The following is a 283,871-nucleotide window of genomic DNA, read 5'->3' on the forward strand; positions in this document are numbered from 1 at the left end:
GTAAAGCATCGCAAAATGTGCACCTTTATAACAGCCTTTTATTGAAGGAGACACCCTTTTATCAAAGGGTGCATATGCGCTTGCAGCACCCTTCCTAACACCCTTTTTTAAAAAGGTGCAGGTGTGCTTGCAACACCCTTTCAAGCGAAGGGTGTAGGGTTGCTTGCTGCACCCATTAAAAGTGTGCGTGAGTACCTATACGCACCCTTTCTGGAGGGTGTAAGAGGGTGAGTTATAGACACGGCAATGCACCTTTAAGGGTGCGATTTTTTTTAGTGTACCTACGTTTCACTCGTGCCGAAAGCGAACGGCTAGAGGCGTCACTCCGAAAAGCGTACAAGACGGCCCTGGGTCTTCCCATGTCCACAGCTACTCATAAGCTCATGGCTCTCGGAATCTTCAATACCGTGAGCGAACATATCGAAGCAATCCTCACTGCCCAATACGACTGGCTCTCACTCACACACGCTGGCCGAGCGGTACTGCAGCGAGATGGGATCTCACCGCCGAGAGCGGCCCCAAGGTATGCTGAACTTACCCCGGAATATCGCCAAAATCTCCGCATCCCTCCCATTCCCAAACGGATGCACCCGGAACACCATGCCGAGAGACGGGCCGACCGCGCACGTCAATTCGAGAAACGCTTCAGCGGACGTCCGGACGTCGCGCATACGGACGGCTCTTACCATCCCTCTAAACCAGTGACGGTGGCGGCAGCTCCCGCTCCTCACCGCAGCTCGTACACAGCCTGCAGCATTCGCAATGCAGAAACAGTCACCGCAGCAGAGGAGGTTGTCATTGCGCTAGCGCTGGCCAAACCACCAAAATCGTCATCAGTGATTCTCAACAGGCTATCCGCAACTACGATGCTGGCCTTATCTCTTGCCAGGCGTTACACATTCTACTTTCTACTGCACCCTCTTCCACCTCTCGCTTACTTCTTTGGGCTCCAGCCCACGAGTCGCACAGCGGAAACGCCCAGGTGCACACTCTCGCCCGAGATCTCAGCTGCCGAGCCGAGTGTATGATCAGCCTCCCTGCTTCCTTCGATGCTAATATCTCACGCGCTTCTCTACTCAATACTTACACGGACATACGCCAGCACCAACGGCTCGAAAGCTGTTTATATCCTTCCGCACACCGTGATCTAAAAAGGCGCGAGGCCGTCCAATTAATGGCGCAAACTACAAACTGGCAGTTTTCTAAACCCCCTTTTCATAAAGCAGAATCTTTCCGCAACATAGACACCATGTGCAGACACTGCTCAACTCCGGCCACTATCATACACATGGCGTGTAGTTATACACACTACAACACAAACAACTCAAACACCCCAGAGACGTGGGAGTCTCCCCTGCGTACTTCCGAGCCAGCAGACTAACGCCGGCATATCCAGGTCGCGGTGGAGGCGGCGACATCCCAAGGGATCCCCGCCGACCTCCTCTGAGACAGCGCAACCGGTCCTTGGACTGATCCCCTGTTTTGGGGCGTAATAAATGAGTTGAGTACCACCGAATTCAACGAGAAGTCTGCCGAAGGAGCGGCGGTGCTGCTGCCACCACCAACGCGCGCGCGCACGTTCCACCGCTACGTTCCACCGCTAGGTTGCGCCGCTGTGCGGAGCAGAGGAGGCAGTTGGCATGATTCCAGCGCACGGACGGACACCGCGACCATGGACGGACACCGCGAGCATGAGCCATTAAAGGCTTTCGCATTAAAACGACTAGACGTAACCAGGGGTATATCGTACCTCTCGCTATGTATATCCTGGCACAACTGAGCTATGCCACATCCACTTTTTTCACTCTGTCCTCCCACATCTTTCTACTCTCTTGTATCTGCACGCAGCAGTGGTTGTGGCTTAGCTAGAGCCAGTAGGCAGGCCCATGCAATTTCCTTTTCATCCTTCTTTCAGTAGCAACAACCTCTGCTTTCAAACGGTATCGCAGCTTAACGCGCGACTGAGGTGTCCACTGTTCCAGGGTGCTAGTTATGCACCTTTGATTTCGAAGCGAGGCAGTTGTTCGCTGCACATCTTTTACTCCATGCTGGTAAGGCAAATAAGCTTAATAGCACGGGGTCATCATTTACTGTTATTCTATGTACAATGTCAGCAACACTTAATACGTGAACAGAGTCCAGCGGAAGTTCACAAATCAGGTGGAACAGTGGTTTGCAGTATCCAGTCTGTATGAAGAGATAATGATTCGAATTGCCCTCTTCTGGAAGCGGCTAATATATTATAATTATGTTTTATACGTATAGCCTCATAATACTATGCAGTAGCTTAGATAACTATGCATAAATAAGAAATAGAAAATATGCAGAACCGTTACGTCAGAACATTCACGGGCTTTTATTAACATGTGGCAACCGTAAGCGAGCTTCGAACATGTCTTACTAATATGTGACTGCCAGTTCATATCAGAATCAAACAAGACTACTAAGTATTTAACGAGGCTACTCGCTGTGAATGCGCAGTCTTGTGAGGCTACTTGCTGTAAAAGTACAGACGGTTGTATGGTCGTGTAACACACTTGGTTTCGTCTGGCGAATGGACAAGACAAGTAATGACATTCAGAAAACAAAAACCATGGCCCTAGCTGAGTTAAACAAGAATATACATACAGGAACTTGAAGGTTTTGGTAACCTTGGCAGAAAGAAAGCTGTGATGCAAGGCTAAAATACTTTCAATAGTACAAATGTAGTGAAGAAATCTACAGTGCTTGCCCTTACTGATGGTGATTATAGATCGTGACGAAAGAACGCGCTCGGCGATTTTGTACAGTGTATCGGAAAATATTCTAAATCGAAAATAGGTAAAGTGCGCGCAAAATTCAGCGCATCGGTCACTCTACGTTCGGAAGCTACATAAACCATGCGAAGGATGCCCTTCTATGCATCGTTTCGCGTCATGATGCTGCACTTGACAGATGGGTTCATTGGGCTGCCGGGCGCGCAGCCGAAGGCGGCAGAGAACTCTTCCACGTGTCGGAAGGTGACGTCGCAGTCGTCGTCGTCGGCCACAGGGAACACGCTCTCGCTGCCCAGGCAGGTCGAGTAGCACGCCGCGATGAAGAACAGTGCGGCGCTGCCGTAGCCCTCGAACCCTCCGAGCAGTTCGTCGTAGCCCTCCGAGGCGGCGCTGCGTTGTCTGTACGCTTGCAGCGACACCTCGAGGGCGAGCGTGTGCTCAAGCTGACGGAGAATGTCGAAGAAACTGCCGTATCCACTGCTCCCGTTCAATGCGCACGCCAGCGCCGTCCCGAAGGCGCCCACGGCTTCCGAAGAGATGATGTAGCTGCGATTTAAGCGTAGTATGCTATAAGACAGCCTTTTAAGGCCAAAGCCTTTAATGGCTCATACTGGCGTCCGTTAGCAGAGAGTGTTACACCTTTGGCAGCGTGTTAACTCGGGAACTAAAAAAAGATAGGAGAAAACGAATGGTTGCTCCGCATAGAGGAGGGAAAAATGAACCTAGAAGCCACGTTTGATGACCGTAGAGTAATTGGTTAATTATAGTAAAAAATGTCGAATTTGCGTCGAATTAGCGCGGATGTCGATATAGCCACGGGAACGGTGTGACGTCACATCCACCGGAAGTCCTCACGGTATAGTGAAAATTGTCACAGAACGGTCGGGAAAACACCGGGTTTGTGTGAAATTAGACGGAGAAATGTGTAATTAAGCGTAATTAGCACTTAAGATCGGAAGTCGTCCGGCATAGTGTCCTCGCCTTTCGCCTCTCAACACTTTAGTTGCCAAATTGCCCTCACAATTTTTATGCTTATGTGCGAGCGCATTACACACGTTTGCACACTTTTGCGAGGCACCGAGCTCTCCGGAATTGGAAACCAACGCGTCCGCGGCTGGGTGGTACGCCCTCGTACCGAGAGGGAACCGTGTGACTTTCGATTTTTTTGCAAATTTGGAACGACCGCGTCTACCCGGGCGATCTCGTCGCTCGGCAAAACGACTAAGTCAGAACCGAGTCTACCGAGGCGCGAAAACCAACGGCAAAACGACTAAGTCTCGACCGCGTCTACCGGGGCGACCACGCCAACAGCAAACAAGTCGTTCTGGTCACCAGTTCTGCTTTTAAGCCGGATTCCAGGTGCCCAGTCCGTCTCCCTTCTCGGACCTGCCTTCCCACTTGAGGCAACGGGCATCGTGGGCGCCACACGCTCACAATGTCGCGGAAAGTCTGCTGAACCTTTCCTGGGGATTCGCAACCCCAAGAGTGGGTTCCGGCGGCTCCACTCACCGCTGTGCGTTGCACCAAAGCAAAACCTAGCAGCCGAAACCGCACCGGTCCGTATTTGGTGGCGGGGGGGGGGGGGGGGGGGGAGGGGGGGTCACGGGCAGGCCGCACAGTCGGATTCAGGAACAGGAAGAAACAAGCCAGCAAGAACAATTTCCTGTAGAAACGATCGAAGTGACAGAGCAAGCGAGGATAGGCTTTCCCGCAATGCAGCTCCGTGATCAGCTGATACCGCAGTCGCACAGCCGAACGCTGGACAAACCAAGTCTTAACCAAGGGTCACAACTTCATCTTATTCATTCTTGCGTTCAATCATCACCAAGCAATGGTCCAGTCTCGGAACTTGAAAAAACAGCGTCCATGTCTAACGGACTTGAGGTCACAGAAACTCAGAGCGAACATTATGCAGAAGAATCCTTGGCCAGCAATGTTTACGTTATTGATAAGGATCGGAGGTCTGGCATTCATATCCAGTTGCAAGTGGCACAGGTCACTTTGTCCTTCCTAGTTGATTCTGGGTCTGCTGTTTTCATTATTGATAACAGTACTTTTTCAAGGCATTTTTCAACCACTCAACTACTTGAAGCACCTCGTGTAACACTTGTGGATTATTCCAAGCGTTCTATTAATGTGCTAGGATGTTTCACTGCACCAGTCAAGTATCATGACAGAACTGTTCCCAGTCTCTTCTATGTTGTCTCTCAGGGTACTACACTCAGAGACAACAGAATGACTTGGATGCCATTCGTGCTCTGAATTTATTTATTGTGGGAGCAACTGTGCAGTGTTTTCAGACGGTGGCGAATCCAGTTGAGAAAATTCCCTCCGCATTAGCGACTGAGTTTCCGAAACTCTTTTCAGACGAAGTGGGACTGGTTAAAGGGTTCCAGGATGAAGTGAAAGTGCGTCCGAATGTGCAACCTTTAGTTGCCAAACTACGACGGCTACCACTTGCTATCCGTTCCAAAGTCTCTGAAGAACTCGAATGGTTAAAGAAGCAAGATATTATTGAAAGAGTAAACGCTTCAGAATGGATTTCACCAATCGTGGTTATGCAGAAACCCAACGGAAAAAGTTGGAGGCTTATCAAGGTTAAGCGCAGTGGATGCGAAGCAGCCTTCGTTTTGCATTCTTATTATTAACGTCCTTAGCGTTTGGAGGCATCTTGACCGCATACACGCCCGGCGCAAAGACGCTGGTGCGGTTGCGGGCACAGAGACTGACGCGACGGCGGGCGCGCGCCGCTTCATCCCTGGCGTGACGTCACATATCACGTGATGCAGCGATGGTGGCGCGGCGGTGGCGCGAACCGAAGCGTAGAGGCCTCCGCCGGGCGACGTCCGACGGCGCGATATGAGGCCCCATCTGCAGCCGGTGTGACGTCATCACGTGACGTCATATCATGTGATCTCACTTCAAGTCAATAAGGCCGTGGTACCTGATGTGTTCCCACTGCCACATACAGAGGAATTTCTCCATGCACTGATGTTTGATCCCTATTTGCCCACTGTTGTGACTACCGATGCTTCGGATGTAGGACTGGGAGCAGTGCTCCAGCAAATCGGTCCACATGGACTCCAAACGGTAGCTTTTGCGTCTCGGACCTTGTCCCCTACAGAGCGAAAGCATTCAGTGCCTCCACTGGCTCCATGCTGCATTGTGTGTGGCCTGCAGCGGTCCCACAACATTGTGCCGCATCCTTTACCCGAGCGTGAGCCCAATCACCACGAGTGGATTGACTTTGTGCGACAGTGTGTGGGCCGCGATGACACTTCACTGGATGCCGCCAGAGAAGGAGGAGAGCTTCGTGTGCTGGCTGCACTTTGCATCGGGTTCTCTCACATGCCTCTTTCCGGAGAAGTGCCTCAGGCCCGACGCTGCTCCTACCTTGTACCCAAAGAGGTGACATCCTAGGAGGGCTGTGCAGTGACGTCTTTTGTGATGTGCGTATGTTGTGATGTGTCTTTGGTGTGTGATGTGTCTTCAGTGTGTGATGATCCTTCAGTGTGTGGTGATGCTTCAGTGTGTGGTGATATTGAATCTAGGGATTCTTCAGACCTGCGGTCTGAAGGTCCTCTTCCGGTGCGCGTCCAGCGGCCAAAGAGGACTGTTCGAAAGCCTTTGTGGCTCGAGAACTTTGTAACAAAGTGACTTGTTTTTTTGTTTGTATGTACATTTCTTGTGTGTATAGATAGTGTGTTCTCTTGTTTTTGTCATTTTTAATATAGCTGTAATCTTTTCCCCCGCGGAATAAGTAAAATAAGCGGAATAAGAGAATAAGATAATAAGGAATAAAAGAATAAATAGAACAAGTGGAATAAGTAGAATAAGTGAAATAAGTGTGCTTTCCTGCGTGTCAATTTTCAATGTATTTGTGAATTTTTTTCCAAGGAAGAGAGAGACTGTGTTTTCTTGTTTGTGTGTCAATTTTTATATGTATCTGCGAATCCTTTTCCCCCAAGAAAGGGAGTATGTTGTATTGCGGTTCATGTGTTGTCTGTATTTGTTTCAGTTCTTGTTTCGATTTTGTGGATTGTGTTGGATTCTGTCTTGTGATGTCATTTCATGTATATATAGGCTGTCTCCGTTCAATACAACGTCTTGGTCTTTCTTGGTCATGGGACAGCAGCACGGACTCGGCTCTCGTTACTAAGACGGCCAACACCACAAATGGATTCCATCAGGTCTTCAGGGAAGCCGGCCTTCTCAATGTTAAGGAGAGGTCTGACTACACCACGGCCTTGTATCAAAATCTTGTTGGCCTCGCGGTAGGCGTCAACTTCAGCGAGCGACCGCTGGGTCGTGGACGAATGCTCCCGGTATACATTCTTTTCGAAGGGCGCAAGCTGCAAACGGTTCCAGTTCGGTGGGCGTAGGTTTCGGTCAATGAGACTGTGGCGGGCACCCTTTGGAGCGCAACTCCTCTTAAACAACCTCCGGCTGGAGTAAGTGGTGTCTCCGAGGACCTGCGGGTGTTTTCTTGCGAGCCTCCGAGGAGCGCTCTGTTCGTGTAATTGGTTCAAGATTGGCCAGGGCTTCATCACGGCGTCCATACCGGCCATTGGGAGGGAAACTTGGGACCGATTAACTATCTTTCTCGGGTGGATGGAGTTAGCCGCGCTGGAATCCGTTCGCCGGTTGTTGTTCTTGTTCGTCTGATAACTGCATGGGGCATGCAGGATACAAAGTGGCTTCTTACCCTGGGAAAGTCAAAATAGTAGCCTGAAAAACTGCAACAAATTCATGAAGAGAGGGAAGCCTAGATCGATATTGCATTGAGAAGCGCAGGGCTGATACGGGGGCGGTGGTGTAGTGTAATATAATTTGCTATTTTAAACTATATTTATACGCTAATCTGCAACTTGTCAGTCAGATGGACAAAGAAGGCTCCATTAAAGAAACTATAAGTATTTGGAAACATTTATTGAAAGATCTGCACATTTCAGCGCTTTTAGCGCATTAAAGTAATTGATGAATGATGATATTGTCACGTTGTAGTGACGGCAGTCCATCGGTCAGGAAGACAGCAACAAGACTGGGAGTGTCTCCTGCGACCCGGTCGCCCAACAAGACTTGCAAACGAAGCTCTTTATTTGGGCTGACTTGCGCCCGCAAGAGAACTGAATCACTCGGCGGCGGCGTGGAAAGAGAAGTTTATTTCTTTCGATGTGAACAAAAATACAAGAAATCTCCTGAATTCAATGCTCTAAACATTCAAACACATGCGCAGTGACGCAGAACTGAGCCCGTCAGTAGGGCAGTAATGAGGCCGACACTCGACCGCCGCGCAGGACGACGAAGTATGTCGACCATTTGCGCAAAAACTCAGCCTCGCTCATTGACAGTGCGTACACGCATGCTTGCTCAAAGAGGCGCGTGCGGAGGCGCTGCAACATTGGAAACATTGCTCTTTGCGGACGCCCATATAAGGAAGCCGCTCCACGCTGCCGCCACAAAACGAACATGCCGACACACAAAAGCATATTTGTAAACAGTTCGCGTGAACTAGTGCGCGCTTCGAGGCGGGTTAAAAACATCCGTGACACCAGTACCCAAAAGGTGCGCGCCACTACACAGTCGAACATAGCGTGCCGCAACGTTTCTAAAAGACCGCATTGCGGGCATCGGGCGGAGGGCGCCACGCCCCACTCCGCAAGGCGGTCTCTTGTGGGCAGGACCCGCCAGCCTCGCAGCCAGCCGAAGTCCCTGACGTCTGCAGGAAGCGCAGCTGAGGTCAGTTGGCGCCAGCGTGCCCGTCTCGTCTTCTGGAGTTGTTCGCGGGTCAGCTGAGCGACCGTTAGTGCCTCACACATCCTGGAGGGCGGGGTTTCATCAACATCGAGATCGGGCACGCTGGCAGACAAACCGCCAGTGTGCGACGCACGTTAACGAAAAATGCCGGCGGCTGCTCGGCTGTAGGGCCAACCACGTGTTGTGTAAAAAACACGTTACGCGCTGTACCCAGAAAGTGTGTGAGGAGTGTTCTCCCGGGATAGTCTGGGTTGCGTACAAGATCTCGTACTCCTCGCAAGGCGAGCACATTGCACATGGTGCGGATACAAGGTATACCAAACCCACCCATGTACGATGGAAGGCGCATGAACATTCGTGACACAAGTTCGGTTTTGCCCGCCCAAACGAAAGAGCCACAGGCCGAGGTTAGCCTGCGAGCAAACGTGCGCGGTGGGTTTGCGACGCGGGCGACAAAAAAACATGCGGCTAGGATTGTGGACTTAACTAAATAGCAGCGCTCTGCCATGGAAAGGCGGAAAGTTGACGCCACCGAGAGGCGTTTCTCAGCGTTCGTGCGGAGGTTAGTCCAGGTTTCGCGGGCTACTTCTCCGCTGGCGAGGAATACTACTCCCAGGATTTTCACTCCCTGCACCCACTCCACCTCGGCGTAAGCAAGCTCGGCGTAAGCAACAAACATGCTCGTCAGTCGTCGAACTACGAATGCCGGCCGCTCGCGGCATCGCTCAATTTAAAGCCGGCAAGGAAACTTCGAGATAACAGGTCAAGATCATCTACTGTAATCTGGAAAAACGTAGGTGCAGCTCTTCACGGCGGTGATCAATCGAGATTAGTCCGGTCGCTTCTCGCGTCACGAACAAAAATGATAACACCCCTTTCCTGCGGCCTTGAGCGCGAGCGAACGGACACTACAATGATACGTGGCAATACGTGCGGAAAGATAGGTTTTGCCTTCTATATTTAGCGTTCGCATTGAAATGTGGCTGAGAAGAAATAGAAATTGGCCTTTATTCATTGATTACCGCTTCCTAACCACAAAAAGACCAATTTAATTTTTTAAAAATCACCTGGTAATCAGGAAAGAGTACCCAACTGAAGACAGGTGTCACCGCTTAGAGAATTCAGGGCAGTGCGATAACATCCACTACACATTTCTTTTTTTTTTAATCCGAGCTGTTTGCCATTAGGCATAATGAAAAAGGGAAGAAAGTTATAAAAAGGAGTGCAAACAAGCCTCGCTTAAAAAGCGGCAAAAGTTCGCGATAAAGCGATTATCTTGAGTCCACTTGCTATAGTCGTCTGCAACGTCGCATCGCAGGCCAACCTTTCTTATGCTGAATTCCAATGGCAGATCGAGACCGCTCCGTCGGATCGCGTACGGAGCGCGTCGGAGAGCGTAGATTTGCCACCTCCCGGTGCTCCCTCGGGAGCGCGACGCCAGCGCCGCAGCGGCGACCGCGGAAACTAGGCGCGCCGCCGGAGCGGACGCCCTGCTAGCCTTCGTGTTCCGAGTGCGACAGGAGTTGCGCGAGGCGCGATCTCCGTGTTGACAGACGCCGTCTCGGCGAAACAAAAAGGAGATAGTACGAAGGCCGTAATGTAAAACCAAAACCAAAGCGTATGTACAGGATGGTCCACTCTCCGTGAACACGCAAGTATGCGGCCGCGGTCTTCGGAGAGCCAGTGAGCCTGTCCCTACCGTTCACGAAAGAAGTGGCGTACGACGCGCGGGCAAGTTGCTCGCTGCTCGATTTTCCAGCCTTGCGACTGCGAGACGCAAGCCGCTGAACCAATCAGCGAGACAGTCGAGCTTTCGGCAACTACGCCGCCCGCGGACACGCCGAGCGACGAACTGCGCTGCCTCCCGGCCAACGTTTCTCCCTGGCTGCCGTAGTCGTCGCTAAGCCTAACTGTTTTTCATCGATGCCACAGCTGAGGGCGCTTCGGAATTGGCCAGCGCTGTAGTAAAGGTGCTACTCGCGTCACCGTTTTACTGTGCTCCTCGTCTCATAATAAAATAAAGACATGATCGATTTCTGCGACGCCTCCAACAGCGGAGCTAGCAGACAGCAGGCCAGCCGCACTGGGCATCAGGAAGAAATTTGCTTGTATCGCAGTTATCACTTCTACCAGCAACTCGGTATTGGCCAACGATCCTCAAAAATGATTCATTTTTTACATTCCTCTACTCCATGGCTTGTTATGAACGCGAACAAAGAATATTAGCGCATTTTTCTGACGCTGGCGGCAGGCATATACAGGCCGGCAGTTTCACACTCGCTGTCCGTTTCAGACGAATCTTCACTGCTGGACTCTGAGCTTTCAGTGCCCGAGTCGGAACTCTCACTTCCATGAAGCAAAATTAGTGCCTCACGGCTCGAAGCAAGATCATTGCCGTCCACTGTTGACTGGAAAGTGCCCGTCTGTCCCGGCTCACCACGTAGCCACGACAGGAACGAACCGGCTGCTGCCGGTCGCGACAGGAAGCAGACGCGGCGGAAAAGAAAACGTCACGCGAGGTTCCGGTCAAATCCGCTGATTTCGGCAGATCAAGAATCGCTGCTCCACGGAGCGATCCGGGATTTACGCCTGATCCCGATCTGCCATTGGAACATACAACTCGCGCTCCCATTTTACCATTGGAATACGACTGATCCAAACCGAGCAGAAAAACTTGATCTCGATCTGCCATTGGAATTCAACATAGTAAACGTCGTCTCACGGAAGCTGTAGCCGGGCAAGTCCACAGCAAGTGTTTTTCATCTACACATTTCTCCACTTGATTTGGAGGCATTGAGCTACGAAAATTGGGAGGTTGGGTACCACCGTATGCATAAGTGTGCTTTCATCACTTTCTTCCTGAGGACAGCGTGAGGCATGAATCATTGAGTTAGTGAAATGGGGTTCCCCGGAAAGTTAGCAAACTGCCCCTCAGTGCGGTTACATTCATACTTCCTGTATGAGAAGCGGGCAGTGGAGAGCGAGCGATAGCTGTTCTATCTCGCCAGATCCCGGAACACAGTAATGTAGTGCTGTAAAATAACGGACTCCCAGGTCGTCTGATACGGGCCGTATCCCGAACCTCGCTTTGCACCTCCTTTTTATAAACTTCACTCAGTTGTTTATTGCTGGCTTTAGATAAAAGATAGTGCGCTGCTCGTGCGGATCGCATACGTAGCAACGCTTAGTCTGTTTTGGCGATTCACGACCAGCAATGTTTCTCCTTCAAGCTTTTCTCCAAACTCGGGATTGTGCACAACTCTTCCCTCCAAACACCAAATGCAGCAACCAGCAGTGTCGTAGAGGCTTGTGCACAAAATAGAAACACTTTTCCATAAGAAAATACCCCAAATCTCAACGACAGTAATCAACCGCCTACACTCTGAACAAAAAGGAGTAAAAAGACACACCCTTATATAAAAGGGAGTGCACTAAAGGACAGTTTACTCCCTTTTTACTCCCATGTAGGTGTATTAGTGTTTAGAGTGTATGTACGCAAGATGCGTAGTGCGATTACTGCGACGCACTTAAGCTTCGTGCTTTGGGCTTTTTGGGTGAGTGAACAAGGCTTCCGTACGGAAGCTGATACGTCAAATATATCTTAACAACTCCCTTTTGGTCGGCGTTATTTCTTTTCACACATGAATCTACTACCCGACCAGACGAGATTTCGTCAAACCTTAGATTTCTGAGATTAAACTGTTGAACGCTACAATAATTAATGGAGAACACAGATTAATCACCGTGGCGTCGATTATGACAAGAATGACCGAAGCAGGTTGCGATACCGCTGGCCATCACGCACACTAAAGCAGATTACATAGTCAGCGATTGTAAAGAGGCAATCCACGGATACACCGCTGAGGTGATACCAGCAGCCGCGCCTAGAATCTTGGATAAAATTAAACGAAAGTCACAATAATTTGGACACTTGCTCACGCCGGCCTAGCCGGGAACGAGGCGGTCAACAAGCTGGCCCGAATTATAAGCCGGTCGGGGGAGCACTACTGGAAGACAAAACGCAGGAAACACTGGCTAATTACAGCGAAATACCACAGCGCTTTGTATCTGTTGTCACTCCAGGAATAACCATTCTGACCAACTGCTTCTATTTGTGAATGTATTTTCCTTTGACGCCATACAGAGGTTACATATGAAACACCACAATGTTAACCACTCATTTTGTGTTTCCATTGAGTGCTTTCTGTACTGAGCGTCTTGTGCACCTGAATGGGACCAAGAATGGGATGCTCTTTTTCAGGCATTCATCTGCGTTTTGGTGTGCCCCTAGACAACTGGTTCATTGGTTTATTGAGGTTTAACGTTCAGCAAAGCGGAAAGTTGGGCAAGTTGGATAACGTTCATGATGTAAAAAATAGCGCACAGGGAACACACGGGACGGAAAGTAAACGACGCAGACAAGCGCTAACTCGCAACTGAGGTTTATTGCTGACGCGCGCAATATAAGGTAGTCACTTTAAAAACATAAAACAAAAACAACCACAAACAGTCCCTCCTGGAAAGACCAAGTCAGAGGAAAAAATTGAAATTGAAGCATCAGGCGCCACTCATCGCTGTGGAAGATCAGTTAAAAAACCATTATCAAAAAAGGAATTCAATGCAACGCTGAGGCTAAAAAATCGATTTCACAGTCTGCCAAGTTAACAGAGGGCTCACTGATACACGGATTCCGACATTTCCTAATATGGTATGCCTCCATTATCTCGCGTACACGCTGATCTCGATGTCTGAAAAGTATGACAGTACTAGAAAAAATCGGTTTACAAGTTTTCCCCTTCTGCTCTTCTTTTTTGCTACATTCCCGGCAATGCTCAGGAAGATTGCCATAATGATCTTTTAGGGAGTTACGGTGTTCACCAAGTCTAACGTTTGTTCCCTGCAGCTTGGGTGTAGTGTACAAACTACCGTTGTCCTGCGGAGCTGTCTATGTAGGACAAACGGGGCGATGCCTCAACGTTAGGCTTGGTGAACACCGTAACTCCCTAAAAGATCATTATGGCAATCTTCCTGAGCATTGCCGGGAATGTAGCAAAAAAGAAGAGCAGAAGGGGAAAACTTGTAAACCGATTTTTTCTAGTACTGTCATACTTTTCAGACATCGAGATCAGCGTGTACGCGAGATAATGGAGGCATACCATATTAGGAAATGTCGGAATCCGTGTATCAGTGAGCCCTCTGTTAACTTGGCAGACTGTGAAATCGATTTTTTAGCCTCAGCGTTGCATTGAATTCCTTTTTTGATAATGGTTTTTTAACTGATCTTCCACAGCGATGAGTGGCGCCTGATGCTTCAATTTCAATTTTTTCCTCTGACTTGGTCTTTCCAGGAGGGACTGTTTGTTGTTGTTTTTGTTTTATGTTTTTAAAGTGACTACCTTATATTGCGCGCGTCAGCAATAAACCTCAGTTGCGAGTTAGCGCTTGTCTGCGTCGTTTACTTTCCGTCCCGTGTGTTCCCTGTGCGCTATTTTTTACATCATGAGGTTTAACGTCCCAAGCAACTCAAGCTATGAACATAGTATAAGAGCACTTGCTGCTGGGCTAGTTGGTTTTGGTTCATGTTTTGATAGGTTTTAGGCGCAAAAAACAGACGAGACGCATAGGAAGGTAACAGGACGAAGCGCCAACTTCCAACTGCTCCTGCGCCTAAAACCTATTCAAGCTATGAAGGACGCCGTAGTGAAGGGCTCCGGAAATTTCGACCACCTGGGTTCTTTAAATGGCACAGTACACGGGCCTCTAGAATATCGCCTCCCTCGAAATTCGACCGCCGCGGCCGGGATCGAACCCGCGTCTGTAACTCCATTGTCTAAATAAAAAACTTTGAATTTGACTTCGAATGCCAACCCGATCTCGTAAGACAAGCACGCCGAGTACCATGCACACTGAAGGCGCGCAAAATGAAAATTATTTAAGCATAAATACGGGCCAACTACGATCACATCCTGTGGGATTGTAAAATAGAGCCACTTCCGGGTGATCTAGTTACCGCTCCTTCTCTCGAGCGGTGGGAGACCGTCGTTGAGTCGTTGAGGGCTGTGTGCTCTCGACCACTTAACGCGACCACTTACCAAGCTCTTTCCGGCGAATAAAATGCTTTGCAATCAATTCCTTGTGGATGTGATCCAACAGGCCTATGGAGATAAGGTCCGGAAACCTATCTGCTTGCAGGTGTGTTTTCCCGTTGAGAGGTTCGGCGTAAACAAAACGAAAACATATCATCCACAATTTAATGATGTGTACATATGCTGAACAGGCTTCTCTTCTAAACTATCATCAAATGTTCATTGCATAACGTCTCGGCAAATATATTAAAAGGCTGTCGCAAATTATAGAAATGTCGCTGACGTGCATAATTAGTAATTCCTTACACAAATAAGTCTCGACATTCGGTCAATTGTTGCGCAAAGGATTAAAACAGCTCCGCAGTATGGATATTCAAAAGCAAAAGGACAAATATCTCTCGTGGCTAATAAGGGATGAAGAGAGGGAAAAGGACATATCACCACATCAGCATTAGGAAGAGAAAAAGAAAAAAAAATGAACGCATCCGCTAATTCAGTCTCTGTCGCGCTGAAGTCAGCGTCAGAAGAAGTCAGCGTCAGAAGAAGTCAGAGACGCCGCACGTGTCTTGGGGAACCATGGGCGATCCGGGCTCGCAGTTGAACGTGCGGCCATAGTCCCGAATGCTCCGCACCGCTGCGTTGCAGTTTCGGCTGCGCTGACTGCCGATATGCCCGATTTCTGCACACCTGAAAGCCGTAGAGACATCCCTAATTAAGATCCCTAATTAACAACAACATCCCTAATTAAGGTCCCTACTCTACGGTTTGCGGCGAGTTTAAGCTTGCACATTCTGGTCAGAAGGTGTCGAAAGGTGCTTAAATTGCAGAATGGCTTTTTTGCGTTTTGTCTGTTAGCTGAATCACAATCCAACTGCACAGCAAAGTATGAGCGAACTTTGTTTCGTTTCAACAAGATTACCAAGGAGGACAACGGTCAAAGCTATCGATGAAAAAGCCTGGAGGCAGCCAGCGTTCTTAGATCGTAAACGCGTTGCTCATATGCGAATTACATTTCGATTTGCGTCTAACGCGAAAAGAGATTACGCGCCTACCATTCAGTCCGCGGCAGCGTGGGCTCGTTCCCCTGCTGGTTCTCAACATTTAATTCGATACTGTGATGCTACTAAGAGTTATATTTTGCGAGCAACCTGGAAAAGGTGCAACCGCGGAGCTACTATGCTCGGGACCTATCACCACGTGATGATCTAGCAAAGATTTCCACTGACACCAGAATGATGGTAACCGCACCTGCTCCTACAGTAGGTCAGGAAGAACAGCTGGTCTTCGCTGAAGAGATGTTCCACACGGTGGTCGTCTTTGATGGCCACACTGGAGCCCGATTCAGGGTTGCTGTCGTCTCCTCTGGAAGCGTTGGCTTTGGTCTTCATCCCGTGCCAGGCCAGGCCCAAGGCGATGATGTCCCGAATATTTGGGAGAAACTCGGCGCTGCAGTTGAGCTTGTCTGCCGCCTCCACAATGCCCCCAACATCCGGCCAGCTGCCCAAGACAACGCCGGTATCGCTGTCCTCAGCCTGCACTCGTGTTCAATCATGAAGCTAAGTGCTTACATCAGAAGAGTGGCGGATTTGGCTAGTTGGTGCATGTTTGACATTTTTCTAAAGCGCTAAAACAACACGGACAACGAAGGAACAGACAGGGACGAGCGCTCGTCCCTGTCTGTTCCTTCGTTGTCCGTGTTGTTTTAGCGCTTACGAAAAATGTCAGAAGGCTTGCATCAGATTCCTTTAATTCATCTGCGCCATCTTTGTTTATTTCAGAGAATCTCTGCAATGGCTCATACGCACCAAGTGAGGTTCAATGGTACTTTGAATTTCGTGTGATAAGCCGTGCTATGACAGCCAAAGGATATAGTCAATCGCAGTGGTATCGACAAAAACCTCTCCTGCAATTGTACCCATAACGCTACAACGCACGATTAGTCCATTTTTTTGGCTTAAGATACTTGCGTTTTGTATAAAACCTCTTCCTATCATAATCTAACCAGGAACTGCCGATAAAGAAGGGCAGCCTGTTTACCACATAAGCTGAGCATTTTTTGTAGCTGCTTCTCGGTTGTGGCCAGTCTGATCAAAGCGCAGCCGGAAAGTTGTTAGTACAATCGTCTGAAGGCAATCCAGCAGAAGCAGGGGGTATTAGGATTTACGAGGTTTAAGGCGCCAAGAAGATTTAGGCTATGAGAGGCACCGTAGTGAAGTTCTCCGGATAATTTCGACCTCCTGGGGTTCGTTAAGTGCACTGTCATTGCACTGTACAATGACCACTGACGTCCACCCAAATGTGAGGACCGGACATAGGATCGAATACGCGTTTCTGGCGGCAGCTGCCGAGCAACGTAACCACTATGCCACGCTGTGGCCGGCAGGGGGAGTTAGGGGAATAATTTTAAACCGAGTCTTGCGCGCGCTGCTTCCTCAACATGCTCTGGCACCAACTGCCTCAAATCTGAGCGTTCATTTTCGAGCGATTGCGATCAGCAAGCGCGCTAGTGTAGCTATATGGCTACAAAGGAATGCTGTGAAAATTTCTCGAAATGGTTACAGTGGAAGAAAACGGAAGTGCATATCCTGGTGCTAATACTTCTTTGGAGACTGACCAATGGAGTGGCTCATAACTTTCAAAAACAAAGGGCCGAATATACTTTGTAATGTATGCGTGAACTTTGAGGATTCCGCTACATCAACCACGTGTGAATTCAGAAGCTCCTTGCAATAAAAAAACTCGTAAGAAACTTTAGTGGAACGTTAAAGAAAGCAATTTTTGCATTAATGCAGGAAACATGCCAGATGCCAGCCCCTGGCTGACATACAGGCCAAAACGTTTTCAAGGACCGTGAACGTCCTCGACCTTCATCATCATCATCGTCATCAGTCTGACTACTCCCACTGCAGGGAAAAGGCCTCTCCCATGTGTCTCGAAATAACTCTGTCCTTTGCCACCTGCGGCCACCACGTCCCCGCAAACTTCTTGATCTCATCCGCCCACCTAACTTTCTGCCGCCCCCTGGTACGCCTGCCTTCTCTTGGAATCCACTCCGTTAACCCCTTAGGGACCAGCGCTTATCCTGCCTTCGCATTACATGCACTGCCCAAGCCCTTTCTTCCTCTTCATTTCCACTAGGATGTCATTAACACGCGTTTATCTCCTCACCCGCCCTCCCCTCTTCCTGTTCCTCAACCTTACCGCTGTCATTTTTCTCTCCATAGCTCGCTGCGTTGTCCTTAACTTAAGCTTAAGCCTTTTCGTTATCCTCCACGTTTCTGCCCCGAAGGTGAAAACCGCTAAGGTACAAGTGTTGTGAGTGCGTCGACCGTCGAATCACTCACGATATCATGTACACTCACCGGCCGCACAAACATCTGCAGAGCGTTGAGCAGGAAGGCGGCGCCGAGTCCTCCGAAATTCGCCGCGCTCAGCTCCGCACTGTCCGAATGGTAGAACGGAGAGCGCAGAGCGGCGTGGGAGATCCGCAGCTGGTTTTTGAGGGGCTCGTACAGAAAAGCTTCGAGCGAGTCTCCCTGCCACTGCAGCTGCATCACCTCCCGCTGCACGGAAGTCAGGTTCCAAAACCTGGCGTGGGCGTCCCACCAGTAGTCTGTCAGCGTCAGTCGGCCTGTGCTGCCCGCGGTCCCGTTGCTCGATGGTCGGACTCTCACGCTGCTGGTGCGATTCTGGCACGAGACGCAGAAGTCCCCATAGAGCTGCCATAGGGTCTCGTTGGAGTCATCCACCTCCAGTGGCCAGAGGGCGACCTTGAGAACGTAGGATGGTTTGGTTTTGGTTTACGAAGCAGTAATTAGTTTAAATTTGCTCTGATGGTAAAAAGAGTATGAGCGGGCAGGAAAGTACTGTTCTAGCAGTTTGAAAGAAATTCTTTGATTGGCAACTTGCTTCATGACATGCTGCACGTTCAAAAACCGACAACGGATTGGCGAGAAAATCCTGTTTTTAAGAAAGGTGACATAAATCTAGGAAGAATGCATTGGTTCAAAGATTTATTACTTCAAGAGTGAGGATGCTGTGCTAGGAAATGGGGTTCTCTGCTTAAGCAATGCTAACTGACCTGAAGGACAGCGATGCGAGATTTGCACTTGTTTGCGTGAGGATAATTCACTTAAAGGTGCTCAAAAACTCAGTTTTATAAAGTCTTGTATCTGTAGTACAGAAAACAGCAGTGCAGGCTCAAAAGAAATCGGCGCATACGGCGTTTCAATGAGCCGGTAGAAGATGTTTGTTTCTGAAGTTGCTCGTCAATAGTACATATATGTATGAGACTGATTAAAGAGAAACTTACACACCTAGCTGGCTTTCGATCACGATTCATTGAGCTGTGGAACAGCTTAGACGTTGAAACAGGCATATCAAAATACGACTTAAAGTACAGGTTACTTTCCTTAGAGAACAAAGAGAGAACATCCTCATAGTGAACATAGAGAAGGATGATTGCGATTTAATGACGTAGACGCAGTTTAGGCGGAAATCCGCACTCACTCTTTATTAAATGGAGACAAATGCCTTTTTTTTGTAATTTCTCCTTAAATAAGTTAAACATCCGGTAAGCGGAAAGCTAGTGCGCATGTCAAAACCGGTGATTACCTGTGGACATCGAAAAAATCACCCTCAGCATACCATGGGTATGCTCATAAGGGCAGGCTATCGCTCCGGTACTCATATGATAGGTAAGATATAAGGAAATGGTTTAAGGAAAGAAGGAGGGATCGCTCCCTTGTTATCCATCTTTTGTCTGCTAGAACAGGTGAAAGTGCAAGGGGGGAAAGTTGAATCTGGATGCCTCAGTTACTTGTCTAATGTGAATGACAAAACCGCACACATAATGAGCGTATGCTTGAAGGTGGAAAAAAATCGGTGTAAAATGAAGCAGATCGAGGGCTAATATCCGCGCACTTCTGTAGGAGCAGGGTCCGAACTGTGTAGCTGCCGAGAATCGCTCAGTCTTCTATTTTGTACCAATTTTCTCATCGCCTCGTGCTCAGCTTCTCTGGGATTAAATGCGTGGACAGAAAATCCTTGAACCCGCATCAAGAAGACCGAAAACCTTGTCCCTGGTGCTCTTTAGCCAAGCTGCCCTTTACACTTCAATAAAATCAAATGCATTTCATTACGAAAATGCCAAGACGCTGAGCGCATGACAAAATGTGCAGTTTATGGTCTAGTTATTTTCAAACACTGCCACATATGGATGAACGATGCCTTGAGTTATTATTTTTGTTTCGTGTCTTGTAGTAGCAGTCGCGCTTATGATGAAGTTTATAATAGCGTCCTTTCTGTCTCATAGATGGAAGCGGGTACATATATTAAGTTCACATACATCGAGGTCAAGGATCTTCTTGACAATGGTCGCTTTTGCCTGGTCGTTCAGCCAGGGCACCTTCGCTGCGGCCGCTCTAAGGACGCCCAGCAGACCCCTCAGGAAGGCCTCAACCTCCCACCGGAAGTCGCGCGGAAAGAAAGTGACGGAACTCTCGGAGGCCAGCAGTAGGCCGAACCTCGCAGCCATCGTCTCGTAGCAGTTCACCTTCACCTCCGTTGTAGCGACCTGCGTATGATGACGATCTGAATGGAGGAGCGCTGTATTCTGAAACGCGTACCAATTACAGGGCGAGCTATTGACATTATTGAGGTGGCAGTCCTTTGTGTATTTTTGCCTGTTTCAAATGATTGAGGCTTCAATGAAAAGTTCTTAAAAATTCTGTTTGCAAAGACGTCTGACATACACAGTGCGCCTTTAGTCAGCTAGGCCGCACATGTTCCCGCAAAGTGCCTCACTTTAACTCGTTTTTGGAACGGTGTCTTTTCCAAGAGAAAACGGATGTTTTACACCAAGTAGTATTACAGGGACATCAAGAGAGCCAAACGGTCAGCTTTCCACCGCATAACACTAACTGTTTATTTTTTTTTTACGTTCAAGTAAAGGTGCCCCTGTAGTAAAACGCAGCACACGAGCTGTGGGGAAACCGCTTCGCAGCTCGCTCTAGCAGCAGAAGCGAATACATACACCGAGGGTCCAACGGACGCATCCTGCTGTTTTAGTGCGAAAACACTACTCCAAATCTACCAACCCCGAGCAACGATCTTGTCATCTTGTTGTCTTGTGCTCCGCACTAAACCGAGATTACTCGACTTACTCGGGTAAGCCCGGAGTAGCGTCGCGCAAGCTGCTGCCAATGGGAGGAGAGCGTAGCGCCACCTAGGTGATGTGACCATGTGGCGTCATCGCAACGTGCCCTGGCAGGTGGCAGTTAAAAAAATGACTGGTGACGAGTGGTTGATTGGGAAGAGCATCAAAGCACAATCAATACCGGTGGCTGCTATAGAAACAGCCACCTGCCCATGCAGTGGCGCATCGCTTAACCGCGGCGCCTCAGCGATGGTAATGGCATATGAGGACTCGCCGCGAGATATCAGTGTTATGTAGAGAATGACCATTTCTGCATATATGGGCTTTAACTGGCTAAAGCAGTCACGTCATGCCCTAACGACGGAGATTAGGTGTCCTCTCCGATTAAAGAATGAACACCTGCTTCCGCATGTCTACTTGGTTTAACTCTGCCTTGTCCCCGGCAGACGCGAAGTCATGGTTCTTCGTTAGTGATCGTCAAGGGCGATTTTAAGGCCTCGCTCAGAGGTTAATTAGGCAGACATAAGACTGTAAATTTAAGACAAAAATGACATCACTATATAGTAGTGGCGAAATATATCAGCATGACATAGGCGGAGGACGTGCTGCCAAGCTGGTTGTAAGAAATTACATTTACTGCATGCCAAACGACAGTAGAATGCCTTCTATACGCGATGTGATGACAAATTCTCCTTAAACAAAGAATTCATCGCTAGGAAAAGGACACTAAAAACGCAGCAAGTTGATACTATGTACACAATTGCGCAAACAACGCTTTAAAGTTTAGGCGGCACGCATGCTGGTAATGTCTTTGAATGACAGGTTCGGAGGACTGTGCAAAATAGCTAGTGGACGAAAAAGAGAGCGAGCGACACTTCCGCCTACAAATGTGGGGCGGCGTTCGTCCCTTGATATCATTTCTTTACCACTGCTTTATTGCAGTGGGCTGGTCATGGTACGTCAGTATGCCACAATGCAGCATTCTGGATGGGTGCTAGTGCCCTTGGGTCTCACGGAGAAGTTTTGCTGAGCTGGAAGTCCTGTCTATCGCCTCAGAACCACTTATAGCTGGACGAAAACTAAGCGCAGGATTTTCCGCTAAAATGCTTCTGATCCTCTGTAGCTACCAGGTGTTTGACGTAGGCTTAGCAGCACAAGCTCTCCAGTATTGGTAGCAACTTACGAAAGTGTCATTTGTAACCGCAGTTCATCATAGCCATAGCTTCAACGCGTAGAGTAAAGAGTCAATCACTTCTTTACCAATATCTCCTTGAACCGCAAAATAACCTCACCTTTTTGTTGCCCGCTATGATGGCGTATTCTTGAGGCCAGCCGATCACGATGAGGATCTGCACTAGCCACCATGACAGATGCCTCCTCAACGCATCTGCACTGTAATTAAACAACAGCCGGTCGACTGCCACCAGAACACGCCCGTCCTGCATCGAGACCAATGTCTTCGAGTCCGCAGCCTCCCCGCCGGGTGCGTCTATGATTGGGACCAGCCAGTTGTCGACAGTCGCGTTACGGACCGCGGCGGCGATCTTGATTATGCTGCTAATTACGGTCCGCGGGTAGGACTCCGGCGATCGCATGTCGTTCAGGACGTGCAGGACGTTCTTTTCGGTGGCCAGAAGTTCCTGAATACTTCCTCCTTCGGGAACCGAAGCGCCGAAGCGGTCGTGGAACAGTCGGAGGTACTTCTCTCGGCTGTGGACCGCCTCCAGAGTGAGCACTAGGTCGAACCAGGACGAAGCCTGCGAGGTGGGCTACGAGAAAACCGTGCGACCGGAGCAGTAAATATACAGACAATAAGAAAGCCAAATGAGAGGAAAGAACACACCCGCCTTGCTTTCTGCATACCTTCTTTTATTGCCGCTTGTTTTTTGGCTGTCACATTAATTGCTATGCACCAACTAGCTGAATAACATATCCTGCCATGGATTAAACATCAAGCAAGTCCAGCTTTCTCAGACTTGAGTTTTAATTGCGAGGAATCTGTGGGATATTATTAGATAGAGTTATAAACGCATTTGTAAGAGCGGTCTAACCTTCAGGAGGAGTACCAAAATGTGGCTTTGAGCGTTTCTCGTGCGCTCCCACAAAGTAGTTCGGCATGACATTGAAAACCAATGGGGCATGTTTTACACCATAAATAACAGAAAACTATAATCGCCCCGAAGAGCGATCTGCCGACATATTGATCGGTATGGTGCAGTCTTAGGATATGCGAAAAAGTTCCATTCATAAATGACTTGAAGTGGAAAAAACACGCTTGTCAAAAGTTTCTGGGTACACTAACAGTCTTCGCATACATCCTTTTTTCTTGCAACGAGCTTTAACTAAAGAGCCAGATCGACAACAATGAACAGTTAGATGTAAGGCTTAAGAAGAGAAAGAGGCTGTAAAATTTGCCCAAGACTCATTGGCAGCTGTGTCCTGCGACAAGTTCAAGCCCCTTATTTGTATGCTGCCGGAATGGTAGCTCGGGGCAAATAGAGATAGGTGAGCCTCAAGAAAGACATCGAAAACTAATGACGGCAGCACTCGGCGGGAAAGTTTTCAACTTCGTAGTGTCCGGATTTCACAGGGAAGTCATTTTCCTCAATGTTGAGAGGTCTCTGCAAGCTGGCGAGGTGCTTTCGTTTATGCGAAAACGTTCGATATTGATGAATGCTACTTGTACCGGCAATTATTCTTGAGATGAACATTCTTTAAGCAGACCTGGTATGATTTATTAATATATTTTGATTGTAATCTAATCTTTTATATTTGGCAGTTTATGATTCGCCAAAATGACTCCGCGTCTTTGCCTATACGCTTATGGCAAGGGTTTAGGACAAAGGATGGGGTGTGCGACGTCGCCTGCACCTACGACAAAAGGCCGCAACAAAAAAATGATCAGAATGAAAATGGAATCACTATCTTACACAGGCCCAGGAAGTTCTTTCTGATGGATACATATTAAATCGATCATCCAGCAAAAAGGCGCAACTGAGCGTTCTCAAAACAGCTTTCTTACGTTCTGAAATGCAGTGTATCTGGGCCGGAGACCGCATATTTCATGATGTTAGGAATAATAAAAGTGAAGGTACCACTGTCTCTAACCTTAGCGTAGCACTTCGATAGAAAACAGAAGAAATATCATGGAAGAATGGCATTAGGCCGCAATATTACGATTTCGAGTGAACAATTTCGAGCGAAACGAAGTAACAGGTTGCGTCCTGTACCTAGCGTGACCAAAAGATCAATAAATGTTGATAAATGACTCAGAAATCAATGCCGCTCATATTGGCCTGCTTGCCTGAATGAACAAGGCTGGCAGTCCGTTCCGGTTGACCGTGTGCATGTAGGCTCGAAACCAGGTGTCGATGCCCCACTTCAGACTCAGGGTCAGAACCGCCTCAAGCGGGTGCACCTCAGCCACTTCCGAGGATCCAAACGGCCACGGCAGGGGCATCAACTCGAACAGCTCTCGGAAGCTGTCCACGGAGGGCTGTGCTTCGTCGCTGCCCGTGCACTCCCGCAAAAAGTCGCTCACGACCCTGCGGAACATGTCACGTCAGTGCACGTCACACGCGTTGCTTAGAAAATAAAACTTGGACAACGCTAAACCAATCCTTAAGAGTGCAAAGTTATTAGGCAAGTGGTCGTTCTCTTTCATAGATTCCGAGATCGCGGGTAGTCCTTATACCACTACTGGCGTGGTGCAGCGCTTAAATGATACACCGATGCGTCGGCAAGTGGCTGTTTCAAATACAGCCATTGATGGTGCATGCTTGGGAGACCCAGGTTGTCTACACTGAGCTTCCTCTATGGCTTAGTTGTGCAGAGATAGTTCTTCGATGAGCTCTCTGTCTCTCGACGAATGCGCTGAGGTGCAGACAGTGCAAAGGTGTGCAGGTGGCAGTTGCATTGAATTTAAAAAAAATAATTTATGGCCACCTGCGCTTTTTATTGCGAAAGCAATACTGCTTGCACTTTTCTGCCATCGATGGTCGTGGCGCCTCCTTACACAGCTGCGCGTCATGTGACCATGTGACGTCACGACAGACCGAGAGACAGGGCCCCAGCTCGCGCCATCGATGGCGGAGGTACAGCCTTACACGCCAGCTGCGCCTCTCCACCACGTGACCGCGTGACGTCACGACAGACCGAGAGCTGGGGCCCCAGCTCGCGCCATCGATGGTGGAGGTACAGCATTACACGCCGGCTGCGCCGCTGCCGAGAGAGGGCGCTCGCTAGAGCGGGATAAAACGGGGGGGGGGGGGGGCGCAGCTGCGCTTCTCTCAGTGCGCTATGTCGGATGATGTGTACGAGGCGAGGCTGGAACGATCTGCTGCAGCCAAGCGACGGCGCAGCGCCGAAGAAACAGACGAAGAACGGGAAGAACGGCCAGCTAAACAACGTGCGTATGCAGCGGCCTGGCGAGCACGCCGGTCAACATCGCTTGATGCGGGTGCATATACAAGTGCAGGGCCAAGTTTAATGAGTGGTGTTAACGGTAGCGAAACTATGGAGATAGCCAGTTTGGAGACAAGTTTCATGGACGCTCTTAATGCCGAAGATACTTCAGTTGGTGAAGAATCTATGAATAGTATGGAACGACACAATTTCAACATACCAGTTGTATAAACAGAGCTCTAGCTCGTGCCGTAGGCGCAGAGCGGCGGTAGACACGGCGGATGCGGGCTGAAGAAACGGATGAAGTTGCTTTCGCAATTTCCGGGCTTAACCAAGCTGAGCCTATGCCAATGTTTTTTTTTATATATTTCTGAGGCGAATATTTAAACACCGCCCAGTTTAGCCTATGCTCACATGTCCGCAGAAAAAAAGGGAATCTCGTAAGTTCGCACAATGTACGCGAACCCGCAAAAAAAGGGAATCTCGTAGACACTATTCCCTTCCGTTTTTTTGTGCGGAGATACGTATGCTTGTTCCCGCCCATAAAACATAACGCTCGAGGATGGCTGTTGCCCTCGCCGGATTTCCATTTCGTTTGCTATATATAGCTTAGTTTGCCAATAGCTGCTAATAAACACCGCTTTATGTGTGTACAGAAGTTCATAAAATGCCATAAATGAACAAAGCTTTTCACATAGGCGCCCATAGGCCGTTTTTGTATTGGATGTCAGCTTCGCATTGATTTTGCGGGCGATGTTCGAGTGAGAGCGCCAACAGCTGTCCTCCCCATGAAAGCACTCACCTGGACGCCGCAAACTCGGTCTTGCCATCGAGGAACAGGTGAACTATGTCCAGCTGGTAATCCTTGATGAGGTGCGCGATAACAGTCCGCGAACCTGGCCATCCGCCTTCGCCGCGCCGGAGCCCCTTGGAGCACACGAAGGCATCCAGGTCGACGCACGGGTCGGGGCTGTAGTTGAGCGCGCCCTTGAAGACTTCAGAAAGTTCCACGCACGCGGCCGATCTGCACACACCCCGCTCCGAGTATCTGGGACGTACGGCGATCCAGAAAATTAGCGTCAGTGCCACCATGACCAGGACGGCGATGCACACCGCCGTCAAGACGCGGATCTTCAGCTTGTGCAGCGCGACCGATGTGTGGCTGGCCGCCTGCATTCGCATGGCCGAATCTGTTCTCAACGAGGTCGCCTGCAGCAAACAGACAAGATTTGGTTAATTGTTTAATGTCCCAAAGCAACTCAGACTATGAGGGACGCCGTAGTGAAGGGTCCCGGAAATTTCGACCACCTGAGGTTCTTTAACGTGCACTGGCATCGTACAGCCCATGGGCCTCTTCAATTTCGCCTTCATCGAAATTGGGCCGTTGCGGCCGGGATCGAACCCGCGTCTTTTGGGTCAGCAGCCGAACGCCATATCCACTGAGCCACCATGGCGGGGTCCAACGCAGAAGAACAACAGCACATTGTTTAATAGCTGTAACTATCAGACACCTCATGCCTATATTCTTTGTAACGTAGCTTCTGGTCTTGGCCTATCTGGAACGCTTATTTTAGCTCACTGGCTGAAACATGGTAACTAGCGCTAAAACACAAGGGTCAACAAAAGAAAAGATGGCGACGGGACACACGCTTGAGATCAACTTATTGCGTGATTTCTAGCGTGTGTTCCGTCTGTATCTTTTCTTTTCGTTGTCCCTTGAGTTTTATTGATATTCACGTGTTTCAGCCAGTGAATCAAAAGCACCGACTAGCCAAACGTTATTCTTAAGTCATTCTTACTTTACATATTTAACCGAAATCATTCTCTGTGTCAATGCTGTCGCTGGAGTCGAGAAACAGTTCTGAACGAATGGCGATATAAACGCTTCCTGGTTATGGAAATGACTTTTTTGAATCGGAGCGCTTCCATTATTATATCAAGATATTGTCACGGGTCGTTCAAACGACGCGGGTCGTGGGGACACTGGAGACCACAGGAGAGCAGGCAGGCGCCAGGTACAGTCCAAGCGGTCGCGGCCGGGCTCACGAGCGATTTTCCACCGAGCCTCTTCCTCTTTACCGGCGATCGGCTCCCCGCTCGTTGAAGATGACGTTAAGTGGAAAATAACACACATGACATTGCTCTCCTCCCGAAAGGCGCATCGTCCCGATGCGCAGAGAAGCAAAATTAGCGCTGAAAAACGCGTAAGGCGCGAAGAGTTAGGCCACGTGCTCCGAGCGGTCACAGTACGGTTTGAGGCGTGCGACGTGAACAACCTCGGAGGCAGGCGGGCGGCGGGACGCACGCGTTACTATCGGCAACACTTCGTAATTTAACTCGCCTATACGGCGAATCACTTCGTACGGGCCAAAGTATCTTTTGAGCAGCTTTTCGCTAAGGCCACGGCGTCGAATTGGAGTCCACACCCACACGCGATCACCAGGATTGAATTGAAGATCCCGATGGCCTTGGTTGTATTGCCGAGCATCGACTTGCTGGCGGGCTTGGATGCGGAGGCGGGCCAGCTGTCGGGCTTCTTCCGCATGTTGGGCGACGAGTTGAGCATCGGCGTGAGTGTAGACGTCAGGCTGGTGGGGCAGCATAGCGTCGAGCATGGTAGTGACTTCCCTGCCGTGCACCAGGCGAAATGGTGAAAATCCGGTAGTTTCTTGAACTGCGGTGTTATACGCAAAAGTGACGTAAGGTAACACTTCGTCCCAGGTTCGGTGCTCGATGTCTACATACATTGAGAGCATGTCAGCCAAGGTCTTGTTAAGGCGCTCGGTCAGCCCGTTTGTTTGCGGGTGGTATGCGGCAGTTTTGCGGTGAGCGGTATGGCTTAAGCTCAGTATCTGGGAAAGAAGTTCGGACACAAACGCGGCACCACGATCAGTGATAAGGACCTCTGGGGCACCGTGCCGAAGAACAACGGACTCGACGAAAAACTTTGCCACATCCGAAGCCGTTGATGACGGCAGAGCACGTGATTCGGCATACCTCGTAAGGTAGTCCGTCGCAACTGCGATCCAGCGGTTCCCCGATCGCGACTGAGGAAAAGGTCCGAGTAGGTCCATACCAATTTGCTGGAACGGACTGAGCGGTGGCGTGATGGGGTGAAGGAGTCCCGCAGGCTTCATGGGTGGGGTCTTGCGCCGTTGACACTCGCGGCAGGTTCTTGTGTAATGGCGAACTGTCTTGTCAAGTTGTGGCCAATAATACTTCGACCGTATTCGCGCGAGCGTTCGACTGAACCCCAAATGTCCTGAGGAGGGGTCATCATGACACGCTTCCATAATTTCGTCGCGTAGATTAGTGGGCACAACCAAAAGCCATGACCTCGGGCTCTCGGCAAAGTTCTTCTTATAAAGAATGTTGTCTCGGAGGCATAAATGAGGCAGTACGCGCACAAAAGGACGTGGAACTACGCCTCCTTGACCCTCCAAATGTGAGATCACGGCGCGAAGGTCGGGGTCGAGTCGCTGCCGCGCAGCCATATCTACAGGACCTAGAGTACCTAGGAAGATGTCAAAGTCGTCCGTATCAGTAGGCGCAGATTCGACGGGAGCGCGGGACAGGCAGTCAGCATCAGTGTGTCGGCGACCAGATTTGTAGACGATCGTAACGTCGAATTCTTGCAGTCTGAGAGCCCACCGCGCAAGTCGGCCTGCAGGGTCCCTTAGATTGGTCAACCAACACAGGGAGTGATGGTCTGTGACCACCTGGAATGGGCGTCCGTACAGATAGGGTCGGAACTTTGTGATCGCCCAAATTACTGCGAGGCATTCTTTTTCGGTTGTCGAGTAATTGATTTCTGCCTTCGATAAAACACGACTGGCGTATGCGATGACACGCTCGGCGCCATTCTGATGCTGGATCAAGACGGCCCCGAGACCCGTGTTACTAGCGTCAGTGTGGACCTCAGTCGCGGCGTCCTGATCAAAATGGCCTAGTACAGGGGAAGCCTGCAGGCGCCGTTTCAGATGGTCAAATGCAATCTGCTCTTCATCAGACCACTGGAAGTGGACGGACTCTTTCGTGAGGCGAGTAAGCGGCGCGGCGATATCTGAAAAGTTGGGAACAAAGCGTCTGTAGTAAGCGCAGAGGCCCAGGAATCGCCGCACGGCGTTCTTGTCTGACGGCGTCGGGAAGGAAGCGACGGCCACTGTTTTATCTGGATCAGGACGGACGCCCTCGTGACTGACGACGTGACCGAGAAACTTCAGTTCGTCAAAGCCAAACTGGCACTTCGTAGGCTTCAGGGTGAGGCCGGCGTTTCTGATAGCTTGAAGGACGGCTTTTAGGCGAACCAGATGTTCATGAAACGTGCTTGAAAAAATTACGACGTCATCAAGGTAGACAAGGCATGTTTGCCATTTGAGGCCGGTGAGCACGGTGTCCATAACGCGCTGGAAGGTCGCTGGAGCTGTACAGAGTCCGAAGGGCATCACCTTGAACTCATAAAGTCCATCTGGAGTGACGAAAGCAGTTTTCTCTCTGTCGCGCTCATCCACTTCTATTTGCCAATACCCGCTCTTAAGGTCGATGGACGAAAAGTAACGGGCATGGCGCAGGCGATCAAGAGCGTCATCGATGCGTGGAAGTGGATATACGTCCTTCTTCGTGACTCTGTTGAGGCGCCGGTAGTCAACACAGAAGCGAAGGGTGCCGTCTTTTTTCTTCACTAGCACCACCGGAGCAGCCCACGGGCTGTGAGATGGTTGGATAATGTCATCAGCCAACATTTCGCGCACTTGATGTTGTATGGTTTCACGTTCTTTCAACGAAACTCGGTAAGGTGACTGACGAACAGGATGGACAGCGTCGTCGGTAATTATTCTGTGCTTGGCTATTGGCGTCTGGCGAACCCCAGGTGACGTAGAAAAGCAGTCGTGGAACTCACCCAGCAGAGCGACGAGCTCGTCTCTCTCCTGAGCTGAGAGCTGCGGTGCAATGCTGACACCTAAAGGCGGCACCGAGTGTTGGGGAGAGGGCGGACAGGAAGGAGCCGCAGACAGGGTCGCAGCGTCGACAGGGGCGCTGAGGCGCTCGATAAGGCCGATTACTGTGCCCTTGGTGAGGTGCTGCGGAGCGCTGCGAAAGTTCGTGACGAGGACTTGGGTGCAACCAGAGTGAAGACGCGTGACACCTCTAGCAACACCAACACCCCTGTCAAGAAGCAGCTGCACACTACCCTCAAGAAGAACTTCGCCAGAGGCAACCGGTGCGGACTCGACCAGCAGAAACACGCTCGAGTCAGGCGGCAAAGTCACGTGGTCCGCTAAGATGCGCGCCTCGGAGAACGTCGGCTCGGAGCTCGGCGGGTCAAGGCAAGGTCGTTGAAGGGTGAGGCGGCAGTCAGCGAGGTCGATAACAGCGCCGAACTCGGTCAGAAAATCCATACCGAGAATAATATCTCTCGAGCAGCGCTGCAAGACGACGAAGGTAACGGGGCACGTGAGACCGTTAATCTCAACGCGAGAAGTGCAGCGGCCTACCGGGGTGACGAGGTGGCCTCCGGCGGTTCGGATTTGTGGGCCATCCCACTGCGTTAGTACCTTGCGAAGGCGGCGGGTCAGCTCCCCACTCACAACGGAGTAGTCGGCGCCGGTGTCGACGAGGGCGGTCGTGGCGTGGCCGTCGATAAGGACGTCAAGATTATTGTACACTGGGCGATCAGAGGCGGCTATAGGATCGGCGGAAAGATCGTCGGTCGGTGAGGGTGAGCGGGACGTCGTACGTGGAGGCTCTTTTACAGATTCTCGGTCGGCAACGCCACCTCCAGGCGTCGCCGGGCTTAGTTTTCCCGATGAGGAGAAAGGCTTCCGCGACGGTCGCGCAGAGGGGAATCGAAGCGGCGAAGCGGCGGCGAGCGAAACGCACGACGAGAAGGCCGCTCAGGTGGCGGGGAATGGCGCAGAAATTCCTCAATTTCCCGAGGCTGTTCGCCGTACCGGGGGCGGGGCGCATCTCGTCGGAATCCGCGAAGACCGAGCTCCCGATAAGGGCAGCGGCGATAGACGTGACCGGCTTCCCCGCAGTGGAAGCATAGCGGACGGTCATTGGGGGTCCTCCACGCGTCGGCCTTGCTTGGTCCACGCTGTGGGAGACGAGTGGATGACATAGGCGCAGGAGGTGACAATGGCTGCAGAGGGGGGGACGGGTGGTCGAGCGGTGGCGGCGACGAGCGACGGACGACGGAGGCGTACGTCACGGCGGGCTGTGCCGGAGGAGGGGTGACGGTGCAGCGAGGAGAAAGTGCACGTTGCACTTCTTCTCGGACGACCTCCGTGAAGGGGGACGAAGAGGAGGAAGCGGTGGGTGGCAGACACTTCTGGAGTTCCTCCCTAACAACTGCGCGGATGACCTCGCGTAGGTTCATGGCGTCGACGGGTAAGCCACCCGGGTGGTCAGCGCAAAGACTGGAAGCGGTAGAAACTCCAGCAAGCCGACGATAATGATCTGCTCTGGCTGCCAGGGCGCGCTCGATGTTAGTCGCCTCGGATATAAAGCCGGCCACGGTTGTGGGAGGGTCCCGAATGAGACCGCCGAAAATGTCTGACTTCACTCCTCGCATAAGAATGCGCACCTTCTTATCCTCCGTGGCGCGGGGATCGGCTCGGGCACTAAGGCGCAACACGTCTTCGACGAAGCTTGTGACGGTTTCATCGGGTCCCTGGAACCTGGTTTGCAGGAGGTCCTCTGCGCGTTGGCGGCGATGCTGGTTAGCAAAAGTGAGTCGCAGTTGTGCCTTGCAAGTATCCCACGACGTAAGGGTGTGCTCGTGGTTCTCAAACCAGTGACGGGCAGTGCCCTCAAGGCAAAAGTACAAGTTTTGCAGGCAATGGTCCGCAGACCAGCCGTTGTAGCGGGCCACGCGTTCATAGTGCTGAAGCCAATCGTCGATGTCTTCGGAGGCTTCACCACGGAACGGGAGAGCTGAACGAGGAGCGACAGGGACGTAAACCACGGCAGGCACGGGCGAAGAATCCGTCTGCTGGCCTTGGCTCACGGTAGACCGAGCCATGTGCACTGCCGGAACGGACCTTGTTGTAAGGTGCGGCAAGAGGCCGAATTCGGGGCCGAGTCCTTGAATTCGCCTGCTGGCACGTATCTCGGCCTCCTCAGCGGAGGGGCGGCGGCCCGGGCTGGGAATGGGACTCTGCGAAGCGGGAGGTAGGGGATGGCGTCGCATAAGACAGCGCCTCCACCAGAATGTCACGGGTCGTTCAAACGACGCGGGTCGTGGGGACACTGGAGACCACAGGAGAGCAGGCAGGCGCCAGGTACAGTCCAAGCGGTCGCGGCCGGGCTCACGAGCGATTTTCCACCGAGCCTCTTCCTCTTTACCGGCGATCGGCTCCCCGCTCGTTGAAGATGACGTTAAGTGGAAAATAACACACATGACAATATTATTAGGTGAATGCAACGTAGTATGAGATGGTAAACAGGGCAGAACGTTAATTTCTAAACGTAATTGTTCTGACGCACAATAAATATTGTGAAATTTACGAAGGTGCCACGGAGATAAATGAAGTGTGTTAAGGTCTCTGACCTGCGCATACGTTCTCTAAAGTACACCTTGGCAAACGAACATTTTCAACGAAAATTGCAGATTCCGCAATCGACATTTCTCAGAATACCAGGCTCAAACTCCGCTAACAATAACAGAGCTAAGGAAATTTCAGGTGGCGGTAGTGTTTGGCAAAGGAAAAGAGCAAACCCTGTGCCTAACGAACGAAAACTATATATACCTAACAATCATATTTAAGATAACGTTTACTTGCAAATAAATTCGTTACCACGGCTAAAAAGCAAAGAACAGTCTTTGTTCGAAACTTCGTATTTCGGAAAGAATTCGCCATGCCCGTATAAGGTGACATCACTGAGGTGCTATAATCATGCTGTGAGATCTGAACGGCTTTCATTGCTTTCATGCGGTGTCCTTGCAGATTGCTTTTGTAGTTTTATCTTCCGAATAACAACAGAGGTAAGGCGGAAAGCAGAAAAAAGATTTTGACTCCTACCTTCCTCCCTGCCCTTACGGCGTGGTTCAGGTGTCCACCGAGATATCTGAGACAGATACTGCGCCATTTCCTTTCCCCAAAAACCAATTTACATAAACCAATTTAACAATATAACCTCCAAAGGAAACAAGCTAGAGCATGCTTCCGCATATTCCTTCTAGATTATCAAAAGCTGGAATAAAGTGCAGCAAAACGTATTGAAATGCAGGATTCCGTTGGTGTCTTCGCGAAAGACTTTGGGTTTCACACACTTTGTAAAAACGTACGATGAGTGCACCTTGAGGGGACGCGTGTAACAACAAGGTCACGGTGCTGTCTCCGTAAGGCTGTTTCTGTGTGCACTGTCTTTTTTTTTTGTGGCACACAGCATCCACTAGAAAGAGTACAGATTTCAGATGCTTGCACTTTATGATTCAGGGGCAGTGGAGCGGCATGCTTCATAAACATCTGAGAGTCTGCTGATACCGTAATTATTATATTTCCATAATCAGCATCATCGTCATAAGCCTGACTAAGCCCACTGCAAGGCAAATGCCTCTCCCGTGACTTTCCAATTAACCCTGTCCTGTTCCAGCTGCGGTCATCGTATCCACGCAAACTTCTTAATCTCATCCGCCCACCTAACTTTCTGCCGCCCCCTGCTACGCCTGCCTTCTCTTGGAATCTACTCCGTTACCACTAAGGACCAGCGGTTATCCTGCCTTCGAATTACATGCCCTGCCCAAGCCCATTTCTTTCTCTTGATTTCGACTAGGATGTCGTTAACTCCCCTTTGTTCCCTCACCCACTCTACCCGCTTCCGATCTCTTAATGTTACACCTATTATATTTCTTTCCAAAGCTCGCTGCGTTGTCCTTAACTTAAGCAGAACCCTCTTTGTTAGCCTCTACGCTTTTGCCTCATATGTGAGTACCGGTAAGATACAGCTGCTGTATACTTTCCTCCTGTCGGATTCTGGTAAACTGGCATTCATGATCTGAGAGAACTTGCCATACGCGCTCCACCCATTTCCATAAGCGAGGGGGTAAATAGCTGCCATTAATAACGCCAACCGTGTCCCCCACCGATGTTTATTGAATGCAGCGTTTGGCACAACTTAAGTCGAACTATAACAAAATGGTGCTGCTGTGAGATTAAGGGCCAGGGCTCAAAGATTAAGGACCCCTGGTGAGTAACACTCGGGCTCTCTGTTGTCAATGAACATCACCACTGATTCAGATCACATATGAAGTTTGATGGGAGTCACCTTCCCGTTTTATAATATTTTGTGCGTATGCTTCTTCCCGTGAGCCTTTTTTCGATAACGAAGCGCAAATGAGTGGAATACTTGATAACGACACTTTATGAATTGCTTTGCACAATCGACACAGATATTACAAAGCCGTGGTGCACATTTCGATTAAAACTATATTCTTAGTTCCGTCGCTTCTAAAAGTTTTACTCTAAAATAATACCCATCACTAGGCGGGAAGACCACCTGTAGCTCAATAAAAGCTACCATAGCGCTGATTAGGAATGGGACAGTAGACGTCGATGCAGGAGCCACTGTCTCATAATGAGTTCACCTATTGGGCTTTCGCTGTAATTCGCACTGATATAAAGCAATTTCGCATCAGGCTATTTTTATAAGCAGTATTATCCACACTGGAAGACTTCAGCGAACAAAGTTTGGATGCGTTAAACATCGGATCCCTACCTTGAGTGCATATCTTATACCCGTTCGTGGTTCTTCGTTAGAAGAAAAGAGTTGAGATGGCACGAACTCTTACTGGTTTTCTAAGCTCAACGTACTGCAAAAGTATATGCTCGAATTACGCTTGAAGTGGCGGCACTCGACTCCACTATCTCCGTAATCTGTCATGCGCAAACTGGTTAGCTCTAATATGCCTGTAGGTAATCAGCGCACTTGAGCTTTTTTTTGTTCCACTCAGGGGTAAATTTATCGCGCGTACAAACTATTCCTCTAAAGAAGTCCGCAAATACGCAGCAATTTGGAAAGACTCATCAAGAACAAATTTTGGAGGGTGATTCTGCTTACCAGGTCTCTGAGCGCCGATATTGACTGCGCAAAACGCGCATCTGTATTAGAGCGGCGTCGAAGGCTTCGAAGGCTTCTTGTCGTCTTTGCGCTGCAAGTAGCGGGGCTAGGAGCGGCGGGTGCGACATTTCCGGTTTGAACGAGCATTTTAGCTTGTGGTGATACAACTTTCACTATAGAGACCGATTTCGTCCCTGCGATTTTCTCCGCTTTTTCTTCAATTCTTCCTCCTATTTCGTTGTCAGACCTCGCTACTCTGAGTCCGGTTTTGACATCCGTTTCCACATTTCCCTTGTTGCTCGACTCTTCGACTCTGGCCGCTTGTTCCGAAATGGCGTTTGCCATGACTGTCGCATTGGCGGTTCCATCGGGTTCACTGAGAGCAGCGGCCTTCACGCCTTCACCTTCTTCGGCTCTAGGAGCCTCGGTTGCCGATCCAGAGGCCATTAAACCTTGGATCTCCACGCGGTGGCTCTCGCCACCACTCTGTCTTCCTTTCTTCCCTGAAGCTATTTCCTGAAGACAGGGTTCCTGGACAGCCGTGCTCCCTTCCGGCATTTTTCCCGCCTCTTCGCCTTGTTGCGGAAGTAGACGTGGATCTAGGCTGGGCTTTTCCTCAGCGTTGCCTTCAGAACTGCTTGTACCAATGGTGACTTTGGATTTACTCCGTTTAGAGCGAGGAGATTTTGAGAGCTCTGTTGCATCGGCTTTGGCGTCGACACTTTGGTCGAGCTTGCGAGTGGACTGTCTCCGCTTGCGCTGCCTTCTGCTTGACTTCTGCTGTGACGTTAGTCCAGAAGTGTTCTCGATATCCTTGGGGTTTTCCGGCTGGTCCTTGGCCGGCAGTTTAGCTTGGGCGTTTACAGTTGGAGGTGGAAGTAGGTCCTCCGGCCTCCCGGTGTCGGGATTCATCGGCGCCGGCTCACTCTCGACGGTAGAAGATAGAACTGCGGAAGACGACTTTGGAGCGACGCCCGCGATGATTTTGTCTTGAGTTTCCTCTTCGAGCAATCTGTGTTTGTCTGAGGGGCAGCCTGAGCCTCCGGGATTCCTAGATGGTTTTCTATCTTCGGCCATGCTCCGCACTTAGTATATACGGGAGGAGCAAGTATTCCTTGCAAGTTGGGTACTCTAACTGGTGCAGGTGACGAAGCGCGCAGAGAGAGGTTCGTATTGGTTGGGTCCTGGAAATAATAATAAAAAAGATATTTTAGGGGCGCGGCGCTTAGGGTCTACCTTGCCGTTTTATGCGCATGTTCACTGATTTATAGAGGCTCGAATACATGGGTCTGATATGAACAATATAGACCTGAATAAGTTTGGAGCTCAGGTTAAAATATAAAGAAGAGGACTTCAGATGCAAAAATATAGAAGCATTAGAGGAACTTTGAGATCCTTTAGACAAACGTTCTGGAATTAAATGTGGCGTCCTTTTGTGTTTGCGTTGGTCAAGTGAACCTCCCAGAGTGCGTCCTTTCAGGCTTGCTGCTCTGAACGGCTACGGCTTGGAACAGTGGCCGTACTCGCCTAGCCGCATGAACATACGCAGTATTTCACTTGTTCTCTGCTATCAACAAAAAAAACAATAAAACTCAAGGAATAATCCGAGTGGCCACGCAGTGATTCCTGCTGTTGTTGAGCCTGCGAACGGTATTCTACAGTGAAATTTGTTTTGAGGTTACACTATCTTTAGCGGAGTCATTAATGAGTGCATATCTGACGGGCAAGTCCGGCAAGCTGTTTTAAAGTTTTGCTACCCTCGGACAATCGCAGAGTATTCCTGACGAAATCTTTTACCTACACACCGTAAGTTCACTCCCAGCTATTCTGTGACGTCAGAGTTTTGAGTGCTTTTGGATCTATCTATAAAGTAAAGGAACAAATTTTCTGCACAAGTGCGTGTCAATTTTTAAATTTCATCTCCTTATGGGTGTTTCAGCATGCGCTTTTTTTTTAAACAACTTGCATCTGGTATAATGTCTTTGCAGATTTTCAATGCATTCGATTAAAATGACGGACGTTTTCGCCTGGCAAGCCTCCTCCTTTTCGAACTACATAGGGCCGAAAAATTTAAGATAGTCTGAAGGAATTCATTTTTATTTATTTACAGTGCCCTCAGGGTTAGAGGCATTACAGAGGCGAGTGGTCACATAAAGTTACTAAAAAACGTACAGTGGAGCAATGTATATCGTAGTACAGATGTCTCTTAGTTATACATTATTATCTAATCAGTTCTTCGTGTTCTGGTTGATAAAATATAATACAGTGCATAGGGTGCAAGAATAGTGTAAATGAATTGATAGTACGAAATATAGATGTGTACAGTACAGCAATACGATACAGGAATTGGTAGTACAAAAATTATAGATGCTCGTAGTTATACAATGTTATCTAATGCGGTCTTGGAGTGTTGGTTATCAACAATTGTAGAGGTTGATTCGGGAAGGTGATCACACTCAACAGCTGTGCGCGGAAGTAATGGCTGGGATATGGCACTGGTTTTTCATAATGGCATTCCGATTTTGTCATTGGGATCTAGCCTTGATGAAATGTATTAGGAGGGGAGATCGGTTCGTCGCGAAAAGAAGGATGATGAAATATCTGATGGGAAAGTGAAAATGTAAAGTTTTAAGGCGAGATCCTAAAAATGGCAGGCTGAGATTACATTTCATTGCAGAAAGTCTTACAATTAAGCTATAATTACAAAGAATAGAATGAGCAGAATTGTTTTGTACCATTTGTAATCAGCAAATTAGGTTTTCTTGAAAGACTTCCAAAACTGCTGCAATACATGCGAGCTTTGAGCGGACCAGTGACTTATATAGCTGTAGTTTCAGGGAAGAAGGTGCCTCAGTAATAGTAGGTTTGCATGCGATTAGCATTGTTAATTACGTATGAAGAGTGTACGGACCAAGTGAGGTTGCTATTAATACGAATACCAAGATATTTGTAAGACAAACAAGGATCCAGAGGGACATTATTAACGTGGTAGGAAGGTAGCTGGCTAGATTTTTTGTTTTTAATTCTCTTGAACATGATTAGCACCAAATAGAGATAGCGTTAAGGTCTGCTTGAAGAGAAGATACGTCATAGTCAAATATTATTTTCCCGAAGGTCACAAAACCGTCTGCAATCGTCTGAATGTTGGAGGAAACACAAGAGGGTATATCATTATTGCAAATTAAAGAAGAAGAGGGCTAAGCACCGATCCTTGAGGCACGCCGGACTGCATAGTCTACTTGGCTGCGAGTTTGAGCCATTAGCTGAAAGAAATTGCGAACGATTAAAAAGAGAGGAGTCGAGTGATCAAGCAGTTTAGGGTCAATTTTAAGTCGCCGTAACTTAAACATTAGAAGGCCGCCGCGGTGGCTCAATGGCTATGGTGCTCGGCTGCTGGCCCGAAAGATGCGGGTTCGATCCCGGCCGCGGCGGTTGAATTTCTTTGGAGGAGAAATTCGAGGCCCGTGTACTGTGCGATGTCAGTGCACGTTAAAGAACCCCAGGTGGTCGAAATTTTCGGAGCCCTCCACTACGGCGTCTCTCATAGCCTCAGTCGCTTTGGGACGTTAAACCCCATAAACCAACCAACCTTAAACATTAGAAGGTTAATTAAGCCATACTTATCAAAGGCTTCCGAAAAATCTAAAAATATACAGTCGGCAAGTGAAGAGCGCTAAAGTACGACGTTTAGCTTCTGCGTGAGTGATACTTGTTGTGTTTCTCATGAATATGTCTTGCGGAAGCCATGTTGCGACGGTAAAACAAAAGTGTTTGGTTTAGTTTGGTTTAGGGGGGTCTAACGTCTCGAAACAACTCAGGCTATGAGGGACGCCGTAGTGAAGGGCTCCGCAAATTTCGACCACCTGGGGTTCTTTAACGTGCACTGACATCGCACAGCACACGGGCCTGTAGAATTTCGCCTTCATCGAAATTCGGCTGAAAGAGTGAATTAGTTTCGATAAAGCTACGTAGAGAAAGCTACATAAACCCGTTGTTTGATATCAGTGGAGAAACGATGATGTTAAAGCACACCACTGCTCACTCACTGGACGCTAAAGTAGGGAATGCGCTATTCTGTATGGTACACGGGTGTTGACGTGACTTTCTGGCGACGAATCCCGCCACACAGAGCTCATCTCGGTCATGTCTTCGGCCCAAACGTTTCGTATCATATGCTATTAATACGCAATCTGTCTCATCGCAACTTGAGAGGCTGGGAAAGCGGCGTGACCTTCATCTCCATTTGTCCACTTACGTACGCGACAGAATGAAGGGCCTTTCTATTGATATTCGATTATCTTGCCCTGCTCTTGGTGCCGTCATCCTATACCAGCAAACTTCCTAACCTCATCTATTCTGAGCCTCCATCCCGCATTTCGCATGCAAGGATGTGGTCTCCGCATGAAAAAAGCTACGACACTTGCACAATGGGTAGGTAGTGCAGCTGTGGATGGGTGCTTACTAGCGTCGTGCTTTCGCACAGACAATGCGGTCCTGAGGGTCGGCCAGAGAACTCGGATAACAATGGAATTGAAATCGCAAGAGCATACCTCGTTGTCCAGCGTTGATTATCGAGAGTGGCTTTGGAAGAGCAGTTCAAATGTCCTATTGGTGGCGAACTGAGTGTTGCTCCTCGGAACTAGGTAGTTTTTCGTTGGACCCTGGGTGAAGGACCGTGATGATGATGATGTCCTCAGGCTTAATGGCACATACACACGGTGGGGGATTGGCCAGGGTGCATAGCGGATACAAACGCGCTCATGAACATGGAATGGAGTATTTTGATATGCCAGAACGCGCTCGAAATCTTCTTCTTCGCCGTCGAGCATATTTTGAAACTGGGAGTGAATGATGTCCCACTGGATATCAGAGCCTGCTAAACTTCCCGATTGTGATATCTCTGGGTAGTAAAAGTGTTACCCAAGGCAACAGGTGAATAAGAAAAAGACACAGTAGAACCTGAGGTGGTTCATGCAAATGACATGAAAAGTATTGTAGCTGTGCGCTGTCTCTTGTACTTATCCCTTTCGGCTCTAGTGTGGTCAGAGGAGACCACAACAGAAATGTTTCACTCCAGCATCGGTACCAGACGTAAATACTAATGAATATTATCAGAATAGTTCCTCCGGGATCCCTGTTATCAGCAACACTGTTCTGGCATTCCCACATGATTCTCACTATGTTCTGTGGTCTAAGGAAGAAGAAGCAGCAGCATGGTAGTGCGGAGGAGAAGAAGAAGTAGTGTGGGTATGTGCGATCTTTTAAAAGGCTAACAACAACAACAACAACAAAAATAATAACAACAACAACAACAACAACAACAACAACAACAACAACAACAGCAACAACAACAATCCGAGGTGTAGCAAAACTTAAAGCGAAAGCTTCACGACTGGACCCCGGGTCAAGATGCAGGCCCAAGAGATAATTTGCCATTTTATGAATTCGTCTACTGAACCGCTGGTTTGAAAGAAGGCACATGCCGGATGCATTGCGCCTCGTGCAAGCATTGAACTTAGATCTGCTGGGCTTCGCGATGAGCGTTACTGAAGCTTTTCATTAAGCTCGATAGTAGAGGGCGCTACAGATTTGGGCAATGCATTGATTTTGTCCGCAGGGAAGGCTGTGCAAGTTTTCAACATGTATTTTGTTGACATGAGGTACTATCAGCAGGAACAAACGCCTATCAACGACGAGAACGAGGAGAATGATACATAACGGAGGTAAACATGCCATGCCACCAAGGCAACAACAACAACAAACAAGAGAGAGCGGAGTCTTTTGTGCAATGTCCAAGATTCATATGGTCATTAAAAAGTAAAAAAAACAAACCTGCTATAGAGTTCTCTACAGCTCAAAATAACAGTTTTTTCCTTCACTTCTCTGTTGTGAACTGCAGTAACCAAAGCGGTCAATTTCGCATTTTACACCGAATAAGACCTTGCGTGCCGTTTTGACACCATACCTATAAATAAAATAGCACTCGCACAACAAGCTTCAAATTTTAATGCATGGTTATGGGATTCAAGACATTGCGAAAACACACACAGGAAAGCTGCGACCGAAATACAAAATCCATGGTCGAAAGGCTAGAGTTTAACTACAGTCATTTCTGGTTGCCTGAAAGCCATGACTCCAAATTTCTGTTTATGCCTCAATGATTTCTAAAGAGGAATTATGGCCTAGAAACATCGCAAGACTACAACGTCCCAAAGTGCCTCAGGCTATGAGGGACGCCATAGTGACGGGCTCCGGATAATTTCGACCACCTGGGGTTTTTTGCGCATTGATACCGTACAGTTGTGGGAATCCTGGCTTTCCGCCGTTGCCTTTGCGCGGCTGTGCCGGCTTCCCGCGTTGTTTCTCCTCTTTCCCTTGCTCCCGCCTCAGGCGGTGGAGAGGCGGCTAGCTGACTAATCACTGTCATTTGGCCACAGCTCCGCCCCGGCTCCCCAACGGCCTTTGCCATTGGCGCCTTCTGGCGGGAATTCGGGACCCGCTACGGGCGGCCGCGCACGACGCGACCGTCCGAGCGGGGCCCAGAGAGAGATCCCTCCGAGACAGCGTAAGGTGCGTACGCTACTGTTTGTCCGTGCCGGCCTTTGCCATTCGGACCAGTGCTTACTCGAGCTCGCCCGCACGTGTCCTCTGACCTGCAGCGCCTCGAGCCTGTCCAGCGGGGTCCAGCGACCTCCGACAGGCGTACCTTGCGTTGATTGCCCACTCTCTCTCGCAACCGGCCCAACGGTCGACACGAGAGAGGGATCACAGCACTGCCGCGGGGACATTCTCCTGCAGCGGCGTGCTAGCGGCGCGCATTGCTCGAGTCGCTTCGTGCGCGCAGCGGAGCCTTGCTCCTCGCGCGCCCCCGGGACGGGGTGACGATTGAGTGTGTGTGTACTGCTGAAGGACGACGTGAATAAACGTCTCCTTGGTGAACTTGGAGGCCTATTTCTTTGCGGCGAATCACTCTCCTCCCAGCGGAGGTTGAGTGCACTGCATCGGTGTCCCAGTGTGTGTGTGGTGACGGCTGATCGGGGCCCTTGGCTCGCGCGAAGCTCGAACCCGCGGTGGGTGGTGGCCTGTGTCCACGTAGACACCCACACAGTACACGGGCATCTACAATTTCGGTTCCATGAAAATTCTACCACCACGGCCGGAATCGAACCCGCGTCTTTCGGGTCAGTAGCCGAGCACCATAACCACTGAGCCACCGTGGCGGCTACTCATACGAAAGAGTCAGCATAAGTGACCTTAATGCAGTTTATTTTACAAGGCAAATATGGGACTTAAGGAATTTAATGATGGCATTATGATTGGAATTATCCCTTGTGCGTCAAAAGTCAAGCCAGAATCTGAAGCGTTAGACTACTTTTTGTTCGATATTACAACAAACAAATATCCATATACCATAAAAAAAAAAAGAACTCAAGGCCTCGCCTTGCAGAGAACGGTGTCGGCGAGACATGGTCCCGTCCGGCGAGTGACACACCGACAGTGAGCAAAAAAATCCCGATTGAAGAAAGCGACACCACATAAAATATAGCGACGGAGCGGGCATGCGATCGAGGCTTTTGAGAGCGCAAAAAAAAAAAACGAGCGCTAACATTCTAGCGCGGCAGAAGAAAAATACACTGCATCGTGAGGAAAAGAAGCGGAAGTTTACGCCGAGCTGCAATATCTGCCAGTCATGACGCAATATATGCGCCCATGAGGACACGAGTTCGTGGTTGTGGAGCCAGTGAAGATGATACGATGATACTTCAATGGTGTCGACATCATATCTTCCCCTCACGGCACCTAGAAAACAAGATATTACAGGGCTTCAGCTCAGCTCACTCAGATCACGGACGCTGCGCTCCCTCTGACTAGACAGGTTCAGCCGCCGCGGTGGCTCAGTGGTTATGGCACTAAGCTGCTGACCCGAAAGATGCGGGTTCGATCCCTGCCCCGGCGGTCGTATTTGTTGGAGGTGAAATTCTAGAGGCCTATGTTGTCTGCGATGTGCGTGCGCATTGAAGATCCCCAGATGGTTGAAATTTCCGGAGCCCTCCACTACGACGCCCCTCATAGCCTCACCCGCCATTGTGGCTCAGTGCTTACGGCGCTCGGCTGCTGACCCTAAAGAGGCGCGTTGGATCCCGGCCGCGGCTGCCGAATTTCGATGGAGGAAAAATTCTAGAGGCCCGTGTACTGTGCGATGTGTGCACGTTAAAGAACCCCAGATGGTCGAAATTTCCGGAGCCCTTCACTACGGCGTCCCTCATAGCCTGTGTCGCTTTGGGACGTTAAACCCTAATAAACCAAATAAACCAAACCTCATAGTCTCAGTCTCTTTGGGACGTTAAACCCCATCAACCAACCAACCAACGCGTCCTATAGACCCAACAATGCTGGGCGAAAACACTTTTGACCGGAAAACCATTTATGAAGGCAATTTTTTCATAAATATAAGGTTTCACTATAACAATGAATGTATCCTGACATCCCCTTGTATTTTTCGAGCGCATTTTGTTTTTCCATTAACGTTTTAGCTATCGTGAAAAACGTAAATATTGGTGTTCTATGGCAGTCTTAACTGTTCGATGCGAGCTATGGAGACACTTTAAAGGAAAGATTTTGCTACATATCAGAAGAATGGACCCTTACTCTGAATATTTGCTTAAGGGTAGCTTACAATTTTCCGGCTTTGAAAATTTTAACCCGAGAATGTTGGACGGAGCTGTTCGTCCCTCTCTGCCTTCGTTATTTTATGCGCAATAGCCCTTCCTCACTGATCCTGGTTTGCTGCTGCACAAAACTGCAGTTTGCTGCTGAGGAGATTCTGCCACAAGGCAGCACTCTGGCTACGAGCATTTCGTGACGCTATGGAAGGCACACCTGAAGGCTCTACCAGTTAGAAACGCAACAGTGAGGCTATGCAATATTTGCTGCGTGATATAAAATATTGGAAGACGAAGTGGCTTGCTTTGTGGCGACCCTGGTTCACACCACGCTGAAACTGACGGCTCCAGCAATGTACTTTAAGGCAAAAATTTCGCCTTTCAATTCCTGCAGATTTCAGAGTGTTAGCTCTGCTACTCGCGGTACTCAAGGTCGGGGCAGTATGCGTTTGCATGAACACACTTCGGATATCACGTGACCAAAGTGGCCGACAGAATGCGTAACCATTGGTGGTACCCAGAAGTTAACAGGTGGTGCGCCACCAGATGCCAGGGTGGTATTATACATTGCTATCCAACCGGTTGCAAAGCAAACAGCTATACTTATAAGCAGCACCCAAGTGCGCATATACTACCATAATTTCGTCTTCCTATAAATTCCACAGTGTGCAAACAGCTGAATTGGACCACTGAGTGGTACCACTGGTGCACAGATTGTGAACCACTTAAGTTGCGGAGAATATTCGGATTGGTATCCGGTAGTATCAAACAATTCGGCGTGTTATGGAGCATAAAATGAAAAATGGCTGAGGCTTAACTTGGTTAAGCCTGGAGAATGCGAAGCATCATCGTGTCGCGTAATTTGGAGGCGCACAACCACAGCGACGGCGCGAGGTGCGCCCCCGTTTCTCCACTGTCGTGACGTCATCGTGTCACGTGGTGTGACGTCATGTATCACGTGATTTGGAGGCACACAAACACAGCGACGGCGCGAGGTGGGCCCCCGTTTCTCCACTGTCGTGACGTCATCGTGTCACGTGGTGTGACGTCATGTATCACGTGATTTGGAGGCGCATAACCACGGTGAAGGGCTGAAGTGGTAGCTAAAGTAGTATGCTTCGCATAAAAATTCAGGGGGTACTTTGTTGACCTAAAGTGCGGTAAGGCGAAAGCCTTAAGCGCGGTGTTGCTGCTTGTGTCAGAGATGTGTCGTTAAGATGTTAAGCTTCGCCTGTAAGAGTGGAACGCGACAGCGTCTTGCAACGGTGCGAGGGAGTCCACTGAACGCACTCGCTCGTTTGGCTCTACGCCTGGCTCGTCGGTAAATTGTTTTAGAGCGCAGCTCTTTGGCGTCCGTTCCTGGGTTTCGCGTCGTCGTCGGCGTCGGCGTTGTCGTCGGCCTCGTAACCAGCTCCGCCCCCCTTTCATCCCCCCAGCGCTATCGGCGTCAGCGGCATCAGTCAGTCGCTGCTATCTCTTCCCTCCTCCCTTTATCGTGTTGTCCGCTTGCTGCGCGCGCTTCTGCCCCCATCGTTTGCCGCTGGGTGTACACGCCGCCCCCCTCCCCCCTGTTCCTGCGAGTCTCCGGTTGTCAAAGCGCCGGCTCGAACTTATGGCGAATTCGAGTGGGAGAGCAGGAGCACTAGAGAGCACTTCAAAAGTGCTCTCAGACAAGCGGACACCCTCCAGTGGGAGAGCAGGAGTAGAATCACTTTCTTCCAATGGTAGAGGAGGGGGGCTTTCCCTGCGCTGAGAGCAGTCGGGAGCAGTCCCGGCTGCTCTCTTTTGTAAAGCGAGTGTAGAGGAAGTCACATGGCATAAAGCGTCATATCCGCGCTATCTTTTTTTTTTTCCTTCTCTCTTGTTGGCGACACGGAAAATGGCGGCTGCAAAGCGTCGGCGCTCGGCGAGCTCGTCAGAATCGAGTGAATCTGCGTTGGAAGCGGAAAGCCTTGCTCAGGTGCTATATGCACTAGAGGAGCTGTCGTTTCAGTGGAGCTGTCGTTTGATAATGCACGGAATTATAATTTCCGATTTCTAATAACGCGTGCAAAAAGCACATACATGCCACAATATTTAAGCATGAAATGCTTTACGGTGCGGTTCGGGTGTTCATCGCGATGACAGAATTACTGCTCCATTTGCTGTCCTCAAAAAACGTCGCGTTCAAAGGACGAGGCATCACGCCGAACGGGTGGTGGCGTTCCGCGGACTGCCTGGCAGCGCTACAACACGCTGTTGCGTTCCACTCCTAAAGGCGAAGCTTAAGCGTTATTAATTAGCAGTTTATTAGTATTTAGTCATTAATCAGTCATTACACACTAATCAGTAATTTGTCATTACTTCGTCATGAATTATGTGTGACGTAATCCAGTGGTAACATCACCAGTGTCACATACGCAAAGTGGTGCTGAAAACGCTTTCGCCTCTACGCACTTCGGACAGTTTCGAACGCGCTGCATATACATTCTTGTCAGACCTGCGTCTCGTCGTGTCCGCGCGCGCTTCGCATTATGCCCGTAAACATTTCATGCTTACTCTACTCTCGGTTACGGGAGAGGCAGAGTTTTTTTATGTCCCAAGAGCAAACATTTGAACTATAATTTAGGTTTTATTTCCGATTTTTCGTGTAATTTCTGTACCAGTCCTTCTTGGAGGCAATTCGTGGTGCTGCGGGAACAAGGGCATGCAAGCCACAATCCCGTATGTCCAAAACACGTGGTTTTTCACAGCGCGCTGGCCTCCTCGGCTTGCAACTGCCGCCACTGCGGGCAGGCGGAGAATGCTGGGAAGAGAAGTGCGGTCACGTGGTCGTGGCGCACTGCTCTCGACTCTCGGAGAGCGTTCCCGTGGGAGGGCAGTCACCCCCTTGCTCGGCGTGCTACTGTACTGCTCCGCACTGCTCGGCGCCTCTGCTCTCGTCCCGCCAACCGAATGCACCATTAATTCCTTTCTTCGATCCTCCTCCAATGCAACCCCTGTGCGGTGGCAATCAGAGAGCCAGATCGGTGGCGGCGGATCTGTATATGTGCACCGCCCGAGCCGAAATTGCGAATACGTGTGAAAAATAAAAAAAAAATTCTGTGATAGCGCATACATGTGTTGCTCGATTTCTTTGCCTCAATCTATCGAAAAGGTGAAACAGCTTATTTGCTGCGCTCAAATTTCGCATTAGGAAGTAACGTAATCGTCGGTAATTTTTGAGGAAACGAAATGTATCTGTCTCGCATACGTCGGTGGACACCTGAACCTCGTCGTAACGGGAAGGGAGGAAGATGGAAGCGAACGAAGACGCCGTATTCACTAGACGCGCCTTTGTTCATTCCAAACCATCGAGCTGGCATGGCGGAGTGATAACAATGCAAGAGCGGGGGCTAGTTGGTGCTTCATACTGATAAAACCGCGCTACAAGGCACAGACACACGGAAACACAAACGGACGAAGCGCGCTTTGTCCGTTTGTGTTTTGGTGTGTCTGTGCCTTTTAGCGCGAATTCATCAGTATGGCGGAGTGGTTAGCGTGCTCGTCTCGCACACCGGAGACCCTGGCTCGATTCCCCAACTCAACCACTTTGCACATTTACGGAAGTAATTATTGATTAATTAGCATACGTAGGTTAATTATGCCAATTGGTAAACTGCTTTGGTTTGGTTTATTGGGGTTTAACGTCCCGAAGCGACTCAGGCTATGAGAGACGCCGTAGTGAAGGGCTCCGGACATTTCGACCACCTGGGGTTCTTTAATGTGCACTGACATCGCGCAGTACACAGGTCTCTGCAATTTCGCCTCCATCGAAATTCAGCCGCCGCAGTCGGGATCGAACCCGCGTCTTTCGGGTCAGCAGCCGAGCGCCGTAACCACTGAGCCACCGTGACGGGGCTCAGTGGTAAATCAGTTGTAATTGGTAAATTAACTGATCAACTAAACTCAGACCCACTTACATGGAGCATCACTCTACCATCCTTATAATTGGTTGCATGGTCATTAGCCCCAGTACGATTGGCCCCGTTTGAAATTCGCGCACTTCGACGTCACGATCATTCCGACCAATTGAAAAGCGCGACATTTCTGTCAACTCCTGCTTACAACGATGAGGCATTAAAGGCTACCACCTTAATAGCAGAATCAAAGCTTAGCGCATTACAGGGATTCATGCCGACGGCCTTTGGTCTCCCAAATCATAATTATTTGGGTATTCAGATGTGCATTACGACCACACTACTTAAGTTAGGACATTCGAAGTGCTTTTAAACAATTTTTCTTCTGCGGCTGAATTTCGATGGAGGCGAAATTCTAGAGGCCCGTGTACTGTGCAATGTCAGTGCACGTTAAAGAACCCCAGGTGGTCGAAATTTCCGGAGCCCATCACTACGGCGTCCCTCATAGCCTGAGTCGCTTTGGAACGTTAAACCTCAATAAACCAAACCAAACCTTCTTATGCTGTACACGTTGTCATCAAAATGCTTTGCGCAAAAAAAAAAAATTACCGACGATTACGTTACTTCCTAATGCGAAATTTGAGCGCAGCAAATAAGCTGTTTCACCTTTTCGATAGTGAGTCAACCCCAGCTGCGGAGTTGGTTTCAGGGACAACGCCGCCGATGCCGACACAAACAATATGATACCCTCGCTTCCGCAGCGCTAAGAACCAGGTCTAGCCGTGGGAAGGTGGTCACGTATTCGTCGACGTGCCGGGGCCTACGTGAAATAACCGGCGCGTCGGCAACTGAAGAGCACCCTATCCGCCACACAAGAACAGGGGGGGGGGGGACCCTTTCCTCCTCTTTCTGCATGGCGGCGACGGTGTTCTATGCAGTCACGTTATCTTGACTCTCTAGCGGCGTCAGCGGCATCCAGCGGTATCAGTCGGTCGCTGCTAGCGCTGGGGGGATGAAAGGGGGGGGGGGGGCGGAGCTGGTTACGAGGCCGACGACAACGCCGTCGACGACGCGAAACCCAGGAACGGACGCCAAAGAGCTGCGCTCTAAAACTTACGTAGAAGAGAGAACATACAGACACAGGCGCTGTGTCCGTGTGTTCTCTCTTCATGGTTAACCTAACGCTTGATAATCAGCGTGTGGTAATCTTTTGTCCGTTCTCCACTGCGCGACAAAATGACAACTGTCAGTGCCGCGCGCCGATAGAAGGGAGTTGCAACAGAGACATGAAAACGAAACGCTACCAGAGCAATGCTAGTACAGCCCCGTCGTTCAACTGATTCTGAGATCCTAGAAGCTTATGCAAAGGACATACAGTCATGTAATAGTTAGTTGTAAATTTTCGCGGCACTAACAGTGACAGCATTGCTAAACACTGACTGTATAACGCATGCAGCAAAGCACGAGAAGGAAAGCAAAGAATTATATAAAAGATACCGACCGCGGCAGTTGAATTTCTTTGGAGGAGAAATTCTAGAGGCCCGTGCACTGTGCGATGCCAGTGCACGTTAAAGAACCCCAGGTGGTCGAAATTTCCGGAGCCCTCTACTACGGCGTCTCTCATAGCCTTAGTCGCTTTGGGACGTTAAACCCCATAAACCAAACCAACCAAACCGAAATAAACTCAGGCTTTGAGGGACGCCGTAGTGAAGGGCTCCTCAAATTTCGACCACCTTCCTCAAGAACCACTCCATTAACAGTTCTTGATTGTCATGAAGGAAGCTTCGCGATCGGAAAATTGATGGATATTTGCTCGACTTGCTGCATCAATGCCTGGCTCTCAAAGATGAAGTCTATGCAAGCATTTCGAGAGGTTGTCGCCGCCGTGGGATGCGTCACGAGGGAAAGGAACGGGATGTTCTGCCGAATAAGTGGTAAGAAATTCTTGTTTGCCTTTATATTGCCACGCGCCTAACGCGCCGCGCAGCCTCCGCGCTGAGTCGAAGACGACGACGAAGCGGCGGTGGGCTCTCGTGGCGCGCTGTTCTGTTCTGTGTCGTGGAAGCTGGCTCCATAATTAAAAAGGCTCCCGGTCTTGGGTTCTTCCCGACGTCTTCCTTCACGGCTCCTCTGGTCGTGAAAATATGTATATTAATGTCCTCACCCACCCTGCCACCCTGGCAGGTGTCATTTATTGTTTGATCGCGAGAGTTCGCTCACCATTGTCAGCGCTAACGCATGCAGCCCACATCACTCTCTGATCACCTGACGAACATGCGTCCACTGATTCAGGAAGCCAGTTATGCGCACTTCCTTTCCTTCAAATGATCGGAGTATAAAATGTTGTCAACGTCAACGCCAATGAACACAATGAACGCCGACGTCCTATGGCTTCAGCGCCGCGTTTCTGGCACAACGTTGTCTCTGCCAACGCATGCAGCGCACACCTGTCACTACCGCTACATAGCTTAGAGCACGATAGATGTGTACGCTGTTCCAAGAGGGCATGTGCCTCCCCTCTGACTAAGGTGTGCACCGAGATGTGTGAAACAGATACTGCGCCATTTCCTTTCCTGAAAAACCAATATACCAATTTTACCCTCTGCTTTCCAACCCCCCGCTCCATTAGTTTCGTAGCTTAAAGCGCAAGTAAGGTGTCGACTGCTGGTTAGAACGGACAACGGCTACGGCACGGCGACGGCAACGCCGCGAGACGCGGAAACGTGCGTCAAACAGCTTCGCTCTTAAACGAAGGCCACATATCGAGCTTTGTATTTCTGGTGTCTGCCAGCAGATAATGTTTTAGAGCGCTCTCCTTTGGCGCCCGTTTCTGCGTCTCGCGGCGTCGCCGTCGCCGTTGTTTGTTGTAACGAGCAGTGGACACCTTAGTCGGGCTTTAAGCTGCGAAGCCGCTGGAGCGGGAGCTTGACAGGCAAAGGCGCATAACTGCCCTCTTGGAGCACTTGACACCTGAATCGTGCTTTAAGCCATGTGGCGGTAGTGACAGATGTGCGCCGCATGGGTTGGTATTGAGAACGTTGTGCCTTTTTAAGGAAAGCAAGTGCACATAACAGGCTCCCTGGGTCAGTGGACGCCTCAGCCGCACTTATATGCATATGGGGTGATGAGAGAGAGAGAGAGAGAGAGAGAGAGAGAGAGAGAGAGAGAGAGAGAATGTGGGTTGTACGCATTGGGAACGTCGTGCCAGAAACGCAGCGCGCGCTGAAGCCACAAGCCGTGGGCGTTCATTGTGTCCATCGGCATTGGTGTTGACAACGTTTTACGCCTCATCTTAAGGAAAGGAACTGCGCATGCGCCCATAAGCCGCGTTTACATGAAAGCGATAGAACACGACAGTAGCGTATCGCATTGCGTAGCGCATCACGGTAATGCTATGCGTCAGGGTTTACATGTAGCGGATCATCTATGTGGCGGGATGGTAGCGGCGCATGGTGTCGTGTATCGAAAGCAAAGCAGCGCTTCCGGCGCAGCCGGTTTCCGGTATTTTTTCCTGCGGTTTTTGCCCGGTTCGTCGTCTGCGGGGTGTATTCCCGATTGTATGAAGCATGTTTTTAAATGCAAGATTGCGTTTGCACGTCCTACTGCTTTTGTCAGCGTGGACGAACTTTCACATCCTTCTGGTCACGGTCGCTCGCATACAACACCAGCAGCGTCGCCGTCGGATATGGAGAGCTTATCGAGAAGTGTGTCTGCGCGCGACCGGAGCAGCGGCGATTTCGGACGTCAATCTGTGGGCTCTTATGCAAGGTGAGAGCAAACTACTAGGGCTTTGGCTCATTTTCAAAGAAAAAGATCGCATCACATACTTAACAATCATAAAATTTGCTGGTGCAGTATTGCAGCAATTCTGGCACCGGCCGCTCAGAGCATTACCTTTCATAGTTTTCGTTCTAGGCTTTCGTAAACTACGGAATACAATAATTAACGTACAAGCTTCCTGAATTCTTGAATGAACACGACAAAGTTATGAATGTCATCAGAGGAAGTGTGTCACTGAAAGCATTTAAAAAGAACATAAACGCATACCTTGTGCGCACAGAAGTTTGAGGGGTTCTGTTTTCTTTTCTTCGGTGTGTCAAGTAACAAACCTGACACAGGCTTAATATTAAATGGACTCATATGATTAACGCCTATTTCTCTGTATTTATATATAACTGACATTTTTTATACCCGTGTATTTCTCGTGGTTTAATGTTCTCCATTACCTCTTTTGTTTTTGTTTTTTTGTTTCACAGCTGTGTATTTCTCGTTTTATTGTTAGTCGTTTTCACTGTGTTTCAATGTATTTTTTTGTAAGCTATCGCTTTGTGTATTTCTGCACTCTTGCTGAGTGATGTGTGTGGGGGGTAAGGGGGCTGAGTCGGGCATTTTTTTTTTGCCTTTATTTCTGTCTCCTAGGCAAACTTCTGCCTGAATAAAATGCTTTGCTTTGCATTATCTTGCAGGGGCTCTACCGCAAATGGAACACAACAAAAGAACTGTGTGGATGAAGACACGTTCTGGGGACTGGTGGGACCGTATTGCGAAAACGGAGTTCACCGATGGTGACTGGAAGGAAAACTTCAGGATGAGCCGTGCTTCATTTGACGAACTAGTCGCTCTTATGGCGCCATATATGTCACCCCAGCCGTACTGTGTGCGACCGCCACTTCCAGTGGAAAAAAGAGTGGCCATAGCTTTATACAAAATGGCAAGCTGTGCTGAGTACAGAGTCGTGGCAAATCAGTTCGGCATCCATAAGAGCAGCGTTAAAAATTGTGTGTATATGTTTTGCCAAACCCTAGTGGAACGTTACCTCAAGAAATTCATAACTCTGCCTTCTGCAGAAGAAGCGGCAGCAATTGCAAAGAATTTTGAAACAAGATGCCACCTGCCACAAATTTTCGGGGCAATTGATGGCTCACACATTCCTGTTAGAGCACCCAAGAAGGGATATCGTGACTTTGTGAATAGGAAGATGTGGCCCTCATATAACATGCAAGCAGTAGTGGACGAACGAGGCCGGTAAGCCACATTTTAGCAGCTTTGAGGTCTTCTAAACTCATTCTAGGTAAAGCTGTTCGTTAGTTGTGCACGTGCATGTATATGTCTTGCTTTGTAGCAGTGCAGATGGAAGTGGATGTAAGTGAATGCGAAAGCTATTGCTAACACAGTGCCTTACGAATTTAGGATGACTACAAGCATCATAACAATCTCAGTAAATGAACTTCTGTTTTTCAGATTTCGCAGTGTGACATGCAATGTGCCTGGTAGTGCGGCTGACGCCACCGTACTCAGGCTGTCCTCTTTGTACCAGAGAAGCGACGAACTCCTCCCACAGGGAGAAAAAGCTTTCCAGGGCAGAGCGATTCCTTTCATGCTGCTGGGGGATCCGGCATATCCTGCTTTGCCTTGGATACTGAAAGGATACACTGCATCGCAGGGAAATCTCACCAGGGAGCAGGAATCATTTAATGTGTACCACAGTAGCGGCCGAAATGTTGTGGAACATGCTTTTGGAAGATTAAAGGGGCGATGGCGTGTAACATTGAAGCAAGCCGACATCAACTATAAATTTATGCCGAAAGTAATACTTGCATCTTGCATACTGCACAACTTTTGTGAAGAGAGGGGTGAAACCGTTACTGATATCTGGATGGCAGATGTTAGCGACTGTGAGCAAAATCTATTTCGACAGCCTTCAACAAGACCTGTCAACACAGGGTCTGTTTGTGGAGTGCGGGACTTTTTGTGCGATTACTTAGCCCAGTGTTTTCCACTACGTTCTTCAACATGGTGAATATTTATCGTATGCTCATCAGTGTAATATTAACGCAAATTCACTGCACAAGAATTTTATTCGGTGCAACTGACAACTATAGGCATCTTTGTGGAAGCGGTTATGGCACAAATAAAACGTTTTAGTGCATTCAGGTGTCTTCTGGATGGTCCTGTCGTGCTTGTGTGTCGCTGAAAACTTCCGCAGGATGACTTTGAGTGCTTGACAGGTGCCCAGTGTCCTGATCCATGAGCGGGCCCCGAAGCTGAGTGCCGTACTGCATTGTGTTTACAGGCTGGTGTGGCCCTACGAACACTGGCGCATTGCGGGCAAACTGATGCGCGCTATTCCCGAATTGGCTTGCTGGCTTGCTGCTCCGTTGCGCAGGCTGTGGTACTGCATCACTAAATGCCCACACAGGACGGGTGTACACTTGCTGAAGATCAAATGCCTGTGCTAGCTGCGGGGGCTGGCTAATTAGCTGCGATAACATCGTTTGCATTCCCTGCTGGAACGAGGCAGATATCCCAGTCAGTATTTCTTTAAACGAGGCATTTTCCTCTCTTATAAGCTCCTTGTGATGCTGAAAGGTGAGCTGAGCATGTTCCTTTAGCATTTCAGAAGTTCGTTTGTGTTGCTGTTCCATGAGCTCTGCAAGCTCTGAATGCTTGCCTCGTCTGGGGCGTTTAGGTGGCGGCGCAGAACTGCTGGCATTGCTTGCTGCGCAGAATAAAAAAAAGTAATTGTGAATAACGACTGAACTCCTGAAAGCAATAACAAAACATTTGGCTTCTATGCTAGTTCCAAGGAAGAAAGGTTTTGCGCTCCTCTAGTAATCTGCAAAATAAAGAAAATGGCACAAGCAAATAAAAACTAAACTGCTATCCTCAGCCAATGTACCTATTCTGGTTTCTGGTGTTTAAAATGTAAGATCGAAATAAGCTGATTTGCCAAGTAACCTAAGAGCTCGGCATAATATTGCAATGTATTGTTAAAACGGTGCATCTCTACATGAGAAACTGAATCTCTTATTACAGCTCAAGGATACCCATCCAAAATGACCACATTAAATATATTTATCCTAAGATAAAGAGATTACATGTAAGAAAATATGAAAACATAGCCGCTTACAAATTGAACTGCCTTGGGTCGAGTCTGTGCTGCATCCAGGTGACTGTGTACAGTCGTCAGCTGATGGGGCTGGGCCGTCAGAATTAAGCTGCTGCCAGTCGTCGTCATCACTCCTTTCTGTATACAAGCATAAAATAGCATTAGAAAGCCAGAGGCAGACACTGCTTGCATACAGTGAAACCCAGTGTAGGAAATCTTAGGAGAAGGCAGGGTAAAAACAAAGCTGTAATGATCAGGATTTTTCGCTCACAACGCCGCCGCCGACGACGACACCGACGGCGCCGGATTTTCCACATCGTGGGAGCCTTAACGCTGTCGCGTTAAAAGTATTGGTTGTAGATGCCTCAAAGTACGCTACAGTTATTAAAACCAGTCAGACTGGTAACTCTGTCGAAACGTTTTGTTTTCCGCACACCTGAAACGCGCGGCAACCTGACAACGCTTCATCTCGGCTCAGTTGACAATCCACCCGGCTGAGCCAAGGCAGGACGGCGGCGACGTGTGCTTATGCTCGGAGGTAGAACACAACGCGCCAGCACTGCACCTATTATATTTCCAAACAGGGGTAGCTGTCGGTGCGAACTGAAACTGACTTCGAGGTCTTGCAAAGGGCCTATCAAAAGCGTGACGTCGATCTGGTGTATTGATCGACGGTGCGAGGCACATTTTAGGCGCTGCGCCGACCGACGACCGACGCAACATTTCGTTCCATTGTACCGAAAGGTCGAAAATAGTCACGCTAACTATGCATGCTTTACCTCCGCGGCTGTAGTCAGCTTCGACTGCTGCGTCGCTATCCAAGCCGTATTCTTGAGCTTCAACCATAGGACGATGGGCCAAGATGGAAGTCATTTCTTTGAACCACCGCCACTTCGACGGCGCTGCTCCACTCAGCTTCTGCAGCTCTCTTTCCTAGCATACACAAAATAACGAATTCGAAGCATGAGTGCTAAGTGGTTGGCGAGCTCGGACGACTCGGTAAACAGGATATAAACCACTTGACGTACCTTGTTGTATTTCCCTTTTAAATTTTTCCAGTGGGTCCGCAATTGCTGCCATGTCCATGCGTAGCCAAGGCGATTCATTTCTTCTTGAACACGTATGAAATGAACTTGGTTTCGCTGACGACGCGAGTCGAGCAGTTCTCCAATTCTCATTTCGCTGATTATAGCAAGAAATGCTGTCGTTTCTTCCTGCGAAAAAAATGCTCGCGGAGCGGGCATCGCGTCGGCGGCGGGAACAGGCGTTATGGGGCTCGCCATTTTGCTGTCCCGCAGCTCGGCGAGCGCTCCAGGCCCGCAGCAAATTCCCTTCCCATAATACATAAGGCGATACGATCGTGTTTACATGCTATGCGAAAGTCGACTTACCCGCCGCAAGCCACCCTCGTCTGGCGCATGATGTGATGCGCTTTCCTATCGCATTATCGCAGTGTACATGAATGCGATGCGCTTGAAAGTTGATGCGATGCGATGTGATGCGGCAGTTGTCGCTTTCATGTAAACACGGCTATAGGTACGTGAGGTGGTGAAAGAGAGACGTGGGCTGCAGGCATTGACAACGTTGTGCCAGAAACGCGATGTTGAAGCCATAGGCCGTCGGCGTTCATTGTGGCTGGATGTGGATGGATGGATGGAAACAACTTTATTAAACACACACACAAACAAAAAAAATTTTCCAGGGTGGTCCCCTGCTGTTCCAGGAGTCCACGGGCTTGTGCTTCACGGGATGCCCGATCCACCAGCCATTTCTGGCCGGCGGGCTGAGCGGTCCGTAAAGCAGTGGGATTGGGGATTGTGTTCCTGTTGTTGTTGTTGTTGTGACAGAGAAGGATGAAGAGGAAATTGCACGGGCCTGCTACTGGCTCGAGCCAAGCCACCACCGCTGCCACGTGCAGATAGAGGAGAGTTAAAAGATCAGAGGAAAGAGAAAAAGGAAAGAAAAGACGCGCGTCGCAGCAACAAATGCGTCCGCCGGAGCGGACGCTGCTCAAAAAGAAGCGGCCGAAGCCGCGCTCGCCGAAGCGAGAATAGGCGTTGGCGCTGACGTTTTACACTCCAATAATTTTAAGGACAGGAAGAGCGCATAACTGGTTCTCTAGGTTAGCGGACGACCAGGTGGTGGTGAAAAACATTTATTCTCTAATCATTTTTGTTTGTACACAGAGGTGACTGGAGTAGGGCCCTATTGCCCTTTCTTCACAATACTATATTCAGCCCCTATTCCGGGGCCCCATGAGGAAGCAGCGCCGCCCAACGTCGACGCCGCCCGCGTCCATTGAATTGAACCAAGGCCTTTTGGGGCTTTAGGTCGCAACAAACAGGGCCGCCTCCCTGTCCTCTCTGGTGGGGTTGGGGGGAGATAGATGGGTTTGATTGACACGCCCAAACCATGTGGAAGGTGTCCGCCATCTCCCCACAGAACTGGCACGCGCCATCAAAGGATGTGTTGAAATGTTCAAGTACCTCTGGGCACAGTACAGTGTTAGTGAGAATTTTGATGAAGAAGCACTCGTCAGCGCGATGCAGACCCTTAGAAGGGATCGGGGAGCGCCGGTGCTCCTCCTTGTAGTAATCGGTGATGTGTTTGAATGTAAGGGCCAGATTGTCTGATTGGGAGTACCCTTCCAAGGACAGGGAGATAGCTCGGGGAAAGAGTGCGCGGGCGGCCTGATCGGCCTGTTCGTTTCCCTGGAGTCCCTGGTGACCGGGGGCCCAAATCAGGTTGCGTGGAGTTGGATCTTCCCATCGGCAGCTATACAGCAGTATGCGCCAGGGAAGCGGGGGAGCCCATCCAAGCTCATAGTTCGGACAGGCCCCTCGTGAGTTGGTGATGATGCGTTTCGACTTTGGATTAGTGAGTGCCAGAGCAGTGGCAAACCCCGCGTGAGTTGCGCTGTAGACTTTGAAAGTGAGCCCGCTAACTGTGTGATGTCTACGACTGCGGCCGCGTACCACCCCCGTTTTGTGGCCCGGCAACGTCCACGTAATACACGTGTTGTTGGTACCATAGCATCGCGCCAAAGCTTTCGCGCGCCTGGCGACGACGTCTATGGTCTTCTCTAGACATGTTTCGGGGAAGGGGTAGGACCCGTAAAGCGCGTCTCCAGGGTTCTGGCACACTCTCCCTTTCCTCAATATGGTAGTCATGTTTGATGTGTAGCCGGTCCAAGAGGCGGCGACCGGACGTGGCCTCTAAGTGGGCTTCTCGAAGCTTTTAAGTACGTGCGGTGGTGAGAGAAATGTGGGCTGCATGCGTTTGCGCTGACAACGATGAACGAACTCTCGCGTTCAACCATTAACTGCCACCTGCTAGGGTGGGCGGGGACTTTATTGCAGATATAAAGGAATCTTACCACTTATGAGGGAGGACATCCCGTTCGTCTCGCTCGTAACACCTGCCACGGCTGTCACAACCTCACGAAATACTTGCACACACCTCGTCTTTGAGAACCAGGCATTGGAGCAGCAAGTAGACCATATATTCATCTACTTCTCCGACCACAAGGCTTCCTTCATTACAATCAAGAACTGTTAGTAGAGTGTTTCTTGAAGGAGGAAAATGTGTGAAAAATAAGTTGTCTGTAATTCAGAATACCTTTCTTGCTTGAATTCTTTGCCTCAATCTATCGAAAAGCTGAAACAGCCGATGAGCCGCGGTCAAATTTCGCATTAGGAAAAGAAGTAATCGTCGGGAATTTTTTCTTCCAAGAAGGCGTAAATTCGATGTTTCTGATCAGTTAGGCGAAACTTTGACCCTAAGTAGTAGTCTGTCTTGACACACCACTGCCTTAAAAATTGTAAAAACACTACGGTGTGGTTACCCTGTCCTTGATATCGCAAACTGGCTTGATTCGTGAGCAGAATGACGTGAGGAAAGAGTTCACACACGGAGTTCTCATGAAGGTAATAAATTTACTATTCGCAATAGAAAAAAACGAAATAAACGACCGCTTCAGCAGTTTTCACTTGGCGGGACACCCAGCTTCAAGCTCTGAACGAAGTCACAGGTCAAATGCTGGCACAGGCCACTCGCTTGCTCGGAGCTTGGCAAGACCTCCAAGAAGTGGCACGAACTGGGCACGGCATTTCGCACACGCTCCAGGACGCGCTCCGTCATGTGGGGGCTGCTCACAGCGAGCCACTGCAACTAGGGTGCAATCCTTAACATTTTGTAAAGGCGCTCCTCGCCCACCTGCGGCCTCCTCGCCCACCTGCGGCCTCCTCAGGCAAACGTGTGTTAGACACATCTTTCGGCGTCCCTTCGTTCGCCTGTAGCCCGAGTCGAATGCTTTGCCGGTGAATGCCGTGTCGTCCCAAGAACGAAACACGCAGGCTCTGAGCGTGCAGGAGCGCGAGCGCGGCATCCGTGTCGTCCACGCACGAACGCTCAATGTCCAGCACGACGAGGTTGGCGATCGAGGGGCAGTTTGTCTGTCAGGATTTCGTCCTCGAACAGGCAGCAGCCTTCGACGCTAAGGGCACGAAGCGACGGGAACGGCTCCAGCGTGGCACGGCCGATGGCAGACGCGAATCCGCAGTCGGCGAGGTCCAGTAGCTGGAGGCCGCGCTGGTACGGCCGGCCCGCTTCGGCGGTGAAGAACTGCCCTGGACTGAACCGCGACTGGCGCAGTGATAGGCGAGTGCGAGTCGTTGGCAGGTCGCACGTCGTGACGTTGTTCGCTCGATGGTGACGCTTGTGGAGGCCGCGAGTGACGTGCACAACCTGCGAGTAAGCGAGAACAGTTCTAGAGCCTCTCGTTCACGAAGAAGGCTGGCAGAAATGCGCGCATTTCTCACAGATTCGCGCTGCTGCTTTAGCATTCCTGGGTAATGATCGTCATCATCATTACCAATCTGACTAGGCCCACTGCAGGGCAAAGGCCTCTCCCATGTGTCTCCAATTAACCCTGTCCTTTGCCAGCTGCGGTCACTATATCCTCGCAAAGTACTTAATCTCACCCGCCCACATAGCTTTACCGCCCCTGCTATGCTTGCCTTCTCTTGGAATCCACTCTATTACGTTTAAGGACCAGCGGTTATCTTGCTTTCGCGTTACATGCCCTGCCTAAGCCCATTTCACTCGCGTTTCTTCCCCCTCCCACTCCACCCGGTTCCGATCTCTTATGTTACACCCATAATTTTGCTTTCTATAGCTTGCTGCATTGTCCTTACATTGAAACCTCCTCTTTAGCCTCCGCATTTCTGCCCCATAGGCGAGTACCGGATGGCACGTCCTTATAACGTTCCGAGATCGGAAGCGCAAATGGTCGCTGCTTTTTCTCCCACTTTTATACGATTGAAATATACTTTCCTGCAAAAAAAGAATGGGGAGAAGTGAAAAAGAGAGTTTAAAAGTACTTTGCGTCCTATCGAGACTCTCGTTTTAGCTGGCTTTTCACACATTTGTCGGCTAGGTTCTCCCCTGTTCACCAATATTTGCCCGTCCATCCGCACCACTGGCGAGTCTTGAGAATAAGATACACTCTTGCACTTGTATAAAATACAAGGAATAAATTACGCGTCAGTCGGAATAAAGCAAATGCCTCTTCGATGCTATAAGCGGACGGCTAAACCAGTCGGACGCGGCCATTTTTTCTTTATGGGCGGACTTTCACCAAGCATGACAGAACACATAAAGAAGGTTAACGCGAGAAGAACTACTTATAGAGATAACATTATTGACCAAGGGAAAGAGAATTGGTTATTGATGATAGGAAATGACGCAGTAACTGCCTCACATATCTCGGTGGCCGCCCGAACAGCGCTCAAGAGAAGGGGGTAAAGGAGGAATTGAAAGAAGAAAGGAAGAAAGAGGTTCATTTTGACCAGTAAGGCTGGTTTCCGCATCATCGTCATCATAAGCCTGACTACGCCCACTGCAGGGCGAAGTCCTGTCGCACATCTCTCCAATTAACCGTGTCCTATGCTCCCTGCCGCCATCCTGTCCAGGCAAACTTCTTAATCCGATCCGCCAAAACCGCCAATAATATCAGCAGCAAAGAAAGGAATTTGTTCCACAAGGTGCGCGCACAACTGCGCGCCTTCAGACTGCGAGGCGAGGACGAAATCCGCAGGACACAATACCGCGGTACATCTTGGCGAATAAAGGCGAACCTAGAGTGTGGGTTGATTTATGAACGCATGCCAATGAGCAGGTGTGTCATTAGAAAGGAAGAAAAAAATTAATTTAAAATATTCAAGCATCCACATTAAAAGCACGTAAGTAGTCCCTAGCTCTTTTCCCGCTCTTGGGTTTGTTGCGCAACGTGTACAAATTGCGGCTGCAGCAATAGACCATTGCCCCTGAAGAGTTCCCGACTCTCACGCTGGTAGGCTCTAGGGAGGCGTCACTAATGTGAGAATTTTGATAGCACTGTGTGTGAAAAGCTACGAAACCTATTTGTGCAAACTGTCGAGGGCCGTCTTTTTGGTCGTGCTCTCGCTATTATCATCATAAAGCAGAGATGTGTCGCTAAATGACCCGACATTATGCGTTGCCCAGGTCTACGGCCACTCAAGCTATCAGAGCAGGCCATTTGCCTTCAACTAAACGTATTATATAAGCAAAAACCGCTGCGGAATCATCACCTCACATTGATTATGTATGGCAAGATGGGCGTGAAAAGCGTGGACGCACGGAGCTAATTCTTCTAAACTGGCTATCTCTCTTTTTTCCTTCTCAGGTACGGTTTCGTAGCTTGTCAGGAGCTTTTCTTCTAGGTGTTTCACGAAACACGCTAACGTTCATGCGTGGAACTGCATGTGTTTCATAGGAGATACCAGTTAACACGATACATACATTAGCTGACGTTTGCTTACCTGTGTCTCGTGTCACCATATAGGAGTTCACATGAGACAAATTATAACCTGTGTGAACGCGTACGCATACCAAATGAAGTTTAACAACTCATACGTATTGATTGCAGAACACAAATTTATGTGTTACACATATTTTCCATACGTGAAATAGTACGCACAACAAAAGTCATACTAGAGACGTTTGTTAGAGACGTTTGTCACAATATGACTCCCATATAGCGCCTGTGAATGCGCGCGAGACACACATATCAAATGAGATTTTTCAGTAGGGTCACAATGAAATCGGCGTTTCAGCGCTTCGGCAAGAGAGAGAGCGAGAGAGAGAGAGAGAGAGAGAGAGAAAGAAATGGTTTGGGTTTGGTTGGTTTAATGGGGTTTGACGTCCCAAAGCAACTCAGGCTATTAGAGACGCCGTAGTGAAGGGCTCCGGAAATTTCGACCGCATGGGGTTCTTTAACGTGCACTGACATCGCACAGTACACGGGCCTCTAGAAACTTCGCCTTCATCGAAATTCGGCCGCCGCGGCCGGGATCGAACCCGCGTCTTTCGGGTCAGCAGCCGAGCGCCATCACCACTGAGCCACCGCGGCGGGGCGAGAGAGAGAGAGAAAGAAATGGACGGAAAGGCAGGGAGGTTAAACAGGCGATCCCCAGTAGGCAACTCCACAGTACTCAATGGGCTGGCCAGGGATGAGAAACTTCAATATATTTCATTTTTATTTGGTTTATGGTTCGGTTTAATCGGGTTTGACGTCCCACAGCAACTCAGGCTATGAGGGACGCCATAGTGGAGGGCTCCGGAAATTTCGACCACCTGGGTTTTTTAACGTACACTGACATCGCACAGTGCGCGTTGAACCCCAGGTGGTCGAAATTTCCGGAGCCCTTCCATTCAATCCAGACATGAGCGGCAATTCCTCCTAAAGCGGCCGGAAGGAAGCCAACTGGAGCGTCGTATTGTTTCCATGGCAACTGTCTCCAGCAGTATAAAATCAGCAGGAAATAACCAGCAGCGACAAGGAAGCAGCTTCGTCCCCCTGTGCCTCGAACAATTCGGCCACAGCCGCGCTTTTGCGTTCACGTCCCGAATTTCTTCACTTTCTAAACACATCAAATCCCCTTCAGTCACCACGTGCGCTGAAGTAGCTTAACCCGAAACTAATTGTAGTTCCCTACCCACGGCTAAGTGCCCTGAGAAGCAAAAAAAATTTCAGGACGCTTAAGCTTCGCCTCTAAGACCGGAACGCGACAGCGTCTTGCAACGCTGCTAGGGAGTTCACAGAACGCCATCGCCAGTTCGGTGCGATACCTTGCCCGAAGGACAAATCGAAAAACCCCGATGCCACAAACGCCAATATAGCTTCCGCGCCCAACGAACGAGCAGCAAGCCGCAAATTTCGTTGTTAACGCGGCTTGGATGTGCGCTGCGTTGTTAGCGGCTCACCGCGTGATTCCTGCTTCCCCGCACGGCCCCAGTGCGCCCGATCGAGACGAACGGGAGGCGCTGCAGTCGCGCGCTATCTGTTTGGGCAGTGGCGTACATTGCTAGGAGGAGGAGGAGGAGGGAGTGGATTTAGTGGTGGTTTTACTCGCTTAGCTGCGACTTCTGTAATTTCCATGTTCAAAATTACTAATATACACCTCAGCACCTGTCTCTAAAGTACCCTAATAAGACAACACCGTATTCACTAGACGCGCCTTTGTTCATTCCAAACCATCGACCTGGCATGCCGGAGTGGTTAGCGTGCTCGTCTTGCACTCCAGAGGCCCTCTTTCGATTCCCCCAACTCGGCCAATTTCCTGCTCGGTTTTATTTATTAATTGCTTCTGGGATTTTTCGCTCATGGATAACGCCGCCGACAACGACACCGGTTTTAAGGCGAAAGCCTTTAATGGCTCATCGTGGTCGTGAACAAAATGTGTCCCGCTTTTCGGGTGTCCACCGAGATATGTGAGACAGTTACTGCGTAATTTCCTTTCCTCAAATACAGTTTTCAGTTTCTTCATTACGGCCCCTCGTTCTCTTTCTTCTTTCAATCCCACTTCCTCCCTTCCTGTACGGTGCGGTTCAGGCGTTCACCGAGATGACAGAGAATGACAGCGCCATTTCCTTTCCTCAAAAAGCGTTGCGTTCAAAGGGCAACGCATCGCGGCGAACGGGGGGTGGCGTTCCGTGGACTCCCTGGAGGCGCTACAACTCGCTGTCGCGTTCCATTCCTAAAGGCGAAAATTAAGCATCAATAATTGGCAGTTAATTAATGCACCAACGGAATGCGAAAGTGTAGTCGCTCACTTTACTCGTGGCAACATATCATCACTGCATGCGCAACAATTGCGTAGCACAATGCAGCACTCAGGCTTTCGCCTTTCACGACTTTAGTCGCGGAAGTGCCTCGTAATTTTTTTTCTGCTACACGGGGCCCATACCGCTATCGCGTTAAAATGTCATTTCATCTGCTTTTTCACCGAGAGTGGGGGCAGAACCTAGAGCAGCTCATCCATATCTTGTAGTGTTCGGTTGTTGATGAGCGAATGTATCCTGATAAATATTAAGGCGGAAGAATTTTAATGCCTCATCGTTGTAAGCTGTAGTTGTCGACAGAAATGTCACGCTTTTCAATTGGTCGAAATGGTCGCGACGTCACAGTGCGCGAATTTCAAACAGGGCCAATTGTACTTTGGCTAGTAACCATGCAACCAATTAAAGGGATGGTATAGTGATGTTCGAAGTATGTGGGACCGAGGTTAGTTAATTGCTTAATTAACCAAGTAACCTAATTAACGTTTATAGTCAGACCAGATAAATAAAGAAAACCGAGTAGGAAATTGGTCGAGTTGGGGTATCGAACCAGTGTCTCTGGACACTCCGCCATGCCTGCTAGAAGGTTTGGAATGCACAAAGGCGCGTCTAGTGAATACGGCGTCTTCGTTCGCTCCCATCTTCCTCCCATCCCGTTACGGCGAGGTTCAGGTGTCCACCGAGATATGCAAGACAGATACATATCCGTTCCTCAAAAACCAATTTACCGACGAGCAAGGCGTATAGCCGAAAGGGTGATGGCGTTTTGTGGACTCCCTGGCAGCATTGCAAGACACAGTCGCGTTCCACTCTTAGGGGCAAAGCTTAACATCTTAACCACTGATCAGTGACACAAGCAGCACCACCGCGCTCAAGGCATTCGCCTCACCGCACTTTAGGTCAACGAAGCGCCCCCCTGAGTTTTTATGACTAAGCATTCGCTTTTCTTCATGCGAAAGCTGGATGTTTTGTTAACTGAAGATTGCAACAATTGCTGGCGTTAAAAAACTGCTAGTTTTGTTTCATAATGAACGTGTTGCTTCCTTTTAAACCAGCCCGGACACACAGCTCTCGTATAAGATTTTGAGCTCGGGCTTGGACGAGGGGACTCTCCGTTAAGCGCTGACGCCATCAAACGCTCACCTTGAGTGAGGGGCAGTGCTCCGGCAGGTAGTCAAAGAACGCCCGCGGAAAGTCTGTCTCCTCATGCTCGGCGGTCGATGTGTCCGTGGAACGGGTTATGCGCAGTTCCACGATGTTTGCATCGACGTGGGCCTGGAGGAAGCTGTGCACCTGTCGAGCCTTCAGCGGAAACGACGTCACGCGTATCACTCGCCGGAGCGAGCGGTCGCCTGCCACGCGTCGCCATCGCCGACATACCCTGGAATGAAGACGTGTGCGTTAGCCTTGTCGCATTGTTTAACTTGACATATATGTAGACGGTAACGTATGCGTCAGCTCCAGCGAAGGTAAAGCTCATTAACTCTGATGATGAAGAGCCTTTCAATCAGCGTCATTTACCCAAAATCGATTAAAGTGAACCTAAAGGTATACATAGCCGCGCGCACGTAGCGTCCTGTCTCGGACTAATCGCGCGCGCGGCACACTGCACTAGCGGCCGGGGTGGGGCGCCCGACCGCGTATACCGTCCGAGGTAGCACCCACGGAGCGTTCGTGTCACGCGTGCACTACCTGGCGTAGAGCAAGCGGGAAGTCAAATCCGCCTGCTCGATGAACGCACAGAGGCTCACCATTGTTCTGTCACGGGTGCGCGCACTGCCGCGCGGCCACAGGAGCGCTTCGAGACTGTCCGGGATGATTCCCAGCGCCCTGTAGGCCGCGAGCATCTCGCGACGCGGCACTGCAGAAGCGGTACAGCGAAGGAGCATGTGCTCCAATGTCTCCACTGCGCCGCAGTCAGCGCACGCGTCGCTCGACGAAAGTCCGTGGCGCACCCGTCTTTCCCAGGGCCACACGCAGCCGACGCGCACTCGGATGATCATCGCCCGCTGGAGGCGCGACAGCGCGCGCCGACGAGATAAATGCGCTCTCCTCGCGCGATGCGAGGGTCCGGGTGTTGCTGACGGAGGTGGTGATAGATCACCGCACGCACGTCTTCCAGGGCGAGCGGTTCGTCGCTGGGAGGAAGCTGATGTGCGGCGGTGGCGAGCTCGTCGGCTTGCTCGTTGCCGCGGATGCCGCAGTGACCGGGCACCCACTGCACGCGAATACTGCATCTGCGCTCCGCAAGGCGTTCAATGCGCTCGCGTAACGCGCACAGCAACGGGGTGCCACGGCCGTGAGTCTGCAGGCGGCTAAGGGCGGCACGGGAATACAGTTTACTTCTTGTGTAAGCAATTGTGCGCAGTGGCCGCTCGCGCGCACTTATTTTCGGACAATGCTTGGACATTAGCGCGCGAGCGGCGCGAACTGGATTACTTTTGTATTTTGTAAATAGTGTACAAAGCTCTCCCCTGTCCTTTCTTCCTGTCGCTCCCGGACTCTATACTTCTCCTCACTATCCTCTCCCTTTCCCTTTCATTTCCGCCGGCTGCAGCTCGGGTGCTTAAGATATTAGATAGCAATTGCCGCGGCCGGCAACACTCTTTTGCTTCACTTTTTTTATTTATTTATTTATTTTTAAATAAACCACTACCACCACCACCAACCTAAAGGTGGTCCTCTGACTTCCAGAGAGTTCAGACCAGCTCCGTGTAAAGGATTCCGACACTGTGATCGCCATGCGGTCTGAGAACTGGAGAGTGTAGGAATAAAGAAGCGGGTATTGAGGCGTAATGTTATGCTGCCCATTACTGATGGCGTCGCTGCTAGCTGCATTTACGACTTTCTAAACGTTTACGGAATACACTGCCAGAGTCTGATTCCTGCAACGCCAACCTTGCATCTCCTTCGCCACACTGAAAGAATCATTCGTCACTGTGCACCTTAAAGAACTCCAGGTGGTGTAAATTTCCGGTGCCCTTCACTACGGCGTCTCTCACAGCCTGAGTTGCTTTGGGATGTTAAATCCCAATAAACCTAAACCTAAGCTACCGCCATGCTATGGTCTTCGGTATGCTGATTACTGGCATTTCTGCCACTATAGAGAGGGGTGCACAGTGCGTTTGGAAGACCAGCTCTGGAGTGGCACGCATCGTAAAGGTGACATTTTGCACAGCCATTTCATCACTTCCATCGAGAGCCCAGACGCGACTGGTGACTAGGCGAGCAGCGGCACTCGTCGAAACAGAAAATCCTGACTGATCGCTAGTTGCCCGTCTTCTGCACCTTCTGAATCTTTTGCAGATGATTTAGGTTTAGGTTTATTGGGGTTTAACGCCCCAAAGCAACTCAGGCTGAGAGACGCCGTAGTGAAGGGCTGCGGAAATTTCGACAACCTGGGGTTCTTTAACGTGCACTGACATCGCACAGTACACGGGCCTCTCGAGTTTTGCCTTCATCAAAACTCAGCCGCCGAGTTTTGATGAAGGCGAAATTCGAGAGGCCCGTGTACTGGGCGATGTCACTGCGCGTTAAAGAACCCCAGGTTGTCGAAATTTCCGCAGCCCTTCACCACGGTGTCTCTCATCGCCTGAGTTGCTTTGGGACGCTAAACCCCAATAAACCTAAACCTAAATCATCTGCAGAAGGTGCAGAAGACGATCAACTAGCGATCAGTCAGTTCGCTAGTTGATCGTCTTCTGCACCTTCTGCATCTTTTGCAGATAATTTAGGCCGATGAGCTTATTGTATCCCAGTCTCCTCAGGAAGACGAGCTTCTGCTGACTTCATGGCAAGCCCAGCGTCTATATACCACGAGATGCAGATGAAGCTGGTTTGGTTTATGGGGTTTAACGTCCCAAAGCGACTAAGGCTATGAGAGACGCTGTAGTGGAGGGCTTCGGAAATTTCGACCACTTGGGGTTCTTTAAAAGTTCACTCATATCGCACAGTACACGGGCCTCTAGAATTTCTCCTACAAAGAAATTCTAGCCGCCGCGGCTGGGATCGAACCCGCGTCTTTTGGGTCAGCAGCTGAGCACCATAACCGCTGAGCCACCGCGGCGGCTGCCGCAACGCACACGAAAACTGCAAAAAAGTATGAGACATAAAAATGTAGGATCCCAATAACTTATAGTCTACTACTAACTTTTTTACAGATGGAGATTAGGCCGCGGGCGGCTGCGCCGCACCTCTGTTTCAAATCTTGACGCGTTTATATGCAACTATTTGGTCCCGGCGGCGTTTCCAAAGACGCGTCTACGGTTGGCGTTCCGGCAATAACCACGGGGAGACGCCAAGCCGGCGAGGCGCGCAGGAACATCATTAAGATCTTTGTGATCTTGTTTGTTCATGATTTTTGCAGCTTCCTCTGGGCTACACGTTAAGCGTTTAGTTGGTGCAGAGACAGTGGATCTACCGATCTACGCAGGGCCTTCGTTTATTTAATGTGCTTTAAGCTTAATCTGGAATCCAAGATTAAGCAGGACCCTGGTTATTAATAGCTCACACTAATTACACTGTCGTTAACAGCTACAAAGAAGCGCTGAACAGCGCTATATGACACCTTTAAGAATCTGGACAGCGAAATTCGTGCTGTGCGATGTAGTGTCGCGCTGGAAGCCTTATCCTAACATGCTGCGTCCAAGCTCCGAAGCATTGATTTGAAAGCGATGCACTGCGTAGCAATTACTGCCGACTTACCCCGGGCAGGCGCTTACATCGTCGAACGACGGCAGATGACCGAACATTTCCAAGAGAAGGCTCTCCGGCAGATGCTCGATCTCCATGGCCGGCACTTCTTCCTTGTCAACGTGGACGCTGTTGTTGTTGCGACTGAAGGAAGTACGAAAAGGAAATTGCACGGGCCTGCCCACTGGCTCGGGCCGAGCCACACTCGCTGCCACGTGCAGACAGAGGAGAGTCGAAAGATGTGAGAGGAAAGATAGAAATAGTAGACGCGCGTCGCAACAACCGCGTTCGCCGAAGCAACGACGCCGGCTGTAACAGACACCCCATCCCCCATGGCTCCTCAACATCAATGCAGACGTGGCGCTCTTCTTCCTCTTATGCTCCGGTTCATGCATAAGAGGAAGTAGTCCGCTGCCGAAAACAAACAAAATGTATCCGTCCGCCTCGCGTCGTGGCGGAGTGGTACGAAGCGCGCGCCCCTCTGTTCATTTTACGAGGGACGGCAAGGTTCGACTGCCGGCCTGGCTGTAAATTTTTATTTATTTTTAAGGCGAAAGCCTTTATTGGCTCATACTATCGTGACCAAGACGTGTTAGCAAAGTTGTCCGCGTTTCAGATTGGTCGAAATGGTCGTGACGTCACTGCACGCGAGTTTTTAGGGGTGTCCACCGAAATATGTGAGCCAGTTACTGCGCAATTTCCTTTCCTCAAATACAATTTTCGATTGGTGTCCACCGAGATATATGAGACAGTTACTGCGTAATTTCCTTTTCTCAAATACAATTTTCATTTTCTTCATTACGGCCCCTCTTTCTTTTTCTTCTTTCTCTCCACTTCCTCCCATCCTGTACGGTGCGGTTCAGGTGTCCACCGAGATGACAGAGAATTACTGCGCCATTTCCTTTCCTCATAAAGCGTTGCGTTCATAGGGCAACGCATCGCGCCGAACGGGTGGTGGGGTTCCATGGACTCCCTGGCTAGGGCGCCTCGATGCCAGCGCAACGGCGGCGCTGGTATCGAGGCACCCTATCCCTGGCAGCCCTACAACACGCTCTCGCGTTCCACTCCTAAAGGCGAAGATTAACCGTTATTAATTGGCAGTTAATTAATGCACCAACAGAATGTGAAGTGAACAATCGCGTAGCAGAATGCAGCACTCCGGCTTTCGCCTTTCATCGCTTTTGCCGCTAAAGTTCCTCGTAATTTTTTGAGGGACGGCAAGGTTCGACTGCTGGCCTGGCTGTAATTTTTATTTATATATTTTTTTATTTTACCTTTAATGCCTCATCGTTGTTTGCAGAAGACTTTCAGCAGAAGCTTGTCAGCAGAGGTGTCACGTTAAGAGCACCAAAAGCAAGAAGAAATTACGGGTTCAGAACGATTAGGTACCAAACAACTACATTTTTGAATAAAGACAAAAATTTTCATGACCTCCTCTATCAATGCAATAGTCGAAAAATATACGAGAAAAGTGATTGCACTGTTGACTGCAGGACTTTCCGGTACATCCTGTGATATACTGTAAATTGATAACAGTTAATATGATTATATTTTTATTGCGAAGCAATACTACCTTCGCTACCACCTCAGCCCGTGCCGTGCCGCGGCCGCATAGCCACGCTTGACCTTTCGCGTGACCTCGCTGCGTGAGAAGAGGCAGCTCAGAACGCGCTCATGGTCCGCTCGGCCGCCAGGAGGGGCACCAGGAACCTGGACCCCGCAGTGTTCGCAGCGCACGGGATGCGGTCGCGGGCACGTATCGGCCCGATAGTCCAATTTGCCACAGCGGTGGCATGCAGGCACTGTCTTGTACAGGCGAACACAGAGCCGCTCGTAGCTGTACAACACCGTCCGTGGCACCTTGGTCCGCGCGAAGGTGATCACCGCAACCAGGGTTCGCCCCAGCTTGCGCACAGACACCACATTTGGTTCCACACTGAGTTTTCGTTTGACTTTTGTTGCGAAAGCAATACTACTCGCACTTTCAAGCCTTGGCGTGACCCGGCCGCAGTTACGTTTGACCTTTAGCGGAGTGAATATGGGCGAGCAACTCGCTCCTTCAGATAGCCCGGCTGCAGTTACGCAGCGCCGCACACCTGTGGCGCTACTGCCTCCAGCTGTAGAGGCAGCTGTAGATTACGGGCGACCAACTCGCTCCGTTGTGTTGCGTGGGGCGTTCATGCGCGCGCGTTTTTGAGCCCGCGTTCAAGCGAAGGAGCAGGCAAGTTCCCGCTGTGACGTCATACCAGCTGTAGATTATGGGTGACCAACCAATACCTCCAACTCGCTTCGTTTCTTCTTTCACTCCTATCTTTCTCCCTTCCCTTACGGCGCGGTTCAGGTGTGCGCCGATATATGTGAGACAAATACTGCTCCATTTACTTTCCTCAAAAACCAATTTACCAGACAATTTACCAAGCCATAGGCCGTCGGCGCTCGTTGTGGCCTAGCGATGGCCTATCGCTAAAGCGATAGGCCATCGGCGTTCATTGTGTTCATTGGGGTTGTCAACGTTTTATACTCCAATCATTTTAAGGAAAGGAAGCCGAGCGCGCGCGTCGAGGCTGTGGCATGCCAGCTGTGCGTAGTGACGTCACTTGCTCCTAGCGCATGCGCAGTATGGTCGTGCAAGAGCACGCGGAACGGCGAGACTGTGGGCAATGTAGCTCACGCAGTAATATATGGTTACGCGCAGATGTTGCTTTCGCAATCATCCAGGTTTAATTAGAACTAAACCGCAGCCAATTTTTTTGTCTCTAATGTGCTGCAAGGCGAAAGCTTTTCCTGGCGCACTGTTTATTTTTATTTTTCTAAAAATTTCTCATTTTTATTTTATTTTTATTTGTTATCTTTTTATTGTTTTTTCTACTTTTCACATTTTAATATTTTATTTTATTTTTATTTCATTTTCTTTCCTATTTTTCTTTTTTATTTTTCTTTTTTGTTCTCCTCTTTAATTTTTTATTTTTATTTCATTTTGTAAGTTACATATTTCATTTTTTTAGTTTTATTTTGTATTTTTGTTTCTTTCCTTACTTTTCTTTTATTTTTCATTCCTTATTTTTATTTTTATTCCTTTTATTCGGTTTATGAAAGCCATGCTTTCGCTAGATGCGCCTTTAATCATGCTCAAACCTTGGGCCTCTGTGGCGTGGTTTATTGAATCCCGCCACGGAGGGCCAAGGTTTGAGAATGATTAAGGGCTCCGTGGCGGGGTGGTAGCGTCTCCGCTACCTGGTTCGATTCCCTGCTTCGATTCCCTGCCCCGACGCAGTTTCTTTTTAAGTAGTGACGCCGAAACGCGGACAAATCTGCCGACACGGATGCTAACGAGAGAGTGAGGCATTAAAGGCTTCCGCCGTAATATCACGGAGAAGTTTCTCCGCGGCGTCGACAGATTTCAGCGCACACACCAGCACGTTTTGGTCCCAACCGAGCCACACCGCAAGTCCCGCATTTGCGTCGTCCCCGAGGATGCTGCGGATTGCAGCGCCAGCTTGTTCAGGACCAAAAATTAACTCGAGTTCGAGCGTGTTTCGCGGTTTGAGCACCACGATGATGTCTTTTTCGATGCGCGGCGTGTTCTGCGGCCGCCACCGGAGTTGCTTGGAGCTCTTCGAGGCTGCGTTCAGCGCACTCCCGCCCTGCGTATGAGCAGAGATAGCCGGCGCCTGTTGCTGGGCGGCACCAGCACCAGCGTCCCTCGATGCCGCCGCCGCGTTCTTCTTTCCGCGCCAGACGCGGACCATATCCTGAAGGTATTTGCGCCGAACGGGTGGTAGCGTTCCGTGGACTCCGTGGCAGCGCTACACGCTGTCGCGTTCCACTCATAGAGGCGAAGCTTTGTGCGGAAAACGCTTTCGCCTCTACGCCCTTTAGACAAAGTGCCCCCTGAATTTTTCTCCGACGGCAGCCCGTAAGTGAAGAGCGCCACGTGCACGTTCAAAGGAAGAATTTACTGAATAAAAGAAGAAGGAAGAAGTGCCGGCCATGGAGATCGAGCATCTGCCGGAGAGCCTTCTCTTGGAGGTGTTCGGGCACCTGACGTCGTTCGACGATGTATGCGCCTGCGCGGGGTAAGTCGGCCGTCACTGCTACGCAGTGCCTCACCTTCCAGTCGATGCTTCGGAGCTTAGACAAAGCATGTTAGCCTAAGGATACCGGCGCGACACTACATCGTTGAGCACGTATTTCGCTCTCCACTTTATTAATTGTGGCATCAAGCGCTATTCAACGCTTCTTTCTAGTTTATAACGATAGTGTACTTAGTGTGAGCTATTAACAGCCAGGAGACTGCTTGATCTTGGATTCCCCATTACGCTTCAACACATAAAATAAACCAACGCCCTGCGTAGATGTGATGCGTCCCACCGCCTTTGCAGTATGTCAACGCTTGAGCACTGAGGAAAGTGCAAAAATTTTTCAACAAATGAGATCACGTAGACGTTAAAGGTGCTCCTGCAGGCCCAGTTGTCGCCTTATCGTCTCCTCGCTGTTATTGCCGAAAGGCCAGCAGCAGACGCGTGTTCGGAAACTCACGTGGGCCAAATAGTGGCAGATAAACGCTGCGTCAGATTTTAAAACAAAGGTGCGGCACAGCAGCTCACGGCCAAATTACCATCGGCATAAAATTCCACATTTTTGAAGCTCATTCTCTTTTGATGCCTGGGTGCGCGTTGCGTTGCCTTCCTCTGCACCTCAGTGGTATATACACGCCAGGGTTGCCTTGCAGTCACGAGGAAGCTGGTCTTCCTGAGGGGACTGGAAAGCACCAAACTCATTTTCTAAAAGGTGCATAAAGCGGGCAACTACCGATCAGTAAGGACTTTCTAACAAGCTGATCTGCTAAAGGTGCAGAAGACGAGTGACTAGTGATCAGTCAGGATTTTCAGTTTGGACGGACACAGCCGCTATCCGGGCACGGGTCGCGTCCGGGATCTCAGTGGAGGATATGAAATTGATGAGCAAGATGTCATTTTTCGGATTGGTTCCAGTCCAGGGCTTCTCATCCGCACGTAGTGTGTATTCCCCTGTAGAGTGGCAGCAATCCGAATAATCACCATAGCGAAGACCATGGCGTGGTAGCAGCGATAAACGGCTCTCTCCATATGTCGACGGAGGTGTAAGGTTCGTGTAGCAGGAATCAAACTCAGGCAATATATTCCGCAAACGTTCAGAACGTGGGAAATTCCGCTAGCAACGATGCCATCAGTAAGCGGCAAGAGAACATTATTCCTCAATTCCCACGTCTTTATTTCTACCCTCTCAAGTTCAGAGCGGTGAGGAAAATCACCGCGCCGGAATCCTTCATGTACACCTTGTCTGAATGCAATAGAGGTGAGATCACTGTTAGCTTCAATAGATTCTGGCTCTACGACGGTGAATTAACGGCTCATGAACATCGGAATTAATGAGCTTTGCCTCTGCTAGAGCTCACGTATACGTTACCGCTGATATATATGTCAAACAAAACAATGCGACAACACTAGCGCACGTCCCTTCATTCCAGGGTATGTCGCCGATGGTGGCGTGTGGCACGCGACTTCTCGCTGCGGCGTGTGCTACGCGTGACGTCGTTTCCGCTCAAGGCTCGACAGGTGCACAGCCTTCTCGAGGCCCACGTCGACGCCAACATCCTGGAACTGCACATAACCCGTTCCATGGACACATCCACCGCCGAGGATGAGGAGAGAGACTTTCCGCGAGCGTTGTTCGCCTACCTGGCCGAGCACTGCCCCTCAATCAGGGTGAGCGTTTCATGATTGCTACGCTTGACGAAGGGTCCCCTCGTTCGGACTCGAGCCCAAGTCTTATACGTGCGCTATGGGACCGGAGTAGTCGCTGTCGAAGAAACACGTACATTCTGTAATAAAAATAGCGCTTCTTTAACGCTAGCAATTGTTGTGATCTTCAGTTAACAGGACGTCAAAGTTTTAAATGAAGAAAAACGAATGCTCAGTAATTTTTATCAAGATGCCTTCGCTCATCGATAACACCAAATTGCAAAACATGGATGAGCTGCTCTAGGATCTGGGCCCACTCTGGACGATGAAGTAGATGAAGGTATGTTTTTCGCTTCCGTCGACACACCAAGTATGAAAGAGGCAGTTAGCCCTGGGATCCGAAACTCCATTTAAATTCGATTTCTCTATTTAAGCGCACTTGGTGACTGAACGGGGTTTGATGTTTAAAGATTAAATTCTTGACGTGAACGCAGCGCGAAAGGCTGCTCCTTAGCCCTGATCGTTTTAGGCATAGGAAAACGATGCTGCTTTGTAATCACTGTTGGTGGTTTGAAATCTGCTCGGGGACGAAGTTTTTCATGCTGGAGACCGTTGCCATAGCAACAACATGACGCTCCAGTTGGCTTCCTTCCAGCCGCTATGGGAGGAATGGGCGCTGACGTCTGGATTGAATGGGTAATGCGATATATGAAAGTTTCTCATCTCTAGTCATTCCATACAGCGCTGCTGTTCCCCAACACACTGAGACGCCAACTTCTTGATAAACACGCAACGGATAAATACGGGGAATTCCCACTACAAGTGCTAGCGTACTAAAAGGATCTACAAGTGTCCTCACTTATTCGCAGGTCTTGCACATCACTCGCGGCTTCCTCTTCGATCACCTTCGAGAGAACAAGGTCACATTGTGCGACCTGCCACCGACGCTCACTCATCTCTCACTGCGCCAGTGGTGGTTCAGTGCGGAGCAGTTCTTCACCGCCGAAGCGGGCCGTCCATACCCACGTGATCTCCGGCTGCTGGACCTCGCCAACTGCGTATTCGCGCCTGCCATCGGGCTAGCCAAGCTGGAGCAATTCTCGTCGCTTCGTGCCCTTAGCTTCGAAGGCTGCTACCTGTTCAACGACCAACGCCTGACCGACCTACTGCCCGTGATCGCCAACCTCGTTGTCCTGGACATTGAGCGCACGGACGTGAGGGACACGGGTGCCGAGATGTTGCTCTTGCACGGTCAGAGCCTGCGTGTTTTGTTCTTGGGACACACGGCATTCACCGGCAAAGCATTCAAATCAATCTACATGGGAACAAATGGAAGCCTAAGGCTGGGTCTAACACATCTATGCCTGAGGAACACGTATCTGGGCGAGAAGAGCCTGTACAGACTGCTAAGCCTGGCTCCCCGGTTGCAGTGGCTCGCTGTGAGCAGCCCACACATGACGGAGCGCGTCGCGGAGCGCGTGCGTAATGCCTTGCCCAGTTCTTGCCGCTACTTGGAGGTCTTACCAAGCTCCGACCGAACGAGGTCCCTCTGCCATCACTTCACCTGTGACTTCATTCATAACTTAAAGCTAGGTGCCCCGCCAGGTGAAAACTGCTGAAGCGTCCTTTTTTCTTCTGTGGTTTATATGACCTGATTTTTCACCTTCAAGGGAACTCCGTGTGTTGACTCTTTGCTCACGTCGTTCTGCTATTCGCCAGTTAATACAATTTGCGATAAGCATGAAGGTTTAAGCCAACCTTTGCGTTTTGCAATTCTTGGGGTAACAATGGGTCAAGAGAGAATACCTCTTCGGGTCAAAATATCGCTTAAATGATCAGAAAAAAAAACGGATTTACATCATTTCGGACAATTACACTTCTTATATATGAGCTGGCAGACACCATAAATGCAATGTTCGATATGTGGCCTTCGTTTTCAAGGCAAACCGAAATAAATGGGATACGCGACGGCATTGTTTCATGCCATTGAGCTTTGCACTGCGCCTCCTTGTATTCTTTAACGCGTCCTCCGGACCAACCTCTTGTCGCAACGTTGGTGAAGCTCCCTGAGGCACCTGTTCTCTTGTTCACTTTTATGACAGAAGACAATGAAGTTATGCTGCGCCGTTTTTCTCCCCTGCGTGCACTAGCGGGAAGTATTGTTTGATCTATCAGCAATATTGGACATAGCAGTTTGTCTCCAAGATTGCACTGAAGCCCTGTTATTTATAGATTCTAATCAAGGCTTAAGTTGTTGATCAGCGACAGTTGATGGCTGATTGGCCCTTCTTCTTCCCTGGTAGCCACACGCCGGGTTGTTCCCGTGTTCGCCGTGCTCACGCGGCGCATTGGTCCTACGGCGTCATAACTCTTCCCTCCACGGCACCCACCCTCTGAATTCTTCCCGTGGTAGCCACCTTCGGGCCTCCCTCTCCTTTCCCCTAAAAGTGGAGAAAGTGATGTCCCTCTTCACTCTGGCACCTGCCAAGCATGCCAGGTTGCCAGTCATTTTTGCTTCATTTTGTTTTGCGTTTCTTTTTTTGGCAGCCGCCTGCCGGTCTTTCCCTCTTGTTCCCGGCAGAAGGAGAGCGGGATTTACCTCTTCCCGCTTTGCAAGCTGCGGCAGCCATTGCACACAAGACTAGAATAGTTTGGTTGATATGGTATAACGTCCGAAAGGGACTCACTGTATAAAGATCTCCGCAGTGGAGAGCTGCGGGTAATTTCGACCACATAGGGTTCTAACGGGCACTGACATCACACAGTACACGGGTTTGCCGCCGCGGTGGCTCAGCGGTTATGGTGCTCGGCTGCTGACCCGATAGACGCGGTTTCGATCCCGGCCGCGGCGGCTGGAATTTCTTTGGAGGAGAAATTCTAGAGGCCCGTGTGCTGTGCGATGTCAATGCACGTTAAAGAACTCCAGGTGGTGGAAATTTCCAGAGCCCTTCACTACGGCGTCTCTCATAGCCTCAGTCGCTTTGGGACGTTAAACCCCATAAACCAAACCAAACAATACACGGGTTTCCAGTATTTCGCCTGCATCGCCACTGAGAGGCAGAAGAAGATAAGTAAAATACTTGCCGATCTTCTTTTGCCTCTCAGTGGCGATTAAAACGCGTCGCATTTGTGTTTGTCACCTCTGGCCATGTCATAGCTCACAATACCCGGCGCGTTCGCTGCAACTTCCACCGTCACGCTTGCAGACTGGCTCGCGCGGGCGCCGCAACCACCGTTGACATATCGGCCTGCCGGCGCAATGAAATCGCCGCGCCTTACCAGCAGCTGATTTCGTTCACTCAAGCCACGGTTGAGAGCAGCACAATCGTGGCTCGCGAATGCTCTAGTCACGTGATTGTTTTTGCATTTCGCGGGCTTTCTTTGGAGCTCGGAAAAAAGATACACGTGAGGTTTATTTTACAGCAAATGGGGGTTTCTGAAGGTGCTCTCCAACTCTGCTATTCACACTTGCTGTCTGAAGTCAATATTTACGGATTTAGAAAAATTATCCTAATTGCTAATTAATTGCAAAACAAAAAATTGCCTATGATGAGCAAGCCGGCTGGTAGATGTATGTAAGTGGTTTCGCTGGCCTACCTTAAATATTTATTTTTTAACCCTTGGCTAAAGTTAGCGTGGACACCCTGTATAAGGGGCTGGTTACATATCATGGAGGAGATCACAGTTTTTGCGCGTGAGAAGGAACATTCGTCGCTAACGTCGATGGGCAGGAGGTGGCAGCAGTGACTGTCCTCCACAGGTTGTCAGATTGTAGCGCTCGATGGCTTGCGTCGTCTCTACCGTAAATGCTGTTCCGCTTCTCGCAATTAGTGCTTCACGAGGAGAGAGGTTATGTCGCGGCGGGTTGCGTTTGAGGAAGAGTTTGGACATTTCTTCTGCTGCGCAGTTGCGTTCGCGCTTTGGTTTGGCGCCCTAGGTGAGGGACAGAGAGCGAAAAACTTTTTTCCCAGGCCCATGGTTCTCCGCATGGCCCCACCCCACTTAGCTCTCTGTGCTTAAAATGACGCTGTCAGCGCAGGGGGCGACGATCTTTTGTCTTGCTGAGTCCATGGAGCGTAGCGATGTCTCCAAGTCCTCCCATGTTGGGAGTGACACCGGACCGCTGGGTGGAGGTGAAGCCGGACAGGCAACGAGGAATGGGTCAGGTTTTGCTTCTGTGCATGGCACAGAGGGTAGGAGGGTGGTATGGTTCGGTAGTGGGAGAGGAGAGAGGGGGTTGGTATGGCTCGCTTTTGGTGACGGCGCCTTAGGTGTTGCTCCCTGGTAGTGAGGGAGGACTCGGGGGGTGGGTATAATTGCCTTTCGGCATGAGCATTCGCAATGAGTTCAGCGAAGGTGCATGCGCGCTCCTTTGAGAAAGCCCCCATGAGGTGCGCCTGTGCCCGGTTTCTAGACCCTCGGGCTAAAGAATCGGCGGCCTCAATGCCTGGGTTTCCAGAGTGCACAGGCACCCAGACGAGGTCAGCAATTGGTAGGTGGCAGGGTAGACCCTGCCCCTAGACTAATTTAGCATTGCAGTTTTTGAATCACTGAGTATATAGGTAGCACTGGAGCTGCCGAGCGCAAACGCTATAGCTATTTCTTCTGCTTCCTCTGGGTTAGTTCCCTGGGGTAATTCTTTTATAATCGGAGGGGTACGCGGAGTTTACGCAGCCGCTGTGGCTCGGTGGTGGTCACATGCAGCATCTACCCATACGGTGTTCTGTTCATCGCCGTATCGTTCATGAAGGGCCGCTTTCCTGGCTTCCCGTCCCTCGCGGTTTCGGTCTGGGTGCATGTTACGAGGGAGTGGCCGAATGCGTTGCCTTTGGCGAATTACTTTCCCCTAACTGCAGGAATACTCTATAAACTCCAAATTCGCATCCCCGGTAATCATAACTCACTAGGTAAGTCAGCCGCCGCATATGTACTTGTGTTTTCGAAGGACGACTTCGTAAAAAGGTCCAGGAGCTGTATGTCGATATGCTGGAATTGCCTTGTTGGTTATGGGAGTAACATCAAGTCTCCAGCTGACTTTGTAGATGGTATCCTTCGTCACTCAAATACTTCAACGGGCATTTTACGTAACGTGCGGTATCGGTGGATAGCGGTGTCAAGCCGTGTTTGAGTTGGAAGCACTACTCGCAGATAAACAAGAGTTGCCTAGCGGTCGGGTCGTCATTGCAAGCGTACGCATTTTCTCTGCAAAGACAGTTGGGAACGACGAGAGCATACGTGGTGTTTGCGGGGCAAAAGTTCTTAACGAGTATCCTGTTTCTCTTTTTCCTCTTTTAAGCCACCTTACAGCGTGGTTCAAGTGTTCACCCGAGGTGTGAGACAGATACTGCGCTATCTTCCTTTCCTCAATAACCAATTATTATTATTGTTCTTAACGAGAACGTACGAACTATAAAAATTGGCGCGTGCACACATCGGGCAGTGAGCCTGTTTTCCCTTCCTTATAGTGGACAATATTCAGCTGAAGGTCATAGCGCTGCTATGGTGCGTAATCGCTTGCGCTTAATGGTCCGAGTGACTACGGTGGCGTCGAACTTTCGGAGACGAGTCTCTTCCTCTAATGCCAAACTCAAGGCATTGGGGGTGCTAAACTCCTACCAGGAGCTGCGGGAGGCCCACCTCGTGAACCAATACACGCGGCTCATGCAGACGGCCCTTGGGCGCCGCCTGCTAAACCGCTTACACATCCAACACGACTGCACTCCAGAGGAGGCGGAGCGTATCCCAGTACTGTGGCGCCATATGCTCTGGGTCTCCCCGCTCCCCCGTAACATGGACACCGACATGCAGGCAAACAGACGACAAGCGCGGGCTCTGGCTCTTGAGAGACAACACGGCTCCCGACCCGGTGTATATTATGTAGACGTAGCAGGGCCATCGCCCACGGGATTTTACACGGCCGCTGTCGTTCACCAGGAAATGCACGTTGATGCACTCTCTTTTCGAGCCCCGAATTCAATGCGAGCCGAGGAAGCAGCGATAGCGCTTGCTGCCGCCCACGCCAATTCGAGAACAATCATTACGGACTCCCGAAAAGCATGTGATCATTACTTGACAGGGGAGATCTCCCCCTTAGCTGCTTGCATTCTAAGACGGACTGCCACTGATCCAACACCGAAAAGAATCATTTGGGCTGCTGGCCATCAGGCCTTACGAGGTAATGAGGCCGCTGACGCGGCTGCCCGAGCGTTTATTCACCGGGCTCCTCATCCCAGCTCTTCTGGCTCGGAGACTAACCAGCCGCTGCTGCGATTCAGGGAAATAATAACGCATTATACCGACAACCACCGCCTTTTCCCGGCTCCTGCAAAGGGGCTGAGTAAGACGGAGGAGCGAACTTTAAGGCGCCTGCAGACAGGTACTCTACTCTGTCCTGCAATCTTAAAGCATTACGATAATAACACGGATGTGCGATGGCCACACTGTGGGGAGACCTGTGATATCTTCCACATGGTGTGGGCATGTACTCAAAATCCCCACCTCCCCCCTTCCCCTACCCCTTCCGGAGAGGCATGGGAGACTGCCCCCCTCAACTGCTCCTCGCTCGAGTCCCAAAGGGCTCTGGTGAAACGGGCGAGAGACGGGGCATTGTCATGCGGTGTCCCGGACTAGGGACGCCGACCATGCAGTGGGCTCTGTGGCTCCCAAACTCTATTTCAGAAATTAAAAGTTTTCACCACCACCACCTATTGAATAAGATGGAAAGATGAATCCTTCAAATTGGCAAATTGTTTTTTTTTTAGGAAAGGAAATAGAACAGTATCTCTCATATATCTCGTGGACTCCTGAACCACGCCGTAAGTTAAGAGAGGAAGTGAAAGAAGAAAGAGAGAAAGAGGTGTCGTAGTGGAGGTCACCGGAATAATTTCGATCACCTGGGGATCTTTAACGTGCACTGACATCGCACAGTACCAGAGAGCATTTTGCTTTCGGTATCCATCGAAGCGCAACCGCCGCGGTCGTGTTCGAACCTGAGTACTCCGGCTCGGTAGACGAGCGCGTTAACCACTGGGCCACTGCGGCGGGTATCGCACAATGCGTAGCCTTAATTTCGGGTCCTCGTCACTCGCGCAATGTCGTAGCCAAAAATTACAGGGGTTCTGAGGAAGTTAAAGGCGCGGTAACTGTTATTTCTCGGTGGGCATTTCAACTTTACCAAGAGCTTGTCAGGATCGGTCCCTTACGGGCTGACCCAAACATATATTCTGTCGCTTCCTAATAAAAATTCAGGGTGGTGGTGGTGGTGAAAACTTTTAATTGCTGAAATAGAGTTTGAGAGCGACAGAGTGGCCCCGCTACATGGTCGGCGTCCCTAGTCCGGGACACCGCAAGACCTCCAATTCTTAGCTGCCGTTTGCGACGTTTTTTTTCTTTAGGGGCATCTACGTCAATTTATGGGGCTTTTAGAGGGGAAGATGTAAGGCGAACACGAGCTAGGCTGGAACGATTAAGCATTGTGTGGACAGCGGAGTGCCATAATTGCGCACACCAAGAATGCAATAGTCACATTGCACAACAATATGCAGTTGTTCATTTTTTTTTAAAGGGCGATTTATTTCCCTTTTTGGAGTCTGGTTGTAAATCGATTTCTGGCAAGCGGTACGTGCCCTCGTGGTCTCGTTTCACGATTGGTGATCGTGGCTGGCGCTTTTCCGCTATGACATAATCGGCTTGTGTTTGCCGCCTCAAGTCGGAGCAGGCATGTGAGTTTCCCTCTTGGTGATGGCAAAACTTTATTCTGAACACGACAAGGACGGTGAGGGGTTGGAGGCCGTCTTGAAATAAAATGCGTGGCCTCTGACGACGGCGTCAGGTGGCGACAAGTCCCCAGGCCCGTGATGCACTGACGTTAGACCTCAATGGGGCCTTCGACAACGTTTCGCATGATGCGATCTTGGCGGGCCTAGCAAGGTCGCACTGGGGTCAGCGCACTTACGACTACGTGAGGGCATTCTTAGATCAAACCGCTACACTTGGCATAGGGAACGTGCGCTTCGAAACAATCCGCCTCACAGGATGTTGCACCCCACAACACTCGGTGCTGCCGCCCATGTTGTTCAACGTTACGTGTGCTGGCCTTTCCTCGCTGCTCCCTAGAATTCCCGATGTGCACCATGCTATTTGTGCCGATGACATCACGATATAGATGATGATAGTCTCGGACGGCCACATCGAAGATAACTTTCAATCAAAAATTCATAGAGGCGGCTCAACACTACACGACTGATATTGGGCTTACGTGTGCACCTGAAAAGTGGGAACTGCTCGTTATCTGCGCGCCTTAGAGGACACAAGCAGTCGACCTCGATATGGAGCTCCGCCTCGAAGGCACTCGCATCCCTGGAGTAGAGCGATTCCAGGAGCTGGCCCTGTACCTACAACCTGACGGCCGAGCAAGCTACACTGTACAGTTGCTCCAGAAGCAATTTGCGCAGGTTGCAACCTTGATGCGCCGCATCTGGAACAGACGCGGGGGCTCAACCAAACTGACCCATGCGAATCGTACAGGCGTTGCTAATCAGCCGTGCTACGTTCCACGCATCTTGTCAAAGACTGAGTTGAAGCGAGTTTAATCGGCTGAATGTCCTCCTGTGATCGGCGGTGAAGACAGCCCTCAGAGTGCCCTCGTGCACCTGGACACACGACAGAAGAGCTGGCGCGTCTTCGAGACTCGAGAATAGGCCGAACCGTTCTGCGCCCACAAGGGTAGCCGGTCCCCACCACTCCATTGCAGCAGAAGTACCACGCCGTACCGCCCAAACTCGCACCTAAGATCGAAGTCGCGCCGGTCCCGAAAAACGTGCACCCCGAGCTCCACGCCGACCGCAGAACTGGCAGAGTCAAGGCATTCATGCGTCAATACGGCTCTTACCTATTATACTATATTGCTACACTTATTTCAGACACTCTACGTGCGCCCCCGTGCGGTCTGTCTTCGTGCTTTGTCGCGCGCCGCACTACGCCGTCTTCTGCTCGGCTCTAGGGTCGGTGTGACGTGCTCTGCTGAGTGCTCTTGCCAAGTACTGTTCGGCCAGTGAGAACACTCTACCGGCGTCCGGTGACAATATGACTAAGCGGCGAAATACACATTCAGCACTGACGCTATGGGACTGGCGGTTACAGATGCTACTGGCTCAATTCAGATTACGGACTCCGTTCGGCGGATGAGCTCGAGCACGACGGCTGAGGAGACCACCGCAGGCTTTCATACACCACATAGGCACCTATGACGAACATCACGCCAGTCCGACATGCACAATAATTACACACCCGGAGTCTGCGTACCAGGCCTTCGCGAAGAGTTCTTTATCTTTTGAGGCTGATGGTGATGGTATAAAATTTGTTGGCCGTGACAAATTACAGGTGGGGGGCAGAGCCCCCCTCATGGCCTGCGGGAGGGGCCCACACAGCGGGTTCCTCCCTTACAAATGGTGTGCCAGCCCCTGGACGGCCAGCCTGTTAGAGGCACTGGTGATGGTGAGTCGTTTGTCTTGGAGTGCCTAACTCTACATCAGCTGTTCCCTGTAAGTGAGTGGCACCTGTGGTGGGGGAGGTTGCGGGGAAGTGGACCAGGTTAGCAGTGCATGCAGAAAGTTGCCTATTTTGCCGCATAGTCGACAGGAGGAGGAGAATAGGTCAGACAAACGTCCGTGCATGAATATCGGGTATGGCAGTGTGCGAGTTTGAAGCCTGCGCCAGAAAGCTGATTGTGTGGTTGATAGCGAAAAGTGAGGAGGTGCGTATGTCTGTCTGTTGGAGCAATAGTATTGTAGGATATCACTGAAATGTAACAGGTACTCCCCTTCGATGGAGGAGGCGGTGTGCTCTCCCGCCCGGAGGGTAAGATCTCGGGCGAGGGCATGCGCCTCCTCGTTTCCGGGCAGTCCGGCATGTGCTGGCGCCCAGGTGAGCGTTACGGTTCTGGCGGGATTCCAGCGTCGGAGTATGCTGCTGGCTTGCTGAGAGATACGACCAGTGCTATAATTTAGGATTGCTGTTCGCGAGTCGGATATAATTTTGGTGGCGGCTGAAGAGGAGATATAGGCGCGATAGGCGCTTCCTTAGCCGTGGTTATGGATGAGGTAAGAATGGTTCCTGCCGTAATGGGGCGGCCGTCACTGCGAACAGCCACTATGGCTGCCTGTTGCGTAGAGCGAGGCATCAGTGTATGCCACTTTGGGATCCTCTCCGTAAGCTCTGTGTAGTGCTAAGGCCCGGGCCTCTCTGCGCTTTTCATCGCGCTGCGGGTGCATGTGTTTAGGGAGGGGCTATCTGAACTGCAGCTATTATGGCAGTGGGGATTGTGTCAGTGTCGGGTATAACGCCGACAGGCGATATGCGAAGAGACTGCAGCAGAGATCGTCCTGCAGGGGTGCGTGTGAGTCCGGCCTATTGAGATGTTTCTCGCGATTTCTGGCTCTCAGACTGACACTATCCAAACACTCCAAACGCACACACAACAGGCAATTAGGCTCATAAAACGTGTGGCACACAGATAATCGGGCCTACGGGAACCAAACACGCTTCAACTCACACAGGCTTACATCACCAGTAGAATAACATACGCACTACCATATCTCTCCCTCTTCGCGAAAGATAGAGACCGCTTAGACGGCCTCATTAGAAGCAGTATGCGCACAGCTTTACGCCTTCCCCCCTGCACTTCCACAGAGCGCCTTCTTCGACTTGGAATACGTAACACTTGCGAGGAACTCTGTGAAGCCACCAAAACGGCACAACTAGCCATACTTTTGAGGCTGCGCGGCCACTCTCACCAATAACTGTCGATATACCACCTACCGTGCGCGTCATTTGGACCCCTCTTCATGGCTCCTTTCCCGGCAACGATAGCGCGCACGCACTCGCCCTAGCAGCAAGCCGCCGGGCGCTGTTGAAGGAACCGGCAAAAGGAAGCGCAGCTGCAGTGTTTAAATAAAATTTACATTATACGAAAGTGAAGATTACACTAAACCAGTGAGTAAATTTATCTTAAGGAAAGTTAGAAACAGCGAAAAAAACAGACAGCAGAGAAGACACAAACAACAGGACTGGCGCTGAAGATCAGCCACCGACTACCCCATACAAAAATTTTCATCGAGTGTAAATTTATCTTTTGTGTGTAAAGCAATTTGTGGTATTTATTCATAGTACAAAATATTTAAAGTTGTTTCTACTGCCGTCTCTCGTTCTCAAACCCACGGCCGCAGGCTTAGTGCATGAAATGTTCATGCGGAAATCTTTTTGCGTGCGTCGTCCGCCAGTCCAGAAGAGTTAACAGGCTTACATTTCGCGCCCGCGACATAGCTCGTGTAGAGGAGGGCGCCATTACACTGGCTGTTACGCACTGCGACTCTAAAACAATTATCTCCGACACGCGAGGGGCCTGTCGGAGCGTCGAGCAGGGCTGGGCACCACGCTTAGCCTACTGACTTCAAAGTTGCACCTATACCGGGGACCCCGGTCACCGGAACAAAGTATGTGGTCCTGCACAAATGGATCTCAAAGGGAATCAGGCAGCCTCCACCGCCATCCGAACGCTCTCTTTCCGGGCTTCCTTTCTCGACCTCTTAGATCAGGATCTCGAATTCAATCCCGCGTATCCTTTTAAAGATATCGTCTTTCGTTATCATCTGGCCTTAGTCTTTACCCTAGCCCCAGTAAAGGTCTAAGACAGACGAGCGGCTTCTACTACGTCTCTGTACCCACTCTGCTGCTCCCGGTAGCATTGAAAATTTTTTATCCTTGCTTCACGGCCAGCTTTCCCCATGGTGCGGACAAGTCCTCGGATATCTACCACATCGAGTGGCCTGCCCATCCGACCAAGCTATTCCCCCACAATCCAACCCCACTCGGGAGCAGTAGGAGGCGACCATGCTCGGCTGTTATGGCCTGAAGGCCCAAAAGGCCTTGGTCGAGTGTGCTTGGGTAGCGGCCGACGCCACTGGAGTCCATCCAGTACTAGAGACCCCACCTAGTATTTATAAGGCCCGGACTCTTAAGGATCGGCTCATGCATGCTTCTCCATGTATTTCTGTTGTGAGAGCAACGAGGTTTGCACCACCGTTTGCCTTTATTCTCTCAATCTCTTCTTCCTTTCTTGCCTTACAGGTCGGTTCGGGTGTCCACCGAGAAGTGAGAATTACTGCACCATTTCCTGTCCTGAAAAATAAATTATCAATTTTTAATTTTTCAGAACTTACGGTGTCTATTCTCACCTCACTCACTTCCCTTAATGAATGGTTGAATGGTGGAGGTGAGCTCTTTTACTACGCCGCAAAACAGGGGACCAGTCCAAGGACCGGTTGCGCTGGCTTAGAGAAAGTCGGTGGGCATCCTTTGGGATGTCGCGGCCTGCACCGCGCGCTCGATAAGCCGGCGTTGGTCTGCTGGCTCGAAAGTACGTACGAGAGACTCCCACGTCCCTGGGGTGTTTGAGTTGTTGGTGTTGTAGTGTGTACAAGTCCACGCCATGTGTATGAGAGGGGCCGGAGTTGAGAAGTGTTTGCACATGGGGTCCATCTGCTGTGGAAAGATCCTGCTGTATAAGAGGGGGTTTGGAAAACTGCCAGTTTGTAGTTTGCGCCACAGGACAGCATCGCGTGTGGTTCCATCACGGTGTGCTGAAGGATAGAGACATCTTTCGAGCCGGTAGTGGTGAGTATAGAAGCGCGTGAGACATTAGTGTCAGAGGAAGCAAGCAGGCTGTTCATACACTCGGCTCGGCAGCTGATATCTGGGGCGAGTGTGCGCGCCTGGGCGTTTCCGCTGAGTGACTCCTGGGCTGGAGCCTAAAGAAGTAACCGAAAGGTGGAAGAGGGCGCAGTACGGCCAGCACCGTAGTTGCGGATAGCCTGTTGAGAATCACTGATGACGATTTTGGTATTAGGGTCAGCTCGCGCTAGCGCAATGGCAACCCCCTCTGCTGCGGTGACTGTTTCTGCATTGCAAATGCTGCAGGCTATGTACCAGCTGCGGTGAGGAGCGAGAGCTGCCGCTCTTGTCGCTGGCTTCGAGGGATGGTAAGAGGCGTCCGTATATATGACGTCCAGACGTCCGCTGCAGCGTTTGTCGGATTGACGTGCACTGTCATCCCGTCTCTCGTCATGGTGCTCCGGGCGCATCTGTTTGGAACACGCCAACAGCTGGAGCCAATCTTCCGCCAGTATCCTGGCACGCCAGACGAGCTCAAAGAAGAGCTTATAAATACTTACATCCACCCCGAACCAGCAACCAACCTCCCCTTCTATCAGGGCGCAGACAATCCCGGCTTAGACACTCCAACCACTTTTGGGTAGGTCCGAGCAGAACTCAATCGCCTCAAGATGACTTCGGCGGCGGGTCCCGACCGCATTTCAAATAAAATGCTTAGGAACCTAGACGACACATCCATTCATGCTCTTACCGACTATCTTTAAGAATGTTGGGCCAGCGGTACCATCCCCCAGGAGTGCAAATGCGCCAATCTAGTCCTCATCCCCAAGCCGGGAAAACCATTAACCTTGGCGAACCTCCGTCCCTTTTCTCTCACGTCCTGCCTCGGGAAGCTGATGAAACACGTTATCCACAACAGACTCGCAGGATACTTCGAAGACAACCATCTACTACCAGACACAATGTTCGGCTTCCGCCCTCATTTAGCGGCCACGGACATCGTGCTTCTTCTCCATCATCAGGTAGTTATGAGACGTACACTAGACACGAAAGTTATCGTCGGCCTCGATGCTGCCAAGGCATTCGACATCCTCCACGAAGCGATTCTTCAACAACTTCAGGCTCTCGGTGTCGGACATCGCACGTATGCGGACGTCCGAAATTTCTACACTGACCGCACTGTACAACTTAACGCCGCACGGGAGAACCTTCCGTAATATCTCTGGGAAACCATGGCACGCCCCAGGGCTTCGTGCTTTCACCGATGCTTTTTAACGTTGCACTAATAGGCCTGCCCAGGCTACTCGCCGATATCGCTCACCTGCACCACAGCATTTATGGTGACGACCTTACACTTTGAATTACGCGCGGCAGTGACGGCCAGATAGAAGAGACTCTCCACACCTCAATCAAACGTACCGGAGATTACCTCATAACAGCTGGCCTCACCTGCTCGGCGACAAAGTCAGAGTATATCATCTTCCAGTCCCCGGGACGACGCCATCCTAAGATACATCCTGAGATAACCTCCAGGTGGATGGCAACCCGATCCCTCGAACAGATCATGCCAGGATATTGGGCTTACACCTGCAGTCCCACGGTAGCAACAACACCACGCTCCAACGCATCGACCAATGGGCGGCACAGATCGGACGCCTCCATAAGCGAGTTTCCAACAAGAATCATGGTATGCGAGAATCCAACCTCCTGCGCCTCGTTCAAGCCTCTATTTGCTCCCGCATCACCTACTCTGCACCCTACCTGCGTTTCACTCGTGCCGAAAGCGAACGGCTAGAGGCGTCACTCCGAAAAGCGTACAAGACAGCCCTGGGTCTTCCCATGTCCACAGCGACCCATAAGCTCATGGCTCTCGGAATCTTCAATACCGTGAGCGAACTTATCGAAGCAATCCTCACTGCCCAATACGACTGGCTCTCACCTACACACGCTGGCCGAGCGGTACTGCAGCGAGATGGGATCTCCCCGCCCAGAGCGGCCCCAAGTTATGCTGAACTTACCCCGGAATATCGCCTAAATCTCTGCATCCCTCCCATTCCCAAACGGATGTACCCGGAACACCATGCCGAGAGACGGGCCGACCGCGCACGTCAATTCGAGAAACGCTACAGCGGACGTCCGGACGTCACGCATACGGACGCCTCTTACCATCCCTCTAAACCAGCAACGGTGCCGGCAGCTCTCGCTCCTCACCGCAGCTGGTACACCACCTGCGGCATTCGCAATGCAGAAACAGTCACCTCAGCAGAGGAGGTTGTCATTGCGCTAGCGCTGGCCGACCACCAAAATCATCATCAGTGACTCTCAACAGGCTATCCGCAACTACGACGCTGGCCTTATCTCTTCCCGGGCGTTACACATTCTACCTTCTACTGCACCCTTTTCCACCTCTCGCTTACTTCTTTGGGCTCCAGCCCACGAGTCGCACACCGGAAACGCCCAGGTGCACACTCTCGCCCGAGATCTCAGCTGCCGAGCCGAGTGTATGATCAGCCTCCCTGCTTCCTCCGATGCTAATATCTCACGCGCTTCTCTACTCAATACTTACACGGACATACGCCAGCACCACCGGCTCGAAAGATGTCTCTATCCTTCCGCACACCGTGATCTAACAAGGCGCGAGGCCGTCCAATTAATGGCGCAAACTACAAACTGGCAGTTTTCTAAACCCCTTTTATAAAGCAGGATCTTTCCGCAACATAGACACAATGTGCAAACACTGCTCAACTCCGGCCACTCTCATACACATGGCGTGGACTTGTACACACTACAACACAAACAACTCAACCACCCCCGAGACGTGGGCGTTTCTCCTGCGTACTTCCGAGCCAGCAGACCACCGCCGGCATATCCAGCGCGTGTTGGAGGCCGCGACACCCCAAGGGATCGCCGCCGACCTCCTCTAAGCCAGCGCAACCAGTCCTTGGACTGGTCCCCCGTTTTTGGGCGTAATAAAAGAGTTCACCACCACCGAATGCAACGAGACGTCTGGCGAAGGGGCGGCGCTGCAGCTGCCATCACTAACGCGCGCGCTCACGTTCCACCGCTGCTGTGTGACGTCACGGTTGCTATGCACAGCTGTGCCCCCCACGGCGGACCGGTTGCTGAGGAGGGAAGGAGGTTGCGGCACTGTGCGGAGGAGAGGAGACTGTCGGCATGATTCCAGCGCACGGACGGGCACCGCTCGAGAGGAACGTGGCGCTTCTTTCGTAGTCTCATCGACCCCACTCAAACGAGAGGGGAGACGCAAAGACAGCTCCGGCGGGCTTTGCACGGGTACCAAGGTACGACGGCTCAACTCGCGGACACCCTGTGCGACAGATATCTCTGCCGCATAGAGGACCCAGTTGGGCCCGAGTACGAGTACGCGGGAAAGCCGAATCCCGACATTGATGCCGCTTTTGAGTTGCACGACCTTAAGGCGGCTTTAGCTAAAATGCGGCGAGGTACGGCTCCGGGTCGGGATCGCACAACAGTCAATCTGTTGGCCAACCTCCCAGATTCGGCCTACCTCCACCTGCTAGGGTACATTAACCAGATTTGGGACGGGCGTCCACTCCCTCCCGAATGGAAGACCTCCTTGGTCACTTTCATCCCTAAGCCAGGCAAGCCAGTGAATACCGACAACCTGAGGCCCATCTCACTAACCTCTTGTGTGGGCAAGCTTATGGAGACGATGGTTAGGGATCGCCTCTCTCCACACATAGAGACCAAGGGCCTCTTTGCAGACACTATGTTCGGGTTCCGACCGCATATGTCTGCGCAGGACGTCCTCCTCCAGTTACACCGCTACATAATACGACCCACTGCCATGCGCCACAACGACAAGGCCATCCTTGCCCTTGATCTTAAGGGGGCCTTTGACAACGTTCGTCATAGCAGCATCTTGGCTAACTTGAGTACCACTGATTGTGGGCGCAAGGCATTCACATATGTAAGAGACTTTCTCTCGAAGCGTCAGGCCTTCCTCAAGATTGAGGATGACGAATACGGACCATACACGATGGGTACACGGGGTACACCCCAAGGGGCGGTCTTGTCGCCACTTCTTTTCAACATTGCCATGATGCAGCTTCCCCACCAATTGGCCCGGGTGGAAGGCATTCATCACGCACTATACGCGGACGACATAACAATTTGGACTACCGAAGGGAGCCTTGGGGAAATGGAGGACCGCCTTCAGCGGGCCGCCACCATAACCGATAGCTACGCTATCGGCTGTGGTCTCCAATGTGCTCCCGCAAAATCGGAACTTCTGCACATCAGATCCGATCCTAAGGACAACACGAGTTTGCAAATCTCTCTGACGGGAGGCCCCATCAAAGAGGTCGGGGAGCTCCGCATACTAGGTCTGTTCATCCATAACAGACTCAGCCCGGAATCCACTATTACCAAACTCAAGCGCGTAGGCGAACAGGTCGGACGCATGATCCATCGCGTTGCTAACAAGCGCGGCGGGTTGCGAGGCAGGGACGCGCTTCGGCTCGCCCATGCCTTCGTGACCAGCAGGATCCTCTACTCAGCTCCCTACCTTCGCACTACGAAACAACAAGAAATAAGAATCGACACCATCGTTAGAAAGGCAACAAAGCGAGCACTGGGCCTCCCAGTGGCCACCTCCAATACTAAGTTGTCGGCGTTGGGGGTGATCAACTCCTACCAGGAGTTACGAGAGGCCCACCTCGTGAACCAATATACGCGACTCTAGCAGACGGCATCCGGGCGCCGCCTGCTAGACCGCTTGCACGTCCAACACGAGTGCACTCCAGAGGAGACGTTTCGGATTCCGGAGCTATGGCGTCACAAGCTCTGGGTCCCTCCACTCCCGCGCAACATGGACACACATACACACGAAGGCAGACGAGAGGCGCGCGCTCGGGCCCTCGAACACCAACACGGATCCAAACAGGGTGTATACTACGTTGACGTGGCAGGGCCGTCGCCCAATGGATTCCACACGGCCGCAGTAGTTCACCAGGATCAATGCGTTAACGGGCTCTCCTTTCGAGCTCGAAATTCAGCACAGGCTGAGGAAGTAGCCATTGCGCTTGCCGCCTCGGACTTGAATTCGAAGGTAATCGTGACAGATTCGCGTCGAGCCTGTCAACACTACCTGGCTGGCGAGATTTCACCTTTAGCCTGGAGTATATTAAAGCGCGCAGTGAGGGAATCGGACCCTTCGCCCAAACGCATAGTTTGGACTCCAGGCCATCAGGGCGTTAGAGGTAATGAGGCTGCGGACGCGGCTGCCCGAGCGCTTACCTACCGGGCACCTCACCCAGGCTCTTCCGGCTCGGAGATTGTGCAACCGCTTCTGCGGTTCAGAGAAATTCTGGACGACTATTGCGAACGCCGTCGTCTTTTCCCGGTCCCTGCTAAGGGCCTGAGTAAAGCTGATGAGCGAACTTTGAGGCGCTTGCAGACCAACACTCTGTTTTGTCCTGCAATAGTGAAACATTTCGACCCCAAAATTGATGGGCGCTGCCCTCACTGTGGGGAAGTTTCCGATACCTTCCACGTGGTTTGGGCCTGTCAAAAGAATCCTTCCCTTCCCCCCAGTCCTTCCCCTTCCCGAGAGGCATGGGAGGCAGCCCTGCTCAACTGCTCGGGGCTGGAGTCTCAAAGGGCTCTAGTCCAACGGGCGCGAGTAGCGGCCTCGTCCAGCGGGCTCCCGGACTAAGGACTCCACCTATGTAAAGGGCCATTTTTGGTCTGCAAACTCTCCTGTTGTTTATTAAAAAGTTTTCACCACCACCACCGAGCATGCACGGACACCGCGAGCATGAGCCATTAAAGGCTTTCGATTTAAAACGACTACACGGAACCTGGGATATACCGTACCTCTCGCTACGTATATCCTGCCGTAGCTGGGCTAATCCATAGCCAATTTTTTCACTCTGTCCTCCCGTATCTTTCAACTCTCCTCAGTCTGCACGCGGCAGTGGTTGTGGCTCAGCTGGAGCCAGTAGGCAAGTCCGGGCAATTTCCTTTTCATCCTTCTTTCAGTCTCAACAACTTGTGCTTTCAAACGGTTTCGCAGCTTAAAGCGCGACTGAGGTGTCCACTGTTCCAGGAATACGAATTGCCATCTTCTGCAAGCGGGGAATAGATTTTAAGCATGTTTTATATGTATAGCTCCATGGTACTATGCAGTAGCTTCGATAACTATGCACAAATAAGAAATAGAAAATACGCAGAACCTTTAGGTCAAAACATTCACGGGCTTTCGCGACCGTAAGCGACCGTAAGCGATGTCGCGACCGTAAGCGAGCTTGGAACATGTCTTACTAGTATGCGATTGCCAGTTTATATCAGAATCAAACATGACCACTAAGTATTTAACGAGGCTACTCGCTGTAAGTGTGCAGTCTTGTGAGGCTACTGGCTCTAAAAGTACAGACGGTTGAATAGTCGGGTAACACACTTGATTTCGTCTGGACGAGTCCTATGCAATAACATTCAGAAAACAAGGACCTTAACAATAGCTCCGCCCAACAAGCACACACATACTATAGGAACCTAAAGGTTTTGGTAACATTGACAGAAAGCTGTGATGCAGGGCTAAATTACTTGCAATAGTACAAATATAGCGAAGAAATCATCATTGCTTGCCCTTATTGATGGTGATCATAGTTCGTGACGAAAGAATGCGCTCAGCGATTTTGTACAGTGTAATCAGAAAATATTCTGAAACGAAAATAGGTAAAGTGCGCGTAAAATTCAGCGCATCAGTCACTCTTCGTTAAGAAGCGGCGCGAGCCATGCGAAGGATGCCCTTCTATGCATCGTTTCGCTCCATGATTCTGCACTTGGCCGATGGGTTCATTGGGCTGCCGGGCGCGCAGCCGAAGGCGGCGGAGAACTCTTGGACGTGTCGGAAGGTGACGTCGCACTCGTCGTCGTCGGCCGCAGGGAACACGCTCTCGCTGCCCAGGCAGGTCGTGTAGCACGCCGCGATGAAGAACAGTGCGGCGCTGCCGTAGCCCTCGAACCCTTCGAGAAGTTCGTCGTAGCCCTCCGAGGTGGCGCTGCGTTGTCTGTACGCTTGCAGCGACACCTCGAGGGCGAGCGTGTGCTCGAGCTGACGGAGAACGTCGAAGAAACTGCCGTATCCACTGCTCCCGTTCACGGCGCACGCCAGCGCCGTGCTGAAGGAGCCCACGGCTTCCGAAGAAATGATGTAGCTGCGATTTAAGCGTAGTATACTATGAGACAGCCTCTTAAGGCGAAAGCCTTTAATGGCTCATACTGGCGTCCGTTAGCAGAGGGTGCCACACCTTTGGCAGCGTGTTAACTCGGGAACTAAAAAAGATAGGAGAAAACGAATGTTGCTTCAAAGAGAGGAGGAAAAAATGAACCTAGAAGCCACGCTTGATGAGCATGAAATAATTAGTTAATTATAGTAAAAAAAAATGTTGAAATTGCGTCGAAAGAGCGCGGACGTCGATATAGCTACGGGAATGGTGTGACGTCACATCCACCGGAAGTCGTCACGGCATAGCGAAAATTATCACAGAATGATCGGAAAAAGTCCGGATTTGTGCCAAATTAGACAGAAAAATGTGTAATTAAGAGCAATAAACACTTAATATCCCCGAAGGATGTATAATTTGGGTATCGATATATCCAAGGGAACGTTGTGACGTTACATCCACCGGAAGTCGTCACAGCATAGTGTGCTCGCCTTTCGTCTCTCAACAATTTAGTTGCCAAAGTGTCCTCGCGATTTTTTTTGCTTATGTGCGAGCGCACTAAACACGTTTGCACATTTTTTTGGAATGTGTGCGTAACTCGCATGCCTTGATCCGAGTTACTGGCGTGACCACTTTGCTGTCGAACAATTGGAAAAAGGTTTGGCGCTGGGGGGTTAAGAAAGGCAGGAATGGCGTTTTTATACCTTTTGTTTATGCACTTGGTAAAATAAAATAAGAATCGCCGTTTCCTAGCGGACCTCATACACTCATTTACCGTTGCTCCAAAAGCTGCGCGTAAATATGAGCACCTGAAAATAGGCATATTATTGATCCCTTGAAACCATTCTGTTGTGTCCCCTTATTGCTTTTGTGTGTGTGCGCCCCCGCATCCTCCTCCTAACGACCACTCGCATCCTCCTCCTAACGACAACTTGCCCCTCGTCGCACGCTGTCGCCAGATGCCCCCCCCATGGTGCGCCCCCGCATCCTCCTCCTGTTTTGGGAAGCCACTCCCTCCCGTGGACGCTTCTCCGCTCCCTCCTTTCTTCGGGCGGCCAGTTCGGCTCCTGCCTCGGTCGACGCTGGTCGCACCCTCATCGGCTTTAAATAAACGAAGTCTTAAAGTACCGTGTGCGTCTTTCGCTGCATTCAACACAGCGACCGGACACGACAGTGGCGACGAGAAAGTGGATTCGACCCGCGCTACGCAACGCTATTGACAAGCCATGGCTACGCGAGGGTTTCCCAATCAGATACCAGAGTTCAACGGCTCATCGTGGTCATCGTGGGTTGGACGCCTTCAGTTCTACTTTGAAGCTAACAACATCACAGACCCAGCCTTGAAGAGGGCCAACCTGCTGACGCTGTGCGGGGAGCAGACCTACGATACTGTCTGCGCCCTTATTCAGCCAAGCACACCAGCGGCAGTGTCTTACGACGACATCGTAAAAGCGCTGCAAAAGCACTACGACCCAAGGCCATCCGAGGTCTACAGCCGGGCTCGCTTCCAACGACGAGATCAACTGGGAGGAGAAACTGTGAGCGCCTACGTAGCCGCGCTCAAGAAGCTCGCTGCCGACTGCAATTTTGGAACGCTGTCGACAACAGCTACCGGGCAGGAGGGAGACGCAGCTTCTTCTGCTAACACCACCATGCTTCCCTTGGACGTGATGTTACGCGACAGATTTGTGTGCGGACTGAGTGACGAGTCACTGCAGCAGCGCCTGTTCGCTGAGAAGGACCTCACATTCAGCAAAGCTTACGACATCGCCGTTCGAGCGGAGAGCGCCGGTCACCAGCAGAGAGGGATTCGCCGGAACACCGAGCCGGTACACCAGACAAGCAACCAGGTGCGCAAGCCTTCTGTTGTTGTAAAATCGGTCAAAAAGGCACAACGCTGCTGGCGGTGTGACGACCAACACAACCCCCAGGGATGTCGATTCCAGTCAGCCACGTGTAATTTTTGCCACAAGCGAGGGCATATCGAAAGAGCATGCATTACGAAACGGAGACTTGCCAAGATAAAGTCACCTTCCCAGCCTAATCACAGCGTCAACGCCTCAGAGAATACGCCGCTATCTGATCTCCATGGAACAACATCAGCAACACCATCTGTGTTGTACGACCTGAACACCATGAATCTCGGCACGCGACCGAAGATTTTTACAGAAGTAAGCGTACATCACCAGCTGATTAAGTTCGAGGTGGACTCCGGCGCAGCCTGTACTCTGATCAGTGAGGACACGTGCCGAACTTCATGGCCATCTGACGCACCCGCCCTGCAACAAGACGACACGCACCTGCGAACGTGGTCAGGACAGAATCTGCCACTATTGGGCTCTGCCAACGTGCAGGTTAACTACAACGGCCAGACCCATACGCTACCTCTGCTTGTTGTGAAGGGCACAGGATCAAACCTTCTAGGGAGAAACTGGTTTTCTCCACTAGGCGTGATGATATGCGGCATACACCAGACGCCGAGCCAGAACATGGTTGAGCAACTGCAAGAGAAATACGAAAGAGTATTCTCGGAAGAGATTCCAGGAAACGAAGGGCCCCCGGTCACACTGGAGTTGTTGGACAACGCGCAACCCAAATTTCTGAAGGCCAGGCCGGTGCCGTTTGCTCTCCGAGATTCAGTTGAAAAAGAGTTGGACAAACTGGAGCAGCAAGGTGTCATCGAGCCGACGCAGCATTCAGAATGGGCCACACCACTTGTCGTAGTTCGCAAGAAGAACGGAACCATACGCCTCTGCGGAGACTACCGGAGCACCGTCAATCTTGCGACTAAAGCGTCCTCTTACCCGCTACCGACACCTGAAGAAGTATTCAGTGTACTACGTGGCGCAAGAGTCTTCAGCACATTGGACCTCACCCAGGCGTATCAGCAGCTGAAGGTGAGCGAGTCAACTGCTGAATTATTGGCAATTAACACACTGAAAGGCTTGTACAAAGTCAAGCGACTGCCTTTTGGCGTAGCTGCAGCCCCGGCCATATTTCAAAAATTCATGGAGACAGTGCTTCAGGGCATCCCAGGAGTTTGTGTCTACCTTGACGATGTCATCATCAGTGGCACTTCCACTGAAGAGCATGCAGTGCGCCTAGAGCTCGTTCTCGAAAGGCTAGCAAACGCTAATTTGTGCATAAGCAAATCGAAGTGCTGTTTTGCGGTGCCAGAGGTGCAATTTCTGGGACACCGAATTGATGCGGAAGGCATTCACCCTACCGAGGACAAAGTGCGAGCGATCACAGAAGCACGAGCTCCAACAAACAAGCAGGAGCTACAGGCTTTTCTCGGACTCTTGACGTTCTACGACCGGTTCTTGGAACAAAGAGCTACCGTGGCCAACGACTTATACCAACTCCTTCGGAAAGATGTGACATGGACATGGTCGCCACGCCATCAGCAGTCATTCGATGCCCTGAAAGACCTGATTCGAAGATGTACAGTCCTCCGCCACTACGACGAAAGGAAGCCTCTGCTTTTGGCTTGCGACGCATCACCGTACGGAGTCGGCGCGGTTCTATCGCAAACTGACGAGCAAGGAAGGGAAGCTCCCATCGCCTTCGCCTCACGTACGTTGTCGCAAGCAGAACGCAACTACGCGCAACTTGACAAAGAAGGGCTAGCCATCGTCTACGCGGCGACACATTTTCACCAGTACATTGCCGGCCGGAAGGTGACCTTTATAACCGATCACCGACCGCTATTGGGCATTCTGGGACCACAAAGGCCTATGCCACCAACTTTGTCTCCGCGAATGACACGTTGGTGCATCAAACTCTCAGCGTACGACTACGCTCTGGTCTACCGCAATGGGAGTAAACATCAAAACGCCGATGCGCTAAGCCGTCTGCCACTAGACGCAACTGTTGACGAACCATTTCCACCAGGAGACGTTCTGATGTTCGAAGCACTGCCAGAACCTCCGCTTACAGCAGGCACAGTTGCAGCATCTACGCAGAAGTGCGCAGCTCTCCGGCTAGTTTACACAGCTGTTCAACAAGGCAACGTGCATAAACTCAAAGGGGACAACTTCGACGCTTACCGCAGGCGAGCTACAGAGTTGAGCACCCATCGCGGCTGCATCATATTTGGGTCCCGAGTTGTGATGCCGAGAGAACTACGCGCACAAGCTATGTCTCTTATCCACGCCGGACATCGGGGCATCGTTGCAATGAAAAAGTGTGCCAGAAGCTACATGTGGTGGCCTGGCATTGACAACGACATCGAAACAGTGGTGCGAGAATGCAAGCCTTGCCAGAGCAGCCGGAGCGCCCCGCCGAAAGCTCCTGTCCCAGAATGGGAAAAGCCAGACACACCATGGCACACACTGCACATTGATTTTGCAGGACCAATTGAGGGCTGCACTTTCCTTGTGGTCGTAGATGCCTACACAAAGTGGCTTGAGATAAGGCAAATGGGACAGACGACTTCGGCAGCAGTCATTGACAACCTCCGATCACTATTTGCAACGTTCGGCCTGCCGCGCAAGGTAGTGTCGGACAACGGAACACCGTTTGTGTCTGCGGAGATCCTCAAGTTTTATCGCGACAACGGGATCTCATCAGTTACATCGGCCCCCTACCACCCAGCGACAAACGGACAAGCCGAGCGCTACGTAGCCGAGCTAAAACGCGCCCTTGAAAGAGATCAGACAGGCTCGCTGCAGCGCCGCCTTGCGCGCTTTCTCTTCAAGCAGCACACGACGGTTCAGAGCACAGCAGGCGAGACCCCCTCGAAAATGATGTTCGAGCGTGAAATGCGAACCCAGCTCACAGCCATCCTCCCCGAGCCAAAGGCAGAGACGTTCCGGGAAGAAAAAGCAATTCCGCGCTGCGGCACGCTTAATGAGGGGCAGCGCGTCCTCGCCCGACAGTTTCTGAAAAAGCCACGCTGGGAGGAAGCTACAATTGTCAGACGCATAGGCCTGCGCTCTTGGCTCGTCAACATACATGGCACAGTAGCACGCCGACATCTCAACCAGCTGCGTAGATTTACGACGCCGTCTGAGAGCTGTCCGCCAGCGGAGAGAACACGTGCACCATCTTCCCACATAGCCTGGCACCTCTTCCCGGAAGAAGAGACTTCGCCCAGGACAGACCTAGGAGACACAGCGAACAACAGCCAGCCTACAAGTGTTTCTCCCCCGAGCGCACAAAGCCAGCGCGCCTCCACGCGTGAGCGCCGACCCCCTGCACGATACCAGGCAACTTTCTAAGGGGGAAGGAAGTGTTGTGTCCCCTTATTGCTTTTGTGTGTGTGCGCCCCCGCATCCTCCTCCTAACGACCACTCGCATCCTCCTCCTAACGACAACTTGCCCCTCGTCGCACGCTGTCGCCAGATGCCCCCCCATGGTGCGCCCCCGCATCCTCCTCCTGTTTTGGGAAGCCACTCCCTCCCGTGGACGCTTCTCCGCTCCCTCCTTTCTTCGGGCGGCCAGTTCGGCTCCTGCCTCGTTCGACGCTGGTCGCACCCTCATCGGCTTTAAATAAACGAAGTCTTAAAGTACCGTGTGCGTCTTTCGCTGCATTCAACACAGCGACCGGACACGACACATTCTTAACCACAAATTGCGATCCTTCGCAGCCACTTTACTGGATTATTTTTTTTCTGCAGGCCTATACGCAAACAAGCAGCACCCAGTGAAAAAGAATAAAGTGCAGCCGATTCCTTACTCAACGCGGTGCAAATAATGGTGAGCAGATAATATCGGGGAGCCATCTGGCCTCAGAGTTAAGAGAGCTGGCTGGTACGCTTCGGTAATATCAGGGGTCGTCTTTTGCTCTGTTCTTATCGTAGCAAGGAGGTGTGAAGCATTACAACCTGTGGGGACTTTGGCCCTAGTCTTCCCCTTTGGTGGGGTTCCCCGTGATGCACCTTCTCGAGCTTAGTTGCCTTAATTACCGAGGGAGGGCGCCGGCGTCGCAGCGACAGGAGCGCCACGGATGGCATGATTCCTGCGCGTGGGAGAGTGGTGGTGCTGGTGGTGAAAAACTAATTTGCAAGGAGAGTTTGAGGGTCAAAAAACCCTGCTACATGGTCGGTATCCTTAGTCCGGGACATCGCACGACGAGGCCCCGTCTCGCGCCCGCTTTACTAGAGCCCTTTGGGACTCCAGCGTGGAGCAGTTGAGGAGGGCAGTCTCCCATGCCTCTCGGGTGGGGGTGGGGGAAGGGGGAAGGTGAGGATTCTGAGTACATGCCCACACCATCTGTGTTCGGATCGAAGTGTTTTGCTACGGCAGGACAGAGAAGAGTTCCTGTCTGCAGGCGCCGCACAGTTCGCTCCTCCGCCTTACTCAGCCCCTTGGCAGGTGCCGGGTAGTGACGGTGGCTGTCGCAATAATGAATTAGGATTTTGCGGAACCGCAGAAGCGGTTTATGAGCTTCTGAGCCAGGAGAGCTAGGCTCTCTTGGACTCGGAATTTCGCCGTGTACGAGCCTGTCGGCGTGGGCTCGGCTCTTCGCCAGCTGGCGCGATGCCTCATGCCGGGAACATTCTCCCGCCGGCTCACCCCTTCCTGCCTCGGAGTTTCCCTCTTTCCCTGGCGTGTGCGAACGTTCGCTCGTAACAGTGCTTGTGAGTCGGACGTGCTCGATTCCTAAGCTTATTAGGTTGCCAGGTGGCGTTATTGTCCTTGCAGCAATGAATGCCTCGTTTGCGTCAGGCAGAGGGTCGTTCCTTTGTTCCCTCAGAGCAAGACCTGCCGTGGTCGTCGTGCGCTCGGTAGTGCACGCGACCACGGGGTCGGGTCAGGAGGTATTGAACTGTGACAGCCGCGGTTAAGCGGGGAAAGCGCATTTATCCCCCTCATTAAAGCCACACAAACTATAACTGGTTCTTTAGGTAAGAGTACGCGCCAGGGAACTTGACAAAGCGATATGTTACGCAGCTGAAGTTCGTCAAAAGCCAAAGGAACATTTACTGAAGTGGTAAGTTTTGGTAGAAAGGAATATAGGCTTTCACTTCTCGAGTGATGTTGAGCACGCGTTTCAACAGAGTTGCTTCACAGTAGCCCACCTGTCGGTGAACAGTCGGCTGAGTGCCAGGGCGACGCTGTATCCGAGGCCTCCGTGGTTCATGGCCGGCGCGGCGCTCTCGTCCAGCCAGGGAAAGGAGAAGGCATACGGGAGCAGCGCCGCGTCACGGCCGGGAAGAAGTGTGAACCACTCGGCGAACTCGATTCGCGCCGAGGCCGTCCGGTCGTTCGCGTCCACATGGTCCAGGTTGACCGCCTGCCAGTTGTCCACCAGCGAAGCGTTCATGTCAGGCAAGGTCGGCTCGTCCTGCTTGGGCTGCATAGCGAGAAAAGACAGGTCGCAAAGTTGTAACTAGTTCAATACTAAACTAGGGCTATCTTCAGTACTAGGAGGAGAGGAAAATACTCTCAGCAGTTTATTTTGAAACGAATTCAAGCGCACAACAACACGCACACAAGAGAGGAAAGACACAGGACAGGCGCTAACTTCATCTGATTTATTCGCAGGTAAGAGAGCAGATTATATACATAAATGGAGACATGCGCAGTAAAGAAACACATCGTCAGTTCACAATGCGTGCTCGAGATACCTGTACTCTGCGTGCAAAAGATTAACAGACGTGTCACTCACACAGTCATGCCCCCTCTTCCTGATGTGAAAGGCTTCTAATAGTTCACGTGACGTCTTATCACCGCCTCTGCCAAGTATCTTCATCTCTTTCAGCCGCGGCTCGCACGCTCTGCAGTTCGCACAATGCTCTGCCAAATGTGTCCCTCCGCCCCTCAACGCCCGCAAATGCACCATCTAGCCCAAACAGAAGTTTTGTTAAATTAACTCTCAGCAGTGTTTCTCCACGCTCCAAACAGGAATCATAATAATCACAAAACACCTCTTCTGGCGAAAAGCGTTTGCCATCGACCTACTATTCAAGCTGAACTGCACTAACTGGACAAAATTTATTCCCGGAAACTTCCTAATCTCGTCCGCCCTCCTACCTATTTGCTTCTCCTTAATATATGTGCCTTGTCTTGAAGTACACTTTATTACGTCATGGGGCCGTCTGCTATCGTCCCTTTTCATTGCTAGCCCTGTTTTTTTTTCCTGTAGTACAGAGGAATGTGGAGTTGATTGAGATGTCATTAATGGAAAACATCGCGGTAGTCGGTTTTCTGTGTTAAAAGAGCTTCGCTTTGTCGAGAACGTTGGCCGCATATCTGAAGCCCCACCATCAGCTGCAGCGTCGCCAAGTAAACAGGAAGGTTCGAAAGAATGCTTGTGAACCTTCATGTTGCGGCGCCGTTGTTCGAGGCATCAATGGCGTTCTTCTTTTCCAAAGCGCCGCAGCGGTGGCTCAGTGATTGTGGTGCTCCGGTGCCACACGGTGCTGACCCGGAATACGCGGGTTCGATCCCGGCCGCGCCGATCGCTTTTCGATGGAGGCGACATTCTAGAGGCGCGTGTACTGTGTGATGTCAGGGCACGTTAAAAAACACCAGGTGGCCGAAATTATCCGGAGCCCTCCACTACGGCATCCCTCATAGCCTCAGTTGCATTGGAACGTTAAGCACCATGTAACCATAATACCAAAAAATCTTTCACAAAACATGGTATCATATTGTACTTCGCGGAAATATCTCACAGGCCACCATGTTGAGCCGCTGAAACAACACCGCTTTGCTCGCACCCCTAGCCCCCCGTTGGCTGAGCGCTTATCGGTTCTTCAGCCATCGGCATCATATATTACTCCGAAGCCCCAATGCAGTGGCGCAGCTTATCTCTTTTCGAGGGTTTCGAGGCACTGTCGAGCACCTTGCAGCCGCGTAAGAATACGGCACTTAAGTAACGTGGACCATGCGCTCGTAGTCCAGCCTCGAATGCACAGTAAAGCGCTATTTTCATTGAATAATGAAGTACTAGGGGCGCCGTAGTGGCTTGGAGTCCTAACAGAAGATTCTTGGAGGCTGGTAAGGGTGAATGCACCCACATCCGCTGTTGCACTTTACGCTGGCGTTAATGATTACGGGAAATCGCCAACAGTGAACATAGGAAGGTGTTATAAATAACTGAAATGAAAAGACATAAGCATTTTCATCTTCTGCTGTGTAAATTCTAACGTAGATCTTTACAACGCGCTAACGAATACTCCGTCAATCTATCCAAAATTGGCAGCGAATTTGCTGGAAGGTGAGAAATGGTTTCGAACGTCCTCCCCCTCCCGTCGAACCTTGAGCGACCGCTGGTCGATGCGCGGGTCGAAGTACCCAAGGACGACGTCAGAGCTGTTCCAGTCCTGGACGACTACGCGGACAGGGTCCCAATGTATCCACTTCTCAAGGCGGGCAGCGAAGGCCCTGCGGGTGTCCACGACCAGAAGCTGCGCGGTGTGCTTGGCCCTGCCGGAGAGGACTTCGTCGTAGTATGCGCCGAAGACCTCGGCGCCGCTCAGCATGTAAACCTTGCTAAGGCAGAGGGCACCGTGGTACAGTTCAGCTCTCAGTTCTCTGCGTGAAAACCATGCGCACGTCTAAATTTTACGGTAGTATACGAATTTGAAAAATGAGAAAGGAACGGGTGGGAAGTGTCATGACGCTGACCATGAGGCTTCCGTACCGCTCCTTGCTTGGGCTAAGGACGCAGTATTAAGGCGAGAGGCTTTAATGCCTCATCGTTTTCGACATAAGGTTTTCAGCAGCGGTGTCACGCTTTTCGCTTAACCGAAATGGTTATGACGTCAGAGTGCGCGGATTAGATGTAATTAGGTCACCCACGGATGTCTAACGCCACCTTTCGGAGCAGACGACAACTAATTAAAAATAGTTGTCGTCCGCTTCGACAGGGGGCGCAAGGCGTCCGTGGGTGACCACATTACATACCTTATTACTTGGATACAACCGAACTCATCGAAGCATAGAGAAAGGTGTGCTAACAAGGCATTCAAAGTCGGCAGTCAAAGTGTACTGGAAAATTGCAGCGCAGCAGTCACAAGGACGAGACGAGGACGCAAACACAAGCGCTGACTAACTGTGTTTTATTGCTCTGAGCCAGCCTATATAAGAACTAGGTACAAAACAACCAAACAGAAACCAACACATCACCTCACGCATTCGTGAGGTGAGGTGCCCGACTGCGTGACGAGGCACCGTCCGCGTCTCGTCGATTGCGAAAAAGATGTGATATATTCAATTCCCCTGTCGTGCGGCAACGTCTATATAGGACAAACAGGGAGATGCCTGAACACAAGGCTACAAGAGCACAAAAGGAACCTAAGAGACCCAAACTCAGGGGAACTCGCCTTACACTGTAGCCAGTGCCTGTAGCGAGTGCCAGTGCACCCCTGCCCTTGAAAGAACAGTTATTCTTCGCAAGTGTCGGGACACCACCACGAGGTTGATATCAGAAGCTCTGGCGATATCAAAATGCGCAGATAAGTGTGTCAGAAACCCTTCTGTGCGCCTTAGTGAAAAAGAAATGTCATTTCTGAACGCCAATGATAGGACGAAAGATTGGAGGAACGGGAGACAATTCCGATAATCGTGCCACGAACGCGTGAGGTGATGTGTTGGTTTCTGTTTTGTTGTTTTGTACCTAGTTCTTATATAAGCTGGCTCAGAGCAATAAAACACAGTTGTTAGTCACCGCTTGTGTTTGCGTCCTTCTCGTCTCGTCCTTGTTACTGCTGCGGTGCAATTTTCCAGTATGCAGAACCAACTAGCCAGTCACTATGTTTTAAGCAGTCAAAGTGTGCGGGCAAATAAAGCACTAGTATAGCACAAACAGTCTTCCAGTCAATGCCAAACATTGCTTCAGAAAGTCTTTCACCTTGCAGCACATTAGAAAGCTAAAGTGCCCCCTGAATTTTTTACTGTTCGGTTCCAGGTTCGGCGCGTCAAGATCACCTGCACGCTCAAGTTTACCTAGTCTACGAAGCTCAACAAAAATGGAAAAAGGGGGCGAAGGGAAGCTTCAACCCGCTGGCCCTCAGGGGTCCGTTCCGCTTCTTGATATGGCACATTGATCATTGATATACTTTGGATTTTAGTTCGCTGCGTGCAGGTCAAAACCACATAAAAATTCAGCGGTATCGTACTAAGTTCAAGGAAATGACAGGAAAATGAAAAACGGGCAGAACGGAGCCTCTGGCCCGGAGGCTTCCGTTTCGGTCCTTGCTAGGGTACAGCGCTCCGTGGTACATTTCGGCTTTTAGTTCGCTGCGTTAAGGACACGCGCACGCCAAGTTTAACGCTACAAGAAGTTGAACGTACTTTTTTTTTCCGCGGCTATGCATTCCACAAACTTTAATGCATGAATGTTCACGTGCATTCCTTTCTTACCACTCTAAGGGGATGATTACAAATTTTTGGTTTCTGTTGTAAATCATTTGAAGGTATGTGTATGCGCTGTGTATGCAAGGGGCAAAATCCCCCATCAAGATGAACTACTTTAGACTTCCAGTCTCTGGAGTCCTTTTATGTGTGAATGCGAAAACCCTTTGATTTAATCTGATAACTTTGTCAGTCTCATCGGCTAAACCACTCCGACTTAGATCAGCGTGTGTTGTTTCAGTCACGCCTAATTTAAACTTCTAGTCAGTAAGCATCATCCATGCAAAAGGTTGCCGAGACAGCACAGTACGGTCTAACGCGATTAGAAGGAAATCATTTCAGGTTAACCTACAGCGATTAAGCTGCTGTCTCAAGAGTGTACTTTTTCGCATGGACACTGCAACGAATACTTGAGGTTAGCTAGCCGAAGAATTCCTCTATTCGGCAGCGTCACGTCTGTTGCCTAATAAATGAACGTGATGCGTCCGTTTTAGCTAGAACGAACGGTAACCTTCAGTTCATGCTAGGCTGGATAGCTCGTCTTCTCACCGGGTGTAGAAGTTGAGCAGCAGCTTCTGGTTGGCGAAGAGCGCAGCCGTCTGCACGACACACCAGGAGAAGAAAAGGTGCATCTCCTCCTCTCCGCGTTTACTCCACAGAGCCAGGAACGTGCGCACGAAAGCTGGCTTCTCTGACACGAAGACGAGGTCTCTCTCTGAAGTTCGCACGTAGTTGTCCAGTTCCTGAAGCCAGCGTTGCTTTGTGAGTCCTGGCACCGTTCGGAGCATGAAGGCAGTGTCCAGAAAATTGTCAAAATGATGAGTGCTCCCGAAGGCATGATGCAGTGGAGTCAGGTGGGATTGCACGAGACTCTTCGTGATTGCGAAGGTCACGGTGGTGTGGTCCTCCTCGTTCTGGTGTTCACGGTTAGCTAGAAACTCCCGCCTGCGGAGAATACGCTGCCGTCAGACGCATCAAAAATGCTTCCTTCTTCTACTTGGTCTCCAAGCAATCGCTCACCTGAGCTCCTCAAAGTAGATCTTCGCTTCGTGGTCACTGCCCTCCAAGCCCTTTTGCTTTCGGAGCATGCGTTCAAAATCACTCAACGGCTCCAGTACGACCGTGGTGACGTTCGCGTCCTGTTGCACCACAACGTGGAGCAGGGGGCTCCAGTGCAGCCTGAGGGATACGTGAAACCACGTGCGAAGCAGGTCCGGCCTGTTGGAGTCCTTGGGTAGGCGGGGCCACACAATGCCCGCGTCCAACAGCTCCCTTTTGACCTGTGATCACCGTAAGAACAGGAAGGATCTCCCTCAAAAGTGTGTTTTGGAAAGCTTGAATTGTGTTTGGCTTGTGAGTCATCTCACTCGCAAGCCGAAGCCAATCTCAAAGGGTGGTCGGAAGTGCAACATATCCAACGTTATGGGGCGGCTAAACCTTGCCATAGAAAAATCAGTGACCGCGGAGAAACGTAAAATATAGCCATGAGCAGACTGCAGCAAGCTATAGCGAGGTGAGATTTCTGTAATGAGGGAGCAATGGACAAGGAAAGATAATATCTACGGGAAACTACACGGCACCGGACGATTTCTTTATGAAAATGCTAATGGTCAAATAGAAGAGAATGAAAGACATTGTATCTGCACTCTGCGCCACCGGGGAAGGGACTATGCATCCAATTGTACATTGGTGTCGTGCATCACAATTATCATCAACATCAAGCTGATCCACTTCAGGGTAAAAGGCCTCTCTGATGTTCCTCCACTGAACCCTGTCCTTTGCCAGCTGCGGCCATCGGAACCCCACAAACTTGTTAATCTCATCCGCCAACCTAACGTTCTGCCGCCTCCTTCTACGCCTGCCTTCTCTGAGAATCCACTCCGTTACCCTTAAGAACCAGCGGTTTTCTTTCCTCCGCATTGCATGGCCCGTCTAAGCCCCGTTCATCTTCTTGGTTTTGACTAGGATGTCATTAACACTCATTTGTTCCCTCATCCGCCCTGCCTGGTTCCGGGTAGGGTGGGTGAATATTGGACTGAAACAAGAAGACAAGGTATGACCTGCGTTCCTGCGCACCTCTTGGATCGGTCTACGCTTAGATTACATGTGCCAGTGCATAGCAGCAAGAAGTGTGGGGGCGCTCCCCTCCCCAGAAGTCCTTGTCGATGCACGCAGCCCACCTTCTCCAGCTCGTCAGCCCTGCCCCGAAGCACGTCGTCGCAGCTGCGGTAGAAGGCGGCCGCCCTCTGCAGCGACGTCTGTCCCGTGGTGGGCACGGGCACCGACCGCAGCAGGGACGACAGCTCCCGCTGGGCGTCCAGGAAGGCCACCTCGCGCACGGTGAGCTGGTTGCTCCGCCGCCAGCCATCGCACACGAAACGCGTGAAGCTCTCGCACGGGTTAAGTGAGGTGTTCAGCGTGTACCGAAGGCGGCGTGCGTAGTCGAGGCACCGCTCGGTACGACACACGCGTATGCTGCCGTGCCACTTGGAGACTTTTGGGCGCACGAAGAACAGCAGGAGGAAGAGGGATGCGACGAGCACCCCTACCAGGAGAACCACGCCGAAGATGGGCACCATCGGTGGCTGGCTCTTCAAGAGTGCCTGCGATAACATCGTTGGCGTTGTGGGAGGGTGTTGTGGACAGATGAGTCGTCGAGATGAGGCGTGATTGAAAACGAGCGTCCGAGTCAAAATGAGTCGCTCATTAAAAGCAAATGAGCTTAGGTGAGTTGTGAACCTGAGTTGGACATGAGTCGCTATAAGTATTTTTATCACAGATGACTGGTGAGTCTGAGTGAACCAAAGTGATTTGATAGCCAAACGAGTTTTAATTCAGGAGTTAGAGTGAGCCCGGGCCTCTGTGAGTATGAGTTTGAGTCGGCCAAACTTTTTTGTGAGTGAGCGTGAGGACCACTCATGACTTTGCCGAGGTATGGATACATGTGTGACGTAGGTTTCGTGGCACGACGCCAGTATCTGCGCTCAACGGTAGCGCTAACGCTGCCGCGTTGCAGCTATCGCGCTCGAAGAGAGAAACGGAAAATTTTGAGACTTTGAGCGCAGACAAAAGGACTTGTGTTCGGACATGAAAGAGAACACATAATAAGAGCAAAACACAGCGCGTTCCAAAGCATAAAAACGCAGTAACGCTTATCAAGGAGTCCCTCTTTCGTCTACTTGTGCATTCTTAAGAGGGTAAAATTTATCTTACAGAGTCTTTCTTATAAACCCTTCATTTCCTTACTTGCGCTTCGCAGCGTACGAAATTAGAGGTGCTTTTAGCAAAGCTCTTGCTTTATTGTCGCACCAACTGGAAGCTAACTATTAGATGAGTAAGTTTCATTGCTTAAGCTTCTAAGACATGGATTCCGTTCTAAGACATGGATTCCAAAAAAGAGGGGACGTTGGGGGAGGGGTATCTTTTAGTACGGCTATTGCATTGCATACGTGGTTACTTCGAAGGGCCTCTTCATTCAATCGTTTCTTTCGTATCTATTTCATTCTACTCTGTCTTCGTGGGTCAGTGAGTCGGAAGAAAATAACTCGGCGGACAAAGAGGTGTAATTAGTGGTTTTTGATGAAAGCAAATGGCACAGTAACCGTCTGACTTATTGGTCGGCATCTCAACGGCGAAGTGAGATATCGGAGTAGTGCATGACGAAGGAAAGGGCTGCCATAGTGGGGAGCTCCGTAATAATATTGACCAGCAGGGGATCTTTAACGCGCACTGAACAGCACAGCGTACGGGTACCTTTTGTGTTCCGGCTCCATCGAAACGCGGCCGCCGCGTTAGAGTTGGAATTCGGGTACTCCAGCTCAGTAATCGAGGCCCTCAACACTGAGCCACAGTGGCGGGTAAAGGAGGTGAAAACATAGCTTTTAAATGATTTCGTGCATTAATAATGTGGGTTCAAATGGTCGAGTTCATTTCGTTTCCGTAAGCACCCATACAAGATTATTCACTCTTTAATCGGAGTTCAGTAAGTAACCTGCTTTGAAACAGAATGCCAGTGTTATATTTACAGCGCGCTGTTCCCTTTCAGAGCTATGCGCGTGCTGAGCGCGACACAAGCATTCAAAGGCCTTACTGAACATCTGAGTAGAAAATAAGCCGTAAATAGCGTTTGAAGATGGTTCGAGGAAATTTAATCTTCATGCACCTTTATTTAAATGCCGCCAACACAGTGCGCAAGGTTGCCCCTGTGGCATTGCTCTTAAATGTTGGTCGAGACCTCCACAAAGTACCTCTCGTACAGCTTTCTTCATATTCGTTCTTATAAATTGGAATCATAGTACGGTGTGAAAATAAACGTGGCACTTTTCTAAATACGAATATGAAATTTGCATTGTGCCTTGACTGTAAATTCTGTGACCTAAGCAACGTAGACAGTGTAATGAACAGTGCGCTGCGCACCCAACCAGCACAGTTAATCGGCCCAAGATTAGAAATGTATTGGCCAATTCCGTTCCTGCAAAGGACCACAGTGAAATCATCATTCTCCATTATTGGGCCGATTACTTCTGTTGCTTGGGCCAGTAATCGCTAACCCTCGGACAGTGGCTTAGCCTAAGAAGAGGTCACCTTTGCGCTTTTGTTGGCGGAGGAGCCCTGCGTTGTGCTGGACACGAACTGCGGTGTCCTTGTCACGCTCCGCGTTGTCTCCACGTACGCCGGCTGGATGCTTTGCCGGTGGTTAGCTTGACGAAGCGGCGAGTCTGACCTGGTCGATCTTGAGGACGCCTGCGAGTGTGCCGACTGGGCCTCGGTGCTACCGGAGAGGGACCGTGTGTATCTCGGTGGGCTTCTCATCCGAATGGGCTCGAACTTGTGCGGCTGGGGCTGGCGTCGACCACATCTCCGCTCGGGTGAGTCGCCCGTTAAGGTCGTTGACATGCGTCGAGGCGAGTGTCTTCCGTAACTCGGCACGGACGTTCCACTGTGTTCAGGAGTTCCGCGGCGACTGAATGAGGACAGCGACCTCCCGGATAGAGATATTCTTGCGTGGGGTTTCTCATCTTCCGACACTGCGTGCTTGTCCCGAAGATGCTCTCGCAGGCAACTTTTTTTTTGACGAATGCTGCGAGCTAGTTGGACTACCGGTAGGTCGAACAACCATCTCGTTTTCATTGCGTTCATGCGCAGTGTCTTTAGGGGAGAAACGGCCAGACATTCCTGGAGAGAATGAGCTCGGATACGTGTGGCAACGTTGTACATCTCTACTAATGGCGTCCCTTCCAGGGCTTGAGCCCGGACGTTCGGAACGTTCGCGTCGCTGTTGAAATTCTTGCTGTTGCTGGTCGAACTCTGATAAGGATGGTGTCCGACTCCCGCTAGTCACCATTCACGTTAAACTTGAAGACGCTGAGCTAGCCCCGGGTGAAGCTCGACCCTTACAATGGGGTCCACCTCTGATTCGTCGTTCTGATGCAGTCAAAACCTCAACAGCCGTAGCTGGCGGTGTCCCTGACCCTGGGCGGCAGTAGTTTGACATCTGCGTTCCGGTTGATTGGAAGTCCTTCCCTGCAAGGTATTTGCCCTCGCCGGCAAAACGTGGTGTTGTTATTTTTAAAACCTGCAAACATGTAAAAAGAAGTAAAAAAAATGCTTTCAGAAAGCGCGTACTGCCTAATGGAGTTTGCAACAGTCCGGTAATCTAGACATTAAAAGTCTGAAATGCTTTTTTAGACAGTGAGAACAATTATAGAGCTGTTGCTTCCGTGCAAATATGGCACACAGACCGGCGAGACATAGATGAGCACAAGACACATACAAAATACAAGGATTAATTTGAACAGGAGAATTAGGAACACAGAAGGAGGGGCCCGCCTGAGAAGATATGCCACCAGAACTTGCTGTCGAGGAGGTGGCACGTAATGGCAAAGCAGACATATCAGCTCTACATGACATCAAATAAAAATAAAACTTAAATGAAAACACACAGGTTTCTGTGTACCTTCGAGGTCTATATTTTACACACATGAAAGAATTTGCGAAACAGTAAGCTCTGTTTATATACCTTTCCTTTACAAAGGGCATTTAATTTTGTGTTCCTCACGCCTCTTCTATAGGGTATCGTGTAGCGCTTTTCTGTGTTTAAATTTGCTAGTTTCCAACCGTGAACTCTTCGAAGAGGATGTGTTCAAACAGCTCCTCAAAGGACATTAAAACTCCCATTGCCATACTGCGAGCTTTAAGGACGTCCACTGGACGTTCAAGAGAGTTCAAGTGCTCATTTGAAGAGAACACAAACCTTCAAATCAGGTGTGCGCTGTCCAGAAGGCGGCGTCACTGTGTGGTATGATTTGGGTTGCTTGACGGCTTGTTGTGCCCGCGTACACCGCACCTCATCTTTCTTCACTTCGCGCGCATGAGTTACAGGAGGCAGTGGGGATGGCCCGAGGCGCGGAGTTCCCTGAGTTCCCGGAGGTGTCCGATGAGCATTATTTTTGAGAATCCTGCCGACGCTGCCCTGGTCCTTGGCTGGTCGTCCTGGGACATCGTGCTGAGAATAGTCGGGTTGTTGTTCTGTCAATGATTTTGGAGGCTTGGTCGCTGTCTTCGGGAGCTCGGGATCTGTCCTCGCTTGAGTGGACTTCCGTTCAGCTCCCATGGAGCCTGCGTTTGCATGCATCATACATTTATTCACGTCTACCGCTGTGAAAGGATGACAACACAATACAAACTGACCAAGATTTGAAGGGAAGTCGCACTATGCTGGCTGTAGCGGACTTAGGCTGAGGAGGTATTCTAATTTCTGATAAATTAGCTTGAGTTCTTATCACTCACGGGTAAGTATACGTCGCAGTGGGGCGCTTGAACATGCTTTATCATTAATAAATACTAAGTGCGCAAATAGGGATCGAATATCCAAATGCAAAGAGGGCGTGTTTGCCCAACTCCTTCACTTGAGGGGACCCCTGCACTGTGCACACTTCCAGTGAGCGGCCACCACACGATTTCAACCAAACACGACTGACTCATTTCCAGACGTGCGCGCCCTTGACGACGCGTCGTCTTTATCTGCACTAGTTTCTATCTCCGTACATTTTGTAAATGTAAAAGATGTCAGTTACCGTCCAGGCCCCTTTAGCAAAATTTCCTTTTGGTTCTACGACAGAGTTATGCTCCAAAAGAAAACATTACTAAAATCGGCATTGAAGTAGGGCCATCGCGGCCAATATTCTGCGCATTCGTGCTCATTGCACAGCACAATAGCCAATGACAGTGCTGAAGGGTCGTGTACGGCCAAAAGGGTCATCGAAGTACATGGACCGTGACGTGTGACGCGAATTGTGTGAAGAGGATAACGGAAATTTTCAAGGAAAGAGCACTGCAGCGAGCGTGTGTCTATATTTCGATGCACCTGATAAATGCTGGCAACTACTGAACATTTTAAGTCAGTCACCTTCAGGTGGTTGGATGCTGTTCCTAAAGCTGCATTTTAGGATGTATAGGCCATGAGATCAGCCATAGGAGGCAATCATAAGGTAAAGTCCTCGGAATTCCATGTTTGTACTGTATCTGTGTGCACATCTTGTGAAAGAAGTTTTCGTATCCAAGCGAAAATTATTTCTTGAGCAGTTTGACCGCTTCTTTCTGCTGAACGGAGAGACAATCTTGTGTGCCCCAAGGCTGGTGGGAACTAGTCAAAGCGCTTTCAAATCGACTAGCACGTACCTTGACCATCCGTCGGCGACTCCTGCTGAAGGCTCTCCTCGGTGTTCTGACTGTCCGAGGCTGTGTGTTCCTTGGAGTCTTCAACTGCCTCGACGGGGCCTTTGGCAGCAATGGGCCCAGGACGTTCTCGCACGGTGGTGCTTACTGGTGTGTCGCGAGGATTGAGATCTGCCGCATCCATCGATCCTGTCCTGGGTCCCGGATGGTTGTCGACCTCCCCAGCAGGTGACGCCGTTCCTGCGGGGCTGTCGAAGAGATGCCCCGCGACGGAGGCCTCGCGGGTGTCGCTGGGTGAGACGTGTTCCTTCTTCGAAGCCATCACACGTTTGATAACCACGGTGTCTTTCTTCTTCTGCAAGCAATGGCGTTTGTTGTTGTTGTTGTTGTTGCCTTGGTGGCATGGCACATACCCACGACGGGGGATTGGCCAGGGTTCAGTGAGGAGAGCCCAAAGAAGGCAAATTGGTACCAAGCTAATGGATTACCTTTTGGGGCCAAGCTAATGATTAACTTTGGGTACGTATTGCGAGGAATTAAAGATGGAATTATGGATAAAAAGAAATTACGGGAAGAAATGAATGAAAAAAAAACGGCATAAAGATTAGAGAACTGAATACCAGAAAAATTCTGAAGGATTTTGCAATGCGGACATTTTGGGTACCATTAGCAAGGGAACCTGCCGGTAGCAATTATGTAATTGTGGAGGAAATCGCAAACTTGATGCAATGCAAAACCTCTGGCGCTAGCACCGAAGGACAGAAGAAGCGGAACCGACAAAGTGAGTCCCATTCGAGAAATTGGAATTTCGAGATACGTCCTTCTCTGAAGTGCAAACCTCCGGCAATAGAGTAGGAAATGCTCCAGTGTTTCCACCTCTCCGCAAGTCGCACAAAGGTTTGAGGGACTGAACCCGCATCTGCATAAATAAAGATTTAAGCTGGGAATTCTGCACCGCAGGAGTGTCATTGCAACCTCACACTGCCGGGATTTACAAGCACGAACCTTCCATGGGTACATGAGATGGTGGTAGTCAATAGTAGACAGCAAGGGATCGTTGCACATAGTGGTAATATGCTGAAAGCGCTGAAAGCGAGACATTCCGAAAAGGATCAGATTAGGGACGCTACAGGCGACCGGTGCATTGAGAGCAGATTTTGCTAAAAAATCTGCTGCATCGTTTTGAGAAATACCGCAGTGACCTGGGATCCAAACGAAGCGCACCTCTTTGACCCATCCAGGAATGAAATACTTCAATGAGCGGCTCAATAGATCGACCCGTTGAGAATCCAGCGCCAACAACACAGAGAGGCAATCTGACAGAAATACCACTTGGGAGACACTGGGGGGAATCTTTAAAGCAGCCAGCCCAAGAGCCATAAACTCCGCTAGAAATATGGGAGTGTAATCCGGGACTCGAAGTGAATAACTCCAAGAGAGATCCTCAGAAAAAATGCCAACGGCTGCCTTCTGGCCAGCCCCGGACGCATCTGTAGCAATCACGCTGTGGTGGGGGAAAGAGTCAAGGTGTTCTGAGAGGAAACTAAGTAGGGTCCTGGACGGCAGATGCTTTGAATTAGGTGGGAAAATATAATCAAAAGCAATATCCACAGGGGACGTTGCAGAACCTACTCTACACACAGAACTGAGATCTACACCAATGACCGATAAAAGGTTTTGAGAAAAAACGACCTGAGGGAGGCGAAACCTTGGCCAATGATGACTAAAAAAGAGAGCCGGGTGGGAAACAAAAATAGGTGTAGCCACACCAGAAGCAGACTCAAATGCCCGTATGAAAGTCCTGACAGTTAATAGCTGAAAACGAGAGTTAAAGGGTCAGTCTACTCACCGAGATGAGTGTATAAATAATGGCATATTCTGGTAGTTGGCACCCTATAACATCAATAATGAGGGGTCTGCGCCCGGTTTAGGCAGGAATTTATATTTTATTTCGGTGTTAAAAGTCGCGTAAAAACGCATGGTGGCGACCCCAAACGTTCATTTTGTTCAAGAAAGTGGTAGTCTTTTTTTGTAGAAGCATAAGTGAATATACTACGTACCATTTGTATGCCCCAATGTCAGAGAAACGCACGTTTTGTTCTAGTAAACTGTAGAAGGCGTACCGCTCGCTTTTTCTGTAAATCACATGAATATTTATAGTTACACGTACGCAAAACGCAGGCACATTCCCACTTTTAGTTCAGCGTATGCTAGCAGAGACGCAAAAATAAACTTAGCCTATAGTGGCGCCATCTGGTCGTCAGGACGGGAACCATTGCTGTAAACAACCCGACTCTCCACTTAAGCCTAGGAGCGGCAGAATCGTCACCCTAATGATTAAAATAAAGCAAATTTATCGCTTATATATTTTCTTATAGGCGAGATGAGACGAAGCGAAAGACAGGCGCCCCATTTATGGCCAGCGAACGCGCTGAAAAAGGCAGCAACAACGAGAATTCAGTCCGAAGCGAGAGGTACGGCTTCGACGGGCGCTGCCATGTTTGTCGCCGCGCGGCGGAAATCCAGGTGGTTGCCAGATGAGACTACCATCTCATACAGATGTGTTCCCACATCAATAAATTCTATTTTAAATTGTTCTGCCGCACTCCTTGGCACCACAGCTGGCTAAACGGTAATTTGAGTAAAGAGCTATCGGTTGCCGCAAAGAAAATATGGTCGATAAAATTCAGTAGACTGACCCTTTAAAGGGTTACCTCATATGGGCCCTTGCTCATCAGGGGTTGGCAGGAAACGAGGCAGCAGACGCAGCCGCCCGCGCGCTCTCTCACCGGGCTGTTTTCTCCTCCCCGTCCGATCAGGAACCCGATTTTAATCCGGTCTATACATTCAAAGATATTACAACATATTATCAAAATTGTCATCGCCTTTACCCTAGCCCATGTAAAGGCCTGAAGAAGGCGGATGAGCGGCTCCTTCTCCGCCTTCTCACCAATACATTGCTGTGCCCGGCAGCGCTAAAACATTTTGACCCCTCCTTTAGCGCCAGCTGCCCACACTGTAGTGCAGTGTCTTCTGACACTTATCACATGGTGTGGGCCTGCCCCTCCAACCCCGCTATTCCCCCCATCCCCAACCCAACCCGGGAGGACTGGGAGGCGACCCTGCTCGGCTGCCACGACTTACAGGCCCAACAAGCCTTAGTCGGGCGCGCCCGGGCGGCGGCAACCGCCACTGGGGTCCCATACTAGGGACCTCCACCTAGTGTTTGTAAGGATCGGTCCCTTACGGGCTGATCCAAACATACCTCCTGCTCATTCATAATAAATGTTTTCACCACCACCACCCCGTGCTCTCTCACCGGGCTGCTTTCTCCTGCTCACCCGAACAGGAACCCGATTTTAATCCGGTCTATACGCTCAGAGATATTACAACCTACTATCTAGATAGTCATCGCCTTTAACCTAGCCCATGTAAAGGCCTGAAGAAGGCGGATGAGCGGCTCCTTCTCCGTCCTTTCACCAATACACAGCTATGCCAGGCAGCACTGAAATTTTTTGACCCCTCCTTTAGCGGCAACTGCCCGCACTGTAGTGCAGTGTCTTCGGACACCCATCACATGGTTTGGGCCTGCACCTCCAACCCAGTCATTCCCCCATCCCCAACCCAACCCGGGACGACTGGGAGGCGACCCTGCTCGGCTGCCTCGACTTACACGCCCAATAAGCATTAGACGGGCGAGCCCAGGCGGCGGCCACCCCCACTAGGGTACCAAACTAGGGACTTCCACCTAGTGCTTGTAAGGATCGGTGCCTTACGGGCTGATCCAAACATACTCCTGTCCCTTCTAAATAAATGTTTTCTCCACCACCACCACCTTCCTTCCCTTACTGCGCGGTTCAGGTGTCCACCGAGATGTGAGACAATTAATGCGCCATTTCTTCTCCTCAAAAGCCAATTTTCTGCTACGCTAATATCTCTTTGGTCATCTCATGAGGTTGTTTGGCAGCCAAAACGCAAAAATATTTCTTTCACTTCGATTCCTTTTTATAAACGCTTTTCATGCTTCGCTGCATGGGGTAGTGGAGTGAGTGCTAATCAAAGCTGTTGCTGTTAATGGCGCATAATTTGCGAGCTTACTACTACACGAGCGTGTTCCCTTTGCTTCACCTATTACTGCCTGCATATCGATATATTTCTACGGAGGCGAAATTCTAGGGGCCCGTGTACTGTGTGATGTCAGTGCACGTTAAAGAACCCCAGGTGGTCGAAATTTCCGGAGCCCTTCACTACGGCGTCTCTCATAGCCTGAGTTCCTACTGGACGTTAAACCCCACAAACCAACCAACCAAACCTAAAGGCATACGAAAAGTATTCTGGCGCGGCAGTTTGAAGCGAAGGAGCTATTCGTTCCATCAATCATTTCGCATCTTTTTCAACTATCTTCCGTAGTAGCTGTCATTTTCTCGAACTGCGGACGGACCGACAAAATCTGCAGACAGTGAGCGGTGAAAAATTGGCAATTAAGTGCAATATTTAAGTAAAACTTTTTCCATACTTACAGTCCCAGCGCCGTGTGAACCAGGGCTGGCACAAAGCGCGCCGCTTTGTCTCCCGATGATTTATACCACACAGCGAAAAATTCAGGGGGCAGTTTTTTTTTTCAAACGAAAATCCATTTACGACGGTACAGTACGCACAGTGCTCTAGGACAATGCTTTAGTTTGACTGTCTAAAGTTCGTAGAGGGAAAAGCCTTTTCCTCACCACTTTGACTGCCTCTGTCGCACTGGTGACGTCACCACTGGATGACGGCACACATAATAATTACTAATTACTAAGTAATGACAAGTCACTAATTAATGGCTAATTACCTGTTAATTGCTAAATGCTAATCAACTGATAATTAGTGACGCTTAAGCTTTGCCTTTAGGAGTGGAACGCGACAGCGTGTTGTACCGCTGCCAGGGAGTCCATGGAACGCCACCACCCTCTCGGCGCGATGCCTTGCCGTTTGAACGCAACGCTTTTTCAGGAAGGAAATGTCGCAGTAATTCTTTGACAACTCGGTGGACACCTGAACCGCACCGTAGAGAAAGGGAGGAAGTGGGAGTCAAAAGAAGAAAGAGGAAGAGGGGCCGTAATGAAGGAAATGAAAATTGTATTTGAGGAAAGGAAATTACGCAGTACCTGTTTCAGATATTTACAAGGTGAAGAAAGTATTTATTTGTTTGAAGTGTCTCTACATACACTTCAGGAAGGAGGTCAAAAGGCGTGGTGCCTGACGAGGGCGTTTCTCCCTGGGGTAAGCAAATTGCATTCGGCACTTACATACAAAAGAAACGTATACAATAAATCTAGCGGTCACCGTGACACTTGCTGCCTTATTAAAAAAACTGTACAGCAATGTTACATTAGCTTCAGAGTTATTGAAACGCATGCTGTTAGATTACACGGAGGTATAAAAGAAAAAATGGCTGAGGCTTAACTTGGTTAAGCTTGGAGAATACGAAGCATCATCGTGTCGCGTAATTTGGAGGCGCACAACCACAGCGACGGCGCGAGGTGGGCCCCCGTTTCTCCACTGTCGTGACGTCATTGTGTCACGTGGGGTGACGTCATGTATCACGTGATTTGGAGGCGCACAACAGCGACGGCGCGAGGTGGGCCCCCGTTTCTCCACTGTCGTGACGTCATCGTGTCACGTGGTGTGACGTCACGTATCACGTGATTTGTAGGCGCACAACCACAGCGACGGCGCGAGGTGGGCCCAAGCAACCTCTTAGATATTGTCAATACTTCATTGAACAATGCATGGATTCCAAGCATTTGGAAGATAGCGAAAATTATTTTATTGAGGAAAGATGCTGGTAAAGGGTACGTTTTAGATAATATTCGGCCAATTGCACTAACTTCAAATTTAGTCAAATTAATTGAAAGGGTAGTGCACAGCCGTCTCACAAAACATGTTCAGGATGTTGATGGCCTTAGCCCAGCACAGATTGGCTTTCGTCGCGGATGCTCTATATGGACCGCGCATGTGGATCTTGAGAGTAGAATCCGGCTCTCGATACGCAGAAGAGAAGTTTCAGCTTTGGTGACTCTTGATGTAGCAAAGGCCTATGATAGTGTAGAACATACTATTTTACTTGACAGACTTGCGCAGTTCCATCCTCCAACCTACATTTATGCATGGATATCTGAATTTCTAAAGGACAGATACTTTTACTGCGCAGAGGGTACCCTACGTTCTAATACTTACCATCAATCAAGAGGAGTGCCGCAAGGCTCGGTACTATCACCGCTGCTTTTTAATATTTTGGTCAGTGACGTCCCCATCCGTCCTGATATAACAGTTTTTGTGTATGCAGACGACATAGCTTTTTTCGCCTCGGCCACGGATATCCATTCGCTTTACCAGATTATGCAGGGATATTTGGATGCTCTTGGAGTTTGGTTGCACCGTATTAATTTATCCCTGAATGTTAACAAATGTGGCACAGTGGTATTTCCTCCAGTCACGCCTTTGTACATTTCATTAGCCCATCACTCTAATCTGATTCCACAAGTGGAATCTGTTACATATCTAGGTGTTACTTACCATGCAACCTTAGATTGGAGCCTTCATATCAAGAACAACGTGCGTAAAGGAGAACGCGCTCTAGGCCGGCTGACACGAATCGCCAATAAAAGGTTTGGGATGCGCCGCGACACATTGTTGTTACTTTACAAAGCTTATGTAAGACCTATACTTGAATTTGGTTGCGTTTTGTTCTCTGGTAGCGCAAACTACAAGGTCCAACCCCTAATCTTACTGGAAAGGCGCGCTCTACGTCTCTGCCTTGGTCTCCCAAAATCAGTTTCAAACGCCCTGCTTTATCTCGAAGCCAGTATGCCCGATTTAATTTCCCGCTTTCAAATACTCACGGTGCGAACTTTCCTCAGGTCGTTAGACCCGATGACTAATGTCAGTACTCCTATTTTTGTGTCTCAGCAGGCCTTATTTTTTTACCATCATTGGCCACGATATAAAATGCCACAAATTACCTTAACGCAGAAACTTTTAACCCCGATTGGTGTTGATCTCAGTTCCTTGCAGTGGGTTGATGACACGCCGGCAGCAGTGGAATTCCATTTTGACCACATCTTCCCATCTCATGCGAAACACATGCCCACAAACATTTTAAACGGCATTCTTTCTGGTCATATAGCGGAATTCCCCCATCATGTGGTGCTTTCTACTGATGCCTCCGTCAGCGGCCAAAAAGCTGCAGTTGGCATCTTTTCGCAGGATTTGGCATGGAGCTATTCTGTCCGCATCCCAGATTATATCGCCATATTCTTTGCGGAATTTTTGGCTCTTGGAATGGCCCTGCACAAAATTCCGTGTCATGTATCTCACGTGATCATCCTGGCTGATTGTTTGTCAGTTTTAGTCTCCCTTGAAACTTCCCAAAAATATTTTTTGTGCCGCTTCCTGCGATTTTTTGTCCCGTCCACTTTAAAGGAGGTCCGTTTTGTCTGGGTTCCTGGTCATGCGCGCATTCATTCCAACGAGGTGGCTGATTATTTAGCAAGGTCAGCTCATGACGGGCCAGTAACGCATCCCGTCCCGAATTTCAGTCTGCTGGCGATCTCCAGGTTTCAGTGGTTCCAACACATATCGGCCAGGTTACGCGATCCCCTACTAAATACTGCTGATTATCAGCACTTAGCGTATAAATGGAACGTCCGTTCGTGTAAAACCAGGCAGTGTGAGGTATCAATGACGCGACTGCGGTGCAGGATTCCCAGTTTAAATTTATACCTATGCAGATGTGGGTGGTCTCCAACAAACCTATGTGACTCATGCGGGGTCGTTGAATCTGTGGACCATTTCCTGCTCTACTGTCCAAAGTTCGCACTTCAGAGAAAGATTTACCTGGAGGTCCCTCTCTCCAGGTTAGGGCTCCCGTTATCTATGCCAGTGTTGTTATCGTTCGGAGCGAGCGCCAAAGGATTTGCTTTGAGTTCAATTTGTGGGAATCTACATGATTACATAATTGCAACTGGTAGGTTGATTTGCTAACTCCTTTAAAAGTCTCAGAGTTTTTTTGTTTTTTTTTTAATTATTATTATTCTCGCCAAAATGTTCTTTGTTATTTCACTTCAAATATTCTTCTGTCGTTTTTCATGAATACATTTTTCAAAATTCATGTTTAATCCTATGAAAATTTTCTTATGTATACCACTACACCTTGGCCAATCCCCCCACATGGGTATGTGCCATTATAAAGAGGTGAAGAAGAAGAAGAAGAAGCTCGTTCTTCCGCAAACGCCATTGCGGAAGAACGAGCTTCTTCTTCTTCTTCTTCACCTCTTTATAATGGCACATACCCATGTGGGAAAATTACAGAGGAAAATTACAGAGACCGGCTGACCAGGCTTGACCTCATCTGACCGATCTTATCTCCGTGTACCATCCCCCGTGGTGAGGGCCGGAGGCGTCCACGTAGTATACACCTGTTTTGTTGCCATAATATCGGGAGAGCAGGCGGGCGGCTGCGTCTCCTGGCTCGTTTCCTCCCTACCCCTGATGAGCAGGGGCCCAATAAAGTAACGGTGTGCGGGGTCCGTATCACGTATGCAATTTTGATAGATTCGATAGCCTAGGGAGAGAGTGCAGCCTTGTCCTTCTTTCCCACAGGCCCTTGGCGAGTCGGTGATTATGTATTTTTAATCGGAATGCGAGGCCGCGAGAGCAATCGCGACCTCTTCTGCTTGTGTTGCACTGCTGGCTCTGAAGGTGAAGCCGTTAACTGCGTTGTGGACTACCGCGGCCGTGTACCTTCCCGTGGTGAGGGCCGGGGGCGTCCACGAAGTATGCACCTGTTTTGTTGCAATAATGTCGGGCTAGAACTTGCCCTCGTGCCAGGCGCCGACCATTATAGTCTTCGTGTGACATATTGGCTGGAAGAGGTCGCAGAAGAAGGGCGCGTCTCCACAGTTCTGGGATGTGAAACCTGCCTTCCATGGGAGTGTTGTGTTGCATATGAAGTCGAGCAAGAAGGCGGCAACCCACTCCGTTTGCGACAAGTACAGTCGTTTTCAAAAATGCATGGCCCACGGCTTCAGTGCGCCGAGCGGCCGCGGGGCCGAACCGCGGCGCTGCTGTCTCCGACCGGCGCTTGCTGCGAGATTGGACCGCAGCCTTCGCCCTCAATCTCGACCTGTTACGTAACACGCCTGATAAAGTCCATGTGCGGCGTTCGCCTGTGTCGCCGCTGGTGGTGGTGTAAAACATTTACTTATACTATATACAAGAGAGGTATTGCTTGGACCGTGCCTGAAGGGCCCGGCCCTCACAATCACTAGGAGGGATCCCTAGTCCGGGACCTCTGTGGCCTCCGCGGCGGCCCGGGCTCTTGTCACCAGGGCTCGTTGGTCCTGGAGAGTTGAGCAGCCGAGCAGGGTAACCTCCCAGTCCTCTCGGGTAGTGTGAGGGTGGGGTGGGAAAGCAGGATTGGCAGGGCATGCCCACACCATGTGATACGTGTCCGCAAACACTTCCCCACAGTGTGGATACTCGCCCGAAAAGGCCGAATTGAAATGTTTGAGCACTGCCGGGCACAGTACCGTGTTGGTGTAGAGGCGAAGTAGCCAACGCTTCTCTGCCTTCTTGAGGCCTTTACAGGGGGGTGGGTATCGGCCGTGAGCGTTTTGATACAGGAGAGAGATCTCCCGAAAACTAATAGCCGGATGAAAATCAGTAGCCTGATCAGGCGGCGATAGAGGCGATGCCCGGTGGTTAAGCGCGCGGGCGGTAGTGTCCGCTACCTTATTTCCCTCTATCCCCGCATGTGCTGATGCCCAGATGATGGTGCGCCGGTTTGGGAAATACCGGTACTCACATCTGTGTAAAATTTGGAAAGTACGATCTGGAATTTGGCACTGTTCAAAATTGCGGCAAGCTTCCCTTCAGTCGGTGATAATGACTCGGGACGCTGGATCCGCAGCTGCAAGTGCGATAGCAACTTCCTCCGCGAATGTAATGTTGGGGGCACGCAAAAGTGAGGCCCTGAACTGGGTTGTTTTGGTGGACAACGGCAGTCGTGTACCAACCCCCATGGTGTGGACCGGCCGCGTCCGTGTAAAATACCCCTGGTCGAGCACCATACTGTTTGGAAATGGCCTCCGCTCGCGCGAGGCGGCGGCCATCATGGGCACCTTTTGTCATGTTACTGGGGAGGGGGCGAAACTTTAGTGCGAAGCGCCAGGCCTCGGGCATGGATACCCGCTTCTCCTCTTGGGTTGTGCAATTGATGTGGAGGCGGGTCAGTAGGCGGCTACCGGCACGTGTTTTGCTTAACCGCAAATATTGATTGCTGAGATGAGCCTCGCACAGCTCCCCAAAGGTGTTCGTCATCCCCAGGCCGAGGAGACGTTGGTTGGATGTTGCAATTGGGAGGTCGAGAGCTCTCTTATATATTTTTCGGAGAATCACTTCGAGAGCGTTCTCATTGCATTTGCGCAGGTGGAGGTACGGTGCCGAATACAGGATTCGACTGGTTACGAATGCATTGGCCAGCCGCTGGGCGTCTTTGCATCGCAACCCCCCTCGTTTGTTTGATACCCGGCGGACCATACGGCCCACCTGATCCCCCACCTTGCGGAGTTTCTTCAGCGTGGTGTCAATCTTGCGGTTCTTTTGTATGTAGAGTCCCAATACTCTGATTTCATCGTGTTCAGGTATCGGGCCACTAAGCAGGGGGAGGGCAATTTTGGTTGTGCACCTTGGATTGGGACGTATGTTCACGAATTCCGATTTGCTCTGGGAGCACTCAAGGCCGCAGCGGTGTGCATAATCGTCCACAATAGCCGCCGCTTGCTGCAGGTTGGCCTCGATTTCTCCAACCGAACCGTGTGTTGCCCAGAGGGTGATGTCGTCCGCGTACAGGGCATGCTGCACACCCGGGACCTCACCCAGGAGGTTAGGGAGCTTCATCACGGCCAGATTGAAGAGAAGAGGCGAGGGGCTCGGTCCGAAAGAGAGCATGCGGATATTCGCGGGTGTATGCTCGCGTCGTGTGGGCGCGAATATCCAGTGTTATGACAAGGTGCTCCCGCTTTGCCGCGCTCACTTGCCGCTGCTTTTCAACAAGTGTAGGCTCGCGCAGCGCCTAGATACGGCGGTTTGCAGTGGCGAGGCTTTGCTTCTCTGTTCTAATTGCGCTTCGCATGTATAGTTGTGCCAAAATCGCGGTGTAAGATTTTTGCATATCGTTTTAATGGGAAAGCTTTAATGGCCCATTCCGAGAGAAGCCGGTGGCGTCTGTGAAGGGAGATGGTACAAAATGGAGGGTGCCCTCATCGGCAATGCCTACATCATCAGGAAAGTAAAGCTGCGTAGGGGTGGGTTATGGCGTATTGCTCTGGAACAGGGGTGGATTCTACTGGATTGCGGCGAATTACGTAGGATTCAGTTGTATTACGGGCGTACTGCGGCGGATTCCGGCGGATTGCGATGGATTAAGACTGGACTATATGAAATTAGGTTGGAATACTTTGAATTGGGTAGATTAAGAGTGGGTCATGTGAGTTGCAAAAAATCGCAGGCCAGTTTTTACAACATCGACGTTCGAGGAGCGTTCGAGTAGCGGTCCGGAGAGGTAGAGAAGGGCCTAGAATTAGCACGGTCGGCAAACGGTTGGCGGTAAGCGTATGACGAATGCGTAGCGTCTAGGGAGAAGTCCCCGTACGATGAGCGACGAGGATGACTGGTGGCAAATGTCGGGCGGTAAAGCAGGCGACGAGTATGTAGCTTCGTTGGGGAAGTCTGCATACCATTCGCGCTCGTCGCGCTGACGCCGACGGCAAACACGGACAACATGTCCGCGAAACCCGCAGTAGTAACACACCGGGCGACGTGCAGGCGGACTCCAAGCAGGACACATTGCGGGGCTCGGGGACAGGGAGGCCGGAGTTTGCTGGACGGGCTGTGGATGGATTTTGTGCTGTTGCCCCGTGTGTTTTTTCCGTGAGTTGTTGCGTTGCTTTCTTGTTTCTTTCCTTTTTCCAAGCGCATACCAAAATTAGTTTCCTTTCCTAAAAAAGCCGCCTCGTTTATTGCGTATACCTTTCGTGTTTGTGTTAAATACAACCTGCAATCTCACACATCCTCACAGTGACCCATGTCGTGGTTAGAGCCCTGGCAAAATAAATGAATATGGTGAGGGAGTTTCTTGACACGAGCGACCAACTTATGCAGAAGCACCCGAAACCAAATTCTTACTTGTTAACAATTTTTTGCGGCTGTGCCAAAACGCCACCGGAGCGTCTCTTCCAAGAAGCAGCCTCGGCCAACGCGGAGGCAACTGCTAATAATGGATCTACAAGCCAGTGTGGTGGCGTGGTACCCTGATGAGATGGCAGCTGAACATGCGGAAGATCAGCTTTCTGAGAATTGTGACAGTCCACTCACCGCACCAGCATGACAACTGGAATGTGTGTCATACGCCAGGCAGCTGTAGAACAAGTAGCTCTGCATGCTCACCAACTTTGCAGCCCTGCATGCGTTCACCAACTTCGATACCATTAGAGGAAAACACTCGCCTGCCAAGGTGTGTAGTTGTCAGCTGCAGTGTTGACCGTGATGAGGACGAGGAGCCTTCACAGAGGACTACTACTGCCGCGTGTAGTAAGTTAAGCAGCATTTATGCTGCCACTACCATCACTCCGGAAATTTCTGTTGCCAGCAGTCTACATTATGGAAATAAGTGCAGCTCCTCATGCCTCCCCCATGTATCCACTGAGCCCTCTAGCCACATTTTGGGTAACCTCAGTGGTAGCACTTCTCAGAACATGCTCCCTTCACTACAGCTGAACGACATTAATTCAGAGTGCAATGGCATAGTGGTGCCAGAACTGCCACCAGAAGAAATGGCAGAGTCCTGTGCCAACCCCGAAACTTCCAGTCCCGTCTTGTTCGCTTGCTCTGGAAGCGACACCAGCAAAATCTAGAATCTGCACGCAATGTCACTGCAGAGCTGAAGAAAAGGTACAGCGACTTAACACGGAAGTACAAGAGGCTAGAAATGCTACACAACCAGGCAAAGGCCTCTATTCGAAGCCTTAAGCGACAAGTTAAGTCTGAGCGCCAAAAACATGACTCCATGTCCAAGATGACATTCCTAAATGAAGACCAAAAGAAGGTAATGACCAGAAAAACAAACAGAGGATGCGTTTGGTCTGAAAAAACAATCAGAACATCGCTGCAAATCAAGCATGCATGTGGTGCAGCTGGTTATGAACTTCTGCGATCATTATCGTATCCCCTGCCTTCAAACAGAACCCTGATCAGGAGGTTACAAAACATTCACTTCCTTCCAGGCGTCCTCGATGAAGTGTTCGATGTATTTAAACGGAAAGTGGAGGCCATGGAAGATATTGAAAAGGACTGTGTCCTTTTCATGGATGAAATGGAAATCGCTCAAGGGTACGATCATGACCATGCCTTAGACTACCTTTTTGGCAGCACAACCCTGCCCGACATGCCAGACAATGTTGCAAATCACGCGTTAGTGTTTATGGTAGGTGGCCTAAATAAACTCTATAAGCAAGTGGTTGCATACCACTTCACAGGCAGATTTACTGATGGACGGCTGCTGAAAGACTTCGTTTTCAGCCTTATAGAAAGGCTCCACAGCATATCACTAGGAGTTCGTGCTGTAACCAGTGATATGGGATCAGCACATCGCGCAGTGTGGCGGTTGCTAGGGCTTTCTAGCCACCGAAGCTCTAAAACAGTTAGCAGTATACCTCACCCTCATCTTGAAGGTAGGCTGCTGCATTTTATGGCAGACCCAGCACATGTTATAAAAAACGTTCGGGCTCAGCTTCTGCGGGTAAGCTGTTTCTACTTGAGCACTGACACAGTGAACCAGCAGGGTCTTCCTGGCAACAAAGTCGACATTAAGGATGTAGAGGAAGTACTCCAGCATGACTCTGATAACGACCTTAAGATAGCAAATGGCTTGTCTGCTGTCCATGTGAGCACTGGACATTTTACCAAAATGAAAGTAAGCATTGCTGTGCAGCTCTTTCGAGAAGCCCCTGCTGGTATTCGCTACCTAATCCAGAAAGGAAAGCTTCCAGCAGAAGCAGAGGCAACGGCTCGGTTTTTCGAGCTACTTTGGAGATGGTATAGTTTAATGTCGTCCCGTCATCCTGCGCTTGCTCTGAGCAAGATAGATGTTGCCAAGAATGAAGAGGCGATAGCAACGCTTCACCTTGCCCAACATACGTTGCGACATGTGAAGATGGGAACGGCACACTGGAAGCCGTCTCAGGCAGGCCTTCTGATCTCCCCATCTGTTGTACTTAGCCTTGCAGAACTTCTGTACCACCGTGGGTACACATACATCCTGACCAGTCGATTGAGCCAGGACTGCCTGGAAAACATTTTCTCAATCGTGCGGATGAAAAAGCCTACCCCAAGTGCATACGATGTGAAATTGTGCTTTGAAGCTAGTTTGTGTAGGGCAGTTTCTGCATACATCGAAATCATCTAGCTATGACACTGACGACAGCCTGCACCTCGCCGAGCTTCTTGGACTAACTCTTCGAAAGCAGCTTGTGGAGTTATGAGGATGACGAGGAGCAGCTAGAGGACCTTATTATTGAGGAAGTTTCTTCAACTGAATGTGACATTCTCGCTTACTTTGGAGGATTTCTTCTCAAGGCTGTATTGAAAGCAACAGGGAATTGCGAGCCATGCAGAGCAGTATTAGTTGGAGAAAAGGAAAGCTACAACGCCCTCATCAACTTAAAGGAGTACGTAAAGGGAGCTCACAACCTAATCAGGCCAAGCAATGCTGTGATGGGTGTTCTGGTTCAGTTTGAGGAACTTTTCAAGGCCTTTGTCACAACTGATACCATCTTGGACAAGAAGGCTCCATTCAGAACCATATCAAGGTTCCTGGCTGAAAACGTGGAGGTTAATCTCGAAGGAGTGTGTAGTTGTCACAAAGAAAAAGTTGAAAGGTTGCTCTCCTGCTCCTGAGAAATCCGAGCTTCTTCTCCTCAACCATTCCTCCTACCAGCGCTCACACAACCACTTCGTCTCTCTCCACCTTTCTGGCTCTCCCATTCCTGTCGTCACACAGTGCAAAGTTCTTGGCTTCCATTTGCATGCGGCTAAGAATGTGCAATCCCTTCCCCGCGCTGTCACGACCTGCCACTGTAACTCACCTCCTGCGGCGCGTGGTCACTCGACGCTCAGGTCTCCACGAGGCTCACGCGTGCCGAGTTGCCCACGCGCTGGCCCTCAACAAGGTCTTGTACTTTGCACCCTACGCTTCCTTCACTCAGACTCAACTTAATGCTCTCGAGACTGCCCTTGTGGGCCTCTACAAGGCAGCTCTCAACCTCCCTATCACTACCTCTACCACTAAGCTCTTTGCCACAGGCCTCTTCCATCTTCTTCGTTCTCTTCTCAGTCTCCATCGTGACTCGCAGCTTGCCCGGCTTTCCCTTACCCGTCAGGGTCAGTGGTTATTGACTCAAGCGGGTATCTCGCCCATTCCAATCTCCCCGTTTACCTCTCCTATTCCCACCCCCGCCCCCAATCTTCGTATCCTTCCCCTCCCGACCAACATGTCCCCCGTCCTGCACGCCGGACGTCGTCATGCGGCCGCACAGCACCATTCCCCTCTCTTTGATACCCAGGGTGTAGCTTACACGGATGCCTCCTTCGTGGCTCCTCGAGGTTCCTGCGGCTACGCCCTGTACCATACACACCTCCCTGCTCCTGAAACCGACACCAGCGGGCCGTATCTACACCCTCCAGACGCATTGTCCCTCGAGGTCCTCGCCATTGCGCATGCCCTCCAGTCATTTTCCCTCCTTCCCTCTCTCCAAGAGTACACAGTCTATTCAAACTCACAAGCCGCTATACACCACATACAGAAACGCACCCTGACCCCTTCTCTCCAACAGGAGGTCGAACGAGCGGTCTCCGCACTGCAGCCTTCCATCGTTTTCCTCCGCTGGGTCCCTGGGCATTCAGGGATTGACGGCAATGAGTTGGCCCATCAGCTCGCCCGCGGCACACTTTTCCGGGCACCGTTGATCCCCTGGCCCAAGCGCTCGGAGGACGGTGGGAGACTCACCCTTCGCCGCACCCTTCGCCATCGCCGCTCCGCCTCGACAAACGCCTTTACCCTCCCCCTCATCCATCACTCACGGTGCCGGAGTCTCGCCTTCTTCGGCACATTCAGATGAATGCAGTTATCACCCCGTCCCGCCTCTTCCTCTATCGCTATCGATCGGACCCTTCCTGTCCCAACTGCCCCTGTATCTATGCGGACCTGACCCATTGCCTCTTCTATTGCCCGGCTGCTCAGCAGTCAGGTTCCTTCCCCCCACCCTCTCTATCCATCACCACCTGGCTCGACTGGCTTGGCGCTGAAGGGGAAGAACAGCGGCTTCTGGTCGCCCAGGCGGTCGAATTGCTCGGCCTGTAAATTATGGTCTATTAAAAGTCTTTTACTACTACTACTACTACTTTTGGAGAAGTATGTTCGCTCACGGTTGCGAATGCATCTTCGCCAACAAAAGGCTCGATGTGTTCAGGCACATTCCAGCAAGACGTGTGCTGGAGTAAACCTGAAAACTTTAAAAGGGCGCAAACACACACGACCACAAAGTACAAGAGACGAGACACAAGCGCCGACTGTCAACTGATTTTTATTGGAGCAAGGGAACACCTTATATACACAGCAGCATACACAAGATAAGAAGTTGCAGAACGCACGTGCGAGCAAGAGACACTGCGGAAAAAAAGATACGAAAAAACCAAGCAAGGCGCTCAAGGGGTGAACAGATTAGTCGCATCTAAAAAACAGACCTCAGCGTTTAAGAGAGATATCGAAGGCTTGCTAATGCAACTGTTGCATATTTCATGATATGAAAGGCTTCCAAGCTGAGACGTGCCGTCTTATCAATGCTTTTGCCGAGAATCTTCGTCTCATGAAATCGGGCCACGCAACCACTGCAATTACTAATATGCGCAACTAAATGTGCGTACTTGTCTTTAAAATTCTTAACATTTCTTGAATGGTCCCCTAATCGATCATTGATGCAACGGCCGGTTTGGCCGACATACACCTTCCCGCACGTCAAGGGAATAGCGTAGACCACTCCCGTGGAACATGTCGCAAACCGATGCTTGTGATTAATTTGGCACCCACTCTTTTTCGGGCCACAGATGCGGGGGCATAGCCCTCCCAGCTTACTGGGTGCCGAAAACACAACCGGCACACCGTGCCTGTTGGCCACTTTTTTTAGGTTGTGAGTGGTCTTGTGTAGGTACGGCACAACCAAAGGTTTTTCGGCCTTTTCCCGATTACAACCGGTCATTCCTGTTCCATGCTTCAACTTCTGGAGGAGGGTCTCACAAACAGCAATCAAGATCGAAGAGGGGAACCCTGCCGCTAAAAGTCGGCTTATCTGATTAAGGAAGCTATTTTGCATTCGATGCGGGCACGACTTCCTGAGAGCAGATTCCATGCATTGCAAAGCTATCCCTCTCTTCACAGTCTTGGAATGCGCCGAGCTATATGGCAGCAGATCTTTTTTCGCTCGAGGGTAGTAAGACCAGCAAACGTGAGTTTCACAGAATGTTAGTTCGAGATCTAAAAACTGTAAAACAGATGAGTCAGGTAGTTCATGGGTAAAATTTAGCCCAAGTCCATATTTTTTGAAAGCTATTAAAACTTCATCTACTGTAGAGGGGTAGGTGAAGGTAGTCTGTTTTCTTAAAAGCACTAAAAAGTCGTCAACATATCTAAAAATCTTTAAAATCCTTCCCCCATTAAAATACTTATCTAAAACTTTGTCGACCTTAGCTAAAAAAATGTCACAAAGGATGGGAGCCACGCAGGACCCAATACAAATGCCATCGCGCTGCAAATAAGGCAGGTTGTCAAAAACAATAAAAGTTGACCTCAAGTAAAACTGCAAAAGATCAGTAAAACTCTCCACAGTCAAACCTGTTGCATTCTGGAAACACACGTCGCCGTTGGCTTCAATACAGTCTTTTACAGCCAGCATTAGCTCGCCTTGAGGCACGGAATAGAACAAATCTTCTACATCTACAGAGAAACCAAATCCAATATCTTAAACGCTGAGGTCTGTTTTTTAGATGCGACTAATCTGTTCACCCCTTGAGCGCCTTGCTTGGTTTTTTCGTATCTTTTTTTCCGCAGTGTCTCTTGCTCGCACGTGCGTTCTGCAACTTCTTATCTTGTGTATGCTGCTGTGTATATAAGGTGTTCCCTTGCTCCAATAAAAATCAGTTGACAGTCGGCGCTTGTGTCTCGTCTCTTGTACTTTGTGGTCGTGTGTGTTTGCGCCCTTTTAAAGTTTTCAAATATGAACCAACTTGCCCAAAAAGAAGTGTTAATGGAGTAAACCTATCATAGGTCAAGGAAAAGAATCGGGAAAGGTTTTTGTAGGCTGCTCTTTCTAATTCTGAGCCAAGTGGCATAGTGTGAATACAGACTGTTTCAGGGTTGTCTGCTGGGTGCAACATATTGATTTCTTTCCTTTTTTTACTTTGCATGGCAGTAGTTATTAATAGAAAACATTTTAAAGTAGGCACTTGACCACTGTGCCGCATAAGCAAGTTTTGCCTGATGTGTAAAGCCATCAGCCAGATGAAGTTTACTTCATAAGTAAACTTCCTGTTAGAAGACTTCGATGAGCAACGCACTGCACAACTACCTGCTGTATTTGTGCATGGGCCACCGTTACATTCACTGTATGTAAGCGTCTCCACATCATGCTGGTTTACAGTACAATCCTAACTCTCCTTTGTAATCTCTTACATTTTGTGTTAATGGTGTACAGTTGTGCCCCATTGATAGGACCCCTGTTGATGTGGATGACTCGAATTATGGACACCTTTTGGACCTTTTGAATGGGGACCAACTTTTCAATGCATTTGCCCCTCATTAATATGGAACTCGCTGTCCGGACTATCGACAGCGTGAATATGCACGGAGCCCACTGGGACCCATGCATTTTTGTCCCATTAATACGGACAATGATAACAAAATTCTGATTCTCTCTACCAAATGTTTCGCCCCATGCGTTCTGAGTGCAGAACAGCAGCAACAGGCAGTGCAAAATTGCAGATTATACTGTAGTGATGGTCTTTATATGTGGCTTAGTGTTTCTATAGTGGCGAGGTCATGCACCTTACTTATCATTGCACACGTTGCATGAATGGCTGCAAAAAAACTTCGAATGAGCAGTAGAGCGCCATAACTACTGAGCCACCGCGGCGGCTGCCGGCAATCAGGTGCAATAGAGCCTGCAAAAAGAGCTGAAGAGGCTAGGTCACAGGACATACTCACAGCAGGAAAAAACGACGGACGAGAAGAGGCGAGACAAACACAGCGCTAAATTGAGAGTGCCGATCCCATCGAATACCCATACGAACGAATGAGCTGAGACCAGATTTCGTCGAGAATGCAGCCTTCCTACCTTCCGTCGTCGGCCTTTTGAAGTTAAATTGCAGCCACGTGCGGCATATTGAACTGCGATAACAGCTCTGAACGGTTTCGAGTGTGGAAATGTATGCACATGCAAGCGGTACCAGCGCTCCTGAACACCCGCAGAGAATCAAAATGGCTGCCGGCCAAATTTAGCGGCCGATACGTCTCGCTATGTTGGCCACCATAGTCTCACGGAGGTTTTTCCGCCAGATTTGGGGCGGCCTGCAGCGATATATTCAGAGATGTCACCACCCTAAAAAACCGGTACATGCAGGCTCCCTATGCCGTCGCGTCTGTCGACACACCTGCCGACGCTTCTGTCGACACGGCTGCCGACGCGTCTGCTAACGACAGTATGAGGCATTAAAGGCTTTCGCCTTAATACTGCACTGCTGTATTTCACGTCGGAACCGCGTATGTGCGCGAGCGTATTCGGCGCGACTTGTGCCTCGAGAATAGAGGAGGACGGCAGGCCCATGGGCGGGCCGAAGTCCGCCTGCCCGAGAAATAGAATCTTGCGCAGCGCGCCGGAGCGCTCGTTAAACACGTCCGTCCGCCGTGAGCGCTCTGGAAGCCACTGCGCCCTTTTTTAGAGGCTCGTTTTCTTCGCCTACTCTCGAGTTCTCCGCTTATAGCATGCGCTGAAAAAAATGCTCCGTATGTGTGTATAACGGCAAAAGGAATTCCTCTCCATCTTTTTTTATGAATCACAGTTGAACGGTGACGAGGTCGCGGCCGCACTCTTTGATGAAAATTTACCTGCAGTTTTCTACAGTGCACTCAAAAACTCGAGTGTAATCAACAGAAGTGTTGAGACGCGGAGCCTTCAGACAACCTCGAGCTCGGTACGCATTCCGCCAAAGCTGCAACACAGGCGCTGCGCTTCTGCGCTACATCGGAGGACGGACGTTCACTAAAAAGCACCGCTGGTTGGCAGTCTGGTAACTGTGGAGGGCCTATTTCCCAAGAGTCAGTGCGCAAAAGGGCCCTCGGCAGCGGCGTCAGAGGAGGATGGCTTGCAGAGGCTGAGCGCACTCTCTCCTAGTTTTCTTTCCTCCATGCTCCTATCATTGTAAGGAAAGGAACGGCGGATAACTGGCTCCCTGGGTGGTGGTGGTGGAAAACATTTACACATGCACTACTGGAGGTATTGCATGAGCTGACCCAGAGGGGGCCAGCCCTTACAAGTATTAGGTGGAGGTCCCTAGTTCGGGACCGCAGTGGCGTCGGCCGCCGCCCGGGCTCGCGCGACCAAGGCCCGTAGGGCCTGCAGGTCAGAGCAGCCGAGCAGGGTCGCCTCTCAGTCCTCCCGGGTTGGGTCGGGGTGAGGGGGGATAGCAGGGTTGGAGGGGTAGGCCCACACCATGTGCTAAATGTCCAAAGACTTCTCCGTACAGTGCGGACAGCTGTCCGAGAAAGAAGGGTCGAAGTGTTTGAGAGCTGCCGGGCACAGCAAAGTATTGGTATACAGGCGAAGCAGAAGCCGCTCCTCCGCCTTTGTCAGTGGACGCCTGAATCGCGCTTATAGGAACGTGGCGTAGTGAGAGGGAGATGCGGGCTGCAGGCATTGCCAACGTTGTGCCAGAAACGCGGTGTTGAAGGCATTGGCCGTCGGCGTACCTTAGCATTGGCGCTGACAATGTTTTACACTCCGATCATTTTAAGGAAAGGAACTGTGCATAACTTGCTTCCTGGGTGCTGGTGGTGGTGAAAACTTTTAATTGTTGAAATAGAGTTTGGGAGCCACAGAGTGGCCCCGCTACATGGTCGGCGTCCCTAGTCCGGGACACCGCATGACGATGCCCCGTCTCTCGCCCATTTCACCAGAGCCCTTTGGGACTCAAGCGAGGAGCAGTTGAGGAGGGCAGTCTCCCATGCCTCTCTGGAAGGGGTAGGGGAAGGGGGGAGGTGGGGATTTTGAGTACATGCCCACACCATGTGGAAGATATCACAGGTCTCCCCACAGTGGGGGCATCGCCCATCCGTGTTTGGATCGTAATGCTTTAAGATTGCAGGACAGAGTAGAGTACCTGTCTGCAGGCGCCTTAAAGTTCGCTCCTCCGTCTTACTCAGCCCCTTTGCAGGGGCCAGGAAAAGATGGTGGATGTCGCTATAATGCGTTATAATTTCCCTGAATCGCAGCAGCGGCTGGTTAGTCTCCGAGCCAGAAGAGGTGGGATGAGGAGCCCGGTGAATAAGCGCTCGGGAAGCCGCGTCAGCGGCCTCATATTACCTCGTAAGCCCTGGTGGCCAGGAGCCCAAATGATTCTTTTTGGTGTTGGATCAGTGGCAGTCCGTCTTAGAATACAAGCAGCTAAGGGGGAGGTCTCCCCTGCCAAGTAATGATCACATGCTTTTCGGGAGTCCGTAATGATGATTCTCGAATTGGCGTGGGCGGCAGCAAGCGCTATCGCTACTTCCTCGGCTCGCATTGAATTCGGGGCGCGAAAAGAGAGTCCATCAACGTGAATTTCCTGGTGAACGACAGCGGCCGTGTAAAATCCCGTGGGCGATGGGCCTGCACACCGTCTACATAATACACACCGGGTCGGGAGCCGTGTTGTCTCTCAAGAGCCCGAGCCCGCGCTTGTCGCCTGTTTTCGTGCATGTCGGTGTCCATGTTACGGGGGAGCGGGGAGACCCAGAACATATGGCGCCACAGTACTGGGATGCTCCGCCTCCTCTGGAGTGCAGTCGTGTTGGATGTGTAAGCGGTTTAGCAGGCGGCGCCCAGGGGCCGTCTGCATGAGCCGCGTGTATTGGTTCACGAGGTCGGCCTCCCGCAGATCCTGGTAGGAGTTTAGCACCCCCAATGCCTTGAGTTTGGCATTAGAGGTAGCCGCCGGGAGATCCAGGGCTCGCTTAGTTGCCTTGCGGATGATGGATTCTATTCGCGCCTCGTCTTGCTTAGTAGTGCGGAGATATGGCACGGCGTAGAGGATCCGGCTAGTCACGAAGGCATAGACGAGCCGAAGCGCGTCCCTGCCCCGCAGACCGCAACGCTTGTTGGAAACGCGGCGGATCATGCGCCCTACCTGTTCGCCTACTCTCTTGAGTTTCACAATGGTGGAGTCCGGTCTGAGTTTGTGGTGAATGAAAAGGCCCAGAATACGGAGCTCCTCCACCTCTCTAATAGGACCTCCTGAGAGGGAGATGTGAATTGCTGTCCTATCCTTTGGGTTCGCTCTGACATGCAGAAGCTCTGATTTCGCTGGAGCACATTGGAGCCTACAGTCAATAGCATACGCATCGACTATGGAAGCGGCCTGCTGAAGGCGGGCCTCTATGTCCCCAAGGCTCCCCTCAGTGGTCCAAATTGTAATGTCATCTGCATATAACGCGTGTTGAATGCCTTCCACCCGGGCCAGTCAGCTTGGGAGGCGCATCATAGCTATGTTGAACAGGAGCGGTGATAACACCGCTCCCTGAGGGGTACCACGTGTTCCCATCATGTAAGGGCTGTATTCCTCGCCCTCAATCCGAAGAAAGGCCTGGCGATTAGTCAAGAAATCTCTTACATACGCGTAGGCCCTAGCCCCACAATCGGTAGAACTCAAGTTGGTGAGGATGCTTCCGTGTTTAACATTGTCGAAAGCCCCTTTCAGATCAAGGGCGAGGATGGCTTTGTCATTGTGTTGCATAGTTGTGGGTCGTATTACATCCCTGTGCAGCTGGAGAAGGACATCCTGTGCAGACATGTGGGGGCGAAACCCGAACATGGTGACTGCAAAGAAGCCCTTACTCTCCAGGTATGGAGAGAGGCGATCCCGAACCATCGTCTCCATAAGCTTGCCCGCACATGAGGTCAGTGATATGGGCCTGAGGTTGTCCGTATTCACGGCCTTACCTGTTTTAGGGATAAACGTCACAAGTGACGTTTTCCACTCGGGAGGGAGTGTACGCCCGTCCCAGATCTGGTTGATGTATTCTAATAAATGGAGGTAGGCTGAGTCCGGTAGGTTCGCCAACAGGTTCACTGTTATGTGATCCCGTCCCGGAGCCATACCCCGGCGCATTTCTGCTAAGGCCGCCTTAAGGTCGTGCAACTCAAAAGGGGCATCAAGTGTTTCATTAGGCCTGCCAGAGTACATGTACTCAGGCCCAGGCGGGTCCTCCGTACGAAAGAGATATCTGTCGCACAGAGTGTCCGCAAGTTGCGCCGTCGTACCTTGATACCCTTGCAGAGCCCGCCGGAGCTGCTTTTGCGTCTCCCCTCTCGTTTGGGAGGGGTCGATTAGACTGCGAAAGAGACGCCACGCCCCCTTCGAGCTCATCTGATCTGCTGCGGCGTCGCAGCGTGCTATCCAATTTGAATCTGAGAGTTCGGCAGCATACGCTGCAGCCAGCTCTGTGAGTTTGGCTTTGCGGTCGCGTAATTTGCGATTAGTTTTCTGCTTTTTCCACCGTTTAGTTAAGCTCCGGCGCGCCTCCCCCAAATGTAGGAGGTGGGTGTCTACTGCAGGGATCTCTTCGGTGGTTTGTAGTGTTGTGACGTGTTGTTTCTGAATGTTGTATATGTGGTTAGCCCACTCCGCGTAGCCGCCGGAAAATAGTACGGGAGGGATAGTGTGATTTCGGAATTTGTGCCAATCGGTCAACTTGGCCTGACCCCATTTTTTGCGCGCTGCCTTCGCCATGAGTGTAATCCGGAGAAGGAGGTGATCGCTGCCTAGAGAATCTCCCAAGTTCTCCCAAACAGCTGCTCTAGCATTTTTAACGAGAGAAAGGTCTGGACCCGTGTCGCGGGTAACCGAATTCCCCACTCGGGTGGGATACGCCGGGTCCGTGAGCAACGTGAGGCTGAGGGTGTTGATGAGCTCCGCCAGCTTACGTCCTCTTGCCTGTTCGAAGTGGTATCCCCAATGAGGGCTGGGAGCATTTAAGTCTCCAACCATCACTAGAGGCTCTTTGGCTGCCATTTTTATCGCGCGAAGGAAGATTTCATTAAAAGTTACGCGCGGCTTATGCGGAGGGCAGTATATGTTGAGGATATGTATTGACGGGTCGCGGCGTCTGAGAGGCAGTACCCGGACCATTGTATATTCTTGCTCGGTACTCAAGTCTAAGTCGACCTGAACCACGGTGTAAGCCTTATTCTCCAGGATGCACGTAGATGGGCCCCCCTGAAAGGTGCTTTACCCCGATCATTCAGCGTCTATGCCGGGCTCCTGCAGGGCAATGAGTGCCGGCATGTCACCTAGGGACTGCAGGTAGAGCTGGAGGTGTGACCGTTTTTTCCAAGCTCTGAAACCCCTGCAGTTCCATTGGATGATTTGGAATTTTTCAAGGTTTTTATCGTTCCTATTAGATCTGCTAGCCATCTTGTTCTATTTATTTACGGGCGAGCGGACTAGCTCTGGCCGGGAGCCAGCGCAACCCCAGCGCGGGGCCGCACCGACCCACCAGCTGCCAAGCCTCAACCGTGTTCCTCCGCTGCCTGGCGGGAGGCTGTCTTACGTTTGAGGTGAGGGGTTTCGCAGCTAGTGGCGTTCTTAATTTGGGTGCTGACCCAGGGCTGCACGGCTTTAAGGACCGAGTCAGTGACCTGGGCCATAAGGTCGGGAAGTGCTTGCGTTAAAGCTGCCCTGAACATGTCCTGGAAGGACTCGCGGACTGCTGACATGATTTGATTCGGGAGGGCCGCCACTTGCTCCTCCAGTTGCTCGGTTTGGCGCTGCAGTGCCTCTAGGCCGGCGACGCGACCAGCAGATCCAACTACCGTGTCCCCGCTCTGCCGCGAGACGCTAGTGAGGCAATATGTTACGGATGATCCGTCATCCTCGTCATCTGGCTCAGCTTCTTGCATTTGGTCGGATGACCCGGCCTGTTTGGCCTCTAATTCTTGAATTTTGCGCGCTAGAATTTGGTTCTGGCGCCTGAGGTCCTCTACCTGCTGCTGTAGGGCGGTTTCGGTAGGGGAGGGACGGGTAGGGGAGGGACGGGTAGGGTGCCAGGAGACTGCCCTACTCCAACTGCTCACCTGTGGTTGGACGGGTGCCAAGGGCGGGAAGTCCCTGGCGTTGAGGACCGGGGGCACCGCCTGGGTCCCGGACTTGACAGGTTTCGATGTGCCGGGTTTGGCCTCGGTTTCCTGATCGGCTGGCGCTTTCTTGGCCTTGGGCGGAGGAGCCTGCTTGGGCCCCGTCTTTGTCTTCGGTTTCGATCCGGATGGGGAGCTAGGTTTGATGGCTTTCCGGAACCGCCCGGCACAGCCAGGAGCTCCGGTAAGGTGGCCACCTCCGCAGATGAGGCAGCTCGGAACACAGTCATGTTCTGCCGGGCCGTCAGGTGTGGCATCGGGAACCTGGGCTCCGCAGCGTTTGCAGCGTCCCGGCTCTGGTCGCGGGCACGCATCGGCCCGATGGCCCACTGTGCCACAGCGGTGGCATGCTGGCACTGTTTTCTTGTGTACGCCTGAATCGCGCTTACAGGTACGTTGGTTGGTGAGAAAGAGATGTAGGCTGCAGGCATTGCCAACGTTTTGCCAGAAACGCGGTGTTGGAGCCATAGACCGTCGGCATTCATTGTGTTCCTTGGCGTTGGCGCTGACAGATTTTTAACTCTCCGATCATTTTAAGGAAAGGAAGCGGGCATAACTGGCTCCCTGGGTAAGCGGACGCCTGAATCGCGCTGTTGGTGGTGAAAAACATTTATTCTCTATTTTTTTTGTTTGTTTACAGAGGTGATTAGGGTAGGGCCCTTTCGGCCTTTTCCTCTCATAATACGATGATGAGCTCCTATTCCGGGGCCCCATGGGCAAGCAACGCCGCCCGCGTCCATTGAACCAATGCCTTTTAGGTTTTCAGGTGTTATTCTACAGGCCGCCTCCCAGTTCTCTCTGGTAGGGTTGGGTGGTTGGTTTATGGGGTTTAACGTCCCAAAGCGACTCAGGCTATGAGAGACGCCGTAGTAGAGGGCTCCGGAAATTTCGACCACCTGGGGTTCTTTAACATGCACTGACATCGCACAGTACACGGGCCTCTAGAATTTCTCGTTGAGGGGAATAGATGGGTTTGGCTGACACGTCCAAACCATGTGGGAGGTCTCAACCATCTCCCCACAGAACTGGCACGCGCCGTCAAAGGATGTGTTGAAATATTTAAGCGCCGCATGGCACAGTACAGGGTTAGTGATAATTTTGATGAGGAGGCGCTCGTCAGCACGACCCAGTCACTGACAAGGGGCCATGTAGCGTCGGTGCTCCTCCTCGTAGTAATCTGTGATGTGTTTCAATGTAACTGCGAGATTGTCTGATTGGGAGTAGGCTTCCAAGGACAGGGAGATAGCCTGGGGAGAGGGTGCGCGGGTGGCTTGATCAGCCAGTTTGTTTTCCGGAGCACCTGGTGACAGGGGGCCCAAATCAGGTTACGTGCAATTGGATCGTCGCTTCGGCAGCTATACTGCTGTATGCGCCAGGGAATGGGAGTAGCCCATCAAAGCTCATAGTTTCCACAGGCCCCTCGCGAGTTGGTGATGATGCGTTTCGACTTGGAATTACTGAGATCCAGAGCAATGGCACTCTCCACCACGTGTGTTGCGCTGTAGGCTTTGAAAGTGAGCCCGCTGACTGTGATTGTGTTGTGTACGACTGCGGCTGTGTACCAACCCCCCGTGGTGTGGGCCAGCAACGTCCACGTAATACACGTGTTGTTGGTTACCAAAGTATCGCGCCAAAGCTTCCGCGCGCGCCTGGCGACGACGTCTATGGTCTTCTCTGGACATGTAGCGGGTAAGGGGTCGGACACGGAAGGCGCGTCTCCAGCGTTCTGGCACTCTCTTCCTTTCCTCAGTGCGGTAGTCGTGTTTGATGTGTAGCCGGTCCAAGAGGCGGCGACCGGACGTGACTGCTGCAAGACGCGTGTATTAAGTGGGCTTCTCGAAGCTTATTGTACGTGGGGTGATGAGATAGAGATGTGGGCTGCATGCGTTAGCACTGACAACGGTGAGCCAACTCTCGTGATCAACCATTAACTGCCACCTGCCAGGGTGGCAGGGCGGGGGAAGGGGGGGACTTTAATGTACAAGTGCCGTCAAAAGTAAATGGAAGGCAATACTAACGAAAAAATTTAATCATTGCCCCCCCCCCCCCCTAATTCATGCATCCTTGAATACATATATCCAGCCTAATTGTGATTTTGCGAATTGCGCTGTTCACCAACAAAGATGGACCATTAAGCTTTAGATTTAAAGAAGTTAAATTTTTTGAGTAAGTCGCCTTCCATTTACTTTTTACGGCGACGGTACATATAAAGAAAACAGGAATTTCTTACCACTTATGCGGGAGAACATCCCGTTCGTCTCGCTCGTAACACCTTTCCATGGCTGTGACAACCTTGCTAAATACTTGCACAGACCTCTTCTTTGAGAACCAGGCATTGGAGCAGCAAATCGACCACATATCCATCTACTTCTCCAACAACAAAGCTTCCTTCATTACAATCAAGAACTGTTAGTAGAGTGTTTCTTGAAGGAGGAAAATGTGTGAAAAATAACAAGTTGTCTGTAATTGAGAATACCTGTCTTGCTTGAATTCTTTGCCTAAATCTATCGAAAAGCTGAAACAGCTGATGAGCCGCGGTGAAATTTCGCATTAGGAAAAGAAGTAATCGTCGGGAATTTTTTCTTCCAAGAAGGCGTAAATTCGATGTTTCTGATCAGTTAGGCGAAACTTTGGCCCTAAGCAGTAGTCTGTCTTTGACACACCACTGCCTTAAAAATTGTAAAAATACTACGGTGTGGTTACCCCGTCCTGGATATCGCAAACTGGCTTGATTCGTGAGCAGAATGACGTGAGGAATGAGTCGACACACGGAGTTGTCATGAAGTTAATAAATTTACTATTCGCAATAGAAAAATCGAAATAAACGTCCGCTTCAGCAGTTTTCACTTGGCGGGACATCCAGCTTCAAGCTCCGAACGAAGTCACAGGTGAAATGCTGGCACAGGCCACTCGCTTGCTCGGAGCTTGGCAAGACCTCCAAGAAGTGGCACGAACTGGGCACGGCACTTCGCACACGCTCCAGTACGCGCTCCGTCATGTGGGGGCTGCTCACAGCGAGCCACTGCAACTAAGGTGCAATCCTTAACATTTTGTAAAGGCGCTCCTCGCCCACCTGCGGCCTCCTCAGGCAAACGTGTGTTAGACACATCTCTCGGCGTCCCTTCGTTCGCCTGTAGCCCGAGTCGAATGCTTTGCCGGTGAATGCCGTGTCGTCCCAAGAACGAAACACGGAGGCTCTGAGCGTGCAGGAGCGCGAGCGTGGCATCCGTGTCGTGCACGCACGAACGCTCAATATCCAACACGACGAGGTTGGCGATCGAGGGGCAGTTTGTCTGTCAGGCTTTCGTCCTCGAACAGGCAGCAGCCTTCGACGCTAAGGGCACGAAGCGACGGGAACGGCTCCAGCGTGGCACGGCCGATGGCAGACGCGAATCCGCAGTCGGCGAGGTCCAGTAGCTGGAGGCCGCGCTGGTACGGCCGGCCCGCTTCGGCGGTGAAGAACTGCCCTGGACTGAACCGCGACTGGCTCAGTGATAGGCGAGTGCGAGTCGTTCGCAAGTCGCACATCGTGACGTTGTTCGCTCGATGGTGACGCTTGTGGAAGCCGCGAGTGACGTGCACAACCTGCGAGTAAGCGAGAACAGTTGTAGAGCCTCTCGTTCACGAAGAAGGCTGGCAGAAATGCGCGCATTTCTCACAGATTCGCGCTGCTGCTTTAGCATTCCTGGGTAATCATCGTCATCATCATTACCAATCTGACTAGGCCCACTGCAGGGCAAAGGCCTCTCCCATGTGTCTCCAATTAACCCTGTCCTTTGCCAGCTGCGGTCACTCTATCCTAGCAAACTTCTCAATCTCATCCACCCACCTAGCTTTCTGTCGCCCCCTGCTACGCATGCCTTCTCTTGGAGTCCACTCGGTTACCCTTAAGGACCAGCGGTTGTCTGGCTTTCACGTTACATGCCCTGCCCAAGCCCATTTCACTCGCGTTTCTTCCCCCTCCCACTCCGCCCGGTTCCGATCTCCTACGTTACACCTATACTTTTGCTTTCTATAGCTTGCTGCATTGTCCTTATATTGAAACCTCCTCTTTAGCCTCCGCATTTCTGCCCCATAGGCGAGTACCGGATGGCACGTCCTTATAACGTTCCGAGATCGGAAGCGCAAATGGTCGCTGCTTTTTCTCCCCACTTTTATACGATTGAAATATATTTTCCTGCAAAAAAAGAATGGCGAGAAGTGAGAAAGAGAGTTTAAAGGTACTTTGCGTCCTATCGAGACTCTCGTTTTAGCTGGCTTTTCCCACATTTGTCGCCTAGATTTTCCCCCCTGTTCGCCAATATTTGCCCATCCATCCGCACCACTGACAAGTCTTGAGAATAAGATACACTCGTGCATTTGTATAAAATACAAGTAATAAATTACGCGTCAGTAGGAATAGAACCAATGCCTCTTCGATTCTATAAGCGGACGCGTAAACCAGTTGGACGTGGCCATTTTCTCTTTATGGGCGGACTTTCACCTAGCATGACAAAATACATAAAGAACGTGTGCACGAGAACTACTTATATAGATAATATTATTGACCAAGCGAAAGAGAATTGGTTATTGAGGAAAGGAAATGACGCAGTAGCTCTAATATATCTCGGTGGCCACCCGAACCACGCTGCACAGGAAGGGATAAAGGAGGGAGTGAAAGAAGAAAGGAAGAAAGAGGTGCATTTTTGACCAGTAAGGCTGGTTTCGGGGTCATCGTGATCGTATGCCTGAATGCGCCGACTGCAGGGCGAAGTCCTGTCCCATATCTCTCCAATTAACCGTGTCCCATGCTCGCTGCAGCCATCCTGTCCACTCAAACTTAACCTCATCCACCAAAACCACCAATGGGGTCGGCAGCAAAGAAATTAATTTATTCCATAAGGTGCGGGAAACTAACCATGTACTTTCAGTTTGCGAGGCGATGACGGAATACACAGGTCACAAGGCCGCGATATATCTTGGCGAATTAAAGGGAACCTAGTGTGTGGGTTGATTTACGAATGCATGCCAATGAGCAGGTGTGTCATTAGAAAGGAAGAAACAAATTAATTTAAAATTCAGGGGGGCACTTTGTTGACCTAAATTGCGGCGGAAGCCTTAAGCGCGGTGTTGCTGCTTGTGTCACTGATTTGTGGTTCAGATATTAAGCTTCGCCTGGAACGCGATAGCGTCTTGCAACGCTGCAAGGGAGTCCACAGAACGCCATCGCCCGTTCGGCTGTACGCCTTGCTCGTCGGTGAATTGGTTTTTGAGGAAAGGAAATGTATCTGTCTCGCATGTCTCGGTGGACACTAGATCTTCGCCGTAACGGGAAGGGAGGAAGATGGGAGTACGAAGACACCGTATTCACTGTACGCGCCTCAAGTTCGTTCCAAACAATCGAGCTGGCATGGCGGAGTTGTTAGCGTGCTCGTCTCGCACTCCGGAGACCTGGGTTCGATTCCCCAACTCGACCAATTTCCTACTCGGTTTTATTTATTTATCTGGTCTGGCTAGAAGGGTTAATTAGGCTAAGTGGGTAATTAAGCAATTAAATAAACTCAGTCCCACTTACTTGGAGCATCACTATACGATCCCTTTAATTGGTTGCATGGTTACTAGCCGAAGTACAAATGGCCCCGTTTGAAATTTGCGCACTGTTTCGACCAATTGAAAAGCGTGACATTTCTGTCGACAACTCCTGCTTACAACGATGAGGCATTAAAGGCTTCCGCCTTAATAGAGCATTGTCCCTGAAGCACTCCCGACTCCCACGCAGGTAAGCTCTAGGGAGGCGCCACTGATGTGAGAATTTTGATAGCACTGTGATAAGCTACGAAATTTGTTTGTGTAAACTATCAAGGGCCGGCTTTTTGGTCGTGCCCTCGCTATCATGATCATCAAGTAGAAATGCGGCGCAAAATGACCTGACATTAGGCTTTGCCCAGGTCTAGAGCCACTGAATCTTGCTGAGCAGGCCATTTACCTTCAACTTAGAGTATGATATAAGGAAATCATCACCTCACATTGTTTATGTATAGCAAGAAGGACGAGAAAAGCGTGGACACGGGAAGTTAATTCTTCTAAACTGGCTCTCTCTTTTCGTTTTAAGGCGAAAGCCTTTAATGGCTCATACTCTCGTGACCAAGACGTGTTAGCAAATGTGTCGGCGTTTCGGATTGGTGGAAACGGTCGTGACGTCACTGCGCGCGAATTTTGACGGGTGTCCACCGAAATATGTGAGACAGTTACTGCGCAATTTCCTTTCCACAAATACATTTTTCAATTTTCATTTTCTTCATTACGGCCCCTCTTTCTCTTTCTTCTTTCACTCCACTTCCTCCCTTCCTGTACGGTGCGGTTCAGGTGTCCACCGAGATGACAGGGAATTACTGCGCCATTTCCTTTCATCAAAAAGCATTGCGTTCAAACGGCAAGGCACCGGGCCAAGCAGGTGGTGGCGTTCCATGGGCTCCCTGGCAGCGGTACAGCTGCAACGGAAAAAGAATGACACAAGTGAATCATGACCGGAGCGAAAAAATCGCGACACGCGGCGCTATTGTGGCCGAGTACACCGATAGCGAGAGTGCCAGGAACATTCCATTTCCTAACGCGGGGGTGGCCGGCAAAAAGAAGCCCACGTAGATATTCGCCCATCAGAAATGCAACATCTTAAACGAATGCCTGTAGGTGTCTTACCAGCCAAACCATGTGCTAAGGCAATACCTCCTAGAAAGACTTGAGGCCTGCGCGCTGCGCGAGTGACGTCACATCCAGTAGGCGGATGGCTCGCTTCCTCCGCCGCGCTTGGTGTCGCTTTTTTAGGATGGTTTAGTCCCTCTCTATCGACCGCTGTATTAAGCGCGAGTGCGACCGCTTTACAAGCGTACAAAAAGATAGGCGTGCGCTCATTTATAACGAAAGGAAGAGCCTGCTGTGAAATACCTAGGGGCCTGGTCAGCTGCAGTGCACTTTTTAGAGAAGTAAGATTGACAAACTACTCTAGGTGAGTTAATAACTGATACAAGACGCGAGAATTCTGCAGTGCAGTTTCGCTTCGCTGGCTCCAGCTTCAGCGGCGTGCGTCACGTGAATTCGGGATGATGGAGGCAACAGCAACTCGATCGTCACCTTCATGCAAAACTGTGCAATGGTGCCTATTGCAGCGTTCTACAATTACCGCTCCCATGGGGAGTTTATTGTTTGCTGAATATTCAAGAATGAGGCAAAATTTAGTCGTCAACCAAAAGACAAATTTCGGTTTATTGGTCATGGGCATGCAAAGGCGCTATAAATAAATGTAAGACAATATAATATACATACAGTAAACAGAACTAATGAAGCATCAAGGTAACAAAATTGAACTGCCAGGTAGTAACCACAGATTTGTAAAACAAACATACCCTTTAAATATGAAAACATAAATTGTACTCATGGTCACACTTAAGACTTAGACCATGTCACATACAGTAGAACAGGTCACTGCAACAAACATCAAGGAAACGAAGGCAGTCATGGTTCGCAGTCCAAAATAACACAAAACTTTTAGCAACATACGGTTAAGCACAAAACATATATGATGAAAAACAATTGCAATCGACTAGAATGAGGAACTAGGTTACTTCACATAATATGGCACTGCGAGAACAAATCAAAGCAATAAACACTCCACATACAAACAAGCACCTGGTCCTCTCTTGTTTTGGAACACTGTGGTGTGGACAGGTATGATGGGCAGTCCTTGAATATTGAAGGCACAGCGCTAGGGTCCAGTCGTGGCACCGGCAAAGTGGTCTCGATAACCTTTCCAGTCCTTGGGTCATGATAGACTGTTTTTTTTAAATAAAGCTCTCATGGAAGTGCGGCGCACAGACCTGCAAAAACGAAAACAGGGGACTGTACCACAAAAAGATATCACAGTGTCTCCGAAAGGACATTAATTATGTATACGTGCTCAAGGTAGTTTTTTTTTATGGTATTGGCAGATTCTTTCCTGATGCAAGCACAGGCTGAACGAACACTTTTCGCAGAAAACACATGGTATTTGGTGTTTAACGTCCCAAAGCAGCTCAGGCTATGAGAGACGCCGTAGTGGAGGACTCGGATAATTTCGACCATCTAGGGTTCTTTAACGTGCACGCGTCTGTCGACACTCCTGCCGACGCGTCTGTCGACACGGCTGCCGACGCGTCTGTCGACATTCCTGCCGACGCGTCTGTCGACACGGCTACCGACGCGTCTGTCGACACGGCTGCCGACGCGTCTGTCGACACGGCTGCCGACGCGTCTGTCGAAATTCCTGCCGACGCGTTTGTCGACATTCCTGCCGACGCGTCTGTCGACACGGCTACCGACGAGTCTGTCGAAATTCCTGCCGACGCGTCTGTCGAAATTCCTGCCGACGCGTCTGTCGACATTCCTGCCGACGCGTCTGTCGACACGGCTACCGACGAGTCTGTCGAAATTCCTGCCGACGCGTCTGTCAAAATTCCTGCTGACGCGTCTGTCGACACGGCTGCCGACGCGTCTGTCGAAATTCCTGCCGACGCATCTGTCGACAGTCCTGCCGACGCGTCTGCTAACGACAGTATGAGGCATTAAAGGCTTTCGCCTTAATATGAACACGAAATAATTTCGCTTGTCAGCCGTAGGAAGCATTCTGAGAGTCGCCTCGTCCTTCTATGCGGAACAACGGATTCTAGGCCTAACGCTCAATATGCTCGCACTGACAATGAACTTTGCGCAGCGTAAAAGCGGGCATGAAGGTACACAACAAGCTAATTAAAGCAGTTCTTACCCTTGAAGAAGCTGTAACTTGGTAGTCCTTGCGTGGTATTGCACGCAGCCAGTTGTTCCGCTGGGCATCGTCCTTCGGAAGTCAGAAGACTTGAATTTTCGAGTCTTCGTCGTAGTTTCCCCGGCATTTCGGCACACAGCACTTGTAAGGCATGCTGATAGCCGCACTTCACTCCTTGACAACCACCACGCGCGCCGATCATGCGCAGGAACGCGCACCCAGTGCAGAAACACAGAACAACGCCAGAACGATGCACGCAACGGCAGGCTTTCTGCCGCTGGTCCGCGCGCGCCGACTGCGGGGTTCGGTTCGTTTCGTGCGCGCGCGCCTCCCGACTCTCGAAGAGGCGATCGCCTACCGGAAATGACGTTGGTCACGTGACATTTGGGAGCGCGCAGGCCTGAAGTCTTTCTAGGAGGTATTGGCTAAGGTGGCTAAGCACATATTCTCGTTTTAATTTTTTTTTTTTGTGCCGGCGTGGCGAGCAACGTTATCTTTATCACCGTTTTCCTTTAAAAATGTGCTGGGGATGCACTGTCAAAAGTAATGTGTGGCAGTGCCTGCTTTCGGATGGGCTGCTTTCTGTCGGCCACCCCCACTTTGGAAAGTGGAATGTGCCAGGCACTCTCGCTATCTGCGCATACGGCTACAATAGCGCCGCGTCTCGCAATTTTTCCGCTCCGGTCATGAGTCACTTGTGCGAATCTTTTTCGTTGCAGCTGTACAACACGCTGTCGCGTTCCACTCCTAAAGGCAAAGCTTAAACGTCACTAATTAGCAATTGATTAGCATTTAACAATTAACAGGTAATGAGCCATTAATTAGTGACCTGTCATTACTTAGTAATTAGTAATTATTATGTGTGCCGTCGTCCAGTGGTGACGTCACCAGTGCGACAGAGGCACGGTGGTGGCGTTCCGTGGACTCCCTGGCAGCGCTACAACACGCTGTCGAGTTCCACTCCTAAAAGCAAAGATTTAGCGTCATTAATTGGCAGTTAATTAATGCACCAACAGGATGTGAAGTGAACAATCGCGTAGGAGAATACAGCACCCAGGCTTTCGCCTTTCACCACTTTAGCCGCTAAAGTTCGTCTTAATTTCTTTCCTTCGCAGGTACGGTTTCGTAGCTTGTTAGGAGCTTTTTTCTAGGTGTTTCACGAAACACGCTAACGTTCACGCGTGGCACTATATAGGTTTCATACGAGACGCCAGTTCACATGATACATACATTAGCTGACGGTTGCTTACCTGTGTCCCGCGTCAGCCTATCTGTGTTAGAGATAAATTCACATGTGACAAATTTGTAACCTGAATGAACGCGTCCGAAACACGATATGAATTTTAACAAAACATACGTATTGATAGCAGAACTCATGAATTCGTGTGTTACACATATGTTACATATGTGAAAGAGTACGCACCACATAAAAATTCATAATAGAGACTTTTGTCGCAAACTCCTATATAGCGCCTCTGAATTCACGCGGCACACACATATCGAATGATGAGATTTTTCGGTAGGGACACAATGAAATCGACCTTTTAGCACTTTGGCGAACATCCACAGCGCTGAATGGGGAGGCCAGAGATGGGAAACCTATATATTACATTGTCCATTCAATCCAGACGCCAGCGGCAATTCCTCTCAGAGCGGCCGGAGGGAAGCCAACTGGAGCGTCGTAGTGTTGCCCTGGCAACGGTCTACAGCAGGAAAAAATTAGCTGGAAATAACCAGCAGCGATAACAAAGGAGCTCCGTCTACCTGTGCCTCGAACAATTCGGCCCCAACCGCGTCCTTTGAGCTGCGTTCACGTCCAGAATTTCTTCATTTTCTGAACATCAAATCCTCTGTCACCACGTGCGCTGAAGTAGCTCAAACCGAAAATAAGTGTAGTTCACAAACCCAAGCTTAACTGCCGCTTTCACGTCTGCTTTTTCACTGGAAACGAAAAAAATATGGACGCTAAAGCTTCGCCTTAAGAGCAGAACGCGAGAGCGTCTTGCAGCGCTTCCAGGGAGTCCATGGAACTTCATCGCCAGTTCTGCACGTTGGTACTTGACACATTGCTGCTGCTTCACCAAGTTGCTTTCTCACATTCGCGCCCCAGCGCCATGATGTAACGCACGCGTGGGTGCCCCGGCCATGTTTCAATTTTTACTTCCAATGCTAATCTGCATCCTTGCACCTCAACCGTGCTTTAATCTAAGTGGCGGTAGTGACAGGCGTGCGCTGCATGTGTTGGCATTGACAACGTTGGGCAAGAAACACGGCGCTTAAGCCATAAGCCATCGGAGTTCGTTGTGTTCATGGTTGTCGGCGTTGACAATGTTTTACACTCCAATGAAAGGAAGTGCGCATGACTCGCTCCCTGGCTATGTGGACGCCTGTATTGTCCTTATAGGCAAGTGTGCTCATGAGAAAGAGTTGTGGGCTGCAGGCATTGACAAGGTTGTGCCAGAAACGCGGCGCGATGAAGCCATAGGAGTTCATTGGGTTCATTGGCGTTGGCGTGGAGAACGTTTTAAACTGCGATCATTTTAAGGCGAAAGCCTTTAATGCCTCATACTGTCGTGTCCAAGACGTGTTAAAAAATGTGTCCGCGTTTCGGATGCATGCCAAAAAAATAAAACCGAGTACGAAATCGGTCGAGTTGGGGAATCGAACCAAGGCCCCCGGAGTGAGAGCCGAGCACGCTAACCAGTCCGCCATGCCTGCTCAATGGTTTGGAATGAGCTAAGGCGCGTCTAGTGAACACGGTGTTTTCGTTCGCTCCCATCTTCCCCCCATCCCGTTAGGGCGAGGTTCAGGTGTCCACCGACATATGCGAGATACATTTCCTTTCCTCAAAAACCAATTTACCGACGAGCAAGGCGTAGAGACACACGGGCGATAGCGTTCTGTGGACTCCCTGGCAGCATTGCAAGACACTGTTGCGTTCCACTCTTACAGGCGAAGTTTAACATCTTAACCACACATCAGTGACACAGCAGCACCACCGCGCTTAAGGCTTTCGCCTCACCGCACTCCAGGTGAACAAAGCGGCCCCTGAATTTTTATGACTAAGCATTCGCTTTTCTTGATGTAAAAGTTTGATGTTTTGTTAACTGAAGATTGCAACAGTTGCTGGCGTTAAAAAAACTGCTATTTTTGTTTCGAATGTACGTGTTGCTTACTTTTAGACCAGCCCGGACACACAGCTCTCGTATAAGACTTTGAGCTCGGGCTTGGACGAGGCGACTCTCCGTTAAGCGCTGACGCCATCAAACGCTTACCTTGAGTGAGGGGCAGTGCTCCGCCAGGTAGTCAAAGAACGCCCGCGGAAAGTCTCTCTCCTCATGCTCGGCGGTCGATGTGTCCGTGGAACGGGTTATGCGCAGTTCCACGATGTTGGCATCGACGTGGGCCTGGAGGAAGCTGTGCACCTGTCGAGCCTTCAGCGGAAACGACGTCACGCGTATCACTCGCAGCAGCGAGCGGTCGCCCGCCACGCGTCGCCATCGCCGACATACCCTAGAACGAAGACGTGTACGTTAGCCTTGTCGCATTGTTTAACTTGACATATATGTAGACGGTAACGTAAGCGTCAGCTCAAGCGAAGGTAAAGCTCATTAACTCGGATGATGAAGAGCCTTTCAATCAGCGTCGTTTACCTAAAATCGATTAAAGTGAACCTAAAGGTGGTCCTCTGACTTCCAGAGAGTTAACACCAGCTCCGTGTGAACACCAGCTCCGTGGATTCTGACACTGTAATCGCCATGCGGTCTGAGAACTGGAGAGTGTAGGAATAAAGAAGACGACCAACTAGCGATCAGTCAGTTCACTAGTTGATCGTCTTCTGCACCTTCTGCATCTTTTGCAGATAATTTAGGCCGATGAGCTTATTGTATCCCAGTCTCCTCAGGAAGGCGAGCTTCTGCAGACTTCATGGCAAGCCCAGCGTCTATATACCACGAGATGCAGAGGAAGCTGCCGCAACGCGCACGAAAACTGCAAAAAAGTATGAGACATAAAAATGTAGGATCCCAATAACTTATCGTCTACTACTAACTTTTTTAAAGATGGAGAATAGGCCGCGGGCGGCTGCGCCGCACCTCTGTTTCAAATCCTGACGCGTTTATATGCAACTATTTGTTTCCAAAGACGCGCCTACGGCTGGCGTTCCGGCAATAACCACGGGGAGACGCCAAGCCGGTGAGGCGCGCAGGAACATCTTTAAGATCTTTGTGATCTTGTTTGTTCAGGAATTTTCGCAGCTTCCTCTGTGCTACAAGCTAAGCGTTTAGTTGGTGCAAAGACAGTGTATCTACCGATCTACGCAGGGCCTTCGTTTATTTAATGTGTTTTGAGCTTAATCTGGAATCCAAGATTAAGCAGGACCCTGGTTATTAATAGCTCGCACTAATTACGCTGGCATCCTTAGGCTCCGGAAATTTCGACCACCTGGGGTTCTTTCAGTGCACGTTAAAGAACCCTGCAGGTGGTCGAAATAGACCCTTTACAAAAGTTAGCGCCATCTAGTGAGAAAAACATGAACAGCGCACGGCGGCCATATTTGGTTCAGTCCGTCCGCGCCTCCCGGAGTACTCGGACGACAGTTCACTGTACCCGGAGAGTACGCGCCAACGTGAGCCCTCGTGGAACTCGTGCACGCACAGCGTAATTCATTGGAATTCCCGCAAGCGATTGCGTCATTTGTTGGCATCACAAGAGTCGGTGCTAGCACCAAGCTCCATTCGGAATGCCAGCATGTTGCTGCGTGCCTTTCTGCAGCCAGCGCAGCGTCATAGACGCGCACGGAAACAAGGTGTGTATACGACCGTTCGTTTGCATTCTTGATCGGCTTTACAAGTGTCACTTGCAGCATGTCAGGCATTACGGCATGTACCTCTGACTGGGAGATAGCTCATAGAACGCGATTGCGATCACCTGAAACAGCGAGGTTGTTTTGCGTGCAATGGAGCCTTGTGAACTTCACGAAAGCTTGTGCTGAGATGGAAAATTATACTGGAGAAGGAGCAATAGATCCGCTGGAGCCTTTTGTACGTGGATTGCATTCGCCATTCTCTATTTGACTTATTACAAGGGCATGATTACCGAAGCTAGTTTTCAAACCATTGTGTCAAATGGCCGTGCATTGTGCAGATGGCAAAATGGTTGCCTAGGGCGCCCAAGCTGCCTGTTTCACGCTACAAAAGCGCCTGCCAAAGCCGCGGCGTCCTGTAAAGCAGGAAAAGATGAGGCATCACACGTGTAGCGTCATGCTCACATCCAGCCCGTTTCAAAAGATGTTATCGCTTGATGACGCGTGCGAAGTCCAGAGCGCGCAGCTCAGGTTTGTAGTCTGTGCCTATGAATACTTGCCAGCGCGATCCACAAAATAACGAAGCTTGCGTTCCACTCTAGTGGGTTTTCTCGAATCCCATGATGGTTTCTTAGTTGACAGCCACCCGAAAAGTGAGTTGGTTTTGTAAAGATGACGATTTCTTGTTTATTTCCTCTTTTAGTAGACATTTCAAGCTTTAACCTCATATGCAAGAGCTGAAATGGGCGGCCTCGGGAAAAGGGAACTGTGCTGAAATGATAAGGAATTTTAAAAATCAGCTATCACCGCGCCATGCCTGCTTCGCGCAAGAGTTCGTGTGATCAGATTTTCCAGTATTGCTATAAAGTATAGCATCCACAGCTATAATGTGGTGCTTGTTGACAAAACCTGTTTATTATTTGTGCAGATCTCCTTCCATGGTTTCCCAAGCAACCCGGCTTTGAGAAAGAAGTGGATTGTTGCGATACGCAGAGATGTGGGGAAAGACTTCACTATAACGCATCACACCAAAGTGTGTTCCAAGCACTTCAAGCAAGATGATTTCTACCCGAAGTATGCATCAGGTATGAAACGGCTAAAGGAGCATGCTGTGCCAAGTTTATTTAACTTTCCAGCAAAAGCTGCCAAGAAACAAAGGAAGGCACCAAAAGAGCGGCATACCATGGTCTCAACAACCCACTTAGAAGAGCAAGTGGAGCCGGATGTACCAGACTTGCAGTGTGATACAGCATCACAGAATGACCCTGAAAACACTATTGAGCCTAGTGGCGCTCAGAGGGCTCACACGCTTAGTGCTGCTCATACAGAAGAGTGCACGCCGCAGCACAGGTCGACTGCCTGCAGCCTTGATTGCGTAAGCCAGAGGAAAGCTGAGGTGTATGAAAAGAAAATCAACGAGCTTGAGCTGCAACTCTCTTCAGTACAGGAAGAGCTGAATTCATCAAAAGAAAAAAATGCCAGTGTTGAAATGCAGCTACAGCAGGCCAAAGAACAAGAAAAAGAACTGAAGCTCGTGAAGGAAACATTGTTCCGAGTCAGCAGGGAGCTTGAGCTGGCCAGAGAAAAATCCCAGCAGCTAGAGAAAAAAATTGGGAAGCAGTTTTCTGTCCAACGGTTCATGAACAATGATGACGACATGCGCTTCTATACAGGCTTGCCATCATACACAATTTTTAAAACAATTTTGGAATTTTTGAACCCAGGTGATAACGGAGAGAACATAGGACATGGTCCGCGCAACAGTCAAGGCCTGTACAGCAATCAACACCATCCAGAATGGGCAGGCCTAAAAGCCTCACTGTAGAAAATGAATTTTTTTTATTCCTAGTCAGACTGCGCCTAGGACTTTTTGAGAAGGATTTAGCTGACAGGTTCTGCATTTCCATCGCCACAGTGTCAAGAATCTGCATCACATGGACAAGTTACTGTTTCATACACCTGACTCGCATGCCTCTGTGGCTATCAAAACAGAAGTCCAAGAGGAGATGCCTTCAGTTTTCAAAGCAAAGCACGGTTCCACAAGAATCATTCTGGATGCTACAGAAATCAGGTGCCAAACATCTAGTTCTCTAGCCCTACAATCAGCAACATATTCCACATACAAGTCGACGAACACATTTAAAGGCCTGATAGGAATCTCACCAGACGGCACAGTGACCTTTGTGTCCAACCTTTTCCCAGGCTCTATTTCTGACAAAGAATGTGTTCGACAGAGTGGCTTCTTGAACCTTCCTTTTGACAGAGGTGATGTCGTCATGGCAGACAAAGGATTTCGGATCAGCGATTTGCTAGTCGACATTGGGGTAGGACTGAACACTCCGCCTTTTCTTACAAGAAACCAGTTCAGTGAAGAGGAGGTACAGGAAACCCAGGAAATTGCCTCTCTGCGCATACATGTTGAAAGGCGCATCCAGCGCATAAAAAACTTTCACATATTTGACAGGCCAATCCCGCTCTCTCTGGGACCAGTCATAAATGAAATGTGGGTAGTGTGTACACTTCTGACAAATTTCCAGTCTCCACTTGTGCATGATGATGACGATCCTGTAAACGACCATCCAGACATGTGCATTACAAGTCCACAGGCTCAGACTCAGGCACATGCTTAATGAAAGTGGCCAACAGTGTTCATAGACTTTATTAAAGGAAAATATAATTTTTATGAAACCTTTGTCGGCAAATAATACACTGAATAACACACAAAGTTTTTCATCTGACAAACATGGAAAGCAGTTGAGTTTATAGCACCCGGCGACGCTAAAAGCGCAGGCGCTGAGATCGGCGTTCCCGCGATAGAAGAAAATAAAGATGGACAGCGCGTGCTCGGAGTGCACTCCCGCCACGGGCTGTTCGGAACTAGAAGCCTGCCACGCTGGTCATCTTGCTCTGGTGCTCCGCTGTGACCCCGCAAATCTTCAACAGTGGTGACCCGGCGAACCGTGCCTTCTATCCCAGCGGCGTCCTAGCATGGCCTACTGGCAGCACCCAAGTTTCGACCCGCCGCTCCCAGCGTTCCGGCCTGCAGGCGTCGGCGGGTGGTTCGCCCAACTGGAGGCTGCGATGTACCTGAACGGCATCACCATCCAGCCGTTTAAACACGCAGTCCTTTGCGACATCCTCCCACCCGACCTCCTGCGTCGGCTCACCTACTCTGCCTTCGGCTGCCGGACATACGATGAGCTGCGTGCGGCCGTCTTGGCTGACTTCAGCGCCTACTATGTTCCGCCGCCACTCTACGACGCAGCGGACCCGTTTTCGCCGCCGCCAGCCTCCGGCCCTGGACCGGCCTCGCTCGCACCCACGCAGCCTTCATCAGAACCCGGCCCGCCTCAGCAGCCCCTCGCCGCCACTCCAGTCCAGCGTCTCCGGCCCGGCTTCTTTAGCACCGACCACACCAGACGCTGCCGCATCGCTTCCGACAGCACATCCTGCTACTCCGGACACGCTAGCAGCACTGTGCGACGACTCCACGGCCTCAAGTCCACAGCCATTCCGTCAGCAGCTCGGTGAGGTGCCTGGCCCACCGCGGTTTGCCACGTCAGCGAACTCAGCGACAGATGCGCCTCGCGCCACCCTGTTCAGCGCCTCCGGCCATACCGCCTCCCATAAGGACGATACAGCGTCTACGGCAGAGCCCGGTGAGCAACTTCTCTCATCTGCAATAGTGCCGCTGTCAGTCGAGCTCTTCCTCGACGAGTGCCCCATTCCGCCAACTTCTGTACCCTACTGCGTAGCATCGCTGCCAGCCGAACGCTCACCTGCCGCCTCATCGCTCATTCCGCTAAAGCCATCAGTCACTGACCTGAGCGATCGTGCTAAGGGCGAAGTGAGATTGCTGGCACCGCAGCATATGCCACATACCAGCCCCACTACCCCGGCGGCCACACCGCCTGCCCAAGAGGCCCCACCCCAAGCCCTCAGTACTGTCAACCGCTTCTCGGAGTCTGACCCTGGCAGGTCGACACTGCCGCAGCAAGCGTCTGCTCTGGTGACTTCAGCCATCTTCAGCAACGAATGGTAGAGCTACACCCACCGAGTAGTGTGACAACTGTCCATCCACCAGCTGTGTCTCTTTCTGTCAGCCAGCCGTCTGATGTAGCAGTCTCAGCTGCACGGCCTGTCACTGTCACAACCTTCTTGCAGCCACCCACCGCCGACCATGCCCACACGCAATCAGCACTGGCCAGTCGCTCCGGACTGCCACTCCCGCTTCACCCAAGCTCCTGGGATTGAGCCCAGCAACTTCCTCCGGCATCGTCACAGCTGTTACCGTTGTATCGACGGTCACATCACAGCTGCTGTCAGTCCATGGAGCCGTTTCGGCCGCTCCTGTGCTTGTGACTGCGTACACGGCGCGTCGGATCCCCATCGACATCAGCTGCAATGTTCCAACACCAACGACACTTGTGTCCAAGGGCAGCACTGCAGTCAGTGACGGCCCGACCATGGCCTCCCCTGCCCCCATGTCCATTGTCAGCTCGGCACCCTGCATCATTTGCCCATTGCGCAGCAGCCAGGCTCGTCCACCTGAGCCCGCGCACTCCACCCGACGGCTCTTCTCGGCCCCTGACATGAACTTACTGGACCTTGTAGCGACCCCGTGGGGACACTGTTCCTCTAGCTGCCTGCTTGCCTGCCGTGGCTACTCCATCTCTGACCCGTCGGCGCGGACATTTCGACGCTACGTCTAGGCGGGGGACCCTATAGCGCCCGGCGACGCTATAAAGCGCAGGCGCTGAGATCGGCGTTCCCGCGATAGAAGAAAATAAAGATGGACAGCGCGCGCTCGGAGCACACTCCCGCCACGGGCTGTTCGGAACTAGAAGCCTGCCACGCTGGTCATCTTGCTCTGGTGCTCCGCTGCGACCCCGCAAATCTTCAACAAGTTTAATAAGCAAATAAAAATAAGCAACATTTCATTTATATGGCACATCATTACTGGTAATGACACTTTGCAAGGAACAAAAATTATCAAATGCCAGCATGAACAGTGCTTCACTTAATATTGCATATCTCTGATAGTAATGTTTTGCGAGGAACAAAAATGTAACCCTTAGCTGCGTTTTTCCTAGCAATCCACTCGCTGCAGGAACGAAAATATGTTAACAGCTGCTAGCCTCACATGCTTCATCAAACACTGCATATCACTTATAGTGTCACTTTGTCCAGAACAAAAAATCTATAGACTTAGCTGCTAGTTTTGGCACCATAGCTTACAGGATATAAACAAGAAAACTCAGAAACTGGGCTGTTTTGAAGCCAAATATGGCAACAGTACGGAAAAAAAGAAGGGGTTAATCTTAGCCATCGCATTAGCCCAGTCTTCTTCAAAAAATCTGACACGCTCCACAATCATAAACTTTTCCGAAAATACAACAAAATCAGTCCAGCGCAGTCCTGACACAGCCATTTGCCCAAGCACTTGGTAATAGTACTCATGGCTACGGTGCAACCTGAATACACCTTGCTCGTCCTTTTTCATGTAGTGTGAGTCTCCTATTTCTTCTAGTGCCTTGCCCTTTAAGCTGTACGGGCACTTCACTTCCAAAAGGCCATGCTTTGGTTCTTCACACGGATCAAAGATGAAGCGGTCAGGTGACGCTCCCAACCATGGACAGGATGGGTCCACGAGTAGTCCACATCTAAAAGCCTCAATGTCGCGGCTTCTTGTCCTCATAGTGTAGATGTATCTATGCACTGCTGGCTGCTCATTGGCAACTCCGTACCTGTGAAAAAAAATTAACAAAACTGGAAATTGGCACATAATTTTTATGCTTTGAACACACGGGTGGAAGTGGGAGAAGGGGTGCTAAAAGTGTACTGGGAAAGTCGGAACAAACTACAACAAGTCCTGTGAAGGTGACCAGGACAGAACTCCAAAACTAATAGCAGCGGTACCTAACAGATTTCACAATGTTTACAAAACAGTGTAATGCACAATAGATGTAAAGAAACATGAGCATAGACCTCACATGGAATCGCACTTTTTTCTGGCTAGAAGGTTCGGTTAGTGCTGCTGCATCCAAATGTCTAACAAGCTGCTACATCTATGAAATTTCCACTGGTAATTAGACTGAATGTCAGTGTCAGCGAGTACTATCATTAAGATAATGAATGATAATGAAGCATACTTACTGTACTGCTCGCACTCGTGACAAGTCTTTTTGAGACGTGAAGTTGTGCAAGCCTTTCTCTGTCCAGGTTGTACGCTGTACAACAACTCCAAATGATGAAGCTGTCACACGGTGACGGCGTGCTGCTTTCCATGCATCACTACTAGCCTGCTGTCTTGTGTTCTGCTCCAAAGCTACAGCTTCCTCGCAGGAAATCTCCAAAGCCTAAGGAACAAGAAAAAGTCATAGTGCTTCAGAAATAATGCAAAAACTACCATATTACTGTTTAATAAGAGCTAAATATACTGCAAAAATAAAGACAATTAGGATTCTTCAAATGAAAGCTCACTTGACTGAAATATGAATACGATGGCTTATGTAGACAGAAGTGAGGTGTTCAACTTTACAGAGGCATTAACTAGATATGTCAAGTACTCTGTACGTTCTAGCGAGCCAAGTTATAAATGAAATGCTTGGAGCACTATCAGTAGCCAGTGTCTATAGCCTAATGTGACTGTATGTTGCACTGCGCTAATGTAAGCCAAATCAGAATTTTTCACTCATGTATGTATTGCATTTTTTTTCGTGTAATTTGTACCAGGAGAGTGCATAAAATAGACATTAGGATGTGCTTCCTTGCAATGTTTGAAAATTTCTTTTATGAACATATGTAGGTTTGAACGCGCAAATACATTTCCAGTCAATGCTGTGTAGAACTCAGTAGTCATGTCTCCTTCCACTTATTAAAGCAGAACCACCAACACTAAAAGCACAGAAAATTCAGAATTTAGCATTTCCTGGAAACGCCTCAGTTGGAACCAACGCATTTCTTTTGAATCATGTAGCAGCGTTGCTTTAGCAGACCCTCTTTACGTTATCTGGCAGCACCTTATAGGTGCTGTGTTTGCGCTGTTCCCTCTTAAGTTATCTCCCCATAACTGCATGCATATTATAGTTACAGCATTTGTGGCTATCATCACAACTGCCTAACAAATAGTGCGCATTCTTCAGGTGAGTTCTCACAGTAAATAAACTTGCCTTTACTTGCAACCTATCAAGTGCGGACAATGAATTGATGCATACAGCTGGGCACTCACTTCCATGCAAACTTTGGTTACACCTCTTCTAGTGACATATTCTGCAAAATTAAACCAAGTTACTATTTTCAAGCAAAATAAAATGTTTAGCAGCTGAAGCTTACTATGTTTTAGTGTTAGTTGCTGCATGGATTGAGCCCATACTGCCAAAATGTACCCACCTTAAGTATAGACGCCTGTTCAGGAGGACAGCTAACGGAGCTATGCACCCACGCATTTGAGTCCTTGAACAGCTCCGGCCTAGTTGGTTGTTCACTTTTGCCATGCCCACACTGAATGTCAGGGGATAACATGACTTGAAAGCCATGGGGTACGAGGGGCTTTAAATATTGCAGGGGGCTCCCTAAAGGTGTGGGCCCAAGCATTGAATCGGCTGGAACGAGTGGGCCATTATGGAGGTGCCTACTTAATGCAGATGGAGCTACTGCTGACAGCTGGGCACCTAGTCTGCGTAATCTCGAAGCAACGTCCGCGAAGGAGGAATCTTCTTTGGCTGCCTCATAAAAGCGAGTCCTGAGGGGCTCACAAAGTCCTCCGTCCCGAACACGCCTCCAGTCGATAAACTCAAGTGGCAGTGGGGCAAGCGGTGTACTACGCGGACGTCGCCACTGTTGAGGGAGCTCTGTACAGGCAAGCTCAGGGGGTGGCTCCTGGTACCTGTTGCTCTTGAGAAGGACCAGGAGTTTGAGAGCTGCCATGGTATGGCTGCAAACACCACTTGTACCAGCTGCACACTGGCATTTCGTCGTCGCAATGGAGCCACAGGCTTGCAACGTCAGCTCTACCTCATATGGCCGAGACGACTTTTTCTGGCTCCTGTAGCAGGTGCATTTCAAGTGAACGTTCCCAGGGCTGCAATGAGTCAAATTATAATATGTTGCACACACTGTTTTGGCGTTTCACAAGTATGAAAACATTTCAGGTAACACCTCCCATCAGACACTTGGAAGAAGCTGTGGCACTTCATTGCACACCACTTTATGTGCATAACTTCTGAACACTAAATGCATATTTCAGTGTCACATATAAACCACCATATATAGTAAAGAAATTGTTATGTATAAACAAAACATAAAAGAATGCAAAAAATAGCAAAGTTGGCTTATATGTTGCAAAAACTGCAAAGATATAAATAACCCCTTTAGTAGCTCTTCTGATGCAAATAAAGCCATACCTGTCATAAAGAAAACTAATCATGACTGAAAACAAGTTACTGTTAGCCTGCTTTCCACTATGTGGCCATCATCCACCTGTTACAAGTGAGCTGTTGCAGCAGACGAGCAACTTGCACAACACATTTCCAAGTTCACTGCATCTCAGTCTTGCCATCTGTAAATTTTCGGGTGCTAAATATCGAACGACACGCAAACGGCTGAGCGCTCATTACCACTTCAGTTGCGCCAGTTTTGGCGGCTAATTTTTTATGCGCCTCTGCTCTCTTTGGAGTGAAATATAGTGAAAATGTCCAAGCTTGGCTGTTAAAGATGCAAACACAGCTATTCTGCCAATCTCCCAGTAGCAGTACTCGGGAGGAGCTGTGCAAACCAGCAGGTTTAGTATCGCAGCTAGCACGCAACTGACGATTTTTGCACCATTATTCGCTGATGCCCACAAAAGTCTACGGCACTCTAAATCCCACAGTTTGAGCAGCAGCTGTCTATGCGTCATTTAACACATCCATGGACTCCCGTTCTTGCAGAACACTAGTTCTTTGGCTAAGTATCGCACTCCCGCGTACGAAAATGCATGATTTTACACATGAGCCTCGCGCCTAAGGGCCATTACAACTTGTGTAAAATTACGCACAGTTCTTTCGTCGCAAAGAATGCATCGTCGCTCATTTCAGTAAGTATCTACCAGCCTGGGATGAGCGACGGTGATGCGCAAATCAGGTAAACAAACTCGCGGTCGTCTCACATAGGCGTCCAAGCAACAGCACACGGACAAAAAATACTTTATAATTATAAAACTTTGAATACTGCACCTGGATAGAGATGACGCTACGCGGATCGATGAGGGTTCTGTGTAGGACTCGCAGAGCAGTTTGTAACTGCGCTCGGCAGCACGGCCGGAGGGCCCCGCCACGCCTCGGCTCTCAAAATATGCCTCCAGCCGTCGCTCGCAGAAACCGTCAGGGACAACAGAGAGGTCCCTAGACCACGAAAGGACTTCGCTTGACATTGAAAATCCGTTCCACGCACAGTACACTTGGCGACAACGTTACAAGCACGGACACAACGGCGGGCACTGACGGACGGACGCGGAGCGGACGGACGAAGAGATCCAAAGATGGCCGCCACCGCGGGGTCAGCGCGCCTATCACTGTTGCCAGACCTACTTTTGTAAACCCCCTATTTCCGGAGCCCTCCACTACGGCGTCTCTCATAGCCTTAGTCGCTTTGGGACGTTAAACCGCGTAAACCAAACCAAACCAAACCAAACTAACATGCTCCGTCCAAGCTCCGAAGCATCGATTTGAAAGCGATGCACTGCGTAGCAATTACGGCCGACTTACCCCGGGCAGGCGCTTACATCGTCGAACGACGGCAGATGACCGAACATCTCCAAGAGGATGCTCTCCGGCAGATGCTCGATCTCCATGGCCGGCACTTCTTCCTTGTCAACGTGGACGCTGTTGTTGTTGCGACTGAAGAAAGTACGAAAAGGAAATTGCACGGGCCTGCCCACTGGCTCGGGCCGAGCCGCACTCGCTGCCATGTGAGAGGAAAGATAGAAATAATAGACGCGCGTCGCAACAACCGCGTTCGCCGAAGCAACGACGCCGGCTGTAACAGACACTCCATCCCCCATGGCTCCTCAACATCAATGCAGACGTGTCGCTCTTCTTCCTCTTATGCTCCGTTTCATGCATAGCAGTCAACGCTGGTGAAGGTACGAAAGCAGTCCGCTGCCGAAAACAAACAAAATGTATCCGTCCGCCTCGCGTCGTGGCTGAGTGGTACGAAGCGCGCGCCCCTCTGTTCATTTTATGAGGGACGGCAAGGTTCGACTGCCGGCCTGGCTGTAAATTTTTATTTATTTTTAAGGCGAAAGCCTTTAATGGCTCATACTGTCGTGACCAAGACGTGTTAGCAAAGTTGTCCGCGTTTCAGATTGGTCGAAATGGTCGTGACGTCACTGCGCACGTGTTTTGACGGGTGTCCACCGAAATATGTGAGGCAGTTACTGCGCAATTTCCTTCCCTCAAATACAATTTTCGATTGGTGTCCACCGAGATATGTGAGACAGTTACTGCGCAATTTCCTTCCCTCAAATACAATTTTCGATTGGTGTCCACCGAGATATGTGAGACAGTTACTGGGTAATTTCCTTTTCTCAAATACAATTTTCATTTTCTTCATTACGGCCCCTCCTTCTTTTTCTTTCACTCCACTTCCTCCCTTCCTGTACGGTGGTGGTGAAAAACATTTATCGTGCAATAAATTTTTACAAAGAGGTGATTGGGGTAGGCCCTATTGGCCCTTCCCCTAACAATACTAGGTGGAGCCCCTATTCCGGGGCCCCATTGGCAAGCAACGCCGCCCGCGTCCAGTGAACCAGGGCCTTTCGGGTCTTTAGGTCCTGACAGCCGTGCGGTTCAGGTGTCCACCGAGATGACAGAGAATACAACGCCATTTCCTTTCCTCAAAAAGCGTTGCGTTCATTGGGCGACGCATCGCGCCGAACGGGTGGTGGCGTTCCGTGGACTGCCTGTCAGCGCTACAACACGCTGTCTCGTTCCACTCCTAAAGGCGAAGATTAAGCGTAATTAATTGACAGTTAATTAATGCACCCACAGAATGTGAAGTGAACAATCGGGTAGCAGAATGCAGCACTCAGGCTTTCGCGTTTAATCACTTTAGCCGCTAAAGTTCCTCGTAATTTTTATGAGGGACGGCAAGGTTCGACTGCTGGCCTGGCTGTAATTTTTAGTCATTTTTTTTTTATTTTAATGCCTCATCATTGTCTGCAGAAGACTGTCAGCAGAAGCTTGTCAGCAGAGGTGTCACGCTTTTGACGGGTGTGCCCCGAGTTAAGAGCACTCCGTCTCACAAGCTGTTCGCAGCACTACGAAAGGTACAGCTCTCTCGTCCAATCAGGATGGCGCGCACTACATTAGTGTGTTCCTACGCGCCTGTGGTTCGATCCACCTGATGTCCAGGTGGCTTCTTTCTACCTATAGCAGGTGGCGCTTGATGTCTTTTTATTCTTATTTTGGTTTGTTTTTGGACAGGCGGACGCCCGTTCCAAAGGGACTAGCCCCACTTTTTTTTGTCGCAACCTGTTCCCATCAGTTCCTCTGTTGTCGCGTCGCAGTAAATTTCAGTAATCGTGTCATGTGCATATAAATTTATTTACTCCAGCGTGCCGAGGCAGCCGAGTGTCGATGGTGGCGAAATGCAAAACAAGCCCATGTGCTGCGCGAGAGGCAACGCACGTTAAACGGCCCGCGTTCAACAACACTCGGCCCGCGTTCGTCTCCGTTGTCCACTTGTAAAGCGTTCGCTCGCTCACCTGCGTGAGTTTTGCCGTCCTCTTGATGAGCGCATTTGTACTCCAACTGCCCCCCGCACTCGACGCGTAGCGCTTCAAGAACATTTAATGCCACCTGCTGCGCCTGCTTGGGGAAACAGCGCACTGTCGGTGTAGAGCACACAGGAGACACAACGGACTCGACCGACGCCATGTTGGAAAGTGGCGACGCATCACTACCTCGCAGCAGGCCTCCGCAGAGGTGTGTCCGTACGGGCTTTGTCTGGTAATTTCACCAGTGATTGAAACACTCCCTACCATTTAAATATACCTGTCCAAATCATATTTTTAGTTGCAATGCTTATTGTTTTCATTAATAGTCATACACTCGTCAAATATTCGAGGGACTATTTTCTGCGTTTCTGCAGCCCTGATTGGACGAGACAGCTCTACCTTCCGTAGTGCTGCAAACATCTTGTGAGACGAAGTATAGAAGAAATTACGGGTTCAAAACGATTAGGTACCAAACGACTACATTTTTGAATAAAGACAAAAATTTTCATGACCTCCTCTATCAATGCAATAGTCGAAAAATATACGAGAAAAGTGATTGCACTGTTGACTGCAGGACTTTCCGGTACATCCTGTTTTATACTGTAAATTGATAACAGTTAATATGATTATATTTTTATTGCGAAGCAATACTACTTTCGCTACCACCTCAGCCCGTGCCGTGCCGCGGCCGCATAGCCACGCTTGACCTTTCACGTGACCTCGCTGCGTGACGTCATACCATCTGTGTACAAACGGGGTCCCTGAGAGAACTTGCGTCTGGTGGTGTGGCGGGTGTGCTCCGCATGAGCTCCCGCGAACTTGATCGACAACGGAGGATATTGAAGGCGGAGGACTCTGAGACTTCAAGAGCCGTTTGCCGGAGCAACGGAGCTTCGAAGGGATACAAAATTTTGATGGTAGGCCCGTTTTCAAGATTTTATCGCCATTTCTGGGCGGCCTCGTAGGAGCCGAGCGCTAAGCCTAGCGTTCGACCAACCATCGCAACGTGGTCGGGGACTCCCCGACGCACGCAAGATACCGGAGCTGGCCGAGGTGGCAATTGATGAGAAGGAACGAGAGGAGGATTGCGTCGAGATGACGGCGCCAGAAGATGAAGCAGAAAAGTCAGGTTTTCAAACCGGCTGGTTTAAACGAGAAGGCAAAAGGTATATACCGGATGAAGATGGCGGCAACAGAAATGCGCAGCAGCAACCTAGCCTAGGAAAATTCAAGCCCAAACTAGGGAAGAAGCTGGCGGAGAAAGCGGTGGAAAAGAAAATAATAGACCTACCAAAAGGCGCTATAAAGCTGCTCCTCAGACCGAGCGGCGGAATAACGGCGACGTGGGGGAACGTGGAAGAATTTGAAGTTGCGAACGCGCTAGCGCAAGAAGCAGGGGTGGATCCGAAGGTGCTTATGAAGGAAGACGTGGTCTCGATAAACATGACACAACAAACCATCTTCGTTGCATCAGCAAGCGAGGACAGGGCTGTGAAGTACCAAGACGCCAAGAAACTGACAATCAGAGGGAAGATGGTGAAAGTAAACAACCATGCACCGATGCCGGACGGCGCGGGCAAGGGAGTCATACACGGAATTCTTATGACCATGAGTATGGAGCTAATCAGGGAAACATTGGACTGGGACGCGAACCCGCCGATATTGGGCGTACGGAGACTCGGGGACTCCGGCTCCCTGCTGATTCTCTTCGAGGGAAGCGAGGTGCCTTGGCGGGTGAAGTGTCTGGGATCTTTCAAGAAATGCTGGTTGTACAAGAAGAAGCTAGAAGTGTGCGTGACATGCGGCCTACTGGGACACAGAGCTGATGTATGCCCAGACCCGAAAAAACTGAAGTGCCGAGGCTGCGGCAAGGAGAATCCGGAGCAGGGACACACGTGCATCCCCGTATGCCAGCTGTGCGGGGGAGCCCACATGCTGGGCGACAGCAAGTGTAGGAAGATGTATAGGAAGCCGTTCGTGGCGACAAAAGACGCAACTAGACGAGAAGATGGGAAAGACGGAGCAGCGCAGGCCAAGGACGGGCCCAAGGGAAGGTCCAGATCCGGGACGCCCTCGAGATCCGAGTCCGGGGCGATACTCACGGACAAGAAGGAGTTCCCGAGCCTGCCGTCCAGGGAGGACCCGAGACTACCCAAGACGGGGCCCGAGGAAACGGTAAGCTTCGCGAGCAAGGTCACCCAGGCTAACCCAGAAATAGTAGCGCTGAGGAAGGAAAATGCAGAGTTGAAGGCGAAGATAGGGAAACAAGAGGCAGAATTAAAGAGGCAAGGAACGGAAATTGCGGAGCTGAGGAAAATGATAGCAGAATTAGTAAACAATAAGCCGAGGTCGGTGGCGCCTCCCACGCAAGTGGCAGCGCGAAAATTGCCGGAGGCGAAACCGGAGATAGAAGAAGCAGACGAGAAAATGGATACGGAGGTGGTTACACCCACTTCGATAAAGCGAAAGGCGCCCGAGACCGACCCCCTTGTGACGCTGGAGAGGAAGCTAACGAGTAAATTTGGAAGCAACATTGATAGGCTGGAAACGCAGATGCAGGAAGTGAATGTAAGGTTAAACGCTCTAGGGGACATTAAGGGTTCAATGGACAAGATCCTAGCGGCATGAAACGGCCTCACTGAGAGGATGGCGAATACGGAGAGTGTAGTTTTTTCCAACAATGGACAGGAATCAAAGTAAGAAAGAGAACGCCACCATTTGGCAATGGAATTGCCGAGGGTACCGACGGAAGCGAGCGCTATTACAGCACCACGTGCAACATGTAGAAGACAAACCAATTGCTATAGCGCTGCAGGAAACTGGGGGAAATCAGGTAAAACTGGCCGGATACCAAAGTTTCTATAGCGATAGGGGTGAAAAATGCAGAGTGGCCACGCTGGTGAAAAGGAATATAGCAACCCTAGAGCACGAAGTGAGTACGGGGGACATAGAAGCGGTAATGCTAGAAATGATTACGGGAAGCAAGAGAGCAAAAAGCATATTTCTGCTTAACATCTACAGCAACCCGAAGCAGAAGAAAATGAAATTCGGAACGATATTTAGAAAAGCCATCAAACTAGCCGGCCAGAGCCCGTTGGTGATCGTGGGGGACTTTAACGCGGCACACCAGGAAAGGGGGTACGCGAGGCAAGATCCGAAGGGCAGACATCTCCTTGAGGAGTCCCAAAATCTCGGACTTACCTTGCATACCGACCCATGTGCGCCCACTAGAGTAGGTAGCAGTGTAAGTAGAGACACCGCGCCGGACCTCACCTTCAGTAAAAATGCAGGCAGGGTAGAATGGGCAAACACCAGAGAAAATCTGGGTAGTGACCACTTCATCGTAGCTACGAAGCTGGGAGAAGGAATCAAGCTACGGAAACTCAAACAGGCGAGAATAGTGGAGTGGGACAAATTCAGGGAGATTCGCAGAAGCCACAAAGCTAAGGAAATTGGATACATAGGAGACTGGACGAAACAGCTGAAGGAAGATGCCAGGCACGCGGAAGCAGTAGCTGAAAGGGAAGATGCACCGGAGATAATGGATAGCAAGCTAATGAGCATGTGGAACGAGAAGGAAAGGCTCGAGAAGAGACTCAAGTCTCAAAAATGGAACAGAAATTTAAGGCGTTCGTTAGCCAGACACACCAAGGAAATGGAAACGTATGCTATTAAACTAAACGACCAAAATTGGTACGCCAGGTGCGACGAAATGGAAAGGGGCATGAGCCTAGCAAAGACGTGGAATATATTGCGGCATCTCCTCGACCCGGGAAAATCTAAACAGGCAGCGAGCGCTAACCAAGTGAAAGCGAGACACGCTTTCCAGGGGACGGACAAACAGCTGATGGATAGGCTCAGGGACATTTACATAGGGGACGCGACAGAAGTACGACAGGCAGAATATGGAGGAGCGGAAAATGAAGATCTAGACGCGGACATTACGGTAGCGTAGATCAGAGCAGCTATCGCTGAGCTAAAAAATCGCTCGGCCCCTGGCGCGGATAAAATATCCAATGTCATGCTCAGGAATCTAGACAACGACTCGATAGATGCAATTGCGCGGTACATGAACAAAGTATGGACGGAAGGTAAATTGCCAGAGGAATGGAAGCAGGCAGAGGTTGTTCTCATCCCCAAGCCGGGAAAAGAACCAAAATTGGAAAACCTAAGACCGATCTCGCTGACGTCTTGCGTGGGGAAACTCATGGAGCACGCAGTGCAAACGAGGTTAACGAGATACATGGAAGATGGAAACCTATGGCCGCACGAGATGGTGGGCTTTAGACCTAAGCTCAGCACGCAGGATGTAATGCTCAGACTCAAACATGACATTGTAGACAAGAAAGGATTAGATGCCAAGGTGATCCTAGGTCTTGACCTCACGAAGGCCTTCGACAACGTCCGACACGAGGCGGTACTCAGAGGTCTGGAGGAGGTAAACGTGGGCAAGAGAACATACGAGTACATCAAGGACTTTCTCCAAGGGAGGAAGGCGGTGATTAAATTCCACGACGCAGAGTCCCCCGCCATAAGGCTGGGCAGCAAAGGTACCCCGCAAGGCGCCGTACTGTCCCCCTTCTTATTCTTCATAGCGATGAGAGGTCTCCCGGCCATGCTGAACAAGATCCCTGATCTAAAATTCAGCATGTACGCGGACGACATAAACATGTGGATGAATAACGGAAGCGACGCGGAAATTGAGTGGAGTCTTCAAAGGGCAGCAGACGTAGTGGTGCAGTACGCGGCCGAAAGAGGCCTGGCGTGCTCACCGCAGAAGTCGGAGCTCTTCGTGTACAATAGCGACAGCAGGAACAAGAGAGACGTATAAATTAAAGTGGTGGTGGGAGGCCTGGAGGTGCCCAGGGTCGAGGAAATGAGGATCCTAGGCATTTTTATCAACAAGAAAGGCAACAACACCAATACCATAAAGAAATTAGCCACATATGCAGACCAAGTGGTAGGCATATTCAGGAGGGTAGCGGTAAAAGGGCGAGGACTAAAAGAAAGGAATCTCCTGAGAATGTCGCAGGCGTACGTAATAAGTTGGATCTGCTGATATCTCTGCAGTTTTTTGATAATTTGTGCCGTAATTAGGGAGGCGCCGCTCCCCTTGTGTCACGGCGATGGAAGTGGAGGCCGCTGTGCCTTCTGTGGATCCCGGTGGGTCGGCAACGGCCGCCCAGAGGAAGCGCCTGTACGCCCCGAGTGACTCCAGCAGCCAGGACATCGTTGTGTACGGTGATGACTACTCGACTCCCCGAAGTGATGACTCCTCGACCGACGATGGGTTTGTACCCGTCGTCAGTAAGAAGGCCAAGCGCAGACTGCGGAGACAAACTGAGTCGACGTCAACGACGTCCTCAAGTACGGATACGGTCATCACGGCGCGAAGTGCCGAGGCCCATACAGCCTTGTTCGTGCCATTGGAGCCAACAGAAAACTTGAATCTCCTGAACAGGTAAGCCATCTCCGTATTCCTTGAAAGCCTTGTACCAGGAGGGATTAAAGACGTCAGAGCTAACCCGCATAAGAACATCATTGCCATTGATGTCATGAAGCGCAGCGAGCTGGACAGTTTGGCCGCCATCACCAAACTGGGAAATATCAGTGTACGCCCCCTTATTCTACAAGACAGCGGAACCACGGCTGGCGTAATTTACAACGTCGAGATCGCTATCCCTGACGCCGACTTGCCCATATTAATCAAGCCGGCAACCAACAGCATTTCTATAATGCAAGTTAAGCGCCTTGGAAGGTCTACATGCGTTAAGCTGACTTTCAAGGGTGACTGCATTCCATCCTACGTGAAGGTGGGGCACTTTCGTCACCCAGTCCGTGCATTCGTACCTAAGCCGCTACAGTGCCGGAAATGTATGAAGATTGGTCATGTGAGCGGGGTCTGTCAAAACACCATTGTGTGCCCAAAATGCTCTGAGCCCCACAGCGGCGACAGTTGCCGCGCGACTGCCTTGAAGTGCGCCAATTGTCGTGGCCCTCACGCTTCTTCCTCGAAGGACTGCCCTCGCCTAAAGACAGAGAGGGCGGTACTGAAGCAAATGGTGCGTGATCATTCCACCCACAGAGAAGCCGCTGCAAAGGTGCGACGACGTCGTTCGCGCCGCCGCCGAAGGTCGTTGAATGACACAAATACGTTCGAAGAGAAGACCCCAAGCGGCAGTGCAGCTTGTCCGCCTCCACCGACAACAAATCAGGAAAGCCTGGCGACTCGTGAAACACGCCCTGCTGCCTCTGACACAACGTGGCCACCACTATCAAAGCCTAGAGCACACACTTCGTCCGGTACGTTGCCGCACCCCATGTCTGCAACACCTACAACTGATCCGGGCAAAAGGCACGATTCCGACAACGGCCAAGATACACAAGTGATTGCAATGCTAACGTCACTGATGAATGTTATGCGTGCTCTGCTGTCCGGCTTGCGCACGCCAGCAGCACACAACGCACTGCAAGTACTGGACGCGCTACAGCCAGTTCTTGCAGCTCTTCATTAGAAGGCACCATGGCTCCCCCGGAACAATCTTTTACGAAGAAAGTCAAGCAAGCTTTTATTTATGAGTGGAATGCCCGCGGGCTCCAGTCCCGGATTTCAGATATTCGAAATTATGTTTATGAAAACCGCTTCCCCATTCTTGTTATCTGTGAACCGAATCTACCCAACATTTTGCGATTATCCGGTTATGAAGCTTTTACTTCCCCCACGCGCAACAGAACCAGCAAAGCCATCGTCTACATTCGACGTGAACTTACATATGTGTATCATTCGGTTCCCCCACACAATGACAACCAGTATGTTTGCCTCACAGTGAAGAGCCGTGACCTCACGTTTACGCTTTTGGCTGTGTACATGGCGCCGTCAAGCCGCTTTGACGAAAAAAGGTTGAGTGATTTGATGCAAGCCACCTCCGGTCCATGGGTGATTATAGGTGACTTCAATGCTCATCACACCATGTGGGGAGGCGTTAAGATGAACCTTAGTGGAAGGAAACTCGTCTCCTTCGCCTCTGACCACGGCCTCCAGTGCCTAAATGACGGAACCCCGACGTATATTCGACGGGTGACCTATAGCAGCTGCCTAGATTTGACTTTCGTTTCGCGATGCCTAACCAACAACGTCCAATGGTTTTTGGATGTAGAAACCCATGGCAGTGACCACATCCCAACCTACCTGATTTTTACCGGCCATTGCACGTCCCGTTCTGCCACACGTATGCAGCGCATTGATTGGACAGTTTTTAAAGCGCGTATGGAGGATGCATGCATGGAAGGATTCTCGACAGGTCTTGAACAAAAAATTAAGGAGGTCATGGAGAGCGCAACGTGTTGCTACAACCCCGTCGCAAAGTACACCGACTTTGATATTGAATTACAACAACTGCGGGCACTACGGCGCAGGGCAGAGCGCAGATACCGACGCACAAAGTCGCGCTTAGACCTCAGAGATGCAAGACGCCTGCAGAAGAAAATCCAGCGCAGAATTCAAGCCCTGCAGACACAACGTTGGAGAACATTTTGCGAGACACTTGACCCACGAAAGCCTTTGTCACGCGTTTGGAATGTGATCCGTGGCCTTCGTACGTCCCGTCAACAGCGCCACCCGTTTAAATCCCTCGCGCTCCACCAAAGACGCAGCGAGGTCGCGGTAGCCGAAGAATTTTGCGCAAGGATAACAGGACAACCGAACCCATCCACAACGCTGCACTGCAGTGATGTTCCACCCTCGCGGGATTCACGAATGGATAACTTGTTCTCCATGGAGGAACTTGACGCTGCGCTGGCTTGTTGCAGAAGGTCGTCATCGCCGGGGCCCGATGGTGTGACATACTCCGCGCTCGCCAACCTTGGCCAAGAGGCTCGACGGGTTCTTCTGGACACATACAACAAGTCATGGTGCGAGGGCATAGTTCCTAATGCATGGAAGACCAGTCGTCTCGTACCACTCCTTAAACCGGGAAAATCACCACTCGACATTTCAGCATACCGACCAATTGCACTCTCAAGCAGTGTCGGGAAAGTCATGGAAAGAATGCTGTTAACACGCGTGGAATGGTACCTGGAGCGATACCAAATTTACCCTGCATTTATGTCTGGGTTTCGACGTGGCCGCTCTTCCATTGACAATGTGGTTGACCTTGTATCGTCCGTCCAGCACCAAAAAAACTTGAAAAGATTGACTGCGGCACTATTCTTGGACATCAAGGGCGCCTACGACAACGTAACGCATCAGGCCATTTTGGACGCATTAGAAGCTGCTCAGATTGGAGGCCGCATGTTCAGCTGGATACGCAGCTATTTGTCAGGGAGGTCGTGTTTTGTCCAGACTGAAGACGGACCAACCTCTTCGCATCTAAATTCGCGCGGAGTCCCGCAGGGTGGAGTGCTGAGCCCAACTCTTTTCAACATAGCTCTCGTCGGCCTGGTTGACTCATTGCCACAATCAGTCCAGATCTCAATATACGCCGATGATATCTGTATTTGGGCATCAAGCGTGACCCGTCCCCAAGTTCGTGCGAGACTACAAAAGGTGGCAACGATACTGACGTTATACCTTCGTCAGCAGGGCCTAAATATTTCAACCGAGAAGTGTTCCCTCGTGGCGTTCACGCGAAAAAAAATGACAAGTTACCCCATATATATTAATGGCAAAGCCATTCCCTATGAGAAAAACCATCGCTTCCTTGGCGTTGTTATCGATAGGAACCTCTCGTGGAGTCCCCATCTTTACGACATGCGAAAGAAACTGACAGCGATTGTTCATAATCTCTCCTTCCTCGGGGGAAAGTCCTGGGGTGCATCTGTACACTCGATGCTTCAACTGTACCGTTCGCTGTTCCTGGGATACATGCGGTATAGCTTTCCCATTTTAAAAAATATCAGAAAGACAAACCTTCAGACACTTCAAAGTGTTCAAGCGCAAGCTCTACGAATCTGCCTTGGGCTACCTAAATGTGCCTCAACGGCAGCCACTATTCTTGTCGCTGGGGAGCATCCTGTTACTTCATACATTGCTGTTGAAACCATGAGAACACACATTCGGCACCTCACGCGAGTTCCGAGTCATCATCTTGCAGCTCTTCCCGTACTCAGACCACATACTGCATTTGCAAATGTAATTCAAGCTCACCGTGCCTATCTTCCTTCGCAGTTCGCCCACCCATCAAGATCATGCTCACCCGTATGGAGTCTCCATGAACCCCGGGTGCACCTATCTATTCCTGGAATTAATAAGAAATCTGATTTATCATTGCCTGCTCTCAAGCAACTGACACTTCATCATTTGCATTTTAACCATAAACACCGCATACATGTCTACACAGATGGCTCAGTGACTTCAACAAGCTCTGCTGGGTCTGTGGTGATACCGGCCAGGTCTATTTTAATGAAGGTGAGGACTACCTATCTCACCTCTTCAACTGGTGCAGAACTAGCTGCCCTACGGGCTGCAGTTCAGTTCATTAGTCAGGAATCTGCAGATGACTGGACAGTTTTCACCGACTCTAAAGCAGCCCTTCAAGGCCTGCAAACTGCATTACGCCGTGGGTCACACGAACAACTCGTTGCCGAAATCCGCAAGCTCTACCATGACGCCACATTGAAAGGACATAACATAATTTTCCAGTGGCTGCCGGGCCACTGCGGCATTCATGGCATTCACCAGGCTGACGAAGCTGCCCGTTCTGCCCACAATGATGGAATCCCCGTTAATATCCCCGTCACGAGAGCTGACGCAGCGTGTGGGCTTCGTTCTTTGAGGCTGGAGCTCACACTTTCGGCGTGGAACTCTGGTGAGTTGTGCAACCGTCGCCTCAGGACTTTGGACCCTGGACTGCGCCTCCGTCTTCCGTGTAATGTAGCGCGTCGTGAAGCAACACTACTGTGTCGTCTATGGCTCGGTGTTGCCTTCACGAATAAGTATGCTTTCCGGATCGCGATGGCCGACAGCCCTTCTTGTGTGAACTGCGCCTGTGATGAGACAATCACCCATATCTTGTGTGACTGCCCTGCCTTTGTAGCCGAAAGACATAAGCTGCGATGTGCTTTGGACCGCCTGGACCCTCGCCCTTTCACAGAGGCCAAGATCCTCGGTCCGTGGCCACAACAGTCAACTGCCATCAAGGCTTACAAGGCACTCTTTCGCTTTTTGAGAGCGACTGCCTTAATTGACAGACTGTGATTATTTCCCGTTACTTCTCTCTTTCCTCTTTAATTCCCCTCATTCCCTTCCCCTGTGCAGGGTAGCCAACCGGAATCCTTTCTGGTTAACAACCCTGCCTTTCCCTCTCTCTCTCTGTCTCTCTCTCTCTCTCGGATCTGCTACGCGACGCCGTACCTAAACATGAACAAGGCAGAAATCGAGAAGGTACACAGAATATTGAGGAAATGCGCCAAGCGAGCTCTAGGACTTCCGATATCTACGTCGACGGAGCGGCTTGAAAAAATGGGGGTACACAACAGATGGGTTGAGCTGGCAGAGGGGGTGAGAATATCCCAATTAGAACGGCTCGGCCAGTCTGAAACGGGCAGGACAATACTCGAATGGGTAGGAATCCGGCCAGAAAGTAGCACGCACAAGATGGTAAACATCCCGGCAGGAATCAGGGCCAAGATATGCGTCCCACCTATGCCGCGGAACATGCACCCCGTGTATAACAAGGAAAGGCGAGAACATAGGGCTAAGGCCTACGAGAGGAAGATGAAGGAGCGACCGGCAGACCAGGTGGCGTACGTAGACGCGGCGTGCGGACAGCACGGGGCGGCTGTATCCGCTGTGGTCGACGGGGCAGGAGTACCAACGGTAGCGGCTTCGAGCCGCACGAGAGATGCCAATGCGGCGGAAGAGTTGGCGATAGCGCTCGCTTGCGTCGGTACCAAGGCCACGATGATTTTAAGTGACAGCAAAACTGCAGTAAGAAACTTCGCGAAAGGAAGAATCTCGGAAGAGGCCAAACACGTCCTCGAGGCGAGGCCGATAGAACGTAACATAGAGATAATATGGATCCCAGCGCATGAGTCTATTGCAGGAAATGAGGCTGCACACGAGCTTGCCCGAGCTCTCTATCACCGGGCGGCCGCAGAGCAGCCCTCCCGCATAGACATGAAAGATAGCCTAATTTCATACCACGAGATCACGGAACATTATAAGCTGAGCAGGAGGGTCTATCCGCCGCCCGACCGTTCCCTCCCAAAAGAGGAGGAAATTGCGTGGAGAAGATTGCAAGGGGGGAATCATATAAGCCCCTTCTGGGTATACATAACAATCTCCAAAGAGGAGAAAGACCAATATTGTATAACTTGCGGGGAGAGGGGCACTCTCGACCATGTCATATGGGAATGTGCTGGAAGCCCGGGCGCCGAGCAAAATATAGAAGATAGAGAAGCCTGGGAGACCTTGCTGCGGAGCGAGGACCCCGCTAAGCAGCAACAAGCCATCCGCCTGACGGCTGAGGCCGTGAAGAGACACTGTGTCTTCACCAGACCTTAGTTTGCGAGGCTCCTAAGTAGGGCTCCCTTAGGCCTGCGTGCCGGGGGGTCCAAAAAGGAGTCTCATTTCGGTGGAAATAAACGTTTTGATGATGATGATGATGAAACGGGGTCCCATCTCACGCCGTCGCCTTGCGCGGCGCATAGCCACGGCCTGACTCCCGCTCCTCTCACCAGGGGCACTGCGGGCTATGTGACGTCATACCATCTGTGTAAAAACGGGGCCCCATCTCACACCGTCGCCTTGCGCGGCGCATAGCCACGGCCGTGGCCTGACTCCCGCTCCTCTCATTAGGGGCGCTCCGCGCTATGTGACTTCATACCATCTGCTTAAAAACGGGGCCCCATCTCACACCGTCGCCTTGCGCGGCGCATAGCCACGGCCGTGGCCTGACTCCCGCTCCTCTCATTAGGGGCGCTCCGCGCTATGTGACTTCATACCATCTGCTTAAAAACGGGGCCCCATCTCACACCGTCGCCTTGCGCGGCGCATAGCCACGGCCGTGGCCTGACTCCCGCTCCTCTCACCAGGGGCGCTGCGCGCTATGTGACGTCATAACATCTTTGTAAAAATGGGGCCCCATCTCACACCGCCGTCGCCTTGCGCGGCGCATAGCCACGGCCTGACTCCCGCTCCTCTCACCAGGGGCACTGCGCGCTATGTGACGTCATACCATCAGCTTAAAGAGAGAGAGAGAAAACTTTATTTACAAAGGAATTCGGGGCACGCCCCAGGGTCCCCGCACGACCCCACTGCACTCAAGTGTTTATGTTCCTGAGGTCCATAACACTGGCAGCACGGCCGGTGGCGATGGTCTGCACGGCCGGGTCATCCGAGTGCAGCAGGGTCTCCCAGTCCTCCCAGGTCTTGAGGTTTTCTAGGTCCCGCGGGGGAGGGTCAGCCGGGCAGAGGGAAAGGATGTGGAGGGAAGAAGCGAAGGGTTCTGGGCATAGGGCGCAATCAGGAGTGGGGAAGGAGGGATGATAGTGGGTTAGGGTAAGGGGCGAGGGGAGAGTATGTGTTTGTAATCTCCGCCAGAGTGTTGCGTGTCTGTTATCTAGGGAGGGGTGGGGCGGGGGGTAGAGCTGGCGAGAGGCTCTGTATGCCTGGGTCAGCTCACTGAATGAGTGCATGCGATCCTTCGTGAATCCCCGATCCGAGGCCACCTGAGCCCGGTTTAAAGAACCTCGGGCTAAAAGGTTGGCGGCCTCGTTTCCGGGATTCCCGGAGTGCGCAGGCACCCATATCAGCTCCACTTGGCGGGGCGGGGGTGCGTCGGGCGAGTCCAGTATGCCAAAAGCAGGGACATGAACTCGGCCTCGAGCGAAATTTAGAATCGCAGTTTTAGAGTCAGTTAAAATATACCGGGCTTCCGTGCGGGTTATAGCAAGTGCAATGGCGGCTTCCTCTGCAGCCTCTGGGGACGTATCTGGAGGGAGAGGTAGTGTGAGGAGGGTGGATGAAGAGGAGTCCACCGCAGCTGCTGTCGGTTCATCACCCGTGCAGGCAGCGTCCACCCATACGGCGTCCGGCTGGGGGCCGTACGCTCGATGGAGTGCCTTCGCACGGGCTCTGCGGCGCTGGTCATGGTGGGACGGGTGCATATTCCTCGGGAGCGGCCTGATGAGAAGCTCTCGGTGAAGGGATCGTGGGATGGCGAGAAGGGTTGGGTCGTTGGCCGGTATTTTGATTCCCAGGGAGTCCAGGATATACCGACCTGTGGAAGTTTTTGTGAGCGTGATGTATTGGGCCTGTCGGTGGGCCTCCACCAGTTCCCCGATCGTGTTGTGGAGGCCCAGGCCTAGTAATCTGTCTGTGGGTGTGTTGAGGGGAAGATGAAGTGCTACCTTGAATGCCTTGCGAATCAAAGCATCCAAAGCGTTTATGTCATGTTTGGATAGTTGTAAATATGGGGTAGTATACAGTACACGGCTGAGGACAAAGGCATGAATGAGGCGACATAGGTCGCGCTCCTTCATGCCTCTATAATGTCCCGAAACCCTGCGGATGAGGTGCGATATCGCGCCAGCAACCTGCATGAGTTTCTTGAGGGTAGTGGTGTTTTTGCCATCGTTCTGGATGTGCAAGCCCAATACACGGAGGGTGCCAACCGCAGGTACCGGGTAACCATTCAATTCAATGGCAATGGGGGAGCGGGGACAGCGGTGGTTCTTAGGCCGGATGAGGAGCAGTTCGGACTTCTCTGGGGAGCAAGACAGTCCGATGGTCCGTGCGTAATTTTGGGTGAGGGTGGCTGCTTCCTGTAAGGTGTTCTCTATGTCGCCGTCACTGCCGTGGCTGGTCCACAGGGTGATATCGTCGGCATAAAGAGTGTGCTTGAGGTGGGGAATAGTTGCCAATTTCCGGGCGAGGGGTATGAGGGTTATGTTAAAGAGAAAGGGGGAAAGGACGGACCCTTGAGGGGTGCCGATACTCTGAAGTGTGTAGGAGGTGGAAGACAGAGGGCCGAAGTGTATCTCAGCCGTGCGGTCAGTCAGGAATGCTTGAATGTAGGCACACGTGCGCACACCCACATTCAATGGGGATAGAGTAGTCATGATCGCCTGATGTTCAGTGCGATCAAAAGCTTTGGAGAGATCCAAAGCTAAGACTGCCTTGGTGTGACCTGGAAGAAGCGGGTCAAAAAGGTCGTGTGTGAGTTGCAGCATGGCATCCTGTGCGGATAGATGAGGGCGGAATCCCACCATGCTATGCGGGTAGAGATTGTTGTCCGCCATGTGACTTGTGAGTCTCGCTAACACAACATGCTCGAGGAGCTTCCCGAGGCATGAGGTTAGCGAAATCGGGCGAAGGTTTTGAATGGTGAGTGGTTTGTTGGGTTTTGGTATAAATATTACCTTCGCGTGGCGCCAGGACTGTGGGAGGTTACCCTCCCTCCAGCACTGGTTGAAGTATTTCGTAATGTGGGTGATCGATTGGTCATCCAGATTACGGAGCATGGAGTTTGTGATTTGGTCTGCACCAGGTGCGGAGTTGGCGCGGAGAGTCAGGAGGGCCGCTCTGACTTCCGTCTCCGTGATGTCGGTGTCGAGTGTTGGATTTGCTTGTCCTGTGTAGTGCGGTAGAGGTATGGGGCCGCCTGGAGATGTGTACATGGTTTGAAGTGTGTCTAGAAGGGTGTCGGGATCGTCAATGTGTTCATGTGTGAGGCGTGTGACGTGGTGCTGTGCTGCTGATTTGGTGGGTGTGGGGTCAATGAGGTGTCGGAGGAGTTGCCATGCACGTTTGCTGGACAGGTTTCCGGCGATGCCGTCACATATCTGTCCCCAGTTGGATCGACAGAGCTCCTCAGAGTGCTGTTGGATTTGTGTCTGCAGCGCGGCCAGCCGCTTTTTAAGCGTTCTGTTGTGTTTGTTGCCTTTCCAGCGTTCCAGGATGCTGTGATAAGCCTCCCAGAGGTGGGCTAGGCGTGTGTCAAGGGTCGGTGTTTCGGTTGTAGTTTCAATGTGTCGCGTGTTGTGGTGAACGTCATGCTTGAGTGATTGCACCCATGCATCGATGTCTGCGATGGGAGTGTCTGGGAGGGCGGCGCGTGCAGCGCGAAAGGCATCCCAGTTAATGAGTTCGTGTGTCATATTTGCGTGACGGGGTGGTTTGTATGGGACAGTGATTTGTATAATGTAATGATCAATGCCCAGTGCATGTTGTGTTCTGTTCCAGGTAACGCCGCGGATACAGCGGCTCAGCGTCAGGTCCGGACTGGTGTCCATGCTGACACTGTTGCCGATCCGCGTAGGCGTCTGAAACGTGTTGTGCACAGTGAGTTGGAGGTTCTGCAGGAGCAGCCAGAGCCTGCGACCTCGATGTGTCGTGGTTGTGTATCCCCAGTCAGTATGCTGACTGTTGAAGTCCCCACCGATGAATAGGGGATGTTTCCCTGCTAGATGGTGTAGCTTTCGCAGAAGTGATTCTAGCGGGGCCATCGGCAGGGACGGGGGGTGGTATATGTTTGCTATAAATATAGAAGGAAGTGAATGTGTGTGATGTATAATTTCCGTGATCACGCAGGGCGTCTCAGACGTAATGTGATGAGTTTTGTAGGTGAGGCTGCGGTGGATGAGTGTGGACGCCCTGGGTGTGTTAGTGGTATCCGAGTGTGTAGATGTGTAGCTGGGGAGGGTTGCTCGGTGTGCAGTCTCCTGGAGAAGAAGTATGTGGGGCGTGGGTGTGATGGTGGGAAGGAGAAGCTGCAGAAGTGCGCGCTTTGCCCGGAAGCCGCGGCAGTTCCAAGTTATAATGGGGAGATAATTAGTGTTCCCCCCCCCGCCATATTGGATGGTGGGGGGATTGAGGAGGGCATTAAGACGGGTGTCAATTGGTATGTGTGGCTCAGGGAAGGTGTTTTGTGTTTGTGGTGGTAGGATGGGGGGAGTGGAGGGGGTTTGAAGTTGGGTGAAGCGATGGGTAAGATTATGCTCCAAGAGCTCCATCATCTTGGTAAGCATAGCGTCCATGCGCTGCTCAAGTTTTTCAGTGAGGGCGGCGGCAAGGTGATTGAATCTGGCCTCGAGGCGGGAGTCTAGCTCCTTTAGTTTATGGTCAAATTTTGCTTCGAGTGCTGCTAATTTAGCGTCTATTTCTGGGGGCACGGGAGGGGGTGTGGCGTCTGTGGTGCGCTGTTTCTTTGCAGGAGGGGTGCTCGAAGTGTCTGTGGATGATGAGCTCGAATTAATGACAGGGGGTGCGGGTTGAGGGGGCATGGAGGGGGCGGGGGTGCTTAGGAGAGAGGAAAGGCGGCTTACCTCGTCACGCAAGGCCTTGAGTTCCTGGTCTCTCGGGTCTGCCTGGGAGGACTGGGGTGGTGGGGTTTGACGGGTGGTTTTGCCGGAAACGAGGTCTGCCCAGGTGGGACGCGTGGCGTTCTTGCTGCCATTCTGCCGGCTTGTAGAAGGCGACCGGGAAGCCGTCGAGCTGCGTCTGCTGGCTGTGCCTGGTTGATCGCAGCGGGAAAGCCGCGATGTACCCGGAGGAGAGAGAGCGTTCTTCGGGGACGCTAGTTTGCGGCCCCGTCCCTTGCAGTTCCCGGTGCCGGTCATGTGAGGGCCTCCGCAGAGAATGCAGCTGGGGGTGCATGAGGGCACATCTTCCTTTGGGTGGGACTGCCCACAGCGGGGGCACTTATGGGATCTTGGGTGGACACACACGTCTGGCTGGTGACCAGGGACGCGGCAGTTAGTGCAGGCGTCTATATGCCCTCGATAGGGTGTGCACCTGTGGAGGGCTCCTCCATAAAGGACGGCGCGTGGGACAGGTCCAGCTCGGAAAGTGATTAGGATGGAACGCGTGGGGGCCATTCGGCGGGCGTCCACGATGAGGGCGTCTGGGTTGCCGGTGATCAGGTCTTGCAGGAGCTCTGTCGGGGTCTCATTCCAATAAGCATTGGAGATGACTCCGCGTACCGCTCCATCCGGCGGGGCTATGTAAGCTGCGACGGCGAAGTCCTTGCCTTGGTTTTTGATGCTGGTTACGCTAACCAGGGCAAGCGCGTCAGCTTTTATGGGCGTGCTTACGGTGCACGTATTGTTTACGGGGTGTACCCTGATTTGGGTACGCGTTGGTTCGTGTAGCTGGGACGCCGCTTGAAGGATGGCTTCCCGTAGTTGTCGGGGTGGAAGCAGGTCCAGCTGCAGCCCGCCTCGTGATCTGAACACGACCTTGTAGTCTGCAGCAGGAAGCGGCGGCTGCTGCCGCGAACGCTGCGCAGCTGTGCGCGTTGCTTGTAGGTGCGCTGACTTGTCAAGGCGCGCAGACTTGGGGGCACCGGTAGCAGAGGCTGCGGCCTCCTGGCTTCGGGATGGTGAAAGGACGTCCTTGGAGCGGGCAGGCACACTAAGAATGTGCGTCCAGTCCCTTGGGTCGTAGTCGTGGGGGTTAAGAACCTGTCCCTGCACCCGCACCTCCATGGTGGTGTTGGTGGCGGAAGCGTCCGACGCAGTAGGCCTAGCTCCCAGCGGAGCGAGGCCTAGCTCAGGCGAAGAGGTCACAAAGAAAGGGCCGTGGGTGCCCGAAAAATGGCTTAAGCGGGCCAAAAATTGATGGCGTGCGGCACTCACATTCGTAGATCAGTGGATGGTGAAATTTGGGCCGATGATGCTGGCGATTGGCGAATTCCGCTGTCTTTGTGCCCAGCTTAAAAACGGGGCCCCATCTCACGCCGTTGCCTTGGGGGTATCTGTCCTCGCTTCGGCGAGCGCTGCTTCGGCCGTAAAATTGTAAATTGGTAAATTGGTTTTTGAGGAAAGGAAATGGCGCAGTATCTGTCTCACATAACTCGGCGGACACCTGAACCGCGCCGTGAGGGAAGGGAGGAAGGTGGGAGTGAAAGAAGAGAGAAAGAGGTGCCTTAGTGGAGGTCTCCAGAATAATTTCGACCACCTGGGGATCTTTAACGTGCACTGACATCGCACAGCACACGGGCGCCTCTTGCTTTTCGCCTCCATAGAAACGCGGCCGCCGCGGTCGGGCGGCCGCGGTCGGGTTGGAACCCGGGTACTCCGGCTCGGTAGACGAGCGCCTTACCACTGAGCCACCGCGGCGGGTTGGTTTCGGCCGCTTATCTGTTATTTGAGCAGCGTACGCTTCGGCGGACGCAGTTGTTGCTGCGACGTGAGTCTTTTATTTCCTCTTTCTCTTTCCTCTGATTTTATAACTCTCCTCTATCTGCACGTGGCAGCGGTGGTGGCTTGGCTCGAGCCAGTAGGCAGGCCCGTGCAATTTCCTTTTCATCCTTCTCTCTCTGAGTCACAACAACAACAACAACAACAACAACAACGCCGTTGCCTTGCGCAGCGCATAGCCACGGCCGCGGCCTGACTGCGCTCTTCTCGTCAAGCCCATGAGAAGCCGCCTCCAGCCTATACGCTTCGACAGCTTGCAAAGAGAAAGCATCAGCGAGCTACGGAGACAGAAGAACGAGAAGAACGGCTTTCCAAGCGACGAGCTCAAGACGAGTTTCGCAATTACCAGGCTTAACCAAGCTAAGCCACAGCCAATTTTAAGCATGAAATGCTTTTAGCCCCCGTTGTCGGCAGTGTGGTGACGTCACGCCGAGACCGAGAGCCATCATCCGGGCACTGAAATCCACTCATCCGGGCACTGAAATCCAGCCATCCGGGCACTGAATTCCACTCATCCGGGCACTGAATTCCAGTCATCCGGGCTCTGAAACGAGAACATCCGGGCACCGTACGAGACTTAACGAGGTTTAACGAGACTGTAAGCCCTCCTACGCGACCGGCATGCAAGCGCCGGCTGGACTCCAAAGGAGTCACAAAAAATAACTGCTGCCAGTGCCTTCTCAATGTTTATCAAGATATCAGTGGAGCTGTGGGTTTGATAATGCACGGAATTATAATTTCCGATTTCTAATAACGCATGCAAAAAGCACATAAATGCCACGTTACACTTCGTTGTCATACGTGATCCGGGGGAGAAGCGCTGCGTTCAAAGGGCAAGGCATCGCGCCGAACGGGTGGTGGCGTTCCTCCCTTCCTTTACGGTGCGGTTCGGGTGTCCACCGAGATGGCAGAGAATTACTGCGCCATTTCCTTTCCTCAAAAAACCTTGCGTTCAAATGGCAAAGCATTGCGCTGAACGGGTGGTGGCGTTCCTCCCTTCCTGTACGGTGCGGTTCGGGTGTCCACCGAGATGACATTAGGCCCCTCGTAAACATTTCATGCTTACTCTACTCTCGTTTACGGGAGAGGCAGAGATTTTTTCAATGCGCAGCGTGTTCTGCGGCCGCCACCGGAGTTGCTTGGAGCGCTTCGAGGCTGCGTTCAGCGCACTCCCGCCCTGCGTATGCGCAGAGCTAGCCGGCGTCTGTTGCTGGACGACACCAGCGTCCCTCGATGCCGCCGCCGCGTTCATCTTTCCGCGCCAGGCGCGGACAATATCCTGGAGGTATTCGCGCCGAACGGGTGGTAGCGTTCCGTGGATTCCGTGGCAGCGCTACACGCTGTCGCGTTCCACTCATGCAGGCGAAGCTTTGTGCGGAAAACGCTTTCGCCTCTACGCCCTTTAGACAAAGTGCCACCTGAATTTTTCTCAGACGGCAGCCGCTCTAAGTGGAAGAGCGCCACGTGCACGTTGAAAGGAAGGATTTACTGAGTAGAAGAAGAAGAAGAGGAAAGAAGTGCCGGCCATGGAGATCGAGCATCTGCCGGAGAGCCTTCTCTTGGAGGTGTTCGGGCACCTGACGTCGTTCGACGATGTATGCACCTGCGCGAGGTAAGTCGGCTGTAACTGCAACGCAGTGCATCACCTTCCAGTCGATGCTTCGGAGCTTAGACGAAGCTTGTTAGGCTAGGGATGCCGGTGCGACACTACATCCGTGAGCACGTATTCCGCTGTCCACTTATTAAATGCGGCATCAAGCGCTATTCAACGCTTCTTTCTAGTTTATAACGCCAGTGTTATTAACAGCGAGCCATTAACAGCCAGCAACCTGCTTAATCTTCCATTCCTCTTTACGCTTCAAAACATGAAATAAACCAGCGCCCTCCGTAGATATGATGCGTCCCACCGTCTTTGCAGCGTCTCTATAGTTGAGGCTGAGTAAAGTGCAAACATTTTCAACAAATGAGATCACATAGATGTTAAAGATGCTCCCGCAGGCCCGGTTGTCGGCTTATCATCTCCTTGATGTTATTGCCGAAATTCCAGCAGCAGACGTGTGTTGGAAAACTCCGCCTGGACCAAATAGTGGCAGATAAACATTGCGTCCGATTGTAAACAAAAGTGCGGCACAGCAGCTCACGCCCCAATTTCCATCTGTATAAAATTCCACACTCTTGAATCTCGTACTCTTTTAAAGCTTGGGTGCGCATAATGGGGCCTTCCTCTGTACCTCATTGGTATATACACTGCAGGGTTGCCTTGCAATCAGGAGGAAGCTAGTCATCCTTCGGAGACTGGCGTGCACCAAACTTATCTGCAAAGGCGCGTAAAGCGGGCAACTACCCATCAGTCAGGATTTTCTAACAAGCTGATCTGCTGAAAGTGCAGAAGATGAGTAACTAGCGATCAGTCAGGATTTTCAGTTTGGACGGGCGTAGCCGCTAGCCGGTCACGGGTCGCGTCCGAGATCTCAGTGGAGGACATGAAATTGATGGGCAAGATGTCATTTTTCGGATTGGTGCCAGTCCAGGGCGTCTCTGCACGTACTATGTAATCCCCTGTAGAGTGGCAGCAATCCGAATAATCACCATAGCGAAGACCATGGCCTGGTAGTAGCGATAAACGGTTCTCTCCATATGTCGACAGAGGTGTAAGGTTGATGTAGCAGGAATCATACTTAGGCAATGTATTCCGCAAACGTTGAGAACGTGGGAAATTCCGCTAGCAACGACGCCGTCAGTAAGCGGCAAGAGAACATTATGCCTCCATTCCCACGTCTTTATTTGTACCCTCTCCAGTTCAGAGCGGTGAGGAAAATCACCGCGCCGGAATTCTTCATGTACATTTTGTCTGAATGCTGTAGAGGTGAGATAACTCTTAGCTTAAATAGATTCTTACTCTACGACGGTGAATTAACGGCTCTTGAACATCGGAACTAATGAGCTTTGCCTCTACTAGAGCTCACGTATACGTTACCGCTTATATATATATGTCAAATAAAACAATGCGACAAAACTAGCGCACGCCTCTTCATTCCAGGGTATGTCGCCGATGGTGGCGTGTGGCACGCGACTTCTCGCTGAGGCGTGTGCTACGCGTGACGTCGTTTCCGCTCAAGGCTAGACAGGTGCACAGCCTTCTCGAGGCCCACGTCGACGCCAACATCGTGGAACTGCACATAACCCGTTCCTTGGACACATCCACCGCCGAGGATGAGGAGAGAGACTTTCCGCGAGCGTTCTTCGCCTACCTCGCCGATCACTGCCCCTCACTCAGGGTGAGCGTTTCATGATGGCAGCGCTTAACGAAGGGTCCCCTCGTTCAAACCCGAGCCCAAAGTCTTATACGAGCGCTATGGGACCGGAGTAGTCGATGTGGAAGAACCACATACATTCTGTAATAAAAATAGCGCTTCTTTAACGCCAGCAATTGTTGTGATCTTCAGTTCACAGGACGTCAAAGTTTTAAATGAAGAAAACCGAATACTCAGTCATTTTTATCAGGATGCCTTCCCTCATCGATAACACCAAATTACACAACATGGATGAGCTGCTCTAGGATCTGGGCCGACTCAGGACGATGAAGTAGATGAACTTATATTTTTCGCTTCCGTCGACACACCAAGCATGAAAGCGGCAGTTAGCCCTGGGATCCTAAACTCCATTTAAATTCGATTTCAGCGATTTAAGCGCACTTGGTGACTGAACGGGGTTTGATGTCTAGAAAATTAAATTCTCGACGTGAACGCAGCGGGAAAGGCTGCGCGGTAGCCGAATCGTTTTAGGCATAGAAAAACGATGCTGCTTTGTTACCACTGTTGGTTGTTTAACACCTGCTCGGTGACGAAGTTTTTTCATGCTGGAGATGGTTGCCATAGCAACAACATGACGCTCCAGTTGGCTTCCTGCCAGCCAATATGGGAGGAATTGGCGCTGACGTCTGGATTGAATGGATAATGCGATATATGAAAGTTTCCCATCTCTAGCCATCCCATCCAGCGCAGTTGTTGTTCCCCAAAACACTGAAACGTCAACTTCTTGATAAACACGCAACGGATAAATGCGGGGAATGTCCACTACAAGTGCTAGCGTACTAAAAAGATCTACATGTGTCCCCACTTATTCGCAGGTCTTGCACATCACTCGCGGCTTCCTCTTCGATCACTTTCGAGAGAACAAGGTCACAGTGTGCGACCTGCCACCGACGCTCACTCATCTCTCACTGCGCGAGTCGTGGTTCAGAGCGGAGCAGTTCTTCACCGCCGAAGAGGGCCGTCCATACCCACGTGATCTCCGGCTGCTGGACCTCGCCGACTGCGTACTCGCGCCTGCCATCGGGCTAGCCAAGCTGGAGCAATTCTCGTCGCTTCGTGCCCTTTGCTTCGAAGGCTGCTACCTGTTCAACGACCGACGCCTGACCAACATACTGCCCGTGATCGCCAACCTCGTTGTTCTGGATATTGAGCGCACGGACGTGAGGGACACGGGTGCTGAGATGGTGCTCTTGCACGGTCAGAGCCTGCGTGTTTTGTTCTTGGGACACACGGCATTCACCGGCAAAGCATTCAAATCAATCTACATGGGAACAAATGGAAGCCTAAGGCTGGGTCTAACACATCTGTGCCTGAGGGACACGTATGCGGGCAAGAAGCGCCTTTACAAACTTATAAGCATGGCTCCCCGGTTGCAGTGGCTCGCTGTGAGCAGCCCACACATGACGGAGCACGTCGCGGTGCGCGTGCGTAATGCCTTGCCCAGTTCTTGCCGCTACTTGGAGGTCTTACTAAGCTCCGAGCAAACAAGTCGCCTCTGCCATCACTTCACCTGTGACTTCATTAAGAGCTTGAACCTAGGTGCCCCGCCAGGTGAAAACTGCTGAAGCGTCCTTTTTTCTTCTGTGGTTTATATGACCTGATTTTTCACCTTCAAGGGAACTCCGTGTGTGGACTCTTTGCTCACGTCCTTCTGCTATTCGCCAGTTAACATAATTTGCGATACCCATGAAGGTTTAAGAAAACATTTGCGTTTTACAATTCTTGGGGTAACGATGGGTCAAGAGAGAATACCTCTTCGGGGCAAAATATCGCTTAAATGATCAGAAAAAAAAACCGGATTTACATAATTTCGGACAATTAGACTTCTTATATATGAGCTGGCAGACACCGTAAATGCAATGTTCGATATGTGGCCTTCGTTTTGAAGGCAAACCGAAATAAATGGTTTACGCGACGGCATTGTTTCATGTCACTGAGCATGGCACTGCGCCTCCTTGTATTCTTGAACGGGTCCTCCGTATCAACCTCCTGTCGCAACGTTGGTTAAGCTCCCTGAGTGTCCTCTTCTCTTGTTCACTTTTATGACCGAAGACAGTCAATGAAGATATGCATCGCCGTTTTTCTTCCCTGCGTGCACCAAGTGGAAATATTGTTTGATCTATCAGCAATATTGGAGATATCAGTTTGTCTCCAAGATTCCACTGAAGCCTTGTTATTTATAGATTCTAATCAAGGCTTAAGTTGTTGATCAGCGACAGTTGATGGCTGATTGGGCCTTCTCCTTCCCTGGTAGCCACACGCCGGGTTGTTCCCGTGTTCGCCGTCCTCACGGGGCGCATTGGCCCTACCGCGTCATAACACTTCCCTCCACGGCAGCCGCCCTCTGGGTTCTTCCCGTGGTAGCCACTTTCGGGCCTCCCTCTCCTTTCCACTAAAAGTGGAGAAGGTGATGTCCCTCTTCACTTTGGCACCTGCCAAGCATGCCAGGTTGCCAGTCATTTTTGCTTCATTTTGTTTTGCGTTTCTTCTTTTGGCACCCGCCTGTCGGCCTTTTCCTCCTGTTCCCGACAGAAGGAGAGCGGGATTTACCTCTTCCCGCTTGCCAAGTGCGGCAGGCATTGCACACAAGACTACGATAGTTGTGTTGATATGGGTTAACGTCCGAAAGGGACTCACTGTGTGAAGATCTCCGCAGTGGATAGCTCCGGGTAATTTCGACCACATACGTTTCTAACGGGCACTGATATCACACAGTACACGGGTTTCTAGTATTTCGCCTGCATCGAAGTGATACCACTGCGGCCGGGATCGAACCCGCGTCTTTCTGAGCAGAACTTGAGTGCCACGACCACTGAGCCACTGCGGCGGCATTCTGCTCATGGTGGTACGACACACAACGACAAATCACAAAAATAAAAACTGTGAATACAGACACTAGTGTACATCAGCGATCGTAATAAAAGACCGAAAACGCACCCCGAGAATGAGAATAGTAGTTTTCATTATGCCCGTATCGGATTTCAGATGTACCACCTGCACCATTTCTGGCCGTGCTCAGCGCCGCGGAGACGCTTTCGCTGTCTAGAGAACATGTTCGTAGTCTGATACGCCTATTTTTCGAAGGTTCGAAATATAACTCGGTAACAGTGTTTCATTAAGTTCTTAACGGGGGATTGGTGTCCACACCTCGTCTCTCTCATATGGCTTGTGCTTTGAGTGTCATCGCCGTTGGTTTTAGCATAGGATGCTGGTACGCTGCTCGTCTTGAACCCGGAGCCTGGTAAGCTCTCAGACTTCCTTCTGTGATGCTGAAGGTAGGCATTGGCGTCAAGCTTCTCTTAACCCGTGACCTTTAGGTGAATGGCATCGAGCGTAGTGGCTCCCTCCGTGCCGTGGACGAGCCGAAAAGGCGTAATCCGAGTGGTGTTTTCTATAGCGGCTTTGTAGCGGAGTGGAGCGTGAAAGAGGATGACCTCCCAGGCCGCGTACTCTCAGTCGGCATGTCATGCATGTCGGAGCTGTCCGCCCAAGAGCTCAGTGGAGCATCTGTGTGTGGTGTACTGTCCGTTCATTTCGTTTTGTTTTGTCACCTTAAATACTCCTTTCGGGGTGTTATATAAGATGCTGGTTACATTTCATAGGGGAGATCACAGGTTTTGTGAGTGAGAAGGAACAGTCGTCGCTAATGTCGATGGTAGGCGATGGACAGTCAGCAGTGACTGTCCTCCACAGGTTGTCAGGTTGTAGCGCTGGATGGTTTGCGTCGTCTCTACCGTAAATGCTGTTCCGCTTCTCGCAGTTGTTATTTCAGGAGGAGAGAGGTTATGTCGCGGCGGGTTACGTTTGAGGAAGAGTTTGGACATTTCTTCTGCTGTGCAGGTTGTTCGCGCTTTGGTTTGCGCCCTAGGTGAGGGACAGAGAGAGAAAAACTTTATTGTGCACAGGAATTCGGGCCTCCCAGGCCCATGGTGCTCCGCATGGCCCCACCCCACTCAACTCTTTGCGCGTAAAATGTCCATGACGCTGGCAGCGCGGGCGGCGACGATCTTTTGTCTTGCTGAGTCCATGGAGCGTAGCGATGTCTCCCAGTCCTCCCATGTTTGCAGTGGTCCCTGCCCGCCGGGTCGAGGCGAAGCCGGACGGGCCAGGAGGATATGGGTCAGGTTTTGCTTCTGTGCATTGCACAGAGGGTAGGAGGGTGGTATGGTTCGGCAGTGGGAGAGTAGAGAGGGATAGGTATGGCTCGCTTTTGGTGACGGCGCCTTAGGTGTTGTTCCCTGGTAGTGAGGGAGGACTCGGGGTGGGGGTGGGGGGGGCGGGTATAATTGCCTTCCGGCATGAGCATTCGCAATGAGTTCAGCGAAGGTGCACGCGCGCTCCTTTGAGAAAGCCCCCATGAGGTGAGCCTGCGCCTGGTTTCTAGACCCTCGGGCTAAAGAATCGGCGGCCTGAATGCCTGGGTTTCCAGAGTGCACAGGCACCCAGACGAGCTCAGTGCTGCAGTAGGAGGGAGGTTCTGGGTCAGCATTTGGTAGGTGGCAGGTTGGACCCTGCCCTTAGACTAATTTAGCATTGCAGTTTTTGAATCACTGAGTATATAGGTAGCACTGGAGCTGCCGAGCGCAAACGCTATAGGTATTTCTTCTGGTTCCTCTGGGTTAGTTCCCTGGGGTAATTCTTTTATAATTGTAGGGGTACCCGGAGTTTACGCAGCCGCTGTGGCTCGGTGGTGGTCGCATGCAGCATCTACCCATACGGTGTTCTGTTCATCGCCGTATCGTTCATGAAGGGCCGCTTCCCTGGCTTCCCGTCCCCCGCGGTTTCGGTCGGGGTGCTTGTTACGAGGGAGTGGCCGAATGCGTAGGCTTTGGCGAATTGCTTTCCCCTAACGGCAGGAATACTCTATAAACTCCAAATTCGCATCCCCGGTAATCATAACTCACTAGGTAAGTCAGCCGCCGCATATATACTTGTGTTTTCGAAGGACGACTTCGTAAAAAGGTCCAGGAGCTCTATGTCGATCGGCTGGAATTGCCTTGTTGATTATGGGATTAACATCAAGTCTCCAGCTGGCTTTGTAGATGGTATCCTTCGTCACTCAAAAACTTCAACGGGCATTTTACGTAACGTGCGGTATCGGTTGATAGCGGTGTCAAGTAGTACTTGAGTTGGAAGCACTACTCGCAGATAAACAAGAGTTGCCTAGCGGTCGGGTCGTCATTGCAAGCGTGCGCATTTTCTCCGCAAAGACAGTTGGAAACGACGAGAACATACGTGGTGTTTGCGGGCAAAAGTTCTTAACGAGAATCCTGTTTCTCTTTTTCCTCTTTTACTCCCACGTTACGGCGCGGTTCAAGTGTCCACCCGAGGTGTGAGACAGATACTGCGCTATCTTCCTTTCCTCAATAACCAATTATTATTATTGTTCTTAACGAAAACGTACGAACTACAAAAATTGGCGCCTGCACACATCGGGCAGTGAGCCTGTTTTGCCTTCCTTATAGTGGACAATATTCAGCTGAGGGTCATAGCCCTGCGATGGTGCGAAATCGCTTGCGCTTAATGTTCCGAGTGACTACGGTGGCGTCGAACTTTCGGAGACGAGGCTCTATCGAATAAGATGGAAAGGTGAATCCTTCAAATTGGCAAATTGTTTTTTTGAGGAAAGGAAATATTGCAGTATCTCTCACATATCTCGTGGACTCCTGAACCACGCCGTAAGTTAAAAGAGGAAGTGGAACAAGAATGAGAGAAAGAGGTGTCGTAGTGGAGGTCACCGGAATAATTTCGATCACCTGGGGATCTTTAACGTGCACTGAGATCGCACAGTACAAGGGAGCATTTTGCTTTGGGTCTCCATCGAAGCGCGACCGCCGCGGTCGTGTTCGAACCCGAGTACTCCGGCTCGATAGACGAGCGCGTTAACCACTGAGGCACTGCGGCGGGTATCGCACAATGCGTAGCCTTAATTTCGCGTGCTCGTCACTCGCCCAATGTCGTAGCCAAAAATTACAGGGGTTCTGAGGAAGTTAAAGGCGCGGTAACTGTTATTTCTCGGTGGGCACTTCAACTTTACCAAGAGCTTGTCAGGATCGGTCCCTTACGGGCTGACCCAATCATATATTCTGTCGCTTCCTAATAAAAATTCAGGGTGGTGGTGGTGGTGGTGGAGATTTTGAGTACATGCCCACACCATGTGGAAGATATCACAGGTCTCCCCGCAGTGCGGGCATCGCCCATCTGCGTTAGGATCGTAATGTTTTAAGATTTCAGGACAGCCCTACTGAAAAATCCGGTATGAATTTTAAACCGGAACCGCATACCGGGTTATTGTACAGGATTTGCGATACCGGATTACCGGAATATCTTGTATAAAACAGGACAGTCCTGTATAATACAGGACTCTCCTGTTTTGTACAGGATACTCCGGTAATCCGGTATCGCGAATCCTGTACAATAACCCGGTATGCGGTTCCGGTTTAAAATTCATACCGGATTACAGGACAGTCCTGTATTCTACAGGCTAGGCCCGTATTATACAGGAGAGCCCTGTATCACAGAATAAAGGCAGGAATAAAATGCTTCATATATATTCCACTTGGACTAAATCTGCCCAAAAACTGGGGCCTTAAGTGTACATGCCAAATGCTGCAATATACAGAGCCTCAGAAACTGGTAATCTGCGATTATCAGCGACTCGTATTGCAGTCGATGTGCAATTGTGTTATTTGCTTCCAGCTTTTACCAAGTATTGGTAGCTTGGTGAGTATTATAATGCATCAAAAACTCCAAAAGATGTTTATTTTTTTCGCATGTCTTGAACCAGCTCACTGAGGTAATAATTTAACTCTTTGCGACGATCTACCGGCACTGGGGTCTCTACAGGGTGCTGGCCAATGAAGTAGTGAAAAGCACCTGCAGAAAAGAAAATATGATTGGTAGTACATAATGCCCCCACCTTATCATTTAACTGGGCACTGACACACAACATAATGCATTGAGCACTGTGACATGCAACTTACAGCCAATGGCTTGTAGCTTTTCAGGGGTCATTGGCTTCCTGCCCACTGTCGAGGCTTCTGAATTCAGGTTCCGATGGCAAGCTTGCCCTGTAACACTCCTTTCCAGGAGTTGTGGAGTCGTCCAAAGGCTGCGTCCTTGCAGAAACGCGAATCTTTGGGTGCCACCATAACTGCTGCCCACGTTGCCGAAGGAATAAAAATTCCATTCCCGAGGTGAACCTGTATGCAATAATTACAAATGCATACCCCAGTAGCACAAACGGGGATCTGAATTGCGGGCCCTCGTGGGCCCAGACAAGCCACAGACAAGCAAGGCGTCTCAATACGCCAGGCCCTGAGCATTGGCAATGCTCAGTATCGTGAATGCACCTCACGCCTTCCATATTTGAATCAATAATGTATTGAAAATCTGCGTCGTAACATTGTTGGTGTGTAAACAGGTTGCTCGGACGATTCCGATGCTTGCGTGGTCATCCTCCATTATTTACGGCACATGCCGCAGCATCGATGCGATGCTTGATGTTTGTTCAAGGGCTTGAGCCGCTCCCCCTCAGGACGCTTATCGATGATTGCTCTCGCACGTGTACACCACATGCCTCTGTAAAGAAAGAATACAAACTATAAAACTAATTTTAGTCGTGTTATCATGAAGGACAAGCAATTTCGGTATGTAACTGAAAGAAAATTTTGCGCTATTCCGTCCCTCTACGCTGTGCAATCTACAAAGATTTAGTTAAAAAGACACTGGACAGTTAGAACGTTTCTGTTGACGCCGAGCATATCCCCGAGACGGAGGCAGTATTTAAAGAACAGAGTGATTTAAAATGCGTACTTACGTCCTAGCAGCGCGACGTCGCCGTCATAAAATCCGCCTTCACCACCGTGGCCTCCACCGGTCAATGTTCACCACTCACGTCTTTCGGAGCGAAGTCATTCATCACTGAGACAAGGATGATAGGGTTCCACCATATTTGCACTGGACGTACGCGTGAAAGGCGATGTCATCTTTGATCATGGATTGATCAAGGCAACACGAAGAAAGGCGCAAAAAATTGTATAACACAAATTCACCGCCAACGAGCGAGTGCCAGCGTGTTTTCGCAGCTACCTTCATCGCTTGACACTCAATTTCCCAGCCGCAGTAGAGAAAAACCTGTTCCAAACAAACGCAGGAAACGCGGGGGAGGACTTCTGCATAAAGTCACTGCGCTGCGACCGGGCACAGTGAACAAGCAGAATAGGAACCTCCTCGCCACTTCATGGAAGCCTCGCGGGTAGCGTGGTCGGGAGGGCGGCTTAAAATGCTCGGTCGTGGGTTGTAGAGTGAGCGCCTCCGCGCCGCTTCGGGGAACGGCACTGGAAGGGACAGGACAAAAGCCAGGAATGCGCAGGTTTTTTTTTTGCGACCGGACCCAGGAAAAGCAAAGGCGGTGAGGAAAGAAAAGAAAAAAGCTTTTAAAAAAAAATTGCGCAAAGACGGGTTACTCATGCAAGGTTTCTACAGGTGGTTTTTGTTTTTATTTTGTTCTCTCGAGCGCTGTATCTTTTAGCTAGCACGAAGCGTCGCCCTTAAGGGAACACCCCAAGCTGCCGGCTCCGTTGAATTAACCTTTTCTTGTTTGTCGATAGAAATGTTCTGGGCGATTTGTGATTAGTATGTGTTCCTGATAGAGTGAAGGGTGGGGCCGCTCGCGATGACGCTTGGAGAAGTTGCGTTATCAATGGGCGATAACTTGAAGAAGAAGTGCAAAGAATTCCTGCACGAAAACCAAGAATTTTTTTTCTTCATCAATGCGTCGCTGCCGCTAGCGAACATTAAGAAATCTGCTGCAATGAACGCGACAGTAACAAACCTTTTTGAGCCTCTGGCGCAGTCACCGGAGGCTCGCCATGTTTATCAGCCAGTATTGAAGTTCTGCACTGTGAAATCCAGAGTAATCTTCGAAGGACTTACGAAGGCTGCTGCCGCCGCGGTGGCTCAGCGGTTATGGTGCTCGGCTGCTGACCCAAAAGACGCGGGTTCGATCCCGGCCGCGGCGGCTAGAATTTCTTTGGAGGAGAAATTCTAGAGGCCCGTGTACTGTGCGATGTCAGTGCACGTTAAAGAACCCCAGGTGGTCGAAATTTCCGGAGCCCTCCACTATGGCGTCTCTCATAGCCTTAGTCGCTTTGGGACGTTAAACACCATAAACCAAACCAAACGAAGGCTGCTGGCGGATATATACTAGCCGGTTGCCCGCACACAGCCGCCCTGGCTTTGTCAGGGTGCTGCACGGGAAGCAGCCCCCGCCTTTCATGCACAAACTGCATGTTTTGCCACTGCGAAGCTCACGCTTAGCCCTTTTCTTTTCCTAGACCTTTCAACAAAACGTGTAATTATCGCACTTATGCGCACGCTGCCCCCCCCCCCCCCTTCCCCTAAAAAATATCTGCTGGCGTACAACAGTCAATCTGCAGACCAAGCACCAGAACCGCAGCACGTATCGCTCTGAATACAGGCTGGTATGTCCGGTTTGAGCTCCGTACCGGACTAGTCTATCCGGTTTGAGCTCCGTACCGGACTGGTCTGTCCGATTTGAGCTTCGAACCGGGAATGGACTGCCCGGTATGAGCCCCGTACCGGAGCGGTCTGTCCGGTTTGGGATCGATACCGGACCGGTATGAACCGGTATAGCCATCAAACCGGACGGGTCTCGCCGGTATGAGAGTGATACCGGACCAGTATGAAACCGATATGTTCCGGTAAAATCCGGTTTGCCGCGATACCGGATTTTTCAATAGGGAGAGTAGAGTACCTGTCTGCAGGCACCTTAAAGTTCGCTCCTCCGTATTACTCAGCCCCTTTGCAGGGGCCAGGAAAAGGCGGTGGTTGTCGCTATAATGCGTCATTATTTCCCTATATCGCAGCAGCGGCTGGTTAGTCTCCGAGCCAGAAGAGCTGGGATGAGGAGCCCGGTGAATAAGCGCTCGGGCAGCCGCGTCAGCGGCCTCATTACCTCGTAAGCCCTGATGGCCAGGAGCACAAATTATTCTTTTCGGTGTTGGGTCAGTGGCAGTCCGTCTTAGAATGCAAGCAGCTAAGGGGGAAATCTCCCCTGCCAAGTAATGATCACATGCTTCTCGGGAGTCCGTAATGATGATTCTCGAATTGGCGCGGGCGGCAGCAAGCGCCATCGCTACTTCCTCGGCTCGCATTGAATTCGGGGCTCGAAAAAAGAGTCCATCAACGTGCATTTCCTGGTGAACGACAGCGGCCGTGTAAAATCCCGTGGGCGATGGCCCTGCTACGTCTACATAATATTGTCACCGACAAACGCAGCAGAAAGAGTCCATCAACGTGCATTTCCTGGTGAACGACAGCGGCCGTGTAAAATCCCGTGGGCGATGGCCCTGCTACGTCTGCATAATATTGTCACCGACAAACGCAGCAGAAAAGCGGGAAGCACAGCGTTTCCTAGGACGAAGCCCGCCGAACCGCCGAGCTCATGCAGAACAACCACCAGGTGACGCGGGCATGGTGCCAGCAGTGTGGCATTGCCCCCCCCCCCCCCCCCTCTTTCAAGAGCCATCGACCCGATGCCGCACGGGCGGAAAAAAATAATAAAGGGAAGGCGGAAAGTTAACGGCGCGAGTGTCTGCGTGAAAAGGGGCTAACAGGAGTAATACGGCTTCAGTCGCGCCACGTGGACTACTTCGGACGTCGGTTGTCGTGAGGACCGGACAGTTCCATGAGGGAGCACCTCGTAGGTCACCGCGCTGAGGCGGCGCAACACCTGGTAGGGACCAAAGTAACGGCGAAGAAGCTTCTCAGAGCTGCCCCGCAAGCGGATCGGGCTCCCCACCGAGACTTGGTCACCGGGTGTATAAATCACTTCCCTGCGGCGGAGGTTGTAACGCTCGGCGTCGCGTTGTTGTTGGTGCCGGATTCGCTGTCGAGCAACATGGCGAGCGGCTTCGGCGTCACGAGGAAATTGGTTCGCTACGAAAGAAGAGGGAGCAGGATCGGGAAGAAGCATGGCGTCCAGCATGGTCAAGGCTTCGCAACCGTGCACCAAATGGAACGGAGTAAAGCACGTCGTTTCGTGTAGAGCGGTGTTGTAAGCAAACGTGATGTGGGGCAGTATCCGGTCCCAGTTCCCATGGTCATCGTCTACATACATCGAAATCATGTCGGCAATTGTCTTGTTAAGCCGCTCAGTCAGTCCGTTCGTTTGCGGATGGTAAGCTGTAGTCCTTCGATGGCTGATGCCACTGAGTCGACGTACCTCGCTCGTAAGTGCCGACGTGAAGGCGGTGCCCCTGTCAGTTAATACGACTGTAGGGGCTCCGTGACGAAGCACAATGTTGCGAATGAAGAAATGTGCAACCTCGCTGCGGTACCACGGGGAAGGGCCTTGGTCTCACAGTATCGGCTAAGATAGTCAGTGGCAACAGCAATATACCGGTTACCCATGGAAGACGCACGCCGGAAATGGGCGGAGTAAGTCCATGCCGACCTGTTGAAATGGGAGGCGTGGGGGATCGATCGGCTGCAGGAGCCGGGCTGGTTTAGTCGGCGGCGTCTTCCGGCGCTGGCACTCACGACAGGTTCGGACGTAGCGGTGTACAACCGCAGCAAGCCTGGGCCAGTAGCACTTGTGACGTATGCGCGCCAACGTGCGCGAAAACCCGAGGTGGCCCGAAGGAAGGTCGTCGTGGCACGCACGCAGAACTTCGTCACGAGGCGCTGTAGGTACGGCAAGCAGATAGGCAGTGTCCGTTGGGCCGTAATTCCTTTTATAGAGGACACCATCGCGCAAGCAAAACGATGACAGCCCGCGCTTGAAGATTCGAGGAGGAGATGGAGCGGTTCCTTCGAGATACTCGATGAGAGGAAGCAGTTCGGCGTCGGCCCTCTGTTGGCGGGCAAGGGTGGACGCGGTGACAGCACCGAGAAAAGCGGAATCGTCGGACTCGCCCGTGGGGCAGGGAATAGGAGCGCGGGATAGAGAGTGTTTCTGGCATCGCTGTGTTTCTGGCCGGACTTGTACAGGATGGTGACATCAAATTCTTGTAGCCGAAGGCTCCATCGAGCAAGCCGCCCCGAGGGATCTTTCAGATTCGCCAGCCAACACAGTGAATGATGATCGCTCACAACCCGAAATGGGCGGCCATACAGGTACGGACGAAATTTCGTAACGGCCCACAGCACAGCCAGACATTCCTTCTCCGAGGTGGAATAGTTGACTTCGGAACGGGACAAAGTGCGACTGGCGTAAGCAATCACGCGTTCTAGACCATCCTGCCACTGAACAAGGACCATGTCGGCTTCCTTTGTCGAAGTGGCCAAGCACAGGCGTACATTGGAGACGGGACTTGGGTTCCGTGAAGGCTCTTTGCTGGTCCTGCCCCCACAAGAAGGGTTCAGCGTCTTTCGTCAGACGGGTCAGAGGCTCAGCTAGCTTGGAGAAATTATGAACGAACCGGCGATAGTACGCGCAGAGGCCCAAGAAACGACGCAGGCTCCGTTTGTCTGTGGGCTTGGGGAAGGCAGCTACAACGTCCGTCTTTTCGAGGTCTGGACTAACGCCTCGAGCGCTGATAATGTGACCAAGAAACTTCAGCTGATGAAAAGCGAAGTGACATTTTTCTGGCTTGAGAGAGAGACCAGCAGAAGGTATAACCTCGAAAATAGCACGCAAACGTTTCAGGTGCTCATCGAATGTGTCGGAGAAGGTCACGACATCGTGGAGATATACGACGCACGACTCCCACTTCAGTCCAGATAGCACGGTGTCCATCATTCGTTGGAATGTGGCAGGGGCCGAGCACAAGCCAAAAGGGAGCACCTTAAACTCGTATAAGCCGTCAGGGGTAATAAAGGCGGTCTTCTCGCGGTCGCGTTCGTCGACCTCTGTTTTCCAATACCCACTGCAGAGGTCAAGAGACGAAAAATAGGTGGCATGGCGCAGGCGGTCTAGAGAGTCATCAATGCGTGGCAGAGGGTACACATCCTTTTTCGTGACGTTATTGAGGCGCCTGTAATCCACGCAGAACCTGAGGGTGCCATCTTTCTTCGTGACGAGGACAACAGGTGATGCCCAGAGGCTCGTGGACGGTTGTATGACGTCGTACTGGAGCATTTGTGTAACTTGGCGGCGGACGGCGTCACGTTCTTTTGATGATACCCGATAACGGCGCTCACATATTGGTCTTTGGTCGTCAGCAACGATAATTCGGTGCTTTGTAAGCGGCGTCTGTCGCACCTTGGAAGTTGATGCAAAACAATCGCGGAAGGAATAGATGAGGTTTTCTACGCAGCGTATCTGACTGGCCAAGAGGTGCGGGTTGACGTCGGTCGGGATGGCTGTAGCTGTCGTCTCGTCGTGGTCTGACGTCGTGGACAAAGAGCACTGCCTGGTACACCCTCCGAGCTCGTCAAAATAAGCGACGACCTCTGCCTTCGTTAGATGTTGCGGTTCACGGGTAAAGTTGGTGACTAAGATGGTGCGACCGTTGGCAAGCTGTACGAGGCCTCGAGATACACAAACATGCCGAGCGAGTAGCAGCGACATGTTCGCTTCAGCGATGCCAAGGGTGCCGGTGCTGCCATTACACTCGACTGTGACGAGCTTTCTGGCTCGCGGAGGGATCGTTACATGATCGTCACATAGGCGTAACATTAGTCTGCAGGGCTCGCTGTGGGTGTCAACGGCTCGCTGGGCGGAAAAAGATACCATGAGTTCCCGAAGGTCGATGACCGCACCATACTCTTGAAGAAAATCCATGCCCAGAATGAGGTCTTTAGAACAGTCACGTAAGACGGCAAAAGAGCCAGTGAAAGTAAGACCTCGGATCTGGATGCGGCAGGTGCAGGCGCCGATCGGCGTCACTACGTGGCCACTGGCGGTGCGAATCACGGGTCCACACCAAGGGGTCAGAACCTTACGGAGAATCGTGGCGAGTTGACTGCTCATCACAGAAAAATCAGCGCCGGTATCGACGAGTGCGGTCACTTGATAACTGTCGGCGGTTACAAAAATTTCAGATGAAACTAATCGTTCGCAGCACGTCGACGGCACGTCGACGGGTCGTCGACGGGTCGTCGATGGGTCGTCGGAGAGGTCGTCGGTTCGGGTCGCCACCCCCCGGGCAGTCGCGTCGAATCGTCGGGTGGAGGCTGTTGACTCTGTGCAGTGGCTGCGGCCCTACCCCCAGAGGACGCCGTCTTCAGTTTTCCCGGCGAGGTTACGTGCGTCTGAACTGACCAGAGGTTGAGGGCCGACTGGGCGAAGCAAAGCGCCTCGGGGATGGCGATTGCGATTGGCGCTGCTGCGAGGCCGGGGGCAGCACGTGAGCGGCGAGGTACTCGTCGATGTCCTGCGGTCTTTCACCATAGCGAGGTCGAGGCGCGTCGGGCGGGAATCCTCTCAAACCCATACGCCGGTACGGGCAATGCCGCAGACTATGGCCAGGCTCCCCGCAGTGGTAGCAGAGCGGGCGATCGTTGGGCGTGCGCCACACGTGCGCTTTGCTGATAGGAGGGCGCAGGTTCTGCTGCTGCTCGACGGAGCGCAGGTAACGGTGGGAAGTTCGAGGTCCGGCAACGGGGCGAAACTCTTGCGGCATGGGGGCAGGTCGGCGCAAGGCATCGCTGTAGGACATGACGTGTGGCTCCGGTAGTGGTGCTGGTGGTGGCTGCACCGCTCGCTGGATTTCGTCACGGATGACGTCCCCTGTAGAAGGTATGCTTGCCAACTGAGCATCCATGCGGAGGTGTCGCAGTTCTTCGCGGACAATGCTCCGTACAAGCTCTCGCAGCGCCTCATCCCCGGGGCCTGGCAAGGTAGTGAAGTATTGAGTGGCCGCTACATTTGCTTGACGGCCGTATTGGGCGCTCCGTTCCAGCAACGAACGTTCCATGCTTGTAGCTTCCTTGGCGAAGGCGGCGACGGTTAGCGGAGGGTCGCGCATGAGGCCAGCAAACAGCTGCTCCTTCACCCCACGCATAAGGTGCCGCACCTTTGTAGCTTCTGGCATGGTAGGGTCGGCCCGATTGAAGAGGCGTGTCATGTCCTCTATAAACATGGCCACGCTCTCTTTGGACTGCTGTGACCTGTAGCGAAGGGCAATAGACGATATGCGAAATGCGCAGCGCCATCTCTCGGCGCTCCGAGAACTAAGTCCTCCATGTTGGCACGGTACAGAAAACGAAACCGCTGCCCAGCGTTGGGTTAAAACGGCTGCGCTTCGTTTGGAAAATAAAATGCCGATGCAGTGTTGCGCTACCCTCTCCACTGTGAAAAGACACTACGATGCGTGCCAGAACTAGGTGCGTTCCAGCTTTTCGCTTTTCTATTTTTTTACTCCGTCCCAACGTTTCAGTAACACAAAACGCCATGCGAGGTATCATGTGTCAACACGCGGATCAGTGCGCAGCTTTCGCTTTCTGCGCTGATTTTTGATAAATCTCTCGAGGTGATTTGCGTTTAAATTAAGATAAGGACCACAGCCTTTGTTCTCTCTGATCAAAATTAGAAGCCGATTTCGTGCATTTATAAACTCTCCGGTCGGGCGTGAATAGACGCATACTTGAACAACGTAATAGAGAAGGTAATTTTTTTGAGCGGGCCAATCGCTCGTGCAGTGGCGAAATAAGTTCACTCGAAGAACCATATGCCGATTACTGCTTAGTTTGCTACGTGTTCAGTTAAGTTTTTCCCGTGTTCAATTAGTTTTAGAAGGGCGAGCAAACTCTCTGGACCATGCGCATATGTTATGCGCGTTAAGGAGTCTGTGAAGCAATACGCCCTACGTATAAAAACTCAGGTGCGAATGCTTTATTTCTTGAGGATTCCTATACCTTCGATATCTGCGGCGACGAAAATCTAAAAAAAAAAGAAGCGAATAATATACCTACTTTATTATGAAGGAGGGACGCATGTCTAAGCTAGAAAGTACGTGCAACAGTGTTCTGAAAACGCTTTAGGCCATCAGATTTTATTATCGTTGTGGCAAGCTCCAACAGCTTGCTTCGCAACAAAGCCATTTGTCCAAGTTTGGGAGTAAGCTAATTAAGTTTCGGAAGCAACCGAACATGCTAATTTCGCCCCTGCACACACAGCTTGACCAGCGTATCGAGTCCGTGCATGCACCTACAGCTGTAGCATCTTTCTCTAATCAAGCCGCCGCGGTGGCTCAGTGCTTATCTGAAAAAAAAAGCTGCGTCTTTGCTTACAATATTTTGAATTATATGTGCATGCCTACTTTCCTTTTGTTAATGTCGACTGACTGCGTCTTAAGCAGGACGCGGTTTCAACGAATTGTGGCGAAAATCAACCGACGCCGGGCAAACGGTGGCGTTGCAAACCGCGGATGCGCATTGCACATTACAGTAAAGAAATCGAATTACGCAGCTGGTAGAGGGTCTTGTGTGATTATACTGCAATGCACGAAGCTCCTGGCGTCGGCGCGAACGAAAATTCGCACTGTCATAGAAGTTTGTCAACACACGTGCGCACTCACCGCAAAATAACCGCTCGCTACCCTACCAGATGAATTCGCGTCCACCTGGGAATAAAATAGCCATGAAAATGCGTGATGCTTGAACTGGCGCTTTAATGCGAGCATTAAAACGACAACAGCACACGGTCACGGTTCGACTTTCCAACCCACTTTCGAGTGCCGATTATTGCGATCATCAGCGCCAGACTTCAAGCGAAGCTGAGGACGCGGTAGGAGTAAGCTGGCGCTTATTGAAAGCACCTACATTTGGTCAAAGCTCAGCTGTGAAAACAACGCAGCAGCTGAAGCTTGCCTGTTGAAATCCACTCGCAAGAAGAAAGTACGCATAGTAAACGATGCACCAGCTCGACGAGCTCGACCGTGCCAAGATGGAAACCGGAAGTTGTGGGCGCGGTGTTGCCAGACCGCCAAGCAATTTCGCATATCGTCTATTTCAGCGTTTTCCTTCCGTTGGCTCGAGCTGAATGTGGCGAGCAACTCACGGCGAAAAGCTGCCCAGTTGGAAAAGGACACCTCGTGGTTCTCAAACCACGCTTTCGCCGAGTCGAGCAGTGCGAAATATACATTCAGCAGCTTCCGCTCGTCGTCCCACTGGTTGAATGCGGCCACGCGGTCAAAATTGGCCAACCAGTCTTCTACATCCTCGAACCGGTCGCCGTGGAACGATGGTGGCGGCCGAGGTGCGAGAAGGGCGCACGGTGGGGCACTGCCGGAGGACTGACATGTCTGGCTGCCAGTGGTGGACGTCATAGCTCTCACAGGTCTTGCCAGTGGCTCAAACTCTGGTCGCAAGCCTCGCAGGCGACGGCTCGTTTTGTGGACGGGTGTGGCGTGCGCGGGTCGGGGAGAAGCGTCACGGCTGTCGTCGGGGTCAGCGTACATGGGATGGTACCCAGCACGGCTCCACCAAATGTCACCGACAAACGCAGCAGAAAAGCGGGAAGCACTGCGTTTCCTAGGACGAAGCCCGCCGAACCGCCGAGCTCATGCAGAACAAAGAAGACGCTCGGCCACGCGCTGGGAGCCAAGGTTCGGCCACCAGGTAGCGCCGGCATGGTGCCAGCAGTGTGGCAACATACACCGGGTCGGGAGCCGTGTTGTGTCTCTGTAGAGCCCGAGCCCGCGCTTGTCGTCTGTTTTCGTGCATGTCGGTGTCCATGTTACGGGGGAGCGGGGAGACCTAGAGCATACGGCGCCATAGTGCTAGGATACGCTCCGCCTCCTCTGTAGTGCAGTCGTGTTCAGGGGGCACTTTGGCTCTCTAAAGTGCTGCAAAGCGAAGGCGTTTTCTGGCGCAGTTTGTTTTTATGTACTCTTTATTTATTTTTTATTTTCATATTTTTCTGATTTTTACTGTTTTTATTTTTATTTTCTTATCTTACTTTTATACTGTTTTTATTTTTGTTTATTTTTTTATTTTATTTTTCCTTTTCCTGGCTTTATTCCTTTTATTTTATTTTGAAACCCATGCATTCACTAGATGCGCCTTTATATATGCTGGTAGCGTCTCCGCTTCAAATGCCAAAGACCCTGGTTCGATTCCCACCCTCGGCGCAGTTTATTTTTAAGCAGTGACGCCGAAAGGCGGACAAATCTGCCGACACGGCTGTTGACGTGGCTGACACGCCAGTCATGCGCATAAGCGAACTCATCGCGTGCGCGCGCCTCAGCCCTGAGGAGGTTAGGCGGACCGCGCAACCGAAATGGCGGGTTTGGGCCGCGAGCTCGCTTCCCAGTGAAGTTCGCGACCTGGACTGGAAGCGACGGTGGGAGGTTCTTCCAACGCGCCACCGTCTTGCGGCGTGGAGCGTCGCCCCTACCGACCAGTGCCCCAATTTCGGCGCGCCGGAGACGACGCACCGTGTATTTTTGAGTGCGCTGTCGCTCGCGTTATGTGGCGCCTCGTGTGGCGCATTTTATCTGTTCGCGGTAGCCCCGGAGACCGGCGCCAGCGCGGCCCTTTTTCGCGACTTGTCGTCGCTTGTGTGTATTTTGTTTTGTGGCGGCGACGCTGCCTAGCCGAGGCCCGCAGGCAGCCTGCCAGGGCTGTACCTGGCGCTGCAGAATCTGCGCCTCCTCCTGTGGACATTTCTATTTGACCGTTTGGACCAGGATGGAGAATCGCTCTTTCTGCAGCGCTGGCACACGCGCTTCTTTGTTGTGCGGGGAGGCAGGCAGGGAGTGCCAGCCTTGCAATATTAGCCTCCTTTTAGTGCCTTTAGATATATTACTTTGTTCATTTTTTGTGTAAGGCCGCATGAACTGCGCCTTTGAGTGCTGCATTCCGCTTTTGTTTTTGTTTTTAGCAGCTTTGCGTTGTTGTTAGCCTTTGCGTGCTACCCTGCATATTGTGTATAGGCCAGATATAGTGTATTGTGTATAGTGTATAGGCCAATTTGTGTATCTGCAGTAGCTATCTGTGTCTTGCAGTTTTTTTTTCAGTGCTTTTGTATCAACCCCTTCCAAGGGGGGGGGGGGGGGGGTTGGCGCTCTGACGGTACACAATAAACTTCTCTTTGTGTGTATCAGTCGTGATGAGAGAGAGGTATATCGTTCAGAGTCTGGCGTCCCGCGTTTTGCTTTGCGTCCCTGCGGGGAGGTGTGTTACCATCGTGAATGCGGCGGCCTGAACAGTGGCTTGGTCCGAACTCTACAGTGAAGAGCATGGCTTCCGCAGCCATAGCATCCCCATCCTCGGCTCTTATGAGGCACACCGGGTAGCAGCTTTGACGCGAAGTTCTGTCTGACGGTGCGCGATAATCTGGTGATGACCAGTGCCTTTCGCATATGTTTAACCGAGCGGCGCTGCCTTGTACACTTGATATTGGAGCACAAAGCTTCACTTCTCGAATTCAAAGCTGGAAGTCAAACGACGAGTGGATTTGACCTGTAACTGGAAGTTCGCCGCAGGTGTGGCTGTGATGTCAGGACTTGTGACATGTGGCAGTTGTTTCCGCTCGTTCCGCCGCTGCGAAAACGCCGATCCGACCGCTTGCGCTCGCCAGTTGTGTTCCGTGACAAGCCCACATGATTCACTCTTGCTCAATAAAGACCAGCGCTCGCGCCTAGGCACCGCAGAGGCATGGAGCCAGAGCCGGTCAACGGGATGAGCTCTTCCACTGAGCACTGGAGGCGCCGGGCTGTTTCTAGCGATTCCTACGACAGAGAAGGTCACAAAGCAACGTTGGCTAAAGATAAGTCGCGAAAGCGCGCTCGTCGAGTTAATGAAACCGATGAAGAGCCGCCGCGGTGGCTCAGTTGTTATGGCGCTCGGCTGCTGACTCGAAAGACACGGGTTCGATTCCGGTCGCAGCACTTAAGTTTTTGTGAAGGCGAAATTCTAGAGGCCCGTGTAATGTGCATAGTCAGCCTACGTTAAAGAACCCCACCCAGGTGGGCTATATTTCCGGAGCCCTTCACTGCGGCGTCCCTCATATCCTGAATCGCTTTGGGACAGTAAACCCCGTAAACCATAAAACTTAGACCGAAACCGACGAAGAACGGGAGGTACGTCTGGAGGAGCAGCGCCACAAGCAAGGAAAGGATCTCCAGCGGAAAAGGTCAGCGGATGCTGCCAACGTCTCCTGTCTACATCGGCCAGTGGTTCGGTTGCCTTTCCCTACGTATAACCTGGCTGATCCGAGTTGTGTCAAAGCCAGCTTTGTTTTTTGTGGCCTAATATAGCACCTCGCGCATGTACCGCATGCTTCTCTTAATAGTTTCGCGCTCCCTTCAATCTGTCGTGAGTTTGCTTTTCTGACGGATCGCACGGAGCTGGTGTACCGTGCAGCACTCGGGCAGCCACGTTGAAGGGGTGGGTTCGCCATCCGTCTTTTGCCTTCTACTGCCGGCTGCTGGGTCTTCGCCTGTTGCAGGAGGCTAGGTGCCCAGTGCGGGTGCTCGCCTTTTATTTCTTGGGCAGAAGGGTGAGGGTGTTAGTAGCTGGCGTAGCACTCAACATGGGTCCGCTGTCTTTGCGGATGCCTGTTTTTTTTATTCAACTGTTATGGCGTTTCATTGCTACGTCCGCTGTATCAGCCCCGACTTAGGCATCAAGGCTAACAGATTAGTATAGTGAATGGGAGCATTACTTCTTTCTCTGCTGCCTCTACAACGCAGGCGACGGGCGACATCCACTTCTTAGCTGCTGTTTGCGATGTTTTTTTCTTCAGGGGCATCTACGTCACTTTATGTGGCTTTTAGAGGGGAAGATGTAAGGCGAACACGAGCTAGGCTGGAACGATTAAGCTTTGTGTGGACAGCGGAGTTCCATAATTGCGCATACCAAGAATGCAATCGTCACATTGCACAACAATATGCAGTTGCTCGTTTTTTTTTAAAGGGCGATTTATTTCCCTTTCTGGAGTCTGGTTGTAAATCGATTTCTGGCGAGCGGTACGTGCCCTCGTGGTCTCGTTTCACGATTGGTGATCGTGGCTGGCGCTTTTCCGCTGTGACATAATCGGCGTTGGCCGCCTCAAGTCGGAGCAGACGTGTGAGTTTCCGTCTTGGTGATGGCAAAAATTTATTCTGAACACGACAAGGACGGTGAGGGGTTGGAGGCCGTCTTGAAATGAAATGCGTGGCCTCTGACGACGGCGTCAGGTGGCGACAAGTCCCCAGGCCCGTGATGCGCTGACGTTAGACCTCAATGGGGCCTTCGACAACGTGTCGCATGATGCGATCTTGGCGGGCCTAGCTAGGTCGCACTGGGGTCAGCGCACTTACGACTACGTGAGGGCATTCTTAGATCAAACCGCTACACTCGGCATAGGGAACGTGCGCTTCGAAACAATCCGCCTCACAGACTGTTGAACCCCACAACACTCGGTGTTGCCGCCCATGTTGTTCAACGTTACGTTGGCTGGCCTTTCCTCTCTGCTCTCTAGAATTCGATGCCATAGATGATGTCAGGCTCGGACGGCCACATCCAAGATAACCTTCCAAAATTCATAGAGGCGGCTCAACACTACACGACTGAGATTGGGCTTACGTGTGCACCTGAAAAGTGGGAACTGCTCGTTATCTGCGCGTGTTCGAGGACACAAGTAGTCAACCCCGATATGGAGCTCAACCTGGAAGGCACTCGCATCCCTGGAGTAGACCGATTCCAGGAGCTGGCCCTGTACCTACAACCTGACGGCCGAGCGAGCTACACTGTACAGTTGCTCCGGAATCAATTTACGCAGGTGGCAACCCTGATCCGCCGCATCTACAACAGACGCGGGGGCTCAACCAAACTGACCCATGCGAATAATACAGGCGTTGCTAATCAGCCATGCAACGTTCCACGCATCTTGTCAAAGACTGAGTTGAAGCAAGTTTAATCGGCTGAATGTCCTCCTGCGATCGGCGGTCAAGACAGCCCTCAGAGTGCCCTCATGCACCTGGACACACGACAGAAGAGCTGACGCGTCTTCGAGACTCGAGAGTAGGCCGAACCGTTCTGCGCCCACAAGGGTAGCCGGTCCCCACCACTCCATTGCAGCAGAAGTACCACGCCGTCCCGCCCAAACTCGCACCTAAGATCGAAGTCGCGCCGGTCACGAAAAACGTGCACCCCGAGCTCCACGCCGACCGCAGAACTGGCAGAATCAAGGCATTCATGCGTCAATATGGCTGTGACCTATTATACTATATTGCTACACTTATTTCAGACACTCTACGTGCGCCGCCGTGCGGTCTGTCTTCGTGCTTTGTCGCGCGCCGCTCTACGCCGTATTCTGCTCGGCTCTTGGGTCGGTCGGATGTGCTCTGCCCAGTGCTCTTGCCAAGTACTGTTCGACCAGTGAGAACGCTCTACCGGCGTCCGGTGACAATACGTCTAAGCGGCGAAATACACATTCGGCACTGACGCTATGGGACTGGCGGTTACAGATGCTACTGGCTCAATTCAGACTACGGACTCCGTTCGGCGGATGAGCTCGAGCACGACGGCTGAGGAGACCACCACAGGCTTTCATACACCATATAGCCACATATGACAAGCGTCACGCCAGTCCGACATGCACAATAATTACACACCCGGAGTCTGCGTGCCACGCCTGCGCCAAGAGTTCTTTATCTTTTGAGGCTGGTGGTGATGGCATAAACTTTATTGGCCATGACAAATTACAGGTGCCTCATGGCCTGCCGGAGGGGCCCAAACGGCGGGCTCCTCCCTTACAAATGGTGTGCCAGTCCCTGGAGGGCCAGCCTGTTAGAGACACTGGTGATGGCGAGTCGTTTGTCTTGGAGTGCCTAACTTGACATCAGCTGTTCCCTGTAAGTGAGTGCCACATCTAGGGGGGGGGGGGGGGGGGGGGAGAGGAACAGGTTAGCAGTACATGCAGAAAGTCGCCTGGTTTGCCGCATTGTCGACAGGAGGAGGAAAATAGGTCAGGGAAACGTCCGTGCATGAATATCGGGTATGGCAGTTTGCGAGTTTGAAGCCTGCGCCAGAAAGTTGATTGCATGGTTTTTATTTTCTCATGTCACTCTTCTCACAGGCATCGTTCCTTGTTACAGATACAGGCAGCAACTTGCCTATTCGCTGTAAAAAATGCTCTTGCGTGCCAGCCCTCGACAAGACAAAGATTTTGAAAACATATTGCGGAAAGCACAAACGTGAGATACATGAAGCTTACCTAACTCAAAACCGTGGCGATACGTGTGTCAGCCGTCCCTCATCCTATTATCAAAAGAGACTGCCTATCTGAAAAAGAGATCATACCTCTCTTAGAACACTATTTAGATTTTTAACCTTTTTGCGTAAAGTGCTAGCCATGTTCCTTTTTCCCCCAATCACATGCCCTGTATCCAACCTTCACCTGCATCTTATTGTTTTGCCTTGGATCCCTAGATGCAGCACTAACAGGGGACAAGCCTCTAAGCTCTTACGTCACTACAAAGACTGTTGACATACTTTTCCAAGAAATGGCTGATCATATAATGTAAGCAAGGTTTTATTGTGTTAGTGCATACATCTGCAGTTTTTTGCTGCTTATTCAATAGTTCTATTTTCTGAGTGGAGAAAGCTCAGTTAACTCTGGGTGCTAATTCCTCCAAGATTTACTCCTGAATATTGGTGCTTGTTTGTGCCTTTGGTGAGTTACTAAGATGGTTGCTGTGCAGGTGACATGACGCTTTCTTCAATTTTTTGATGCTGTGCATTGTACTGCAGCCAGGTGAGCTAACGCTATTGTAATGCTTTTAGGAACAAAAGTATTGCCTCTACGAGATATCTGATCTAGCTTGCTGTTATTTTCAGTATTCTGTGTCCATGTGGGGTATGAAGAAAACTTATATCATTGCTGCTTATGCACTCGCGGTGATTCCGGCTTTTGAGGAAAGGCTGGCTTTAGCGTTGTAGTACTTTAAAAGGTTGAAGCAATCTTGGTTTATTTCATGTCTCACTTCACTATATCGACCATTCACATTATAGCCATTGCTCGGCTGTTGACAGCAAAACAGATCAGAGGAGAAATTCAGTCAAATTATTCAACAGTCTTATCCGAATTCGACATGGTGATCTATATATTACTATGTCTTGTACACCATTACGAAGAAGGAAACGTGCAATTCAAGTTTAATGTCTATAGACTTTTAATACTGTGGCCAGACTGGCTGACATACTGTATTTACTCATGGAATTTCTGCACCCCTAATAATTACCGGATTTAGAACAAAAACTCGCATATTTTGCACTTCCTGCTGTGCAAGCACACCAGCATGCTTGCGGGTGCACGCAGGGCAGGCTTCGAAAGATTAGCGCAGCCAGGTTGCCGTGCACAGCTGTGAAAGGTGAGTGAGTGGTGCAAAGAGTCAGTAATTCATTTGTACAGTGGTTCCAGTAAGGAAGAGTCACTTGCGTACCATTTATCCGGCGGGCTCGCACCTGTGGTCATTTTTCGTTGCTAGTGGCTGCAATACTTGCAAACTTCTAGTAACCTCTGGAGCATCCATCGCGACAGAATGCGAAACTTCCGAACTGTTAGCTGTTCTGTTTGTCGCAACTCCGCCAGGCCGCTAGCGAGGGCATTGTTTAATCGCCTTGTATTTCTGTTTGCCTCTTATTGATGGCTTTGTGACTGTATCATTGCATGTTTATTGCTTCGAGCTGTGCACGTGCTGTCATGCCATCTCGTGGGGAAGTAGACATATCTCGTGTTTGGGGCAGGCGCAGGAGGTTGGGGGGTGAGGTATGTGTTGACATATATTTGGAGTCGAAGCTTTCTTTTGGCTAACGTGATTTGTATGGTTGACTTATATGCGGCAAAATGTCGTATACATTGTGCGTTAAGACCTTTCCAGAGTTTCTTTGGCATGTTCGGAAAATCTCCTTGTAATTTGCACACCCCTTTTTGAAGCCTTAATTTTAGGGAAAAAAACCCGCAGATGTTACGCTAGTAAATATCCTCAATTTTCCTGCATAAAAGAACCTTGTGGACCTTGTGGACCACACACGTGCTGTTTGAGCATGTAGCTTTTTGTGTTTTTTGCGGCAGCCAGCAGAAGCTAATGTGCGCCAGATCAGTACCCATAGCTGTGCTTTATGTGACCCTGCTTTTCTGCCTTAAAACATATGTCAGCCAGACTGGCCATTGCATTCATGGCCACTCAGGGGGACATGAAATATGGTTGGAAAGCAAAACAAACTTGAATTTTCTCACCCACTGCCGCTCTTGTGAGAATTGACTTGAGGATATCAAAATATTATCCAGGAGCAAAGATAGACTAGGGCGTGAACTGTCCTCATTAAGATGCATGCATGAAAGAAGACATTGCAAGCAACAGGATCATGGTAGAATGTTTTGTTTTCATACGGTGATATTGATCGATGTAGGAAAATATAGTGTAATCATTTGACAGTAATTATACAAAACAGTAGAATGAAATGCTTTTGGTGCAGCATGAACTCATGATCTCCATAGCATTCGCAGCGTTGCATGCATACAAACTGAGCAACAAAGGCATTCCCTCTTTTCTTTTTTCTGCCTCCGCGGTGGCTCAGCGGTTATGGTGCTCGGCTGCTTACCCAAAAGACGCGGGTTCGATCCCGGCCGCGTCGGCTAGAATTTCTTTGGAGGAGAAATTCTAGAGGCCCGTGTACTGTGCGATGTCAGTGCACGTTAAAGAACCCCAGGTGGTCGAAATTTCCGGAGCCCTCCACTACGGCGTCTCTCATAGCCTTAGTCGCTTTGGGACGCTAAACCCCATAAACCAAAATCAAGCCTTTTCTTTTTTCTAAAGCATTCACATGGTATGGAATGAATTTGTGGCATTTGCTTGTCTGCCCTTGACGAAATGGTTATGCAAGTGATTGTTTACTGTAATCATGTACTTGCAACTTCATTTCAAACTTTTTAGCAGCCTTATAGAAGATGAGCTTACCGCGGGCACAAACATTGTCTCCGTTGCCTTTGGCTGGCAACTTATTTTAGCCAAAAGCTTTTAGATTCGTACTGCACGGATATCCGCAACAAAAAATGAAAAATACTGCGTAAGTTTTCATCCTCTCACAGAATATGTATTGTTTAAACACCAAAAGGTCCAAAGGAACAATACAGCATCAGGTCCTCACTTCAATAGATGCTGTGTGAGGTTGGCATTATAGCTTTTTGGACCTGTTCACACATGACATGCACAAACAGTCACTGAAACCAAGGAAAGCATAGACGAACGCTCTTCTGTGGCGACCGTTGGTTTGGTTTATGGGGTATAACGTCCCAAAGCAACTAAGGCTATGAGAGACGCCGTAGTGGAGGGCTCCGGAAATTTCGACCACCTGGGGTTCTTTAACGTGCACTGACATCGCACAGTACACGGGCCTCGAATTTCCAAACCAACGGTCGCCACAGAAGAGCGTTCGTCTATGCTTTCCTTGGTTTCAGTGACTGTTTGTGCATGTCATGTTGTGTGAACAGGTCCAAAACGCTATAATGCCAACCTCACACAGCATCTATTGAAGTGAGGACTTGATGCTGTCTTGTTCCTTTGGACCTTTTGGTGTTTAAACAATACATATTCTGTGAGAGGATGAAAACTTACGCAGGATTTTTCATTTTTGTTGCGGATATCCGTGCAGTACGAATCTAAAAGCTTTTGGCTAAAATAAGTTGCCAGCCAAAGGCATCGGAGACAATGTTTGTGCCCGCGGTAAGCTCATCTTCTATAAGGCTGCTAAAAAGTTTGAAATGAAGTTGCAAGTACATGAAGCCTGTCATAATGCTGTGCAACATTAGCCTAAACTACAGCATGCTTATGTTGTAGAAAGGATTCATCTCGCAGTCATGCTCAGACGTCTGTGCTTGTAGTTACTAAGTCTAGCAGCACTATGCATATATTACGGTTCGTGGCTCTGCATTGCTCATCAAGGCAAGTATATTGCAAAATTTGAACTTAGGCGCTGTTCTTGGCTTAAATTTGCCGGTACAAAAATAAGCAGCTGTATTAATCCATCAGGTACTGATGGAGGATCACTATTCGTATACTTTCTTCACTAGCCTCAGAATTCCTTATTTAGAGTACAAGCACAATAAATCTGCATACACATAGCTTCATTCATTCTCGCTTTGGTACAACTTGATAACATTGCGTATTAATACATTAGCACCTTTCTTAGAACGCAGCTGCTTCCTAATTGGTTACAGATGTGCACGACTTGTAGAAAACATATTACCAAACCACTCATTTAAACAGTAGTGATGTAGAAAATTCATGAACAAATTGTGTATGGATGCAACTGTGGCATTGCATTACTCTCGAAGCCTCACCACGTTGTACTTTATTCAGTACTCCTTGGTCGTAGAACAGTGAACATTCGCTTTCGAAGCTTGTTTTTTCGTTCACAGAAAAGATTGAAGAATTGCCTTTTTGTTAACCCAGTATACATATAGACCATGTACAAAGGCAGTCTTAATTCTTTATTCCCTCGAAATATAGTCTTTGCATTTTGAATGAGGCGAATTCAGTTAAATGTATACGGTTGGGCAATGACAACAAGGCACATGAAGGAGCACTTCACTGACATTGTTAAAAGCACATAGAAAAATAATATAGCACCGAGATGCACATAAATTGTCCACTAGAGCCATGACTCAAGAATTTGCAGCCCATGTACTAAAAAGTACTTTTTTTTTCTGTTTGGAATTGTGGCCATTTCTCATGCTGTCTTGAATAGGTGTGGCATAAATCGTACCTGATGGTGTTTTGTGATATTATTGTGCTAAGTTTATTGTTTCTTTTTAACGGATGATGCTGTTAGAACAACTTGGAAATGATCATTTAATCTGCATATATTAGGTCATACATTCTGTATCTGTCACTGCGATCCGCCACTAGTAAGCTCATTGCCTGTCATGTGCATGTATTCTTTGTGATGTCAGCGCATTAAAGGCCCTCAGGTCGTCTGCATTAATCCGGAGTAGTCATTGCGACATCTCTTATAGCCTATGTGTCACATCAGGGGAAGCGACTTAAAACATGCAGTGGGAAAGTGAGCTTCACTCCAGAAGCACCAGCCACCTCCTCACCAATCTAGCTTCAGGGCTGCCAGCCAACCCACTGTTAAACTCTACTCACCTCTGCCCACATTCACCTTTCACAAAAATTACGTTCAGTGTGCGAAGTTTCGGCTTAAAATAAAAGCATAAAAGTAATCGTGGAGAGTAAATCCAGCTGCTTTCGAAGAATTATACATCAGTTGTCTGTCCCCCAATTTTTTCTTTTAGCATTTCATTTCTGTGTGCTGTTGTTACTGGGAATGTAAATCAGCTTGCCCATCCATCCGTTTTATCAGTGGTGTAAGTGATCATGTGCAACCAGGCACATGGCGAGACCATAATTGCTCTACCACAGTGAAGTCAGATTGTTTATGTGGTGTTGTCTGAGAGAGCAAAAAATGCATGCAGGTCATAGAGAGGAAAAACTGAGACAATACTATGCATTCTAAAGGGATGTTATGTCCCATTCATTTCACCCTTATATATTGTCATGTGTGTTTCCACTTAACGTCATCTTCAACGAGCGGGGAGCCGATCGCCGGCAAAGAGGAAGAGGCTCGGTGGAAAATCGCTCGTGAGCCCGGCCGCGACCGCTTGGCCTGTCCCTGGCGCTGCTCCTGTGGTCTCCAGTGTCCCCACGACCCGCGTCGTTTGAACGACCCGTGACATTCTGGTGGAGGCGCTGTCTTATGCGACGCCATCCCCTACCTCCCGCTTCGCAGAGTCCCATTCCCAGCCCGGGCCGCCGCCCCTCCGCTGAGGAGGCCGAGATACGTGCCAGCAGGCGAATTAAATGACTCGGCCCCGAATTCGTCCTCTTGCCGCACCTTACAACAAGGTCCGTTCCGGCAGTGCACATGGCTCGGTCTACCGTGAGCCAAGGCCAGAAGACGGATTCTTCGCCCGTGCCTGCCGTGGTTTACGTCCCTGACGCTCCTCGTTCAGCTCTCCCGTTCCGTGGTGAAGCCTCCGAAGACATCGACGATTGGCTTCAGCACTATGAACGCGTGGCCCGCTACAACGGCTGGTCTGCGGAACATTGCCTGCAAAACTTGTATTTTTGCCTTGAGGGCACTGCCCGTCACTGGTTTGAGAACCACGAGCACACCCTTACGTCGTGGGATACTTGCAAGGCACAACTGCGACTCACTTTTGCTAACCAGCATCGCCGCCAACGCGCAGAGGACCTCCTGCAAACCAGGTTCCAGGGCCCCGATGAAACCGTCACAAGTTTCGTCGAAGACGTGTTGCGCCTTAGTGCCCGAGCTGATCCCCGCGCCACGGAGGATAAGAAGGTGCGCATTCTTATGCGAGGAGTGAAGTCAGACATTTTCGGCGGTCTCATTCGGGACCCTCCCACAACCGTGGCCGGCTTTATATCCGAGGCGACTAACATCGAGCGCGCCCTGGCAGCCAGAGCAGATCATTATCGTCGGCTTGCTGGAGTTTCTACCGCTTCCAGTCTTTGCGCTGACCACCCGGGTGGCTTACCCGTCGACGCCATGAACCTACGCGAGGTCATCCGCGCAGTTGTTAGGGAGGAACTCCAGAAGTGCCTGCCACCCACCGCTTCCTCCTCTTCGTCCCCCTTCACGGAGGTCGTCCGAGAAGAAGTGCAACGTGCACTTTCTCCTCGCTGCACCGTCACCCCTCCTCCGGCACAGCCCGCCGTGACGTACGCCTCCGTCGTCCGTCGCTCGTCGCCGCCACCGCTCGACCACCCGTACCCCCCTCTGCAGCCATTGTCACCTCCTGCGCCTGTGTCATCCACTCGTCTCCCACAGCGTGGACCAAGCAAGGCCGACGCGTGGAGGACCCCCAATGACCGTCCGCTATGCTTCCACTGCGGGGAAGCCGGTCACGTCTATCGCCGCTGCCCTTATCGTGAGCTCGGTCTTCGCGGATTCCGACGAGATGCGCCCCGCCCCCGGTACGACGAACAGCCTCGGGAAATTGAGGAATTTCTGCGCCATTCCCCGCCACCTGAGCGGCCTTCTCGTCGTGCGTTTCGCTCGCCGCCGCCGCGCCGCTTCGATTCCCCTCTGCGCGACCGTCGCGGAAGCCTTTCTCCTCGTCGGGAAAACTAAGCCCGGCGACGCCTGGAGGTGGCGTTGCCGACCGAGAATCTGTAAAAGAGCCTCCACGTCCGACGTCCCGCTCCCCCTCACCGACCGACGACCTTTCCGCCGATCCTATAGTCGCCTCTGATCGCCCAGTGTACAATAATCTTGACGTGCTTATCGACGGCCACGCCACGACCGCCCTCGTCGACACCGGCGCCGACTACTCCGTTGTGAGTGGGGAGCTGACCCGCCGCCTTCGCAAGGTACTAACGCAGTGGGATGGCCCACAAATCCGAACCGCCGGAGGCCACCTCGTCACCCCGGTAGGCCGCTGCATTTCTCGCGTTGAGATTAACGGTCTCACGTGCCCCGTTACCTTCGTCGTCTTGCAGCGCTGCTCGAGAGATATTATTCTCGGTATGGATTTTCTGACCGAGTTCGGCGCTGTTATCGACCTCGCTGACTGCCGCCTCACCCTTCAACGACCTTGCCTTGACCCGCCGAGCTCCGAGCCGACGTTCTCCGAGGCGCGCATCTTAGCGGACCACGTGACTTTGCCGCCTGACTCGAGCGTGTTTCTGCTGGTCGAGTCCACACCGGTTGCCTCTGGCGAAGTTCTTCTTGAGGGTAGTGTGCAGCTGCTTCCTGACAGGGGTGTTGGTGTTGCTAGAGGTGTCACGCGTCTTCACTCTGGTTGCACCCAAGTCCTCGTCACGAACTTTCGCAGCGCTCCGCAGCACCTCACCAAGAAAACAGTAATCGGCCATATCGAGCGCCTCAGCGCCCCTGTCGACGCTGCGACTCTGTCTGCGGCTCCTTCCTGTCTGCCCTCTCCCCAACACTCGGTGCCGCCTTTAGGTGTCAGCATTGCACCGCAGCTCTCTGCTCAGGAGAGAGACGAGCTCGTCGCTCTGCTGGGTGAGTTCCACGACTGCTTTTCTACGTCACCTGGGGTTCGCCAGATGCCAATAGCCAAGCACAGAATAATTACCGACGACGCTGTCCATCCTGTTCGTCAGTCACCTTACCGAGTTTCGTTGAAAGAACGTGAAACCATACAACATCAAGTGCGCGAAATGTTGGCTGATGACATTATCCAACCATCTCACAGCCCGTGGGCTGCTCCGGTGGTGCTAGTGAAGAAAAAAGACGGCACCCTTCGCTTCTGTGTTGACTACCGGCGCCTCAACAGAGTCACGAAGAAGGACGTATATCCACTTCCACGCATCGATGACGCTCTTGATCGCCTGCGCCATGCCCGTTACTTTTCGTCCATCGACCTTAAAAGCGGGTATTGGCAAATAGAAGTGGATGAGCGCGACAGAGAGAAGACTGCTTTCGTCACTCCAGATGGACTTTATGAGTTCAAGGTGATGCCCTTCGGACTCTGTACAGCTCCAGCGACCTTCCAGCGCGTTATGGACACCGTGCTCACCGGCCTCAAATGGCAAACATGCCTTGTCTACCTTGATGACGTGATGACGTCGTAATTTTTTCAAGCACGTTTCATGAACATCTGGTTCGCCTAAAAGCCGTCCTTCAAGCTATCAGAAACGCCGGCCTCACCCTGAAGCCTACGAAGTGCCAGTTTGGCTATGACGAACTGAAGTTTCTCGGTCACGTCGTCAGTCACGAGGGCGTCCGTCCTGATCCAGATAAAACAGTGGCCGTCGCTTCCTTCCCGACGCCGTCAGACAAGAACGCCGTGCGGAGATTCCTGGGCCTCTGCGCTTACTACAGACGCTTTGTTCCCAACTTTTCAGATATCGCCGCGCCGCTTACTCGCCTCACGAAAGAGTCCGTCCACTTCCAGTGGTCTGATGAAGAGCAGATTGCATTTGACCATCTGAAACGGCGCCTGCAGGCTTCCCCTGTACTAGGCCATTTTGATCAGGACGCCGCGACTGAGGTCCACACTGACGCTAGTAACACGGGTCTCGGGGCCGTCTTGATCCAGCATCAGAATGGCGCCGAGCGGGTCATCGCATACGCCAGTCGTGTTTTATCGAAGGCAGAAATCAATTACTCGACAACCGAAAAAGAATGCCTCGCAGTAATTTGGGAGATCACAAAGTTCCGACCCTATCTGTACGGACGCCAATTCCAGGTGGTCACAGACCATCACTCCCTGTGTTGGTTGACCAATCTAAGGGACCCTGCAGGCCGACTTGCGCGGTGGGCTCTCAGACTGCAAGAATTCGACGTCACGATCGTCTACAAATCTGGTCGCCGACACACTGATGCTGACTGCCTGTCCCGCGCTCCCGTCGAATCTGCGCCTACTGCTACGGACGACTTTGACATCTTCCTAGGTACTCTAGGTCCTGTAGATATGGCTGCGCGGCAGTGACTCGACCCCGACCTTCGCGCCGTGATCTCACATTTGGAGGGTCAAGGAGGCGTAGTTCCGTACTGCCTCATTTATGCCTCCGAGACAACATTCTTTATAAGAAGAACTTTGCCGAGAGCCCGAGGTCATGGCTTTTGGTTGTGCCCACTGATCTACGCGACGAAATTATGGAAGCGTCTCATGATGACCCCTCTTCAGGACATTTGGGGTTCAGTCGAACGCTCGCGCGAATACGGTCGAAGTATTATTGGCCACAACTTGACAAGACAGTTCGCCATTACACAAGAACCTGCCGCGAGTGTCAACGGCGCAAGACCCCACCCATGAAGCCTGCGGGACTCCTGCACCCCATCACGCCACCGCTCAGTCCGTTCCAGCAAATTGGTATGGACCTACTCGGACCTTTTCCTCAGTCGCGATCGGGGAACCGCTGGATCGCAGTTGCGACGGACTACCTTACGAGGTATGCCGAATCACGTGCTCTGCCGTCATCAACGGCTTCGGATGTGGCAAAGTTTTTCGTCGAGTCCGTTGTTCTTCGGCACGGTGCCCCAGAGGTCCTTATCACTGATCGTGGTGCCGCGTTTGTGTCCGAACTTCTTTCCCAGATACTGAGCTTAAGCCATACCGCTCACCGCAAAACTACCGCATACCACCCGCAAACAAACGGGCTGACCGAGCGCCTTAACAAGACCTTGGCTGACATGCTCTCAATGTATGTAGACATCGAGCACCGAACCTGGGACGAACCTGGGACGACCTTACGTCACTTTTGCGTATAACACCGCAGTTCAAGAAACTACCGGATTTTCACCATTTCGCCTGGTGCACGGCAGGGAAGTCACTACCATGCTCGACGCTATGCTGCCCCACCAGCCTGACGTCTACACTCACGCCGATGCTCAACTCGTCGCCCAACATGCGGAAGAAGCCCGACAGCTGGCCCGCCTCCGCATCCAAGCCCGCCAGCAAGTCGATGCTCGGCAATACAACCAAGGCCATCGCGATGTTCAATTCAATCCTGGTGATCGCGTGTGGGTGTGGACTCCAATTCGACGCCGTGGCCTTAGCGAAAAGCTGCTCAAAAGATACTTTGGCCCGTACGAAGTGATTCGCCGTATAGGCGAGTTAAATTACGAAGTGTTGCCGATAGTAACGCGTGCGTCCCGCCGCCCGCCTGCCTCCGAGGTTGTTCACGTCGCTCGCCTCAAACCATACTGTGACCGCTCGGAGCACGTGGCCTAACTCTTCGCGCCTTACGTGTTTTTCAGCGCTAATTTTGCGTCTCTGCGCATCGGGACGATGCGTCTTTCGGGAGGAGAGCAATGTCATGTGTGTTTCCACTTAACGTCATCTTCAACGAGCGGGGAGCCGATCGCCGGCAAAGAGGAAGAGGCTCGGTGGAAAATCGCTCGTGAGCCCGGCCGCGACCGCTTGGCCTGTCCCTGGCGCTGCTCCTGTGGTCTCCAGTGTCCCCACGACCCGCGTCGTTTGAACGACCCGTGACAATATGTGCACTGGCATGGTTTCTTGCCCTGACTGGGTGCCTATAATATATTCTGAACATTACTGTTTTACACTGTCTTGTTTATGCGGGATGGAGAGAAGCCATCGACACCGTGCATTGTGTACTGCAACGTAGATATCGAGCAGGCCGATGATTATTTTCTGTATGTGGAGAAGCAACGGCTTTTTCGTGTATTTGATGCAATTCAGGGACTTGCCGGCCTGATGGCCGCATACTGGCTATTTAACATCAGCTACCCAAAGGCAGCGTACAGCTTGTGCTGCGTAGTAGAACACCTATTTTTGAATGTGAATGTTTCAAAGTCAAGGGCAGCCGCCCAGAGGTTCATTTCAAGCTTCAAGCCTGACTTCATGTTTTAGGAATCTACAACAAATGTATATAAAGAAAGCCAACAGTCACTGAGGCTAAGAAAAGCATAAGGGATTTTTTTTTATTTCTGGTGTTGATCAGTACGAAATTATCAGTGTTCATTTAATGCATAAAACATGATTAAAATCAGAATTTCTAATCATATTTTTAGGCAAAAAATGATTGCGCTATTATTTTTTCACTGATCAGCACTACAAATAAAACAATTGTCTTGTGCTTTCCCTGGTTCGGTGTCTGTTGGCCTCCTTCATCTTCATGTCATAACGAGTCCCTCATTTCTCAACCGTTAACTGTTCAATAAATGAGTTCACTGAGTACACTGTATTGTATGCATCACTGCATGCGTGCTTGCACTTGCATGCATTTAAAGACAAGGCTTTAACAACACAGAGCGTGTGCATTTATTGCTGCAGTAGCGAGCAGAAGGGCACCACGCAAGTCAGCTGATGGCGGTTTGCATGATAAAAGTGCAATAACTTGCACCAGTCCATTATAGCTAAGCGCGCGTGTAAAGCATCGCAAAATGTGCACCTTTATAACAGCCTTTTATTGAAGGAGACACCCTTTTATCAAAGGGTGCATATGCGCTTGCAGAACCCTTCCTAACACCCTTTTTTAAAAAGGTGCAGGTGTGCTTGCAGCACCCTTTCAAGCGAAGGGTGCAGGGTTGCTTGCTGCACCCATTAAAAGTGTGCGTGAGTACCTATACGCACCCTTTCTGGAGGGTGTAAGGGGGTGAGTTATAGACACGGCAATGCACCTTTAAGGGTGCGATTTTTTTTACAGTGTACCTACGTTTCACTCGTGCCGAAAGCGAACGGCTAGAGGCGTCACTCAGAAAAGCGTACAAGACGGCCCTGGGTCTTTCCATGTCCACAGCTACTCATAAGCTCATGGCTCTCGGAATCTTCAATACCGTGAGCGAACTTATCGAAGCAATCCTCACTGCCCAATACGACTGGCTCTCACTCACACACGCTGGCCGAGCGGTACTGCAGCGAGATGGGATCTCACCGCCGAGAGCGGCCCCAAGTTATGCTGAACTTACCCCGGAATATCGCCAAAATCTCCGCATCCCTCCCATTCCCAAACGGATGCACCCGGAACACCATGCTGAGAGACGGGCCGACCGCGCACGTCAATTCGAGAAACGCTTGAGCGGACGTCCGGACGTCGCGCATACGGACGGCTCTTACCATCCCTCTAAACCAGTGACGGTGGCGGCAGCTCCCGCTCCTCACCGCAGCTCGTACACAGCCTGCAGCATTCGCAATGCAGAAACAGTCACCGCAGCAGAGGAGGTTGCCATTGCGCTAGCGCTGGCCAAACCACCAAAATCGTCATCAGTGATTCTCAACAGGCTATCCGCAACTACGATGCTGGCCTTATCTCTTGCCAGGCGTTACACATTCTACTTTCTACTGCACCCTCTTCCACCTCTCGCTTACTTCTTTGGGCTCCAGCCCACGAGTCGCACAGCGGAAACGCCCAGGTGCACACTCTCGCCCGAGATCTCAGCTGCCGAGCCGAGTGTATGATCAGCCTCCCTGCTTCCTTCGATGCTAATATCTCACGCGCTTCTCTACTCAATACTTACACGGACATACGCCAGCACCAACGGCTCGAAAGCTGTTTATATCCTTCCGCACCCCGTGATCTAACAAGGCGCGAGGCCGTCCAATTAATGGCGCAAACTACAAACTGGCAGTTTTCTAAACCCCCTTTTCATAAAGCAGAATCTTTCCGCAACATAGACACCATGTGCAGACACTGCTCAACTCCGGCCACTATCATACACATGGCGTGCAGTTATACACACTACAACACAAACAACTCAAACACCCCAGAGACGTGGGAGTCTCTCCTGCGTACTTCCGAGCCAGCAGACCAACGCCGGCATATCCAGGTCGTGGTGAAGGCGGCGACATCCCAAGGGATCCCCACCGACCTCCTCTGAGACAGCGCAATCGGTCCTTGGACTGATCCCCTGTTTTTGGGCGTAATGAAAGAGTTCAGCTCCACCGAATTCAACGAGACGTCTGCCGAAGGGGCGGCGGTGCAGCTGCCACCACGAACGCGCGCGCGCACGTTCCACCACTACGTTCCACCGCTAGGTTGCGCCGCTGTGCGGAGGAGAGGAGGCAGTTGGCATGATTGCAGCGCACGGACGGACACCGCGACCATGGACGGACACCGCGAGCATGAGCCATTAAAGGCTTTCGCATTAAAACGACTAGACGTAACCAGGGGTATACCGTACCTCTCGCTATGTATATCCTGGCACAGCTGAGCTATGCGACATCCACTTTTTTCACTCTGTCCTCCCACATCTTTCAACTCTCCTGTATCTGCACGCGGCAGTGGTTGTGGCTTAGCTAGAGCTAGTAGGCAGGCCCATGCAATTTCCTTTTCATCCTTCTCTCAGTCGCAACAACCCCTGCTTTCAAGCGGTTTTGCAGCTTAAAGCGCGACTGAGGTTTCCACTGTTCCAGGGGGCTAGTTATGCCCCTTTCCTTTGCTTTCGATGCGAGGCAGTTGTTCGCTGCGTGTCTTGTACTGCATGCTGGTAAGGCAAATAAGCTTAATGGCAGGGGGTCATCATTTGCTGTTATTCTATGTAGAATGTCAGCAACACTTAATACATGAACAGAGTCCAGCGGAATTTCACAAATCAGGAGAAACAGTGGTTTTGCAGTAACCGGTATGTTTGACGGGGTAATGATTCGAATTGCCCTCTTCTGTAAGCGGCTAATAGATTTTAAGTATGTTTTATATGTACAGCCCCATGGTACTGTGCAGCAGCTAAATAACTATGCACAAATAAGATATAGAAAATACGCAGCACCGTTACGTGAAACCATTCACGGGCTTTTATTAACACGTGGCGACCGTAAGCGAGCTTGGAACATGTCTCGCTAATATGCGATTGCCAGTTCATATCAGAATCAAACATGACCACTAAGTATTTAACGAGGCTACTCGCTGTAAATGTGTAGTCTTGTGAGGCTACTCGCTGGAAATGTGCAGTCTTGTGAGGCTACTCGCTGTAAAAGTACAGACGGTTCAATGGCCGGGTAACACGCTTGGTTTCATCTGGACGTGTCTTACGTAATAAAGTTCAGAAAACAAGGACCCTAACAATAGCTCCGCCCAACAAGCATATACATACACATAGGAACCTCAAGGTTTTGGTAACTTTGGCAGAAAGCTGTGATGCAGGGCTAAAATCCTTGCAATAGTAAACATGCAGTGAAGAAATCTTCAGTGCTTGCCCTTATTGGTAGTCATCACAGTTCGTGACGAAAGAACGCGCTCAGCGATTTTGTACAGTGCAATCCGAAAATATTCTAAATCTAAAATAGGTAAAGTGCGCGCAAAATTCAGCCCATCGGGAGCCATACGGAGGACGGCCTTCTATGCATCGTTTCGCGCCATGATGCTACACTTGACAGATGGGTTCATTGGGCTGCCGGGTGCGCACCCGAAGGCGGCGGAGAACTCTTGGACGTGTCGAAAGGTGTCGTCGCACTATAGTGAACTAGTGACGTATAGTGACGTATAGTGAACTAGAGTATTCTAGTTCACTATACGTCGCACTCGTCGTCGTCGGCCGCAGGGAACACGCTCTCGCTGCCCAGGCAGGCTGAGTAGCACGCCGCGATGAAGAACAGTGCGGCGCTGCCGTAGCCCTCGAACCCTTCGAGAAGTTCGTCGTAGCCCTCCGAGGCGGCGCTGCGTTGTCTGTACGCTTGTAGCGACACCTCGAGGGCGAGCGTGTGCTCAAGCTGACGGAGAATGTCGAAGAGATTGCCGTATCCACTACTCCCGTTCAATGCGCACGCCAGCGCCGTCCCGAGGGCGCCCACGGCTTCCGAAGAGATGATGTAGCTGCGATTTAAGCGTAGTATGCTATGAGTATTCTATGAGTATGAGATTTAAGCGTAGATGATGTGAGTATTCTTGACTACGTAGAGACACATTACCAGGGCTTTGAGACCCACGAGGACGTGAATATGTTATGGTCCAGGTTTAAAACAATATGCTTCGAATGTCTGGAACGGTTTGTTCCGAACAAGCTCAAAAAGAGAAGACATAATTCATGGATTACAAGAGATATTATACATATGAAGCGGAAGCTAAAACGACTCAGGCGAATGCCTTCTCGGCCGCTAGCTGTCATTAGAAGCTTACGAAATGAGCTCAGGAATAGGATAAAGCAAGCTAAAGACAACTTCTTTTCCGTTACCGTCGGAAACTTTCTCCAACAGGCACCGGCAAAATTTTGGAGATTTATAAATGACAACAGGTCAAATGAAATTTCTTTATGTGTTAATGGCATACAAGTTACAGATTCTACATATGTAGCCAATGAATTTAACAAGTATTTCCACTCAGTGTTCGCGCCTAAAGACCAGAGCATTGGTTTTGCACCCGACGAGTTCCAGTCGACAATGCGCGACGTAGTTGCGACTCGAGAAGGTATTTTTAATTTACTCTTAAACTTGGACGTGAAAAAAGCAGTGGGGCCAGACAATATTCCTACAGCATTTCTGCACCGTTACGCAGAGTGGATATCGCACTACTTGCACGCAATCTTTACTGCTTCGTTGTCAAGCTCAGCACTGCCTGCCGACTGGAAAAATGCGCGTGTTGTCCCTATTTTCAAATCCAGTGATCGTACAACGGTATCCAATTACCGCCCCATTTCCTTAACTTCAGTTAGTTCAAAGCTATTGGAACACATAATTTGCAGAGAACTAGTTCAATTTTTGTGAAGAAAACCGCTTATTGTCAGATGCCCAGCATGGGTTTCGGCGCGGGCTCTCCACCATCACACAGTTAATTACTACCTGCCATGACTTTTTTCTTGCAATTAATGACAGAGGCCAAATCGATGCAGTGTTCCTGGACTTTGCCAAGGCGTTTGATAAGGTGCCACACAATAAACTGATACAAAAGCTTTATAACTTTGGAATAAACAGAATACTTATTGACTTTATAAAAGCCTATCTTGACAACCGTGCACAGTATGTTAACGTAAATAATAGTTCTTCAGATAGCCTTCCAGTGACATCAGGTGTACTCCAGGGGTCTGTCCTAGGCCCTGTTTTGTTCCTTATTTATACCAATGATATTGTTACCGAGATAGACCCTGGAATAGTAGTTAAACTTTTTGCGGACGATTGTGTTGTGTACACAACGGTCAGGTCACCACACGATCAAGAACTCCTGAACGCGAATCTTGGCAATATTTACACCTGGTGCGAAAAGTGGGGAATGGCTCTGAATATAAAAAAATGCTCTGTTCTTCGTGTCTCTAACAAGAAGCAAACATTAGCTCACACATACAATATTGGCGGGGATGTAATTAACGAAGTATCAGCTGTAAAATATCTAGGAGTCACAATAACATCAACTTTAACCTGGAACAAACATATTGACAACATATGTTGTACCGCACGTAAGGCCTTATGGGGGATTCGAAGAAAATTGGCGACAGCCCCAACACAGGTGAAGCTCACTGCATACAAATCCCTGGTTAGACCGATTTTGGAGTATGCGTCATGCATATGGGACCCCTACACCAAAACAAATATAGATAAGTTGGAAAAGGTACAGAGAATGGCCGTCCGTTTTATTTGCAACCGCTACAGACGAACAGATAGCGTAACACAGATGATTAATCTCTTGGATCTTCAGACCCTCAAATCCAGACGCACAGAATACAGGCTTAAGTTGTTGTACCTCCTGTACAATAATAAGACAAAAATAAACAAGACTCTCTACCTTACCCCTGCACCTCGAGCTAACACACGGTTTAACCACGGGAAAATCTTAAAAGAATACCAGGCTTGCATCGATTCATTTAAATATTCCTATTTTCCTACGACTGTGTCCGACTGGAATAAGCTGCCTCAGAATGTTGTCGATTCTCCTGACGAAGTGGAATTCATTGCTGCTTTGAAAAGTTTGAATGTATGACTTTTTTCTTTGACTTCATTTTGTATTTTTGGTATTATTCATGCGTTTTTTTGGTATTATTCATGTATTTTTGGTATTATTCACGTGTTTCCCACTCCTGCTTGTACTCCAGAAGGAGTCTGCAGTATTTCTAAATAAAATAATAATAAATAAATAAGACAGCCTTTTAAGGCCAAAGCCTTTAATGGCTCATACTGGCGTCCGTTAGCAGAGAGTGTTACACCTTTGGCAGCGTGTTAACTCGGGAACTAAAAAAAAGATAGGAGAAAACGAATGGTTGCTCCGGATAGAGGAGGGAAAAATGAACCTAGAAGCCACGTTTGATGACCGTAGAGTAATTGGTTAATTATAGTAACAAATGTTGAATTTGCGTCCAAATAGCGCGGATGTCGATATAGCCACGGGAACGGTGTGACGTCACTTCCACCAGAAGTCCTCACGGCGTAGTGAAAATTGTCACAGAACGGTTGGGAAAACACCGGGTTTGTGTGAAATTATACGGAGAAATGTGTAATTAAGCGTAATTAGCACTTAAGATCCCCAAAATATATATAATTTGGGTACTGATAGAGCCAAGGAAACGGTGAGACGTTACATCTACCGGAAGTCGTCACGGGGTGTCCTCGCCTTTCGCCTCTCAACACTTTAGTGGCCAAATTGCCCTCGCAATTTTTTTGCTTATGTGCGAGCGCATTACACACGTTTGTACACTTTTGCGAGGCACCGAGATCTCCGGAATCGGAAACCAACGCGTCCGCGGCTGGGTGGTACGCCCTCGTACCGAGAGGGAACAGTGTGACTTTCGATTTTTTGCGAATTTGGAACGACCGCGTCTACAGGGGCGACCACGCCAAAAGCAAACAAGTCGTTCTGGTCACCAGTTCTGCTTTTGAGCCGGATTCCACGTGCCCAGTCCGTCTCCCTTCTCGGACCTGCCCTCCCACTTAGGCAACGGACATCGTGGGCGCAACACGCTCACAATGTCGCGGAAAGTCTGCTGAACCTTTCCTCGGGATTCGCAACCCCAAGAGTGGGTTCCGGCGGCTCCACTCACCGCTGTGCGTTGCACCAAAGCAAAGCCTAGCAGCCGAAACCGCACCGGTCCGTATTTGGTGGCGGGGAAGGGGGGGGGGGGAGGGGAGGGAGGGGAGGGGGGGGGGCACGGGCAGGCCGCACAGTCGGATTCAGGAACAGGAAGAAACAAGCCAGCAAGAACAATTTCCTGTAGAAACGATCCAAGTGACAGAGCAAGCGAGGATAGGCTTTCCCGCAATGCAGCTCCGTGATCAGCTGATACCGCAGTCGTACAGCCGAACGCTGGACAAACCAAGTCTTAACCAAGGGTCGCAACTTCATCTTATTCATTCTTGCGTTCAATCATCACCAAGCAATGGTCAAGTCTCGGAACTTGAAAAAACAGCGTCCATGTCTAACGGATTTGAGGTCACAGAAACACAGAGCGAACATTATGCAGAAGAATCCTTGGCCAGCAATGTTTACGTTATTGATAAGGATCGGAGGTCTGGCATTCATATCCAGTTGCAAGTGGCAGAGGTCACTTTGTCTTTCCTAGTTGATTCTGGGTCTGGTGTTTTCATTATTGATAACAGTACTTTTTCAAGGTATTTTTCAACCACTCAACTACTTGAAGCACCTCGTGTAACACTTGAGGATTATTCCAAGCGTTCTATTAATATGCTAGGATGTTTCACTGCACCAGTCAAGTATCATGATAGAACTGTTGCTATTCTCTTCTATGTTGTCTCTGAGGGTACTACACTTATTGGCTTGGATGCCATTCGTGCTCTGAATTTATTTATTGTGGGAGCAACTGTGCAGTGTTTTCAGACGGTGGCGAATCCAGTTGAGAAAATTCCCTCCGCATTAGTGACTGAGTTTCCGAAACTCTTTTCAGACGAAGTGGGACTGGTTAAAGATTTCCAGCATGAAGTGAAAGTGCGTCTGAATGTGCAACCTGTAGTTGCCAAACTACGACGGTTACCACTTGCTGTCCGTTCCAAAGTCTCTGAAGAACTCGAATGGTTAAAGAAGCAAGATATTATTGAAAGAGTAAACGCTTCAGAATGGATTTCACCAATCGTGGTTATCCAGAAACACAATGGAAAAATTCGCTTGTGTATTGACTTGCGTGAAATCAATAAGGCCGTGTTACCTGATGTGTTCCCACTGCCACATAGAGGAATTTCTCCATGCACTGATGTTTGATCCCTATTTGCCCACTGTTGTGACTACCGATGCTTCGGATGTAGGACTGGGAGCAGTCCTCCAGCAATTGGGTCCACATGGACTCCAAACGGTAGCTTTCGCGTCTCGGACCTTGTCTCCTACAGAGCGAAAGCATTCAGTGCCTCCACTGGCTCCATGCTGCATCGTGTGTGGTCTGCAGCGGTCCCACAACATTGTGCAGCATCCTTTACCCGAGCGTGAGCCCAATCACCACGAGTGGATTGACTTTGTGCGACAGTGTCTGGGCCGCGATGACTTACTTCACTGGATGCCGCCAGAGCAGGAGGAGAGCTTCGTGTGCTCGCTGCACTTTGCATCGGGTTCTCTCACGCGCCTTTTTCCGGAGGAGTGCCTCAGGCCCGCCGCTGCTCCTACCTCGTACCCAAAGAGGTAACATCCTGGCAGGGTTGTGCAGTGACGTGTCTTTTGTGATCTGCGTATGTTGTGATGTGTCTTCGGTGTGTGATGTGTCTTCGGTGTGTGATGATCCTTCAGTGTGTGGTGATGCTTCAGTGTGTGGTGATATTGAATCCAGGGATTCTACAGACCTGCGGTCTGAAGGTCCTCTTCCGGAGCGCGCCCAGCGGCCAAAGAGGACTGTTCGAAAGCCTTTGTGGCTCGAGAACTTTGTAACAAAGTGACTTGTTTTTTTTTGTATGTACATTTCTTTTGTGTATAGATAGAGTGTGTTCTCTTGTTTTTGTCATTTTTTAATATAGCTGTAAATCTTTTTCCCCGGGGAATAAGTAAAATAAGCGGAATAAGAGAATAAGATAATAAGGAATAAAAGAATAAATAGAACAAGTGGAATAAGTAGAATAAGTGAAATAAGTGTGCTTTCTTGCGCGTCAATTTTCAATGTATTTGTGAATTTTTTTCCGAGGAAGAGAGAGAGTGTGTTTTCTTGTTTGTGTGTCAATTTTTATATGTATCTGCGAATCCTTTTCCCCCAAGAAAGGGAGTATGTTGTATTGTGGTTCATGTGTTTTCTGTATTTGTTTCAGTTCTTGTTTCGATTTTGTGGAATGTCTTGGATTCTGTCTTGTGACCTCATTTCACGCATATATAGGCTGCCTCCGTTCAATACAACGTCTTGGTCTTTCTTGGTTATGGGACAGCAGCACGGACTCGGCTCTCGTTACTAAGACGGCCAACACCACAAATGGATTCCATCAGGTCTTCAGGGAAGCCGGCCTTCTCAATGTTAAGGAGAGGTCTGAGTACACCACGGCCTTGTATCGAAATCTTGTTGGCCTCGCGGTAGGCGTCAACTTCAGCGAGCGACCGCTGGGTCGTGGACGAATGCTCCCTGTATAAATTCTTTTCGAAGGGCGCAAGCTGCAAACGGTTCCAGTTCGGTGGGCGTAGGTTTCGGTCAACGAGACTGTGGCGGGCACCCTTTGGAGCGCAACTCCTCTTAAACAACGTCCGGCTGGAGTAAGCGGTGTCTCCGAGGAGCTGCGGATGTTTTCTTGCGACCCTCCGAGGAGCGCTCTGCTGTTGTAACGATTGGTTCAAGATTGGCCAGGGGTTCATCACGGCGTCCATACCGGCCATTGGGAGGGAAACTTGGGACCGATTAACTACCTTTCTCGGGTGGATGGAGTTAGCCGCGCTGGAATCCGTTCGCCGGTTGTTGTTGTTCGTCTGATAAATGCATGGGGCATGCAGGATACAAAGTGGCTTCTTACCCTGGGAAAATCAAAATAGTAGCCTGAAAAACTGCGACAAATTCTTGGAGAGAGGGAAGCCTAGATCGATATTGCATTGAGAAGCGCAGGGCTGATAGGGGGGCGGTGGTGTAGTGTAATATAATTTGCTATTTTAAACTATATTTATACACTAATCTGCGACTTGTCAGTCACATGGACAAAGAAGGCTCCATTAAAGAAACTATAAGAATTTGCAAAGATTTATTGAAAGATCTGCACATTTCAGCGGTTCTAACGCATGAAGGTAATGGATGGATGATGATATTGCCACGTTGTAGTGACGGCAGTCCATCGGTCAGGAAGACAGCAACAAGACTGGAAGTGTCTCCTGCGACCCGGTCGCCCAACAAGACTTGCAAACGAAGCTCTTTATTTGGGCTGACTTGCGCCCGCAAAAGAACTGAATCACTCGGCGGCGGCGTGGAAAGAGAAGTTTATTTCTTTTGATGTGAACAAATATACAAGAAATCTCCTGAATTCAATGCCCTAAACATTCAAACACATGCGCAGTGACGCAGCACTGAGCACGTCAGTAGGGCAGTAATGAGGCGACACTCGACCGCCGCGCAGGACGATTAAGTATGTCGACCATTTGCGCAAAAACTCAGCCTCGCTCATTGACAGTGAGTCCACGCATGCTTGCTCAAAGAGGCGCGTGCGGAGGTGCTGCAACATTGGAAACTTCGTTCTTTGCGGACGGCCATTTAAGCAAGCCCCTCCACGCTGACGCCACAAAATGAACATGCCGACACACAAGAGCATATTTACAAACACTTAGCGTGAACTAGTGCGCGCTTCCAGGCGGGTTACAAACATGCGTGACACTAGTACCCAAAAGGTGCGCGCCACTACACAGTCGAACATTGCGTTGCGGGCATCGGGCGGAGGGCGCCACGCCCCACGCCGCAAGGCGGTCTCTTGTGGCCAGGACCCGCCAGCCTCGCAACCAGCCGAAGTCCCTGATATCTGCAGGAAGCGCATCTGAGGTCAGTTGGCGCCAGCGCGCCCGTCTCGTTTTCTGGAGTTGTTCGCGGGTCAGCTGAGCGACCGTTAGTGCCTCACATATCCTGGAGGGCGGGGTTTCATCAACATCCAGATCGGGCACGCTGGCAGTCAACGACGCCAGTGTGCGACGCACGTTAACGAAAAACACCGGTGGCTGCTCGGGCCAACCACGTGTTGCGAGAAAAACACGTTACGCGCGGTACCCATGAAGTATGTGAGGAGGGTTCTCCCGGGATAGTCTGAGTTGCGCACAAGATCGCGTACTCCTCGCAAAGCGAGCACATTACACATGGTGCGGATGCAGGGTATACTGAACCCACCCATGTACGACGGAAGGCGAATGAACAACCGTTACACAAGCTCGGTGACACAAGCTCGGCGAAAGCAACAAACTTGCTCGTCAGTCGTCGAACTACGAATGCTGGCCGCTCGCGGCATCGCTCAATTTAAAGCCGGCAAGGAAACTTCGAGATAACAGGTCAAGATCATCTACTGTAATCTGGAAAAACGTAGGTGCAGCTCTTCATGGCGGTGATCAATCGAGATTAGTCCGGTCGCTTCTCGCGTCACGAGCAAAAATGATAACACCCCTTTCCTGCGGCCTTGCGCGCGAGCGAACGGACGCTACAATGATATGTGGCAATACGTGCGGAAAAATAGGTTTTACCTTCTATATTTAGCGTTCGCATTGAAGAGTGGCTGAGAAAAAATAGAAATTGGCCTTTATGCATTGATTACCGCTTCCTAACCACAAAAAGACAAATTTAATTTTTTTAAAAATCACCTGGTAATCAGGAAAGAGTACCCAACTGAAGACAGGTGTCGCCGCTTAGAGAATTCAGAGCAGTGCAATAACATCCACTACACATTTCTCCACTTGATTTGGAGGCATTGAGCTACGAAAATTGGGAGGTTGGGTACCACCGTATGCATAAGTGTGCTTTCATCACTGTCTTCCTGAGGACAGCGTGAGGCATGAATCATTGAGATAGTGAAATGGGGTTCCCTGGAAAGTTAGCAAACTGCCCTTCAGTGCGGTTACATTCATACTTCCTGTATGAGAAGCGGGCAGTGGAGGGCGAGCGATAACTGTTCTATCTTGCCACATCCCGGAACACAGTAATGTAGTGCTGTAAAAATAACGGACTCCCAGGCCGTCTGTCACTCTTACACTATACGGCCCGTATCCCGAACCTCGCTTTGCGCCTCCTTTTTATCAACTTCACTCAGTTGTTTATTGCTGGCTTTAGATAAAAGATAGTGCGCTGCTCGTGTGGTTCGCATACGCAGCAACGCTTAGTCTGTTTTGGCGATTCACGACCAGCAATGTTTCTCCTTCAAGCTTTTCTCCAAACTCGGGATTGTGCACAACTCTTCTCTCCAAACACCAAATACAGCAACCAGCAATGCCGTAGAGGCTTGTGCACAAAATAGAAATACTTTACCATAAGAAAATACCCCAAATCTCAACGACAGTAATCAACCGCCTACACTCTGAACAAAAAGGAGTAAAAAGACACACCCTTATATAAAAGGGAGTGCACTAAAAGACAGTTTACTCCCTTTTTACTGCCATGTAGGTGTATTAGTGTTTAGAGTGTATGTACGCAAGATGCGTAGTGCGATTACTGCGACGCACTTAGCTTCGTGCTCTGGGCTTTTTGGGTGAGTGAACAAGGCTTCCGTACGGAAGCTGATACGTCAAATATATCTTAACAACTCCCTTTTGGTCGCCGTTATTTCTTTTCACACATGAATCTACTACCCGACCAGACGAGATTTCGTCAAACCTGAGATTTCTGAGATTAAGCTGTTGAACGCTACAATAATTAATGGAGAACAGAGATTAATCACCGCGGCGTCGATTATGACAAGAATGACCGAAGCAGGTTGCGATACCGCTGGCCATCGCGCACACTAAAGCAGATTACATAGTCAGCGATTGTAAAGAGGCAATCCGCGGATACACCGCTGAGGTGATACCAGCAGCCGCGCCTAGAATCTTGGATAAAATTAAACGAAAGTCACAATAATTTGGACACTTGCTCATGCCGGCCTAGCCGGGAACGAGGCGGTCAACAAGCTGGCCCGAATTATAAGCCGGTCGGGGGAGCACTACTGGAAGACAAAACACAGGAAACACTGGCTAATTACAGCGAAATACCATAGCGCTTTGTATCTGTTGTCACTCCAGGAGTACCATTCTGACCATCTGTTTCTTTTTGTGCATGTATTTTCCTTTGACGCCATACAGAGGTTACATATGAAACACTACAATGTTAACCACTCATTTTGTGTTTCCATTGAGTGTTTTCTGCGCTGAATGTCTTGTGCACCTCAATGGGACCAAGAATGGGATACTCTTATTCAGGCATTCATCTGCGTTTAGGTGTGCCCCTAGACAACTGGTTGATTGGTTTATTGGGGTTTAACGCCCCAAGCAACTCAAGCTATGAACATGGTCTAAGAGCACTTGCTGCTGGGCTAGTTGGTTTTGGTTCATGTTTGAATATTTTTTAGGCGCAAAAAACAGACGAGACACATAGGAAGGTAACAGGACGAAGCGCCAACTTCCAACTGCTCCTGCGCCTAAAACCTATTCAAGCTATGAAGGACGCCGTAGTGAAGGGCTCCGGAAGTTTCGACCACCTGGGTTGTTTAAATGGCACAGTACACGGGCCTCTAAAATTTCGCCTCCCTCGAAATTCGGCCGCCGCGGCCGGGATCGAACCCGTGTCTGTAACTCCGGTGTCTAAATAAAAGACTTTGAATTTGTGGGGCTACTGGCACGGTTCGGACCCTGAACTCAGGGCCAACGCCACTCCGCTAGCTCGACCACACCTGCGGCCGCGAAGAACACACCTGCGAGGAATAAGCCCGCAGGCAAAACCTTTAATTGGGATCTCCCAATGTATTTCCTCGGTCGTGCGCAGGCAGCAGCGGCAGGCAACAGGCAGAGGACACAGGCACAGGATACAGGCACATAACAGTTCGGGTCACCTGGGCCGCCGCTGATGTCGCGTCCGCTCTCTCTCAAGGCTCGCTGTCAACTCCCCATCCGACTGTCCCGTGGGCGCGGCCCGCGCGGCCGCCGAAACCGAGAGCGGTGGGCAAGGAGGGCTGCCCACGTGACGACGCGTAGAGCGGGCGCCTCCCCTCCGCTCCCTCCGCCGCTGCGCCTAGTCGGGGGCCGCCCGAGGAAGAGCCGCGGTAGGCCACGAGAGAGAGAAGGGTGCATCCGGCGGGCGAGGGGCAACATGGATCCCCACAAATTTGGCTTCGAATGTCAACCCGATCTCACAAGACAAGCACGCCGAGTACCATGCACACTGAAGGCGCGCAAAAGCAATATTATTTAAGCATAAATACGGGCCAACTACGATCGCATCCTGTGGGATTGTAAAATAGAGCCACTTCTGGGTGATCTAGTTACCGCTCCTTCTCTCGAGGGGTAGGAGACCGTGCTGACTAGCTCTGACCGCAGAACGCAAGTTTTGGCGGTGGAGTGGACTGACTGAGTCGTCCAGGGCTATGTATACTCTCGACCACTTAACGCGACCACTTACCAAGCTCTTTCCGGCGAATAAAATGTTTTACAATCAGTTCCTTGTGGATGTGATCCAACAGGCCTATGGAGATTAGGTACGAAAACATACCTGCTTGCAGGTATGTTTTGTCGTTGAGAAGTTGGGCGTTTCTCAACGAATCACAAAACGAAAACATATCATCCACAATTTAATGTTGCGTACGTATGCTGCATAGGCTTTTATTCTAAGCTATCATCAAATGTTCATTGCTTAATAACTCGGCAAATACAATCAAATGCTGTCGCAAATTATAGCAATGACGCTGACGTGCATAATTAGTAATTAGTTGCACAGATGAGTATTGATATTTTGGGCAATTGTCTCGCAAAGGCTTAAAACAGCTCCGCAATATCGATATTCAAAAGCAAAAGGACAAACATCTCTCGTGGCTAATAAGGGGCCTCTGAGGTACAAATAAATAAATAAATAAAAAAAAATAAATAAATAAATAAATAAATAAATAAATAATAGAGGGAAAAGAACATATCTCCGCATCAGGATTAGGAAGAAAAAAGAAAGAAAAAAGTGAAAGCATCTGATGATTCATGGTCTCTGTAGCGCTGAAGTCAGCGTCAGAAGAAGTCGGAGACGCCACACGTGTCTTGGGGAACCATGGGCGATCCGGGCTTGCAGTTGAACGTGTGACCGTAATCCCGAATGCCGTGCACCGCTGCATTGCAGTTTCGTCTACGCTGACTGCCGATAATCCCGATTTCTGCACACCTGAGATAGGTGGAGACGAAAAAAATTGATAATCTTCGGTGCATTCAGCTGCTCAACATCCCCAGTTAAGATCTCTATGCTCAGGTATGCGGAGAGTTTAAGCTTGCACATTCTTGTCAGAAGGTGTCGATAGGTGCTTAAATTGCAGAATGGCTTTTTTTTTGCGTCTTGACTATAAGCTGAATAACAATCCAACTGCACAGGAAAATGAGTACTGTGTTTCGTCTTAACAAAGTTGCCATGGGGGACAACGTTCAAAGTCATGGATCAAAAAGCCTGGAGGCAGCCACCGTTGGAAGATCTTAAACGCGTTGCTCATGTGCGAATTAGATTAGATTTCGTTTTGCGCCTAACTCGAAAAGAGATTACGCGTCTACCACTCAGTCCGCGGCAGCGAGAGCTCGTTCCCCTGCTGGTTCTCAACATTTAATTCCGTAATGTGGTGCTACTAAGAGTTGTATTTCGCAAACAACCAGAAAAAGGTGAAACAGCTGAGCTACTGTGCTCTGGATTTATCACCACGTGATGATATAGCAAAGATTTTCACCGACACCAGAATTATGGTAAGCGCACCTGCTCCGACAGTAGGTCAGGAAGAACAGCTGGTCTTCGTTGAAGAGATGTTCGACACGGTGGTCGTCTTTGATAGCCACACTGGAGCGCGATTCAGGGTTGCTGCCGTCTCCTCTGGAAGCATTGGCTTTGCTCTTCATTCCGTGCCAGGCCAGGCCCAAGGCGATGATGTCCCGAATATTTGGGAGAAACTCGGCACTGCAGTTGAGCTTGTCTGCCGCCTCCACAATGCCGCCAACATCCGGCCAGCTGCCCAAGACAACGTCGATATCTGTGTCCTCAGCCTGCACTCGCGTCCAAATCATGAAGCTAAGTGCTTACAGCGTAACCCTTTAATTCATCTGTGCCATCTTCGTTTATTTGGAAGCTTGTCTGCAATCGCTCACACGCACCAACTGAGGTTCAGTGCTGGTTCGAATTTCGTGTCATTATCCGTGCTATGAGACAAAGAACGTAGTCGCAGTGGCACCAACAGTGGTATCTTACCAATTGTACGCATGAAGTTGCAAAGCAAGATTAGCGCATTTTTTCTCTTCAGGATACTTTAGTTTTGTAGAAAAATTTTTCCCATCCAAACCTAACCAGGAACTGTCGATAAAGAAGGACAGCCTTTCTATCGCATTAGCTGAGAATTTCTTGCAGCTGCTTGCTGGATGCGGCCACACTGTTCAATGCGCAGCCGAAAAGATGTTAGTCCACTGGTCAGACAGAAATCGGGCAGCCGCAGGGGCCATTAGGATTTACGAGGCTTAAGGCTCCAAGGCGATTCAGGCTATGTGAGATGCCGTAGTGAGGGGCTCCGCATAATTTCGACCACATGGGGCTCTTTAACGCGCAATAACTTTGCACAGCATAAGGACTACTTGACCTGCATCAAAATGAGAGTACAGCAGCCAGGATCGAATCACGTGTTGGGGGCAGCTGCCGAGCGACATAGCCACTGAGCCACGGTGGCGGCCTGTAGGGGAAATCAGTCAGGGGAATAATTTGGAACCGACTCATGCCTGCATTGCTTCCTCAACATGCTCTAGCACCAACTCTATCAAATCTGAGTGCGTATCCTCAAGCAATTCCAACAGCATCCACGCTAGTGTAGCTACATATGGCTACAGAGGAATGCTGCTGTGATTTCTCAAAATGAGTGCAGTGAAAGAAAATAGAAGAATGTATCCTTGTTGTATTTCCAGACTGCTTTGGAGATACCCGGGAATAGCTCATGACGTTCGGAGACAAAGGGCTGAAGTTCGTTGGATGCAAAGAAGCTATAGGCTTTGAGGATACCGCTACATCGACCGTATGCGAATTCAGAAACTTCTTGCAACAAAAGACACTTAAGAAGCTTTAGTGAGACGATAAAAAGAAACGCAATCTTCGCATTACCGCAGGAAACACGCCAGCCTCTGGCTGACAAACAAAAACAAACGTTTTCAAGGACAATGAACTTCCTCCAACTTCATCATCATCAGGGCCGCTGCGGTGGCTCAGTGGTTATGGTGCTCGGTGGCTGACCCGTAAGACGCGGGTTCGATACCGGCCGCGGTGGTTGAATTTCGATGGAGGCGAAATTCTAGGGGCCCGTGTACTGTGCGATGTCAGTGCGCGTTAAAAAAAACCCAGGTGGTCGAAACTTCCGGAGCCCTTCACTACGGCGTCTCTAATAGCCTGAGTGACTTTGGGATGTTAAACCTCATAAACCAAACCAACCAAACCAAGCCATCATCATCGTCAGCCTGAGTACGCCCACTGCATGGCAAAGGACTCTCCCAAGTCTCTCCAATTAACCCTATCTTTTGTCAGCTACGGCCACCACGTCCCCACAGACTTCTTCATCCGCCCACCTGTCTGCCGCCCCCTGCTGCACTTGCCTTCTCTTGGAATCTACTTCCTTACCCTTAAGTAGCAGCGGTTATCGTGCCTTCGTAATACATGCCCTGCCCAAGCCCACTTCTTCCTCTTGTTTTAGACTAGGATGTCATTAACCAGCGTTTGTTCCGTCACCCACTCTGCCCGCTCCCGGTCTCTTAACGCTACACTTAGCATTTGTCTTTCAATAGCTCGCTGCATTGTCCTTACCTTTAGCTGATGCCTTTTCGTTGGCCTCCCCCTTTCTACCCCGTAGGTGAGTACCGGTAAGATATGTTTGCATACAAGTGTTGTGAGTGCCTCGAGGCACTCACAATTCCAAGCACACTCACCGGCCGCACAAACATCTGCAGCGCGTTGAGTAGGAAGGCGGCTCCGAGTCCTCCGAAATTCGCCGCGCTCAGCTCCGCGCTGTCTGAATGGTAGAACGGGGAGCGCAGAGCGGCGTGAGAGATTCGCAGCTGGTTTTTGAGGGGCTCGTAGAGAAAAGCTTCGAGCGAGTCTCCCTGCCACTGCAGCTGCATCACCTCCCGCTGCACGGAGGTCAGGTTCCAAAACCTGGCGTGGGCGTCCCACCAGTAGTCTGTCAGCGTCAGTCGGCCTGTGCTGCCCGCGGTCCCGTTCCTCGATGGTCGGACTCTCACGCTGCTGCTGTGATTCTGGCACGAGACGCAGAAGTCCCCATAGAGCTGCCATAGGGTCTCGTTGGAGTGATCCACCTCCAGCGGCCACAGTGCGACCTTGAAAACGCAAGATGCAGTAGAAATTATTTTAAATTTGATCTTATGTAAAAAAAAGTATTAGTGGGCGGAGAAGTACCGTTCTAGCGGTTCGAAATAAATTCTTTGACTGGAAACTAGCTTCATGAAATGCTATACATTCAAAAACCGACAATGGGTTGACGCGAAAACCCTGTGGTTTTAGGAATGGTAACATAGAAGATCAGGAAGAATGCGTTGGTTCAAGTTTTTATTACTTTTAGACTAATGATGAACAGTGCAGATACTGTGCTAGAAAAATGGGTGCTCTGAGTACGCACTGCACACTGACCTGTTGGACCGCGATGCGACTGTTGCACGTGCTTGCGTGACGATAATTTACTTGAAGGTGCTCAGAAAGCAGAGTTATAAAGTGTCGATCTTTGTTGTCTCCATTTTAGAAAATAGCAGTGCAGGTTCAAAGATAATCTAATGATACTTCACTTCAACTAACCTGGTGGAGATGTTTGTTTCTGAAGTTGCTCTTCACCAATAAATATATGCATGAAAAATGATGAAAGAGAACTTATACATCAGGCTTTCGACCAAAATTTTACGAGCTGAGGAAAAGTTTAGGAAATGAAACTGGCATGTGAAAATGCGAGTTCAAGTACAGGTAAATTTTCTTCAAGATCAAAGAGACAACTTCATAGCCCACAGACAGAAGGATGATTTGGATTTATGTATGTAGACGCAGTTTAAGCGTAAAGCAGGCGCACTCTTTACGAACCAGGCGGCAGATACTTTTTTTCCAGCAATTTCCCCCTAAATTAGTTCAGCATCAGGTGAGCGGAAACCTAGTACTCAAGAAAAAATTGATAGTTACCGGTAGTACTGGGCATTGAAAACATACCTCTAGAATACAATGGGGATGCTATAACGGTAGGCCTCGGTACTTATGACAGGTCAGGTACAAAGATATGATTTAACGAAAGGAGGAGGGACTGTTCTCTTGTCATCCGTCTTGTGTCTGCTAGAACAGGTGAAAGTACAAAAGGGACAGTTGATTCTGGATGCATCAGTTACCGTTCTACTGTGAATGACGAAACTGCGCTGTTATGGATCATAAGCTTGAAATTGAAAACAAATCGGTGTAAAATGAAGCAGGGGGAACTATTCGCGCACTGATCAGTATAAGCGGTAGATGCAATATTCAGCGCGTTGAGCGTAGCAAGGCGTATCGGTCTAATGAAAAGAATTACTGAACCGGTCCGAACAACAATGCGAAAGCCCAATGTAAGCCTAGTGACCTGAGCATCTGCCTCGCATTCTGTAGGTGCGGGGTTCGATCTGCGTAGCCGCCGTGAATGCCCCAGTATTCTATTTTTGCTACTTTTCTCATGACCTCATTGGATAAAATGCCCGGACAACGAATCCTTGAACCCGGCTCGAGAAGACCAAGAACCTAGTCCCTGAAGCTTTTTTTTCAAGCTGCCCTTTAAACGCCAATAAAATCAAATGCTCATTACGAAAATGCCAGAGCGCTGCGCGCCGAAGTAAATCGGATATGTCGAAATACGCAGTTTATGGCCTAGTTATTTTCAAGCACTGCCACATATATGCGTTGAGTTATTATTTTGTTTCGCATCTTGAAGTAGCAGTCACGTTTAACGTTTATAATAGATTCCTTTCTGTCTCATAGGTGGAAGCGGGTGCATATCTTAAGTTCACATACATCGAGGTCAAGGATCTTCTTGACAATGGTCGCTTTTGCCTTGTCGTTCAGCCAGGGCACCTTCGCTGCGGCCGCTCTAAGGACGCCCAGCAGACCCCTCAGGAAGGCCTCAACCTCCCACCGGAAGTCCCTCGGGAAGAAAGCGACGGAACTCTCGGAGGCCAGCAGTAGGCCGAACCTCGCAGCCATCGTCTCGTAGCAGTTCACCTTCACCTCCGTTGTAGCGACCTGCGTAAGATGATTACTTCAATGGAGGAGCGCTGTATTCTGAAACGCGTACCAATTACAGGGCGAGCTATTGACATTCTTGAGGGGGCCGTCCTTTGGGTGTTTTTGCCTGTTTCAAATGATTGAGGCTTCAATGAAAAGTTCTTAAAAATTCTATTTGCAAAGACGTCTGACATACACAGTGTGCCTTTAGTCAGCCAGGCCGCACATGTTCCCGCAAAGTGCCTCACTTTAACTCGTTTTTGGAACGGTGTCTTTTCCAAGAGAAAACGGATGTTTTACACCAAGTAGTATTACAGCGACATCAAAAGAGCCAAACGGTCAGCTTTCCACCGCATAACACTAACTGTTTATTTTTTTTACGTTCAAGTAAAGGTGCCCCTGTAGTAAAACGCAGCACATGAGCTGTGGGGAAACCGCTTCGCAGCTCGCTCTAGCAGCAGAAGCGAATACATACACCGAGAGTCCAACGGACGCATCCTGCTGTTTTAGTGCGAAACCACTACTTCAAATCTACCAACCCCGAGCAAGGATCTTGTCAGCTTGTTGTATTGTGCTCCGAACTAAACCGAGCTTACTCGACTTACTCGGGGCGCGGAGAAGCGTCGCGCAAGCTGCAGCCAACGGGAGTAGGGGCTTTAAACGGGAGGAGAGCGTAGCACCACCTAGGTGATGTAACCATGTGGCGTCATCGCAACGTGCCCTGGCACGTGGCAGTTAAAAAAAATGACTGGTCACGGGTGGTTGATTGGGAAGAGCATCATAGCACAATCAATGCCGCTGGCTGTGATAGAAACGGCCGCCTGGAGGTACAGGAGTGCTTCGCTTAACCGCTGCGCCACAGCGCTGGTAGTGGTATGAGGAGTCGCCGCGAGCTATCAGCGTTATGTAGAAAATGATGCCGATAACTTTGCCGATGGCTGTGTCGTTTACCGAGAAATTACTAACTCCACCGACCATTTCGCATTACATACTGACCTTATTCGCATACAGGACTGGTGTAAAACATGGCTCATGACATTAAATATTTCTAAAACCGTGTTAATGTCCATTCACCGTCATGGGAATTACGTAGTGCCTAATTATAATATTAATAACCTGCAGATAGGAACGTCCGAATCATTCAAATATCTTGGTGTGCATATCTCGCGTGACCTAACATGGACCTGTCATATTAACCACATAATAAATTCTGATAATTGTGCTCTAGGTTATTTACGCTGTAACCTTTCACTGGCTCCTCACCCTATTAAACAGCTTGCTTTTCCAACCTTTGTGCAACGCAGGCTTGAGTATGCTAACGCTATTTTTGATCCGCACCACACAATACCTTTACTAACTCCCTCAAATTTCTTCAGAACCGCGCAACACGATTCATTCTATCTAATTATTCCTACCACTCAAGCATCTCAGCACTAAAAGCTCGAATCAACTTACCCCCCCCCCCCCCCCCCCCCCCAACCTCGCGCCGTAGGGTAGCACGCCTTAACCATTTTCATAAATTTTTCCATTCTTTGCCTTTTGATAACCCCTACATAAAAAGAGCCCACCGCATCGCCCGGTTCAGCCACAGTTACGCAGTGTATCCCCTACAAGCCCATACTGTGACATTTCAGCAGTCATTCTTTCAGCGTACTGCACGAGACTGGAATGACCTGCCCACCGAAGTTGCCATTATCATCAACCCACTAGAATTCAAGCGGAGCATCGCCAACCTTTCATCTTAACATTGTTTACCATTGTTTGCCAGATACCGTACACTCCCTCATGTAATGTCTAAACCGAGACCTTTGAGGAAATAAATAAATAAAAAAATAAATGACCATTTCTGCATATATGGGCTTTAACTGACTTAAGCAATCACGTCATACCCTGAAGACGGAGATTAGGTGTCCTCTCCGATTAAAGAATGAACACCTGCTTCCGCATATTTGGTTTAACTTTGCCTTGTCGCCGGCAGGCGCGAAGTCATAGTTCTTCGTTAGTGATCGTCAAGGGCGATTTTAAGGCCTCGCTCAGAGGTTAATTAGGCCCACATCGTAATGAAAGAGACGTCCTTGGTGACCCGCGAGTTCTGCTTGGTCACCAATGCGACCACATTCACACTGCTTGTTCACATGCCTGCCATGGTTAACACTTCGCCTGGCTGTTGTTCTTCAATCACCGAATTGCGGCGCGCCAGTGTCAAATTCATGCATGAAGCAATTAAAGCGTCCCGGAAGGACACGAACGGAAGTAGCAAGTCTGCGCCAGTGCCGACGATAAGGCTTGCATTAAAACTGCTGGATGGGTCCGCCAGTTTCCTTGGTGTCTGGATGTTCCTTCGCTGATTGAATACGCTTCTAAAGCACTTCTGTGACCAGTCACATGGTCTGTTTTACTGTTGGTGCACGTGTACAAATTTCGTGCAAATTCTCGCAATGCCTCAAATGGTTACACCGAGATACCAGAAGTTCTCAAATGAAACTTTGATTGATTGTTTGGTGAACCAGTATTTCGATAGTGGACGTAAAACTCTAAATTCAGGACAAAAATGACATTACTAGCAGTGGCGAAATATGTCAGCATGACATGGGCTGAGGACGTGCGGCCAAACTCGTAAAAAAATTCATTTACTGCGTGTCAGATGGCAGTAGAATGCCTTCTATATGCTATGTGATGACGAATTCCCCTGGCACAGAGAATCCATGCCTAGGAAAAGGACACTAGAAAAGAAGCAGGAAGGCGATACCCTGCACACAGTTGCGCAAATAACGCCTTAAAGGTTAAGCAACAAGCATGCTGACAATGTCTTTCAGTGCCACACTCGGAGGACCGTATAAGATAGCAAGCGAACGGAAAAAGAGCGACACCTCCACCTAGAAAGATGGGGCGGAGGTCATCCCGTTGTTTTTTACCACTGCTTCTGGACCGGTCATGGTACGCCACCAGCGTTCCCGATGGGTCGTAGTGACCTTGGGCTTCACGGTGAACTTTAGCTGAGCTTCAAGTCCTCTATATCGCTTAAGATTCACTTATAACTGGACGAAAACTAAGCGCAGCGTTTTCGGCTAAAGTGATTCTGATCGTTACCAGGTCTTTGACGCTGGCTTAGCAAGACAAGCTGTCCAGTATTGGTAGCAGCTTACAAAAGTGTCATTTGTAACCGCAGTTCATCAGAGCCATAGCTTCAGCGCGTAGAGTAAAGAGTCAGTCACTTCTTTACCAATATCTCCTTGAAACGCAGAATAACCTCACCTCTTTGTTGCCCGCTATCATGGCGTATTCTTGAGGCCATCCGATCACGATGAGGATCTGCATTAGCCACCATGACAGATGCTTCCTCAACGCATCTGTACTGTAATTAAACAACAGCCGGTCGACTGCCACCAGAACACGCCCGTCCTGCACCGAAACCAATGTCCTCGAGTCCGCAGCCTCCCCACCGGGTGCGTCTACGATTGGGACCAGCCAGTTGTCGACAGTCGCGTTACGGACCGCTGCGGCGATCTTGGTCAGGCTGCTGATTACGGGCCGCGGGTAGGAGTCCGGCGATCGCATGGCGTTCAGGACGTGCAGGACGTTCTTTTCGGTGGCCAGAAGTTCCTGAATACTTCCTTCTTCGGGAACCGAAGCGCCGAAGCGGTCGTGGAACAGTCGGAGGTACTTCTCTCGGCTGTGGACCGCCTCCAGAGTGAGCACTAGGTCGAACCAGGACGAAGCCTGCGAGGTGGGCTACGAGAAAACCGTGCGACCGGAGCAGTAAATATATAGACAATAAGAAAGCGAAATGAGAGGAAAGAACACACCCGCCTTGCTTCCTGCATTCCTTCTTTTATTGCCGCTTGCTTTTTGGATGTCACATTCATTGCTATGCATCAACTGGCTGAACAACATATCCTGCTATGGATTTAACATCAAGGAAGTCCAGCTTTCTTAGACTAGAGTTTTAATTGCGAGGAACCTGTGGAATATTATTAGATAGAGTTATGAACGCATTTGTAAGAGCGGTCTAACCTTCAGGAGGAGTACCAAAATGTGGCTTTTAGCGTTTCTCCTGCGCTCCCACAAAGTAGTTAGGAATTACATTGAAAACCAATGGGGCATCTTTTACACCATAAATAGCAGAAAACTATAATCGCCCCAAAGAGCGATCTGCCGACATATTGATCGGTAGGGTGCAATCTTATGATATGCGAAAAAGTTCCTTTCATAAATTACTTGAAGGGGAAAAAATACGCATGTCAAGAGTGTCTGGGTACACTAACAGTCTTCGTATACACTCTTTTTTCTTGCAACGAGCTTTAACTAAAGAGACAGATTGACACCAATGAACAGTTAGGTGTAAGGCTTAAGAAGAGAAAGAGGCTGTAAAATTTGCCCAAGGCTCACTGGCCTTGCCCAAGGCTCACAAGTTCAAGCCACTTATTTATAGGCTGCCGGAATGGTAGCTCGGGGCAAATAGAGATAGGTGAGCAAAAAGAAAGACATCGAAAACGAATGACGGCAGCACTCGGCGGAAAAGTTTTCAACTTCGTAGGGTCCAGATTTCACAGGGAAGTTATTTTCCTCAATGTTGATAGGTCTCTGCAAGCTGGCGAGGCGCTTTCGTTTATGCGAAAACGTTCGATATTGATGAATGCTACTTGTACCGGCAATTCTTCTTGAGATGAACATTCTTTAACCAGACCTGGTGTGATTTATTAATTATATTTTGATTCTAATCTAATCTTTTATATTTGACAGTTTATGATTCGCCAAAATGACTCCGCGTCTTTGCCTATACGCTTATGGTCAAGAGATTAGGACAAAGGACGGGGTATGCGACGTCGCATGCACCTACGACAAAAGGCCGCAACAAAACAATGATCAGAATGAAAATGGAATCACTATCTTACACAGGCCCAGGAAGTTCTTTCTGATGGATACATATTAAATCGATCATCCAGCAAAAAGGCGCAACTGAGCGTTCTCAATACAGCATTCTTACGTTCTGAAATGCAGTGTATCTGGGCCGGAGACCGCATATTTCATGATGTTAGGAATAATAAAAGTGGAGGTACCACTATCTCTAACCTTAGCGTAGCACTTCGATAGAAAACAGAAAAATATCACAGAAGAATGACATTATGAATATTACGATTTCGAGTGGACAATTTCGAGCGTAACGAAGTAACAGGTTGCATCCTGCACCTAGCGTGACCAAAAGATCAATAAATGTTGATAAATAACTCAGAAATCAATGCCGCTCATATCGGCCTGCTTGCCTGAATGAACAAGGCTGGCAGTCCGTTCCGGTTGACCGTGTGCATGTAGGCTCGAAACCAGGTGTCGATGCCCCACTTCAGACTCAGGGTCAGAACCGCCTCAAGCGGGTGCACCTTAGCTACTTCCGAGGATCCAAACGGCCACGGCAGGGGCATCAACTCGAACAGCTCTCGGAAGCTGTCCACGGAGGGCTGTGCTTCGTCGCTGCCCGTGCACTCCCGCAAAAAGTCGCTTACGACCCTGCGGAACATGTCACGTCAGTGCACGTCACACGCGTTGCTTAGAAAATAAAACTTGGACAACGCTAAATGTATCCTTAAGAGTGCAATGTGACAGCGCTAGAGAACGTTACTATGCAAGTGGTCGTTCTTTTTCATAGATTACTATGTCGTGGGGAGTCCTTATAGCACTACTGGTGTGGTGCAGGGCTTAAATGATGCACCGATGCGCTGGCAAGTGGCTGTTTCAAACACAGTCATTGATGGTGCTTGCTTTTGAGACCCAGGTTGCCTACACTGAGCTTCCTCTATGACTTAGTTGTGCAGAGATAGTTCTTCGATGAGTTGTCTGTCTCTCGACGAATGCGCTGAGGTGCAGACAATGCAAAGGTGGGCAGGTGGTAGTTGCATTGAACTTAAAAAAAATAATTTATGGCCACCTGCACTTTTTATTGCGAAAGCAATACTGCTTGCACTTTTCTGCCATCGATGGTCGTGGCGCCTTCTTACACAGCGGCGCGTCACGTGACCATGTGACGTCGCGACAGACCGAGAGACAGGGTCCCAGCTCGCGCCACCGATGGTGGAGGTACAGCCTTACACGCCAGCTGCGCCGCTCCACCACGTGACCGCGCGACGTCACGACAGACCGAGAGCTGGGGCCCCAGCTCGCGCCATCGATGGTGGATGTACAGCATTACACGCTGGCTGCGCCGGTGCGAAAGAGAGCAAGCGGGATAAAACGAAGGGGGGGGGGGGGGGGGGTGCGGCCGCATCTGCGCTCCTCTCAGTGCGCTATGTCGGATGATGTGTACAAGGCGACGCTGGAACGATCTGCTGCAGCCAAGCGACGGCGCCGCGCCGAAGACACAGACGAAGAACGTGAAGAACGGCTAGCTAAACAACGTGCGTATGCAGCAGCCTGGCGAGCACGCCGGTCAACATCGCTTGATGCGGGTGCATCTACAAGTGCAGGGCCAAGTTTAATGAGTTGTGTTAAAGGTAGCGAAACTATGGAGATAGCCTGTTTGGAGACAAGTTTCATGGACGCTCTTAATGCCGAAGATACTTCAATCGGTGAAGAATCTATGAATAGTATGGAACGACACAATTTCAACATATCAGTTGTATAAACAGAGCTCCAGCTCGTGCCGTCGGCGCAGAGCGGCGGTAGACACGGCGGATGCGGGCTGAAGAAACGGATGAAGTTGCTTTCGCAATTTCGGGGCTTAACTAAGCTGAGCCTATGCCAATTTTTTTTTATCTACTTTCTGAGGCGAATATTTAAACACCGCCCAGTTTAGCCTATGTTCACGTGTCCGAAGAAAAAAAGCGAATCTCTTAAGTTCGCATAATGTACGCGAACCCGCAAAAGAAGGGAATCTCGTACACACTATTCCCTTCCATTTTTTTGTGCGGAGATACGTATGGTTGTTTCCGCCCACAAAACATAACGCTCGAGGATGGCTGTTGCCCTCGCCGGATTTCCATTTCGTTTGCTATATATAGCTTAGTTTGCCAATAGCTGGTAATAAACACCGCTTTGTGTGTGTACAGAAGCTCATAAAAGGCCATAAATGAACAAAGCTTTTCACATAGGCGCCCATAGGCCGTTTTTGTAATGGACGTCAGCTTCGCATTGATTTCACGGGTGATGTTCGAGTAAGAGCTGTCCACCCCATGAAAGCACTCACCTCGATGCCGCAAACTCGGTCTTGCCATCGAGGAACAGGTGAACCATGTCCAGCTGGTAGTCCTTGATGAGGTGCGCGATAACAGTCCGCGAACCTGGCCATCCGCCTTCGCCGCTCCGGAGCCCCTTGGAGCACACGAAGGCATCCAGGTCCACGCACGGGTCGGCGCTGTAGTTGAGCGCGCCCTTGAAGACTTCAGAAAGTTCCACGCACGGGGCCGATCTGCACACACCCCGCTCCGAGTATCTGGGACGTACGGCGATCCAGAAAATTAGCGTCAGTGCCACCATGACCAGGACGGCGATGCACACCGCCGTCAAGACGCGGATCTTCAGGTTGTGCAGCGCGACCGATGTGTGGCTGGCCGCCTGTATTCTCATGGCCGAATCTGTTCTCAACGAGGTCGCCTGCAGCAAACAGAGAAGATTTGGTTCATTGTTTAATGTCCCAAAACAACTCAGGCTATGAGGCACGCCGTAGTGAACGGTTCCGGAAATTTCGACCACCTGAGGTTCTTTAACGTGCACTGGCACCGTACAGCACATGGGCCTCTTCAATTTCGCCTTCATCGAAATTCCGCCGTTGCGGCCGGGATCGAACCCGCGTCTTTTGGGTCAGCAGCCGAACGCCATATCCACTGAGCCACCATGGCGCGGTCCAACGCAGAACAACAACAGCACATTGTTTAATAGCTGTAATTATCAGACACCTCATGCCTATATTCTTTGTAACGTAGCTTCTGGTCCTGGCCTATCTGGAACGCTTATTTTAGCTCACTGGCTGAAACATGGTAACTAGCGCTAAAACACAAGGGTCAACGAAAGAAAAGATTGCGATCGGACACACGCTAGACATTAACTTAGTGCTTAAAATTATCGTAAATTTATCGCGCGTAAAAACTATTCCTCTAAAGAAGTCTGCAAATACGCAGCAATTTGGAGAAACTTATCACGAAGAATTTTTGGTGGGTGATTCTGCTTACCAGGTCTCTGAGCGCCGATATTGACTGAGCAAAACGCGCATCTGTATTAGAGCGGCGTCGAAGGCTTCGGATGCTTCTTGTCGTCTTTGCGCTGCAAGTAGCGGAGCTAGGAGCGGCGGGTGCGTCACTTCCGGTTTGACCGAGCATTTTAGCTTGTGGTGATACAACTTTCACTACAGAGACCGATTTCGTCCCTGCGTTTTTCTCCGCTTTTTCTTCAATTCTTCCTGCTATTTCGTTGTCAGACCTCGCTACTCTGAGGCCGGTTTTGATATCCGTTTCCGCATTTTCCTTGTTGCTCGACTCTTCGACTCTGGCTCCTTGGTCCGAAATGGCGTTTGTCATGACCGTCGCATTGGAGGCTCCACCTGGTGCACCGACAGCAGCGCCCTTCACGCGTTCACCTTCTTCGGCTTGGGGAGCCTCGGTTGCCGTTGCAGAGGCCATTGAACCTTGGATCTCCACGCGCTGGATCTCGCCATCACTCTGTCTTCCTTTCTTCCCTGAAGCTACTTCTTCAAGACAGGGTTCTGGGACAGCCGTGCTCCCTTCCGACATTTTGACCGCCTCTTCGCCTTGTGGTGGAAGTAGATGTGGATCCAGGCTGGGCTTTTCCTCAGCGTTCCCTTCGGAACTGCTTGTGCCAATGGTGACTTTGGACTTGCTCCGTTTAGAGCGAGGAGATTTTGAGAGCTCTGTTGGATCGGCTTTGGCGTCGACACTTCGGTCGAGCTTGCGAGTGGACTGTCTCCGCTTGCGCTGCTTTCTGGTTGACTTCAGCTGTGACGTCAGTCCAGAGGTGTTCTCGATATCCTTGGGGTTTTCCGGCTGGTCCTTGGCTGGCAGTTTAGCTTGGGCGTTTAGAGCTGAAGGCGGAGGCTGGTCCTCTGGCCTTACGGTGTCGGGATTCATCGGCGCCGGCTCACTCTCGACGGTAGAAGATAGAATTGCGGAAGGCGACTTTGGAGCGACGCCAGTGGCGATTCTATCTTGAGTTTCCTCTTCGAGCAATCTGTGTTTGCCTGGGGGGCTGCCCGAGCCTCCGGGATTCCCAGATGGTTTTCTATCTTCGGCCATGATCAGCAGTTAGTAAACACCGAAAAAGTAAGTATTCCTTGCAGGTTGGTACTCTAACTGGTGCAGGTTAGGAAGGGCGCAGAGAGAAAGGTTCGTATGGTGGGCCCTGGAAATAAAAAAAAAAAAACATACTTTAGCGGAGTGGCGTTTAAGGTCTACCTTGTAATTTTATGTACATGTTCACTGATTTATGCAGGCTTGAATTTATGGGGCTGATATGACCAATATTGATCTGAACAAGTTGGAGCTCAGATTAAATTATAAAGAGGACTTCAGATGCAAAAATTTGGAAGGATAAAAAACTTTCAGGTCCTTTGGACGAAACATTCTGGAATGAAATGTGGCGTTATTTTGTGTCTCCTTCGGTCAACTGAACCTCCCAGAGTACGTCATTTCAGACTTGCTGCTCTGAACGGCTACGGCTTGGAAGAGTGGCCGCACCCGCCTAGCCGCATGAAAATACGCAGTCAGCCTTTCACTTGTTCCCTGCTATGAAAAAAGAAAAAACAGAAAGCAAGTAATAATCCGACTGGTCATGCAGTGATTGCCGCTCTCGTTGAGATTGCGAACGGTATCCTACAGTGAAATTTTTAGAGGTTACACAATCTTTAGCCGAGTCATTAATAAGTGCATATCTGACGGGCAACTGTGGCAAGCTGTTTTAAACTTTTGCTACCCTATAACAATCACAACGTTTTTTGTGACGAAAATCTTTTACCTATGCACAGTAAATTCATTCCCAAATATTCTGTGACGTCAGAATTTTGAGTGCTTTTAGAAGTACATAGAATGTAAAGGAGTAAAGTTTCTTCACAAGTGCGTCCCAATTTTGGAATTTCATCTCCTCATGGGTGTCTCAGCAGGCGTTCTTCTTTTAAACAACATGCGTCCGGTATAATGTCTTTACAGATTTGCTCTACATTCGAATACAACAATGGAAGTTTCTGCAATGCATAGCGCGAAAAAATTTATTGTAGTTCTACAGAATTTTTTTCTTATTTATTTCTTGTACATTCAGGATTAGAGGCATTACAGAAGGAGTGCTTCCGTAAAGTTACTAAAAAACGTATAGTGGAGCAATTTACTCGTATATCATAGTGCAGAAATGGATGTCTCCTAGTTATACATTATTATGTAATGGGTTCTTGATGTTCTGGTTAATTAAATATTGTCACGTTGTAGTGACGGCAGTCCAGCGGTCAGGAAGACACCAGAAAGACTTGCAAACGAAGCTCATTATTTGGGCTGACTTGCGCCCGCAAAATAAGAACTGAATCACTCGGTGGCGGCGTAAACAAGCGTGCTCGTCAATCGTCGAACTACGAATGTCCGCCGCTCGCGGCATCGCTCAATTTAAAGCCGGCAAGGAAACTTCCAGATAACAGGACAAGATCATCTACAGTAATCTGGAAAAACCTAGATGCAGCCTTTGATGGCTACGATCAATCGAGATTAGTCTGGTCGTTTCTCGCGTCACGAACAAAAGTGATAACAGCCCTTTCCTGCAGCCTTGAGGGTGAACGAACAAACACTACAATGATACGCGGCAAGATAATACAGTGCGTACATTGCAAGAATAGTGTAAATGAATTGATAGTAAGAAATATAGATCAGTACAGTGCAGCGATACGGTATAGGAATTGGTAGTGCAAAAATTATAGATGCTCGTACTTATACTATGTTATCTAATGCTGTCTTGGAGTGTTGGTTATTAACAATTGCAGCGGTTGATTCGGGAATGTGATTCCACTCAACACCTGTGCGCGGAAGGATGGTCTGAGATATGACACTGGTTTTGCATAATGGCATTTCGACTTCGTCATTTTGATCTAGCTTTGATGAAATGTAGTGGGGAGGGGAGATCGGTTCGTCGCGAAAAGAAGGATGATGAAATATCTTGTGGAAAAGTGAAAGTCTAAGGGCTTTAATGCGAGATCCTAAAGATGGCAGGCTAAGATTTAATTTCATAGCAGAAATGCTGGCACTTCGGTTATAACTGGAAACAATAAAAAGATCAGACTTGTTTTGTGCCATTTGTAAGCAGTAAATTAGGTTTTCTTGAGAGATTTCCCAAACTGCTGTAGCACACGCGAGCTTTGAGCGGACCAGTGGCTTATATAACTGTAGTTTTAGGGAAAAAGGTGCCTTATTAATAGTAGGTTTTGGATAACCCTTCATGTGATTAGCATTGTTAATTACGTACGAAGTGCGTACGGAACAAGTGAGATTGCTAGTAATACGAATACCAAGATATTTGTAAGAAGAACAAGGATCCAGAGATACATTATTGACGTGCTAGGAAGGTAGCTTGCTAGGTGTTGACACATGCAGAAGTTTACCTTTTTTGGTATCTAATTCTATTGAGCATCATTAGCACCAAACATAGATAGCGTTAAGGTCTACTTCAAGAGGAGATATGTCATTGTAAAATATTATTTTCCTGAAGATCACACAATCATCTGCGATTAACTGAATGTTGGAGGAAGCACAACAGGGTATATCATCTATGTAAATTAAAAAAATAAAGGATGAAGCACCGACCAATGAGATGCTCTGGACTGTAGTCTACTTGGCTGCCAGTTTGAGTCATTGGCAGCAACAAAAGCCGAACGGTTAGAAAGAAAGGGCTAGAGTCAACCAAGCAGTTTGGGATCATTGTTAAGTCGACGTAAGTTAAACATTAGAAGTTTGTGGTATAGTCATTAAAGGCTTTCGAAAAATCTAAAAATATACACTCGGCAAGTGAAGATTGGTCAAGTACGACGTTTAGCTTGTGCGTAAATGATACTTGTTGTGTTTCACATAAATATGTCTCGCGGAAGCCTTGTTGCAATACTGAAAAAAAAAGTGAATTAGTTTCGGGAAGCTAGGTAGAGAAAGCCATCTAAACCCGTTGTCACATATGAGTTGAGAAACGATGGTGTTAAAGCACACCACTGCTCATTCGCTGGACGCTAAAGTAGGGAATGCGCTATTCTGTATGGTATACGGGTGTTGACGTGACTTTATGGCGGCGGATCCCGCAACATACAGCTCATCTCCGTCATGCCTTCGGCCCAAACGTTTCGTTGCATATGCAATTATTAGGCACTCTGTCTCATCGCAACTCGAGAGACTGGGAAAGCGGCGTGGCCTTCATCTCCATTTGTCCACTTATGTAAGCGACAGAATGAAGGGCCCTTCTATTGATATTCGATTATCTTGCCCTGCTCTTGGTGCCGTCATCCTATACCAGCAAACTACCCAACCTCATCTATTCTGAGCCTCCATCCCGCATTTCACATGCAAGGATGTGGTCCCCGCATGCAAAGAGCTACGACACTTGCACGATGGGTAGATAGTGCAGCAGTGGATGAATGCTTACTAGCGTCGTACTTTCGCACAGGCAATGTGGTGATGCTGAGCGTTATCGGCCTGAGTGTCGCTCAGAGAAGTGGCGTTACAGTGGTAGTGAAATCACAGGGGCGTACCTCGTTGTCCAGCGTTGATTATCCAGAGTGGCTTTGGAAGAGCAGTTCAGGTGTGCTATTGCTGGCGAAGTGAGTGTCGTCCTCCGGAATAAGGTAGTTTATCGTTGGACCCTGGTTCAAGGACAGCGAAGGAACACGCTCGAAATCTTCTTCGCCGTCGAGCATGTTTAAAAACTGGAGGTCAGCGATGTCCCACGGAATATGACAGAGAGCTTAATTTACTAAAACTTACTAAATTTAGTAAAAGTGCAAAAGATAAGGCAACAGGTAAATAAGAAAAAGACAGTAGAACCAGAGGTGGTTCAAGCAAATCACATCAAAAGTGGTGTAGCTGTGGGCTGTGTCTTGTACTTATCACTTCCAGCCCTAGTGTGGTCAGAGGAGACCACAACACAAATGTTTCACTGCAGCATCGGTACCAGACGTAAATACTAATGAATATTATCAGAACAGTCCCTCCGGGATCTCTGTTGTTATCAGCAACACTGTTCTGGCGTTCCCACATGATTCTCACTATGTTATGTGGTCTAAGGAAGAAGAAGCAGCAGCATGATAGTGCGGAGGAGAAAAAGAAGTAGTGTGGGTGTGTGCCATCTCTTTAAAGGCCAACGTTAACCAACCTTTGTGAGTCTTGTGGCAAAATTGAGTCCATAGAACACCTTTTCCTCTCCTGCCGGCTAGCTGCTCCCCGTAGAATTTACTTGGAGATCCCCCTCGCTCGGCTTGGGCTTCTTATATCTATTCCGATTCTCCTATCCTTCGGGGCAAGCGCCAAGGGATGTGCACTGAAACCAGTGTGCGATTATATTCACGATTATACAATTTCGTCTGGGAGATTCCTTTGCTGGTATTTGAATTTACTACTTTTCCTGTTCCGTATTTTTTGTCTTGTACAAATTCTAGCTCTACGTCCCAAAATTATCAAAATACTCCATTCCTTGTACATATGTGCGTTTGTATTCGCTATGCACCCAGGCCAATCCCCCGCCGTGGGTATGTGCCATTAAGCCTGAGCACACCATAATCATCATCATAATTTCTTTCAAAGGCTAACAACAACAACAACAACGTCGTATGTAGCAAAACTTTTGCAAAACAAGGTGTAGCAAAACTTTTGAAGAGCAAGCTTCACTACAGGACCCCAGGTCAAGATGCAGGCACAAGAGATAATTTGCCATTTAATGAATTCGTCTACTGAACCGCTGGTTTGAAAGAAGGCCCATGCCGGATGCATTGTGCCTCGTGCAAGCTAAGGACTTAGATCTGCTGGGCTTCGCGACGAGCGTGACTGAAGCTTTTCATTAAGCTCGATACTAGAGGGCGCTACATGTTTGTGGAATGTAGGGAGCCTACATGTTGCGCGCCTCCGTCTTTTTAGGGTGGTGTCACCTTTTGACCTGGCTCGTGCCGCCGCCCGCCGTTGACCAGTGTTGCCAGCAACATGTTCTAACTTGGCAGTCGCATTTCAATCTTGGAATGCCCCGCAGTTCAGTTTTACGCATCGTTCAGCTACGTTCGGCAATCGGCTGTGTACGCAGTGTGCTGCATATTTATTGTATCTGCGAAGAAAATAAATCGCTGAGTTGTTCGTACTGCAATTCTGCACGGGTGTAGAATTTATGATTGATCCTTTTTTTACCGTGTTATTAAAAGTAATTGACTGGCCTGAGTGCAAAAGATAAAAACCGAAGTCATGCACTGCGAAACTTGTCAAACGTAGCTCAAACAAGCATGGCCGTAAAAGCCGATTGTGGTGATTTAATGATAAGGTCGCGTATGGTGTTTTAGGCACGAACAACCAAGTGATTTGGATGAAATATTTTTCGTTCAACCAGCACATAATTATGCCCTCTCGTGTATTTCATGGTAATGTAGGGCGCGATTTCTTTCACATACTGTGAAAACAAACTTGATATGTTTATGGTAATTCGTAATTTCGACGCGCGTATAAAATATTTGAATGGTTCAAGATACGCTTTCTGTCGGTCATTTGGTGCATCATTGGGAAATATAGACCGCATGGCCTAAATGTGTAATTGCAAAAAATAGCAGGTAATAAATTTTCCATTGTGGCCCTCATTACATGAGGTTTCCAGCAACTGAAACAACTTATTGTGTTTTCAAATAAGTTTGTTAAAACTGTCTTTTTTTATTCAAGGCACATTTTGAAGACGCAAGTTTTGAACAGAACAGGCTAGATGGATTGAAAAAGCTGAGGCCGGATGCTGTCCCAACTCATTTTCCCTATTGTGGTAAGTACATATGTAAAATCTATTTTGGAAGAGAAAAAAGTTCCATTTCGCTTCGACATTCGTAAATGTAATTTATGTTTACAAAAAAAAACACACACATCTGAACTCATTAGCCCAATGCACAGAGGTATCCTGTCCTTATTTTATTTTTTTACTCGAAGCACTCGAAACTGTGCATAAAATGCTTTGGGTGGTGCATTTCATTCAAGAAAAATGCTATCATTTTTCCTGTAATTTTTACTGTGAAAGTAAAAATGGGTATCTAAGCTGTTTCCTAAATAAGAAAGCATAGGCAAGCATTTCATTGTAGTGATGTTTGCTTCCTTGATTTTTTTCAGCCGCTCCAAAACACCGGAAGTCTCCAAAGAAGCGTACTTGTGCCTTGACACCTGCAAATTTGTCTCGCACCAAGCGTGTTTGCACGCCTGGAGACATTTCGCAGCTGCCTCTACATCCTGGCGACGGGAAGGTTCCTGACCACAATGCACAGTCCAAGAGTCCTCTAGACAAGGCAGCGAATGGTGCAGACCACATTGGTGATTTGAGGTGTCATCGTGCGTCAGCAGCCGCCTCTCCACCAAATCTGCCTTCCAACAATGCATCAAGTGACACAGACGACACTCCTGAGTCCAGCCATGATGATGTGTCAGCAGCCATTCTGCCAGATCTCCGTCCCGACATTGTAGCAAATGACGCAGACAGCACTGCTTCTCCACACGGTCAAACAACCACGCCAGCTGCCTTTATGCTTGCAGGCGGCGCAACTCCCACATTGCTGATGTTGCGCCGAGAAAATGCTGAGCTGCGAAGAAAAAATAGCGACCTAAACAGGAAGTGTAAAAATTTGATACGACTGCATGAGCAAGCCAGGTCAAAAGTACGCAGTCTTAATAAGAAAATCAAGTTAGCTGAGCAAGAAATAAGTGCGCTAAAATCATTTCTTGCTCCAGATCAAACAAAGGCTCTGGCAACAAAAACCAGGATTCGAAAGTAGTCGCAGAAGACTATACAAGCAGCTCTCCAAATCAAGCATGCATGCGGTACAACAGGCTACGAATTTCTCAGGTCTTTGTCATATCCGCTGCCTTCTAACAGGACCTTGATTCGAAGAATGCAGAACATTCGTTTCCTGCCTGGCATCCTCACTGAGGTGATGGAAGTTTTAAAACGCAAGGCAGAAACAATGGAAGACATTGAGAAAGACTGCGTGCTTTTCATGGACGAAATGGAGATTAGCTAGGGCTTCGAACATGATGCCTCCCTCGATTGTCTTTTCGGAGGTACGACTCTACCGGAATCAACTGCGAATGTCGCCAACCATGCACTTGTGTTTATGGTTGGGGGTTTAAACACAAGATGGAAGCAAGTCATCGCTTACCACTTCACTGGTCGTTCAACTGACGGAAGGATTCTGAAGGAGCTAGTGTTTCGTTTAATTGAGCTCTGTTTCGAGGTTTCTTTGAGAGTGCTTGTTGCGACAAGTGACATGGGAGGAGCGAACAGGGCAGTGTGGCGCCTCCTTGGACTTTCAAGCCACAGGCACTCGGAAACTATCTGCTCTGTTGCACACCCCCACTTGGATGGCAGGGAGCTATATTTCATGGCCGATCCTGCCCACGTTTTGAAAAATATTCGTGGTCAGCTTCTTCCTGCAGGAAGTTTTACCCTGGCGGTAGAGACAGCAAAGGAGCACGGCATCCCAGGAACAACTGTTAGCATTGAACATGTTAAAGCTGTTCTCGAATATGATAGCAACAAGGACCTCAAAATTGCTAATAAACTGTCGGACATTCACATCAGCAACGGACACTTCACTAAAATGAAAGTTAGCATCGCAGTGCAAATGTTCCGCGAAGCACCTCCTGCCATTCGGTATCTAATCAAGCAAAACGTCTTGAAGCCGCAAGCAGAAGCAACTGCATGGTTTTTTGACCTTGTGACTAAATGGTACACTTTGATTTCGTCACGACACCCCATCGTCGCTTTAAGCCATTTTGATCTCTCGAAGCACAAGGAAGCAGTTACAACCTTGGAGCTTGCATGTGCCACATTCAGTCGAATGAACATGGGAGTGACTGCACACTGGAAGCCATCTCAAGCTGGTCTCTTGGTGTCGACAACTGTTGTACTGCGCCTGTCGGAGGAGCTCCTGGCGAAGCGCGGATACTTGTACCTCCTCACTGCTAGGTTAATCCAGGATTGCCTTGAAAATATTTTCTCAGTAGTGAGGCTCAGTAGTGCGTACGATGTCAAATGCGCATTGAAGGCCATTTGTGTTAGCCAGTTTCTGCACACACCTAAGTCGTCTAGCTACAACATTGATGACAGTAATCATTTGGCTGACCTCCTCGATCCAAGCCTGAAGAAGCTGGCAGAAGGCCCCAGCCAGCAGTCTGAAGAGTTGGAGAACCTGTTTGTGATCGGTCTGACGACTGCGGAGTGCGACATCATAGCTTATGTGGGTGGTTTTCTTCTCAAGTCCATTTTGAATTCTATAGACAGCTGAAAGAGCTTTTTACTGTTCATCACAGCTTGCAAAAGGTACCCAAAACCAAGAAACGCTGGCATGCTTTCATTCAAATCATGCCTTTTGTTAACTTGGTTTATAGCTGTCATAGCTAAGTGCACGTTGCTAACGACGTATTTGTTCTGTACATTATTTTACCATGTCATGTAATTTTCAGCGTTTTGTTTGAGGTAATTAATTTCCTTATGTCTGTTGATTTCTCCAATATTTCTGTTCGTGTATGTGTCCATGCTCAAAGTACAACTTATGCAGGTATTATCGCATTGATTGCTTTCCCACTGTGATCAGTGTAGCAAACTGTATTCTTCTCCAGTTGATTTGTCGTAAAATGGTTATGTCTGCTTTGCTGGCACCAGCATTGTGCACCTGTGTAAAATGGTTATTTCTGTTTTGCTCGCATTAGCATTGTGCACTTGTGCAGCCCATTTTGGCTTTTTGGCTTCTAGCCGCTGTATTTTCAGGTTGTTTTTTCAGTGCATGCATTGAAAAAGTCGAAAATGATCAATGTTGCTTTTATATGCCTTACCCTGTTGGGCAAAGTGCTCTTTGAAATCTGATACTACTGTTCATAATTCGGACATATGTTTATATGCTTGTTGGATTTCCCATGTACCCCTGTGATTCGTCGAGCAGGTTGTTGCATGTCAGGCAAGCATTGCAATAAAGTAACCTGTTGTGAATTGTGTGTGTCTTCCCCACTAAAATATATATAAATAAAAGGGCGCTTGAGGCTATGCCGACTTGGCAGTTGAGTCATAAATGCGCTATTGTGTGTCGCAACAGCACCTTCTATAATATTTCTCAATAAATGCATGGCTACGCATTAAATCGATACATTGGGCACGTTCAGTTCGCCAGTTTCTGTACGATGCTTCACGGAATTGACTCGGAGGGTAGTGTAATTGTGGCCTAGTTTACGTGCAGCATTTTTCTTATTAAGCATGAAATGCTTTTAGCCCCCGTTATCGGCAGTGTGGTGACGTCACGCCGAGACCGAGAGCCAACATCCGGGCACTGAATTCCAGTCATCCCGGCTCTGAAACGAGAACATCCGGGCACCGTACGAGACTTAGCGAGATTTAACGAGACTCTGTAAGCCCTCCTACGCGACCGGCATGCAAGCGCTGGTTGGTCTCCAAAGGAGTCACAAAAGATAACTGCTGCCAGTGCCTTCTCAATGTTTATCAAGATATCAGTCGCTGTGCGTTTGATAATGCACGGAATTATAATTTCCGATTTCTAATAACGCGTGCAAAAAGCACATAAATGCCACGATACACTTCGTTGTCATACGTGATCTCTTAGGGGCTTCGCGCATCGAAGCAAAGCCGCGCAGGCGCACAGGGGCCCGGGGGAGAAGCGCTGCGTTCAAAGGGCAAGACATCGCGCCGAACGGGTGGTGGCGTTCCTCCCTTCCATTACGGTGTGGTTCGGGTGTCCACCGAGATGGCAGAGAATTACTGCGCCATTTCCTTTCCTCAAAAAACCTTGCGTTCAAATGACAAGGCATCGCGCTGAACGGGTGGTGGCGTTCCTCCCTTCCTGTACGGTGCGGTTCGGGTGTCCACCGAGATGACATTAGGCCCGTAAACATTTCATGCTTACTCTACTCTCGGTTACGGGAGAGGCAGAGATTTTTTGCACTCGGCTCGAACCAAACCGCTTTGGCCAAGTTTCGATGGAAGCGAAACGGTAGCGCCCGTGTGCTGTGCGATGTCAGTGCACGTTAAATATCCCCAGGTGGTCGGAATTATTCCGGAGACCACTACGCACCTCTTTCTCTCTTTCTTCGTTCACTCCCTACTTTATACCTTTTATTACGGCATAGTTCAGGTGTCCACTGACATGTGAGACAGATAATACGCCATTTCCTTTCCTCCATAACCAATTATTATTATTTTATAAACGCAAAATGCGTCCCTGTGCTATGCGATGTCAGTGCAGGTTTAAGTTCCATGCACTTCATCATTTCGTACGCAACGACATTGCTCGCCGATGCACCTTAATACGCATTTAATGGCCGCATTTTCTCTTTTTTCTTGGGGGGGGGGGGAGGGGGTGGTTCGAACCCGACCGCGGCAGGCATCCGTGGATGGTACTGAAATAAATACTTGTAGGTACTGATGACTGAGTGTTCGTTGATCTTGGGGAGGGGGGGGGGGGTACTATAGACAACAGATAGAAATGATGAGTATAATCACGGTTAACTTAGTCGAACCAAACTCAAACAGCATCGCTGTGTCATCAGTCTTACACGAGAGTGTAACCTGCCCCACAATTTATTATTTATGCTTCCTAAATTCTTTGGCTAATTTGTTAATTTCTCTCTATTTCTCTCTAAGTCTAATTTCTTAGGCCAGAAAAGCACGTATATGTCGAATTATTAACAAAGCCTTATTTTGAGAATGGTAATGCTCCGGCAATGTGTAAGCATTGCTTGCGAGGTACCCTAGCAAAATCTCTCCTTAACGCCTTGTATCTGCACAAAAATGCGCAATTGGCGACGTTACACATTTTATCGTTATAATAGCGTAAATCTAGAATACTGGTAGTTTTACAATTTGTTCGGAACAATTTACATATACATAAAGTAAGAAAACCTGAAAATGAACTCACGAAATCATTGTCTATTCAATCCAGCGCCTTCACGCAATTAACAACAAAAAAGAGAGCCGTTTTCTAGATTAAAAATGACATCGAAGAAAGCCGAGATAAAAGCCAGACGCGTTACTTCAATGCCACCAAGGAAACGTAATTCCGGCAAAACGAAGCGGCGTAACAGTACTTCCACCTTGATAGCTAATGCTCAGATGTTTTCCTGTCTGTTGCACGATTTCACCTGGGAAAAGTTAATTACGCCTTAGCAACATTCTGAATATGAGAAACGATCGATGACAACGAATTTGCGAAACGCGTACTCGCGCGCTTCTACGAATAGCCTTTACCAAAGACGTGAATGCCGCAGTAAACGATCGATCCTGCAATCTCGATCGTGTTCAGCAGGAGGACGCTCTTGAAAAGCTGCTTTGTCAATATTCCTCAAGCAAGCAGGGCGCTTCTCAAAGCAGGCAGGGCATACGCTGGGGACCAAGATGGCGGCCCGTCAAGTTTGGCAGCCGCCACAGCCGCCGTTAGGCAACCTTGGGCCCAGCTGTCACCACCCTGAAAGACGAACATGTAGGCTCTCTAGTGGAATGCTTTGATTTTGTCCACAATGAACTCAGACCCACTAACATGGAGCATCACTCTACCATCCCTTTAATTGGTTGCATAGTTATTAGCCCCAGTACAATTGGCCCCGATTGAAATTCGCGCACTGTGACGTCACGATCATTTCGACCAATTGAAAAGCGCGACATTGCTGTCAGCTCCTGCTTACAACGATGCAGCATTAAAGGGTACCGCCTTAATAGCAGAATCAAAGCTTAGCGCATTACAGGGATTCGTACCGACGGCCTTTGTTCTCCAAAATCATAATTTTTAGGTATTCAGATGTGCATTACGACCACACTACTTGAGTTAGGGCATTCGAAGTGCTGTTAAACAATTTTTCTTCTGCGGCTGAATTTCGATGGAGGCAAAATGCTAGAGGCCCATGTACTGTGCGATGTCAGCGCACGTTAAAGAACCCCAGGTGGTCGAAATTTCCGGAGCCCTTCACTACGGTGTCCCTCATAGCCTGAGTCGCTTTGGGACGTTAAACCTCAATAAACCAAACAAAACCTTCTTATGCTGTACACGTCATCAAAATTCTTTGCGCAAAAAAAAACTCACCAAGAAGAGAGAACACACAGACACAAGCACTGTGTCTGTGTGTTCTCTGTTCTTGGTCAAGCTAACGCTTGATAATGAGCATGTGGTAATCTTTTGTCCGTTCTCCACTGCGCGACAAAATGACAACTGTCAGTGCCGCGCGCCGATAGAAGGAGTTGCAACAGAGACATGAAAACGACTTGAAGAGAAGTTTATTGGACTGATTATTCATACAAAGGGACCATAGTCCCTCACAAAGAAAAAAACACCAAGGCAGCGACTAGTGTCGCTCGGTACAAAAAAGCTATGAAACAAGAACACGACGGCGACTGCTGCCGCCGTTCACACATGAAAACGAAACGCTACCAGAGCAATGCTAGTACAGCCCCGTCGTTCAACTGATTCTGAGATCCTAGAAGCTTATGCAAAGGACATACAGTCATGTAATAGTTAGTTGTAAATTTTCGCGGCACTAACAGTGACAGCATTGCTAAACACTGACTGTATAGCGCATGCAGCGAAGCACGAGAAGGAAAGCAAAGAATTATATAAAAGATACCGACCGCGGCAGTTGAATTTCTTTGGAGGAGAAATTCTAGAGGCCCGTGCACTGTGCGATGCCAGTGCACGTTAAAGAACCCCAGGTGGTCGAAATTTCCGGAGCCCTCTACTACGGCGTCTCTCATAGCCTTAGTCGCTTTGGGACGTTAAACCCCATAAACCAATTAACCAACCGAAATAGAAGTTAACATTTATGGGTTTATCTGCCAATATCCTCATGAGATAAAGGGAGACTAATTGAAAACTGCTGAAGTTTATGCTCTTGCCACACGTAGTGTGTCTTTCTTTGCGATGCGTTTTCTCTTGTTGGACTGGAGTACCCGGGTTTAAACCCGGTTGGGGCAGCCGTGTTTAAATGGAGGCGAAAAGCAAAAAATTACCGACGATTACGTTACTTCCTCATGCGAAATTTGAGCGTAGCACATCGATATTATTACTGTTTGGTTTATTGGTTTGGTGAATTGCGGTTTAACGTCCGAAAGAAACTCAGGCTTTGAGGGACGCCGTAGTGAAGGGCTCCTCAAATTTCGACCACCTTCCTCAAGAACCACTCCATTAACAGTTTTTGATTGTCATGAAGGAAGCTTCGCGATCGGAAAATTGATGGATATTTGCTCGACTTGCTGCATCAATGCCTGGCTCTCAAAGATGAAGTCTATGCAAGCATTTCGAGAGGTTGTCGCAGCCGTGGGATGCGTCACGAGGGAAAGGAACGGGATGTTCTGCCGAATAAGTGGTAAGAAATTCCTGTTTGCCTTTATATTGCCACGCGCCTAACGCGCCCCGCGGCCTCCGCGCTGAGTCGAAGACGACGACGAAGCGGCGGTGGGCTCTCGTGGCGCGCTGTTCTGTTCTGTGTCGTGGAAGCTGGCTCCATAATTAAAAGAAGGCTCCCGGTCTTGGATTCTTCCCGACGTCTTCCTTCCCGGCTCCTCTGGTCGTGAAAATATGTATATTAATGTCCTCACCCACCCTGCCACCCTGGCAGGTGTCATTTATTGTTTGATCGCGAGAGTTCGCTCACCATTGTCAGCGCTAACGCATGCAGCCCACATCACTCTCTGATCACCTGACGAACATGCGTCCACTGATTCAGGAAGCCAGTTATGCGCACTTCCTTTCCTTCAAATGATCGGAGTGTAAAACGTTGTCAACGTCAACGCCATTGAACACAATGAACGCCGACGTCCTATGGCTTCAGCGCCGCGTTTCTGGCACAACGTTGTCTATGCCAACGCATGCAGCGCACAACTGTCAGTACCGCTACATAGCTTAGAGCACGATAGAGGTGTACGCTGTTCCAAGACGGCATGTGCCTCCCCTCTGACTAAGGTGTGCACCGAGATGTGTGAAACAGATACTGCGCCATTTCCTTTCCTGAAAAACCAATGTACCAATTTTACCCTCTGCTTTCCAACCCCCCGCTCCATTAGTTTCGCAGCTTAAAGCGCAAGTAAGGTGTCCACTGCTGGTTAGAACGGACAACGGCTACGGCACGGCGACGGCAACGCCGCGAGACGCAGAAACGTGCGCCAAACAGCTTCGCTCTTAAACGAAGGCCACATATCGAGCTTTGTATTTCTGGTGTCTGCCAGCAGATAATGTTTTAGAGCGCTGTCCTTTGGCGCCCGTTTCTGTGTCTCGCGGCGTCGCCATCGCCGTTGTTTGTTGAAACGAGCAGTGGACACCTTAGTCGGGCTTTAAGCTGCGAAACCGATGGAGCGGGAGCTTGGCAAGCAAAGGCGCATAACTGCCCTCTTGGAGCACTTGACACCTGAATCGTGCTTTAAGCCATGTGGCGGTAGTGACAGATGTGCACAGCATGGGTTGGTATTGAGAACGTTGTGCCATTTTAAGGAAAGCAAGTGCACATAACTGGCTCCCTGGGTCAGTGGACGCCTCAGTCGCACTTATATGCATATGGGGTGATGAGAGAGAGAGAGAGAGAGAGAGAGAATGTGGGTTGTACGCATTTGGAACGTCGTGCCAGAAACGCAGCGCGCGCTGAAGCCACAAGCCGTGGGCGTTCATTGTGTCCATTGGCGTTGGCGTTGACAACGTTTTACGCCTCATTTTAAGGAAAGGAACTGCGCATAATTGGCTCCCTGAGGGACGCCTGAATCGCGCCCATAGGTACGTGAGGTGGTGAAAGAGAGACGTGGGCTGCAGGCATTGACAACGTTGTGCCAGAAACGCGATGTTGAAGCCATAGGCCGTCGGCGTTCATTGTGGCTGGATGTGGATGGATGGATGGATGGAAAGAACTTTATTAAACACACACACAAACAAAAAAAATCTTCCAGGGTGGTCCCCTGCTGTTCCAGGAGTCCACGGGCTTGTGCTTCACGGGATGCCCGATCCACCAGCCATTTCTGGCCGGCGGGCTGAGCGGTCCGTAAAGCAGTGGGATTGGGGATTGTGTTATAGGCGTTGGCGCTGACGTTTTACACTCCAATCATTTTAAGGAAAGGAAGAGCGCATAACTCGTTCTCTGGGTTAGCGGACGCCCGAGGCGGCCCTCCTGGCCCAGCGCCAACGCCTCTCCCTAACTTCCGCAGGCCGCTCTATCCTCTAACGACTTCGCATCGCTCCCTTCCGTCCGCCATCCTCGGTGGTCAATCTCCCACCTGCCATCAGGGCCAGCATCAAGACTCTCCCTCTCCCCCGCAACATGCATCCAACTCATCATCAAGATCGCAGAGAAGCTCGGGCCGCGTCACTTCAGCAGCGATATGCTGGCCGACTTGACGTGCTTTACACAGACGCGGCAGACCATCCTACTCGGACTGCTGCAACAGCGGTTGCCACAGATGAGAACATGACTCTCCATGCCTCCTGCTCCGTACACACTTCACATATCACTACAGCGGAAGAAGTAGCTATTGCTCTCGCGCTCTCCACTTCTAAAGCTAGAGTAGTCATAAGTGACTCACACCGCGCCATTCTTAATTTTACTCATGGCCGTATTTCAGTCGAAGCGTTTCGCATACTCGTATCAAATCCTCCTAAACATCTGACCCTACTGATATGGGCTCCAGCCCACATGGGTCTGAAGGGTAATGAGGGAGCACATGAGCTAGCTCGAGGGCTCACTTTCCGAGCAGCTTATCACCCCGCCCCCAACATGCCCGCCTTGGTCAGGAAGGACACCATAATCACTTCACGCGATCTGCTCCAGCACTATCGTCTTTCTCGCCAACTCTATCCAGGTCCGCACCAAGAACTTACAAAAACGGAGGCCGTCACATGGCGCCAACTCCAGACGGACTGTACTGTGCGATGTCAGTGCACGTTAAAGAACCCCAGGTGGTCGAAATTTCCGGAGCCCTCCACTACGGCGTCTCTCATAGCCTTAGTCGATTTGGGACGTTAAACCCCATAAACCAACCAACCAACTTTCCCCAATCCCAAAAGATTCCATAATATATTCCCTGAACGGTATATGCCGATGTGCAAACACTGACTGCGATATCCCAGCAGACCTCCTTCGTATGGTCTCGACTTGTCCACGACAACACATGCCAACACCCACACAACATACCTGGGAGGCTCGTCTACGCAGCTCTACCCAACGAACGCTCATCGGTCTCGCTCTAGAGGCTGCCAGCTTCCAAGGAGTCTTGGCCGACCCCTAAATCTGGGCCTTCGGCCCCTTGACTGTTTTCATAAATGTTTACCAACCCGAATCGCGCTTATAGGAATGTGGTGGTGAAAAACATTTATTCTCTAATAGTTTTGTTTGTACAGAGAGGTGACTGGGGTAGGGTCCTATTGGCCCTTTCTTCACAATACTAGATTTAGCCCCTATCCCGGGGCCCCACGGGGAAGCAGCGCCGCCCAACGTCGACGCCGCCTGCGTCCATTGAACCAAGGCCTTTTAAGGCGGAAGCCTTTAATGCCTCATCGTTGTAAGCAGGGGTTGTCGACAGAAATGTCACGCTTTTCAGTTGGTCGAAATGGTCGTGACGTCACAGTGCACGAATTTCAAACGGGGCCAATTGTACTTTGGCTACTAACCATGCAACGAATTAAAGGGATCGTATAGTGATGCTCCAAGTAAGTGGTACTGAGTTTAGTTAATTGATTACTTAACCAATTAGCCCAATTAACCTTTCTGGTCAGACTAGATAAATAAATAAAACCGAGTAGGAAATTGGTCGAGCTCGGGAATCGAACCCCAACTCCGGAGTGCGAGGAGGAGGAGGAGGAAAACTTTTATTCCTATTTACAGTGAGAGGTCGATGGGGCGAGCCGCAAGGGCCCGCCCCTTACAAACACTAGGAGGGATCCCTAGTCCGGGATCCCTGTAGCTTCCGCAGCGGCCCGGGCTCTAGCTACCAATGCCTGTTGGGCATGGAGTTCGGAGCAGCAGCGCAGGGCAGCTTCCCAGTCCTCTCGAGTGGGGTGGAGGTGGGGTGGGTAGGCAGGATTGGAAGGGCATGCCCACACCATGTGGTAGGTGTCCGAAAACTCCTCCTCACAGTGTGGGCACGCGCCCGAGAAAGAAGAATTGAAGTGCTTAAAGGGGCTGCGAAACACTGCTTGGGGGGATACCGGCTATACTTCAGGTGGATTCTTTGTGTCACACAGATGCTGACTTAAAAAGAATTACAGGAATCGATGCACAGGAACGGGAGTTATTCAGTGAAGAAATTTGAAAGTGAAGAAAATACAAGCAAACAAAACGCTGCCCTCAACTCGATTTTGGCGGGGCTTCCCACTCCTATTTCACTCTCCCAATGACGGCACCTGGCGCAACCAATCAAAACAGCCAGCCAGAGCACGTCGCGGAAGTTTGTACTCCATGGTTGCCTGCTCTCTGTAACTCGTTCTTGCTGAGACTATCAGCGTCGTTTCCATGCCAGAGCTCCCCTGGTGGTGTATTTTTATTTTACTTGCTTTGCAGGGCTTTTATCTAAGACAAACAAGTTGTTTTTGTTGATCTAATATAAAATGCAGACAGGTGACAAAATGTGTCTCTATTTATTCTCTCAATTTGCAGTATATTTACTGTTTGTCCGATCATCAAGCTCGCGCCAGGTGATGTCATATCCGCTGCTGAAAACCCGCCACTGTGTGGCGACACCATCAGAGCCATGAATTTGTTTTTGGGAGGACATTAAAATATTAAAAATCGGTATATGCGCGATATTACCGACGCTAATAGCACCATTATAACTCACTGTATGCAAGCAACAGGCGAAACAGTAAACTAAGATTGTGTTTCTGGGCCCCTTTAAGTACTGCCAGGCACAGTACAGTATTGGTATAGAGGCGGAGAAGCCAGCGCTCCTCCACCCTGGTGAGGCCTTTACAGGGAGGGGGATAGAGACCATGAAAATTTTGATAAAGAGAGGTGATCTCTTTAAAGGTGATGGCCGGATTGAAATTGAATTCCGGATCAGGCTGCGGATGAGGCGACGCCCGGTGAGTAAACGCGCGGGCGGCAGCGTCGGCTGCCTCGTTCCCCTCAAGACCCGCATGAGCCGGAGCCCACACGATGGTACAATGGGTCGGAAACCCTGTGTATTCGCATGCGTGGAGAATTTTGAAAGCACGGTCTGGAATATACCCTTGCTCAATATTGCGGCAGGCGCCCCTGGAGTCCGTAATAATGACTCGGGACTCTGGATCTGCGGCGGCCAGTGCAATGGCGATCTCTTCCGCAAATGTAATGTTTGGGGCACGGAAAGTAAGGCGCTGATCTGTAGAGTTTTGGTGGATGACGGCCACCGTGTACCAACCCCCATGGTGTGGGCCGGCCGCATCCACATAGAAAACACCTGGCTTATGGCCATATTGTTGAGAAATAGCCTCCGCCCGCGCGAGACGGCGACCATCATGGGTGTCTGCAGTCATGTTCTTCGGAAGGGGTCGCACCTGGAGTGCAAAGCGCCAGGCTTCAGGGATGCGGACCCGTTCTTCTGTATGCGTTGCGTAGGATATGTGTAAGCGGGTCAGAAGTCGGCACCCCGCAGGTGTTTTGCTTAGGCGCAAGTATTGATTGTTAAGATGAGCTTCTCGTAACTCCCCAAAGGTGTTGGTCATCCCCAGACCGAGGAGACGCTTGTTGGACGTCGTTATGGGGAGGTCGAGCGCTCTCATAAATCTTGCGGAGAACTACTTCTAAGGCATTCTCATCGCATTTGCGTAGGTGGAGGTAGGGAGCCGAATATAAAATCCGGCTGGTCACGAATGCATTGGCCAGCCGCAGGGCATCTTTGCATCGTAGTCCCCCCCTTTTATTGGACACCCGGCGGAGCATCCGACCCACCTGGTCCCCCGCCTTACGTAGCTTGTTTAGGGTAGTGTCTATCTTGCGCCTATGATAAATGAAAAGCCCCAGTACCCGGATCTCCTCGTGTTCAGGTATCGGTCCGCTAAGTAGGGAAAGGGCAATTTTGGTTGCGCACTTTGAGTTGGGGCGTATGTGCACAAATTCAGATTTGCTCGGGGAGCATTCAAGACCACAGCGACGAGCCTATTCGTCCACAATAGCTGCCGCTTGTTGCAGGTTGGTCTCGATGTCTCCAACCGATTGTTGTGTTGCCCAGAGGGTGATGTCGTCCGCATACAGAGCGTGCTGCACACCGGCGACCTCTGCCAGCTGGGTAGGGAGCTTCATCATGGCCAGATTAAATAGTAATGGCGAGAGGACAGCTCCCTGTGGGGTCTTTCGTGTGCCAAGTTGATATGGGCCATATTCTGTGTCTTGCAGCCGGATATAGGATTGGCGATCTGTAAGGAATTGTTTGATATAATTGAAAGTATTGCGCCCACAGTCTGTTTGCGAGAAGTGGGATAGGATGATCTCGTTGGTCACATTGTCGAAAGCCCCCCGCAGGTCAAGTGCGACGACTACTTTATCATTGCTGGGGTGCTCGACGGGGTCGAGAATCTCCTTGTGAAGTTGCAACAGGACATCTTGTGCGGACCGGTGTGGGCGGAAACCGTACATGGTGTCTGCGAAAATGTTTTGCTGTTCCAGGAAAGCCGACAATCTGTCGCGGACCATAGTCTCCATCAGCTTCCCCACACACGAAGTGAGGGAGATGGGCCGGAGGTTGTCGGTGTTAATGGCTTTACCTGGCTTGGGAATGAAAGTTACTAGTGCCGTTTTCCAATCTATGGGGAGTGGTGTGCCTCCAATCCAGACAGTGTTGAAGTAATCGAGGAGAGTTTCGTAGGCGGGATCTGGGAGGTTGGCAATAAGCTTTACCGTCACCTTGTCCCGGCCTGGTGCTGTACCTCGCTTCATTTTAGCCAGGGCCGCTTTTAGGTCATGTAGCTCGAACGGTTGATCCAAATCCGCGTTCTCGGAACCTGCACACGAGTACGCCTGACCACGGGGATCCTGGTGTATACTCAAATATTTGTCGCGGAGCGCATCGGCCAGTTTGGCCGTGTCTCCAGTGAAGTTATGTATAGCCCTTTGAAGCTGTTTTTGTGTCTCTACGGGTTTGTGCCGGATCAATAAGGGCGCGGAAGAGGCGCCACGTACTCCGACTCGACATTTGCCGAGCTGCAGTGTTGCATCGGTGCACCCAATTGGAGTCGGCGAGTTGCGCCGCGTATTGTGCCGCCTGTTGGGTGATATCCGCGATGCGAATTTTGAGTTTCAGATTGTGTTTTTGACGACGCCATCGGCGGACTAGGCTGTGTCGTGCCTCCCAGAGGTGGAGGAGGTGGTTATCCAACGCCGGGCTCGCCTCTGAGAGTTGAACATTTTGCTCGACTGATTTCAAGTGGGATACTAGGTGTTGGGACCACGTTGAGTATCCTTCGTCCATTATCGATTGAGGATTGGTGTAGCTGCTCCTAAATTTGGCCCAGTCGGGTAGTTTTGCATTGGCCTGTGGTCTTGTGAGTGGCTTGGTATGGATTGTAGTGGTAATTATGCAGTGGTCGCTAATTATGCAGTGGTGGTTCCTCCAATCTGCATAGCGAATATTTTTCGTAAAGGTGAGGTCCGGACACGTATCGCGTGTAACAGAGTTACCTATACGAGTGGGTTGCGCGGGATCCGTGTGAAGAGTAAGGCCCAGTGTGGAAACAAGCTCCGCCAACTTGCGTCCGCGTTTCTCTTCACGTGTGTACCCCCATAAGGTGCTGGGATCATTAAAGTCCCCAACGATTATGAGGGGATCCCGATTCGCGACCTTCAAAGCTCGGCTGAAGACATCTGCGAATGTAACATTTGGTAGCTTTGGGGGACAATAAATGTTCAGTATGTGCAATGGGGGGTCCTGTTTGCGTAGCGGAAGGATCGTCACCATTACATAGGAGAAATTAGGGCTAAGATCCAGGTCAACCTGGGAGGCCGTGTAATTTTTATGTACGCAGAGGCAGCTCTGCGCATCCTGCTGGTACACCGTGTAACTGGCAAGGGTGGCGCCATTTCCTGGCTCCTGAAGGGCCACCACAGCAGGTAATTCTGGGAAAGTTGTAAAGAAAAGGCGTAGATCGGCTCGCTTTGTGCGTGCCTTGAATCCGCGACAGTTCCACTGTACAATTTGAATAGGGATCGAATTGCTTCGCGGATGCTTCCTATTTCTAGGGGCGCCCGCCATGATCAAGGGTAGAGTTGCGAGTTTGGAGAGAGGAGGCTTGAGAGCCAGTGGCTCCAAAGAGAGGAGCGTTCTCTATACTGGGGATGGCACAGGAGACCTCCTCTTCTTCTTCGCCGAACCGACGCCTAGACGCTTTGAGCTGCCGGCCTGCGAAGGTTTTGAGCGGGCCAGCGCGCTTGGGAGCGCGGGTGAGTTGAGCGAACTGAGCGGTTATGAGGTTTGGGATAGATGCCGCAAGGTGGCTAATTTTGTTGAGTGCCGCCGTAAGTGTGGCATTGATTTGCGTTTCCAACGCGGATATTCTGTTGTTAACTTGAGTTTCGAGCGCGCTCACTCTCGCCTAGAGTGCCGTGAGGGCATGCGCAGCCTGTCCTGAAGTGGTTGCGTCGCTTTCCATTGCCTCTGCTGCGGGTGAGGCAGAGGTGTGGTTGGGGGAGACGAGCACGATACCGCTCCGCCATGCCAGCTCGATGGTTTGGAATGAACAAAGGCGCGTCTAGTGAATACGGTGTCTTCGTTCACTCCCATCTTCCTCCCTTCCCGTTACGGCAACATTCAGGTGTCCAGCGAGATATACGAGAGAGATACATTTCCTTTCCTCAAAAACCAATTTACCGACGAGCAAGGCGTAGAACCGACCGGGCGATGGCGTTTGTGGACTCCCTGGCGGCCTTGCAAGACGCTTTCGCGTTCGGCTCTTAGAGGCGAAGCTTAACATCTTAACCGCACATTATGTGACACAAGCAGCAACACCGCGCTTAAGGCTTTCGCCTCACCGCACATTAGGTCAACAAAGTGCCCCCCCCCCTGAATTTTTGGGTCTTTAGGTCGCAACAAACAGGGCCGCCTCCCAGTCCTCTCTGGTGGGGTTGGGGGGAATAGATGGGTTTGATTGACACGCCCAAACCATGTGGAAGGTGTGAGCCAGCTCTCCACAGAACTGGCACGCGCCATCAAAGGATGTGTTGAAATATTTAAGCATCGCATGGTACAGTACAGTGTTACAATTTTGATGAGGAAGCACTCGTCAGCGCAATCCAGTTCTTTACAAGGGGCCGGGTAGCGCCGGTGCTCCTCCTTGCAGTAATCGGCGAGTTGTTTGAATGTAAGGGCCAGATTGTCTGATTGGGAGTACCCTTCCAAGGACAGGGAGATAGCCCGGGGAGAGAGTGCGCGGACGGCCTGATCGGCCTGATCGTTTCCCTGGAGTCCCTGGTGACCGGGGGCCCAAATCAGGTTGCGTGGAGTTGGATCTGCCCATCCGCAGCTATATTGCAGTATGTGTCAGGCAAGCGGGGGCGCCCATCCAAGCTCATCGTTCCGACAGGCCCCTCGTGAGTTGGTGATGATGCGTTTCGACTTGGAGAGAGAGAAAGGAATTTTAATGAGGGAAAGGTGGAGAGGTCCCTGGCCAGGGCCACAGGGCCCTGGCCTGCTACTACACACAGGGGAAAGGGAAGAGGAGGAAAAGGAAAGTGCGAATGAAGGCTGATGATGGCATAATACAATGAGTTTCTCGGGTGATGTCCACACACACACACACACACACACACACACACACACACACACACACACACACACACACACACACACACACACACACACACACACACACACACACACACACACACACACACACACACACACACACACACACACACACACACACACACACACACACACACACACACACACACACACACACACACACACACACACACACACACACACACACACACACACACACACACACACACACACACACACACACACACACACACACACACACACACACACACACACACACACACACACACACACACACACACACACACACACACACACACACACACACACACACACACACACACACACACACACACACACACACACACACACACACACACACACACACACACACACACACACACACACACACACACACACACACACACCCCACACTGGCTGGCACTCGCAGCGCGGTTAGTACACGCACATAAAACTCGTAAAACTGGTGTCTGCAACACAAAAACCGACACATGTCATTAACCATGTAGGTTGTGCACAGGCAGTCACAGACGAGTATCCAGGCCTGTTTCACACAAAAAGTTGAGCAGGGCCTTTATCACACGCCACCAATCAGAACGTCTCGTCCTGGCGCCCAGAAGAGTTTCCTCAGAGAGAGGGCGAGAGTCCAGTTGTTTCACGGTCGCCTCCAATGTTCTTCTTGCAGCAGTATAGTTCGGGCACTAGCAAAGAAGGTGTCCAATAGTCTCTGGAGTGTGGCACTGTGCGCAATTTGGGTTGCTTTCGATGCCGATCTTGTGAAGATAGTGTTTGGTGTAGGCAACGCCAAGCCGTAGCCGGTGGAGTAAAGTCCCATGACGTCGCACCACCATAGATGGCAAATGTAATCGTGAGCCAGCGTCAAGCTTACAGACGCGGTCCTGTTGATGACTCGAATCATGCCGGTGCGACTGCATTGCCGCTTGCATTAAATGCGCCAACAAGGCTCCAATGTCTGATCTAGAAAAGGCTATCTCAATGAAAGCACCATCACTATGTGCCATCCGAGCCTCGGCGTCAGCACGCTCGTTTCCCGCTATCCCGCAATGGCTCGGTATCCATTGAAACTTTATGATATGGCCGCGGTGGAAAGCTTCGGCTAACAAAAGCACAATCTGTTGAACCAGCTGCTCGCATGCCCTTGGTTTTAGATAAGTTTGTACGACCTGCAATGCCGATCTCGAGTCGCAGAATATAGTCCATTGCTGCGCTGGCTGGTGACCAATATAAAGGACGGCTTCTCGTATGGCTGCCAATTCGGTTGCCGTAGAGGACGTTTTGTGCATGAGCCTGAAACGGTGACATGAGGCATTTCCTGGCACTATCACCGCTGCAGCTGAAGAAGTGGTCGTCACGGATCCGTCCACGAAAACATGCTGGGTGTTAGTATACATAGATGTAATGTATGACAGCGCCAGCTGTTTCAGTCCGACTGTTGGAATGTGCGTCTTCTTTGTTATCCCTGGGATTGTTGTCCAATCTGGTGTGGCGCGTAGTTCGAAGGCACCGCATTGCGCTGCATCCAAAGGGCTCTGGAAAAGGTTGCATCTGGACGCACCGCACTAATGTTGGTCAGGGGGTGATGACGATGCCTGGTCAGATGCCGCAAATGCACACGAAGTGGCTCCTGTTGAAAATAAATTCGTGCTGGGCAGGCGCGGGCCTCATAAAATGTGCACCATGTAGAAGTTTCACATGGCAAACCCAAGCATACTCTTAAAGCACGAGCCTGCGCGCTTTCAGTGAGATCCACAGCAATGGCAATCTCCACCGCGTGAGTTGCGCTGTAGGCTTTGCAAGTGAGCCCGTTAACTGTGTTTGTGTTGTCTACGACTGCGGCCGCGTACCACCCCCCGTGGTGTGGTCCGGCAACGTCCACGTAATACACGTGTTGTTGGTTACCACTGTATCGCGCCAAAGCTTCCGCGCGCGCCTGGTGACGACGTCTATGGTCTTTTCTCGACATGTTCTGGGGAAGGGGTCGGACCCGTAAGGCGTTTCTCCAGGGTTCTGGCACACTCTCCCTTTCCTCAGTGTGGTAGTCGTGTTTGATGTGTAGCCGGTGCAAGAGGCGGCGATCGGCCGTGGCCTGTGCAAGAACCCTGTATTGGTTGACTAGGTGGGCTTCTCGAAGCTTTATGGTACGTGGGGTGGTGAGAGAGAAATGTGGGCTGCATGCGTTAGCGCTCACAACGATGAGCGAATTCTCGCGATCAACCATTAACTGCCACCTGCCAGGGTGCCAGGGTGGGCGGGGACTTTAATGCAGATATAAAGACAAACAGGAATTTTTTACCACTTATCAGGGAGGAGATCCCGTTCGTCTCGCTCGTAACGCCTCCCACGGCTGCGACAACCTCGCGAAATACTTGCACAGACCTCGTATTTGAGAACCAGGCATTGGAGCAGCAAGTCGACCATATATCCATCTACTTCTCCCACCACAAAGCTTCCTTCATTACAATCAAGAACTGTTAGTAGAGTGTTTCTTGAAGGAGGAAAATGTGTGAAAAATAAGTTGCCTGTAATTCAAAATACCTTTCTTGCTTGAATTCTTTGCCTCAATCTATCGAAAAGCTTAAACAGCTGATGAGCCGCGGTCAACTTTCGCATTAGGAAAAGAAGTAATCGTCGGGAAGTTTTCTTCCAAGAAGGCGTAAATTCGATGTTTCTGATCAGTTAGGCGAAACTTTGACCCTAAGTAGTATTCTCTCTTGACACACCACTGTCTCAACAATTGGAAAAAAAACTACGGTGTGGTTACCCCGTCCTTGATATCGCAAACTGGCTTGATTCGTGAGCAGAATGACGTGAGGAAAGAGTCGACACACGGAGTTCTCATCAAGTTAATAAATTTACTATTCGCAATAGAAAAAAAAACGAAATAAACGACCGCTTCAGCAGTTTTCACTTGGCGGGACACCCGGCTTCAAGCTCTGAACGAAGTCACAGGTGAAATGCTGGCACAGGCCACTCGCTTGCTCGGAGCTTGGCAAGACCTCCAAGAAGTGGCACGAACTGGGCACGGCACTTCGCACACGCTCCAGGACGCGCTCCGTCATGTGCTGCTCACAGCGAGCCACTGCAACTAAGGTGCAATCCTTAACATTTTGTAAAGGCACTCCTCGCCCACCTGCGGCCTCGTCAGGCAAACGTGTGTTAGACACGTCTTACGGCGTCCCTTCGTTCGCTTGTAGCCCGAGTCGAATGCTTTGCCGGTGAATGCCGTGTCGTCCCAAGAACGAAACACGCAGGCTCTGAGCGTGCAGGAGCGCGAGCGCGGCATCCGTATCGTGCACGCACGAACGCTCAATGTCCAGCACGACGAGGTTGGCGATCGAGGGGCAGTTTGTCTGTCAGGATTTCGTCCTCGAACAGGCAGCAGCCTTCGACGCTAAGGGCACGAAGCGACGGGAACGGCTCCAGCGTGGCACGGCCGATGGCAGACGCGAATCCGCAGTCGGCGAGGTCCAGTAGCTGGAGGCCGCGCTGGTACGGCCGGCCCGCTTCGGCGGTGAAGAACTGCCCTGGACTGAACCGCGACTGGCGCAGTGATAGGCGAGTGCGAGTCGTTCGCAAGTCGCACGTCGTGACGTTGTTCGCTCGATGGGGACGCTTGTGGAGGCCGCGAGTGACGTGCACAACCTGCGAGTAAGCGAGAACAGTTGTAGAGCCTCTCGTTCACGAAGAAGGCTGGCAGAAATGCGCGCATTTCTCACAGATTCGCGCTGCTGCTTTAGCATTCCTGGGTAATCATCGTCATCATCATTACCAATCTGACTAGGCCCACTGCAGGGCAAAGGCCTCTCCCATGTGTCTCCAATTAACCCTGTCCTTTGCCAGCTGCGGTCACTATATCCTCGCAAATTTCTCAATCTCATCCACCCACCTAGCTTTCTGTCGCCCCCTGCTACGCATGCCTTCTCTTGGAGTCCACTCGGTTACCCTTAAGGACCACCGGTTATCTTGCTTTCGCGTTACATGCCCTGCTTAAGCCCATTTCACTCGCGTTTCTTCCCCCTCCCACTCCTCCCGGTTCCGATCTCCTATGTTACACCTATAATTTTGCTTTCTATAGCTTGCTGCATTGTCCTTACATTGAAACCTCCTCTTTAGCATCCGCATTTCTGCCCCATAGGCGAGTACCGGATGGCAGGTCCTTATAACGTCGCGAGATCGGAAGCGCAAATGGTCGCTGCTTTTTTTCCCACTTTTATACGATTGAAATATATTTTCCTGCAGAAAAAGAATGGCGAGAAGTGAAAAAGAGAGTTTAAAGGTACTTTGCGTCCTATCGAGACTCTCGTTTTAGCTGGCTTTTCACACATTTGTCGGCTAGATTTTCCCCCCTGTTCGCCAATATTTGCGCATCCATCCGCACCACTGACAAGTCTTGAGAATAAGATACACTCGTGCATTTGTATAAAATACAAGGAATAAATTACGCGTCAGTAGGAATAGAACCAATGCCTCTTCGATTCTATAAGCGGACGCGTAAACCAGTTGGACGTGGCCATTTTCTCTTAATGGGCGGACTTTCACCTAGCATGACAGAATACATAAAGAACGTGTGCACGAGAACTACTTATAGAGGTAACTATATTGACCAAGAGAGAGAGAATTGGTTCTTGAGGAAAGGAAATGACGCAGCAACTGTCATATATCCCGGTGGCCACCCGAACCACGCTGCACAGGAAGGGATAAAGGAGTGAGTGAAAGAAGAAAGGAAGAAGAAAGAGATGCATTTTTGACCAGTAAGGCTAGTTTCGGGATCATCGTCCATCATATGCCTGAATACGCCGACTGCAAGGCGAAGTCCTGTCCCATATCTCTCCAATTAACCGTGTCCCATGCTCGCTGCAGCCATCCTGTCCACTCAAACTTAACCTCATCCACCAAAACCACCAATGGTGTTGGCAGCATGGAAAGGAATTTCTTCCACAAGGTGCGGGAAGTCAAGCGTGTACCTTCAGACTGCAAAGCGACGGCGGAATCCGTAGGTAACCAGACCGCGGTACATCTTGGAGAATAAAGGGGAACCTAATCTGTGGGATGATTTACTAAAGCACGCCAATGAGCAGGTTTGTCATTAGAAAGGAAGAAAAAAATTGAATTAAAATATTCAAGTATCCGCATTCAAAGCCCGTAAGCAGTCTCTAGCCTCTTCCTCTGCCCTTTGGTTCCTTGCGCAACGTGTACAAATTGCGTCTGCAGCAATACAGCATTGCCCGTGAAGCGCTCCCGACTCTCACGCTGGTAGGCTCGCGGGAGGCGTCACTGATATGAGAATATTGATAGCACTGTGTGTGAGAAGCTACGAAACTTATTTGTGCAAACTGTCAAGGGCCGGCTTTTTGGTCGTGCTCTCGCTGTCATCATCATCAAGCAGAGCTGTGGCGCAAAATGACGACATTATGGGTGCGTTCCAATACTCCCGAGTAGACGTCTACTTAGACGTCTTGCTGGACAGCCGCCATTTTGAGACGCGTTCAATTTTTCACGAAGCTGTCCAAGAAGACTGCTTCGCCGAAGTCGACATCGATGCAGGCTAACTTCCTGTCTAAAGATGGCGGAGCAGTTGGTGGAGTCGGAGCTGAGCGAGCCGTGCTCTTTGCGGGCACTGGAGCCCGGAGACGAACTTTCAAGTGCCAGTTATTCCGTCAAGTTGATATTCATAAGAACTGGCGGCCAATAAAGCAGTCTTTGTGGATCTACGATTATTATAGCAGCTTATACGCGTGAATCGCGCGGGAAGAAATTGTGCGGGTGAGATCGTCTGCTAAAGCGGTAGCGATGAACGCACCATTATTGCAGCAAATAAAAAAACAATCTACTGACAGCGCGTTTTTAACTTGTTTTATTAACGATTTTTAAGAACATAGGAGCACAACTATTCGTAAGTTTTAGTTCAAGTTGCCGCAAGGCGGCGCGTGAAGTAGACACGTTCCAATATGTAGACACGCTGACGGCTTCTTAGACGTCAAACTAGACGTCTTGTCGGACGTCTAGAGAACGCATCCTATGCATTGCCCAGATCTACAACCACCCAAGCTATCAGAGCAGGTCATTTACCTTCAACTAAACGTATGATATAAGCAAACACACCTGCAGCCGATACGCAGTCATCACTTCACATTGTTTATGCATAGCAAGAAGGACGAGAAAAGCGTGGTCACAGGGAGCTAATTCTTCTAAACTGGCTCTTCCTTGTCTTTTTTCCTTCTCAGGTACGGTTTCGTAGCTTGTTACGAGCTTTTTTTCTGGGTGTTTCACGAAACACGCTAACGTTCATGCGTGGAACTATAAGTGTTTCATACGAGACGCCAGTTCACACGATACATACATTAGCTGACGTTTGCTGTCTCGTGTGAGCATATAGAAGTTCACATCGGACAAATTTGTAACTTGTATGAACGCGTACGCATACCAATTGAATTTTAACAAAACATACGTACTGATTGCAGAACGCATGAATTCGTGTGTTACACATACGTTACATATGTGAAATAGTACGCACCACATAAAAATTCGTACTAGAGACGTTTTTCACAATATGACTCCTATATAGCGCCTGTGAATGCACGGGAGACACACATATCCAATGATGAGATTTTTCAGTAGGGTCACAATGAAATCGGCCTTTCAGCGCTTTGGCGAACATCCACAGCGCTGAATGGACTGGCCAGAGATGGGAAACCTATATATTCCATTGTCCATTCAATCCAGACGCCAGCGGCAATTCCTCCCAGAGCGGCCGGAAGGAAGCCAACTGGAGCGTCGTATCGTTGCCCTGGCAACGGTCTACAGCAGGAAAAAATTAGCAGGAAATAACCAGCAGCGATAACAAAGCAGCTTCGTCTCCCTGTGCCTCGAACAATTCGGCCACAACCGCATCCTTTTGCGCTGCGTTCACGTCCAGAATTTCTTCATATTCTGAACATCACATCCCCTCAGTCCCCACGTGCGCTGAAGTAGCTTAAACCGGAACTAACAGTAGTTCTCTAACCAAGGGGATAAGTGCCGCTTTCACGCTTGCTTTGTCACGGGAAGCAAAAAAAAAATTGGAAGGACGCTTCAGCTTCGCCTTTAAGAGCGGAATGCGACAGCGTCTTCCAGCGCTGCCAGGGAATCCAAGGAACGGAACGCCATCGCCAGTTCGGCGCGATGCCTTGTCCGAAGGACAAATCGAAATAGCTTTGGTTAAGCCTAGGTAATTGCGAAAGCAATATCCCCTTGGCTACGCTAAGATGTTAAGCTTCGCCTCTAGAGTGGAACGCGACAGCGTCTTGCAACGCTGCCAGCGAGTCCATAGAACGCCATCGCCCATTCGGCTCTACGCCTTGCTCGAGGGTAAATTGGTTTTTGAGGGAAGGAAATGTATCTCTCTCGCATATATTGGTGGACACCCGAACCTCGCCTAAGAGAGGGGAGAAAGATGGGAGTGAATGAAGACGCCGTATTAGCTAGACGCGCCTTTGTTCGGTCGCAGGTGGTCGACCGGCAGCGAAGTTCTAGCTGCGGCGCGCTGAAAAGCCGACTTTGTGCCCCATCTCTCGCTCTGGTATGACGCCAGTAGTCACGTGATCGACCACCGAACGTGAAGGGTAGGGTGCGGTACCGCGAAGAGGCGACACCTGGCGTAGTATTGCTTTCGCAATAAAACCCGATGCCACGAACGCCAGCGTAGCTTCCGCGCCGAAAAAACGAGCAGCAAGCCGCAAGTTCCGTGGTGAACGCGCCATGGATGTGCACTGCGTTGTTCGCCGCTGAACGCGTGATTTCTGCGTCCAGGCACGGCCCCACTGCGCCCGATCGAGACGAACGGGAGGCGCCGCCGTCCCGCGCTTTCTGTTGGGGCAGTGGCGTACATTGCTAGGAGGAAGAGGAGGAGGGAGTGGTTTTAGTGGTGGTTTGGTTGGTTGGTTTATGGGGCTTAACGTTCCAAAGCGACTCAGACTATGAGAGACGCCGTAGTGGAGGGCTCCGGAAATTTCGACCACCTGGGGTTCTTTAACGTGCACTGACAACGCACAGCACACGGGCCTCTGGAATTTCTCCTTCAAAGAAATTCAGCCGCCGCGGCCGGGATCGAACCCGCGTCTTTCGGGTCAGGAGCCGAGCACCATAACCACTGAGCCACCGCGGCGGCAAGGTTTTACTCGCTTAACTGCGACTTCTGTAATTTCCATGTTCAAAATTACAACACCGTATTCACTAGACGCGCCTTCGTTCATTCCAAACCAATGAGCTCGCGTGGCGGAGTGGTTAACGTGCTCGTCGTTCACTCCAGAGGCCCTCGTTCGATTCCCCAATTCGACCTATTTCCTGCTCGGTTTTATTTATTAATTGCTTCTGGCATTTTTCGCTCACGGATAACGCCGCCGACGACGACACCGGTTTTAAGGCGAAAACCTTTAATGGCTCATCGTTGTCGTGAAAAAAATGTGTCCCGCTTTTCGGGTGTCCACCTAGATATGTGAGGCAGTTACTGCGTAATTTCCTTTCCTCAAATACTATTTTCATGTTCTTCATTACGGCCTCTCTTCCGCTTTCTTCTTTCGCTACCATTTCCTCCCTTCCTGTACGGTACTGTTCAGGTGTCCACCGAGATGACAGAATTACTGCGCCATTTCCTTTCCTCAAAAAGCGTCGGGTTCAAAAGGCAACGCATCGCGCTGAACGGGTGGTGGCGTTCCGTGGTCCCCTGGCAGCGCTACAATACGCCGTCGCGTTTCACTGCTAAAGGCGAAGGTTAAGCGTTATTAATTGGGAGTGCACCAACAGAATGTGAAAGTGTAGTCTCTCACTTTACTCGTGGCAGCATTCATCGCTACATGCGTAACAATCGCGTAGCACAATGCAGCACTCAAACTTTCGCCTTTCAACATTTTAGTCGCCAAATTTTCTCGTAATTTTTTTTCTCCAACGCGGGGCCCATAAAGCTCGCGCGTTAAAATGTAGTTTCATCTAATTCTTCGTCGAGAGTGGGGGCAGAACCTAGAGCAGCTCACCCATATCTTTTAGAGTGGGGTTATCGATGAGTGAAGGCATCCCGATAAATATGATGACTAAACGTTCGTTATTGTTCATGTAAAACTTTGATGTCCTGTTAAATGAAGACTGCAACAGGTGCTGGCGTTAAAAAAAACTGCTATTTTTGTTTCCAATGTACGTGTTGCTTTCTTTTTGACCAGCCCGGACCCACAGCTCTCGTATGACTTTGAGCAAGGGCTTGGACGAGGGGACCCTCCGTTAAGCGCTGGCGCCACCAAACGCTCACCTTGAGTGAGGGGCAGTGCTCCGCCAGGTTGTCAAAGAACGCCCGCGGAAAGTCTGTCTCCTCATGATCGGCGGTCGATGTGTCCATGGAACGGGTTATGCCCAGTTCCACGGTGTTGGCATCGACGTGGGTCTGGAGGAGGCTGTGCACCTGTCGAGCCTTCAGCGGAAATGACGTCACGCGTAACACTCGCCGCAGCGAGCGCCCGCCTGCCACACGCTGCCATCGCCGACAAACCCTGGAATGAAGAGGCGTGCGCTGTTGTTGTCGCGTTGTTTCATTTGTCATATGTGTAGACGGTAAGGTATGCGTCATCTCCAGCGGAAGTAAAGCTCATTCTAATGATGAATAGCTTTTGGTTCAGTGTCGCATACCCAAAACCGATTAAAGTGAACCTAAAGGTGGTCCTCTGACTTCCAGAGCGTTCAGACCAGCTCCGCGTAAAGGATTCCGCCACGGTGATCGCCATCCGGGCTGAAAACTGGAGAGTGTAGGAATAAAGAAGCGGGTATTGAGGCGTAATGTTTTGCTGCCGCTTACTGATGGCGTCGCTGCTAGCTGCATTTCCGACTTTCTAAACGTTTACGGAATACACTGCCAGAGTCTGATTCCTGCAACGCCAACCTTGCATCTCCGTCGCCACACTGAAAGAATCATTCGTCACTGTGCACGTTAAAGAACTCCAGGTGGTGGAAATTTCCGGTGCCCTTCACTACGGTGTCCCTCAAAGCCTGAGTTGCTTTGGGATGTTAAACCCCAATAAACCTAAACCTAAGCTACTGCCATGCCATGGTCTTCGGTATGCTGATTACTGGCATTTCTGCCACTATAGAGAGGGGCGCACAGTACGTTCGGAAGACCAGCTCTGGAGTGGCACGCATCGTAAAGGTGACATTTTGCACAGCCATTTCGTGACTTTCACCAAGAACTCAGACGCGACTGGTGACTAGGCCAGCAGCGGCACCCGTCGAAACAGAAAATCCTGACTGACCGCTAGTTGACCGTCTTCTGCACCTTCTGAATCTTTTGCAGATGATTTAGGTTTAGGTTTATTGGGGTTTAACGTCCCAAAGCAACTCAGGCTGAGAGACGCCGTAGTGAAGGGCTCCGGAAATTTCGACAGCCTGGGGTTCTTTAACGTGCACTGGCATCGCACAGCACACGGGCCTCTCGAATTTCGCCTTCATCAAAACTCAGCCGCCTAGTTTTGATGAAGGCGAAATTCGAGAAGCCCGTGTACTGTGCGATGTCACTGCGGGTTAAAGAACCCCAGGTTGTCGAAATTTCCGGAGCCCTTCACTGCAGCGTCTCTCATCGCCTGAGTTGCTTTGGGACGCTAAACCCAATAAACCTAAACCTAAATCACTGCAAAAGATGCAGAAGGTGCAGAAAACGATCAACTAGCGATCAGTCAGTTCGCTAGTTGATCGTCTTCTGCACCTTCTGCATCTTTTGCAGATAATTTAGGCCGATGAGCTTATTAAGGCGAAAGCCTTTAATGCCTCATACTGTCGTTAGCAGACGCGTTGGCAGGAGTGTCGACAGACGCGTCGGCAGCCGTGTCGACAGACGCGTCGGCAGATTCGTCCGCCTTTCGGCGTCACTGCTTAAAAGGCTCAAGGTTCCAGCATGAATAAAGGCGCATCTAGTGAATGCATGGGCTTCATAAACTAAAAGAAGTAAAGTCAAGAAGAGGAAAATAAAAATAAAAATAACAAAATAAAGAAATAAAAACAAGATGTGAAAATAAAAATAAAAAACGCTAATATTAAGAAAAGGCTTGGTTTATGGTTTATGGGGTTTAACGTCCCAAAGCGACTAAGGCTATGAGAGACGCCGTAGTGGAGGGCTCCGGAAATTTCGAGCACCTGGGATTCTTAAGAAAAGGAGCAAAAAATAAATAGAAAACAAAGTATGAAAAATAAAGTAAATAAAAACAAACAGTGGCCAGGAAACGCTTTCGCCTTGCAGCACTTTAGAGAGCCAAAGTGCCCCCTGAATTTTTGTATCCCAGTCTCCTCAGGAAGACAAGCTTCTGCTGACTTCATGGCAAGCCCAGCGTCTATATGCCACGAGATGCAGAGGAAGCTGCCGCAACGCGCACGAAAACAAAAGTATGAGACATAAAAATGTAGGCTCCCAATAACTTATCGTCTACTACTAACTTTTTACAGATGGAGATTAGGCCGCGGGCGGCTGCGCCGCACCTCTGTTTCAAATCCTGACGTGTTTATATGCAACTATTTGATCCCGGCGGCGTTTCCAAAGACGCGTCTACGGCTGGCGTTCCGGCAATAACCACGGGGAGACGCCAAGCCGGCGAGGCGCGCAGGAACATCTTTAAGATCTTTGTGATCTTGTTTGTTCATGATTTTTGCAGCTTCCTCTGTGCTACAAGTTAAGCGTTTAGTTGGTGTAAAGACAGTGGATCTACCGATCTACGCAGGGCCTTCGTTTATTTAATGTGCTTTAAGCTTAATCTGGAATCCAAGATTAAGCAGTACCCTGGTTATTAATAGTTCACACTAATTACACTCTCGTTATAGACTACGAAGAAGCGCTGAATAGTGTTTCATGCTACCTCTAATAAACTGGACAGCGAAATACGTGCTGAGCGATGTAGTGTCGCGCCGGCATCCTT

General features: G+C 50.2%; 12 protein-coding genes, 2 long non-coding RNA genes and 4 pseudogenes across 21 annotated transcripts in view; 8 read left to right on the plus strand and 10 right to left on the minus strand.

The window, feature by feature from the left end:
- Positions 1 to 14,706: 14,706 nt before the first annotated feature.
- Positions 14,707 to 16,144, minus strand: LOC149366906 (uncharacterized). The gene is made up of 2 exons (XR_016286926.1): positions 15,848 to 16,144; positions 14,707 to 15,286 (listed from the first exon to the last, which is right to left on the minus strand). It is a non-coding gene; the product is annotated as an uncharacterized LOC149366906 (long non-coding RNA).
- A 488-nt stretch (positions 16,145 to 16,632) lies between these two features.
- Positions 16,633 to 35,549, minus strand: LOC149366907 (uncharacterized). The gene is made up of 7 exons (XM_089572168.1): positions 35,223 to 35,549; positions 25,963 to 26,369; positions 24,061 to 24,301; positions 22,049 to 22,525; positions 19,947 to 20,174; positions 17,962 to 18,369; positions 16,633 to 16,722 (listed from the first exon to the last, which is right to left on the minus strand). The coding sequence occupies exons 1-7, from the start codon at positions 35,367 to 35,369 to the stop codon at positions 16,633 to 16,635; spliced, it is 1,998 nt and encodes a 665-aa protein (XP_089428294.1). The 5' UTR covers positions 35,370 to 35,549.
- On the minus strand, positions 30,955 to 32,560 carry LOC149366908 (uncharacterized). Its single transcript, XM_089569817.1, has one exon. The coding sequence runs from the start codon at positions 32,350 to 32,352 to the stop codon at positions 30,955 to 30,957; it is 1,398 nt and encodes a 465-aa protein (XP_089425943.1). The 5' UTR covers positions 32,353 to 32,560.
- Positions 35,550 to 35,871: 322 nt separating the features above from the next.
- Positions 35,872 to 162,965, minus strand: LOC149366909 (uncharacterized). 3 transcript variants are annotated; one of them, XM_089553240.1, is made up of 4 exons: positions 162,179 to 162,965; positions 161,934 to 162,065; positions 150,659 to 150,896; positions 141,442 to 142,192 (listed from the first exon to the last, which is right to left on the minus strand). In XM_089553240.1, exons 1-4 carry the CDS (start codon positions 162,220 to 162,222, stop codon positions 141,857 to 141,859), a joined length of 750 nt encoding a protein of 249 aa, XP_089409366.1. In that variant the 5' UTR covers positions 162,223 to 162,965; the 3' UTR covers positions 141,442 to 141,856. The 3 variants fall into 3 exon arrangements, with proteins under 3 accessions (XP_089409358.1, XP_089409366.1, XP_089409350.1); XM_089553232.1 differs by lacking the exon at positions 141,442 to 142,192 and adding an exon at positions 35,872 to 36,406 and having other exon boundaries at positions 161,934 to 162,964; XM_089553224.1 differs by having other exon boundaries at positions 161,934 to 162,961.
- LOC149366910 (uncharacterized) lies at positions 51,090 to 53,692 on the plus strand. Its single transcript, XR_016284321.1, has 2 exons — positions 51,090 to 51,531; positions 52,230 to 53,692. It is a non-coding gene; the product is annotated as an uncharacterized LOC149366910 (long non-coding RNA).
- On the minus strand, positions 53,603 to 56,488 carry LOC149366911 (uncharacterized). 2 transcript variants are annotated; one of them, XM_089553109.1, is made up of 4 exons: positions 55,681 to 56,488; positions 55,432 to 55,585; positions 54,674 to 54,790; positions 53,603 to 54,262 (listed from the first exon to the last, which is right to left on the minus strand). In XM_089553109.1, the coding sequence occupies exons 1-4, from the start codon at positions 55,996 to 55,998 to the stop codon at positions 53,694 to 53,696; spliced, it is 1,158 nt and encodes a 385-aa protein (XP_089409235.1). In that variant the 5' UTR covers positions 55,999 to 56,488; the 3' UTR covers positions 53,603 to 53,693. The 2 variants fall into 2 exon arrangements, with proteins under 2 accessions (XP_089409235.1, XP_089409244.1); XM_089553118.1 differs by having other exon boundaries at positions 53,603 to 54,379.
- On the minus strand, positions 57,842 to 68,845 carry LOC149366912 (uncharacterized). Its single transcript, XM_089553215.1, has 3 exons — positions 68,498 to 68,845; positions 64,937 to 65,174; positions 57,842 to 59,398 (listed from the first exon to the last, which is right to left on the minus strand). The coding sequence occupies exons 1-3, from the start codon at positions 68,830 to 68,832 to the stop codon at positions 59,063 to 59,065; spliced, it is 909 nt and encodes a 302-aa protein (XP_089409341.1). The 5' UTR covers positions 68,833 to 68,845; the 3' UTR covers positions 57,842 to 59,062.
- Positions 72,089 to 75,827, plus strand: LOC149366913 (uncharacterized). The gene is made up of 3 exons (XM_089569893.1): positions 72,089 to 72,561; positions 73,995 to 74,232; positions 75,078 to 75,827. Exons 1-3 carry the CDS (start codon positions 72,476 to 72,478, stop codon positions 75,825 to 75,827), a joined length of 1,074 nt encoding a protein of 357 aa, XP_089426019.1. The 5' UTR covers positions 72,089 to 72,475.
- Positions 93,674 to 124,013, minus strand: LOC149366914 (uncharacterized; annotated as a pseudogene).
- LOC149366915 (uncharacterized) lies at positions 124,363 to 139,821 on the plus strand (annotated as a pseudogene).
- On the plus strand, positions 154,179 to 155,354 carry LOC149366916 (uncharacterized). The gene has a single exon (XM_089553256.1). It carries the CDS (start codon positions 154,194 to 154,196, stop codon positions 154,815 to 154,817), a length of 624 nt encoding a protein of 207 aa, XP_089409382.1. The 5' UTR covers positions 154,179 to 154,193; the 3' UTR covers positions 154,818 to 155,354.
- LOC149366917 (uncharacterized) lies at positions 154,831 to 161,796 on the minus strand. Of its 3 annotated transcripts, none has more exons than XM_089553156.1 (4): positions 161,403 to 161,796; positions 159,580 to 160,270; positions 158,344 to 158,546; positions 154,831 to 157,934 (listed from the first exon to the last, which is right to left on the minus strand). In XM_089553156.1, exons 1-4 carry the CDS (start codon positions 161,597 to 161,599, stop codon positions 157,445 to 157,447), a joined length of 1,581 nt encoding a protein of 526 aa, XP_089409282.1. In that variant the 5' UTR covers positions 161,600 to 161,796; the 3' UTR covers positions 154,831 to 157,444. The 3 variants fall into 3 exon arrangements, with proteins under 3 accessions (XP_089409282.1, XP_089409293.1, XP_089409290.1); XM_089553167.1 differs by having other exon boundaries at positions 160,076 to 160,270; positions 161,403 to 161,541; XM_089553164.1 differs by having other exon boundaries at positions 160,076 to 161,541.
- Positions 162,966 to 172,819: 9,854 nt separating the features above from the next.
- Positions 172,820 to 175,463, plus strand: LOC149366918 (uncharacterized). The gene has a single exon (XM_089553178.1). The coding sequence runs from the start codon at positions 174,303 to 174,305 to the stop codon at positions 175,446 to 175,448; it is 1,146 nt and encodes a 381-aa protein (XP_089409304.1). The 5' UTR covers positions 172,820 to 174,302; the 3' UTR covers positions 175,449 to 175,463.
- A 7,913-nt stretch (positions 175,464 to 183,376) lies between these two features.
- LOC149366919 (uncharacterized) lies at positions 183,377 to 187,315 on the plus strand. The gene is made up of 3 exons (XM_089553190.1): positions 183,377 to 183,698; positions 185,127 to 185,364; positions 186,216 to 187,315. Exons 1-3 carry the CDS (start codon positions 183,613 to 183,615, stop codon positions 186,963 to 186,965), a joined length of 1,074 nt encoding a protein of 357 aa, XP_089409316.1. The 5' UTR covers positions 183,377 to 183,612; the 3' UTR covers positions 186,966 to 187,315.
- A 26,564-nt stretch (positions 187,316 to 213,879) lies between these two features.
- LOC149366920 (uncharacterized) lies at positions 213,880 to 228,550 on the plus strand (annotated as a pseudogene).
- Positions 228,551 to 233,612: 5,062 nt separating this feature from the next.
- LOC149366921 (uncharacterized) lies at positions 233,613 to 252,819 on the minus strand. Of its 3 annotated transcripts, none has more exons than XM_089553139.1 (9): positions 252,722 to 252,819; positions 248,175 to 249,357; positions 247,193 to 247,599; positions 245,280 to 245,520; positions 243,271 to 243,747; positions 239,806 to 240,033; positions 237,705 to 238,112; positions 235,510 to 235,793; positions 233,613 to 234,936 (listed from the first exon to the last, which is right to left on the minus strand). In XM_089553139.1, exons 2-9 carry the CDS (start codon positions 249,249 to 249,251, stop codon positions 234,786 to 234,788), a joined length of 3,273 nt encoding a protein of 1,090 aa, XP_089409265.1. In that variant the 5' UTR covers positions 249,252 to 249,357; positions 252,722 to 252,819; the 3' UTR covers positions 233,613 to 234,785. The 3 variants fall into 3 exon arrangements, 2 of the variants coding, with proteins under 2 accessions (XP_089409265.1, XP_089409273.1); XR_016284324.1 differs by having other exon boundaries at positions 234,819 to 234,936; positions 235,510 to 235,758; XM_089553147.1 differs by lacking the exon at positions 233,613 to 234,936 and having other exon boundaries at positions 235,455 to 235,758.
- A 1,123-nt stretch (positions 252,820 to 253,942) lies between these two features.
- On the plus strand, positions 253,943 to 257,883 carry LOC149366922 (uncharacterized; annotated as a pseudogene).
- Positions 257,884 to 274,785: 16,902 nt separating this feature from the next.
- LOC149366923 (uncharacterized) overlaps positions 274,786 to 283,871 on the minus strand; it is a 9,639-nt gene continuing 553 nt past the window's right edge. The window contains exons 2-3 of the mRNA XM_089553203.1: positions 281,231 to 281,468; positions 274,786 to 275,595 (exon numbers count right to left, since the gene is read on the minus strand). Coding sequence (XP_089409329.1) covers positions 275,260 to 275,595; positions 281,231 to 281,468 — 574 coding nt within the window. The 3' untranslated portion in view covers positions 274,786 to 275,259. The remainder of the gene's footprint in view (positions 275,596 to 281,230; positions 281,469 to 283,871) is intronic.

This window comes from Amblyomma mixtum, chromosome 1 (assembly GCF_055824585.1).
Source record: "Amblyomma mixtum isolate Tamu chromosome 1, ASM5582458v1, whole genome shotgun sequence".
Lineage (NCBI taxonomy): Eukaryota > Metazoa > Arthropoda > Arachnida > Ixodida > Ixodidae > Amblyomma > Amblyomma mixtum.

Excerpts from the sequence above, each read along its gene's own strand:
- LOC149366908 (XM_089569817.1), bottom strand. The coding sequence starts at position 32,352 with ATGCGACGCCATCCCCTACCTCCCGCTTCGCAGAGTCCCATTCCCAGC.
- LOC149366907 (XM_089572168.1), bottom strand. The coding sequence starts at position 35,369 with ATGCTCGTTCAAACCGGAAATGTCGCACCCGCCGCTCCTAGCCCCGCT. Across the intron at positions 24,302-25,962 it reads ACCGAGTTTGCGGCGTCCAG|GGTCGTGAGCGACTTTTTGC; the intron begins GTGAGTGCTTTC and ends CATGTTCCGCAG. Across the intron at positions 16,723-17,961 it reads TGCAGATGTTTGTGCGGCCG|ACGATTGTACTAACAACTTT; the intron begins GTGAGTGTACAT and ends GATTGCCTTCAG.
- LOC149366911 (XM_089553109.1), bottom strand. The coding sequence starts at position 55,998 with ATGTATTATGGGAAGGGAATTTGCTGCGGGCCTGGAGCGCTCGCCGAG. Across the intron at positions 54,791-55,431 it reads AGCTGACTACAGCCGCGGAG|AAAGGAGTGATGACGACGAC; the intron begins GTAAAGCATGCA and ends GCTTGTATACAG. Across the intron at positions 54,263-54,673 it reads GACCCAAGGCAGTTCAATTT|CAAGCAATGCCAGCAGTTCT; the intron begins GTAAGCGGCTAT and ends TATTCTGCGCAG.
- LOC149366912 (XM_089553215.1), bottom strand. The coding sequence starts at position 68,832 with ATGTTGAGGAGCCATGGGGGATGGGGTGTCTGTTACAGCCGGCGTCGT. Across the intron at positions 65,175-68,497 it reads GATGTAAGCGCCTGCCCGGG|GGTATGTCGGCGATGGCGAC; the intron begins GTAAGTCGGCAG and ends TCTTCATTCCAG. Across the intron at positions 59,399-64,936 it reads AGCACTGCCCCTCACTCAAG|GTTGTGCACGTCACTCGCGG; the intron begins GTGAGCGTTTGA and ends GCTTACTCGCAG.
- LOC149366913 (XM_089569893.1), top strand. The coding sequence starts at position 72,476 with ATGGAGATCGAGCATCTGCCGGAGAGCCTTCTCTTGGAGGTGTTCGGG. Across the intron at positions 72,562-73,994 it reads GATGTATGCGCCTGCGCGGG|GGTATGTCGCCGATGGTGGC; the intron begins GTAAGTCGGCCG and ends CCTTCATTCCAG. Across the intron at positions 74,233-75,077 it reads AGCACTGCCCCTCAATCAGG|GTCTTGCACATCACTCGCGG; the intron begins GTGAGCGTTTCA and ends ACTTATTCGCAG.
- LOC149366916 (XM_089553256.1), top strand. The coding sequence starts at position 154,194 with ATGCCTTCAGTTTTCAAAGCAAAGCACGGTTCCACAAGAATCATTCTG.
- LOC149366917 (XM_089553156.1), bottom strand. The coding sequence starts at position 161,599 with ATGTCAAGCGAAGTCCTTTCGTGGTCTAGGGACCTCTCTGTTGTCCCT. Across the intron at positions 160,271-161,402 it reads GTAGCGTCATCTCTATCCAG|CCCTGGGAACGTTCACTTGA; the intron begins GTGCAGTATTCA and ends GACTCATTGCAG. Across the intron at positions 157,935-158,343 it reads TCACGAGTGCGAGCAGTACA|GTACGGAGTTGCCAATGAGC; the intron begins GTAAGTATGCTT and ends TTTTTTTCACAG.
- LOC149366909 (XM_089553224.1), bottom strand. The coding sequence starts at position 162,229 with ATGGGGGATGGAGTGTCTGTTACAGCCGGCGTCGTTGCTTCGGCGAAC. Across the intron at positions 150,897-161,933 it reads GATGTAAGCGCCTGCCCGGG|GGTATGTCGGCGATGGCGAC; the intron begins GTAAGTCGGCCG and ends TCTTCGTTCTAG. Across the intron at positions 142,193-150,658 it reads AGCACTGCCCCTCACTCAAG|GTTGTGCACGTCACTCGCGG; the intron begins GTAAGCGTTTGA and ends GCTTACTCGCAG.
- LOC149366918 (XM_089553178.1), top strand. The coding sequence starts at position 174,303 with ATGAACAAGGCAGAAATCGAGAAGGTACACAGAATATTGAGGAAATGC.
- LOC149366919 (XM_089553190.1), top strand. The coding sequence starts at position 183,613 with ATGGAGATCGAGCATCTGCCGGAGAGCCTTCTCTTGGAGGTGTTCGGG. Across the intron at positions 183,699-185,126 it reads GATGTATGCACCTGCGCGAG|GGTATGTCGCCGATGGTGGC; the intron begins GTAAGTCGGCTG and ends TCTTCATTCCAG. Across the intron at positions 185,365-186,215 it reads ATCACTGCCCCTCACTCAGG|GTCTTGCACATCACTCGCGG; the intron begins GTGAGCGTTTCA and ends ACTTATTCGCAG.
- LOC149366921 (XM_089553139.1), bottom strand. The coding sequence starts at position 249,251 with ATGGCCGAAGATAGAAAACCATCTGGGAATCCCGGAGGCTCGGGCAGC. Across the intron at positions 243,748-245,279 it reads TGCCAGCCTTGTTCATTCAG|CCCACCTCGCAGGCTTCGTC; the intron begins GCAAGCAGGCCG and ends GTTTTCTCGTAG. Across the intron at positions 235,794-237,704 it reads TGCAGATGTTTGTGCGGCCG|GCTGAGGACACAGATATCGA; the intron begins GTGAGTGTGCTT and ends ACGCGAGTGCAG.